The sequence below is a fragment of the Pseudonaja textilis genome, chromosome Z (genome assembly GCF_049901715.1).
Source record: "Pseudonaja textilis isolate UNSWEBS1 chromosome Z, rPseTex1.2, whole genome shotgun sequence".
Classification (NCBI taxonomy): Eukaryota; Metazoa; Chordata; class Lepidosauria; order Squamata; family Elapidae; genus Pseudonaja; species Pseudonaja textilis.
This window is the reverse complement of record NC_142008.1, coordinates 101963014-102208474: the sequence shown is the minus strand read 5'-3', so window position 1 is coordinate 102208474 and position 245461 is coordinate 101963014. Positions and strand designations below refer to the sequence as shown.

The window sequence follows — 245461 nt, the reverse complement described above, 5'->3', positions numbered from 1 at the left end:
AACATTCCTTGCCCCAAGCTAGCACAGATAGATACTATAATGCCTGGTGTGAGCTAATGTGCCTAGAAGGCACCTAGATGAGAAAGTTACCTTCTATCCCAGCACCCTTTTAAGACTCAATGCAATGACTTGAAAAAAAAAAAACTGTATTTAATCATAGCTACACATTTCCCTAAATGCAGGATTTATATTGTTTGTTTCCTGCAGTCAGAGACATAATGGGCAAAGATAAAGCTGCCAGGAGTGGGAATTTGGCCTTGGTTTCCAGCTGATAGTTTTCCCCTTGATGACTTTTGGAGAGAATTCTAAAATCTTGTAGATGTAGATTATGTTTATGGGAATTATTACTTTGTGGTTAATTTGACAAAATGTCTTGTAAGGGATGCTCTGAAAGTTATCTGCAATTGATGGGCAGAGGAATCCTGCGTTCTGTGTACCTAAGCATTAGTCCAGAAAGGGGGTTAGGAGGCGTTTGCTTTGCAGCTATCCACTCTTTAGTCTCCTAATCATTTGGGGCCTTAACATTAAGGATATTGTAACCTTCATAAAATAGGGCCAGTTACTTGACTTGGGGCACTACTCTTCACTTGCTTGGTTACTACTGAGGAAAAAAAATACAGATGCCCCTGAAAAATGTATTTCCTGTTATATATATATTACAGCCTAGCAGGCTTTGCTTTCCATTCTGGAAGAATGGGAAACTTCTTCCTATCTAGCATGTTTGTGCAGCCTTAATTTCCCAGACATGTCACTTGAAGTGCATTAGTTCTTAATTATTTGCTTTTATCTGACCACTTTGCTGCTCAGTTTGCCATTACATCTTCCTACTACTCATTACAAAGGCAGTGAATGTCCAAACCAATACCCCAGCTTTGATAGCATTGAGAAGGGACCTCTGGAGGTTGCTGGTAGCAGTATGTGTGGAGTAGTAGAAAGCGATACACACTGAAATAGGCAGGAAAGAGAAATTAGGCCAACGCTAAGCAGAAGGGTGGCATCTGTGACATTTTGGATGCTGCCTCATGAAAGAGTAAGAAAGAAAGGCTGTGATGTCTAACCACTCTCTCTATGTCTTTTACAGGAATTGCTGTGGAAGCCTCTCTTCCCCACCTTTAACCAAAAGGTCTGCATTTACAAAGAAGTGCAATATGAGACTATATTTCTGCAAGGCTGTCCCCCAGATGTTGATCCGTCTTTCACCTACCCTGTAGCTCTCAGTTGTCACTGTGACCTGTGTGACATGGATTCCAGTGACTGTACTGTTACGGGCATTGGGCCTGATTCCTGCAGCAGCCAAAATCTCCCTGCCTGATAAATAAGGGTGACTAATAAATGCGGTGCTAGGCCAACAATAGTGCATATACTTGTAGCGGTGCTTTACTGAATGGAACTCTGACATCCTTTATTCCAGTCCTTGCATGCTCACTCTATCTCCTCTTCTGTCTAAAGGACCATATATTACAAGATCCCACCCTGATTATACTCTTATACTCTTTCTGCTTCTGAGAACAGTGTGAACTCTAAAATGAATTTTAACATCCTGGTCTTAGATTTTTTTTTTTACTTCTGCCCTAAGAAAACCTATGTTTTAGAAAGCAAAGCCAAACTGTTATGCATCTGGAAGGCTAATTTGAATACAATATATATGAGCTGCTATAATTTGGCAGTTGTAAACCAGAAGAAGGGTTGCTGTGGGGATTTATAAGGAAGCAAGCAATTAGGGTTCCAATCAGGGTTTGAACGTCTGATTGCTGAGAATGGAGGTGCAGTCCAGCACATCTCAAATGTGAGAGGTTGAAAAAAGAATCCCCTCCATGCCTTTTTACTCCTTGTCCATCTATTAAAGTGCCCCCTTCTCCTTTGAAAGACTTTAGATCATTCAGTATATGCTCTTTGAGAGATATGGGATCTTGGGCCAGAATTTCACAACATACCTCACAATAGGATCACTTTTACTTTCCCCCTCCCTGCATTCAATTATCTCACCATACCAAAATTAAGTGAAAACCCACTGGGGAACTTGGGAGGCTGGACTGAACTGTTAGTGTGCTCTAAACACAGCAAAACTAGGTGATATTCCTAAAATTGCAGCAGATGGGAGTGAGAAACAGAATTAATCTCAGGAAAGGTCAACTTGAATGAAAATGTGTAATATTTTTTAATAGAGAGGAACAAAAAAAAAATACAAATGAGAAAAAAAGAATATTCTCCAGAAAGGAAGCATCTTCCCAGTTTACAGAGATGATTTCAGCACTGGGTGACATTGGAGAAGCATCCTCCTCTGTCCTCAGATGAGGTCTCTGAGGATGTCATCCTCCATGATGCTGGGGGCAGGAACCTGCTGCAGGCCTGGTTGAGAAACAGGCCCTCGGGGACCAGCGTTCATTAACATTTGACCTGGGGGTAAGAAGGGACAACACCAAGAGGCGTTAGAACAGCAACGAAAAAGAATATCTTGTTACAGGATGAGCTATAGTGGTCTACTTAATTTCCATTTAACATCCACTGGGGCATTTTGAACAAAGGCTTGACTTAGAAAAGAAGCCTAATAAAAGATTTGGCCCTTCACTTCTCTTCCTTCCCAGAAATAGCTAATACAGTATATTGTTCCCATTAGTTAATGAATCCCTCTTAGGATAGCCAGAGCTAGCATAATCACAGCTCTTACCTCACTATACATTACTGTATTTCACATCTGTTGCCCATGTTCTACAAATAATAACCTGCTCAACCAGTTACTGACATATACTCCTCTCAAATCTACCTCCTCCAACTCTGCAAGTGAATGTGCCTTGATGAAAGAAATAGGCCCTTTCTCCAAAAGCCAAAATCCTACCCAATTCTCAGATGCAGTTGTTTCTGGGTTGGGAGTAGCAGCAATAGTTTTTTTGTCAACTCAGACCAAGTCCACTCCATACCTTGCAATTGTGGCCGTGGTGCCATCTGGGTTGGCCACTGCTGCCCAGGAGCTTGGTGCATGAGAGGCTGTCCAGGAAGCTGAAGCTGTTGCTGTCCAGGAGGCTGATGCCCAAGAGTCTGCCCCATGGGCTGGTGTGGTAACATTCCTGAAGACCCTTGCTGTAGGTGGTGAAGGGGCTGCTGGGATTGAGGGACTCCAGCTTGGGGCTGCATATGAAAGAGGAGGAAGCATATAATTCTTTTCGGACTATTACAAGTGCCAGCAAAGCTAAGCTAAGCAATGCAGCCACTTCTCTTTGCTCTTAGAAGCAAAGGAGATGCGGTAGTGGACTGCTCTAACATTTCAGTAAACTTCTTCAATTATTAAAAAATGTGAAGAAATGGTGGGGGAGGGGAACCCTTGTGGATAGCAAAAGATAGCACTCACCGGCTGTTGACTCAAAAGAAGGCTTCGGAGCTGAGGGTTGGCTCCTGGATTTTGGGGCCGAAGCATGGCCCCTCCTTGGGTGGCCTGTGGCCCAGCCTGGGGGGGACCCTGTGCTTGTGGAGGTTGGTTGGTAGGTGGGGCAGCTGGCTGAGGTTGCTGCACTCGGAGCTGCAACTATGAAAAGGAGAAGAAATATTTCATTGCTTTCAAGAATGTACACAGAAATTGATATATTTTCCATAAATCTGAAGACCCATGCAAAGGTGGTGCAGGTAACCACCAATAAACATGGGGCTAGTGCCAAAAAGAATGTGATTTTTTGCTGCTCTCACTATATGGAGTGCAGCTGAAGGACTTCTGCAATGACCAAATAATATAAAGATACAAAGAGACCTTGCCTGAAGGCAAGTTAAATGAGGAAAAGTCCTTTTAAGCCAAAGTAATATTTAGGAGAAAATGAACCATAATAGGAACATATTTGTGTTCTTCATCATTAGAATGAAAAAATAATGAGGGCTTATATATGGAAAGCTAGGCAAGCATTGGGTGACTCCAACCATAATGCTGTTTCTGGTATATGTCATGCTGAAGGCCACTTTGCTAATTAGTATAGTGAAAAGTACATTAAATTTGTTTAATAGTTAAATGCCATTCTTTTTTAAATAACATCTTTTCCACTTATCATCTTAACTTTAGTTTTGTTGGCAATATCTGGCAGGGTATGGGAAGCTATGTGCAAAGTCCCAGTTATGAAATGAGACTGCTGAATTAACCCAAAGATAAATTTGCTTAGCCTCCATCCTCTTTCCATCCAGAGTACCATCTTATAGGACCGAATAACTAGAACAGCAAGAAAAGAATGATTCCAAGATGGGATGAATTTACTTTAAAAAAATACAGCAGCTCCCACTTCCACAAGGGACTCACCAAACCTTGTTGCCGTTCTTCCATGATTCCCACTTGAGGCATACTGGGGCTCACCTGTTGCCCACCCATCTGTAAAAAGATAAAGGGAAGTGCACATCCAACAAGGAGTGGTCAGTGAAGCAAAAAGATAGATAATACAGTTCTGAGCCCGGACATGCTGCCAAGAGATGGATAGCTCTCTTTTGCCTTGTGTGGCTGCTGCCTGAAGACAGTTAGAGCAAAATCTACTCTGCCTCATGCCTTACCTGCTGCTGGACTCCTGGAGTTACTGGCAAAGTGCCAGGCTGCTTTGCCAGGAAGGGCTGTGTGTTGGGTGTGGACCCCATGGGTTGAGAACCCCCCATCTGCTATAAAGAGAGATGAAGAAGAAATAAATTCGAGCCTTTTGAAGTCCAAAATATTCTGAGTGTACTCCCATACAGAAGCACTAATACAACATTTTGTACAAATACAAAAATGTTGGTTCAGGAGTTAAAGCTAAAGATACAATATGCTTAGAAATGGCACAGCTCTAATTTATTACGAAGCAAAAAATACTGTAAGAAATATATTCAATGAGACCTGGAGCTATTTACAATACAATCTGAGGTAATTTTTCAACACACTCAGAAGTAATTTTAAGGTAGCTCTAGAACTCAACAGATTCATTCTGCTGAAAAGCTTGAACCTAGAGCTGAGGGGGAAATAAGAAGAAGAGGATCAGCTACTGACCTTTTGCTGCTGAACTTGTTTATGGTTAGTGATGACTTGACGGATCCCGTTGACAAAACCACTCTGGTCATAAGGAATGAGCCCCATGAAGATTTTCTTCTTGGAGGAGTAGAGCAGCATCAGCACTCGCACCTCACAAGGTGTTGTGTGAGGGAAGTGGACACAGCCAGCCTGCTCATGTAACAAAAAAAGGGAAGGATACTGAGAAATATCCTTCCAAGGTGAAATCTTTTGCCCCCTTGTTTTTTATATTTGTATGCTGTATTGCTCTTTTCTCAGGAATCACAGAGTCATTTAATATCAGAAAAAAATATCAAAGTCAAGAAGAAATTTTAAAACTACATTGGCCAAAACTAAATCCACCAGGAAGAACAGAAGAACACAGATAATAAGTATACTAATGCAATTTATAAAACTGAGCTACTAATGCACTTCCAAAATCTGGAACCTCTATAATAATGTCACCGAAACTGAGACGGTCCTCACTAATCATCCCATTTCTTCAACACTACCATCAAAGGATCGCTTCTAGCAATCTTCAGAGAATAAGCCCCACTGATGTGTCATTAAGATCATGATTTACCAGCTACAATTATAGGATTTCTACTATCATAAGCAAGTGAACTCAATTCTAGGATTTATAACATTCTAGGCAAGTAACTTCACCAACATGCTCAGACATTTCCCATTAAAATAACTTTCTATGGCTACCATAAAAAAGTGCCAGTAATATTAGAAATTTTATGTACTGGAGTACTGGTATATACAGTTATATGTATCTTGATACTTTTGGCTATTGTATCAGTTTACTCATCAGGCAGCTTTCCAGACAGGAAAGAAAACAGACTGCCTTAACCATCATGACCAAGCCTCAACTGGAAGCTTCTACTTCAACTTAGTTGAATCTCTTTTAACCATGCCCACATCCTAGCAATTGTAGAATCTTACAAATCCATTGCCCATGATGCGATAGAGACCCTTGAGGGATTCCAAGTCCTTGTTGGTGAAATGGAACTGCACCATGCGAGAATTGCGGAACAGGTGACCCAGAGTTGTCTGTGAAGAAGGAATGGATTAATTCAGTTGGAACCAAATCTGTGTATACTCCAAGCCATGCTAATTTGTCAATACTTTCAAATAAGATAAATTTCTGGGAAATCCAATGATGCTAAAAGCAAAGCTGAAGGACAATAGCTATCCTGTAATACTAATTCTATAAATCTAACAATCTAAGAACAGCTGATATATAATAATACAAGAGATTTCAAAATAGGCAGGGAAGCAGTTTCAGACACCTCCATCAATTTAACCATATACCCTTTTTTTTCCTTCACGTGTCAGTACATAAGACTTTCAGAAGAAAAGCTTGCCCACCCACAGCGTGGCATCTGTCATGCTCATAGAAGCAGACCATCTTTCACTGTTTAATCCTTCTAAAAATTGTTCAGCATGACAAGGCTGTTCCCGTACCATTGTTACAACTAAGATCACTATAACAACAAGACTAGCAAGCCCAATAAAAGGCATAAATCAGATTTGCCAACCCCAGCCTCAATATTGCAACTACAGAATTTCCATAAATCTTAAGGACTGGCCTCTTTACCCAAATGCCCCTCAGGTCATCTGCATGTTTCTTTGCTGCCCTTAATAATGAAGAAAAATACATTAGAATAAAGACTGGTTGGACAAGGGTAAGATTTTAATTTCATCCAGCAAACCCTGCAGGGTGGATAAAGAGAGATTGGAAGAAGGTGAATTTAGACCAGTGTTTCTCAACTTTGGCAACTTTAAGATATGCAGATTTCAACTCCTGGAATTCCTGTTAGCATAGTTGACTAGGGAATTCTGGGAATTGAAGGCTGCATATCTTAAAAGTTGCTAAGGTTGAGAAACACCGATTTAGACCTTGCTTCCACACTGATCCCTGTAGATGAGTGTGTACAGGTCAAAGTTCTAACCAGTGCCACTATATTTATCTGGGCAATTCTTAAAATACTTTGGCAGTATCAGGGTCCCATTCATTCTGCAAAATGTTGCCCATCCCTGTGAAGCGTTAGTTCACAATCTGCCTTCAAAAATCACATACATTTCACTTACCAAGAGCTGTTGGGGAATTAACTGCATAATGAGCTTCTGGGGCCACTGCTCAGCCTTCCTACAACAAAGCAAGGAGAGTCAGCTGTGCTTTTCCCATCCCAGCTCTGCTTAGAATAACTGTTATCATTTAACACATATGAATAACTGAAAATGCAATTCTCCAAATGTTAATGTAACTTGGGGGACAATGTGCTTAAGAGCTGAGGAATGACGACTGTGTTGTAGTGAAAAGAGACTCACGTAAATGAAGAAATTGAACAGAGTATCATGGAAAAGGACATGACTGACTGAAACACTGATGACACTGAATACTGCAACATTTTGTTACATATCTCACTTGTTTCATCTACTTTAATCACTGCCTATTAAAACATTCAAAACTATGTATGGTTAAAATAATTTGCACACATTTGTAAGCAATTAAAAACTAAAGTACAATAGCAGATAGTATGTACACTATGTATTTACCATATAGTATTTAAGTCTTTAGCTCAATTGTAGCAACTTTTAAGATGAGTCGACGTCAGTTCCCCAAATTCCTCAACTAGCACTGGTTTAAAACACTGAGCTAAAGATACCTGGTAGGAAATCAGCATCCCATCATGCTTTAATCTGAGACATAGTCAGCAGGGTCTTCAGGGGAGGAGGGTTCACATTTATAACCACCACAAAGGTTCTATTCCAGATTAATAGTAGGACTTCTAGTTTTTTTAAGAGGGGAGAGAACTTGTTTCAGCAATTCCCAACTTTTGAAAGTTAGTTCCACTCTTTTTGTTAGTTCCGTTCAGACTCTGTAGTCACAAAAGAGCTTATAAATTAGAAAAATAGCCTATGGGTGGAAGGAAACTGCCCACCATTAAAATAGACAAGGATGGCAATGTATTAGAATTGACTACTTTCCTACTCATTGCACCTCTAATATATTTTTCAGTCTTCTTCCATCATAAATCCTCCAAAATTCAGCTTGTTTCTATCAGTATCAGGACGCCAGTTTTGAGTTCATCTCCCTGCTCTCAAATAATCAACAAAGTGTGTCTTTTTTCTGTTAAATGAACCAGCGGCACTCACAAGTTCTCTCCTTGATTGACATACACCTGGCAAGGCAGGGAACGTGTGAGTTTGGTATTGGAATCCACAGAAGTTGGCTTCGGCTTCTAGGAAAAGAGGATGGGATACATGGTCAAAATGCATCAGGATAAGGAGCTCCTATGAATCTTTCTTCTTTCCTTTCCATAATTCAGCTCTCACCTCCTGCCATTCCAGCACCCCACTCCATGCCATCACTTTGTTTGGGATAGATTGCTGGGGTGCTCCAATTTGTGCCTGTGTCGGCTGAGTCACATTCATACTGTTGGGAGGCATGCCACTAGCCTGGATAGAGAAAGAAGAGATGGACAAAAGTCAGTTGGCAAGCCAGTCACATCCTGATGAAAAAGAAAAATGATACGATTTGTGTGAATGTCTGCATCCCACTGCCAAAGTATCATATGTACCATGGCTGAGGCACCAGATTGTGGGGAAGCTTGCACAGGTGGCTGAACCAGCAGGCCGGAGCCTGTGGTTACTGTGGAGACCAGACTAGACTGAGATGAGGCAGGGAGCTTTTGAGTCAGAGCTGGAACAGAGCCTGTTGGAAGGGTCTGCGTAGGAGCTTGACTGAAAGCTGGTTGCATGGTATTCAAGGAAGGGACTGTTCAGAAAAAAGAAAGAAAAAACATGGATGTATAAACCCACAACCCATAATCATCACCCCTTCTGATCCTCTGTTCTAATATCCTCCCCACATCCAAGCCTAAACTTTGAAGCACTGCTTTTAGCCCCAATTCTGGGAGACACGCAGGGACTCACAGCGGGTGCCTAGACCGGTCTTTTGGTTCTTGGCGGCTTCCACAGCAGACTGAGCAGCTGCCTGGGCTGCAGTGAGAGTAGTGGGTTGTGTAACCTAAACCAGAAAGAAGCAATCAGGAGATTTTTGAAAGGAAAGGGCGCAACCCATTTGTTACTCGAGGGCAAAAAATGTACCTGATATGGTTGAGAAACTTGGGGCAGAACCTGTGGTTGTGCCGGAGGGAGTGGAGGAGGAACTGGGGGAGGCTGAGATACAGGTTGTTTGGGCTGCAGGCTGTTATTGGTTGCTCCTGCTCCTCCTACTGCATGCAGAGAAGAGAAGTTGATATTAAGTATAGACAATAAATTATATACAGGGTTTGCAAGAAATATTATTCATCATCACAAGGGACACATTCCACACCAATTACATCTTGTTCATAAACATGCACAAATACAAGCATGCGAAGCGGATGAAAATCCACAAACCTTATTTCCATCCTGCCCCCCCATTATGGAACATTCCATCCTCTGTGGTTCAGGAAGCCTAAGCTGCCAGGGAACCTATTGACTATTTAATCTTGAGCAGGGGGTTGGATAGAAGTCCTCCAAGGTCCCTTTCAACTTTGTTATGCTATTATCCATTCCTTCATTTATAAAACTTATTGGCCGCCCATCTTACCGTAGGGTGACTCTGGGTGGCTTACAGTTACATCTAAGCTAAAACATAACAAGCTAAAATCAAACATTAAAACCAAAGACACATGGGGAGGGCGGAGGTGAAGAGGGGGAAAGGTGAGATCTGTTATTACTCAACCAACTACCTCCATTTCGTTGATCTGCCCCTGGGGCCCCAATCCCACTGGCACAGCCACGTCTTTAAGCTCTTACGAAAAGATAGGAGGGTTGGGGCCGATAGGAGGATTGGGATCGCGTCCGGGGGGGGGACAGGAGCCACAACATAGAAGGCCCTCATCCTGGACCCCGCCAACTGGAAGAACCGGGCTGACGGGACCGGTGGCATGCCTCCTCTATTATTTTACTCCATTAAACATTTGGCATACTGGAACTGTCTTCATCCCATTACATCAGTTTGCCTCACCCAATTAGGCAGGGAAGGTATGTGGCAGCCGAAGTATTCCAGTTGGTGGGATCCAGGAGAAGAGCCTTCCCTACTGTTGCTCTTGCCCTATGGAACACTGTCTTTTCTGAAGATGAGGTGCAGCCAAAAGGCTGGCTAGGGTCATAAAAGCCCCCTGCCTTTTAATCAATTCTTAACATGCATTTATTTTTTTTTCTGTTTTTAAGCTTTTAATATTTTATTGAACACAGCCCAGAATTCCTCTGTGAGGGAAATGTGGTTCTTAAATATGACAAACAAACAAGTATAGAAACAAATAATAAAAGTTACAGAATAACTTTTTAAAAAATAATTTGATCATAGATCATTGTTTTTACCAGGCTGGGTGATGCATTGGAACTTGGGAACTATTTTCATATTTTGACTCTTACCATTGCTTACTCAAATGAATTTGCTATTTTGTATAAACAAAATAAAATAATCAAGTCCTAGCTGTACTTGTAATATATCCTGCAACCCTCCAGCTACCATCCCTCCACCAAAAATGCTATAGTTCACTCTTGGCACCAACAAGTTACCCATCCCAGTGCAATCATTATAGCCATTAGAAACATACTAGCATACTAAGCTTAAAAATGATTTAAATGAAGAAAATGAGCAGGATGTAGGATGCACCCAATTAGCTGAAATTGAAGCCGCCCTTGATCAGTATTACTTGTAATTATTTTTCAATTTAACTAATTATGTCTAAAATGCTATATTCCAAATTTTTATATAATTAGTTTTCTCCCTAGAAATCTAATCAGATAATTACAGGAACCGAATAAGCCTGTAATTAATTTCAAGTTGTAACAGGGAAAGAGTCAGGCAAGTCCAAGGACCAATATAAAATCTCACTGCTGCCTCTCCTCTCTTCCTTGCCCTTTGTGGGATACTAAACACCGCTTTTCATTCTTATCTAGGTTAAACTCGTAACAATCCAGTATGATCTATTCTAACCCCATCCGTATTTCCAAGACCAGCTCTTACCTGGAAGTATCATACCACGGATAAGGATCATGTGCCGGGGGTCCTGGCTGTAGTCTTTCAACTGAGTCTCCAACATGTTCCCTGTCACAGATTTCTCAAAGAGAATGCGCAAAGCTGGCAGTTTCCGTGGGGAGATAATAGAAAAGTGAATTCCCCGCTGGGGAAGAAAAAGAGAGTCACTAAAGAGAGAAATGAACCATACATTTCTTCCCTATTTAGTTTTGAGGTGGAGATTTCTGCAGACTTATTCCTAAACTGTGGACATTACTTCTAGTTACCAGTAGTCTTCTAGCATGTTGCAAAGTGACTTATAACTGCAGATAATGTGTAAAGACATTATTGTATCATCTTTGTTAAAACTTAACTGATCTGCTTAATTCCCAGATTAGTAGACCGCTATCTTGAAAGCAACATTGGTAGAACATTGGTAGAAAGACAAACTACATGTACAGTACAAAAATCTGCTACATCCCCAACCTTGGATAGCCCCAGATTTTTGAAATAAATTTCAAATTTCCCCAATGCCATAGGGTTGGCAAACTCAAGAAACAAGAATTGCACATATTTTGGATAGCCATCTGGTCATGATAAAAACATAATCTTGGAAGAAATAACTGAAGCAAACCAGTTAAGTGGAAATGTTTCTTTTAAATGTTTCTTTTTAAAACTCTGCGTTGTGGCTGTTTCTCCCACTTGCTGAATTTCTTGTGCTTCTGTGCCTAATCCTCAGTCTCTCACACCCAACCAACAAGGCCATGGATAGCAACTATGGAATCTGAAGCCCACAGCCTGGCATGTGCCCAGTTGAGGTAAACTGAAGAAAAACATCTAACCATCTATTCCTTCCCATTTTCTTCCTTTAGCTTTCCTCCTTAGCCATAGCTATTTCATAAAACTTTATAAGATTATTTCAAATGTTTTCTCACTTGGGTGCTTGCCATTTTTAATTGCAAAGTAAATGTTAAGCATCTTTCTAACAATGTGGGAGGCTGTATTAGTTATAGAAGATTTGTCATGGGATGTATAACATTTAACTTGTGTCTGTAGGAGAAGAACTAGACTTGGCTTTAATGACAAAGTATAAATACAGTGAAGAGTATAAAATATTTGTTTAAGGAAACGTTCACAATGGAAAATGCAAGTATCCAGTGTATTTAAAAAAATTCATAACAAAAGAAGAGATAAAATGAAACCTAGAAGCTGTACATATTGAGTTAATTTGTATCATTATTAAAAATATGCTCTCAATTGAGGATATATTATTTTAGCAATAATTCGTTTACTTTCCTCCCCGGGAATACTAGATTCCTTATTAAGAGACAAAAGAAGAGCTACTGAGGCCACCATAAGATACTGTAGACAATCCCCTGTAAGAGATCAGTTCAGACATCTGCTAAGAGAATACCTGTTGTTTTCTCACAACCTGAGGCATGAAAGAGCAAAGGCCTCAGAGGATTGATATCCCTGATTACATTAGGCCACTCTTCGCCACCAGCCATACGACATTCCACTGTAACACTCTTTCAGCATAAAAACGCTCTGAGATCTCCATTTTCCTCCAGGCCACAATGTGTTGATATTTGAGAAGGCTCAGAGCAGGGGTCCCCAACATGCAGAAACTAGTCCACGTAAACAAGCAAGGCCCCATCTGTGTGATGCAGCAGCACACAAAACCACACCTTCTCCAGTCCGTAGAAAAGCCTCTCTCCACAGAACCGGTTCTTGGTGCCCAAAAGGTTGGGGGCCACTAAGATAGAGGAATGGTTGGCAGCCTTAACATATCTTACCCAAATGAAATAAGCAATGGCTATCAAACATTTTCTACCCACCTCACCAATCTTTTGAACCAGATTTTCTGTTGTATAGCCTGAATATGTGGTACTCTCCACAGCTGGAAGCAGGTAGGGAGGTGAGTTGCAGATAAGGATGCAGACTTTATGTGTGGGGCCTCTATTTGGGAGAGAGCACAAAAAAGGACACAATGAATGAAAATTGGGGAATTACACATTCAGCACATGGTGCATTACTATAAGTAGTCCTTCAGTTATGGACACAATCGGGACCAGAATTTTCTTTGCTAAGCAATGCTGTTGTTAAGTGAGTCATGGCTGATATTGGCCTGCTTGCTAAACAAATCACTGCGATTGTCAAGTAAATTATGCAATCATTAAATAAATCTGGCTTTCCTTTTCAACTTCGCTTATCAGAAGCCAGCTGGAAAGCTTGCAAATGGGGATCACATGATCAGGAAGCTGCAACTGTCATAATTACATGCTGGTTGTCAATTTTGATCACATGATAATGAGGAATCATAATAGTCATAAGTGCGAGGACCAGTTAAAAGTCACCTATTTTCAGTGTCACTGTAATTTTGGTTGCTAAATAAATAGTTGTAAGTCTAAGACTACCCGCACAAAGTAAGCTTTTGAAACATACCTCACCTGAGTGAGGGATTTAACAAACCAAGCATATTATTTTAGTGTGATTGTGGATAAAATGGAAATTATCTGCATAGGGGGTGGTTTTCATTTTTTAAATTCCACACTATTTGGATTTTACTGCTTCATAGCTCATAGCAGTTTTAGCAAGGGAGCATTTAAACACATAAAGTAGTATGGAAAATGTAATATTCCTTTCACATGTCTCTGATCAAACTGGCCGTTGAATAAGCTGCTTTAATTTTTCTTTTAAGTGCTAATATACTGGATCACTGATTTCCTGTATTATAATTGTTTCAAGAGCTGTGTCAACTGTTTTATCAATCTACTTTCACGTCTTCACTGGCCTATTGATTGTAAACAGATCAAATATTACAAATATTAGGGCTCCTTTTTTCGTGGATCGGCCCCTGAAACTATAAGCCCTTTGAAGAAATGGGAAGCCTGTAGCATTACTTTAAAACAAAACAAATTTGCATGAGGAAAATTACAGCACAGGCAGAAGGACAATTCTTATACCATAACCTCTCCTTTCTAGGCACTGAATGATTTACTGAAGTAAATGTATCTAAAAGAGACAATAAAAAAAAAAATCGTTTTATTGCATCTAATTCCTGATAGTGCAAACAATTCCAGATGCATAAAAATTACAGTCACAAAATCAATTCCAACACGAGTCATGACCATTTGTGCTAATATTAAAAACAGATGGGCGCTCTCAAGCACATTCACTGAATGTACTTGTACACATTCTGTCTTTCGTTTCATCACCACCCACCCACCCCTGTGATCCCTTACATTTGCTCTCTCATCTTCTTGAAGTCATCAAAGAGTTGTAGGGCAGTACTGAGACCTTCTGAGATGAGGCTGCAGCTCTCACCACCACCACCCACAAACCTGGAAAGACAAAAAGGATACAAAAAGCTGAAAACCAAAGCCTTATTCAATTTAGCTCAATTCTTTGTCTGATGAACAAACAAAGCAAAAGGCTATCTAAAACCAGTAGTATAGTTACATCCAAATCAGGAAACCATGATGAATTTTATATCCTGGTTTGTTCTTCAGGGATGAGTCCACAACTTTAATTCTTCTTTTGTGTATGTAAACCAACTTATAATAATCTGAACAAAACTATTTTTATGCTCTGGACAGAATTCTGGCCTAAACAAAGCTGCTATATTTGATTCAACATTTGATCCAGTTTTGTGTCTGTGTGTCTGTTTGAATCAGTTTTGAGCCCTGGTAGCTGCCTGGACTAGCCCCTGGAGTTTTCTTGACAAGGTTCTTCAGAGGTGATTTGCCATTGCCTCTTTCCTAGGCCTGAGAGAGATCGGCTGGTCCAAGGGCACCTAGCTGGCTTTATGTCTAAGGTGGAACTAGAATTCATGATCTCTCAATTTCTACCCTTATGACTTAGCTTTCTTGAGCCATCTAGATTACTTCAATTTATTTCAAATCAAAGGCTTCAGACACCATTTTTTACCCAGCTAAAATCTTTTAATCTGAGATGTCTGAATTTAAATTTAAAATTTTATATAATATTTATGTTTGAATTCCAGCATCAAACTACCCCGTTACATCCTTCAACTTGAGTCTCCCAAATGAGCTGGAGTTGAACTTCCACGGCTGGGAATTATGAGATTTAAATTTCAAAAATCCTGGAGGCACAACTTAGATATGTTTTAGTCTTCATTGATGGTACAAGGGTAAATTTTACCATTTGCCTTGTAACACTATTTTATGGGAACTCAGGAGTCTTAGCTTCTGATCCGAATTGCTATGATTCAACTTTAGGTTTTTTTTTTAATCTTCCTTTCCATTTCTTCCTAGACTGAGACATCTACATGATTTTCTAAATTCATCCTGTTCAGTTATCTTGTCAAAGATACTACCTATCCAATTGTGGGATTCAATTTTTTTTTACTACTGGTTCTGTGGGCGTGGCTTGGTGGACGTGGCAGGGGAAGGATACTATAAAATCTCCAGTCAGACGTGGTTTGCCAGTTCTTCAAACTACTCAAAATTTCCGCTACCAGTTCTCCAGAACTGGTCAGAACTTGCTGAATACCACTTCTGTACCTGTATCTGTGCCTATCACAGATTATAGGCTAAAATAGGTCACCAGCAGAAGAAAATAATCTTATGGCACAGCACTGACTAAACATTTGTTCTACTAGCAAACCAAGATTATTTTAATCATCTCAACAAGACATTACATTTAAAAATTAACACTCAGACAAATGTATTCTAAAGAAGAAATAACATTAACAGTCTTATACTCACTGAATGCTGTCCAGCCATGTGACAAATTCATATGCGCTGCTCGTTGGTGCATGGCACTGTACATATGATTCAGGAGCACAGTCTACTGTATTAAACACCACCAGACTGTATTGGGTACCACCATACTGTAGAATAGGTTGGAAAATAGAGGTTGGATAGAGAGTGGCTTCTGGGTAGAGATATTTTCAACAATCTGATCTACTTAAACAAGAACAGGATCTCTTCCTAGTTTAAACTCTATTACTAATTAAGGATTTTGGCATCTTTTACAATATACATATAATCTGCTGCTCTTTAGATGTGGAAGACTTAGATTTCACCCAGATTGGTTGCTGATACTTTGTCTTCATAAAAGAGAAAGTTGGTTGTTATGACTGAAATAGAAATTTAAAGCAACAATGACATTAGCAAGTATGGCAAGGCATATGGCTGTTCTTCCTATAACCAAAGAGAATATACCATCTTCTATTTATATAATATACAATTTTCTCATAAACAGAAGCTCCAGTCTAGGTTAGTAATTGGCTGGCACCAACATGCAAACCACAATACTTTTATCTGTATTAGTCTAATTGCTTAGAAAATTATAAATATAAATTTTGGGAATCCTGCTCCTGGTTTATCTGGGTGAAAGATTAGTGACTCACTGAAACCTATTAGTTTTGGAAATGATACAATAATTATTTAAAACTTTGCAATTATTGGCGTTCCTTTAAGTTTTCTACAACAGAGAGCAACTTCCAATCTAGGTAGATCAGCTTGATAACACAAACAAAGCAATTCATCTTTAGATGGAATCCTTTTAAGGCAGATTCAGGCCAATTCTGCACAGCCAAGTGCCTTAGTGAAGTATGGCTTCTGATCTTTATATATTTATGGATAATGCTGTCAAACAGGCAGCAACATCTTATCCACACATCCTAGATACCATAATTGAAATAGGGATTCAATTATGAGCATTTATACTAAAAGGAAGTTCTCTAGCCTTTTCTTTCCAGTTTAAAAATACTGTTTCTAAGTATTTCAATTTCTACTGCAAGAATATCAAAGGCTCTCACATTATGATTCACATAATAAAAATAATATTTAAGCTTCCAGTTTGTTCCTCTTTGGTGTTGGTACGGAATCCACGATCGTACATGATTTCGCTCGAGCTCATTTGCTGGAGAGTCCTGATCAGGACCGGAGCCACCTTGGTGCAGTGGTGAAGAAGGGGGAAATTGCTGGGAGGGTCGAGGGGAGCTGCAACTCCCCTGACAGGAAAATCCCTCCCAAAGGCAAGCTGCAGCGGTGGTCTTAAAATGGCCACCACAAAGACGAAGAACATTCCAGGAAACTAAGTTTTGTGCTGGAGAGAGAAGTAGCAAGCAGAGTGTGAACCAGGCAAAGGACATTGCTTTTGAGGTATCCCGGTATCCACATTAAAGAGTTATTTTGGAGGAAAGTGTGTGGAAAAATTGAGAAAGAAAATGGGTCTTTAAATTTGGATTTGACTATTGTATTGGACTAATCTGGAGGAGAAATTTAAAGGAAAATACATTAATACAACAAAGGTTTAAAAATTAAACTGGATAGATATCAAACTGTGGGCATTTAAAGGGCATAACTAAATGCTGGAATTGAGTGTGTTGAAAAGACTAGCTAATGATTGAAATTAGCAAAGTTAATAAAAAATATTATATTCCACAAAGAAAGTTAAAAAGAAAAAGACTCAAGAGCACTACCTGATGGTACAGGAAAATTTTAGTATGTTTTAAAATGAGTGTCTGGTCTTTTTGAGACTTTGGATTTTGGAACCTGAAAGAAAATAAAAGGAACTTTACTATTGCCAGTAATTTGGGAAACAGTTGAGAAAATAATTAGAGGATTTGGAATAAAGACTCAAGGGTATGAATTGTTGAAAATAAACTCAAAAGATACTGGCTGAAATAATATACTGGACTCCGAGATTGAATATATCTACGAAAGAAGAGGATTTCAGCTATTAAAGAAGAGGAAAGAAAAAGAAAAAAGAAGATATAATGGAGGAGTTACTTGTTGATATAAGACAGGATTCACAAGATATAAGATCAGATATGCAAGATACAAGGGATATGATAAAAATTAAACTTGAAATGTATAATTATGCACTACAGAAATTAGAAATGGTGACTCAGCATATACAAGAACATAATAAACCAGAGGGGGAGGAGTTTTATAAAGAAGAAGCCAACTTAGAAGGACAAAACGAACAACGATTATTTAAGGAAGGGGGAAAAGGAATTAGAATTAAAAATTTGTGGTCTGATGGGATGATAAAAGGGAGAATGGTTCGGAAAATGGCTAAAGAGAGAAGGAAAAAGCAGAAAAAGGAAGTGCAAAAGGAAAATCAAAAGACAGAGGGAGAAAAGTTTAATAACTGAAATGAGAAAAGGAGAGGAATAAGAATGGGGAAAACAGGATTAAGAGAAAGGACCAGAAAATAAAGAGGAACAGGAAACAAACAAGGATGAAAAGAAGATACACTGTTCAAAGAGTGAGAGCTAATGGGTGAAAAAAAGGCATAAGGAAGGGGATTCCGCAAGGCAATATGTATAAGAATATATTGAAAATAGTATTTTGTAATGTATAGATGATTTATAGAGAAAATATAAAGCGGAATCAGAAAAATATATATATGTGTGTTTTTATACTAGATAGGGAGATTGATATTAAGGAAGAATGAATGTGGTTAGCTCGAATTATTAACTAGAGGGGACAATTATATTTACAGATAAGGACTGATAAAATGACAAATGTGACAGAAAAAAATAATGAGAAATAACAATAGAAAGGAGATGAGAATTTTGGATAACATTGAAAAATAAGATATGAGAATATACTAAGAAAAATGGAAGGAGATATATTAGGATTTGGAACTGAACAAATGAACATAGAATTGAGATGAGAATTTTAGATAATATTGTAAAATAAGATAAGAAAACATGAATTGGGATTGGATAAGCCTAATATTTAATAATGATAAGGATGATGTAATATGAAACAAATAAAATGAATAGGTAACTATGGTCATGTTTGTATTGAGATGTGAAACCTGGAACCATACTGCTTGCCAAATGAGAATTTTTATTAAAAAAAAACAATTAAAACAGGGTGAAAATTGAATAATAGAATTACTAGGTATGTTTAACTGATATGGTGGTAGGCATTTGGAGAGAATAAGATTGAAAATAAATACTGAAGAAGTATGAATTAATATGAATATATGCAATGAGAGATGTATGATATATTGATGTCACACTGTTAATGTATAGTTGTTATATGTAGATTGAAATAATTTTTTTTGGAAAAAATAATATTTATAATTTACTGGACTCAGTTACGTTTATATAGAAAAAGTTTACCAAAACAGCAATCCATTGGAGATGTAACAAGGATAATGCTTCTTTAAAACACATGTATTTAAAATTCTTTACTAATGCTTTATTAAGTTTGGGAGAAATTATTGGATGGCATAAATATAATTATATGACAAAAGCTAACATTTCTCTCCAACATTCAAGAAACCCAGAAATAGAGTTCAAAATGCCTGAAATATCCATCCAAAGTTTAGTTTTTGTAGGCAATGCTGGTTAGATCCCTAGGGCCTCCTTGAGGGTCTGTCCTTTGGGGAAGACCAAAGCACCTCTCTACTGACTTCCAGACATTTTCCACAAAGCCTTGGAGTATGGTGTGCTTTGGAGGCCCGGGGGGCAAGGGGATGGAGGCTCATGGGAGAGGATGTGCACCAGGTGTTGGGTGTCGGTGATTTAACATGTTGGTATGCCAATGAAGGGTTTTGGGTCTCTGGTAGATTTCTCTGTGCCACCCTCACTGTACCCTGGAGCAAAACTTTCTCCTTTGTACTTCCACTCCAGAGCCCTGGACAGAGGTAGGCACACACCCAGTCCAGCCCTCCAGCACTGGATCCTGCAGCTGACCCCAGCCCAGCCCAGCCCAGCCCAGCCCAGTTTCCCCAAAGGGGGCATCTGCTTACTTTCTTCCTTAAGGGCAAAGCTGTTGCCAGTGCCAGGTGCAGAGGCAAAGGTGGAGAAGTGATGGTATGCAGAGAGGAAGGGTTGGGTACAGAGAAGGTGTAGGAGCGAGAATCTGGTTGCAGAAGTGGAGAAGTGTGGGGGAGAATGGAGAAGCGAAAGTGTAGGAATGAGAATCCGGGTGCAGAAGTTGAGAAGTATGGGGGAGAATGGGGAGGCGAAAGCCAGGTGTAAAGGCGAGGAGCTGGGCTCAGAGATGAAGGCCGGTTGGCTGGGCGAGGTGAGGCAGACAAGCTTCAGCTGTCGCTGGAAGAGTGAAGCATGTGCACACCCACCCACTGGTATAGGCTGGGCCAAAGCAATGCAGGCTGGTTGGTCCCTTGCATTTTCCAGGATGTCCCTGCAGGCCCGATTTGACCGCTTTGCAGGCTGAATCCAGCCTGCGAGGCTTGAGTTTGACACCGATTTATGATTTACATTGCTTTCATCTCCAAAAGACTGCATTAGAATATGCAGAAATATAAATACAGAATCTTTTGGCAAGGTGTTACATATACCTACTATGTTTCAATTCTCATAAACTTTTTGGAGAATGAATGCATGGTTGCACAGGCCAAAATGGCACTGGCTATTCTCAGACCTTTATTTTTCTGAGGAATAATTTTCCTGTCTCATAGAATTGGAAAAAGCTTTTCTAGCCAATCCTCTGCTTAGCAGACAGCACTTTCCAGCTCTCTATTATTCAATTTAGAATCTTAAAAATATTTCCACACTCACATCTCCTCCAAAGTCTGTTTCAGCTGGAGGACCACCATTAAAGTACCTGAAAATGAAAAGAAGAAATCCATAGGAAACAAAAGGAGGGAAAAGTTATCCTAAATAAATATGGAAGTAGAAATTCAGTGATGATAATAATAAATCATGGCAAAATCACAAACAGTAATGGAATTGAAATACCAAATGACTAAATTACCAGGAGCCATCAAATTTCTGGGCATTTTATAATTAGATAATATGAAGCATGGGCCCTTAAAAAAAAGCTTAGTAAAGAATATACCCAGAGGATGAGAAAATTGCTGAAGACAAAACTGAATTGTGGAAACATCAACAAAGCCATCAATACCTGTGATACAATACATTGCTGGAATTATTAATTGGACATAAACCAAACTGAACAGTTTGGATTGAAAAAAAAAAGAAAACTAACAAGTATTCATTATGCATTACATCCCTGTAATATCTGCTCCCCGCCTATTGAAATGGAGGCACAGGTTTATTTCGAATCAAACAAACTGTTGAAGAAGAAAAACATGCATTAGCTGATTAGAAAAGACAACCAAGAACAGGCATTAATGCATATTAAAACTGAACTTACTGAATGTGCAGGAAACAAAATATGAATATCAAAATAATGTAATGAAAAAGTACAGAATGTTGGCAAGGGGAAACATTACATGGTCACTTTCTACAACAGACTGAGGGGAAAGCAGGCAAAGATAAACTTGGCGGTGACAGCTGGAAGATTAAAAAAAGAAACTCAAGGCTTGATTTTGGCTGCTTAAGAACAAGTTATATCAATTAATGCAATCAAAGCCAGAACTGAAAATTTGTCAAATGATTCAAACTGTGCAAAGAGGCAGCAGAAATGGTAGACCATACTCAACTTGCGCAAGAAGATTGCACAAACTGATTATAAACAGTAACATGATACAGTAGCTAATATGATTCACAAAAGTCACACAAGAGGGCTTTATTCTTGGGCAGCCTCTTCGGCAGTTGAAAATCCTGGAAGCATTCTCTTGTGATTTTTCTAAGGCTTGTCTCATGCAATTTTTTGAGGCTCTGAAGCACAGAATCTGGCGGACAGCAGAGTGTCTGGACAGGAGATGTGGAAAAGCCCCTTTTGCAGTGAGTTCGTGAGTGGGAGTTGACATACCAGCAGTCAAGGTAGGCAGTTTCAGAATTTTTGACATGCCAAGCCCAAAACATTTGCCATCACTGACCTATACTAATTTATTAAAATTTTACACTCGTCAACTTTCAATGACTCTGGGCAGATCACAATAACAACCAAATCAATAAAACATAAAGATAAAAGGAAGCAAGTATGATGAAGCATTGTGCTTTCCCATTTACACACACACACACACACACACACACACACACACACACACACACACATCTAAGAGTATGTAAACTCTCTTTTAGAGAGTTTATTAATGTTCCCTTCACCCAGCCTCAGAATTGCCCCAAATAACTCCAGCCACAAGCAGACCAAGATTAGTCCACAAGGCAATGGCAATAGTCCTTAAAACAATAGAGTTTCTCCAACAAGTCCACCAAACAAACTTAAGAGCTACCAAGCAAAACTGAAAGTATATCCATGACAGCTCACTTGACAAGTGAAGTTCAGTCTCCAAGGCACAAAATCAAGCAGTGGCACAAACGAATACACAGCTACAAACCAAACACATTGTTCCCAGCAGTACCTCCCTCTGCCTGCCATGATAAATAGCTTTCCAGTGCAGCCCATCAAGATGGGCAGGGCCTTCTTCTGAGTAATCCAGAAGATCTCCTTTGCTCTTGTCTATTCTCTGCCTTGTGCGCTGTCAGATCCAACACGGAAGGCAGCTCCTCCTCCTCCTCCTCTTCACTGACCTCAAACTGTCCCCAGCCGAAGCCCTCCGTAAATCTCTTTCGGCCAGCAGTTCAGAGTCATTAATTAACCCAGTTGATGTGCAAAGAATGAGCTCAACCCCTCTCAAGATGGCCTCCAAGTCAGCGGAGTCATCCAAGGGAGACATCACAAGCATATGGTCTTACTTTCCCTTACCAAAGGTCTGTGTGAATGAAGATCCAGATCTTCACACCTCTTCTAAACAACTGTGTGGGGACCATTTGGATTTCAAGAGGATGATCCAAATATCTGTTTCAGAGGACAGGCACTACTACATAGAATGCACTCTTATGAGGTCCTGAGAAGTGATTGCTTAACTGAAACAATCCAGAGCACACCAACCCTGAGCAGATCTTATGGGAGTTAGGCAATGCCTCAATAATCTGGACCTATATCATGAAGGACTTTATAGACAAAGCCCAATACCTGATTTTTTGCTCAGGTTACATTGAAATCATTGCAGTGCATAAAAGGTATTCTGGCTTGGTTACTTAATGTTTTATCACTGATAGAGCTAAGAATAAATTGTAAAAATTCTTAGTGCTACCTGAAGACATTTTCATATCTAAGGTATATAAAGTAATATTACCCCTTCCTGGTTTTTACAGAAGGAGTTGATTGGAGAAACTTTAACACTGGTAATAAGATAATTGGCTCAGATTATACTACAGGTTTCGGACAGTTTGCATGTCATATAGCTGGAAAGCTCCATATCTGCTATATGAGAAGATTCCCTCACTTTGACGAATGGTAGTGATTACTTTGATATTGCGTATATTGTTTTATTGAATTTAATGTTGTGAATCTAGCATCAGTTTGAGTTTGTTAACTTAATCTGGAATGTTCATTTTATTCTCAATTTATCTTCTATGTTCCCTGAGACTTCCCTGAGACTTTAGAATCTAGAACTTTATTCTTTCTATATGCTTGAAGTTCTATTCTTCAATTAGGAAAAAAAATGGGTCCTCTATTTTACTACCAACTTTGTTCCAACATACTTCAATGCAGAAATGCATCACATCAGAACAGTTTCTACAAACCATGGTACATATTACTAGGCTTACTAAAGTCAGAATACAAGTTGTATATACAAAACACTATAACAGCCAATCCCATTTTACAAGCATTGTTTTCTACCTACAACCTTCACTGATAAATTAAGGGAAGCAAATGATATCCTGTGGCTGTGAATACTCACTCAATTGCAGGAAGAAGATAGTGCTTGCGCAAAGATTCAAAGTAAGGTCCAAGATTGGCAGTGCCTTCAATAACGAATACAACATCAGAAACCATCCCAATAGGTTGAGCAGGCATGTCCAGCATTGGTACCACCATCTCCTTCAGCTACCATGAGATGAGAATAGAGAAGAATAGTAAAACAAAATATTAAAGACAAAAGCCAGTTGAAATAAATGACTTCTTAGTATTTATTCAGTATTAAAAGAGGACTAAATACTGTACAACATAAGTGAACTATCTCTGGACAAGAAAACAATTTACATTAGACAAGTGTAAGAACAAGAAAAGTAAGAGACTAATAAATGAAAAGTGGAATGAAATCATATGTAAGAAGAGACAAAATGGACTACAATGGGCATCATATCCTCCCATTAGTTCAAAATAAAAGATTCCTCCAACCAAAAGCTTTACCTCTAAATGTTGTTTCACTACAACTCCCAGCAGAACTAGCTTTCTGAGCCTAAGATTATGAGGCATGAGTGAGAATTATACTTCAGCAAGATCCCCAAAACCTCATTCTCCATGCCTAATGTTGTATAATTTCCACAGCCAGAATCCCAACAAATCAGTTCCAGTATTTCTCACTCCATATGTTCAAAACACACGGTGGGGTTCTGGGCAAAGTTGATCTCGACCAACATTTAATTCCCACAGCAGTTAACAGATACTTATAGGAAGCCTCCAAGAAAGAATGAAGGCAATTCCTTCTTATTCTTCACCTTTACTACTAATTCTTATTCTTCACCTTTACTACTACTACAAGAGCTATTCCGATAGACATAAGAGAGTTGCCACGCCCTTTAGTTGTTAGAAAGGCCTTTCATGGTTGTACCTCCTTTTAAAAAATTAACCAGATTATCAGCTGTCACTAGCATCTTGTTATAATGAGTCCCGGAAATTAAGAAACTGAAAAACAAACATTGCTTCCGCGACAGCTTAGGCTTTGTTTGCTCTGAATTTACTCTCAAATCTTCATTTATTAAAACCAAAGCCACGAAAGAGAAATGGGAAGGGCTTGTTTTGGCTTTGCTGAAATGAGCGATGGAGGAGAAGCAGGAAGGTTATTTGTGCCTCGCACTCGGATTTTCTTTCACTCTCCCCTCCACCCTTCAATAAATGCCTCTCCCACTTTGAATTCTCTCCCCCTCCCATTTGCATTCCCCAACACATACACCCCATCTCCGTACCCGAAATAGACATCCGGCTTCTACAGTTCACTTATTTTTAAAGCCACAGGAAACGCTTACCTTCAGGTCCGCTTCGGCACGCATGCGCACATGAAAGAGGCATCAATTTATTTTTCATTCTCTCTTAATAATTAAAGAGTCCTTTTGCTCACCCACTTCCTCCCGGAAAGAACGAACGAATCACAGACCGGTGGAAGGGGGCAAAGTAGAAAACAGCCAATCATACATGAGCACTGTTACCATAGCATCGGCTGTGCTTACATCCCGGCATACTGTGGGTTACTCAATATGGCGGCAATGGGTCGTGAGAGTGGAGATGTGGACGTTAGGCAAAAGGAATAGAAACAGCGGAGTATTGCATTCGGTAGAGTTATTCACGCTGCCGGTTTAGTGTAAGAAAAGGCTCAAAATGTGGGAGGAGGCGGAGAATTCCGTGATTTTGTTGTGCCTTACCGCTAGTAGTGGAGTGCCCTTATACTGTAGGAGCAGAGGAGGGTCTACGAAACAGCAGGTGAGAGGTGTCCATCCTGCTTTTCATTCCAATTGATAGTGAATCACTTTATTTTAAAAAATACTTGTTTTGTGGAGTTCTCGGTGCCTTTTGAGCAGGGATTTTACTTGCAGTTACCCAGCTAAATAACATCAGTGGTAGTGAATATGGAGTTTGCTCTCTATTCTCCAATAATCAACACTCAGCTAAACAGGGATCGGCATCAGAGAAAAATGAAGCAGAAAACAATATCCTAATCAAATAATATCAAAGAAAAAAACATACCACCACCAACATTGGCAGGGCACATTTCTATGTATAAACGGGGAGCGAACCCCACACTCACTAGCACTGATGACATTAACTAATTGGCAACCAAACTCAAAGAGAAACAAGGACTTCCATAGTTCAACTCTGAGCTACATATATTCTCTTCTGTTGAAAATATATGCTTGCCAAAATGCTCATATTGGGAGATGATTGACTTGTCAGTCCAACAGTTTAAGAAGTTGTGTAGTTTACTTGGAAACAGTGCTAAAACACTTCCTACAGCGCTAAAACACTTCCTTTGATTTTTGAAAGTTTTTAAAGTTTGGCATGATAAAAGAAACAAAAAGTTAAAAATTAAAAATATTAGTCATCCAGATTGTTATGAAGGTGGGAAAATGATTTGACAAGTGCTCTGCCATTTTGCGAAAAGTTACCTATTAAGAAAAGTGAGGAAAAAACAGTGCTAAATATTTTGGAAAACTATTTTCAATTTAAACAGATAATACTGGCTGTCTATTGTAATTTCATATGTTCTTGTATGAATGTTACACTAATGTTTATCTCTTCTTTCCCAGTTACCCTTTTCTGTCATTGGCTCCTTGAATGGGGTTCATATGTTTGGTTCCAATTTAGATGTCCAGCTGATAGCAGCCCGTACAGAGAATACTCATGTGATGTGGAAAGTGTTTCATAATAGGTATGTAGAATCGGGAATATGTATGCCTCCAAGTTGTCATGTTGCTAGCAGGTCGTCTGATTCTTCAGTAGATGCATATAGGCTAATTTTTGCAACAATTAAAGATCTTTCAGGTTTTATAACTTAAGTCTTAGTGTGAATAATTTTAGAATATTGAAAACTTCAAGGCTTCAGTAATTGCAACACCAATATCTAGAACTTTCTGCTAATAATCAGATGGTTAGATATCTTTATCTAATGCAAATCAACTACTTTTAATTGTCCCTGGTCCTTCTGGTACTGGTTTCCTGAGTTTTTCTTAGTGGGAAGTGTTCTAGCCCTCTCCATGCCAGTTCAATTTCTTGAAGAAGAAAATTGTGTGATATGGAATCAAATATGCCTGTATCAATTTGTTGTACCGTATTTCCCCATGTATAAGCACCCCCTTTGTATAAGCCACCCCCCCCCCAATTTTTGGACTGTGAAGTTTTGAAAAAAATATTTTATTAGAGAAACAAGTTATGAAGAAAGAAAATTTACAAAGAAACAAAATTCAAGATTCATAATAATCACTCATACACTCATCATCACTATCTGCTCCATCACATTCCACGTCTTCTTCAATATTATTGGCATCTAATTTAGCTAACATTTCTTCTTCCTCTGTGTCATCTTCATCGTCATCTTCATATATCAAATGATCTTCTGAACCATCAAGAGAATTAGATATTCCACATTTTTTAAAGGCTTTGACAATGATCTCGATCTTCACACTGTCCCAAGCCTTCTTTACCCACTTAAAACTTCTCCAATTGATGGTTTCTTCAGTCGACCAGTTTTGGTAAGATTGTCTCCTGCTGTAGTAAGTCATGTAGTGGTTCCATTCTTCTCATAGTGCCACCTTAAAAGCTTTATTAATGGAAACATCAAGGGCTGAAGCTGACAAGTCAGGCCACCTGGAATAACCGCAAGTTGGGTTTCATAGTCTCGGCAATCTTCTTAACATCCTCAGTCAAGTGTCCCTGAAGGAATCGAAGACAAGCAAAGCCGGTTTCTTAAGCAGAGCTCCTGGTCGGCATCCAAATATCTTCTTGAACCAAATTTGCATACCATCAGTATCCATCCAGCCTTTCTCATGCATGTGAAGAAGTATTCCGTTGTGAATTTTTTTCTTTAGGAAAGTCTTCCTCTTAAAAATCAACATTGGATTTAGCTTGGTTCCATCAGCAGCACAACCCAAGGCGACAGTGTATCTGTTCTTCTCATTTCCAGTTGTCTTTATGGAAACTGTCTTGGCACCTTTCAGATCGACTGTTCTGTTGCTTGGACAGTCAAATGTGACTGAGTTTCATCCATATTATAAATTTGAGAAACATTGTAATTCCAGTGCTTTCTAAGGTTGATGATGAACTTATGAAACTCCACTATTTTTGCTTCATAATCTTCAGGCATTCTTTGAGCAAGTCTGGTGCGAGTCCTCATTGACAGCTTCTCTCTCTTCATGAAGCGATAACACCAATTTGCTGAACCAGTAAAGTTTTCAACTTCTTTTTCTCTTGCTATTCTTTTGGCTTCTTGCAAAATCATCTTGGTTGTAATAACTACACCATGTTGACGTTGCTCAACTATCCATGTCTTCAATTCCTTCTCCAAATGTGGCCACTTGGCAGACTTTCCACGACATGCCTTTTGCATCCTTGGCATTTTTCAAGTTTCTCTTCCTGATTTCTCCATCTGATGATTGCCCTCCGATCTGGTGGAGGTCCAAATTCCGCTCAGCTGCATGATTACCAAATTCTTTGGCAAACTTAATGACTTTTAACTTAAAGCTTGCAGTGTAGGCTTGTCTCTTCATTTTTCAGCCATTTTAGAATTTCAAAATAACACAGTAATGAATACTGTGTACAATCTTGCAAGTCGACGAAAAAAACGACGGTGCTGCAACACCGTCTGCCCCGCGATCGCCGGCAGGTCGACTGGACGGTCGCCGCCAAGCCCGGGCGGCGTCCGTATGGGTGGCGACAGACGAAAAAGCTTCAGACGAAAGTCGTCCGCGACGTCTAGATCTACAACTTCGGTCATGACGTCGAAAGCGGTGCGGGCGACGCTTGCAATCTACGCATCGGAACGAGAGTACGGTAGGAACGAAGCATTCAGGCCGATTCAGGCCGATCATCACTTACAATTTTTACAAAAAAGTATAGCATACTGCTGGAAAACCAGTTTATTCCTACTTTATTATTTTATGCATTTTTCACGTATAAAAAGTATACCTGCTTTGTATATGCCACCCCCCTACTTTTTGGGCTTGAAAATTTTGGAAAAAAGGGGTGGCTTATACATGGGGAAATACGGTAATTTTTGCTGATTTCCCATTGGCTGTTCAGTATGCTGTTAATGCCTACTGAATTATGTGGAATAACAACACATGATTCTAATGGTACTCAATATTCATTTTTTGGAATATTGTCTATTACATAACTATTTCTGTCTTGAAAATAAATAAAATAAAAAATAAATGAAAACATCAATATGCAAATACTCACAATTCAGTTTTATTTTCTTTATTTGAATATCCCATTTGTTCATGATACAACATTGGGCCTTCTTATTGAAGCAGGCATTGTAACATATATTAATGTTATTATAACTTTTATTGCTAGGTAAGACAGTCTAGAGAAATATTTTCTTTCATTCCTCACACTTGCTTAGGTTCGGGGAGGTTCATTTTGCTATTTCTTTCACCAAAGTGCAGTTATTTCAGTTTAGGAGTAGAAAGGGCTAGGATTAAGAAATTTCGTCTTTATTCCTGCGTTTCAAGATACATTATTTATGCTGCCTTTCTTTTATACTTTTGACATCTGTTCTAAACTGGAATGGCTAAAATGAAAAAGAGCTAAAAATGAATAAAGTGGGAATTTTATTTCATTATCCAGTTCTATTAATCTTCAAAATATATTTTATATGTAGAGAAATTCTTCCAACTATTTCAGATTAACATAGCATATTGGGCCACATCAGTAGTTTTTATTCATCTTTTCAACTAAATATATGCTTCTAGATTTCCAGAGTTCTTAAATATAAAGTATAAAAATGGGAAAAGATTGGAATGCAGGAAGAAAAAAACAACTTGAGGTACAAGTTTCTATTTACAGAATTGTTATAAACACAGTTCAGAGAGTAGAGGGAAATATAAGAAAGTTTCAACAAAATTCTCTTTCCTTCTGTATTCACAAAGCGGTTTCTATCGACTGTGGACATTCCAGCTGAGTTGAGGGTTCCTAGAAATTATTTCAATCTCTTGCAGCTATCTTATTTCTTCTTAAGGATTTTGAAGTTCCACTAAGCTTTGGTGAAATATTGGATTTCTTCTACATAATTTTAAAACTTGCAAAATATAGGAAAGTTATTTTTCTGTCTATTTGCTATAAATATTTTGCATTCAAACACTATCTTCAATTTCTCTTTTGTTTGTTGTTCCCAGTGTCACCCTCATTGTCTTGTCCTCAGAAGAAGATGCCAGTGACTTCAGTCTTGGAAGGCTTCTTGAGAATGTTTTCAATGCCATGGTGAGTAATCAAAATATGACCTCTGTAAAGGAAATTGGAAGATAAACCTAGTCCATTGGGCAAATAAATAATTTCAAGTAAAACAATTATTTCATCTGTTCATATATATGGATGTACAGGTTAAAAATCCTATGAGCTTATACAAGCCAGATTTTCTTATCGTGGGGAATTAAATGATGATTTATCAGGAGGTTCTTTTTCTAGTAATATAGAAGATCAGTTAGTCTATTTTTATAGGAAAATTTCTAGTATTAAGGATGAAAATATTTTTCTTCCTATGCTCTTGTTCTCCCTTCTAAACTCACGCAATTTCCCAAGGGCTTGTTTCTGCATCTGAATGGCATGGTATATTTTAATACAGGTACTAATACTGGGCCTGGAGGAACTAACGAATGTTCGTAATATTGAACGTCTCAAAAAGGATCTCAAGGTAATGTCTGACCTAACTGTCATTAGAAATGTGGAGAGTGGAGTAGGTATATATCATATGAAAATGGAAGGCAAGAATGCGGGCTGCAGAGGAACTTTTACTTGGGAGTTAACAAAGGATTCATTTTTAGGAAATGTTTCTTTTTTCCCCTATAATAAACACTTTAGTCAGTTGAGAGACTTCTTACTGATACTTTTATATCAAATCTTATATGGAAAAACATTTTATGCCTACACTTTACCCTTGGAATCATCTGTCTTTAGCTTGTGGCAGATGTCTTCTGCAGGCATGCAGGACTATTACATCAAGAAATTCTAGCAATAGAAGAAGTAAATTAATGGTAATTCTTATTGTTCATTTCACTGCATAATAAACTAAATATTTGGAATATTTTAATCCTTTGCCATTTAATTATTTCTTGCACAATTCTTTCTCTAGTCATGTTATAAACTGATTGACAGTTTCCTGGAACGGGGCAAAAGTTTTGCTGATTTGACCCAGTGTGTGGAATGTATTATGATGCCCTCCAGAGCAATTATGCAGGTGAGACCATCTAATTTTCTCTTCCCTCCTTCAATATGTCTCAACACATTCAGTCTTCCCTTTTAGTCAAGGATTTTAGAAGCTGATGAAAAAATGCCCTTCTGGAAAAATAGATCAATGAACAATTTCTCCATCAAAACAGTTAAAAATAGGGAGTATTTCAAATCTGATGTTTTAATTCAGGCATAAATATACATTTTACACCTCTTGTTAAGAACAGCTTTTGAATGAATGAATGAATGAAAGAAATGTTGATAGTGGTCCATTCTAAAGTTATTTGTTGCATCTTATCTCTTTGTATTTATGTCTCATAATGAATAATGAGAGTATATAAATTATAAAGGGTAATTTGGGGAAGTATCTGAAGAAGAAACCTCCTATTCTGGAAAAAAAAATGTTTGAGAGGTGGAATGTAATCATCCATAACAGAAATGCAGCAGGTCCATGGTGGTTTAGAGTCACTATATTTAAACTGTTGGGAATAGTCCTGACAGTATTGGGCACTGTCAGTTAAGTACTAATTTATGTCTAAAGATCATCACTATTGCTTTGCTATGCGATGAACCCAGTATCATCCTTCTGTAGGGCAGCCTAGTTCCTTTAAATTATTCCCGAAGTATAAGTTGCAAAAGTGTTCATTCTTCCTGGCCTGCCTGTGTCCCACAATAACTTTGTGTTACCAAGGTAAATGAGGAATTATTTGTTTACCCAAACTACTGACTAGATTTGTAGCATTAGCAGGAAAGAGTATTTTGTTTACATTCTTCCAAAATAAACAAATCAAGATAATTTGAAAGTAAATGGGAAACTGAGGAAAGAAGTGGATAAAAGATAATTAAGAGATAGAAGGAACTATCTACCTATTAGATACCAATTTGTAACAAGATGTCCTGGTTTCTTACTATCTTTTCTGTCAATTTTTAAAATCATTCTAACTTGTATCCATTACTTTGCATACATACAAATAAATCTTAGTGCTGTTCTTGTTCTTTTCTGCTCCAGGAATGCCTAGAAGCCTTTGCCTCTGCAGCAGAATCCCGGTTTGGTTGCCTGCTTGTGGGCAGTCATATCTTATGTGCAACTGAACAGTGGTGGCAGCTTGCAGCCCCAGAGGCCATGCTGCTGGTGTGGCTTGTACGTTCACTTTCTCCACATAGTTCCCGCGATCTGCCTGTTTACCTTCCCCAAGGCAGTCCCACGGTGAGCAGGTTAAAGATTTGAGAAGGAAATGAGGATATGTAAGTCCATATTTCTAATTTTTCCCTGTCCCTTTGTTCCAGTAGGTTCCTCACCGTTTCCTGACTTTTCAGCTTGTGCCTGATATGCAAATAGTATTGCTCTGTGGGCCTAATCCCTCTTTACAGTGCCTGACTGATGAGGTGAGTGTGCTGTATTTCAAATGTGTCTGATCTCTTTATCTAGAAGAGCAGTTTATCACCCTTTTTAAAATACACTTGGAACTGTCCATCTGTTGGTTAAATTTACTGTTCTATTTGTTGGCCATTGCTGATTTACATTGTGGGTTTAATGAAGGAGGCATACGTGAAATCAGTAGTGCACAGCTACTTCAGATTAATGGCCATAATTCAGCCCTCCAAATTTCTGGGAGGAGAGGTGTGATAACATTTTTCACTTGACTTTGGAGATTTTAAGGAATGGGAGCAGTTTATTTCTTGGTGGCTTTTGCTGTCACATTTCAGCATGTTGGGTTGCCTAAGGTGCATATAAATAGCAAGATGCCTGTTGATCTTTGAAGTTGGGGCCAAATGTCTGTTGAAGCTTTTCTTTCTTTCCACAGCTAGTTAATAAATTTTGGCAACCACTGCTGGATCTGCTGAAGGCAACTGCCAGAGGCCCTGCCAGATGCCTACCACCTGGCATTGTCCTTTCTCCTGGTATCCTGGGGTGAGTTTCAAATTTCTGGGTGGTCCAAGAAACTGATTTCATTTAGGATGTGGACTCCGTGTTTGTTAAATTACTTTGTCTTCTTTTTAAAGTCTCCTGTGGCATTCAGGGCAGTACTTTTACCATTCTTTCCCAAGATATAAGCCATGGGCTCATCTCTTACAGGTTACTGCTAATTAATCAAGACCAAAGGAAAAGCCTCTTTACGTTGCATCCTCATGGGGCTTCAACTGAAGGTATAGCTCATACATTCTTGTACTAGGAGAGGACAAATTAGGAATCCCTTCTATTTTAGTAATTATGAAAATCATAAAACACTGACATTTATGGGATATGAAAGGGTGGCCTGCTAAAATCTCATCCTGATCTCCTGCTTATAGGATCTGAAATGTCCACAAAGAATCGGCTCTGTGCCCTCCGTTCTTTCTATGCTTTAGTTACTTCCTTGTACTTTCCTTGTGAGAAGCAAGAAGAATACACAGGTATATTCCCATCTTTCTGTTGAAATTTTTTTGCACAATGAGCTTTTAAACATCTGTCTACTCATAAAAATTGGAAGACTAAAAGAATCAATAGGCACCAAGACATTCTTCAATTTGTGCTTGTATATGACAAATTTGGTGGCCATATATACTTTAATAAAACTAAAATAGTTGAAAGTTTAAATACTTTTAGAGTAAATAGCAGCATTCTTTAATATCTAATAATACATCCCAGAGTTGATCTTTTTGTTGCATTTCTTTGGAGCATTTATATTGAAAGGTTCCTGTAGAACATGATCAAAAGACCTCACAGGGTACTGTGGGAAAAATAGGAGGAGGAAAATAATTTGGATATGTTCACTATCTTGAAATATTTGTAAAAGTAATATAGGAGGGATATAAATAAATGAATACATAAATATTTTCTTTTCTCCAGTCCCTCTGCAGGAGGACTTTCATGCTGGGTTTTCCCATTGTCCTCAGCACTGTTATATGGTCTACACTACGCACAAAGCCTATGTTATTCATGAGAGGCAGCACCAGCTCTTCTTAATCGTGAAGTCAGATGTACCTACCTTTGCTTTACGATCCTTAGCAACCTGCACACTACAGGCTCTCACAGCTGAAGATTCGGCCTTTTGACTTATCTTGTTGAACTCGATGATGAAATTTGGAGTGGTGAGCTAGAGCCCCTCAGTTTGGTTAGAATGAGATATTTTCATTCAAATGTTGTAATGAAATTTTCTCTGTGCAAATGATGATTAGGCTGCAGAGAAGGATTTTGAATTTATGGAAATTTCAGAAACAGGAGAAAGTGAATAATTCAATGCAATTCAATTTCTTCTATCCTCTTATGTAAGTAGGAGGCAATACAGCTAATGCAGCTGTAGGTGATGACTAGTCTTTGGTCTCTATTCTCCATGTGTTAACATTGGTAAGAATTTTGTCTCTTATAACTTTATGAACATTATACACTAACATAATTTTGTCTCTTATATCTTACTATACATTACACACTAAGAAAGGTGCTTGGGCCAGTCTTAGCCCTAACCATGATGTGATTATGTAGAATTCAGCAATTAATCTTGAGAGCCAGTTTGGTTAAGTAGTGATTAAGGCACCAGACTAGAAACCAGGAGTTTGCAAATTTTAGTCCTACTTTGGCATTCAAGCCAGCTGGGTAACCTTGGTAACCTCATGCCGTCTCAGCCTAACCCACCTCACAGGGTTGTTGTGAGGAAACGAGGAAGAGAAAATATTATATAAGTTCACTGTCTTGCATGATTTGTAAAAATAATAAAGGTGGGATATAAATAAACAGGTATGCAAGCTGTACTGTGGCAGAGCTACTGAACTAAATTTTCCTTTTAAATACATTTCAGCAAAGTACTAGCAATAGTACTTACATTTATATACCACTTCATAATGCTTTACAGCTCTCTCTAAGGGCTGTTTACAGAGTTAGCATATTGCCCCAAACAATCTGGTCCTCATTTTACCAACCTTGGACGGATAAATGCCTGAGTTAACCTTGAGCCAGTCAGAATCGAACTGCTGGCAGCCAGCAGAATTAGCTTGCAACACTGCATTCTAACCAATGCATGAACTACCTCTCAAGCATTCACCTATAAATAGAAGGCAATTCTGTATATAAATCGGGGAGGGATGTTAACAGAAATTGATACTACCCTTATTTATAGCTGGCTTATGTCATTGTTTCATCAGAACGATCGAAGAGCCTTGATCATATACATCGTACACTGAATAGGGCCATTTTAATCTATATACCTTATAATATTCTCATGAGTTTTGATGGAGTTAAGCCAACCAAGCCAGGAGGCCAGATGCAGAGGAGAGACTCTCATTTGCATCTTAGACATTGAATTTTATGGGGGTGGGAGAGAGGGAGAGAGTCATAATGAGGAGTGGGTATTTTTTTCTCCAAAGACTTTGGTCAGGGGGAATACACTGTTTATGTTGGGCTTGGCTTTCTAAGAGATATGGAAGGGCAAAGCAATGAGAAAGTGGTATTTTGCAAAGACTGCTTTCTACACCTAGGAGGAACATAACTGGAATGATCGGAATGTTTTCCACTTGTCACACTTTTTAAAGCTGTATCTACTGGTGGGAGTGGGAAAAGCACAGACCTTTCAAGATGCCTTCGTCCACTACAAGTAGTCCTCACAACACTAATTGGGACTGGAGTACATTTGTATGCAACAGTTGTAAAGTATGACATCATGACTGCACTGCTTAGCAACAAAAATTTTGACAATTCTAGTTGTCATTGTTAAGTAAATTTCATGCCGTCATGAAGTCAGGGTGTTGTATGATTATCTACTGGCTTCCCCATTGACTTTGCTTGTAGAAATCTGGCAAAAAAATGTTGTAAATGGCAAACACATGACTGCAGGACATTGTGACATTGTAAGTTAAAGATCAGTCATGAGTACCACTTACTCAGTGTTACTGTAAATTTCAATGATCACTAAACTAGTGGCTTATAAATGAGGACCATCAAATGAGGAAGACATTGTTTTCTTCTGTATATATATATATTTGCCTATCTTTGCATAAAGGAAGGCAGAGCTTCCATGCTTTCCACCACATGGAGAAAGCAACTCTGGTGAGGCTCAGGCTTATATATAACTAGTTCCATACCCCTTAGCTGAACATCCTATTGCAAATGCTAGGGCCAGGCACACTGTGAAAACCTAAGTGTATAGTATGCGACAGTTCTCTATCCGTTTCTACGCTGTCCACATATAAAGAGCAGTATGAAACAAATCAGTCAGCGGTGTGGGGGGGTAACCCAGCCTGGCTTGATTCTGGCTCTCCCCCACTCTCACGGTTTTATTAGAGTCACATGGAGATAGATACAGGCATTCAAAACCCAGATAAACTAAGATGCGCTAGTTAACACCTACACAGCAGAGTAACATGGAGCCCGGGCCAGCATGGGAAGCTGGGACACCCCCAAACTAGCATGATCTGAACCCTTCCCCTCTCTTTTCCAAAATGCACGGAGGGCAGCATTCCAGAGTCCATCTCCCAAACTCTTGTACCTGCTTGAGGCACTCCTTCCTGGGAATTGAAAAGATGGTGAGGGGAGGCAGAAGAGGAAAGAAATTGTCTCTTTCCCTCTCATCTTCATGTAGTTTCCTTCTAGAGCTGAAGAAAGAGGCAGTTGCTGTCAAAATTACGTTCCCACAAATACACGTAACTGTAACACTGGAATGATCATATCAAAGGAAAAGGAGAATTTACATCCCCATCGCTGGGGAAACACACAAGGCAAAGAAACACAAAACGACTGCCTACAAGAATATCCCCTCCTCCCCAAAGACCCACACAATCCTATTCCTTCCCCTCAGCCGGCTCAAGGGGAGCCAGAGAAGCTATCCCTTTCCTCAACAGAAAGGAGAAAATCCATGGTGAGAAAATAAAGGTACATATTGTAAACAAAACTAAAATGCCAGCTTAAAATCATATAAAAGTAGTGGTAATGGGTGAAGAATTAAGACCACAGATTTCAGCCTCATCCCAAAATGAGATGGACCAGTTTACTGCATGGGACGAAAGCTAGCTTTCTTCCAAAAATTGCCCTTTTGCCCAAGGGATGATTACTACTGAAAGAATGCCCTGCACCAAAACCCATCGTCCCTCCCCTAACCCTAACTGATTTTGTCTAACCAAGGGTCCATACTTTTGCTCCCCCTTTGCTTATCCCGCTTGATGCTGGCCCGGGCTAGGCAATGAGAACACAGAGGTTATCACAACAACAGGCAGGGAGCAGTACAGTCTTTCTGGAGGCCCCTGGTTTGGAGAGTGTTGGGATGAGATGTACAGAGGCATCTAGTGTGCAGGAATGGCCTCCCCTTCCTATGGTGTGGCAGATGCCTCAGAACTGCTGGGAAAGCAGCTCACAAAGGTGCTTTGAAACAGACTCCTTACTGGTACGAAGGGTCAGCCGGTACATCTGCAGGAAGGATAAAGGAAAGTTGGTTAAAAGAGAAACACTTAAACATTATGCCCCTTCAGTTGTCCACAAGCAGTTTGGTGCTTTGGTAAGCTTTCAGCTACACCTCTTCTTCAATTTTATCTGTATTTCCCATTATTTCCTTAGAACTCTCAGAAGCCTCAGTTTCCCAATTTTTATGCTTTTATTTTAGTGCCAACTTGTATGTCTGAATTCAGGCCTCCAGTCCCAGGAGCCCTCACCTGTGCCTGAGCATTGGGTTCCAGTCGCAGCAAGCATCCAACCTGCAGTGCTTTTGTCTGGATGATCCCAGCTCCTACGTAGTTATCAGGGTTTGGATCCACCTTCTCCAGGAGTGCACTGCCAAAACCTAACAGCTGTTGGAGAAATAAACTGGAACTTAATGGGAATGATACAATTGCAATAGAAGGTCTACTGCAAGTTACACCCACCTTAGAAAGCTAATAATGGGAGAAAGATATACCTGAAAAATTGTTTCAGAAGTCTGCAGCACAGACATTTATACAATGGCTGCCTCTTCTGGCTTGATGTTATGCCAATTTTCATAAGAAAAAAATCTGGTGATCAATGGAAAAATCAACAGTCCTAAATATAATACACTAATATTCCCAAACTAATACTAAACAACGAAAGGAAATGTGTTCCATCATGGACAAACACAATATCCAAAGCTTTAATCTTCACTCATCTGAGCAAATTAGTAGACATTCTGATCTGAAATTAAAATAACTGAATTAATTGCCCTGAAATAAATACAAGCCTGCAAGTCTTTCATAGCATTCAAAGCAACTTACTTTTGCTTTTGTCACTTCTGAATCCATGGGGTGGTTTGCCTTGAAGATTTTCTGAGCTTCCTGTTGTGGCCTGCAGAAGAGGATCAGATTAGTAATTCAGGTCCTATTTTCCTAGTCATCTATCCTGTTACATCAGGGGTGGGCAATTAATTTCTGTCGGGGGCCACATGGAAAGTCAGATCTGCGTTCGAGGGCCGAACCAATTTTATAAAAGGCCATTATAAAGGGCTCATTATAAAATGCAGCAAATTATATATAAGAATATTATATTTATATATATATATAATTTGCTATATATAATATAGCATATATATATATAATTTGCTGCATTTTATAATGGGCCTTTATAATATATATATATTTTATATATATATATATATATATATATTATATATATAATATATATATATATATATTATATATAAGAAAAAAAAACACCGTGGCTGCTCCTGCTACTACTTTCCACGTTTTCCAAACGCGAGTCCCAGGAGAGAACAAACAGCAAACCGCGCTCAGGGGCATCCAAGCCCACCTAAAGCTAGGCCGCTGCTGGTGGAGACTTGCCCTGCCTTGGTGCCCCATTTCCCGGCTCGGTCCTGCTCGGGCGGCACTTTAAAAACCCTCCTCGCATATGCGCCCGACGAGCTGCTCACCACGACGGTGGCTCCCAGCACCCGAGCAACTTCCCAGCAATTTGCGGCTTGCTTTTTCCTCTTGGCACTCGCGCCTGGCCCCGAGCCGCGTGGCGGAGGGGAAGCCCGGAGTGCCGCTGGGTCACCTCCTCTAAGCAGCCCGCCCGCCCAGCTTCCCCTCCGCCACGCGGCTCGGGGCCAGGTGCAAGCGCCCGAGAGGAAAAAGGAAGCCGCAAGTTGCTGGGAAGTTGCTTGGGCTCGGGGCTTCCAGGCTTAAACTTTGCACAGGCAAAGTTTGCAGGCGGGAGCGCTCTTCCCGCCAAGGAGCAGGAAGGGTTCCGCCTGGCGGGCGGGCTGCTTGGAGGAGGTGACCCGATGGCACTCCGGGTTTCCCCTCCGCTGTGTGGCTCGGGGCCAGGCGTGAGCGCCCGCAAGGAAAAAGGAAGCCGCAAGTTGCTGGGAAGTTGCTCGGGTGCTGGGGGCAGGCTTTAAAGTGCCGCCCGAGCAGGACCGCCAAGCCAGGAAACGGGGCACCAAGGCAGGGCAAGGCTCCACCAGCAGCGGCCTAGCTTTAGGTGGCTCCAAGCAGCCCACTCCAAGCAGCCTGCCCGCCCGCCGGCCGGAACCCTTCCTGCTCCTCGGTGGGAAGACGCTTCCGCCTGCAAACTTTGCCTTTGCAAAGTTTAAGCCTGGAAGCCCCGGAAAAAAAGGGGGGATCGGCGGGACTCACCTTCGGAGAGGTCGCACTCGAAGGTGATTTCAAACTCCCAGCCAAGGTCTTTGCAAAGTTCTTCTTTTCTTTCCTACCACGAGAGCGCTCCCCACTGTTTTGCAGCTTTGGGGGCCACGCGGTGCAGGGCAATACGCCACGCCCAGCTATTTTTTTTCAGAGGCGGGCCGGATTGGACAGACCAACGGGCAGGATGTGGCCCGCGGGCCATAGTTTGCCCACCCCTGTGTTACATGCTTTCTCTGCCTCACTCATATATGGTGATGGTGGAACCATTTATTTAGTTACTATGACAATTTTAAAAGGGCAAGGACAAAAAAAGGCAGAACTTTGCCAAGGTTATATGTATTCTTATTCACTGATTATTCAGCTGAAGAATTCTAAATATCCTGATCCCTTAAAAAAAAAAAAAAAAACCTACCTCATGTCCCTTTTTCTCTCACATTAAGTCCTTGCTTAATGGCTTGCTTAGTGACCTTTTAAAGTGACCTTTTAAAGTTATATACTTATGACCCATTCTAAAATTATAGCTGTTGCAGCTCTCCTGCAATTGTTTGCCTTTACAACTGACTATAGGGGCGCTGCAACACTTCCCCCCCACCTATCTCCAGATCCAGATCCCCACAGGCCTCTGCCCACCCCAGTCCCATAGAGCTAGGGCTACCTCACTAGCACCTGTCATCCATTATACATTTGCCTTTTGAAGATTTCAGGAGCCTTCTGGAACACTGCAATATGAATACCTGCATGGTGCAATTCAAGAAGTGGCCTCCATTTCCTAAACGACTGCACTGAATTCTAGTTGCTCAAGAAATGGAAGCTGTTTCTGGAATCATGCCAGAAGGCTGCCTGACCTAATGTGGTTTGCACAGTGCTGCACTTTCCAGTCTCGGGTGGGGGGAGGCCTGTGGGGACCTGACTATGGGGAAAAAAGGTCAGTGGGAGCCCAGTGGGGGGGAGATAAAGCAGCAAAAGGATTGTGGGGATTTCAAAAATGAAAAACATTCTTGATATAGCCCTGGGATATAGCCCTGGGATGGTGGAAATCTTGGGAGCCCAGGACAGGCAGGCTTTTCAGCCTAGTGCAGGCCCACAAAACATCAATTGCTCCAACTCACACATTCATTTAATAGCTGCATCAGGAAGAACAAGGTTTATTAAATAAGATCATCTCGCTTAATGGTCATTACCACTTGTGACCATAATGGGCAAGCTCCATTATGGTCATACAAGCTCCATTATGGTCATATCTCAAGAACTACCTATATACAAACTATCATTTATGAATCCTCATTTCCAGATATTTCAAATTGTGCAAACTTACAAGCTGAGTTGTTTCCAGCGCTGGAAAAAGTCTTGCGACTGCATCTCTGTCGCCTGGAAAAACTTATTGACAGTGATAGGCAATTTGAGAGTGAGATTCTGCAACGTCCCGCCATAGCTATCAGAAGAGAGAAATAAGGACAAACAGACCCATGAATTTACATTATTATGAGTTTAATTATTGACAACTTTAAAGGGGGGATAAAAGCAAGAAGAATGAGGTTATTGTTAATTACTGACCATATCCATTTCCTAGGATTAGAGGCCCCTGACTATCAAAAGCGGATGCGGGGTTTGTGGATTGTTTTCTGATGGGGGATTCCTAGAATATTGACCAGTGTAAGCATGTTTTGAAATAATTAGCAGAAATATGATATAAGATGATAAATTTGTGGCTGATGGAATTTTACAAAATGCAGCTCACAGAAATGTGGGAGACAGGGATGAAGCAAAGCAAACACGTGCCAAGGCAAAAGTTAAAATGCAAATTAGTGATTATTAGAAGTACTACTTGTTTGGTTTTGCCCATAATTCTGAAGGTTAGAATCCCAGCCTCTCCAGCTTTTCATATTCTGACTCTTCAGTATTCTCTGTGCAAGCACAAAGGTGGATATGCAGGCTCCGACTGTAACCACTTTGAAATGCCTTTGATTGCTCAGATATAGAAACTCTTTCTTCTTTAGAATTGAAGATTAGGCTGAGATGTCAAGCAACGATACCGGAATTTGATGTTGATAAGGGGGGCCTCTGTGAAATCGCCCAGGCATTCAATGTTCAAGACCTGTTGAACTTGAGCCCCTCCCTCCACCAGTGGTTCCACTGCTTTCGTCTGAATGTTGAGCTGTGAACTGGGCTAAGGAAAAGGTTACCATGGCTTCTGAGCAGTGCACACATAGGAAACCCAAGTGCACACATAGAAAGCCACTCCAAGCAAACTCTTCTTTTTCTCACTACTAGCACCCTATATATAAAAGGATATGGTTCTGCAGGTCACCAGGATAGCTGACGGTTGGGGTGAAACTCTGGAACTGGACGGATGTTTTATTCCCGTAGAAAAGGTACATTCGGCCTGGAAGGATGGAAATATATTATGGGATGGCCATGGTCCACATTTTCTTGCATTACGCCATAGTTTATTTAATTACAAGTGTGGAGTTGGTATTGCAGTGTCTTTGATATCAACTGGCGAATCTCCAAAACAAAGTAAATGTAAAAACAATACAGTGTGATTTTGAGGGACTTACTAAATATTTCACCAATTTTTTTTAATTATTCAAAGTTTTTAACCATTATTAAAGTATCTTTCTGTGGTGCAATAAAAGGCTCCTGTGTTCAGTGATTAACTAATTTACAAATCAAAATGGCCTAATTTAATTTAAATAAATCATACAAACTGTGTTACAATTTAGTATATTTTGTGAATTCAGTCACATTTGGCTTGTGTTAGACTAAAAAGAATACACCCTCCTCACAATCCATCCAAATTAGGGCTCTGCCATTTCCCCCCATCTATCTTTGTGTTGCATACTGTCGTTTCTATTTATCAGTTCCTTTCCTCACATTCTCTCTCCTGCTTAAGATTATGAAATTTAGCAAACTTTTCTTTTTCCAACTGTTAAAGACTATGGATTCACACAAACCACTAAGACACAAAAATCTTAAAATGCTATTAGGCTTCATTAAATTTTGCTACTCATGGCTTTGAGAGTTGTATGAGCCATTCTGTTTGGGTTTTGTTCAATATATTGCACAAATCCAAAAAATGTATTAATTCAGTATTAATCCCTTATTGGCTGTGTGTTTGTGCAGATAATGGGTATCGCATGCAGAGCAGAAAACCTTCCTGTCTTTAGTGAACTATAAGTGAAATATCTGATAAGGTATCACACAGTAAAGTTGATTTAAATCAGTTTTTTTAAACAAGATGGAGTACAGTTATAGAGTCTGGAAAAAGGGCTGTAAAGACCAAGACAGACCTAGCAATGAGAAATGAGCCATTCTACCTTTTTATAATGGAAAAGTATTGGGGTGCTTATCAGTATAGGGGGACTGCCTCTTCAATTAATCTACTCATCCCATCAAGTCTCTCAGAAGGGGTATGCTTTGAATTCCATTAGCCAAGGAGATTCATTTGGCAGGACTCAATAGAGAGCCTTTTCTGCCCTTTGGAATGTTATTTCTCTCCAAGGTGATTAGATTAGATTAGACTAGATTAACAGAATTGGAAGGGAGCTTTTAGGTCATCTAGTCCAACCCCCTGAAAAAAGTCCTAACTGCTGGCCTTCCAGAATGCTCTTTTGGATGTGTCATTGGGTTTGGCTGGGGATCCCTGCAAGTGTGAAACTCATTAAATTGTTGTACTGTGTAGAAGTTTAGATGCACTATCCCTTATCTTTCTATTGCAGCTTTTAACTGTAGTTTTGAATTGGTTTAATTGGTTTTAGTAGTTGAAGTTAGTTTTAATTGTGTATGCCTAGCAGAATCATATACAAATAGTATGGGTAGCCATTATACATTGTCTGTCTGTCTGTGTCTATAGGCACTTACAGTACTATCCTAGAAAAGACAACTTAGTGAATACAGAATATTTTATTGTTGAGCTTCATGGCTAAGTGGGGACAGGAAACTGGGTATCACAAAACTGCTCTCATATTGGCTCCTCACAGAAATGTTATGGTGAGACCAGTATATATAACTCTAACACCCACCTAACCCTACAATAATGTCTTCCAGTCTTCAACTCAAAAAAGACAATTTCTTATCTACAATGTATTTGTTTTTTAAAAGAAGGCTGTCCTCATATAAGGGCACAGGATGTGTCTGATTTGTTCAGAGTCTTGAACAAATCCCAACTTGCCTATTGTATTCAACCTACTACAAATACTTACCTAAGTTCTGCCGGAATTCTGACTTCACCCCAATTTGCAGCAGTTGGTTCTCAAAAAGCACCCCATTATTCTTACACACAAACCTGCAATAGTTCATGAAGATCTGGTTAGAAGTAGGCAGAGACTACCCATTATTTGTAAACATGCATGCCATTCCTTGTAGAAATGACAGCCACTTTCCCTACATTTACCAATTTTGATACAAAGCCAGTCATCCCTTCCTCCCACTAAGATACCAACCTGTTATTTCCTCAAGCTCATACATTAAAATTTATCTAGTATGCAGGGATGGACAATTTCTTCTCAATCATTCCATCTGGAGAGTACTTCCTTGAGGTGAAATTATGCAACGGGGAATTATGTTGACTGAGATTTCAGGCTGGAGGAAGCCATCCCACACATATGTCAAAGGGGAGTGGCACTTAGTCCAGTCCCCCACCCCAAACCCCAGCATTCAGGAGTCACAGTCCTACCCCCAGGATCTTACTTGTGAAGCAGTTCATCAGCCTCAGCAATAGGCAAAGCAGAGTCATCAGAGACAGAAGCAGCAGCCCCTGAACTGGTGGTGGTGAAGGGGCATAGCAAAGGGGCCAACAGTTGACAGAGGCAAGGAAGAAAAAGAGCAGAAAAGATGAGTCACCTGGCATAGCACCGTGTTAGTATCAGAAAAAGAAAAGGAGGAGGGAATCAAACCACACGCATCTAAACATAGAGGGAACATGCCTCAGAGCAGGTACCAAGGCAGAAGAAGAACTGTGGAGTATTCCTGAAAACTACTATAAAGGAGAGTTTCAAATCTTAGCTTTTCAGATATTGTTTGATTCCTACTTGCATCAGCCGACACCAGATTTTAGAGAAATGATGGAAGCTGCAATCCTACAACATCTGAACTTCTGAGCATAGAAACTCTGTAAAGGATGAGAGCCAAGCTACCTTTTATATGTTATGTTTTGATATTTTCACTAAAGCATACAAATTTATATTCCTCACATTTAAAAGCCAATTTTAAAAAAGTGGGATCCAAGACTTTTTCCACTATATGGTACATATTCTATAATTCTGTAGTACATAGTCTATAATTCTGAACCAACCTAATTAAGGTATTGCTTCAAATGGATTTTTATCTAGAAATCCTGTATGTATACAATCTGGATTTCCTGACTTCTTAAAATACCGTAATTTATTCTCAACCCTAAAACACCTAATTCTGAATTACTGTCTTACTCAAGTCCCTTGAAGGAGGATTCCTCTATTTCAAGTCCCTATCCTGTCTATGTCAATTGAAGCAACCAATGGCTCTCCTTGTTTCCACTCAAAAGTTGTATGACTTTCTGGTTTACATGTTCTAAATTCTGAAGTTCTTGATCATGTGAAGCACAGAAGGAACTTGAGGCAGCTAGGGATGGAAAGGTTGTAGATTGCAACTCTACAGGCTATAGCATCTTTCTAGTAAGTAAGGATTGTTCTTAATGAATTGGGAGGCAGGGAAGGAATATGCGTAGGTGTCACATAAAATAGGTGAGCCTATAGTCTCGTTTTTATTTTACAGTTTTATTGGGAATTTTGGGTCAGGATTGTGTTTTGGTTTTTTGTTATTATAATAATTTCAAGATTATTTATATAAAATGTTCATTTTTCCCCACTTCAATCAAGAAACCTCCTGGTGATGTTTGGCAACTGTGGTTGACTTGGGTATTGCATATGGCCAGACTGTCTCCTCCTAATCTAGCAACACAATGCCCTTTCTATCAAAGTGTATTTCTCATTCCACTCACCTCTCTTCTGTGGCAACTATCGTTTTATAAGTGCATAGTAGTTTCTAATGTCTAGATGGACATATTCTTAATCCTGTAGTCTTAATGTCTAGATTTTATCTTAAATCATAAAGAGATCAAGAAATTGCAGTGGGGTAAACAGAAGCAAAATGCCAAAATTATGAGTATCGCATGCTTACATTTGGCTATTTCCAGCTGAACATGAGGAATAGAAAGATGTCCCCAATATTTCATAAAAAATAGATTCTGATGCAGAATTTGGAAAAGAACAAGCAATGGAGCAGGTATTCTGGGAAATAGTTCTAAGCATATGGGCGACCACTGACACCAAAGGGAGCAGAAATGAGACAAAGTTACAGAGGGCATATTTATAAGCTCTTATATAGACTCTCTACACATCACATGTTACATTGAGACTTTGCCATTCTTTTTACTTCTTGAGAATTCACAATGTTATCATACTAACATCTGTTATCCTCCTCTAAGCGAAATCCAATGAAATGCAAATAGGTGGGAAGGTTGTAACAGCAGACAGAAAGAGAAAGAAAGACCGAGGGGGAAAGAGAGAGAAAGAGAGGGAGAGAGGGAAAGAGAGACAGATTCAACCCCTTACTCTGCAGGCAGGTCAGCTTCCACCAATAGGGATGCAGGATTCTCAGGAGTTGCCTCCAAGTCACTGTTCATCCAAGGTAAGAGGTGTGAAAGGGAGAGAGAGAAAGAGAGAGGAAACCATTCCAAAAAGGCAACAGACAGACAGACAGAGAGAAAAAGAGAGCGAGCAAGAGAGACTCTCACACCCAAGACAAAGAGAGAACAAGACAAGACTATGAAGACTGACATGTGTTAATTACCCATCTAGAGAAAGGAAGCCCAAAACTCCCAAGCTACTTGGAAGTGAACGTCTGTAGATCAATCTTGTCTATTCTATACAAAGATGTACGAATAATATGGTTACCTTCTTATTACAAACATAGGCACTTGTATATCTACCTACTTTGTCCCTCTTACTCTTGGATGAGGATCTCGAGCAGAAGAAGTCCTCCCATCAACTGCTACTCAGGTTAGGTGGGAGATGGTGATTTACCCTTTGAGCTGGAACTTTCTCCATGAATAAGGCACTCAGCCACTATTACTCATTCCTCACAAACCTCCCTGACAGCTATAGATCAGAATCTGGCATTCTTGATAGAGTAATCACTCTTGTATGGGCTCCCAGGAGTTGTCTAAAAAAGACTAGCACTCCCCTGACAAGAAGACGTGCTTGGACTGATCCAATGTGCCAATCCCTTCCCTCAGGAAGGCTGGGGCAAAGTACCTGGGTCACCATATTACCTTAGAAAATTATCTTCTGCACCAGAGGCCAGGCCAGCTGTGGTAGATGGGCTGTCAGAGAAAACATCCACTAGAAGGTTGCCAGTGCTGGCAGGGGCACCAGATGCAGTTGCTGGTGCAGCTCGGAGACCTAACAAGTCAGCAGATGGGGATGGTGTTGACTACAAGAGAAAAAAATTTAGTAAGAGGCAGAAAAAAAATTATTTTCATGATCCTAACTAGAAACTGAACTCAATTATTTATCTCTTTCTTAGGAACAGAAATAAACATCAGATCTTCTTTACTCTTGTGCTGCGGCAAGATAAAATATCTACAGTTAAAATAATCCTGGAAGCTGGCCTTCATATGTATCAGTTTCATTACAGTTCTTTCCTCTGGCATTTGATGAGCCTCTTAAACTGTTTGCAAAAGTTTCATGCTTAATAGACATAAAAGATAAGGGAAAACAGTAAAAATAATAGAAATGCAAACTGGAGTTGAAATTAAGTCTCAGATAACACATCTGTTTGCTGTCTGCACTCTGAGATGTGAATTTAGTTTTTGACCAAGACCAAGGCCAAGACCAGGAGTAGAGGAGAATACTGATATTGGTGATACAATGAATTACATATGACAATCAAAGGACATCTACTAACATTTCGTATCGTACCTACTGAAATGTTGGTGTAATTGAAGGAAATGAGTATAGCATGAAAAATCCTGCTTTATAATCCGACAGGGTTGCAAGAGATTAGAATTTATAATTGTTATTTCTTGTCCTATTTTTTCTTCTCCTTCCCACACAGCATCTTTTTCTTTCTAGAGAGCCTTCTAAGCCTCCCACTCTCCATTTCCAGCCTTGACTTTTTCCCCTGTACTCACAGCAGTGCTGGCTGAAGGCTCCATGCCTCCATTAATTTCAGAATTTGGATCCTTCTTGCCATCTTCTAACTCACTGCCAGCCCCAGGACCCTTTTTTTTCTTCAGTTTTGCCAAAATGGAAGATTCACGTTCAGGGAATGGTGGCATCTCCTCCAGTACTGTAGCCTAAAGCAGTAAGAGTGAAAATTGGAAACAAGTACCAACATGCCCTGTCAGTCAACCTTGTAATTATGAGAAAAGTCTGGAACTCAGGGGAAAAAATCCTAAAGACAATGTAACCACCTACTGCATGTGGACTACCTGCTTTATCATACTGGCCCTGGGCAGCCATCCACTTTTTCAATAATGTTTGCTCTGCAAGTCATCTGTCTGGAACGTCTTTGATGCAGAGTAAGTGACTTGAAAGTTATAGGAGGTTCCCCATATCTCTTTTAGAGAACCCCACTTCCCCCAGCAGTGTGATTTTGCACTTTTAAAACCCCAAAACATTGCAAATAGTTACATTATGCTTTTCTGGGATGATATTTATTGGTTCTAGGCAACACATTTCAATCCCAGCTCTGTTTCTTAAAGGAAACAAATGAGCTAGAACTTTTAGTTCCATTTCATTTGGAGACATCACTATAGTACACTCCTCAAAGGCAACTGAAGTACCACCCTAGCCCACTCCATTTTCAAGTAGAAGGGTAAAAACTAGCTTTGGACCAAGCACAAAAATGTGAAACTTTGATTCATTCCACCAAAAAGAGAAGTTTCATATTTTCTCTTTTCCAATGTTCTCTGAATCAACTTTTCTCAGATTATGGGTGCAACTTTTTATAAGTAAGAATCTATTTTCCCTGAGAGATGTCCCCCCACCCCCTGGTCAGTTCTTCCCTCACCAGGACATCGGTGCTGGCAATAGAACTGAGCTTGAGGTATTCAACGGCACGTTGCTGCAGTTCCACATCAGCGTTGCGGATCTGGCTGTCTGAACGCAGCACTTCCTGGATGGTGCCCTTTGTTTCAGGAAAGAGATTTATGAATTTGATGTAGGTAGAGAGAAGTAGGGCCCGAGTGGAAACACTGCAGAGGTGGAATTTGGAATGGAGAAGGTTGAATTGAACCAGAGGGCTGTTGGAGAAAGGAGAACAAGAGACAACATGAATCAGAGCCCCTGAGATCTACAGGCGAGGAAACGTGAAAGAAACATTCTCACGGGCTTCCCTCACAACATCAAAGAACAATGAGACAATCTCCTTAAATGCTCCATAATAAGTAAAACAGGAGAATGATGTAGCCCTCCAGATGTGCTGAGGGTGCAACTTTTACGTTTTTCTTTAGTCAGACTGCTATATCCCAATACAATCCCAGCATCTGTTTTCCCCAATTAACTCATAAAAGCCATTCTATATTACTCCACTCCACCCTAGCCCCTACCCCAGATCAAGCCATTTCCTCTATATTATTTACCTGGAACGGGGATCCCCAGCAATGAGATTCCCAAATTCCCCAAGGATGTAGCCTCCAACTTTCACCATGTTCTCATGACAAGCAGGTGCCTGAAGAGCCTAGAAAGAGTAAAGCAAATACAGTGCATGGTGGGCAGTTAGGTAGCTGCAACTTGAGAATAAGCTTCTGTTTTTGTTTATTATGACATCATTGCTCTTAAAAAGAAGGGCAGGTTGAATATTCTCTGAGTTCCTTTCCTAGCAATCCCAAGAGATCAAAGGTTTAAACAGATTCAAGTTTACTCAGACTCTTTTAGATTGATTGACAATCTCTGACATATCTGATATATTCAGCATCAAACACACTGAAAAACTATGTGTGTACGGAGCTCAATAGTTATGCCCTCTAAGTTCATAATATTGTCCTGACAATCAGTCATAACCTACTTCAGAACATGTTATTTCACTCCCTTGCATCAATAAATATTTAGTGTTTTTGTAAACACTGAAGATGTTCAGTCGTCATTAAGCTGAAATCCCTTTTAGTGTCCTCTAAAAATATTTATTTCTTATCTATGGCCATATATATTTGAACAATGAAATAAGAATGGATAATCCATATAGTTTTCATAGCCAGATTCACATATTCATAAAAGGAGGGAAAAGAAAGCTCACTCCTTGGAAGAAGAGATAGTCAGTGTCCTAAGTGAAGACCACCCACCTCAAAGACTGTCTTGGCTGCATAACCTTGCACATCATCCCGGTTAATGACAATCTGGATGACACGGTACCACACTTCCTCACTCACGTAGTCACCAGCAATGCGGATCAGATTGAGAATGGTATCCACATACCAACTATAGTCTACTGCATATTTCTCAGCTAAGATGGCCACCTTCAGTACCTGACAGAAAAAAAGCAAATGTGGCAGCCAAATCCCAACTGTCCTGCCCTCTCCAGACCAGTTTTCATGTTGAGGCAAGCATTCATTTTATTTCTCTGCAATCTACTGAGATGAAGAGACCCAGGCTCCTCTTCCAGTTTCTCTTCCCAATGAGTTGGCAACCCATACTCACAATCTCTTCACGAATTGAGTAATCTGCTGTTTCCAGATAGCTAAGCATCTCTGAGACTATTTGCTTGGCATTTGTACGATCACACATGGCATAGAGAAGGTCGGCAGCTCGCTGGCGTACGCTTACATCCCGTTCCGTCTGTGAAAGAAGATGGGTGATTAAACAAAGAATAAGACCATTTACCTTCAGCATTAATTAAGAGCCAATTACACCTCCAATTTAACATAAGCAGATACAAGTTGCAAAATGTATTGAGACCAATGCAAAAGATTATATATACAAGGAAGAATTAAAAGGATGTCACATTTAAAAGATGCACCATCCATTTCAATGGGATTTCCCCTTTCTTCTTTTCTCCCTTTATCTCAGCTTTGTGGTCCGTAACTCTCTGATCATTAATTTAATAAGAATTCCCAAAAGACAGCAAAAGGGATTATGGCACTGCAGTAATATGGTTCCAAAAATTTAGATGTTGTACATTCTGTATGTGAAACAAAATTTCCAGTAAGGAAGTAATTTTAGTCAGAAAGACTCAAGTAGTAGTTGTAGGACTCAACCAGAAGAACTTACTATAGACTTAATTTTTTTTGTTAAGAATTCTATTCTACTACTACTTCTGCAAGCTGATTTCCAGTTACGTTCCTAGGTGAAATCAAATGACTATTTATATTCAATGAAGCTCTACATGTCTTGGCAGCCAAGTACTTGCAGGAATGCTTCTCTTGTTGGAATTCTCACTTCTGATCCATTCTTCCCAGAAAAAGCTACTGCTAGTTCTAATGTGAGCGGAAAGGGGAATGTGTCCCCCCTTTTAATATAGTTTTTTTACACTAATGACTCTGGACTTCAATTAACAATGAGACCATCTTACTTTAGAAGTTAGAGCAGGTTGGTAATCTTGCCAAAGTAGATTAAAATTGAATTCTTCAAAGTCATTTGGGGAATAACTAGATAACACTGTCTCCAGCTAACGGAAATTAATTTGTAACTTGTTTTAGTTTAGCAACTGTGGACATTTTAATTTTCATTATATATAAATTGTGTGTTAACTTCTAGGAATTCTGTAGATTACAATAATAATATGTGTATGTAATAAACAAGTGACAGATAAATGAATATATGATTTAACTCCACATACATGTCCATTTTTTAAAAAAATGAGCCCATTGCCAATATTTTCAGGGTTTGTCTAACTTCTTTTTTCGAACTACAGAAAGATGCAAAAATCTAGCAGGATACTAAAGCCTAAAAACAGTAAATTTATTCTTTGATCTTTGCCAGGCTTTTAACATTTCATCAATGTATATTGAAGTAATTAAAGTTTCATCAATGTATATTGAAGTAATTAAAGTGACAATGATAATGCTAGAAAGCTGCTTCCCAAAACAATCAAATAGATCAAAATGAAAAGTACAAGCTTTAGGTTTCTAAATTTAAATGCCGTATTTGACAAAATGACTGTAAATTCTACATGACCGTGACTGTTTTCTTCTGACTTCAGTTGAGTTCTTTCCTATGTTTCTTCTACAGCAGAGGTGGGCAAGCTTTGGGCCACATTTTTTCATGTACGTATATATTTTTGCCTCTAAGGGCCACAGAGCTTATTTTCCTTTGATGCAACAAAATCACTGGGAGTACATGAGAATTTTCAGCCCATTCTTGTAAGTAGGGCTGAGATGACTTGGAGGAGTGTTAAAGAACACATGCATTTTCACCTGGGGGGGGGGGGCAGGGGGGGAGGAAGCTAAAAATTGAATGAAAATTCAACCACTGAATTTTAGTGGTACAATCTTGGACCCACAAGTTGGAGGCTGGGGTGCGTTACGCAACCTATGATTCACAGTTTGTTCCTTCCTGTAATTTTAGGCTGGAGAGGCAACCTCTTTTAATCTGGCCTCCCATCAACTGGGGATAAGGGGCTAAGATTGTGGCATATAGTATAAAGGTTTCATTCACTGTTAGCAGAAATTGCATTTGATAGCAGAGAAGTTACTGAGGAACTTTCTTTGGAAAATGGTTGTGTGACTGAGCTTGCATTCTTCCTCACTATCTAGAAACAGAACTAAGAAATTTAGAAAATCACTCTCATTCAGCCTTACACCCTCACTCCCCATTAAAGTCACTTTTCTCTGTACATGCCATTACAGAGCCTGACCTTTAGAGCATTGATGACTGTTTCAATGTGGGTCTTGACAGCTTCATGTGAGAATTCAGAGCTGGCTAGGGTACACATGCTCTCCAAGGCTAGATATCTAAGGTTGGTCTCTCGATGCTGCAGGAACTGCCCTAGTTGATTGCATGCACGTACCAGTAGGTTGGGTTCACTGCAGAACAAGAAGTCCGGGTTAATTCCAGAATAGGAGCAGCGGGGAGTACTCTGTACATAACTCAGCCTGACTATGTGTCTCTCAGTTTTTTAACTATACCAGCTATCCATCCCATTCTATAAAATCATTCTTTCTTCTTTTTATTTGATTTTCATGATTCTATTTGTTCTTTGGCTCTGCTGATACTTAATAGAAAATCCTGAAAGTCACACAACATTTCCCCCCAAGAGATTTGGATCAATCAAAGCAATACTGAGGAAGTTTGGGTCAGTGGGACAAAAAGAGACTATATTGTTTCTGTTTAGCCTACTGAGGTCTAAGCTGGACCTTGTTCCTTCTCCACAAATTGGGAAAACTCAAATTGATCAGAACTTGATCAGAACTTCCTTGTAATAATCAATTGAAATCAAATTACTTTTATAAAAAGATCTTCTGAGTTGAGGAGCATTTAGGACTATTCTTTTGGCTAACTCCTCAAATGTTGCAGACATGTATCCTCTTCCCACCATCCCTCTGCAACTTAGTTTTCAAAAAGTGTCCAATAGTATCAATGTATGAACAGTATCAGTGGAGGTATTTAAAAAGTTAGCTATGCAACAAGGTGAGTATTTTTGAGGAGAAGCAGAGTATTATGGAGAACAGGGTGTGAATGCAGGTCTGGAGGTGCATGGTTGAACTCATACCTCCAAAAGAGAATGGCGTTGCCAATGTAGAGGCCCTTGAAAGAGAATGAATTTCCCAGATCCAATCTAATAGACTTTTAGTAAACCCAAACAAAGTTAGATGCTTGCCTGTCATAATGGATGATGAGACTGATGGCTTCAAAAAGGATAGCATTCTTGGCATTGGAGTGCTGGACTTTCTTGGACTTGGGGGGTTCCTGAGCCTTGTTGAGAATAGTCTCCAAGCATTCAACCAGGCGTCCTTTCACAGCTGCATCTTCTGCAGATAAAATAAGATATGGAGTCAAAGTGTAGCAACTTTGGAAGGAAGGCAGTTAGTTTAACAAGTAGATTCCTTGTCCCTATAAGTCATTCATCAGTTTCCCCACCCCCCGAGGATCTATATTTCACTGCAGTTTCACACAAGTTAAGGACCATCCATTCTCTGTTGTTCTGGAAGTTTCCATGCAGAAATGCAATCAACCTTCAGTGTTTTTGTAATGCTACAAAAATAATATGTATTATAAGGATCTCTTCCTTCATCAAATGCAGAGGGAGAGGATAATAGGAAGGCATGAGCAAAATGTTTATGCAGACCCATTAATAAGCAGGAAAAAGGGATGTCCTCAAACAGGTCTAAAAATACTTAAATTGTTGTGATGAAAAGTTAAAACAAGGTAAAACAGATTAACAGTAAAAGGATGTGTTGCTTCTATGCCTTTTACTAAGGAGAGAATTGCAAATCAGCAAGAAGTTCAGGTAAATATCCTACAACACATGAAGCTGGCATATTCCACTACTATCTTTGACTTTATTGAGCCTGTTTGTTACCTGGGGGAGGGTAACACTGCAGCAGCCGCAGAAGCTTGACTGAGAGCCAAGGGGCTGGCACAAAGTAATAGGTGTAGTCCTGGAGGTCTGTGGAGGCTGAAGAGACAATCTGAAAAGAGAGGATACAAGCAGGGCAGCCCAGAGAGCCGGTCAGAATCTCCACAGCTGGTCTATCAAAAAAATCCTACTCCCCAATAATCTCTAAGCCATGATCACAAAAGTTCATGGTTTGCAACTTCCTGAGTAAAATTAGTTATATCATAAGACACGGGGGCAATAAATAGCCCTTATACTTCTACTCCCAATTTAAGACCCCAACTTCCCAAGCAGCTATTATGGTCAGGGAAGAAGACAGTTGTGTCATTCAGCAAAAGGACAAAGAACTGTGCACTTAGATGTGTCAGGAAGCAGTTGGAAAACACCAAACTAAAGTTATTGATATGCATTGCTGCTCTATCATTATTTTGTATTTTGTCTGAATAAATATTGCATATATTGCAGCATATGAACAATTTGCACAGGCTTAATAAAAGACCAGGAGGGAATGGCAGAAACTATCAGCTAGGAAGAGAAGCTTCCCTTAAAGGCAAAAGCTTATGGGAGAAATGCCAGAAAACCCTCCTCCGCATCCTATAGGCAACTGTCCATATTCTCTATCTGCTGCTCTGCTCTCAAGTGGATACTTGTTTCAAAGCAGGCATAGCTCTGTAGAAGGAAAATATTAAGACTCCATATCAAATACCTTCTTCTTTTATCCCTCCACCATCCAAAGACAGGAAGACAAACCATTTATCACACCTACAACTAGGATGCTGTCCTCGCTGTCATCCACCCAAGTTAGTCCTCATTGCCTTCTTTTGGGTATGTAAGCTCAACGTCTGCATCAGACAATCCATGCCCAACAAGTAATAGAATTGCACAATGAAAGAACAGTCACTGTATTTTCTTTGGAGAATTAAAGTGTCATAGGTTCATGCTCAGACTCCTTAATTAGTCACACAGGAACATACCAGTTGTGTTGTTTCCACTTTTTATCAAACACTCTGGTCATTCTGATTTATCTTAAAATGCCGTTATTACCTCAATCTGACTCCATCTGCCTAATAGTGAAGTACTACTCAGTAATCTCCATCTGATGCTATAGATTTTTTTCTAAGCCTCCTTAATATTTTAGACATTCTAGAATTTTTATGTAATATTCATTTCCTTTCTTTTGATTTTATTTTAGTTAACTCTGATTTCTGTATTCTCCTGCTGATCTATAATCGAATAAATAATTGTTACTATTATTTAGTCACAATGGATTCCAAGACCATTATGGTTTTCCAGCAAACACAAATTCTATTACAAATGTCTTTGGAGATTCTGAGTCATCCAAATCATATTTGTCCTAAAGATGCTTTTCCAAAAGGCAATTGATATTTCTTGCTTTTTTTTCCCTTGAAAATGTTTTGCTTCTCATCCAAGAAGCTTCTTCAGTTCTAGCTGAATGGTAGAGAATGGAAGAATTTATTATTATTTTTTGCAGTCATCTGGTTGCTGACACAGTTGTTAGCTCTCTGAGAATATTTGAGGTCACTTGAGAGTTTATCTGTATCCTACAAGTCACCTGAATCAGTGTCATGGGGCCAATCCACATTGTGGCCAATCTCTATAGGAAAGATATAGAACCTAAAGCCCTAAACTCCTTTTTAGGAATTCTACCCACTCACTGGTATATATGGATGATACCTGGGTCAAAATTAAAACATAGAAAGAGGAAGCCTTCACCAAATAGATCAACATTCTGGACAGGAACATTAAGTTCACATGGAAAGATGTTAAGGAAAAACAGTCTGGCCTTCCTGGACTGTGCAGTACATATTAAGGAAGTCTGAAGCCTTAACAGTGAAGTTTACAGAAAACATACACACACAGATCAATATTTACATTTTGATTCTCACCATCCATTAGAGTACAAACTGGGACTGAGCAGAACCCTATACCATCAAGCTGAACATTTGCCTACCATCAAAAAGGGAAAAGAAAAAGAACAAAAATATATCAAGAAGCCTTCAGAACTTGTGGCTATCCCAACTGGTCTTCACTAAAGATCCAGTAGGAGCTCCTGTATAACAGACAAAGAAGAGAATATCAAATGGAGCAACGTTATTGCAACATTCCATATGTTGCAGGAATATCTGAAAAGTTCAGAAGGATTTTCAACCAATATAACATATGTGCACACTTAAACCAAAAGTACACTATGGAAGAAGCTTGTCCACCACAGGTATAAAACACCCAGATACAAACTGAACAACATGGTATATAAAGTGCAATGCAGTGAGACATATATAGATCTGTACATTGGGGAAATAAAATAACCACTTCACGAATATATGGCACAACACAGGAGAACAAACCCATCAGAGTAGGATATGTCAATCCATCTAAATCTGAAAGACAAAGGCAACTATTTTGAAGACAAAGGACAGAGAGGATTACTGGTTTGATAGAGGTGTCAAAGAGACTGTCTATGTTAAGCCCTTTCTCCACAGAGGGGAAGGAATACAATACCACCTATCTTCTGTCTCCACTCCTTTCTCTAGTCCCAAGAAGTTCCACACCCGTGTGTCTGAGGATACAGATAAACCCCAAGTCGCTTCAGCTATTCTCAGAGAGCTAACAACTGACCTTTAGAGTGCTAAAGACCAGATGACTGCAATATAAATCCATCTATTCTCCACCACTGAGTTAGAACTGAAAAGTTTCCTGGATGAGAAGTGAAACATTTTCAAGAGAAAAAAGGAAGTCTGTCTTTTGGAAAAGTACCTTTGGATGTACCACAAATGTTAAAAATGGCTTAAACAAAACATAACAGTGCAATAATACTAAGCAAAGAAATTGATTCTTGGCTCTCTGTTCACTCACCCTACTGAGCCTGGATACTGCCAAAGAGACACATGTCTTGAAGTCATCAGGATTTTTTTTGCAGAGGCAAGCAATGAGGCTGACAGCAGCTGTGACCACACCCTGTATTGTGAGGATGTGTAGGGAGAAAGATGGAAAACTGAGACCACTTCTATAGGAGCTGAAATAAGCAGCCAATGAAGAAACTGGCAGTAAAATCACAGATTGTGGTCAAGTAATGTTTTGCGATGTTCAACGATCACAGATGAATTGCTTAATTACTGCGAAGGAAGTGAAGTAACTCCAGCAGAGTGACATGATTTTTGCTTAGTGACCTATTGCTAAGTGAGGGAGTTGCCAGGCTCAATTGTGGCCATTTTGTGAGGACTACCAGCTAAGATAGAAATGATAGCTGAAGGCCAAAACATCTGAAAGGTACCAAGTTGGAAGTAGGTCAATATAAAAGCACTCATAACTTCTGTTCTTATTAATTTAATCTTATTAAATTAAATTATTTTTGTAACCATAATATATGGTTTGCTATACTACACATTAACTAAATAGACTTGATATTTGGAATACAGTAAGTCACAAAACTAGGTACAAGATTTAACATTAATTAAATTTTATTGATTGTTTAGTTTCACATATGCGGTATGAATACACCTCTTTTAATAGCTTGGTGCCTGGATTTAAGGGAGTAAGAACTAAATGTTGATGGGACTCTACTGTATGATAATAAATCAGAAGGATGTACCATATGCAAATTATTGCGAGGATGACAAACGATTTCCTGTCCAAACAATGGAACTCAAAAGGAACAACATACCATGTGCTGGTCATTCAGAAGATGCACCACACGTGATGTCCACTCTCCCATGGGCACCAAATCAGGTGAGGTCTTGTAGAGGCGCAAGAGGCAGAGAGCAGCACTCTGCTTCACACTGTCCATAGTATCTCTGAGGTGTAATAAGGACAAACAAGTGAGTTAGATAGTTGATATTTTATTAGAGGAATGATTATGTCTTGCTAAAGGGAAGTTTTAGGTTCAATCTTTGACATTACCAGATAAAAGGATCAAGCAGCAATAATAGAGAAAATACCTGTTGCTTGAGCTATTGGAGAACCTCTTGTAGTCTTCCTCAGTTTGAAGTATGAGCAATTGAGACCCTTCAGATATTGCTGAACCACAATTCCCAGAAGTTTCCATTGTGGGACACTTAGTGTAATACCTCCAAATATTACAGAACATTGCTAAAATCTGCCCAAGCCCGGGCCTTTGGGGTATATTCAAGGCTACTATTCCTTTTGGATGGAAATTCTGGGGATTTTAGCTTCAGTGAAACTGGAGGGTTTAAGGTGGGGTCAGAATGGTGTAAATAATCTCATGCTGGTGAATAACATAATCTCTTCTGTTATAAATTATTCTCTGATGCACCTAAATGCGATAATGAAAACTACCCATCTTATGTCATATAGTCAGTCCTTCCTGTATTGACTCGTCTTACCCAGCCACCAGGATTCGGGGGATCTCGGAAGCAAAGGCCTCTGCCATCTCACGGCTGCCGACATTGGCAATGCAATGTAGGGCCAGGCACATGAAGGTAGGATTGCGACTTGCCAGGTCATTCTTGATAGCATTGTTGATGAGACGGATCAACTCACTGTTGGAGTTTACCAGCACTGAAATGAACAGGTAGCCCTAGAGGTGTAGATACAAAAGACACAGAAAAACAAAAGATAAATTAAGCACTGTAGGGCAACCAGGGGCATACCTTTATTACAGGGATAGAAAATCAATGGTCCTCTAAGTCTGGTTGCACTACAAATCTCAGCAGACCTAACCAGTATAGCTATAGTGAGGAATGCTGGGAATTGTAGTTAGGAGCAATTGCATTTCCTGCAATCCTGCAGTTAGTCAAACTGCATGCAGAGGATCACTTCGTTCTTCAACAGATAAGGATTGTTGTAAGTTTGGCCAGATACCCAAAAGTGGTAAGAACATGCTAGTCAATTAATTTTTATTTCCTCTCTGGAACACAAGTTTACAGAAGCCTTTCCTCTGGCACTTTCATTAGCTGCCCGACTATTTCCCTCCAAAGCATGGGGTGTACTTTTTCTTGTTTCAACTTTCAACAAGCTCAGCTATTGCTTTATTAGGGAATAATACTTCTCGTCTTCTTATCAGAATGGCTCCTAACTCAAAAAGAAAAAATGCATGTTGTGACACTATTTGGAAAAAGGGAAGAATGGAATAGTCAAATCTCCCGAGGCCTAGTTTATGTAAAATAACAATCAAGGTGGGAACATTGATTCTAGATGGCAACAATCCATAAGATTATGAAAGTGAGAGCTAGAAGTTGTGCATCTGAATGCTGTAACTTGTTTTTTTTGCATTCAGTAACTTGTAGGAACTAAGGCATTGCCAGAATATATGTAAACTAAGCTATCACATTAAATCATGATATGGTTTCTTATTTAAGCAAATGTAAATGTAGCAACTATGTTTTTTTTTAAAAAAGCAACTATGTTTTGTTTACTTCAATTTAAGGCATAATATACTGCATGAACCCAGCCATTTGACTATATTCCTGGAGCTAGCATAGTGTATGGTTAGAAGGTCAGACTAGATTTATAACCCAGGCTGATCTTGTGCCAATTATCCTCTCAACCTGAGAGGTTTGTTGTTGGGATTAAATAAATCTGAGCAAAACAATATTGGAAGGTGAATAGGATAATCTATATATAATATATAATTCAGAATCAGAATCTTCCAAATACAGTTAGTAGCCTTGTCTTTTCATTGAAATCTGTCAGGAACACTAGTGTCACATACTTTTCACATGGAAAATCAAAATAATGAATGAATAAAATCCAGGATTTTTTTTTAAAAGATCCCACTATCCTTGGGCTTACTCACAATTTGTTTTTCTGTATATTTGTTGGAGCTGAGCAAGTTGACTGCCTCCATGTGCCCAAAGTCGATGTCATGTCCCAACAGGAAGATGAAAAGCAGCTTGCAGACATATTTCTTCTTGCTGTAACCATCCAAGGCTTTATCTCCTGAGAGGGGAGAGTGACAGGTGGGGAGTGGGACAGGAAGGTCACTTGCCCTGCTGGAAGGAGAAAGGCATCTGCAAGGCAGCTTGGAGGGGGAAAAGACAGCTACAACAGCACCTTGACCTTCTATTGCAAGCACTCAGAAAGCCATTTTGTCAAGGTCACAGGTAATATCGTCCTGTTTTACTTTTTATATGGCCAAATTTCCTGACAGACTACTTTTCTCTATTACTCTTTTGGAGACCCAGTTTGGAGGAGGCTGGTGTAAGCCACATAATATTCTATTCTGATTATCCACCTTTAGATTGGAGTGCCAAGATTTGGAAAGTTGTAGTTCATCAGATAAATGAAGCCACCAAGGGGTTTAGAGATTCCGTTTACTACAGAAGTCACATTGGGGAACAGCAAAGGCTTTGATTAATACTTCTCATCAATTCTCAGCTACTCTGATCAATGAAGTAGAGAAGGAGACAGAGTTCTCTTTTTCTTCATTCACCTACATTCTGATGAACAAAATGTGCTTGCTTCCAGGGATGGGATTCAATTTTTTTAACAACCGGTTCTGTGGGCGTGGCTTAGTTGGTGGGCATGGCTTGGTGGTAATGTAACTGACTGGGCGTGTCAACTCAACCTCACTCACATTGAGGCACACATCTCCTTGCCTGGCCTTTCATGACTGTGGGGATGCTGCAATAGTTCTAAGTGTGAAAAATGGTCCTAAGTCACTTTTTTCAGTGCCATTGTAACTTTGAATGGTCACTCCACACAAGCAAAGTACCAGCAAAGGACAGGAAAAAAACTCCAGAGATGTTCCTGAGACAGGAAGTCTAGTTGTGCCAAGAATGTAATATGAGTTAATGGAGAGGCAGTTTCTGTAAGTAACACCAGAATGTTTCCTTCCTGCCTTCCTTACAAGATTAGGACAGTAATTTCTTCTAACAATCGGTTCTCCAAACTGCTTAGAATGTTTTAACCGGTTCTAGCGAATAGGTGCGAACCTATAGAATCCCACCCGTTTGCTTTTATATATAGACATCAGTGAATGCATTCATATGGGCACACACCAATGAGAAAATAATACTATTTACAGTATTATAAAACACACTTCTGCTGTAATCTACAGACTAATTTTGGACAGCAACTGGGTTTTTTCACACTCTTAACCTCCAACAATGATTGAAAGATTTACAGTAGAAAAAATGAATGTACTATCATTTGAACTTTGGGGCAAGAAATCATTCTTGTGTTCTATTATGAGTGTCTAATAGTCATATTCACACACACACACACACACACACACACACACGCAATTTGGACAGTTGTCCTGAATGTTTTTATTTGTGCATACAGGTAAGGTTGGCATTAATAACACTGAAAAGTGGAAGCATTGGGGATCAAAGGCAACCAAATGACAGCCAGATGTTCTTTCTTGGAAATGATTGAGATGCTAAATGGATTAAGAACATTGGATATAATATGCTGATGAAACAATAGGAAAATACATGGCTGAAAGGATTGAGATTTATATTATATTATGATTTAAAAGGTACTTTTTATGATGTGGCATTTGGTTTCCCACTCCAGCAAAATTATCCAGAATGTATGTACTTCAAACCTGTGTTGAAAATGTGGAAAATATAAAGGGTCAATTAATCCTGTCTGATGGACTTGTAAAAACGCCAGAAAAAAATGAATTGAAAGACATATAGTGAATTACACCCACAATGGAGGAATGGCTGGTGAAGATGCCACAATAAGCACAGATGGTGAAAGTTAACTTGTCTGATAACAGAAAGGACAATAACACAGGCCATATTTATTAGTGACTGGAAACCTCTCATAGACTTTTTGCTGAAAGAAGAAAAAATGAATTTATAATTTATGAGTTTGATAATTTAGAAGGGGTAGATTATGTAAAGAATGAGATTATGCTCTAACCTTAGAGAAAGAGAGGATACAATATACTTGCGACTGTAGTAGAATCTGGTGCTGAATTAAGAAATGGTGGAGTAAAGGGAATTATTAGCCTTGAATCAATGCTATGTAGGAAGCAATACAGGAGGATCCCCCTAATTTCTTCTTGGCAGGTAACTATGCTTTAGTTTGGCAAGGTTTTGTCTAAGGGCAAACAAAAAATCCTGCTTTGATCTTTTAGACATGTTGTTCTTAGCTTTCCATGCCTGAGGTAATTGCTGTTAAGAAAATCTTTATAACTTTTTCCTTTCTCGTTTCTCTTTATTTCTTCGCACCCTCTCATTCACTACTTTTCTTTTTTTTAATAATGCTTATGAAAAGAATTTTTATACATAATAAGAAATAGATTCAAAGAAAAAAAACTATAGTAAATGTGTGTGGGGAAAGCAGAGACAAAAATAAAGATAAAAAAGAAGAAAAAAGAAGGGAAGAGAAACATGAGAAAAATACAAAGAAGTGGTTTCTGATTTTACATCTGGCAGTTATTTATACAATTTTAATTGAACATCTTTGTCTAGATTACATTTATAATTCCCTTCTTCCTATAACTTGGAAAACCATAAGTCACAAAATCATTTTTTAATACAGAGTTGATAAGAGATTTCCAGTCACTGATGTATGTCAATATAGTAACAATCTTTCTCTAATTAAAAAAATTAGTTTAATTATCTCAGCAAGTTTTGTGAATTTTAGCAACCAGTCTTTTACAGTGGGAAATGTTGAATCTTTCCATAATTATGCGTATAATAATCTGGTAGCAAGAGTTACATATTATAATAGACTCTCAGGAAGTTTTTTTAATATGCATTAATTGGTCCTATAAATCAAAGTTCTGTCTTCTACTGAATATTAATCTTTACAATTCTTTTTTTAATAAATTTTATTAAGTTTCCAAATTTTAAAAACATAAAGTAAAACTTTATACATTGTTATCAACATCAAGACATCTTTTGCATCTCCTCACATTTTTCAGTATATGTATTTACTTATTCCTTTATCATTACATCTTACTCTTACTATAAAGCAATATCTTTTATCCTTACATCTCAATTTTCTCCATGGTATATTTACATATTTACATATTCCCCCATTCTTTTCCTAATTGCCATTTTATTTTCTTTTAATTTCTAAACCACTCATACCAGGCATACCAGGCCCTATAATAAATTGAATCTTCTCTGTCTTTTATTTTCATCGTTAGCCTGTCCATCTCTATACAATATATTATTTTTTTTATAACCATGCCTTCTGGTGAAACCCTTTTTTCCTTCCAGAGTTGTGTGTACGAAATCCCTGCAGCTGTTAATATATGTAACATAATATATCTGTTTTATTGCATTTTTGTGTTATTAGACCTAATAAAAAAGTTTCCGGATTAAATTCAATTTTCTGATTCGTAATTTCTTCTATCCATTGTCTAATTGTATTCCAATATTTTTTCACTTCCTGGCATGTCCACCAGGTATGAAAATAAGTGCCTTTTTCTTTTCCACATTTCCAACAATTTGGGTCTGAGTTACATTTTTGCCAATCTAGCAGGAGGAAGGTGCCATCTGTAGAACATTTTGTATTGATTTTCCTTGTATGCTGTGGATGTAATTAGTTTGTAATTTGATCCCCACATTCTCTCCCAATTTTTCAGGTCTATATTTTGGCCAACATTTTTTGCCCATACCAGCATCGTCTCTTTGACCACCTCCTCTTCCATTTTAAAATCTGGTAAAAAGTTATATATTCTTGAAATCATTTTCTTTTCCATTTCTTGTAGAATTTTATCTAATTGATGCTTTTCCATGCGGAAACCGAATTGTTCTTTGTCCTTCTAATATCTTGCCTGAATTTGCATGTATGGCCACCAATCTATCTTTATATTTTGTTGCTGTAATTCTTGTCTCGTTTTTAATCTTTCTTGTGTATCTAATAGGTCTTTGTAATTCCTCTTTTTTCCCAGATCCATTGCATTTGGATAAATTTGTACTTCCATAGTTGACAACCAGTTCAGTATTTTAGTATAATGATCCTTTTTAATCTTGTTCCATGTCCGAATTAATCTCTAATCGTGTGTCTCTGAAAATATGCATGCTGTTTACATTTCCCATCCCATAGGAAACTATGCCACCCTCTCTGCAAGTCGTGACCCTCTATCGACAATGCTCTTCTATTTTCCAGGTTGATCTAATCTTTAATCCATACCATAGCCGCAGCCTGATAATACATTTCCAAGTCAGGGAGTCCAAAGCCACCCCTTTCTCTTTTGTCCTGTAACAATTTAATTTTTATCCTAGCTTTTTTTCCATCCCAAACAAATTTACTTATTCGTCGATCTAATTCTCTAAAAAAGATTTTATCCAATCTTATTGGTACAGTTTGAAAAAGATACAGCATTTTTGGTAGGGTAGACATTTTAATTGCCACAATTTTCCCCAGTAGTGATAGCTGTAATTTCCCCCACATTTCCAATTCTTTTTTCGATTTGTATTATTAGTCATAGTTATCTTTTTTGATTGAAGAGCATCTTGCTGTTAACCAAATGCCTAAATATTTTATCTTTTTCACACTTTGCATCCCCAATTTTCCTTCTAATTCTTTTTTTTTGCTTATCTTTTAAATTTTTAGTCAATAATTTTGTTTTGTTTTTATTAATCGTAAGGCCTGCGACCTTGCCAAATTCCTCTATTTCCTTTGTTAATTTTACTCCCGTATCCTCTGGGTCTTCCCCCAAAAATACTATATCATCGGCAAATGCCTGTACCTTATAATGTTCCTTTTTAATTAAAGCCCCTTTGAGTTCTACATTTTTCCTAACATTTTCCAATAAGTTTTCTAAGGTAAGAATAAAGAGAAGGGGTGACTCACTCCCTTGTTGATCTTGAATGTTTCCGTTCAGTCACCGTTCATTATTACGTTGGCCGTCTGTGTCGTATAAATTGTCGAAATCAATTTAATATATTGCCAAATTGCATGCTTTTTAATTGTTGCATTATGAACTGCCAATTAACATTGTCAAATGCCTTTTGTGCATCAAGGAAGACTATTGCCAATTGTTTTCCTGGGTTTGCTTCATAATATTCTATTATATGCAATACCATTCTGGTATTATTTTAATTTGTCTATTCAGTAAGAATCCGTTTTGGTGGCTATGAATGATCTAATTAAGGGTTTTTTTCAATCTTTCTGCCATTATGGACATAAATATTTTATAATTAACATTTAAAAGGGATATGGGCCTATAATTTGAATTAGTTGATAGTCCGAATCTTCTTTTGGGATCAATGTTATGTATGTCTTCCCCCATGACTTAGGTAATTTTGCTGTCATCAGTATCTCATTGTAGAGTTCTAATAATTGCATTTCTAATTTTTCTTGGAGCGTTTTATACAGTTCCCCTGGGAGACCATCCGGTCCCAGTGTCTTGTTGTTTTTCTGTTTCAGGATTGCCTCTTGCAGTTCTCTTAATGTTATTTCCCTGTTTATCTCTTGTTTATCCTCTTCCGGGATCACAGGTAGCCCTTTTCCTTCTAAATAATGTTGGATATTTCCCTCTGGTATGTCTTCCCTACTATATAGTTCCTCAAAAAACCTTTTAACAATATGTTTTTTTCTTTTCAGTTTGATGTTGTAGCGTACCATCAGCGTCCTTCAATTGTTGGATTGCTCTTTTTTCTTTTTCTTTCTTAAGTCTATAGGCTAGCCACTTTTCCAGCTTATTCGTGTGTTCAAAATAATTCTGTTTTTATCTTTTTCATGTCCTATAACCATTCATCTTGTGCTGACATGTTCAATTTATGTCTAATCATTATCCTCTCTGTATTTGCTGTCTTATTATGTGGTGTTTTTTCTAGTGTTTTTCTAACTCAAGAGTATCTAGTAGTTTAGATTGTTCTACTTTCCCCCCTCTTATATCTACATGTATTATATGAAATTGCTAGGCCCCTTATATATGCTTTAGTCATGTCCCATAGGTTTGGAATTGATGTTTGTTGTTTTTTGTTTTCCTTCAGAAAGAACTCCAATTCTTCTTCCATCATCTTAACATATTTTTTCTTTTAGGATCTCCTTGTTTAGCATCCATCTTGGGTTTTTTCCCAATCCTTTCCAACTTATTTTAATGGGATTATGGTCCGCCCATGTGTTAGATTCAGTTTCTTTTTCTTTTATATTATGTTTCATTTCCCCATTTGTCCATAACATATCCAATCTTGACCATGATGTGTGTGGTTCTGAATAGTAAGTATACCGTTTTTTGTCTGGATTTCTTTCTCTCCGTGTATCTTTTAATCCTAATTCTTCCGCCATTTGATAAAATACTTTTGGTAATGTTTTCCTTTTCCGTTTTTTCCCTAGATTTTCGTTATTGTAGTCTTTTCCTAAATTTGCTATTGCATTGAAATCACCTAGCAGACATATGTCTCATATTCCTCTTTTTTTCCTTTTAATTTGTGAATTTAAACCATTGATGTTAATGGAAATCAATTTGATTTCTTCCGCCATCTTACTCTGTAGTCGTTTCTTGTTGAAGCTTATTTGCTCTCGTTTGCGTGTCTCATTCTTACGCCTTCTCTTTCCACTTCTTCCTGCTCTCTTTCCTCTTGTTCTGTTTCTCTTTCCTCAACCCGATCTTCTTCTTGGCTCCTACTTTCTACTTCCTCTTTGCTGTTCTGGTCTTCTCCTGATACCACATACAGTTCAAAGAATTCCCTCGCTTTTTCTATACTGTCTATTTTAAATTTTTTATCCTGCCATGATATTAACATTCTTTACAATTCTATGTATTATTATTATTATTACCTTTATTGTCAGAGTACTACATGTGTACAATGAGATTGGCTGAGCCTCCCTTCATGCACTCCCCCCAACACAACCCACAGTGAGGACAGAAGTCCCTAACACAGTCCCAATCTTATTACATTATGTGACCTTGTTGCACAACTTGCCGGCCCTGCAAGTTTGTCATACTATGTTGACATGAAGTTATTTTCGGTTCAGAAATCTGACAGCCTGTGGGTAGAAACTGTTCTTCAGCCTGTTAGTGCGGCTGACTATGCTTCTATATCTCCTACCCGATGATAGGAGAGTGAAAAAGTGCTGACCGGCGTGTGAATCGTCCCTGAGAATTTTCCTCACTCTTCTAAGGCAGCGAGCGCTCGCGATGTCATCTAGTGGTATTAGGGAACAGCTCACAATGTTTTGTGCTGTGCTCACTGCCTGTAAAGCCAGCATACTACACTGTAATGCAATATGTGAGGACGCTTTCTATTGTGGACTGGTAAAAGGAGGTCATCAGTCATTGTTCCACTTTATTCTTTCGCAAGACCCCAAGGAAATGGAGTCTCTGTTGGGCCTTTTTGGCCACCTGGGTTGTGTTGATTTTCCAGGTAAGATGTTCGCTGAGGTATACTCCCAGGAATTTAAAGGAGGAAACTCTCTCCACACCGCTCCCCTCGATATAAAGTCGGGCGGGTTCATCTCTCTTCTTCTGGAAGTGTAACACCATCTTTATCTTGCTGATGTTTAAGTGCAAGTTGTTTTCTAGGTACCATGAGGATAATTTTTTAACCTCCTCCTTGTACACTGTTACATCTTCACCTGTAATGTGACTCAATACATTAGTATTATCTGCAAACTTAATGATCACAGAGGATGGGTCAGACGGTACACAGTCATGTGTGTACAATGAGTACAGGTAGGGACCGAGCACCCCGGCCTGGGGGGAGCCAGTGCTAAGCTTCAAGGAGGTGGATGTGACAGACCCAGCCCTCACTGTTTCTGGTCTGTCCTTCAGAAAGTGTTTGATCCAGTCACAGGTGGAAGAGGGAAAATCCAAGTCAGTCAGCTTTTCGATAAGGATGCTCGGCAGGATAGTATTGAAGGCTGAACTGTAGTCAATGAAAAGCACCCTGACATAGTTTCTGGGTTTCTCCAGATGGCTCACTACAGAATGTAGTTGACCTCTTTGAACTGTAAGCAAACTGATGTTTGTCAAAGTCTGGGGGGAGGCATGTCCTAAGGTGTTGGGGAACCAGTCTTTCGAAGCATTTCATCACTACTGACATAAGTATTAATATGTGTATTTGAATCCAGTATTTTTAGCTTTTTATATGCCTACCAATCAATCAGAATGTTCCTTCATATTGTTCATATTTCCAACATACATTTGGAATGCCTTTATACATTCTAGATAATGTTGCTAGAATTAGGTATAACCATTTCATATATGTCATTAAATATTCTCTTTTTTAAGAGAATAACAGTAACATATCAGTTTGGGAGAAGAATAAGATTTTCAGAGAAGGATTACATAAATCAGGAATTAAAGCTCTTTGGGGTTTTATTTTGGTGAGCATCTATGGATACAGATGTTTGAATCCAAACTTCTCAAGTAGATTCAAACACGGAGGGATAACGACATTGTGTTATTTGGAAATGAGGACTGAATTAGCATGCGTATATATGTATGCATGTAAAATCAATTCATTCTCTGTGTTGGGCTAGTTTTCAAGAGCAGAGATGTCTACTTTGGATAAGAAGGTTTTGCCTAAAGTAATTGAATTTGCTGCTCCTTTGTCCTTCAGAGCTCTTATTCCCATCTTTAGCTAGACTTTTGGCATGAGCAGCTGAAGTATGTATTCCAAGAAGCCAGTTCCCTAATTTATTGTCCTAACCTTAGAGATAACAAAAAAATGACACTTTTTAAATCCGGCTAATCAAAGCTGAAGCACATGCCTTATTTTATATGGAATGATGAAAAAGGAGATGGAGGAGAAGTTCCTCTCCAGAACAATATGAATTATGCTGCAAAGGTCTCTGATCTATGGAAATTAATATTGAGATCAAGGAAGGACAGAGTTGCATCTAATGAGCTGAACGGAAATGGCTTCTGGCAAAAAAACCTCTTGACTCTTCATTAGATAGGAATTTACTTTATAGTGCTATGTAGGGTACTGACAAAATCAATTCCTGGACAGAGAAGAGACAGGAAACTCCTAGTTCAATTTGAGGTCTTAGAATTACAGGCATCCACAGCAAAAACATGATGGCACATATATAATGATGTCATCATTATATCCACAAACTACTTTCGTCAGATGTATGATGCAAATAATTATAGCATGTGAAAGATGTTCTAAAATTTGTGTCACTATTTGACATTGTAATGGTTTATTACAGTGAATACCACCTAAAATCAGATATTTTCTATTTTACTTCATTGTTCCAGCTGGAACAGGTTAGCTTTTCAGCATTTCAACCTTGCATCCTGGGCCATTCTTCATCTGCTGCCCAAGACCTGCTACACACAGTTGCTTTCTATGAAGTATCACTGACATGTATAATAGAAGATAGATGATAATGCTTAAACCAGCCTGAAAAGTGCTAGAGGAGCCTGGTTGTCAAGGGAGAGAAAGAACAAAAACAAGAGACAGTGAGTAAACTGGACTGAGTCAGAACTGCTGCAGGAATTTGTGGTGAGAAAAAGCTGGATTATACTGCAAAATATCAAAAGGAAGAAGGGGAGAAGGAAAAAAAATACAGTGCAATACTCACCCTTAAATTTGGATCGGATATTGGCCAACTCCTTGTTAATTCGTTTAATTTCAGCCTCTTTACTCTTACCTAGAAATGAGAAGCAAGGAATAAAACATGGATAATACCCAACCTCCATACACAATAATCCAGGTGTCTGCATATTACTGATTGCATGAGACAACTAAATAAATATGATGAAGAAAGGGGTCAGATAAATGCCAACAGATAATGTCAAATTGCCACGTATGCTACTTGAATAAAACAGCATGAAAAAGCAAAATCTTCTCCAGCCTATTTTCTAAATGAGTTGGTCTATTAATTCCAGAATTCGTAGCCAGATGCACTTCCCACATATCTGGTAGTACTATCTCAGAGATGGCCACTGTATACTAAAACTCAGGAGCTATAGGGTCTAACAGGGGACCCAGGTTTTTTATCAGAGCAGGAGGCAGACTGCATTACCATACTGTTTTTCTTCAATCAAAATACATTATTCTCAAGCCACTGTTCAGCAATAGCTAGTGAAAAGATATTTAGGTGAAAGGAATGGTATAATTTGCTTCTGGTACCAATTCAAGGTGCTCATGTATATTCACACAAACATTTACAGATATTTGTGACAGTGTGTGAAGGAATCTCTTTCCATATATTCCAACTCATCTTATAAGATCATGCTCAAAAGCCCTGCTCCAGTGCCATGCTGAATTTCAATTAGTAGATGACCACTGCAGTGATTCCAGTGAATCCCAGTAGTTGTCCCAGGCTATGGATGGCTCCCAAGTAAGTCAGGCCTGGTACCTATTATCCTTCTGGCCCAAGGCAAAGATGTTTTAATTCGTTTTCATACACATGATTCATGACTATATTCATATCTCAAATGTTATACTGCGAAACTTCTTAAGCAGTCTTTATCTGCTGTCCATACCGTTTTATTTTTATGTTGTACATTTTTCATCATTTTATTCATTTTCATAATAATTTTTAGGCTGTGGTAAGTTGCAGGAGCAAAATTATGTTACAGAGGCACAAAAGGATAATAAATAAAATTCAGAGAAAAGTCTTAGTGTGTACATACCCTAGGGGCTGTTTTTCAATTAAAACCAATTTTTGGATCTTCTGCATCTTAGAGTCTTTTAGTATTTTCTGGAGTGTCAAGCCTCACATGTCAGTCCAACAGAGCAATGGATAATGCACCCATTTTCAGATGATTGCAAAAACCATTGCAACATTGCTACATAAGTCAAAGAAAACAGATCTACATCTAGCAAATCTGGAGAGTACATGCTCCCAGGAGGTTAATGAAACATTTGCCCTAACAGGCAGAAGCTGTTCCACAATTAAGTTAGTTCAGCAGGATGAAGGCTGAGATAAACAGATTTGTATACATAAATGCTCCTAGGATGGGACTGCTTTGTTCATGAGGCATATAGGCTATGGGACATGAGGAAAAAAATGATTCCTTATCCAGGATTTAAACCATTAAGTAGGAAGAAAAATGACTTACAGAACGAGAAAGTTAGCTACTTGATTCAGAGACATTGCCTGTAGGCCACATCTGTAATCTTGTTTTAAGTTAAAAAGTACAAAGTTAATAAACCCAGGTGCCAGTACAGAGTGGTAACAATTTCATTCATCAATAATAGAGCATAACATCCTTCAGGTTTTATTTAAATGATATAGAAGAAAATTAAATTGCTAAATTCTGCAATGGAAGCGAAGGGCTTTGAGCCCTTTGCTTTAAATAGTCTAGCAATATCTTTTCTGCTGAATTAGGATTGCCATGTCTTCCCTTCCATTTCCTCTGTTAGGTTCCCTTATTTAACTCCATGCAACCAACAGGTACAGCATGATGTAATAGTGGGAAACATCGTGCTAAAATAAGTGAAGGATGCAAATGAGAGGGAATATTATTTGAGATGTCTCAAATTCCTTCAGAAGAGATAAATAATAATTTAAAAAACAAATAATTAAAGTAGATCCATCCACCTCTAAGCGTGAAACAATGTACTAGTATATTTAACCCATTTATTCTTCTCTCAAGGAAAAAAAAACACCCCAAAAGGTTACTCCTTGGGTTTCCAATCACAGAATTATATGCTAAGATGCCAATTCAAGCTAAAAATAAACTTTCTTTAAATCATAATTTCACAATGAATTAGCCATTCACACAACGGTCAAGAATAATGAGATACATGCATGTATTACCCTGCAGTTTATTCCCATGTTAGTTCATCAAGCCCTCATATTGGGTTTGAGGCTAACTGACAGTGCGATTGGAGAGTTATCACAAGGTGGGTGCTGTTATTTACATAATACCATGGAAGTGATCCTCTTAAGGCTATCATATTTCTTTGTTTATTTCCTGGCATGCAGATTCCAAAGATAAAAGGAAGATGAAAAAGGCATTAGAACCCAAAACACATGCTTCCTTCTTCCACCTGCCAAAAGCATATGATCCAAACACTACTACTTCTATCTCCTGTCTTGGGGAAGGGAAATCAGCCTCTAAAAAGAGAAAGCTGTGTTTCCTCAAATTGTTCCTTCCTTCCTTCCTTCCTTCCTTCCTTTCCTGGGATGTTCAAACAAAAATCACACTCATAGGGGTTTCTCCTTTGTCCCAATAGCACCCTGTTGAGATAATCAAAGGCCTGCCAACTTTTCCTTTGCTTAAGAATCGCTGTTCCTTAAGAACAAGCAATGTAAGAGCTCTTTGTTCATCTCTTTGGGTAGATACAACTATATTCAGTGGGGAAATTCCTTTTCCAGAACATGTTGGATTACAATTCCCATAATCCTTGTTCATTGGCTTATCTGAATTATAATTCAATGAAATCTAGAAACAGATTCCATTTTAAAAGATTATCAAAGAATGTATGAATGCATATCTAAAAAAATCCATGCCACAGGAATTAGTGGCCACCAGATCTGTAAAAATACGTTTACTGTATTTATCACATCCTGCTTGTCCAACGGGAAGTTCACAAAAGCTTTCAAGGGCCTGTATTTCATCATAGCTATGCTTTCTTGCACATCAGACAGTTCTAAGCCCAGTTTGAAATGTGACATTCCTTAGTAATGTGGCCATCAGATCTCATGCAATTTTGTTAGGCCTCTTACATCTCTCTCCACTCCAAAAAATGTGTTTAATAAAATTAAGATGTAGCCTTTCATCTAACATTTTGAACATAGCTCTTCCCACATATTCCTCTATGTTTCCTTGGGTTCTTTTTTTTAAAATAAAGTTTTATTAAGTTTTAACAAAACAAATAAAACATCTTATTTGAGTACAGCATGGTTCCGGGTTATCACATTTCCATACAGACACAATTTCACATGCATATTCATCTTATATATTCAACTTCATATCTTATTACTCTTTTTCCAACTTCGAACTACTACTCCCTTTACTTCTCTTAATTTTCTTTTATGATTATCCCATTTTCTTATTTAATTGTATTTCTTTTACCTAAATTTCTGTATCTTTTTATTGATTATACTTATACTTTCGTCTGTCTTGTTTACAATTTCATTATGTTCTCTTCCAACATTCTTAAAAAGTAAAGTTCCCTCTATGATTGCCAATCAGAGTGCAACATCTTTAAGTCTTATTGTTATTATCATATGAAATTTCATTAAACATTAAATTTGTGCATTCTAAAATTATAACATTCAAATTTCTAATATCTATTTTATATCATGTAAATCTCATCATTCAGACTCTGCTTGGTACCTCCCCTTGAAAATGTAAAAAGAAAAATTCTAAAAACATAGCAAAAACAATATATATATATATAAACATTAGTGAACAAAATAGTTATTCAAATTCATTCTAATACTGGTATGAGCCTTGTAAATCTTTCACGTTTCTTTTCAATATTTATCAGTTGAAATGTTTCCCTCCCTTCTTCCTTATTATTTAACTGTTAATAAGCATAACATTGGATAGTTATACAGTTTAATCTTATAAGTTATTTACTATTAATAAGCAAATTAATTATTCAAATTCATTCTAGTAACTGGTATAAATTCCCTTATAAATCTTTCACATTTCTTTTCAATATTTTATCAATCTTTAGAAACAATTACAATGTTTCCCTCTTTTCTTTATTATTGCATTAATTATAAATAAACATACCATTACATAACAATACAGTTTTATCTCATAGATTTACTTATTTCATTTCTAACACATTACAGTATTCTACTATAACAACACTATCTTTTGTACCTTTGCAGAATCCTCACTTTTAACTTAAACATTGTCTGTGTTTTCTAGCTGAGCAAATACCTTTAATCCTAGTAAGTTTCCCCTTTTTCTTTATTTCCTGTTTTTGTCCCTCATGAGTTCTTTCCCTTTCTATCTTCCCCCCCTCTTTCTCATCCCGTTTTTTATACCCTTCTCTCTCTAATTTTCCCTTCTGTGGTTTTCTTTTCTGCTTGTCCTTGCTGTTATACTTCTTTTTCAGACTATTTTTCTTTTTGGCTGTTCCCTTTGATCTCAAACTTTTAACTCCTTTCCCCCCTTTTCCCCTTATTATGACACTTTGCATTATTTGATCATTGAAAATGTCTTCTCCTTTGTCCCGCCCTTCTTCTTGCTCTTGAAGCTTTTCCTTTTCATAGTTCAGGATCTCCATTTCAAGAAATTCAAATACAAAGCCAAAGGATCTTCCTCCCCTTTCTGCATCTTCTTTCTGTTTTTTAAGACTCATCTTCAATTCCTTCAGGAGTGATGCCATTTTAAACTTTTGAACAACCACCCGATTGACTTTAAGTAAAAACAGAAAAAGAAAGAAAAAACCAATGCCAAAAACTTTTTTTAATGTCACCAAATGATCCCAGACTGTTCCTTCTTGTTTCTTTCCTTTACTTTTCCTTTCTGTGGGTTACTGTATCTTTTAATAAGGTTTCAGTTACAATGTATCCTCGGGAGTCTTTTCAAAGTTTTGCTACTAATCCTCTTTATTTTTCCAGGTGGCACTCCATTTTTTCATTATTCCAAGTTCCACCATTTTGCCTCCACTCTTCTCCTTTTTAGGGCTTTAAAATGACCAAAGAAAAAATCTTTATTCTCATTTTGACACTTAAATTTCACTTAAAGTTGCCTATTAGTGTCAAAGTAGATTAATATAGATTTCTTTCCATACCATTTGTAATGGTCAATATAAAGGTAAAAAAAGGGTTTTTAACCTCCTTTTCTCTCTCCTTCACCGCTTAAAAGTCTTCTTTCAGAAGTATCCCTCTAGGTACTTTTAGATTCAGGGTACCTTGCTTAGATGTTCTCTGTTGTTTAGCCCGGTCTATCCTGCTTTCCTCTTTGTCTTCCTCCTGCACAATCTTATCCAGTCAGGTTCTTCTTTGAGGTGGCCATTTCTGACCACCGCTGCAACTGCCTTTGGGAAAGGGAGTTTAGACCAGCCAAGGAGGAGAGATGCGACTCCCCTCCACTCGGCTAGCAATCTCCTCCCTCTTCACCACCTCTATGGGGTGGGTTCAGCCCCGAATCCAAAGGATTGGGGCGCTCCAGCAGTGAACACAGATTGAAACCATGCACGATCGCAGATTTCGGTCTGCCGCTGAAGAAACCCAAACCGGAAGGTTTCCCTGGGTTCTTATTACTTCATTTTCTATTGCTAAATAAAGTTTAAATCAATCTGATGTGTTCTCTGTTGAAATTTCTCTCCGCTCCCACAAATTCCAGCACCCATTTCTGCTCGTTTAGTGATTCAAAGATCTCCCATAACATCTTAAAATGTGTATCTTGGGGCCTTGGGAAATATATGCCTGACTTCTATTGATTATACTATAGCAAAAAACATCAGGTCCTGTTCATTCACTAATCTACATTATTGTAAACAGAGTATTTTCTAAGACTTAGGATGGGCATTGGACAAGGACATGGCTTCATTTTTAATTGCTGCTTTTACAAAGAAATGTTGGCAGCTGCAGCTTTTGTTGCCTATGCATGACAAGCTGCATCTAACAAAATACCCCACAATTGTTAAAAAGCCATAGAACCTTCCTTTCCAATTTGACTATTTTAGGCAATACCTTTCTGGAAATGTGTCACAACCCCTTCCCAAATTTTTTCTGACATCTCTAACCAGATATAAATGATGTGCAAGGAAGTATGGTTACATGAAGCAATTTAAAAACAGGCATATTGAATTTTCTACTTTCATAAAACAGAAGAAACGGTACTAATTCATATTATGAAGCACCATTGCTCTTTAATGTTTTTTTTCTTCAGATAAAAGATCTTATCCTTTTTAATCTTAGGAGTGAACAACCTCAAAATCTTTTGCACAACAACTTCCATAATTCCTGGCAGGGAATAATGGCGGTTATCACCTGAAATCTGCAGACCATTAGATTTAATAATCCTGTTTTAGCTGAAACTTTCAAATAATTCCATGGAGTTACAGTCTCATCTGGTAATATTTTCAGAGATGTTAAGGCTAGTGGCACTAAGGCCAAAAATCCCACACATGGAAAGCTTCTGCTTCCAAGCAAATTGGCTTATATGGTCTTCTGGTGCTAGGCCAATTCACATGGCTACAGAATGACTTTTCCCTGAAATTTCAGTACACAGAAGTTGTTGCAACATAATTACAACTACCTGATAAAATCAGCTTTTAATATGTTTTCCAGAATAGTGGAGTTATCATGCTAACATCTAGACTTTTTCATTGAACTGCAGGGATGGTTTAGAGGAAAATCAGCCAGTCAGAACCTAAAAAAGATTGTGTCAGTTTTGTTGACTGTTCCACAAAAAACTGCTCTAGCAACTGCTCTAGCCTTACTGCATGTAAAGTAACATTGCAAAATGCTTTTTCACTGGCTGAAAAAAGGAAAGGTGGGGGCAAAGTTTAGGATTTCTGAGAAGGAACTAGGGGAAAAAAAGATTGAACCAAACAAATGTAATATTATTCAGTCACAATGAAACAACCATACCAAAGTCTAAACAAAAAAAATCTAGTTCTGACTTAAAATCTCTATGTTTTAAAATATACTCTAACATCCTTAGTCTCCTGATCATTAGAGCTTTTTCATGACTAAAGAAGCATATCTGAAAAATTAGGACCTGAATACATGCTATTAAAGCCAGTAATTGGATTTTTTTTTCAGCATTACTGAAGGAAGCTATAAATATATACTTTAACCATACTCCATGACATCTAAAACCTCTCTAGTTTCAAACTGATAGTAATGGGACATGAATGCCATAGAAAAGCTGACAATTTATAGTGACTAGAAACCTTCACTGGTTTAATTTGTTTTCCATAGGACAATCTGAATTCCTCAATCTTTCTTACTCTTATGGAGATTCTAAACAGTAACCTCTTATTTGCAGCAATGCCCCTGCAGTAAAGCTTACATTTAGGCTGCAAAAATCTAGATAATGAAAAATACTGTACAGAGAAGTAATTTCAAGGAGTTTTGTACCAAATATAGTAAGCCTACATTTGTCCTTTTGCAAAGATCCAAGAGCCCTTTTTAAAGCCATCACACACAGACTCCCAAATACATACCATCTTCCCCTCAAATTTACAAAAGCAAGCCCTTGTCTATTTCATTTAGCAAATATGACAGCTGTCCACCTCCAGGCAATATCATTGAATATATTTATATATGGGGGCAGCAGGAAGTAGGAGGGATGGAACCTTATCCCTAAGCAAATCTCAGAACCCCTTTCTTATTCTCCACCACCTGATTTCCCTATAATGGCCATGACCCCTAATTTCCACCTCTCTAAACAACTTTTCCGCTTCTCTCCCCACCACCTCTTGAGTTAAATAATAAAAATGTCCGGATTAAGCAAAATAGCCAGAAGAGACACAAATCCCAGGTTGAATGATCTCCACCTTCACACGGGGGATGCCTTCAATTAGCCAGCCTCCCCCGCTGCCTGTGCCATATTTACCCAACTTGTATCCTCCTCCAATGACTGACAGGCCTCTGCCTATCCAAACCGCGGGCATGTCTGGTGGCTGGCAGCCTCGCCCTTACCTTGACATTAGGTCGCCTCCTTCCAGCCTACCTGCTTTCTCTTTTCCGAAGCCCCACTGGGCAGGCGATCGGGCAGCAAGCGTTCCTCCCCGAGGTTCAAGTCTTTTGCCTTCAGTCGACTGAGCCCCCCACTAAACCCATCATCACACTCAACTCTTCCTCCGCCGGCGCCGCCGAGCACAATCACGAGCCGTTTCCACCCGCCCGAATTCTCCCCAAGGTCCAATCCGCCACCCCCCCCAAAGCGCGTATACAAGATTCATTCGGTTCTGAAGGATCCTCCTCTGCCCTCCTGTCTTTCCCACAGCGGCAATCACTTACAGTTTCGGATATCGGAGATAAATACGGCCAGGCCCCGCATCCCGTCTCCTTGGAAACGGCCGGCATGGTGACGATAGAGGATCGGGACCACGGCGATGCTCCGTTCCGCGCCCGAACCTGGCCCAGCTGCACCGAACCGACCCTAACATTTCCGATTGGCTCCTCATTCCATCCGTCATGAAACGTTTTCACTCTCTATTGGGTGGAGGTGCCGCTTTTCAAACCTGAGGTGCGTTCTATTGACAGAAATAAGCCAGCCTTCTAAGGGATTGGTCAGTAGGTTTAAATCCCGCCTGCTCCTCTCCCTATTGGATCCGGTGAATCTTAATGTCAAATAAGTCCCCTCTGCAATTCTGCATTTTCCATTGGACATGGTTTCCCAAGAAGCCCACCTAAGCCGACCCCCGACTGTGCCCCTTCGGTTTGAATATCTTGATCGATTTTAAGACATGTCAGTCAAAGGCTGCCCCGCCCATTTCCTCTTGCGAAATCAAGCAAGCGGAATCTCGGCTCGCTGCTGGGCGGGGAAGTGTTCTTGGTTATTGGGCGAGAGGTCCACGTCCTCCAAGTTCAAGTCCGTGGGTTTTTTTGGCCGAAAAGGCTCGCGGTGGAAGGGCGGCAAAAGAAAGGAAAAGAACGGCGGGGATCGTCATCAAATTTCAGCCAATTGGCTTCGGGAAGAGAAGGCACCACGAACTAGGGCGGCCGAGTGTAAAGGGCGATTTCTTGTCTTCCAGTTCCTCAGGGGATTTTTTTCTTTCTCCTTTAAGGACAGAATTTACTGTAGGAAAGAATCAGTGTAACTTATTTCATTAGAACTAAAACCACAGGTATATTCCGTTTTTTTAGGGTGGCCACAATGTTAAATATCCTCCAGCATTTACATTTCTACTTCCTTTCCTTTCCCATTCATTAAAAAAAAAAAATTCCTGCTGGAGAAATGTTTTCCCAGTAATGCTTTTAATAAATCATTTGTCCTGCCTTTCCATGGGAGTATGAGTGTAGGAACTAAGGAAACTCAAGCTGTGCAGTGCAAGTATTGTTTTTATGGCGGTGCATGTGAACCTGTGGCTTAGCTTATTTGCTACATAGATCCTTTTAAGTTACCTGAATACAGCTTCAAAAACCGACTGAAACAGTTAAGATGAAATTTTAAAGCTTTGTTTGACATATAATAGCATGGCATGTATATTATACTAAGGTATAGGTGGATTTTCATTTACTAAGGTAAAGGAAGAGATTATGGTTTGGTGTTATATAGAAACTAGCCAATGAACATATTTATTGCATTCATATCCTGCCTTTTCTTTGGGAGTTCAAATTGGCATATCTAGAGTTATGTCCTCATTTTATGTCAATGCAACAACGATCTTAAATTAGGTTGAATTGAGAAAGAAAAACTTGATATCTGGTCAGTTGATTGTGGAATGTGAACCCGTTCTGTTGGGTTTATTCAAGTGGTTAAGCATAACATCCATTCAACTATTGTGGATGGTCAACATTTCATGTTGATCAAAAGAAATACTATTTTTTTCTTTGGTTTACTCTAGAGCACTACAGGTAGTCCTCGACTTACAACAATTCATTTAGTGACCAGATGCTTGGCAACTGGCTCATATTTATGATGGTTTCAGTGTCCTGGGGGTCATGAGATCACTTTTTGTGACCTTCTGACAAGCAAAGTCAATGGGGAAGCCAGATTCACTTCACAACAGTGTTATTAACTTAAGAACTTCTGTGCTTCACTTAACAACTATCAAGAAAGGTCATAAAATGGGACAAAACTCTCTTAACAAATGTCTCACTTAACAGCAAATTTTGGGCTCAATTGTGGTCATAACTCGAGGACTCCTGTACTAGTCTTTGATAGCATTACATTTGAACCAGCCCAATGTCTGAGCAATCAGTCAGGTGTCTTTGATAGTTCGTGAATTATGTGTTTCACTTCATAAATAGATAAATATTTGATAATATTAATTAATTGAATTTATATTGCTGCCTATTCACCCATAGTGACTCAAGGCAGCTTACAGAATATAAAATCACATTTAAAACAACAAAAACTAAAAAAAAGAATCAAATAAATTAATATAGTACAATATAACAAAATCACTTCCCGCCCTGGGGACAGCAGATCACATGAGCCATTTAATGGGCTCCGTCCCGCTCTGGGTTCCTTAGGCCCACTGGCAGAACTGGGTCTTCAGCGCCTTCCAGAAGAGTGGGGCCGTTCTAATCTCTGGGGGAATGATGTTCCAGAGAGAGAGCCACTACGGAGAAGGCCCTTCCTCTGAATCCCACCAGGTGTATCTCCCTCGGGGATGGGACATGAAACATTCCCTGGCTCCCTGCTCCAATGGGTCAGGTAGATGTGACCGGCAAGAGACGTTTCCTCAGATAATAAAGAGTTATTATGTGGTGTGAACTTTTATGCATAAGTTTGTGTGTGATATGTAAATCTGGTTGATTGTTTAACTGTGATTTATAGAAGTAACAAACCAATAACTAATCGTAGTTGTTGAATCTAACCTGGGCAAAGTATGAAAAAAAAGGCAATTAGCAGTTAAATATATTTCTTTAGCTCAATCCATGCAATTCTTTCAAATTAGGAAAGAATTATTTGCATTGCTTTTCTTTTTATTGAAGACTGTGCTGATTGTTGGTGGTACAATGGTGGATGGAAGGGTGGGCCATGTGATTGCCAGCCCCATGGCAACTGTTGTGAGGTCATGAAAGCAGCTGGAAGATTCCTGCCCTACCTAGAGAGCCAGTTGGCTTATAGGTACCTGGTGTGGTGCAGGCAAGAAAATTTGTGCTCATATTAGATGTCGACCCAGCCTATAATGGCCAACATTGTGGTGAAGACCATCTGGCAGTCCAAAGAAATAAATGAGGCTGGAGACACACCAACAGGGATTGAGAGTTGGGCTCAGGGCACCAAGGATCAGCTGGGAAAGCCTACTAGCATCAAAGGCTTCCCCAAAAAGAAGAAAGCCGTCTCTTTCCATGGGTGGGTCACCTGGGAAGGTAAAGGGTGGAGGTAGAGTTTAATAGCTGCAACATGTGAGAATATATAGGAGACGGGATGCACAGTAGCACATCTGTGTTCAAAAGGTTCAGATTCAATCCATGGCATCTTCAGGTGAAAAGGCTTCTGGTAGTAGAAGATGCAAAAAAAACCAAAAACTTTTCTCCTTCAGTTCATAGAAAATTGCTGCCCTCAGATCCCAGCTGGTTGGATAAAACTCCCAGAATTTTTAGCCTATGTAGTAAAGCTGGCTGAGAATAATGAAGGTTTGTAGTCCAACACTGGGCTAAGAGGGCAGTGGATCTCATCTTATCAAAAGCAGATAGTGCAATAGTGGTTATTGCTACTAACCGAGGCTTAGGAGAGACCATCTTGCCTGCTGGTAGCCTAACACACCACCAGCATTGGCTTGTTCCTAGTTTGGTCTGGTTTTGGGTTCTAACGACACACAGATTGCTCATATCTCAAAAGCCAGCCAGCCCTTCTTCTGCATACGTTGCCTGGATTCAAGCCCATGAACTCACACTCTCAGTTTACTTTTTGGGGAAAATATACACATCTTTGCTCTCCCTGTGCTTTTTAAAGACTTACTGCTGATTCTAGCATAAGCAAATGGGAAAAAATGCTTCCCGTTTTCTTCTTCATCTTCTGGTTTCAAACATAGCATGGGAAAAACATCCAGGTTTTATATGTACATGACCCTTAATATTGCTCTCTTAAGTAAGACATTTGTTTGTAAAACTATATACATTAATTTTGTCAGGCATGTTCCACTAGCTCTTCTGTATACATGTGTTTGTGGTCATATTTGAGACGAAGTTAATGCTTCCCTAAGGGAGGAAGGGGCATCCTCCATATCTTGAAGAAAGTGGCTCATGATCTGCTTGTGTTGGATACCTTCTGCCTGGTCTTCAGACTTGCTTTTTTTCCCAGGAAGATCTTGAAGAAAATAGTGGGGTGTCAATTGCAGACAGTACTGGATAAAGTGGATAATTTGATCTCTTTCATTCCAGTTTTCTCAGATCTGGCTGTGGTACAGAAACTGTTTCAGCTGCTCTGATGGGATGCACGAACCATGTTCTTGTTCATTTGGACTTCTCATAAAGTTTTGTGCCACTGAGCATGATACTCTTCTGGACTATCTAAGAGATGGGTGTTGTGCAAGTGGATGGGTGGGTGGCATTATCCTGCACCAATTCCATTCTTTCAAAAGTGAGTGGTTGGTTTTATTTGGTAATATTAAGAGAAGAAAAATGAGACCTTGGGGCACTTGAACATACCAAGCCCCAGGACTTGATTCTCGTCCCTCTACTGTTTATTTATTTAAATGAAACCTTTGGGAGAGGTCATTTGTTAGTTTGGAGGGAGCATTACTATACATAATGATACCAAACTTTATAGCCTTAACAGCAGAAAATGCAGAGGAGATCCTCACGCAGTGTGTGAAAAGTGAAAGATTAAATGGAATAGCAAGAAACTAGGTTAAACCGAATCACAGCAAGCAGAAGTTATTTCTTGTTCTTATTTTGTGCCCCAGTGTTGATTTTATAGAGATTTGCATTCCTTGACAGAATTAGAATTAGCAGGTGAATTATATTATCAGGAAAGTCTTTTCCAGTGATGTCTAGTTTTCTGTTGTGTCCCTTGGGAGTGGAAGACATTGGCAGTAGTCACTCTTATTCTCATTACCTTTTTATTCTAATGTGTTGGAAATATCACACTACCTTTGAAAATGATCTAAAACTGTAGTTGGTGCTCACAGGCTGTGAGCTGAGATCTGCTTCAGCAGGGCAGCATTATATTGAGGTCTCTGCATTAATTAACACATTTCCTGTATAAAATTCTGAAGGCTAAAGCCTTCCATGATTTGGACTGTGCTACTTTAAGAATGACCTTCTTCAAATAGGTGCTGTGCTATTTCTTTGGATTCTCTCCCATTTCAAGAATTAGGAGAATGGGATTTTTTTTTTTTTACTATTGCTCTATCTTCTAGAACAGTCTACTCCTTGTTCTGCTATTGGAATTTATTAGCGAGATCAATAGGATTTTATGTGAGTCACCAAAATTTTGTTAAACTTGGCGGTGGGATATAAATGATGCAATAACAAAGTAAGAACAGATGTCTACCAACTTGTTGGACTTCAATTCTCAAAATTTTCAGTATAATTTTCTGGCATTTCTGTACAGTAATCCCAAAATCTTAGGTTGCCAAATAATATGTTAGATAAAGGCATCCGAAGATCCTTTGCTGTACCTATCTCTCTTCAATATATTATGTAAGAAATAAAGTAGTTCAGTACTCTATCTAAGGATAATGAACTTTTTCTCAAACCAGAGTCGAGCCCTATTTTACCACTGAAAGTCCCAATCTGAATTTGAAGCGTTCTTCTGCTTGCACTAATGTTTCTCTTCTGAACCTAACTGATGGGGAACGTGATGATTCCACCACGGAGAATGAATCCACAGATGATGGGGGTCCACCAGGGGGAGCAGGAGGCGAAAGATGGGATCCTCTGTTTCCCATCAAGCCAGCTTGGTCAGAAGATGAAGATGATAATTCCAGCCAGCAGGTGAGGCAATGCGACACAGTCGCACATATGGTACCTGTTGCTGCTTTGTCAATTAAGCATACAGCCCCGAAGCATTGTTCTAATAATAGACAAATTAAAAAAATGTATTCCCCACCCCACTTCCCCAGAAAAGAACATGACACTTTAAACAACAACTTGATTAGGTCTCTAAGAGCTACTTTTATGCCATAATACAGTTGTTTTCGAGGTGCATAAAACTACTTTTAATGCTATAATTGAGTAAGGGTTTCTTTCTACAAATCTCCCCCAAAGGTTTGTATTCTTGATGAGTTTTAAGTCTATCTATTTTTTCAGTCCACATTCCACTTTAAAGATGTTACTTCCAAGACTCTCATCTTTTCTTAGTGAACAGAAAGGGTCAATCCTGCTGGAACTTCTAGTTTTGCCTATATCTGCTATTCTCTCTTCCAGCTTCCATATTCAGAGAAAAATTAAAATGGTATTAATATATAGCAACCAAGGTTTAAGCCAAACAAAGAATCCCTTACTGATGCTTTTGCAAATTCAGGAACGCTTCCAGATGGTGTACTTGATGTCTAGTCAGAGGTTGCAGTTGATTCCAAAGCCAGAGGATTATAACACTATATTTTTAGAGAATAATTCAGTTGTGGGCCTTCTATAACAGGGGTGTCAAACTCAAGGCCCGGAGCTGGATGCAGCCCGTGTGGTGCTTTGATCTGGCCTGTGGGGCCGCCTGGAAATAGCAAAGGACCAGCCCACGGTGCCTCTGCCAACAAAAATGGAGCCCGGGAGGGCCATAGGTGGCCCTCCTGCACTGTTTTCGCTGGCAGAGGGTTGCAGGAGGCTATCATAACCGAAAATGTAGCTCAAAAACCAATTTCCGCTGGCAGAGTGTTCGGGCCACCACAGGCACCCCAACACAAGTGACTTTGAGCTGGCTACGCCCATCCCATCCACTCCCACTTCAGCCCCCAAGGTCAAACACAACCCTGATGTGAAATCAAGGTTCCAGCGAAACCAAGGTTGACACTCCTGTTCTATAACATTCTAGAAAATAATTCCTATTTTTTTATGTTGGGATCAGCATTTCTTTGGGCAAGCAATCTTAGTTTGTTTTTCTTTTAATTTGTTGTTAACTTCATATTCTTACCAATCCTGAACTTAACAATGTATATTGTTACAAATATTTTTATATTTTTCCTGAAAAGGGCTTTTCTTGAAGATTTTATTCTTCTGCAGTCCTACTTCTATATTGAGCTGTTTATGCCATTCCTTTTTCTTCATTTACTTTCTACACCCAAGCGTGGCCTTTTATATTGTTCCAAATATTTCTTTGTCCTCTTGGCCTTGACCACCCCCAGCTATGAAGAGTGTATTGTACATACAAGCTTAATTTCTACTTTGTCACTGAAAGATTCTAACTATCAGTAATGAACTTTTAGATCCCTAACAAGACCCGTCTTAACTCTCTAACATGTAGATAATGTTTTTCAGATGATGCTGGTAAGCAATCATCCCAGTTTGGAGAAGGGCTCAAGCAAGGAATTAGCTTGGACTCACTATATAAACACACGAGGAAAGGTCTAACATCCCACCCCAGTGCTTTGAGTTTTATCTTGTCTTTCCCAAAACAAGCTGCCAGTCTGGGGAGGTTCCTGTGAAATAGACATAGAACAATCAAATAGTTTGAACTTTAGATGTGTGGGCTGTCATACCTTACAGCTGCCCCCTCTCCATTTTAAAACCATTGAGAGACTGAAATAAATGTCTGAAAATGTGTATTAGTCAGAAGTAAGTGGGTTGTGATTTGCTTGATCAGTTTCCTCTTGCTTTTTCTCCTAGCAGGAAGTGAGTAATAGTGGCCTTTTACGAGCCAAGGATTCTATCACCAGCCTCAAAGAGAAGACATCCAAGGTCACCCACCATCTTCAGAATCTGCAGGTCTGGAGGCTGTAGGTTATTTGCATAGGCTACTACATAACTGAAGTTTTAGCGTCTCAGGTTCACCATTCTCTTTCTGCTTTTATAGGCAGGAATACAGAATGGAATTAGTCTCCTTCCTAAGGTTACCAATGCAAGAATGCTTCAGTCCAACTCACTTGGCCAATTTGAGAGAGGAGAGGCTAAATTCTGTCCATTCTGTGAAATCGGATTTAATTTTGCCTCATTTGGTTGGCTTTACTTTTTGAGCTCTGCTTGGAAAAACTGGTTGCTAATGTCCAAGCTGTGTGAGAGCAACTTCTGACAGCAATTCAACTTTGGGTGCATAAGCCATGGGCTTGCATTTACACAGCTCCTGTCAGACCCTGCTCCAAACTTTGGTTAAGCTCACAGCTGCTCCTGTAGGCAGAATGAGAGGGAATTCTAACAGTGATCTGGCTTCCTGTGTAAAATCTGTCAGGCTTTCAGAGACTAACCTGGAGCACTGTGATATCACACTTTAGATTTACTACTGCTTAATCTATTGAAGTAAGTGTACAATTAATATACTACAAGCAAATACAATAATTCATATACATAACAGAATAATCCACAAATCAAATATAATTGTTCCAAACCAATTTACAGACATTTTTCTAGGCAAAACCCTTTTTGGCCTATCTTCCAACAGGAGCCGTAGGTCAAGGAAGATTCCTTGACTTTTGAATTAACGTCTACATCATCTTGGTTGGGTTCAATCTGAGTCTATTTCTCCCCATCCAGGTTCTGACAGCCTACAAGCATTGTCTCAGAGCTATTGTATTTACATGCAATGATTATTTTATTTGTTTGTTTGTTTGTGTTTAAATTTATTTGTTGCCTATCTGCTGTGAGACAGCTTACAATAATAATAAGGAAGAAAATGAAAAAAATGTAAACAGAACAGAAGGAAAATACTAGAACTCATACAATAAACAATGAAAAAGGAGCACAAGCGAATACAAGGTATACGATAATCGAAAAGATGGGTGGGTAGACAGCAGAGGGCAAGGGATAGGAGAGGTGGAGTCTGCCATCAATTCAGCAACTACCTCCAATGTGGAATTCCCCTCATTTGGTCCCAAGGCCAACCAGATCTTCAAACTCTTATGAAAAGATAGAAAGCTGGGAACAGATCTTACCCAGGACAGTAAGATGTTCCAAAGTTTAGATGCTGCAGCAGAGAAAACTCTTTTTCTAATCTCGATAGTCAGAGTCCTTTCACTGATGGGTTCTGAAGTAAGCCCTTGTGCCGGTACGAGTAGGATGGGCAAGACAAGGTAATCAGGCAACCTGGATCAATGCAAGTTCGATCATAATATGATATTTTTTTTGTAAGAGGACCATTGCTCCATTGCAAGACAGTTAAGATCAGCCTCACAGAGCCAAATGGCTGAAGCAGACCTCCTTGCCAAGTAAATTTTTCTCTAGAAGAAAACAGTACATGGAAAATGGGCAAATGCTGCTAGATAGCTCAGGGCACAGTAGGCAGGAGGTGCAGTGCTTGCTTTAGAATTGCCAAAGCGGAATTTAAGATAATGTTTTTGCTTTTATTATATATTCAGTGAAATGATAGGGACAATTGAAAATATTAAAATAGTTTTCCTTTAAACAAAATCTCTGGGAGTAGAGAGTTGGATGTGGGAGAGAGTTACTGAGATGCTGTGTTTCTTTCCAATGCTGTAATGAAATGGATGTTGAACTCATCCTTTAATAGAGGTTCAAGTTATCAGATTTATCATAAAAAAAGAGAAATGGGATAATTTTCCATTTGCTCCCTGTCCTAACTTCTTGAAAAGACTTTTGAAGAAAAGGAGATGCACAACGTTGAATGCAAATCCACACTAGCTCATTCCTTTTGTTTGCTTGTTTGGCCACCTGAGTTTTTTTTCCCCTCTGAAATTTCTTGAAGGAAAGCTGTCGAAAAGTGACAAAATCTGTGGAGGATGCCGAAATAAAGACCAGCGTACTGGAAGAAAACTCAGCCCTCTTGCAGGTGAGAGAGAGGATGTCCATTTTTGCCCCTAAGTGTCTTTTAACCCTTTCCCGGGAATCTTTTAGCAAAAGAAAATCATTCTCTACTAGGGATTAAGGAGATTATAATTCAGGTCCATAATCAATCATCAAAACTCTCCCAGGCTCACCTATACACAAAACGATTGTTGGAAAATTTAGAAAAGGGAGATGCATGCAAGAGAAATAAGCACCCTCCATCATATTTGATTCCTTCTGGCATATATTTTTAACAGCAATATGAAAATGGTTTGTTGTTTAATCTTTTCAGAGATTTTGCTTTTTAAATTCTCAGTCTCACCAGCATTGAGTACAGGTTAATTTTGGACTGGCATTGAAGAGATTGTGGCTCCCATATATAAAGGGAGGGACTGGGATTTTTTGGGCCTGTCCCACCCTCTATTAACCCAGTCCCCTGAAAGGAATAACACTGGAAGAAACCAGAAAAATTAGAAGTAATCTTGCCAGCTTCAATTTCTCATTCAAAGTTGGAGTAGAAATCTAATTAATCACCATAGTTAGTTATGGTCATATTTCCCGGTGGGTTATCTGAGTGTTATATGGTTAAGTGTCAAGATAGCAATATTAAGTTATTATCCTCTGTAGACTCCTAAATAGGTAAGAGGAGGAGGAGGAGGAGGAGGAGGAGGAGGAGGAGGAGGAGGAGGAGGAGGAAAGGATGATGCAAATTCTCCATCTTGCTCATCCTCTGGTTTCTGGCTGAACCATCTCTTTTTTACATGCTCTAAGTGATCCTGCAGTTTGTCCCTTTCATTTACCCTCTTATTACATTTGAAAGGTTTGGAATTATTTGGATTTCATTACCAGCACTCATAAAGAAAGCAACACAAGACTGCATTTTTCTGAAGATTTGCTGAGTTGTGTTTTCTAAAGGTTCACTTTGAGGTGAAGAATATCTTTTAGATGAACAATGAGTCCAGATGTACTGGACTACCACAACTGGAATGACTAGCTAGCCCAGCTATATGGTTGGAAATTAAGAGCATTGTGGTCTATAACATCTGGATTGGAGATCCAGGTTGGAGAAAAGTATTTTGTTGCTCCCTGTTACTTTCTTGTGGATTTGAACTCTAAAAAACTTTACTGTATTAGCATGCTAATTGGAAAAGAGAGCAGCACATGTATACATATACTAAATACCCCAAGTTAATCTTGTTCTTTCCCTGTCACTTCCCCTACTCTGTTTAGGAGAAACTGCGTAACTTACAGCAACAGGTTCAAGTAGAAGACTTTCGTTGGTAAGACCTCATGGCAATTGCTGGAATAGGGGATGGCGAGTGGGGTCTCCAAACAATTTTTGTACTTCAGAAGTAGCATGATCCCCAAGGTTGCCCATCCTTGGGGAGAGTGATCTCCAGAAGTACACTGTTGCTCTCTTGGTACCTCTCTGAGGAGGGAATGGGAAGGAGTCTTGATTTTGCTGGAGACATCAAGATATCCTCCAACGTGGTCTCTTTCTATCACATCTCACTGTAGGAAATGCATGCTGGAGCTGGCCCAGAAGGAGGTGTTGCGGCTATTGGCCCAGTTGGGGCTATGCTTGGAAGGAGTGCTTCCCCAGAGGGAAAGGATACAAGTGGAACAAGGGCAGGAGCTTAGGATGCTGCGGGAGGAACTGGATGAAGTCTCTTCTGCGTATGTACCCTTTTTGACTAAAGAAACTATGTCTCTTCTCCAATCTCCAGTACTCTTAGGTCCTTCTGAGTTGTGGACTCTTATTCCTAGTGAAAAGAAGGACCAGATCTAAGAGATGATGGTGTCAAGAACAAACCATTGATTACTGTTCCCTCGGAGTTAATTTTTCCAGTTCAACTAGAGGTCTGTTATTAGATAATGATAGCAAGTATTTGTAGTGATGGGGTTTGTTCCCTGCATATTTATATTAGGATTTTTTCCCCATAGAGGTGTAGTTTAGGAAAGTTGAATACAAGTTTCATAATCCTCATTTTGTATTGACAAAGTATTATAGTCTACACATCTTCAGGGAATATTAGTATATTATTAATTAGTGCCTTTTTGCCCTGTAACTGATTACTGTATTTTTTCTTTTAAAAAGTGAAGCTGTCTAATATTTGTGGATCTTCCAAGGTCAAGCTTCATCCAACTGCCAGTGATCCCTTTTTCTCAGTAGGTCTTTTTTTCTGTAACAGTGTACAATTAATTCTACCTCTTGTTGCTTCAAAAGTATCAGATGGTAGAAAAATTCAAAGATCAGATTCAGAATAAATGGTGCATGGGTGTCCTCCAGCATAATTTTGACAAAAGTCTACCGTTTCAGATGAAATCCCCTATCTAGCTCCCCCACTTCCCTTATTGTAATGAAGGATAAAAGAGAATAAAAAGCAGAGGAACAGGGAGTGTGCAGCTTCTCCTGGAACACAAATACCACAGACCAGGATGTCACTATCCTTTCAGCCAGCCTGTGAGAGGACTGTAAAATGAGATTGCTCCATTTCAAGACCTGCTCCACAGATAAGGAAACCTACTGTTCTGTGTGGCAGGCAAAACGTACATCTCTCTGAGCTGTTATAGGGCTATGAATTTAGAAATTGTGGAAATTTCACTTACAGCTGCTATCTTTTTCCTTCTATGCCAGGGCAAAGCGGGCATCAGTATCTCTCACTCAGGTCCGGGAAGATCTCGATGGACTCCTGGAAGACATATCCCGACATCTTGCAACGCTAAAGAATATGGAAGCATCCAATCGGCCTCCTTTTAATTGTGCTAGATGTTCCAGGTACCTAGTTTAAACCTTTGGATCAGAACTGAAGAATACAGACCAACCTGTTAATGAGAATCAGAAGGTTAGACTAAGGAAGGATGTGGTGTTAGGTGTGATTTCTTTGATTTCACTCAGGGCAATGTCATAAAGCCACTCAGCAATGATTTGCTAATTGCAGTTTATTAAACAAAGCATTACAGATAGTCTTTGTTTTATGATTTTAAGCCATAAACCACCGGTGGACCTGTATTGTTGTTTGACTTCTCATCCTGCTAGCCGTTGCAAGAGGTCTTCCAGTGACTTTCTTATCCCAGAAGTGGTATGCAATACCAGAGAGATTTCCTTTGTGTCTGAAATCGTTAAAAGAGAAAAAATGAATTTCACCAATGGAACTCTAGCTTCTGTTTCCAGACTTACTTTCCCTTTGTGACTCAAAAACATATACCATAGAAATTTGGCACTCTGTCTTTAAATTGTGACAGTACATTTTGTGGTGTTTTTTGGCATGGCAGATAGATGCTGGACTTGATATAACTTCTGGTTTATTATCCCCACAGGCCACAAAAACTAAGATAAAACCAAACATACCATATTAGGACTTAGCATGATGGATTGACTGATTAAATCAATTTAATAGCTTCCCAGTTGACATAGGGAGGTGTACACCAATAGAAAGCAATGTGTAATAAGTTCCCAAAATAACTTCATCCAACCAAAACCACTCTATAAGCCAGTGGTGGCTAACCTTTTTCAGCTCCTGTGCCAATAATTACGCATGCACATGTACCCAGCATCCTGGGGCCCCCACACTCCCTGTGCATGCGCATGCGATTCCCCCTTGCATGCCACACGTCTACGCAGGCATGCACGATTCCCTCGCGTGCCATGCATCTGCACATACATGCATGATCCCTCCTTGTGCACAGCATGTCTCTGCGCATGCGCGCCCTTCTCCCATGCACCCTCCCTTTGCTCCCTGCGCATGCACGCCAGATATTTGACAGTGGGGCTCTTCCGGGTGACCTCTCACATGCCGGGGGAAATAGCTTTGCATGCCACTTCCGGCACGCATGGCATAGGTTCCCCAACATGGCTATAAGCAGTCAAATGGCACAAATCTCCCACCCAGGTCTCCCACATCTTGGAAAGCCAGGTCTCTGGAGGGAAAGCTATATATGAACTTCAACTCCCAAAATTCCTGAGCCAGTTCACAATTCCTGAGCATGAGTTGAAATCCATATAGCTTAATGTTGCCAAGACTGAAAAATATTTCCTTACCAGATGGGCCTGATTTATCAGCACAGCTACAAACTCTTTTAAGATTTTTCTATCAAGGACTATCCAAAATTTTTGCTTAAGCAGCCCCTGAATAGTATGTCAGCTAGAAATACTGACTTGATATTATAGATTTCCTTTCATAGACCAACAAGTAATTGCAGTTTTCCAGTTCACAGAAGAGCAAGTTCAGTATTAACAGAAGCAAGTGAATTGACTACTCGCATAAACAGTTAATTGGCTGCTGCTGAAAACACAGTTTTCTACAAAATCGAATCTCTGGCATTGGCTTTAGAAAACTGAGAACACCTATTTTCATTTATTTAAAAAAAACATGTTGCTGAAGCTCATGTAATTGGCATGTGTGTTTAGAAGAATCAAGAAGAGTTGGGTTTTAAAATGGCTGCTTTTTAAAACTCTTTCCAGGTTAGCTGTTTCATACATATTTCCTACCTTCTCTTATTTCTTCTTTCAGTAGACCACCATGTCAGTTCTGGAAAAAGGGGCAACTGTACTAAAGCAATGTTAAGTTGGAGCAGTGCTTCTTTGTCTCTTTATGTTAAATACTTCCAGAGATATCTCATATTTACAATATTTTCAGTGCAGCAAACGGCACTCTTCTGACATGGCATGGAAGGAGTTTCCTTGACGCTGTACCTGGGCTGTTTGTCTCCCTTTCAAGACTTAAACCTATCATATTTTCTACATTAATTGACTGTGTAAATGGCATCCCTTCTTTTCTTTCTTTTTTTTCCATTTCCCGGTTCCCACCCACAGCTACAGCATTGTGAATACAGAGGTGCTGCGAAAGATGTTTGAACATGCGATGGCGCCCATTTTGGAGGAGCTGAAGCAGAGGGGCCAACCAGAAGGCATATGCCCCAGCTGCCAGCATTTGCAGAAGACGATGACACAGTGAGGCACAGAGTAGACTAACCCCAGACCCTCCTGCCCCCAATAAAATGTTTCCAGAGTGCAGTCTTTCTGGAGCATTTTTCTGACCCTAAGTTATGCAGGCCAGACCAAGATGGCCTTGCACTGGGAAGTCTGGAGACAGATCCATCTTGGCTAAGGATGTTCAATCTGCAAAGCTGCCTTGCCCAGATTCTATTCTAGGATTCTGTTCCCATTCTAATCAGACATCTGTTCACTAAAATTTCTGGTAGAAAAATATTTTGAAATACTGGAGATTGTATCTGGGATTTTCAGAGGGCAAGCACAATAGTTTTGTCACTAAGCTTTTCTTCCTCTCCTCTTGGCTAATACAGGGAATTCAGTCCACAATCCAAAAGTTAAATGAAAATTATACACGTGTTTTTCTGAGCACTTCTGTTAGTACTGAATGATAGATTTAGTGTGACTCAAAGTGAAAGTCATTACCTTGACAGGGAACAATCAACAATATTAATTGTATTTATAAATATAAATTAAATTTTGTTTTTTCCTGGTCCTGTTGATTTTGGAGAGTGCAGCCTCCTATTGTTTTTCAAGTCCAAATATGACTCAAATCTGATTAGTGCCACACATCACTCAGCTTCAGTTTTTGTACTCAATGAGTTGTTTTCCTTCTTTGTTGCTATTCTCATTTGTAGCCATTTTCTTATAAATAACAGTCCTCAAATTTTATGAGGAGGATAATAGCACTAATGTTGGTGTAGGACAGTAAAACAATGTGAATAAATGTTAGCTTTGCTCCTGGGCAGTAAACCTAAAGGATGTCTGAATTCTGTGTGATGTAATATATTTCCTGTGCAACTTTCAGATTTTGGGGTATGGGATCTCAGAAGATTTTTTTTTTTTTGGCAACACCCCTACTGAATCTCTGCTGGACAACTGTGCAAATGCATTTGTCAGCTTGGTGCCATGTATGTAGATCCCATAAAAACTCAAAGCAAGAATCACCATATTCTGGAACTTAAACAAGGGTGCCACACAGTGGCAGCTAAATATGTAAGTACATTTAAGTTAATTTCTAAGAATTTAACATAGAATAATGCTGCAATATCAGTTTAAAGTAGGTTTGATAGATGAAACTTTAGATGATCTAGTTAAAACTGAATGCATAGATCTATTGAAATAATTAATGGAGCTGTGTCTTCATATTGATGGGTATCTGCAGCAGTGGAAGACTAGATCTTAAGCCAACAATATATTGTCAAGCCTGGGTGTCCTGGCAGATAGATGCCTATCTCTGAACAGACATCTTTAGAGGAAACCACACAGGTCAGGGTAGCTCATTCTCAACTGACTGAAACAGGAAAGGCTCAAAGGTGCAGAGAAGGTTGTATTTGTACGGTGGGGTCCCAGGGACATCTAGCTATCACATGCCCTGCCAAGACCATTTTTTTGGCTTTGTCAATTACTATAGAAAATATATACATTATTTTGCAGATTTCACTGTACCTCTGGCCCTGTCCATTGCTCAGGAAAACATTAATTTGGAATGAAGATGTATGACATGCTTTTGGAGCTTTAAAGACTGCTTTTGCATCAGAATCCATCCTCCTTCAGATATGGCTATGGGGTAGTACTGGTAGAAGCTGCAAACTTTCCATGGAGATACATCTTAGAGGAGGCATGCCCTGTGTAAGTATGCACTGACCACCAGAATTTAGAGCATATTTGTAGATGCTATGAGTTCTGGTGGTCAGTGCATACTTGCTGCAGGTCACTTGGACTCTTCGTGATCATTTACTTTTGAGATTTTTGATCACCATGAATCAGGATGATGCAAGGTGGCATGTCACCTCCTGCTCAGCCTGTCATAGAACAAAAGACACACCAGATAAGTAATGAGGACTTTTGGTGCCACCACCCATCCCAATATATCCTTGGGCCACTGAATCCTTAAAACTTCATAACATTTAACCAGGGGGAAAGGACCCTTTTGATAATGATGAACACTTTAACAAAGATGGATTATTTCATAGAGTGCTTAGGATTGGCCCCAGTCAAAGACACAACTCAGCAATTTTTACAACATATCTTCTGTTTACATAACTTACCTGACTACTTGGTCTCAGACTATAGTCCACAATTTACTACCAAGTTCTGATGAAAACTTTTCAAAAGTTTTGGGGTCCAGATCCATCATATGGAATCAGATGGGCAGATGGCATGAGTGAACAGAAATCTGGAGATTTCAAGGCAGACTTCACCACAATCACTACAATAAATGCAAAAGGATTTTAAAGAGATTATACTGAATTGAGTGCCATAGGTATTGACTTGTCTACATTCTTGGCTTGACTATAGATTAAAATGTCTAATGTGGACTATAAATAGAGCAAATGGTCTCCAAAAGCAACTTTTTTCTTTGTTTTAAAAAAATGAAATGAAGTGTTATTTGTTTGCAAAAAAATCAAATTCGGAAGAAAGATATAAAATACTTAATTTAATATTTAATTAATACAAATCTGGCTGAAAAGTTTATTTCATTAAACCCTAAAAAAGCTATTTTTTGTATATTAATTCACAACTAAAACAGGAACTTGTATCGACTGATGAACATGGTAGATATACAAGGGGTGAATGTTGAACTAGTAGGATTAAGACTAATATTCAGAATGTATATTCCAAAGGAGGATAATGCATTTTTTTACAAATAACTTGTGCAATTAATATTGTTTTTAACAAACATTGTTTGATGGGGGATTAAAATTGAGTGATTTCAAGCCAACAGTAAACAGCCTAACCAAAGAAAACCTCCAAGACCACCCTAACAACACCGACAGAGCAAGCATAAAGTAAGAACATAACTGAGAGCAAACCCCTCTCCTTACTAGCACTGATGATGTTACCTAGTTTGGGTAATGCCTGCAAAAAGACAGTCAAGCTCAGAGAACAACAAGGACCCTTAATTGCCATTTGCCACTCCATCAGTGCTTATTTTGTTCCTTATTTCCTTATTGTAGTCTTACTTAAGAGTAGAACTTGCCAAAGGCTCCATGGAGGTTTGGGAGAAACCCAATACCCTGCCGTAATCTTCCCCTACCCCTTCCATTGAGAACATACAATCACAAGAGAGGAGGGATCTTTGCTTTCAAAGAAGCCCCATTCAGATGCATACTAGGAGAGTTTTCTCATGACGTCTGCTACTCTCACTGTATGTCTCATCTGGAAGCACAAGAGAGGGTTGACCACAAGAGGAGGATGTCAAGGAAGATGGAAAATGTAAGCAAGAAGCACACACACTCGGATTCATGGCCTGCTGGAGTACTTGATCAGAACCACTTTTTGGAGGAGGCTAAGTGCTCCGCAAAGCCACAGGTGACCACCTCTGGAGAGTCAACTCATAAGTCTTCTTGTAATGGGAGGGAATCCAAAAAAAGCCCCTCTCTGAAAGAATGCACAGATCTACTTGAAAAAGATAGCACTTAAAGTAGCAGAGCCAGAATCATGGAAGGCTTTATAAATCAAAATCAGCATTTTATACATGGAAATCTATTGAAAAGCAATGCAGAACCCACAACACACGAGAAACGGTGCAAGACTGCTTTGCATGAAGGCAACAATCCCAGAATGCCCAGCTGCAATTATTAAGCAGATGGAATCCCAGTTATTCTAAACCTTACCGAATCAGGAGTTTCCTACCTTTTCTCAATCCAGGAGTTGCTTGTGTCATCACTCTGTATAGCACTATAAAATAAATTCCCAAGAAATAAAATTTCTTCCTGGTGCCATTCTAGCACACTAGATGCAACTCCTTGATTGTGAAATTGTCAATTTTCCATAGATCTTAATCTTTTGCAGTGCAATTCACATCGTTCTGGAGACTAGCTCCTCCTCCATCATTCTGTATAAAGTAAAGTGCTTCAGCTTTGATCTGCAGGATTTAACAAGTGTCATTGTGTCATTAGGGTCAGGCCATTAAATCAGAGAAGTGGCCGCTTTGAATGCATAGTTCTTCTCATATTAAAGGTCCAGCCTAAGGGTGGGAATGAGGGCTCCAAAGAAGAATGGATTAGCAAGCCCAATTACTGTAGGCTACTTCAGGCAATATCTTCTTACCTGAAGTAGACAACTCGGTTCTTGAAAAACAGCCCAACACAGGAATGAATTGACCTGACACGTGTATGTTAATTCAATCTTCAGATTTCCATATAATACAATGTATTTGTCCCACTGTGTTTGAATCTATTTCAGAGGTTAGAATAGAATAGAATAGAATAGAATAGAATAGAATAGAATAGAATAGAATAGAATAGAATAGAATAGAATAGAATAGAATAACAGAACTGGAAGGGAGCTTGGAGGTCTTCTAGTCCAACCCTATGCTAAGGCAAGAAACCCCATACTATTTCAGACAAATGGTTGTCCAGTGCCTTTTTAAAAACTTCCAGTGTTGAAACATTCACAACTTCTGGAGACAATTTGTGCCGCTAATTGTTCTGTCAAGATATTTCTCCTTAGCTCTTTGTTGCTTCTCTCCTTGTTTTCCACCCATTGCTTCTTGTCCTGCCCTCAGGTGCTTTGGAGAATAGCTTGACTCCCTCTTCTTTGTGGCAACCCCTGAGATACTGGAAGCTGCTATCATGTCTCCCCTAGTCCTTCTTTTCATTAAACTAGATATACCCAGTTCTAGCAACTGTTCTTTATATGTTTTAATCTCCAGTCCCCTAATGCTTTGTTGCTGTTCTCTGCACTCTTTCTAGAGTCTCAACATCTTTTTTTTTCATTGTGGCAACCAAAACTGAATGCAATATTCAAAGCGTGGCCATACCAAGGCATTATAAAGTGGCATTAACACTTCATGTGATTTTGATTCTATCCCTCTGTTAATGCAGCCTAGAACTGTGTTGGCTTTTATGGCAGCTGCGGCATACTGCTGGCTCATATTTAAGTGATTGCCCCCCCCCACACACACACACACATACACACACACACACACACACACACACACACACACACACACACACCTACACCCCTCAGCAGCATATGTTGTTCTGCTAATCCCCCAAAATAAATCTTTCAGGTTGAAGAAGAGAGAATTAGCACAAGATCAGTCTGGGTTCTATTAAACCTAGTCTGAAGTTCTAATTATAAACCAGATAGTTCCAGGAACGTACAGTCATATGGCTGGATTTGTGCAGCATGCTATGCCTTAACAAAACACAAATTTCTGCATATGCATTTAACATGTTAACAAAACAATTGCTGCATATACATTGGAGATGAGATGAGACGTATTATTCATTCATAAAGCAATAGCTAAGTTTGTTGGAAGTTGAAGAGAAGGGAAAAAAATACTCTCCCATACTTCAGAGGAAAATAATGGGGAAGCTAATAAGAGTGCCAGAGGAAGAGCACCTGTAAACTTGTGTTTCAGAGAGGAAATCAAAATTAATTGACCAGCATATTCTTATCACTTTGGGGCATCAAGCCAGCCTTAGTATAACTTGTCTGCTCGAGAACAAACAGATCCTTAGCATCCATTTGCCTCATTGAACCAGGATTGTGGAAAATGCAATTGTTCCTAACTGCAACTCCCAGCATTCCTCACTACTACCATACTGGCTAGGCCTGCTGAAATCTGTAGTGCAACAAAACCATACCTTTATAATAAAGGTAATCCCTGTTTATCCTACAAAGTTTTATTATAGCCCAGATAAACCCAAAAGGATACAGAAGTTGAATGTAAATACCCAAATACGGCAACAAGAAGTAACTTAGGTGGATGACAGAGGACAGCATCTTAGTTGTGGATGTAATAAATGGCTTTGTCCTGTCATTGAATGGTAGAGGGACAAAAGAAGGGTGGGTAGCGTTCCGAGAAATGTGTTCCATAGAAAGCAGAGATGGAGACTTAATCATTTCCTTTTACAGAGCTGTGAGCTTTTATAACAAGTATCCACTTGAGAGCGGAGCGGTAGATTGAGAACATGAATAGTTTGCCTATGGGATACGGATTTTCTGGAGGTTGTCCCATAAGCTTTTGCCTTTAATGGAAGCTTCTCTTCCTGGCTGATAGTTTCCTCCATTTCCTTCTCCTGGAGAATATGATTGTTTTGATAGACCAGATGTGAATGAATGAATTAATTCTTTATTGGCCAGGTGTGATTAGACACACAAGGAATTTATCTTGCTGTGTATGCTTTCATATGCTGCATATGTGGCGATTCTGACCGACTCTCTGGGCTGCCCTGCTTGTATCCTCTCTTTTCAGATTGTCTCTTCAGCCTCCACAGACCTCCAGGACTATACCTATTACTTTGTGCCAGCCCCTTGGCTCTCCTTCAAGCTTCTGCGGCTGCTACAGTGTTACCCTCCCCCAGGTAACAAACAGGCTCAATTCCACCTGTGCTTTCTACAATTTTGTAAACAACAAACTAAAAGACTCAAGGTCCATCCCACCCCCGAAAGGACCTAATGGTAAAGACTTCAACAACGACACTATTAAAGCCAACCTCTTTAACACATTCTTTGGCTCAGTATTTGTAAACAACAATGGATCATGCCCAGTATTTCCTAGTCGAACCACAGACAACTACAATGATACATATCGATTTTACAGAAGACAATGTTGAAAAAGCACTAGGCAATCTAAAACCATTTCTATCTATTGGACCAGATGGAATATGTGCCTACTTCTTAAAAAAGCTATCCACTGCCATAGCTGAACCTCTAAGCATAATCTTTGAAAAATCTTTCAGGACCAGCATCTTGCCAAAACTATGGTCACAAGCCATGGTCATCCCCATCTTCAAAAATTGATACCTCAGACTAGTTGAAAATTACAGACCAATCTCTTTATGCTCCATCACCTGTAAAGTCATGGAATCAATTATTAACCAATCCATCATCCTCTACTTAGAAACAAACAACCTACTCTCTAATAAACAATTTGGCTTCAGGAAAAAACTATCATGTAATCTGCAACTCTTACATTGCAAAAACATACGAACTGCACAACTCGATCAGGACAAAGCAATAGATGCAATCTACATAGACTTCTGCAAAGCCTTTGATTCAGTGGTACATGACAAACTCTCCTAAAACTAAAATCTTACGATATCTCTGGACACCTGCATTACTGGATAGAAGAATTCTTGTCAAATAGACAACAAATGGTCAAAATTGGGAGCGCCCTATCAAATTCTGTACCTGTCAACAGTGGTGTTCCCCAAGGCAGTGTTCTAGGACCAACTCTTTTCATATTCTATATATAAATGACCTCAGTGATCATATCAAGAGCAACTGCATTCTCTTCGCTGATGATGTAAAGCTATTCAAAACCACAGAGAATACTGCTACCCTTCAAAAAGACCTTGACTATGTATCAGAATGGTCAAACAAATGGCAATGTCAAATCTCAACAAATAAATGCTCTGCCCTACATATTGGCAAAAAACAAATCAGAAAATAAAATACAGGCTGAATAGTCAAGACCTTGTTGATGAGCCAAACTCTGTCAAGGATCTTGGAGCACTCATCTCTAATGATCTAAGTGCTAGAGCCCACTGTAACAACATAGGCAGAAAGTCGTTAAGAGTTGTTAACCTAATCTTACGTAGCTTTTTATGTAGCTTTTTCTCTGGTAATATTACACTAATAACTAGAGCATACAAAACATTTGCTAGACTAATACTTGAATACAGCTCATCACTCTGGAACCCACGTTACGTATTTGATTAACACAGTTGAGAAAGTCTAGAAATATTTCACAAGAAGAGTTCTCCACTCCTCTACTCGTTGCAGAATACCTTAGGCCACCAGACTCGAAATTCTAGACCTAGAAAACCTAGAACTACGCCGCCTTCTGTCCGATCTAAGTATAGTATATAAAATCATACATTGCAATGTCCTACCTGTCAATGAATACTTCAGCTTCAACCATAACAACACAAGAGCAAACAATAGATACAAACTCAAGGTTAATCGCACCAAATTTGATTGTAGGAAATATGACTTCAGCAACAGAGTGGTTAGTGTCTGGAATACTCTACCTGACTCTCTGGTTTTTTTCCCCAAATCCCGAAAACTTAACCTTAGACTGTCTACTATTGACCTTTCCTAAGTTCTGTGTAAGGGGTGTGCATAAGCGCACCATCATGCCTACTGTCCCTGTCCTGTTGTTTTTTTCATTTTTTTTATTTTTCATATATGTATCCATAACTATATGTATCCATAACATAACTATGTTTTTACTTATACCTATTATCTTGTAAGCAATTGACAAAAATAAATAAAATAAAAGTCAAAGATAGTACTGGAATATGCCAACTTCCTGTGCTGTAGGATACTTGCTTAAACTTCTTGCTGATTTGCAGTTCTCTCCTTAATAAAAGGCATAAAAGCAACACATCCTTTTATTATTAATCTGTTTTACCTTGTTTTAACTCATCACAACATTTTTTATTTATAATTCAGGATAATTGACTGCTTTGAATGCATTTTTGACAAATAGATGGGATATGCATTTAATAAAAAAAAAGTTAGCTTCTTCATTTTTTCCTAGACCTAAGGAAGTCCCTTTTTCCTCCTGTATTAAAAAGCTTGCACAATTATGCTCATGCCCTCCCTATTCTACTCTTCCTCAGCACTTAATCATTGAAGGTAGAGATTCTGATAATACCTGTAAATTTTGTAGCATCCCCAAAACACTGAGCTTTGGTTGCATTTCTATATAGAGCCTTTCAGAATAACAGAGAATGGATGTTCCTAAACTTATGTGAAACTGGAATGAAATATAGATCATCCTTGATGGGTAGGAGAGATAGGATGACTGGCCAATAGGGACAAGCCAACAGAGGAGCTCAAGACAATGCATTCAAGACTTTCAGGGAACTGCTAAGAGCAGAGCAAGAAGGGAACCAAGCAGTGATAAAGCAAATGTGCTTTGCACACTGACAATCACCTCCAATATTTTGTTAAACTAAAATATTTGAAATACTTTTTATTTATTTGTCAATTACTGACAAGATAATAGGTATGAGTAAAAACATAGTTATGAATACATGGATACATATAAGAAAAATAAAAATATATAAAAGAAACAATAGGACAGGGGCAGTAGGTACGTTGGTGCACTTATGCACACCCCCTACAGACCTCTTAGGAAAGGGCTGAGGTCAATAGTAGACAGTCTAAGGTTAAAGTTTTTGGGGTTTGGGGAACCACAGTCAGGTAGAGTATTCCAGACATTGACCACTCTGTTGCTGAAGTTGTATTTCCTGCAATCAAGTTTGGTGCGATTAAACTTGAGTTAGTATTTATTGTTTGCTCTTGTGTTGTTATGGTTGAAGCTGAAGTATTCATTGACAGGTAGGACATTGCAATGTATGATTTTATATACTATACTTAGATCGGACGGAAGGCGGCGTAGTTCTAGGTTTTCTAGGTCTAGAATTTCGAGTCTGGTGGCATAAGTATTCTGCGATGAGTAGAGGGGTGGAGAACTCTTGTGAAATATTTCTAGACTTTCTCAACTGTGTTAATCAGATACATAATGTGGGTTCCAGACTGATGAGCTGTATTCAAGTATTGGTCTAGCAAATGTTTTGTATGCTGTAGTTATTAGTGTAATATTACCAGAGAAAAAGCTACGTAAAAAGCTACATAGGATTAGGTTAACTCCTCTTAATGCCTTTTTGGCTATGTAGTTATAGTGGGCTCTCGCACCTAGGTCATTTGAGATGAGTACTCAAAGATCCTTGACAGAGTTTGGATCATCAACAAGGTCTTGACTATTCAGCCTGTATTTTATTTTCTGATTTGTTTTTTGCCAATATGTAGGACAGAGCATTTATTTGTTGAGATTTGACATTGCCATTTGTTTGACCATTCTGATACATAGTCAAGGTCTTTTTGAAGGGTAGCAGTATTCTCTGTGGTGTTGAATAGCTTTACATCATCAGCGAAGAGAATGCAGTTGCTCTTGATATAATCACTGAGGTCATTTATATAGAGTATTTGTTTCTAAGTGGAGGATGATGGAGTGGTTAATAATTGATTCCATGACTTTACAGGTGACGCAGTATAAAGAGATTGGTCTGTAATTTTCAATTAGGCTGGCGTATCCCTTTCTGTGACTATAGTGGCAAGGAACTGGTCCTGAAAGATTTTTCAAAGATTATGCTTAGAGGTTCGGCTATGGCAGTGGATAGCTTTTTTAAGAAGTAGGCACATATTCTGTCCGGTCCAATAGATAGAGATGGTTTTAGATTGTGTAGTGCTTTTTCAACATTGTCTTCTGTAAAATTGATATGTATTAGATCATTGTAGTTGTCCGTGATTCAACTAGGAAATACTGGGCATGATCCATTGCTGTTTACAAATACTGAGCCAAAGAATGTGTTAAAGAGGTTGGCTTTAATAGTGTCATCGTTGAAGTCCTTTCAGGGGTGGGATGGACCTTGTGTCTTTTAGTTTGTTGTTTATAAAATTGTAGAAAGTGAGGGTGGAATTGGTGTGTAGAAGGTCTTCTTCTTGTTTAATGTGATAATTGGTGCATTCAGTTTTTATCTGGTGGCATAAATTTTTGTATCGGCTTTTGAAGTTGGCAATGTGACCAGATTTGTTTTTCCGCCAAAGTGATTTCTTTGTGGATTGAAGCTTCCTTATTGTTTTGGGTAATTTGTTTTTTCTGGTTTTGGGGGTTGTTAATGGTACATATAGTTTGATGAATCTTTTGACTTCAAGTAAAAATATGTTTTAATGGTCTTCTACAGTATTGTATCCAGAGAATAGAAATTGCCAATCAAGGGATGAGAGATCATTGTCTATAAGATCATAGTTGCCTTTTTTGAAGTTATAATTGGGGATTTCGTTATTGTGGTGATTTTTGTGTGGATGTATGTTGAGGCAAAGTCAATCATGTTGTGGTCACTGTTGGAAAAAGGTTCTTTAATTTGTATTCCATAAATTGAATTCCAACTATTGCAGAAGATGAGATCAAGGCAGTTGTTAAGTCTAGTGTTGTTGGTTACTAGTTGTTCTAGTCCCAGATTTGTTACTGCATTGTAGAAGTTTTCATGTATGGGTTCATTCATACATTCGTTAAGGGTCCAGTTAATATGAGATAGATTGAAGTCACCAAGAAAGATAAAAGGGTGTGGGCAGGATGCTGCCCATGTTAGTAGTGTATTTAGCTTGTTTGCATGTTCAGTGTCATAATCAGGGGCTCTGTAACATAGTAAGAACCAAAATGTGATATTTAAGGACAGTTCACAGATGATGGTCTCAGGAAGAGCAAGCTCTTGGGTAATTTGGATGTTTTTTAGATGTAAGGACTTTTTATAGAAAATAGCAACACCACCTCCTCTATGGATTTCACAATCTGATCGGTAAACATGATAGTCTCTTACTGTGGTAATGGAGTCAGGGAGAGATGCGTTGAGCCATGTTTCACAGACAAATATGTCAAATTTAGCCGTATTTAGTAAGAGGAGAAATTCAGGTATTTTATTTACAAGGCTTCTTGCATTGAATAGCTTGCATTTAAGGCCAGTTGTGGTTGGAATAGAGGTAGTTAGGGGCATGCTTGCCTTGTTTTGAGTGATGTTGGATTGGATGGGGTGGGGTTGGATGTGGAGTTGTGGGTTGTGTGACTTTCTTTTGATGCAATCAGCTCTGTAGTCAATGTATAGACTTTTGGTAAACTGATGTCATATTAGAATTGGAACTTTTGGAAAACTGATGACATATTAGAATGGGAACAAAATTCAGAACAGGTAGCTTTGCAGATTGAAGATGGATCTGCTCCAAATCTCCCAGATCTTGATCTTGCCTATACTGACTTAGGGTCAAAAGAAAACTCCAGAAAGGCTGCACTCTGAAATCGTTTTATTGGGGGCAGGAAAGTCTGGCTTAATTTACTCTGTGCCTCACTGTATCGTGATCTTCTACAAATGCTGACAGCTGGGGCATATGCCTTCTGATTGCGCCTGCTGCTTCAGCTCCTCCAAAATTGGTGCTGTCGCATGCTCGAACATCTTTTGCAGCACCTCTGTATTCACAATGCTGTAGCTGTGGGTGGGAAATGAACCAGGAAGTGAAATAAAGAGTCAATTGGAAAAAGTACTGTTAGCGGGGGGGAGAAGGAAGGGGAGAGGGTATGAAAATTCTAAGCTTAAAGAGGATTTTTAAAAATCCATTTAAAAACCAGCTCCTCTTGATTCTTCTAAACATGCATGCCATTATCATGAGCTTTAGCAACTTGACCTTTTTCAAAGAAATGGAAACAGATGTTCTCAGGAATATAAAGTCAATGCCAGATACTTGATTTTGTAGAAAGCTCCATTTTCAGCAGCAGCCAATTAACTGCTCATGTGAATAATCAATTTACTGGCTTCTGTAGTACTGGACCTACTCTTCTGTGAACTGGAAAATTGAAATTACTTGCTAGTCCTTGAAAGGAAATCTGTAATATTAAGTCTGTGTTTTTGGTTAACATACTGTTGATGGACTGCTTAAGTAAGGGTTTTTTGGGGTAATAATGGAGAAATCTTAAAGAATTTGTTCTCATTCATCATGTCCATCCAATAAGAGAATGTTTCTCACCCTTGGTAATGTCAAGCTGTAGAGGCTTTAGCTAATGAAAACTGGGGAATTCTGGGAATTAAGATCCATACAGCAGAAAATCGTTAAGTTTGAGAATCACTACAATAAGCTATGACAAAGGTAAGCATGCTCAGAGACCCCTCACTTAAGTTGCATTATTTGGAGATCCAAGACTACTTTTTCATTGTGCCTGTCCTCTTGCACACCATTCTTCCAAAGATTCAGATGGCCCTAACTGTATCTTTCAAAGGCTTTTCCTCGGACACTGGCTATGGAGGTTTTCTCCCAGTTGACTGTTTCTGGATTGGTTTGGGTCAATAAAGCTATTTTGGAAATATATTTTATTGTATTTTAATATTGAGGGATCTATTGTTTTTTGGGGAGGGGTGCGTGCACTGCTCTGGTTCGTATATCAACTGGACAGCTATTAAATTGATTTAATTAGTCAATCAATCATATTAAGCCATAATGTGGTAAGTTTGGTTTATCTCAGTTTTTGTGGCCCATGGGGATTACCAAATCCAGCACTCCATCTGCCATGCCCAAAACATCACAGAATGTCACAATTTAAAGGCAGAATGCCAAATTTTAATGCTTTAGTAAAAAAAATGGCAAATAAGATGGGAATGGGAGTCTGAGCCCAGAAGATGAAATACATTTATATTAGTTAACAATTTCCTTCGACAGAAGCAGCAAAAACCTCTCTATAACTTACTTGGATAAGCAAGTCACTGGAAGATTTCTTGTAGCCCACCAGAAGGCTGGAAATTCAAGCAGTAATCCAGGCCTACCTTTGATTTATGTCTTAATGTGTGTATGTAGCTAATGCAGATAGTCCTAGTTAATGACCATATCACTCATATTTTGGATGCTTGCAGGGTCCCAATTGTGGGACCATAATTTTCTGTGGGTTTTTAAATGGATTTCTGGCATTTACTTCTTGGTTCTGGTAAAAATGCCCATTGAATAACATTGATCCACTTAACAACTGTGGTGTTTAAAAACTGTGTTTTTTGCTTAATAGCCTCCACAAAAAAATGTTGTAAAATCAAATGTGGTCAGATGGTGACCTGCTTAACTACTGACATGATTTCTGACTATATAATTCCAGGTTCAATTAGTCATACAGTAAATCAAGGCCTATGCTTTCTTTAATAAATTGTGATTAAGACAACCATTATTTAGAAGCTTTATGACATTGGCCTCCATGAAATCAAGGAAATTAAACTTATTGCCCTAATCTATGCATCCTTTTTTAAACTAGCCTTTGATTTTCATTATTGGGTTAGCCTATATTCTTCAATTCTGACTCCAAGGTTTGAAATAGGTACCTGGAACATCTAGCACAAGTAGGAGGAGGCCAATTAAGCGCTTCTATGTTCTTGAGTGTACCAAGATACTGGGATACATCTTCCAAGAGTGGATTCACCTGCCAGAGCCCATCCAGGTCTACACGGAGCTGAGTTAAAGATATTGATGCCCGCTTTGCCCTGGCATGTGAAGAAAATGACAGTAGCAATAAGTAAATATAGCAAACATCTACAAATTTCAAATTCAAAGCCCTGTAACAGCTGAGACAGATGCAAGTTTGTGTCTCCACACCAATCTTGGCTCTAGGAAACATCATCTTTTAAATCTAGTACTTCTTTCATTGGGAATAAGAGACCACAACTCAGAAGAACCTAAAAGCACTGGAGATTGGAGGAGAGACATGGCTGTCCAGCTTCAAGAAAAGATACTCTTTGCTCAGCAAAGGCACATACATGGCAGAGACTTCATCCAGTTCCTCCCGCAGCATCCTGAGTGCTTGGCCTTGTTCCACTTGTGTCCTTTCATTCTGGGGAAGCACTCCTTCCAAGCGTATCCCCAACTGGGCCAATAGCCGCAACACCTCCTTCTGGGCTAGCTCCAGCATGCATTTCCTTGAGTGAGATGTGATAGAAAGAGGCCAGGTTGGAGGATATCTTGGTGCCTCCAACAAAATCAAGACTCCTTCCCTCTCCTTCCCTCCTCAGAGAGGTACCAAGAGAGCAACAGTGTACTTCTGGAGATCACTCTCCCCAAGGATGGGCAACCTTGGGGATCATGCTACTTATGAGGTACAAAAATTGTTTGGAGACCCCACTCGCCATCCCCTATTCCAGCAATTGCCATGAGGTCTTACCAACGAAAGTCTTCTACTTGAACCTGTTGCTGTAAGTTACGCAGTTTCTTCTAAACAGAGTAGGGGAAGTGACAGGGAAAGAACAAGATTAACTTGGGGTATTTAGTATATGTAAACTTGGTTCTTTCTGGGAAAGGCTAATATAGAACAAGTTACCCTTGCTGGTGGTTTAGTATGTGTGTCTCAATTACTTTGATTTCCCTTGGGGGCATATGGTGGGCATGGCTCAAAGAAGTCAACATGGCAGCTGTGATCACTTGATTAAATCATGTCCATTTTGTTATGTCCATTGCAACAAGCTTAAAACTGGGCCAGGACTCCAATTATGTGATTCCAATTATCTTATTTAACAGGCTGATCTCCTGTGTTCAGTTTCTTTATTTCCTTTCCTTCCTGCCCAACGGGCTGCTGGAACAATTGGTCACCTTGGCTTGGCTGCAGATGTGGTACACAACTGGGCTAAAGCAAGAGAAGGAACACATTATTTATCTAACAAAGGTTCACCTCAAAGTGAACCTTTAGAAAATACAATTCAGCAAAATCTTCAGAAGAATGCAGTCTTGTGCTGCTTTCTTTGTGAGTGCTGATAATGAAATCCAAATAATTCCAAACCTTTCAAATTTAATAAGAGGGTAAATGAAAGGGACAAACTGCAGGATCACTTAGAGCATGTAAAAAAAGAGATGGTTGTGCCAGAAACCAGAGGATGGGCGAGATGGAGAATTTGCATCATCCTTTCCTCCTCCTCCTCCTCTTCCCTATTTAGGAGTCTACAGAGGATAATAACTTAATATTGCTATCTTGACACTTAACCATATAACACTCAGATAACCCACCAGGAAATATGACCATAACTAACTATGGTGATTAATTAGATTTCTACTCCAACTTTGAATGAGAAATTGAAGCTGGCAAGATTACTTCTAACTTTTCTGGTTTCTTCCAGGGGTATTCCTTTCAGGGGGCTGGGCTAACAGAGGAAAGTACAGGTCTAAAGACACCAGTCTCTCCCTCTCTCAGCCCAGCCCTCTCAAAGGGATATGGTTGGAAGAAACCAATTATATGTATGTCTCTAAGTCTATAAGAAGCCACAGTCTCTTCAGTGCCAGTCCAAAGTTAACCCCTACACAATGCTGGTGAGACTTTAAAAGCAAAATCTTAGAAAAGGTAACAACAAATCATTTTCATATTGCTGTTAAAACCTATATCACAAGGAGTTGAGCATGGTTGAGGGTGCTTATTTTTCCTGTGCACAGCTCCTCCAAATTTTCCAACAATCACCTTGTGCAGTATGCGAGCATGAGAGAGAGAGCTTTGATGGTTGACCTTGGACCTGAATTATAATCTCCTTAATCCCTAGTAGGCAATGGCTCCCTTTTGGTAAAAGGTTCGTGATATTTTTTTATTGGAAAGAGAATCACTTGACAAAGCTGGAAAAAAGGCTCAAAAGAGATAGGAGCAAAAATTGGTGTCTTCTCTCTCACCTCGAAGAGGGTTGAGTTTTCTTCCAGCACACTGGTCTTTATTTCAGCATCCTCCACAGATTTTGTCACTTTTTGGCAGCTTTCCTTCAAGAAATTTCAGAGGGGAAGAAACTCAGATGGCCAAGCATTAAGCAAATGGCATTAGTTTAAAAAGGATTTGCATTCAACGTGGTACATTTTCTATAAAAGTCTTTTCAAGAAATTGTGATACAGAAGAAGCTGAAAATTCTCCCACTTTTCTTTTTTACTAATGATAAATTTGGGAAATATATGTGTAAATATTTCTGACTATCTTCTCAACTTGATTGCACCACATGCAAAATGACTCTTATTGAGGAAGGTCTGTATTGGGGGGCGCATGAAGTTAATAATAAATTAAAAGAAAAGCAAAATCAGATGAGCATCCAGGCTGCTTGCCCAAACAAATGCTAGGCCCAACAAAAAGATATTGGAATTATTTTATAAGTATTATAGGAAGCCCACAATGGAATTATTTTCTGCAACCTTATAGGAAGTCCACCGTGGAGCTAAACAGTGTATGTATACTACTATGATTCCTTTGCTTTTGAATCAAGTGCTACCTCAGGTAGACATCTCAGCGTGGCCTGCAGACGCATCCCTGAAGTTAGAGAAGTGCCAGTAATAACCAGGACTTTGTGTTTGGCTTAAAGTTTGGCTGCTGTACTTCAATACCAGCTCATTTTTCCTCTGGATACAGAGGATGGAAGAGACAATGTGATAAATCTGAAGTAGCAGACATAGACCAGACTAGATGTTCTAACAGAACAGACACTTTCCGTTCACTAGAGAAAGATGAAAAGTATCATCTTCAAGTGGAATATGCATTTAAAAGATATACAGACAGACCCCAAGCACATGAAGAGTATAAATGTTCCTGGGGAAATTTAGCAAGAGAGCCTGTTAATCTACTGTAGCACTAAAGAGACCAGTGTTTTATGCATTTAAATAACTACCATCATGTCATACAGTAGCAATTGGGCCAATCACATTATTTAAAGAGCCATAAGATCTAGTTGTTTTTGGTGAGGAAGGGGAAAAGAAGCATTTTTACTTGTTAATTATTAGAACAATACTAATTCAGGGCAAGATAATTATCTAGTAAAGCAGCAACAGGTATATGGGCTGGGCTTGTAATTCATTTCCTCACCCGTTGGCTAGAAGTATCATCTTCATCTTCTGACCAAGCTGGCTTGATGGGAAGCAGAGGATCCCGTCTTTCATCTCCTGCTCCCCACGGCAGGCCCTCATTATCTGTGGATTCATTCTCACTGATGGAATCATCATGTTCCTCATCAGTTAGATTCAGGAGAGAAACATTAGTAGAAGCAGAAGAACGCTTCAAGTTCAGATTAGGGCTTTCACTGGTAATATGGGGCTCAAATCTGGAAAAAGTACACATATTATTCTTAGATAATGGTAATGGACTACTTTTTTCCTTACATAACATATAGCAGAGAGGTAGTTTTGATAATTTACTATAAGAAGGAGCCTTGTGATGCCTCAATGGCTAATATAGTTTTTGGCAGCCTAAGCTTTTGGGAACCAAAAACAACTCTTGGCTGGTAGCAATTTTATAATTTTTTTGCCATGCTTTTTAAAATACCCTTCCTGAGCAAACATATGTCAGTACATGTAGATATTAAAATAACGACAAAATCCTAGCTCAGCTCTCTCAAACATGATGCTTTCCAGGTTGTGTTTGTTGTTAGCATCCTCAATTTATGGGATTACTATATGGAAAGTCTGGGATATCATCCTGGAAATTTTGAGAATTGAAATACAACGCATTATTAGAACACCTGGTTTTACTTATGTATTGCATATACTACGATCAAGTTAACACATTTTGGGTGACTCATATACTATCCTATCCCTCTATCAATAAATATAAGCAACATACTATTCCAAAGAGATAGGTCAACTATCAAAAATACTCTCATCCCATCACTGCTTGAAATGGCGGGGGAGTCCAAAGAAGCCCCTCCCAGATAGGACCCGCAATATTTATGTGAAGAAGATGGTTCATAAAGTAGTACAACCCAACAGGGGGAAGATTTTATAGATTAAAGCAAGGATTGTATACAGGGAATTTTATTGTTAACCAATGCATAATTCACAGCCCAATGCTACACTGCTGAAGCAGATCGCAGCTTGCAGCCTTTGGGTACCAACTCGAGTTTTAATAATCTTTAAATGCAGCCCACACAGAATATATTGGAATAAATAATGTTGAGGTAATGAGGATAAGAATGCCTACTGTCAATGTCTTCCACTGCCAAGGACAGAACAGAAACACTAGAACAGAAACACAGAACACAAACACAAAAGCTTTCCTGGTAACAGAATCCACCTGTTAATCATACAGAAGGATCCCTATTTTTATCCTAGTTCTATCAAGTCAACACTGGAGCACAAAATAATGCCAATTGTTTCTGAACAAGCAATAAATAACTTCTGCTTGCTGTGATTCAGTTGAACTTAATTTCTTGCCATTCCATTTGGTCTGTCACTTTTCCCATTCTGCGTGAGGATCTCCTGTACATTTCTTGCTATGTTGAGGCCATAAAGTTTGGTGTCATTATGCATAGTACATACTTTTGAACTCTTCCCTCCAAACCATCAAATGACCTTTCCCAGTGGTTTCATTTAAATAACAAATGGGAGAGATCAGAGGAGAATCAATTCCTGGGGCACTGCACATTCAAGTGCCCTATAGTGTCACTTCTCTTGACGCTACAAATATAACCTAAGAGTGGTACCACTGCAGAATAATGCCACCCATACACACACACACACACACACACACACACCTCTCTTAGATAGTTCAGAAAAATATCATGGTACAGAACATTAGTGAGAAGTTTAATTGTAGAGGAATTCAAACTTCTGGTTGCAAAATTAATGTGAGAGACTCCTGTCTGCTACCTCAGAGTTCACAAGATCAAATCCCAAAGGACCTTTTTAGATGCTTTCTCAGCCAATCTGTTGGATTCTACACATAAGGAATCCAAGTTAGCTCAAAGTCTATAGAAAAGGCTATATTTTAAAAAAGTCATCAGGGAAAATAATTCAAGCACATACAAAGCCAGGATTTCTGAGATCTCAGTGATAACCATCTTAAGGTGCAATTTCTTATCTAGCTGAGTGAACAAACATTTCACATAAGAAAGAGTATTTAACAACCATGTATATATAAAACCTGGATTTTTCTCCAGCACTATAGTTGGGACCAGAAAATGAAGAAAAGAATGGGTTTCCCACCCCCACACTTGCTTGGGCAGGAATTAGAAATGATTTTTTTTAAAGGAGCAGTGATTCATATGCTTTGCAAGAAAAGTAAACTAAAGTGTGAGCTCCTGAGTGTGAATCAGCATAATATATGCATAAGGGCTGACTGGCTTTTGAGTTGCATGTTGTTGGAACAAAAAGTCAATTTGATTTGATAGAATCAAATTGATTTGATTTGATAGAATCAAATGTGTGCTGCTGCCAAATACCTCCCCCCAGGCTAGATGAATTCCCACAATACCTATCCAGTTATTGTCAGCAATAATTACTGTTATGCTACCTGCTCTAGATCAGATGAGATTTGTTACCTACTTAGTCTAATGTTGGACTACAAACTTTCATTATTCTCAGGCAGCTTGGCCATGCAGGCTACAAATTCTGGAAACTATAGTCCAACAAAGCTGGAGTCTGAGGGCAGCAGCTCTCCATAATCCAGAGATAAAAAAGATTATTATTTTTTTTTTTGCATCATCCGCTTTGGTCCTTTCAGCTGAAGATGTCTAGGACTGAATCTGGAAACGTTTGTAAGCAAACAGATGCGCTACTGAGCACACTCACACATTTCCCTGTATATTCCCACATGCTGCAACAAATACACTGAACTCAACCTCCATTCTTTTTCTTACCAGGTCACTCACCCATGGAAAGGGATAGCTTTCTTCTTTTGGGGGATGTCAGTAGACTTTCCAAATTCCTCCTTGCTGCCCTGAGCCTGACTCTCAATTCCAGTTGGTGTGTCTCCAGCCTCATTTATTTCTTTGAATTGCCAGATGGTCTTCACCATGTTGGCCATTATTGGATTGGGGGTTAATACCTGATTTGAGCACAAATTTTCTTGTCTGCACCTGGGAACATCTATCAGTTATAATCCAGTCTGCTCTCCAAGTGGTGCAGGGATCTCCCAGCTGCTCTTATGACCTCACAACAGTTGCCATGGGTGACAATCATGTGACCCCATTTTTCCATCAACAGTTTATATCACAAGCATTCTATGATGTCAGTATAGCATTCAATGGAAAGAAAATTAATCCAAGACTGTAATCCTGACATCAAAGAAACTCATTGATATAGTTAAATCATATTGAACTGCATTATGGCTTAGTTATATGTGAAATGAAACATTATTTAAAAAGTTCAAACCAATGTATTTAAATGAAATTGTCTTTTTTTATACAAGATTCATTTGGTGAAGGATCCCCGCCTGTCTTCCCCATAGCTGCAAGCACTTATAGTTTCAGATATCAGAGATAAATACAGCCAAGGTGCACAAGAGGCTGGCTGGTGCATACACACACACACCTCAACTTGTCCAAGCACCGGCCGCATGCATGTGCATATACATGTAGCTTGACTCCTAATGGAGCTGCATGTGCATGCATGTTGACCCGCTGCTCATGTGAGTTGAGCTATGCATGTGTGCACCAGTCTGCTGCTTGTGCGATCCCGGTTACAAGTAGGCCACAGGCTGTGGTGGGATTCAGCCAGTTCGCACCACTTCGGGAGAACTGGTTGTTAACTTTCTGAGCAGTTTGGTGAACTGGTTGTTGGAAGAAATCATTAGGGCAGAGAACTGGTTGTTGAATTATTATTTTTTTTTGAAAACAATTTTATTGGTTTTTTAACAAACAAACAAAACAGACAAAACATAAAAGCATCAGCTCTCTTCCATACTTATATACAAACAGTGTGTCGGTTGGTTCATCAGTTTTGTGCATTCATTTCGTAGTCTCAATTACAATTATGTTACATAATAACTCTTATTATCAGTCCAAACTTATATACCCTCATATCATTATTAAAAAAAAATCATTTGACTATACTTTTATTCATTCATACTTTATGAGATAACTATAATTTAAGTAATTTATTCTATAACAAATCATATAATCATACCAATTCTATCCTAAAAAAAAGCACTTTATAGATGTAGTGTCAAGTAGCAAAAGAGAAAAAAAAACAAGGATATTCCTTATTACCTAACATTCTAAATATTCTATTTTTGTATTTCATCGTCCAGCCATTGATAGAAAAGGTCCAAAATTTTATAAAATTATTTATCTTCTTGCTCTCTAATTTCAAATGTCAATCTACTCATCTCAGCACATTCCAATATTTTCTTAATAATTTCTTCCTGCAATGGAATTTTCTCATTTTTCCAATTTTTTGCAAATACAATCCTAGCCGCAGTTAATACATTTACAATCAAATATTTCAAGTCTTTACTCTATAAATCTGGTAGGATTCCCAATAAGAAAAGCTCCGGTTTCAAATCTATATGTTTCTTTGTCATTTTTTCCAACCACATGCGGATTTTAGTCCAGTATTTTCTAGCATCCTCACAAGTCCACCACATATGGTAATATGAACCAGGTATCTGATGACATTTCCAACATTTTTCCAATTTATTCTTAAACATTCTTGCTATCCTTGTCGGGGGGAAATGCCACCTGTAAAACATCTTATACAGATTTTTTTAATAAGCTGTAGACATTGTCATTTTATAATTTTGCGACCATAATTTCTGCCATTTCTCTAAATCAATCCCATATCCAAAATTCCTCCCCCAAGCAATCATAGTTTCTTTAACGTGTTCTTCCTCTAGCTTAATTCCCAATAAGTAACCATATAGTTTTTTAATCACCTTTTCATCAGTACCTGTCAAAATCTTATCTAAATCAGTCTGTTTATCATAAAATCCTTCTGTTTTGGAATCTTCATCATACCTTGAATGTATTTGCACATATGAAAACCAATTCATCTTTATACCTTGTTCCTCTAAATTTTGTATCGATTTAAGTTCACCCTTTTCATCTAATAATTCCCCATATCTAACTGTTTGTTCCTTCTTATAAATTATAGGATAAGAAAATGCTTCTATCGTCGATAACCAAACTGGAATTTTCAAATAACATTGTTTTTTTATCTTCTCCCAATTTAGCCACAAAGACTCCCGTATATAATGTCTTCTAAAATAGCCCTGTGTTTTGGTTCCCTTGTACCATAGAAAAGCATGCCAACCCAACAACAAATCATGACCTTCTAATGTCAACAATCTAGTCTTCCTTAATGTATCCATTCCTTAACCCACATCAAATTTGCAGCTTGGTAGTACAACTCCCAATTAGGCAGGCCAAACCCTCCTCTAGTTCTGGCATCTTGCAAAAGCTTTAGCTTTATCCTCGCTTTCTTACCTTGCGATATATATACTTCAACACAATTTTATTTAGGTCCTCAAAATAGTCTTTTCCAAGCCTAATTGGTATTCGGAATTGGTATTCATCGGATCTCCCTATTGGATCCGATGAATCTTAATGTCAAATAAGTCTCTTCTGCAGCTCTGCATTTTCAATTGGACATGGTTTCCCAAGAAGCCCACCTAAGCCAGCCTCCCCCATGCCCCTTCGGTTTGAATGTCTTGATCGATTTTAAGAAATGTCAGTCAAAGGCTGCCTCACCCATTTCCTCTTAGGCTTGAGGGATGTTCTTACGAAATCAAGTGGAATCGCAGCTCGCTGCTGGGTGGGGAAGAGTTCTTGGGATCTGTTATTGGGCGAGAAGTCCACGTTGGGATCATCATCAAATTTCAGCTGATTGGCTTCGGAAAAAAAAGGCATAACGAGCAAGGATGGCCGGATGTTTCTGTCCTCTATTCAAAGTTGCCAGTTGGGCAGTCTTCCCACCATGTAGGCTTGTTTTGGAGAAATGTTGCAGGAAATTTTTAGTTTTTCAGGTTAATTGGGGCTGTTTTGAATACTTTTAAAGGGTTTTCATATGGGACGATATAGCAAACTGATGAATAATAACTGCAAAATGTATTCCAGGGGTGTAGATGATGCTGGTGCACTGAGTCAGTCAGCCTCTTCCCCTCTCGCTGCATCGCTGGTCCCTCATTCTCCAAATCGAGATTCTTCTTTCTCTTTTCCCGCTTTCCACCTCCTCTCCCAAGGACCTTTTGCAAAAATGGAGAGGGAGGGGGGTTTCACCCTTGCAACCTCCAACATCCCTCTCCTTAATATTTGGATCCCTCAACCTTTCCTGAATTCCTGACATCCAGATGCCAAAGTTTTCACACACACCCCGGATTTTTTACTCTTGCCGCCTCCTCTTTGTGGCAGGTCTACTGCCACTGCTGTTTACCCAGACCAGCTCAGTTTCACATCTCCTGCCCTGAGATGGTGCCTATCCCACTCCGGTGCATAGCCATAAAGCAGTCACCGACTGGCAAAGGGAAGCCCGGTGCTGCTGATGGGCATGAACCAGCTCCCACTTCATCTTACCCTTTGCTTGCCTGGCCCACACGCAATTCCCACGCCTGCCCAGAGCTGGAGGATGGAGGTCAATTGATGGAAATTTTTGGGGTATTTCGAGGTTATTTTTAAGGTCATATTGGTCTACAAAAAAACTAGGCATTTGGCAATGCTGCTTCCAGTTCCTTCTGTCTCCTTTAAGAGCAGAATTCATTGGCTTACAAATGGACCTATTTGATTATTGTATCATGAGAACTAAATAGCATACATATACAGGTAGTCCTCAACTTACATAGTAGTGACCATTCAAAGTTACAACGGCACTGAAAAGGTGACATGACTGTTTTTCACACTAACAACCATTGCGGCATCACCCCACGGTCATATAATTAAAACTCAGACACTTGGCAACTGACTCATATTTATGGCGGTTGCAGTGTTCCAAGTCATGGGACCTCCTTTTGTGAATGTCTTACTGAGCAACAAAAATTTTGGGCTCAATTGTGATCATAAGTTGAGGACTCCTTTTTTTAGAATCGGCCACAATGCTATATATTCTCCAGCATTTTAGAATTCTAAATTCTACTTTGAGGTGTTTTTGCCCCATCACTTTTTTTTCCTGTTGGAGGATGTTTTTTCAGCAATATGTTTAATAAATCATTATTCCTGCCTTTCCATGTAAGACTTAATGAAGTCTTACCAGGCAATGAATACTTCAGCTTCAACCATAACAACACAAGAGCAAACAATAAATACAAACTCAAGGTAAACTGCACCAAACTTGATTGCAGGAAATACGACTTCAGCAACAGAGTAGTCAATGTCTGGAATACTCTGCCTGACTCTGTGGTTTCTTCCCCAAACCCCAAAAACTTTAACCTTAGACTGTCCACCATTGACCTCACTCCTTTCCTAAGAGATCTGTAAGGGGCGTGCATAAGCATGCCAATGTGCCTACTGTCCCTGTCCTATTGTTTCTTTTATATATTTTTTATTTTTCTTATATGTATCCATGTATTCATAACTATGTTTTTACTTATACCTATTGTCTTGTAAGCAATTGACAAAATAAAAAATAAAATAATAATAAAAAAACTAAGGAAACTGAAAGCATTGTTGTTTTTATTATTATTGTTTTATATTTATTTAATTTATATCACCTATTTGCCCACGGTGACTCAAGGCAGCTTACACAATGTAAAATCATATTTTAAACAAAAAATAAAAATAAAAACAATAAGAACTAACAAAAAGAATCAAATAAGTTAGTAAAGCACAATAGAACAAAATTTGGGAAAACAAAAAACAAAACAAAACAAAAACAAAAACCAACTCCCACCCCCCACCCCAATGACAGCGGATCAAGCTAGCCATTTGATGGGTTCCATCCAGGGGTGGAATTCTACAAGTTTGCACTTATTTGCTAGAACCAGTTGTTAACATTCTAAGCAGTTCAGAGAACCGGTTGTTAGAAGAAATTACTGACCTAATCCTGTAAGGAAGGCAGGAAGGAAACATTCTGGTGTTGCTTACAGAAACTGCCTCTCCATTAACCCTTATTGCATTCTTGGCAGGACTAGACTTCCTGTCTCAGGAATTTCTCTGGAGTTCTTTTCCCCTCCTTTGCTGGTACTTTGCTTGTGTGGAGTGACCATTCAAAGTTACAAAGGCACTGAAAAAAGTGACTTATGACCATTTTTCACACTTACTACTGTTGCAGCATCCCCACAGTCATGAGAGGCCAGGTGAGGAGATCCGTGCCTCAATGTGAGCGATATTGAGTTGGCCACATCCAGCCAATAACATGACCACCAAGCCATGTCCACCCAGTCACATGACCACCAAGCCATGCCCACCACGAAAGCCATGCCCATAGAACCGGTTGTTAAAAATTTTGAATCCCACTCCTGGTTCCATTCCTCTCTGGGTTCCCCAGGTCCGCTGGAAAAACCAGGTCTTCAGTGCCTTTCAGAATAGTATTAATGAGGGGTGCATTCTAATCTCTGGGGAATGATGTTCCAGAGAGATCGAGCCACCACAGAGAAGGCCCTTCTTCTTTATTTATGTCCCACCTTTATTTTTTTTATAAATAACTGAAGGCAGTAAACATACCTTATACTCCTTCCTCCTACAACCACCTTGTGAGATGATTTGGACTGAAGTGACTGAGTCTTTTGGTTTTTAGCCTGGAGCTTTAACCACTAGAGTAAACTGGTTCTTATCTCTTCTTTTAGGATAGCAATGTGCTTATTTATTTACCTGTTGCTTTCTTCATTTATTTAAATGCATTCATCTCTCTACATAAGTTCCTTGAATGCAGCTTCAAAAAAATGAAGAAATCTGATTTTGCATAATTCTAAGAGAAAGCTTTAATGCTTGTTTAACCTATAGTGGCTTGGTGCACATATTATGTTAAGATATAGAAAGATTTTTATTTGCTTGGGTAAAACCAATATTAGTGTATGATGATAGTGAATATAGTTATTGCATCTGGAAATTCAAGTTGACATGCATGCTTTCTCATGTTATACCAAACACAACAATCATGTCCAATTTGTTAAGTTGAGAAAGAACAACTTGATAAAATCAGGTCTAAGTATACTGTGGTATGTGAATCAATTCAATTGTGGTTCATTCAGTATATAATAATTAAGCATAGTGTATCAGCTTAATTGTTGTGGTTAGGTGTCACCTCATGTTGATCAAAAAGAAGGAAAATTTTTGTTTCCTTTGATTTACTGTAGGTAATACTAGTTTTTGGTTTAGCATTGCATTTGACCCAACCCATTGCCAGAGCAATCAGCGAAATGCTTTGGACTGTTTGCAAGTTATGTGTTTTGCTTAACAAATAGCTAAATCTTTCAAAGAATAATCCCTTTTTGTAGCATCCAATAGTGTAATTTCATTTTTAGCCCAACCTAGAATCTTTGCTGTGACTTTTAAGTTCATGATTTTTACTGACAAATGCTGACACTAGCTGGATGCAACAACAACAACAAAAAAGGATAAGGATGAGGAGAAGATTATAATTTTTATTGAAGTAATGAAATCATGTATGATCTTAAAGTTTATTTCCCAAATTCCCTTAGAGTTCATGAGTTCATGGCCAGAGGATGGGGAAATAAAAACAAATGACATGGAAAATATATAGCAAATGAATACTTTTTCTTTGTAGGTCTGTGTAGATGTTATATCCTTGAGGCTTGTGGAAGAGATAGGAAACAGCAACAACACAAAAGTCATATAGACAGATTATTTGTAAAGCATAAAAACAATTTCATTTAAATACATTGGTTTGAAATGTTATACCGGTATAATATTTGATCCTACATATAGATAGCTAAGCCATAATGTATTTTTGGTTTAGGTTCATTGTACTGTGTGAACCTCATTTTGTGTGGTGTAAGTCTGATTGCTTAACTATGATTCATAGAAAACTTATAAACTGCAGTCTAGCATAGCAGTTCAATCTAGACATTGCTTTCCTGGATCAGACATAAAAGATCAGTTCATTCTACAGTACATTTATTCTGCTCAATCAATACAATTATTTCAATGTCAACATTACACCATTAGATTAGTTTTTTTTTCCATTGAAGCTATACTAAGGCCATAGAATGTTGGTGGTGCAAATTGTTGATGGAAGAATGGGGTCATATGATTGGCAGCCCCATGGCAACTATTATGAGGTCATGAGAGCAACTAGAAGATCCTTGCCCTACCTGGAAAGCCAGTTGGCTTGTAGGTAGTAGATGTTTCCTGGTGTGGTACAGGCAAGAAAATCTGTGCTCATACCAGATATCAACCCCCAATCTATAATGGCCAACATTGTGGTGAAGACCATCTGGCAATCCAAGGAAATAAACGAGGCTGGAGACACACCAACAAATATTGAGAGTCGGGCCCAAAGCAGTAAGGATCAGCTTGGAAAGACTACTAGCATCAAGGGCTTTAACAAAAAAAAGAAAGCAGTTTCTTTCCATGGGTGAGTGACCTGGGAAGGGAAAGGATAGAAATGAAATTCAGTGCAATGGTTGTAGTAAGTAAGAACCTACAGGAAGGGAGGGTGCAGAGTAGCACTTCTGCTTTGCTTATTATACATGGTTTCAGATTCAGTTCCAGGCATCTAGAGAGGCCTCTGGGAAAAGATTATGCAACCCACCTTTTTCTCCTTCAGTTCATGGAGAGCTGCTCCCATCAGATCTCAATTTTGTTGGACTACAACTCCCAGAATTTGTAGTCTGCATAAAGATGGCCAAGAATAATGAATGTTTGTAGTCCAACTGACTGGGCTAAATGAATAATGAATCTCATCTGATCTAAATAAGGTATTACAACAGTGGTTATTGCTGACAACTTTGGCCAGGCATTGTGAAAAACCATTTTCTGGATTTTCTGTGAGATGAATTTGTGTATGAGTGGGGGGATGGGTGGCATTAATCTGCAATGTTCACTGTTTCATAATTCTAGCTGGTAATGCCAAAAGAAGAAATTTAAACCCTTGGGCATTTTTATGCATAGTGCTCCAGGACTTCATTATCTCCCCTATGCTATTTAATATTTAAATGAAACCACTGGGAAAGGTCATTTCTTGGTTTGGAGTTCAACAATATCTTCCTGATATCTAGCTCTGAGCTGAGCAGAAGATGCATTTTCTCCCAGTATGTGAGTGGTGAGGGATTGAATGGAATGGAATGAAACAAAGTGAAATTGGATCAAAGCAAGAGGGTGTTACTGCTTCTTCAGAAACAATTGAGCTTTAGAGAGGATCACATTCGTTGATGGAGCTAGTGTGAAAATGAAGATCCTGCTTTTTGATTAGCAGGTGGATTTTTATTTATTTTTTACCAGAGAAGACCGCACAATTTTGTCTAGTATTTCTTTTGCATTTCTTGTAGGATGGGAGATCTTGCCTTAGTAATATTGATTATTGCAATATTTTCTTAGATGGGTTGCCTTTGAAGATGTCCTAAAACTAGTTGGTGCTCATTGGCTGGGACTTCAATCCATTTCAATGGGATACCATTGTCCTGTGGTTCTGCATTGATTAACAATTTTGTTTGTATAAAATGCTGATTTTGATCTATGAGGCCTTTATGATGCTTTATGAACCATCTTCTCCAAATAGGTACAGTACATCCTATTTGGGAGGAGTTTCTCTGGATTTTCTCCCACTTCAAGAAATGGTGGGCATGAGAGCCTTTTCTCTTTTTGGAACAGGCTGCCCTCTCTCCCCTTCCCCACAAGTTCTGTTTGATTTTATTGGATAAATAAAGAGTGTTGACTTGAGGGCAGGATATAAATGATGAAATAAATAAGACTATATACCTTATATCAATGTGTTGCAATTCAAGTCTCAAATTTTTCGGAACAGTATTCCAGGATATCAATCATAAATCCCTTAAATTGAGGATGTTGAAGACCAACATACACACATAAAAACATCATATTTGGGAGAGCTGAGCCAGGATATCATATTGTTTTGATATCTTCATATATCAATATTTGTTTGCTCATGAAAGCCTAGTAGAAGATAATAAAACTGATATCAACCAAGAGTTGCTCTTATCAAAGAATATGTTAGCCACTGAGTCGTCATAAGTCTTTTTGCTGCAATACTGCAATCTCTCTGCATTATATTATATGGGAAAGAAAGTAGTAAACAGCTAAATCTAAAGATAACATATCCCCTTTTCCCACCCAGAGTCGAGCCCCATTTTACCACTGAAAGTCCCAATCTGAATTTGAAGCGTTCTTCTGCTTGCACTAATGTTTCTCTTCTGAATCTAACTGATGGGGAACGTGATGATTCTACCACCGAGAATGAATCCACAGATGACGGAGGCTTACCAGGGGGAGCTGGAGGCGAAAGACGGGATCCTCTGTTTCCCATCAAGCCAGCATGGTCAGAAGATGAAGATGATAATTCCAACCAGCAGGTGAGGACATGAATCACAACCCCACATTTTATTTATTTATTTATTTATTTGGTTTGTCAACTGCTTACAAGATAATAGGTATAAGTAAAAACATAGTTATGAATACATGGATACATATAAGAAAAATAAAAAAAATAAAAGAAACTATAGGACAGGGATGGTAGGCACGTTGGTGCGCTTATGCACACCCCCTACAGACCTCTTAGGAAAGGGGTGAGGTCAATAGTAGACAGTTTAAGGTTAAAGAGTTTGGGGAAGAAACCACAGAGTCAGGCAGAGTATTCCAGACATTGACCATTCTGTTGCTGAAGTTGTATTTCCTGCAATCAAGTTTGGTGCGATTAACCTTGAATTTGTATCTATTGTTTGCTCTTGTATTGTTGTGGTTGAAGCTGAAGTATTCATTGACGGGTAGGACATTGCAATGTACTTGTTGCTGCTTTCCTAGATAATTAACTTGCCTTGGTTTAGTATTGTTCTAATAGCAGACATGAAGAAAACTTTTATGCCACTCCCATAAAAAGATTCTTGCCTTTTTGGTGCTATAATAGACTTAAAGATTCTCCTTTTGCAAGTTTCCCCCCAAAAGGGTTTGTACGCTTGATACTATTTAGTTCTGTTTATCTTTTCAGTCCACATTCCACTTTGAAGATGCTGCTTCCAAGCCTCTCACATTTCCTTGGTGACTGGAAGGGATGAATCCTGTTTGAACTTCTAATGTTTTTTTTTATAAGAATGTTTTTTATAGTATAAAATACAAACACAGAAAAACAAATAATAGGAAAAGAGGGGGAGGGAAAAGGGAAAGGAAGAGTAGGGAAAGAAAGAAAGAAAGAAAGAAAGAAAGAAAGAAAGAAAGAAAGAAAGAAAGAAAGAAAGAAAGAAAGAAAGAAAGAAAGAAAGAAAGAAAGAAAGAAAGAAAGAAAAGGCATTGACTTCCGACTCTCTTTGGTATAGTAGAATAAGTTAACATCAAACCTCAACTTTTTACTTTTACATCATAGTATAAACTAGCCATTTCTATAAGAACAAATCTAATCAATAAAACCCAAAATCAAAGTTTCATTTTTTTCCACCTCAAGCACAAAGTTCAAGAAGCAGTTTCCAAGTAGAAACAAAAGTAGTTGTGGGTTTTTTTTTCTTTAATCAAAGCAGTCTATTTAGCCATCTCTGCTAACTTCATCAACTTTTGCAGCCATTTGTCCATTGTGGAAATCAAAATGTCCTACTTTTGTGCATGAAGTAATCTTGCTGTTGTCAGTATATATAACATTGAAATTCCATTTTTTTTTTCAACTCTTTTTCCATTAAATGTAAAAGAAAAATTTCTGGTTTTATTCTTATATTCACTTTAAGAATCTTCTGAATTAGGATATGAATCCTACTCCAATATTTCTTTGCTTTATTACATGTCCACCATAAATGATAAAAAATTACAATTAACTGTAAAATTATCAATTAACTGTAAAACCTTCTTTATTTTTTTTCTACCAAGACAGCAGCAAAAAGTTTTTAATCATTTTTTTAATAATGATATTGATGCGTAGTTCACTGCAAAATATAATCTGAAATCAGGTAAACACAATCCTCTTTCTTTTGCATCTTGTATCATCTTACATTTAATTTGTAGTTTTTTTTCTTGCTACATAAATTTAGATATTTCTTTCTGCCATTGTTCGATTAGAGCAGTGATGGCTAATCTTTTCGATACCAAGTGTCCAAAGTGCATGTGCACACATCACCAAAATTTAGACGAGTGTCTAATCTTCTGGACCTTGGCCTTTCTTATTCAATCTTCCTTTGGATTATGGATTTCCTATCTGGCCACTCACAGATGGTCAGATTAGGTAATCATACCACTTCAGCCCTTATTCTTAACACTGGTACACCACAGGGTTGCATGTTGAGTCCCTTACTCTATACTCTTTATGTGCATGACTACATTCCCACTCACACTAGTAATACTATTGCTAAATTTGCAGGTGACACAACAGTGGTGGGACTCATCTCCGGGTGGGATGAGTCTGCCTACCGAGATGAGGTGGATCGGTTGCTTTCGTGTTGTGGAGACAATAACTTGGTCTTCAACACCAACAAGATCAAGGAGCTTATAGTGGACTATAGAAAGAACAGATCAGATATCCAGCCCTTGCTTATCAATGGTGACCGAGTGGAGCAAATGGCCAGTTTTAAGTTTCTGGATGTTACCATAAAAGAGGACCTGACCTGGGGTGCTCATATTTCAGCACTGGTCAAAAGGGCCCAACAGAGATTATACTACCTGAAATTCTCAGGAAACAACAACTGAATGAAAAATGGCTGGTGACCTTCTACCACTTCACCATAGAGAGTATTTTAACTTACTGCACTTCTGTATGGTTTGCCAATTGCACAGTGGCAGATAGGAAAGCACTCCAGAGGGTTAATGTCATTGCCCAGAAGATCATTAGTATTGCATTAGTATTGACAATAAAGAAAACTAAACTAAACTAAAATTATTTTCATTCATTCTTTTTCTGTATCTTTGATGATATTGCATCATGCAAAAATTAAAGAGAATCCAGGGTTTTTTTATAGCAAGGTTTTTTGTTTTGTCATTATTTGTTCAAGAAAAATATTCCTTAAAAATCTTCAAAAGTCTTGGTTGTTTAGGAAGTGGACTAGGAAAGAATTTGCCAACAGAATCCCCTTGAACATAGCCAATGAGAATAGCTCTTCTAGAAGAATTCATTCTCTTGAGATCCTCCTTCTGCAGAGATATGTTTGTGTCATTCTTCATTCCTCATTTGCTTTCTGCATATGGCCTTTTAGGGCGCATCAAATGTTTACACTTTCCAAACATTAGAGATGCTCAAAAGTTGTGACATGCCTTGGGGATTGTAAAGATATTTTGGTTACTTTAATATAATTTAGATGTGCTTGACAAGCAACTACATAAATACAACTTTTCAATATTTTGTTTGTTTCATTTATATTGTTCCAAATATGTCTTTCTTTGCTTTCCTTGATCCTCAGCTGCAACAGGTACATTGCAACAAGCACGTTTCTACTATATGGCTCCAGTGTCCCTCAAATATGTCACTAATTTCTTCTATCACTTTTAACAATGAGTTCGTAGGTCTCTAAGAAGACCTTTTGGTTGACACCAAGACTGAAATAAATTATTGGAAAGTGTGAAGAAGTCAAGAGTAAATGGATGATCTGGTCTCTTCTTACATTCTCTCCCAACAGGAAGTGAGCAATAGTGGCCTCTTGCGAGCCAAGGACTCCATTACCAGTCTCAAAGAGAGGACATCTAAGGTCAACCACCATCTTCAGAATCTGCAGGTCTGTTTTTTTTTATAGACTGCATAACTGAACAGTTAGATTTCTACATTGACCATGTCTGTTTCTGCTTTAATAAACAGGAATGTAGAATGAATTTGTTTTTATTTTTTTTAAGGCTCCTAATGCAAGAATTCTTCATTCTGACTTTCTGGGCCAATTTGAGGGAGAAGGTGCTAAATTCTGTCCATCTTGTTGTAAAATCAGATTTGACTTTGTCTTCATTTTGCCTTCATGCCTTTGCTTTATTGCTATCATTTAATTTTTCTAAATAATAAGTTAAAATAAGTTAAAAATTTAAAAGCAAGAATGTATATGTTGATCCTTAAAAAAATTAATTCATAATTAAATGTAATTTATTGTGTAAGCATTTAAGTGCTCCAGTACTTTTAATCAGACAGAATTATACAAAAAAAAGTAGAAGAAAGAGTGTTCATGGGAAAAGGTGGGGTTGGAATGAAGGAAAAGGTTTAAAAGTAGACTATGCATGTTATCCATAAGGTTAACATTTGCCAGTTTGCTTTTAGTCAGATTATGTACAATTCTTATTTTAGCTTTTAATGATATTGCCATCACTTAGGCTTGTTGGTTTGGAATTTTATATACATGTCTCTGCTCAAATAGCGTGACAGCACATGTAACTGTAAGAAATGAGGCAGAGCATTTTCTAGAATTGCCCAACCATCCTGGTGCCTGAAAAGCAAAAATGAGCCTGGTTCTATGTTACTTAATGGCCCTGGACAATAATAGATGAATGGGGCAGAGCTTTCCTAAGACAATTAGAAGTTAATTTTCATTTGTTCTATTTGATCCACACCAAGGATAAAGCAGCAGCCTGCAGCTAAGGTGCTTCTGTGTCAAAAAAGTTCCCACAGGTATGGAAGGGCATTCAAGTCAACTGGTTTCAATTGGCTGGATCTTCCTTACAAAGGAGGAAAAAGAACCTTGTTGATTGTTTTGAACCCACTAGAGAAGTTAACAGAAAAGGCATTTAGATCAAGTGAAAGCCAATTGGTGGAGTGGTTAAGACAGTGGTCAAATTCAAGGTCCGTGGTCCAGTTCTGGTCCACGGGGTGCTTAAATCTGGACCGTGGGGCTGCCCTGGAAACAGCAAAGGATAGGCCTGCGGTGCCTCTGCCAGCAAAAACGGGAGGGCTGCGTGCGGCCCTCGCAAGTTCCCTTTTCGTTGCAGGAGGCCATCACAGCTGGAAATGAAGCTCAGGAGCCCGTTTTCGCTGGCAGAACACTCGGACCACAGTAGGCACCCCCAATACGAGTGACGTTGAGCTGCCCATGCCCCCCTGCATGTCCCATGGAAGTCAAACACAACTGATGCACAACTCAATGAAATTGAGTTTGACACCCCTGGGTTAAGGCATCAAGCTAGAAACCAGGTGAATGAAGTTTAATCCTGACCAGAGTATAAAGAAAGCTGGGTGACTTTGGACGTCGCTGTCTCTCAGCCCTAGGAATTAGGCAGTGGCAAACCACATTTCCAATGTAAGGCAATTAAAATCAGTCTTAGAATATTAAGTTAAAAAAGAAAAAAGAAATGAGAGATTTTTCAGCTTTCTTCAAGCTTCCACTTCTTGAAAAGACTTTTTTTTAAAAAAAGAAACACAACAATGGTTGCAAATTCATATTAGCTGATTCCATTTGTTTTCTTCTTGGGTTCTAAGTTTCTTCCTGTTTCCTAAAATCTTTTGTAGGAAAGCTGTCGAAAGGTGTCAAAATCTGTGGAGGATGCTGAAATTAAGACCAGTGTGCTGGAAGAAAATTCAGCCCTCTTGGAGGTGAGGGAGAAGATTTGAGACTTGCAGGAATATGGGGTGGTATCAACAGTGCAAGTAATTCACAGCATGTGGAAAGGTAACAGAGCTGCTATGAGCTAGTAGATTGATGGAGAACAGTTGTCAGAAAGTAAGATTATAAGCAGAATCTATGATCTTGGGGGATTGCATTTAAGGAACCAGGATTGGTTTCGTCTAGAATTAGAACAGAGTCTGTAATTCAAGTTTCTAAATATTTTTGGCTAATAGCAAAAATAGAAAAATAGCAAAATAGAAACAAAAGCAACTTGCTGTAGAGATTTTCAGAGATCAGATTATTGGGCTGGGTTGGTCATCTGACCAGTTCTCTGCCACTTATCACTAGGTGCCCTTTTTTGCCCCTCCATCTGTCGCTTTTAAATCTATTCTTCTTTTTCATCAAGGCATTCTTATCAGATATTTAAAAATATGGACCTTTTAGCAAAAGACAGCCAGGGATTAAAGATAGATTACAATTCAGTTCCACTGTTAACTATAAGAATTTATTTTTTGTCAGGCTGGCCTACAGCACAAGAAACTGTTTTAGGAAAAATTTGGAGAAAGAGCTGTACATGAGAAAAATAAGCTCCTTCAGTTATGCTTGATTTCTTTTGGCATAATGTTTTTGAATCAATAGGAAGGTATTTTGTTGTTACCTTTTCTGGAATTTTCTTTTTAAATTCTCAATCTCACCAGCATTAAGTTTTGGGTTGGCATTGAACGGACAGAGGCTCTAATCCTACCCCACTATTATCTGTAGAAGCTCATTTTGCCAGTTTCTCCCTCTCCACAGCTCAGGCTAGTTCTGTTGTTGCCAGAAACTAGAATTAGAGCTAAATTTGTTAGTTGGAGCTTCTGACTAAAAGCTGGGATAGTACTTTAATAAATCATATCATTATTTATTGTCAAAAGGCTTCCTGATGGGCTGAATACTACAGGTTTGAGTCTCCGTATGTTTAAGAATTAGCCACATTGCTGCTCTCTAGATTCGTAGATGAAAGATGCAATGGTGATAGTACAATATTGCAAATTCAGTGTTGCTAAGTTTCTGGCATAGGATCATTCCTTTTTTAAATGCTGCAACTGCTTCAACTTGTTTTCCCCTTTATTTACCATCTTATTAAATTGAAAAGGATGGGATCACTCCCAAAGAAAACTTCATCAAACTGCTTTCTTCTGTGGATGCACTGTATTTTCCTCCAAATCTTGGATTATAACAACTGTAGTTTCTAGCTAACCCAGCTAGATTGGGAATTATGAGTGTTGTCATAATTATACTCAATATCAAATTAATGTTATTGTTTCCCTGTCACTTCCCCACTCTGTTTAGGAGAAACTACGTAATTTGCAGCAACAAGTTCAAGTAGAAGACTTTCGTTGGTAAGATCTCATAGCAGTTGCTTGAACAGGGTAACAAGTAGACTCAATAGGCAGAATAGTAGCGATACCCTCAACATCAGCCATCTATGAAGAGAGTGGTGCTGTTTGATTGACATCCATTCATAGCCTATGATGAATAGTGGGCAATTGTGAGCAGGTCTTGGGCATAGTTGAAAATTCAAGCATGGCTTCCACCTTGGCTTGCCTTCTTCTGCTGGGAGAGATCAGGTACTGTGAAGTGGGAATGGAAGAGCCTTGGTTTTGCTAGAGGCACCAACCCTTCAACCTGGTCTCTTTCCATCACTCCTCACTCTAGGAAATGTATGCTGGATCTGGCCCAGAAGGAGGCATTGCGGCTGCTGGCCCAGCTGGGGGTGCGCTTGGAGGGGGTTCTTCCCCAGCGGGAAAGGACACAGGTGGAACAAGGCCAGGAGCTCAGGATGCTGCGGGAGGAACTGGATGAAGTCTCTACCACGTATGTGCCTCTCCAGAGCAAACAGACTTCCCTTTCTCTCCTCCAAGGAGCCCTCATATTCCCAGCAAAGAAAAGGCCAGATTTTAGAGATGAAGTCAAACGCAACCCATTATTTATTGTATCCTAGAGCTAAAATACAATGAGAGGTTCACTTAGATAACTTTTATTTATGTTCCTAGTGGTGGGATTTGCTCCCTACATACTTATAGAACTTTTTCCTCCTAGAGTTTTGATTTTAGAAAAGTTAATACAACCTCCATGATCATCACTTTCTATTAAGAGTTATAATTTTTGTAACTCTGTAATCCAGTAGGGAAGATTAATATAATACTAGTTTTGGCCTTGTTGCCCTGGAAGATGTCCTGATCACTATAACTTTTTTTTTTAAATGAAGTTTTCTAATGTTTATGAATCTTCCAAGAGCAAGCTTCATGAATGTGCCTATGGTCTCTTGGCCTTTTTCTTCAGCAGGTTTCTTACACATTAATATAGACTTAATTGTACCAAATTCTTTGCTAAAAAAATACCAGGGGATTCAAAAACTCAGACATCAGATTCAGAATAAAAGAGGGTGAGTCCTCTAGTGTATTTTGAATCTGTAGCATCTCCTGGAACACAAATGCCCACAAGCCAGGAAGCCACTATTCTTCTGCCAACCTATGATGTAAGAAAATGAGATCGCTCCTATTTGAAGACCTTGCACCAGAGATAAAAATAAAAAAGGCTATCAATCTATGTGGCAGGCAAACTTACATTTCTCCAAATTGTTACAACGCTATGAATTTGGAAGTTGTGGAAATTTGCCCTTTTAGTTACAACTGCTTTCTTCTCTGCTAGGGCAAAACGGACTTCAGTGTCTCTCACTCAGCTTCGGGCAGATCTGGATGGACTCTTGGAAGACATATCCCGACATCTTGCAACACTGAAGAATATGGAAGCATCTGACCGGCCTCTTTCTAATTGCACTAGATGTTCCAGGTACCGAATTAAACCTTTGGGTCAGAATTGAAGAATACAGGCCAACTTGAGAATCAGAAGGATAGACTAAGAAAAGATATGGAAATTAGGGCAAAGCTGAGTTTGATTTCCCTGATTTCACATAGGTTAGTGTCATAAAGGCTCTAAGTAATGTTTTGTTTAATCAATATTTATTAAACAAAGCATTACAGGTAGTCTTCAACTTATGACTGTAACTTAACCTGGTATTATGGTTGCAACTCATGGTGGCTGCTAAATTGATTATTGTGCGACTGTACCTAATTTTATCTTTTTTTTGTAGAGGTTCTTAAGGAAATGCTATGATAATTAAGTGAAATCATAGTCATTAAGTGAATCCATTTTATTCAATTGGAGTTTTTTTTGCTAGTCACCAGATATAAAGGTAAAAATCAGCAAAATACTTGAAAAATTTAGAGCAAACAACTTTAAATGTGAATGATGCCATTTTTAATTGAGGGCTCCCTATAGTGGCTACTGACTTGATATTATAGATTTCCTTTCATAGACCAGCAGGCAATTGCAGTTTTCCAGTTCACAGAAGAACAAGTTCGTATTACAAAAGCAAGTGAATTGACTACTCACATAAACACTTAATTGGCTGCTGCTAAAAATGCAGTTTTCTACAAAATCCAGTCTCCGGCATTGGCTTTAGATTCCTGAGAACATCTGTTTTCATTCATTTAAAAAAAATTATGTTGCTCATGTAATTGGCATGCATGTTTAGAAGAACCAAGAAGAGTTGGGTTTTTAAAACTCTTTCCAGCTTAGATATTTCATACATATATTGCCTACCTTCTCTTCTATCAGTATTTTGAGACCACCGTGTCAGTTCTGGAAAAGGGGGCAACTGTCCTAAAGCAATGTTAAGTTGGACCAGTGCTTCTTTGCCTCTTTATGTTAAATACTTCCAGAGATATCTCATATTTACATTATTTTCAGTGCAGCAAACGGCACTCTTCTGACATGGCATGGAAGGAGTTTCCTTGACGCTGTACCTGGGCTGTTGTCTCCCTTTCAAGATTTAAACCTATCATATTTTCTACATTGATTGACTGTGTAAATGGCATCCCTTCTTTTCTTTCTTTTTTTCCCATTTCCCGGTTCCCACCCACAGCTACCGCATTGTGAATACAGAGGTGCTGCGAAAGATGTTTGAACGTGCGATGGCGCCCATTTTGGAGGAGCTGAAGCAGAGGGGCCAACCAGAAGGCATATGCCCCAGCTGCCAGCATTTGCAGAAGACGATGACACAGTGAGGCACAGAGTAGACTAACCCCAGACCCTCCTGCCCCCAATAAAATGTTTCCAGAGTGCAGTCTTTCTGGAGCATTTTTCTGACCCTAAGTTATGCAGGCCAGACCAAGATGGCCTTGCACTGGGAAGTCTGGAGACAGATCCATCTTGGCTAAGGATGTTCAATCTGCAAAGCTGCCTTGCCCAGATTCTATTCTACGATTCTGTTCCCATTCTAATCAGACATCTGTTCACTAAAATTTCTGGTAGGTGTTTTTCTAAACACTACTGAAAATATTTTGAGAGCTTGAAAGATGAGCCTGTGGTCTTCACTGAGCAAAGCACAATAGCTTTGTCACTAAGCTTTTCTTCCTCTCCTCTTGGCTCATACACGGAATGCAGTCCAAGAGTTAAACGCAGCCTCTGAGAATTCTGGATGTACTTTCTGAGCACTTCTATGCGTGCTGAATGGTAGATTTAATGTGGCTGACAGTGACTGAAAATGAAAGTCATAACATCGACAGGGAACAATTAACAATATTAATTGTAATGATAAATGTAAATTAAATGTTGTTTTGTCCTGGCCCTGTTGATTTTGACGAGTGCAGCCTCCATATACTTTTCCAAGTCCAAATGTGACTCAAAGGAGAATAATGCTACAAATTGCTCAGCTATAGTTTTGCACTAGCTTCTGATTGTGTGGTCTTCCTGTCTACTTCCACGTTGCTTTTTTTCTCATTTCCATCTATTTTCCTATAAAAAAAACTGTTCATATTCTGTAGGAAGGGTAACAGCACTGACCTAGCACAGTGAAATAACTTTGGGGAGTTGAAAATAACCTTTCCATGTCCAGCTGAATAAATCTAAAGACATTCATGAAAATAATGTAACATATTGCCTGTTCAAGCTTCAGGTTTTGGGATATGTGAGCTCAGAAGCACAGACTTTCTTTTCATTAATAGGCAAATTAGCACATGTGTGTCTCTAGCTTTCTCTTCTTGCAAAGCTTACTTACTGAAAATTTAGAACGTTGTTTTTGTTCTATTTTATTTATCAACACATCTTTTGCATATATGGAAACCCATCATTGTTGCCTTGTTATTTATTCCATGGATATAGTATCTTAGTCTCTTGGTGGTTATAGGAGGAACAATTTCCTAATTTTATGTCCTAATTTTAAAAGTCCTTTATAATTGATCTGATCTTCCCAGATATTTCTATAAGGGGAAATAAGGGGGAAGTCTGAGAAACAGTAGGGTGGAAGAAAAAAGAATCACTAAGAAGTTTCTAAATAAAATTATATACGAAGAGAAATTTAGTTTGCATTTTCTTTCTGTTCCAGCTTTTTGTGTCATGTAGCTGAAATTGTCAAGAGAACACCAGCTTTTGACTGGGGCAGGCATTATTTGTTTAATCATTTTAAATCCTTCTACAACCTTGTAACTAGGTTAGCAGTTTTCAGCAATTTGTTCTACTATGTCAGAACCATTTTATAGGATAAAAAATGCTGGGCATCAGCTATTGTAAATCAAACTGAGCTATAAGGAGTCTCTTGATAGCCCACAAGTTAAGACCAGTAAAGCAAAGGCAATAATATGGTGGTTCCAGGTGATTCCCCTCTCCAGAGATAAACATGTACTAGCAATGCTACTTGTGGCTGACTATAATTAAGTGCCAAATGTCAGAAATATGTCAGTTACAGTTGCTTAGGTTCGTTTAGCAATCATTCAGTTATGACAGTGCTAATAAAAGTGATTTACTATTATCCTTGCATTTACAACCATTGCATGTCCCTGTGTTTATGTGATCAAAATTGGCTGCTTTGCAACCAGCATGTATTTATGACAGTTTGCCACTTCCAGGAGGGTGAGGGGATAAAAGGTTGTAAAATCAGGTGCATATCACTTAACAACTGCCTCACTTAGCGATGGAGATTCCAAACCCAATTATGGTTGTCGGTTGAAGTCTACCTATATCTGTTGTTCTGGGGACAGGGAGTGAAGCTAAAGGTATGAGGCATTTTAAAAACTCAATTCTCACACCCCATTTGATATCCCTTGCCATTTCTCTGTCTTAAATCATCCAAAATATAAACTAAAAATGAATCTTTCACTGCTTAATGGTTGTTCAAACTTGCACTAAGATCTAAATTCAACTATGGATAGTTTAAAAAAAAACCCAAACGATTTTGTAGTTGAGCCATGGTGGTGCAGCAGTTAGAATGCAGTATTGCAGGCCAATCCTGCTGACTCCTGATTGCCAGCAGTTTGATTTTCGATTCTCACCAGGCTCCAGGTTGACTCAGCCTTCCATCCTTCCAAGGTCAGTACAATGAGGACCCAGATTGTTGGGGGCAATAGGCTGACTCTGTAAACCGCTCAGAGAGAGCTGTAAAGTGCTGGTATATAAGTCTGCTATAGCTATTATATTCTGAAGAGCTTCCTGCTCTTAGTCTCTATGTAATTCACAACATAACTTTCGAATTTCCAGGAGTGGTCTTTACACATGATTTAGATTCTCATTGATTACTATCTTCTTTTACACATTACCTACTAAACTAAAGTGACCAAGAGGGAGGAGACAATGTTTTTGCTACCTATTTATTAACCACCCCTTCTAAGGACTGTCATTTCTGCAGGATCCAAAACTCTCAGCCTCAGGCATTACCACTGAGTAAAGTGAACTGAGCTGTCAGATCTAAATCTACCCTTTAGTATTTTTTTCTATGACTGTGCTGTTCCCATCTCTTGCTACAGTCACAGGCCTGACCATGCCTTGTGGCCAAGTGCATGCAAGCCATCAGGAGGCAGTAGAGTCCTGCAGAGGCAGCCCTGGGAGCATGCAGGCTGCTTTTCCCTGTGGTACTTGGCTCTCTGCTCTCTTAGGTCAAACCGCTGACCTTGTTTGCTTGGTGACCTACAGCGTCATGATTACAAGTATTGCACATATTATTTGCTTGGCTTGATGCCCCAATGGATTAATGAGCTCTGTAAGCCTTCCTTTTCTCTCCCTTTTCCAACATCCAATCAATGGATGTTGCTCTGATCAATGGAAGTAGGATTTGGAACAACCTTAGAGGCTCCTGCATAAAGAAGAAGTACTGGTATAAGACCATCCGCCTTAAACAAGCATGCCATCCAAATGCCAAGCACCATCTCAATCTAATAAGTTTGATTCAACACTCTAAAGAGCTGAAAAACCTCTCCATCTTGCTATGAACTCTCAGAAGGTAATGAAGTGCAAAAGCTTTTTGGAAGTTGCATAACACCATCTACTTTTCTAACTGCAATCTGGCCGTGCCCCCTTTTTCACATCATTTCCCTAATATTCTTTCTTGTATGTTCCATAGTTAAGCCCTTATATATTTTTTAAAAATGGTCTTCAAATGACAGTTGCAGAAATGATGCAGAAGGATGGTAGTCAAAAACTACTTGCTAAAGTCTCTAGAGGGGTGAAGTCTGGTTTGTCTGATAAAAGGAAATTTAAAAGAGGCAGTATGAAACACTTTGGCAACTGAGGGCTCCCTTCAAAACCTCTTGGTGTTTAGACATGCTCCTTGTCACTTTCCAACCTTTCAGTTGACCAAAACCAGACTTTTTTTGGCAAGAACTCCCACTCTGGAGTTTTATTAATATTTATAATGCTAAGAGATAGGCCAATTGATCTGGCTTACATTAAGATTCCTTTCCCCTATATTGAATTTATAGTGATTTCCTATTACCTCAGGCATTAAAGAGTTAGAATGAGGAATTCACTTCATCCTATTTGAAGCACTTTATGGGGATAGCATAATCATCACAGCCACAGGGACTGAGTCCTTCATTTTTGAAGCACAGAATAGGCAGGTAATCAACCACTGTGGTCTGAAGTGGCTGGAGCACAAGGAGAAGAGATTCTAGCAGCTGGTTGCTGGGGAGGCACAGCTTCAGAAAATCCACGTGGGAGCTTGGAGCAGAAACCTCAATCAGCAAAGCTCCCAACTTTTCTGTTCTAATCCAGAAAAAAACTCTTCATCTTGGTTAGCAATCTTTCCCATCAGATCTTTAGGAAATACAGAAATGTGGGCAGGGTGAATAAGAAATCTTACTTGCCTAGAGATCTGTGGTATTTGATTTACAGTAGAATCCAGGCCTCTAAATCCAAAGAGGAACTCCATTGTGCTTGCAAACATCTTCAGGACTGGTCCCTGGGCATCCCCTCCCCCCTTTTCAAAAATCCCTGCTGATCAGTGAACAAAAACACACTCAATATGTGTCATTGATAACTAATTGTACAATACTGCTGGCATTTATTCAGTCAATTGCCAGCTGTGGCATGGGCCATTTTGTTCACTTGGAAAAGGTTCAAGATGTCATTCATGGCTTTCCGGATATTAAACCCAAAACGATGTGCATCCTGTGAGAAAGAGGAAGAAAAATAAAGAAATTTAGCTAAGAAAATAGAATACACATATCAGTGAAATTTCAAAGCATAGACTTAGCATTACTTGGATAAAACATCCAAGCAAGATTCAAGTTGTATCATCTTAGTAGGGGATGAGCATTAGAAGGGAGACAAACACAGTCATATTTTGTGGAATGGGGAATGGGGATTTCCCAGCCAAACTTACTGGGAATTCTAGAAGCAGACAGCTAATCTCTACCTATACACCGTAACTGTATGGGTTCCTAACACCTACCAAAACAATTAGTTGCTTGCTTGTGTTTTTGCATAACATATGAACTAATCCCACTTTGGTTCATTCAACAAATCATGGCTCATCAAAAAATAACTTAGTGCATTGAAAGACCCTAGCCATTTATTTCCAACTTTTTGCTGTCATAAGAAAAGACCACCTGTACTGTATATTTCAACACCCCTGGGGGAATGCATTCCAGAGGGTCAAGAGGCAGCCAAGTTTAGATAGTTTGACCAAGAGAAAGAGTTAAGAGGGCTCCTCCCTAGCAATTCTCAGAGTATGTCTTTAATGATGCAAGCAGTTGCTTTAATATGGCACAATTTCTAAAGGTGAGGAACAATAAAGGAAACTGAAGCAATTATAAGTTGTTCTTGGGGACTGAGAGCGTTTGGCATTTAACATGCATCACTTTAGTCTTTCAGAGGACTCAAGCAATAATAGGAAAACAACTCGTGAAATAATTGATTCTGGGAAAGAAACAGATCTTGAAATCAGCAAGGGAATTGTAAGGGATTAGGCGGCAGCAAGGAAACTCAGCACCTATAATGGCCATGATAAATCTAGCGTTTGCCATTGAATATTTCAATGCACATTTATAGTTGAAACAGATGGTTGCACATGTACATTATAATTTTTTTAACTGTCTTTTGTCTAAAAACTAAACTGCATTTTTTGTTGGCACAACTGGCAGAGGGATGGGGACATGAGATTATAACCATTATCTACATATACCGCTGATGCCATACCCCAATCACCAAGGTAACCTATTCCCCAATACATCATCATCTCCCCTGCTAGGAAAACTATTAGTCCAGACTCACTGTCCCTTGGCCGGAGAATTTGCATGACACGTGGAAATTGATGAGATCTTCACCGACAATGATGTAAGATACTCCATATCCATTATCATCAACCTTTCCATTGGCACAGAAGAAAAAGCAACATGAGGCAGGACCTTTGCTTCTAAAGCCCCACTATTTTCCATAGCAAACCAGCATTCCTAGTGAATCCAGGATTCCTGGGTTTCATAAATATGCATCCCCTCCAACTTTAAACCAATTATATTCCATTTTCCCTTAAGAAAATCCAGGAATTTTGGCATTGCTTACCGGTCCAAATCCACCACCACAAGAAACATAGTCAGGATTATTTTGGATGTCAAATAACTCTATCTGCTGAATGGGAGTCTGACTAGTGGAGAGTCTCCATGGTTCTGATAATACCTGACAAAGAGGAAAGAAATCAGAATAAGGAAGAAGCTCTACCATCATTGACTTTCATTCTATACTCCATTGTCCACTTGTGTAGTATAGTTTCAAAGAAACTATGTAACGATAGAGAAAACATGTTTTAGAAACATGTTCGGCCCCAAATTTCTCTGTAAAAATGAACATCGAAAGATGAAGAGCTTTAGTCCATACTCATTTATTGTGAATATATATAATTAAAAGGTAACATTTGAAAATAATGTAGAATAAGGAGTTCTAAATTAATATAGGAGAACTTGTCAGATTTGGAGATTAGGCTGAAAGAAGATGTTTAAATAGTTATAGTTAAAATAGTTTTCAGGTTCTAATGTACTTAAGAAAATATACATAAGTCAAGCCAGCCACCCAAGTGGATTAGGAAATCTCCAAATTGATTGTGGCCCCCTTTAAAGGGAAATTAGCAATTTACCTGCAGTAAATATCATCAACTCTAGCATATTTCAAAACCACTGAAACACAGTACTAAAAACAAGCAAAATCGGTTAAAATCCTTCATTCTCATTGCAGAAAAAATATATGGCATAGTTATATTTTAATATAGAAATTTAAAACTCAAACAATAAGCATATAGAGATAATGATATGTAATTAATCATGAATAGATGTATAAAAATCAGTAGAGCAGTTTTACATTTTTAAAATCTAGCAGATAAAATATTCTGACACACATCATTCACAACAATCAAATGAACCTTGAGCTTAAAACCTTCATGACTATTGCTGGCTGAGTTCACTTCCTTTAGTGGAGTACAAATGCCTATTTTAAAAGGGAAACAGCCTTGATTATACTTATATCCACAGAAAGTTCTATCCCCAGAAATAGAAACGTGTTTTTGTTTCTGTTTAAATAGCTAATAGATCTATTTCAATGCACACATTTTATACACACTCACACACATACACACACATATAGTGAATATAAACTCTGAAGAAAACTGATTGTTGAGATTTCATTCTATATATAAAAGCATTCAGCTTATCCCAGGCTAAATTGATAATATATATATATATATTATCAATTTAGCCTGGATAAGCTGAATGCTTTTATTTTTGCCTCATTGGACAAAAACCTGCAAGATTCAAGATATAACCTGGGAGGAAAAAGTTATTTATTTTTCTGATTCTTCACTTCACATTTTGAGAACAATTGTCTTTGGGAATCCTTATATAAACCTTGCCAGCAGAATTTACCTCACGCAGGAAAGGAGAATCCAGGCCAAGGTATTTAGAGACAACATAGAGGCAGAAAAGGTGCCTATCAATGCCAGCACCTGTCATGGCTTCCCGGTAAAGATTCTGGTGTTTCTCAGCTGCCACTCGGAAGAGGCGTAACCTTGAACTATCCTGAAAAGAGAAATTGATTTGGCATTATTTTACTGTAGATCTTCATATTCTACACCTCCCTTAATATTCCTTCAGATCTAGCTAGGAGGACCAGTACTCCATATATCTGCTGCCCAAACTTTTAGATTTTTCTTCACCTTATCAGGTGGTCCACTGAATGGCAATTAGGGAGAAGGAATTTTCAGTGGTAGTATTGCATATCTGGAATGGCATCTCTATCAAGAATCTACTTTCTTGTTCTATTTATTCCCCACCACCCCATTGCCAAAATAAAGGGTTTTTACTTCTCCTGACTTTTTAAGACAGTGTTTTTTAAACCTATGCTGCGTTATGTTTTACTATATAGTTACTGCTTTTTAAAATGTATTTAAATTTCAAAATATAAATGAGACTTTCAGGGAAGATATGGTAAACCTGTTCACTTATGGAAATTGCCTACAAACCATAGTATTACAGACCTTCAGAATGACAAGATTGCAAAGTGTTCATTGGATGAATTTATATTCAACTTTGAACAAAATAAAAATTAATTATAAGGTTTGATGTTTAAATAAACAGCAAAAAGTGAAATAAATCTTTTGCTATGAGAAATATAAGTAGATTAACTGTTCTGGATATTGCAATTAAAAAGATAAGTAATGATTTTAGAAACTAGAACTAGAAGGAAGTATAGGTTTTAAACAGCAAAAAATATATAAACCTGTACTGGATGACAGCTGATACTGGGACTTACAAAATAATACAAATTTTATAAATTGGAAATATTAAGAGGAGTTTTTAAAGCTTGAATCAGAAATTAGTAATCATATCAACAGTCCCAGCAATGATATCTGTTTCTATGATTAGATTATGTCTAAAATATATTAATGAGGAAATGTAAGCTGCCAAATTTTACTCAACTGGATATACAAAAGAAAATGTCTGAAGTTTTTAACATAAAAATGGAAATATAAATGTTGAATCAAGAAAACAACCTGGAAATTTTTTACAGCATCTACAAAAGAGACTTGTTAAAGCCTTGAAGAAATCTATGCAATGACATAAAAAAGAATTAAAGAGAAATCAAACCCTGTGGCAATATTTTATGAAGGATGTTAAAAGGAAAGAATATAAAGTTGGTTTAAAGTTAAAATAAGACATTTTTATTTGCCAGAACATTTTTTATGGATGTCATCCAAGTCATGGTTGCCCCAAAAGTTCTTTTCAAAAGGCAACTGGACTTTTGGGGGTTTTTTTCCTTGAAAACATTTCAGTTTTCATCTAAGAAGCAAGAAGTGAAATGTTTTCAAGGAAAAAAAAACCAAGAAAGTCCATTTGCCTTTTGAAAAGCACCTCTGGGACATTTTTATTTTTGTTGATACAAGGATGGAAAAATTTGATGTTTTATGGATTTATATATGTGTGAGTATATTTTCATGCATGTATGCACATATTTATAAAAATTACCCTAAAGGTGGTATGAATCTTCCTCAGTCTTGGTTTTCTACCACTACCAAGACAACTTTGGCTTTTATTTTCTATATCCATCCTAGTTCCTCATCAGGTCCTAGTACTTCTTCAGCTTCTCATATTCCTTCCTAGTGTTGCTGTCAGTTTTCCCTGCTGCATTTATCCTGCTGCTGTCTTCTGGTACTTGTATACTACTACAATTGATAGTACACAAGAACCATTTGATCCATTGGTCAATACCTGCTTGTCCATCTGAATTTGGAAGTTCCACAGGATCTTAGCCTTGTCACTCTCTATAACCTTCTGTATTACCTGAAGGTACTTTTCCACTAAGTCTTGGTAATTGGTCTCAAGGCTTGACTGTAGTTAGTTTATCCATGATTTTACACCTCATATCAACTGCTGTACTCTGTAATGGAGGAGATGGCAGCATTCCAGCTTCAAGTGTTAGTTGTTCTTTCAGATCTTCTTGACTCTGGATGTAATGGGGCCATATCAAGTTATGAGAACAACTTCCTTTTCACTATGTTGAAGCACAGCCATTTCTCAGTTTCCCCATATGTTTATATATCTCCTCTCATTAGGTCTACTGTATTCAGTCCAGTATTACATCTATTACTGGTTCTCTTGTCTCGTTTATATCTGTTTTATTCCAATAGGTCACTTATTGTCAAATTTGCCTTGATTCTCCAACATCCACATGGACTTCCACCTTCAGCCTTCTTCCTTTCCCCACAGGAAAGATGAAAGAATGGGGAAGTGATGATAGAAACAGATACTTAGCAAGGGAGCAAAGAAAAGATGTGTGTTAAATTTAGAGGACCTCAAAGATATCGGATCTGTCCGTCCTCAATGGAGCAGTTCTTAAGGTATCTTTCTTCCTCTTCCCTTATTAATTATTTTCTTCTTTTTCTCCACAATCCCCCTTGCCATTAGATTATAATGCAATATCCATTGCCATCATTAAGTAGATTTTACCACTTGTTATCAGAGGATCCAAGTAATTTCTCCCAACCTTAGGCCTCATTTATGTAAGGGACTGACTCCAACTCTCCCCATCTTCCCTCCATCTTTGTTCTTTTGGCTGTAACTGAACAATCACTGAACAAATTGTATAAATCAAGGACTACCTGTAGCAGCATCAAACTTGTAACCCTCTCATTTGTAATGTTGTGTTATAAATTATTATAACTCACTGACTTTCCCAAAAACCATTCTTAATAACACATCAGAACTCACAGTTTGAGTATGATCCATCACTGCCTTCACAAAGTTGCAAGATTCAATGGTGCAGGAACGAACTGTTTCTGTTCGGCCTTCCCGAAAAAGACGAGTCATAGATGCTTCATAAGTGAGACAGAACTTGTTCATGTCCTAGAACAGCAAGAGGAATATATATAGACTCACAAGAAAGGGCTCTCTACTTGAGTATTGTCCTTGGAAAAATTAAGCAAATTGTAGATGCCATGGAGGTGGAAAAATATAGCCTCTTAGATCAGAAAAGGCAAAATGTTCTTCTAGAAGCATGAACCTAAAGTATTCTGTTAACAAAATTCAGATTACAAGAACCTGAACAACCCTGAATCAGAATAGTTCCAGTTCATTTCTTCTTTATAAATGCAATCAATGTTACTAAAATTTTGTTATAAAAAAAAGACTTTTTCTTCAATTATTTTCTCCAATAATTCCCTAATTGTACTGTTTTGAAATCAGCAACATACCGTGTTTCTCCGACAATACACCCCACCCCAATAGGAAGACCCAGCATGTTTTCTAGGCATAAAATGAAATTAAGCCCCTCCCCCCAAATTTAGGCCTAGTTTAAAACATGCGAAATTGGGGGAGGCGGGAGGAACTTGCCATTAGGAGTGCCCTGCGGGCAGCTACGCCTTACCATCAGCCGCTCCTAACACTATGGGGAAGCACCAAGGGCTCCCTTACCCCTCCCTTTCCTGGGTCAGCAGGTGGGTGGCATTGGCGTGGATGTCTGGCAGCGTTTCAGCTGCTTCTCAGGCCTCCGTAGCTTCCATGGTTCTCACCGGTGCTGGCGCCTCTCTGCACCAGCGCCGTCTCCAACAACAGCGTCTGAGTCGCTCCCGTTTTCCCCCTCCCCATAACAACAGGAAAAAAAGATTTTGAGGTATGTGGGAGCGCCGCCCACTGGGTTTTGGTTTAATCCCGAGCCTCTGGGTGGGTGTGAGAAGAGCCGAGCGGCGTCTCTGCTGTTGCTACCCTTGGTGTTCCAGCCTCGGGCTCTGCAAGTTTGCAGAAGTCCCGGTGCGCAGCCCGTTCCTGCATTCCAAGTGCCCAGGCCGAGCTGCAGCTGTCCCTCTCTTGCCAGCGCCATCTCCAATAACAGCGGCAACAGCGGTGAGAACCGTGGAAGCGTTTCAGCCACTTCTTGGGTGGGGAAGCTGCCTCCATAACTTCCACGGTTCCTGCCACTGCTGCCGCTGTTATTGGAGACAGTGCTGGCAAGAGAGGGACAGCTGCAGCTCGGCCTGGGGGCTTGGAATGGAGGAATGGGCTGCGCACTGGGACTTTTTTGCAAACTTGCAGAGCCCGAGGCTGGAGCACCAAGGGTAGCAGCAGCAGAGATGCTCGCTCGGCTCTTCTCACACCCACCCAGTGGCTCGGGATTAAACCAAAACCCAGTGCGCGGCACTCCCACGTACCTCAAAATCTTTTTTTTTCCTGTTGTTACGGGGACAGGGGGAAAGCAGGAGCAACTCAGATGCTGTTGTTGGAGTTGGCACTGGTTAATTAATTCACCCCAGGAAAGACGTCCTAGCCGTTTTTTCGGGGCTCAAAAAAATAAATAAGGCCCAGCCTTATTTTGTGAGAAACACGGTATTTATCTTAGCCCAGGTGCCTTTAACACAACTAGTTTATCAAGTGTCTTACCCGAAAATGTGCTAGTTGAAGGGCAAGCTGGATGAAAGCATCCGGACTAGTGCGGCATTTCTTGATGTGGCCTTTGCCAAAGTCTTTAAAGGTAAAGACATGAAAATCAACGTCACTGGCCAAAGTGTGGGCCAAAATAAAGGACTGCAAGATCACCTGTTGGCACTGTCAAGAATAAGAAACAGAAACGATTAGCAAAGCATATAGCGTATGTCATAGGAAAATCAGCTTTCCCTTATTTCTAGTTTCCTTCCCAATAGCTCATTTCTGTCTGAAGAGTCTACTAATTTTAGTCTTCAGAAGAGTCTTGAGGAGTAATGAAATTAACCAGCAATGGGCAATGGTCTTATACCCTGTACATTTTGTTTAATGTATTGTGAACTGCCTAAAGTGACTATAGAGTGAAACCGCTCCAATTCAATTAAAAAATAAATAATAATAAAGGGATGGGCAATCCATAGGCAGCATGTATACCCCAAATCTCTCTATCTCCCTTTGCAATCCTTAAAGTCTCCAAACTTCACACCATTAAATTCAGCAGCAAACCATCAAATTTTTATCAAGAATATTTAATGTATTGTTTAAGAGTTTAATAAATTACTTAACATGATTATTGAACTAACTCATGACCTAGATTTACCCACAAGATGCTAAATGAGAAGAAAAGCAAAGGGTTAGATTTAACCAAGCTTAGCATTTTGTGCAAACTTAACTGAAAGGCTTTTAACTAATTTTCAATTAGCATTGTTGAAGAAAGACAGCAAAATAAAGAAGGCCACTCTGAAACATTTAAAGGCCCCTCAGCTACAATTCTTTCTGTAATACACATAGCTGCACCTATACAGATTGATACTTTCTTATTTCATTGAGGCCACTTCCATGAATTAACACTGTCCTATCGCAAACCCAGCTGACATACCATTCTGTGTGTGTATGTGTGCGTGTACATCTTTTGTCTTCACCAGAGCCTGAACTTACCTCTGATGATATTTCCCACTCCAGTTTTTGGGGTGGAGGGATGCTGGGGTCCATCTTGCCTTTGCAGTTCCCATCATCATCATATCCCAGCTGGAATGCATCTGTGGCAAGCGTGTACTATGAAAAAAGGACACCCAAGAGAAAGCTCAACTGCTTTGATTCCCTAGCTGCATCCTTCGTATTGAGCTAGCACCCCACTCCCTAGCACCCCAGAGAAACCAAGTATTCTCCATGTCACCCCTCCCTATGCTGGAGAACCCTACTGGAGCTTTACCTCCCAAAGATGTGCAACAATAGGTGCATCTGCCCATGAGTGTTCTGCATTGATTCCGGCTTTCCCGTTGCGGTAAACAATCAAGTTGAAAGATTTGTCAAACCACCTGTGAGAAAAGAGTAGCATCCTCTTTTCTATAGCCTGTTCTTCTCATAATCAAAGATACACACATGGACATGCTTGCCTCCATCTTGGGGGCACAAAACAACTTGTTTCAGGAGCCTGGCAACAGAGCATATCCTGACGCTGATCTCTTGCACTTCATTCTACCACTCATACTGGAGGAATGTCTACTGGCAAAAAGGAGGCCTCATGGGGAAAGTCTTTTTTTTTTAGTATGAAGGAAGTGATATTTTGGTACAACTTCTCTGTTCAAGAAAGGTGAAGAATATGTGATCCAAGACCCTTATGTGCCATTTTTGCAGGCTGCAGAGAGGATATACCTACCTGTCACAGCAGTGTCCGTGTAGCAAGGATTTTGCATAGCCATCCAAAGCCTGACCTGGATTGGGCTCTCGCAGTCCCTGTTCACTTGTGTCAAGAGTGAGAAAGAAAGCAGCTTTCTCAATGATATTCAAGGACTGCTTGTTAATCCCAGACTGGAAGTAGGTCTGGCGGGCCCGGGCCCAGGCATCTCTACAAAAAACATTAAACCATCAGAGTTAGGATAGGACAGTGTTAATTCATGGACATGGCCTCAATGAAATGAGAAAGTCTATTATGGAAACCCTGATCCAAAGAAGTAACATTTGACTTTGGTGAGAATGGGTGATCATTTCCCTAATTCTAACATGTTCTGTTCCATATTAAAGAAGAACCCACAGGATACCCCTTCCTTTATCCCCACTGTGAAGTCACTGCATGGACTTGTATCTCTTTCGGCTTCATAAGCATAAACAGTGAAAGGATGCAAAGAAAGGACTGTCAGAACTCCTAAGATCAGTTATTATGGTAGGGATAAAGAAAGGAACAATTGATTCTTTCCCAGTCCAATACTGGTTTTCCTCTGGAAGGAGGAAAGGTAGGTATGGAGATGATAGAAATTCCAAAGTGAGCAGAGGTTCATTCACTCTTTTCTACCATCTCTTTGCCATTCCCTCCCTTGCGCTCTACCAAGTCAACTAGGGTTGTGCATGAGCCACCTTAGCTTTGTGGGTTGCATAATACCGGAATGAAGACTACAACTAGTCTAAAGGGCTCCAAGTGACTGCCCTTTAGTATTTTATTCAGTATTTTATTTAACATGAAAGAGGATGCGCTCGTCTTAAGCTAGGGTCTTCACCATCTCCAGTGAATGGAGGGCCCCAGAGGCTTCTGAAAGGCATGGGATTTTCCCTCCTGAAGTGGGCAGGGCCATCTAAGACAGCGGAGAGTGCGAACCAGGTGAGCCAAGTACTCCTTAAATAAGAAACAAAGAAGTTAAAAGTACACTCAAATATATAAATGTATCCACGTGGTGGGGAGCAAAAGTAAAGAACAGCATAAAGAAGTGGCAGTCCATAGCAAGGCATGAAGGGACAGGGAAGCGAGGCAGTGACAGGCAGCCTGACATGAGGGTAGAACAGGACAGTTAACCGCAGAGTGGAGAAGCAGGACAACTAATAATGAGATGTAGAGGCCCTGAAGGCCACACCACACAACTCACACTGCACAACAACACCAGCCTCCCGGGATAAACTTGAATTTCTATCTAAACTTTATTTTCTTCGTCAGAGTATATTCATGAACTGGAATAGAGCACGGTGACAAGGTCAGCCAGTGAATAGGCAGAGCAACTAAATCAGCCAACGAGGACAGCTTGGAAACTGAAACTAGAAGTAGCTTAGGCTGGAAACTGAAACTAAAAGTAGCCTGGGAGTGGCTCTATATTAAACTCCTAGTTGAGCTCTGAGTCTGTCTATTGAAATGAAACTGCTACTATCCTCTGCTTGCCTGCTGAACTAAAGTGAAACTGATGTCTGTTTTTGAGCTCCTGAGTTGCTGCTGAACCTCTGAACTTGTAACATGTCTTCTTCTGTCTGAGTTTGCTTCATGTTAGAGAAATCTACAACTGGTTTGTAAAATCTACTTATTATGTTTATAAAGATGTTAAATGAAGCATTGGGCATCTGTGTTTATTTTTCTGGCACTGAATTAATGCTGCAAAACTCTTAACACTCTTCAAGCCCATTGAATGAAAAAGGAGCATAGCGTGAATCAGCCCATCTGTCAGCTGTCACAAGTCCAACTTACTGAAAGTCTGGATCAAGGACAGATCAGCCTCTCACCTTTCACCTGCAGTCATTGAAGGCAGTTTCTCCTCCCCGGGAAGAGGGGGTGTAGGGTCATAAAGGATAGCTTCAAACTGTGCCTGAAGTTCACAGGGTTCCAGCAGCTTCCCGTTGTAATACAACGATACCCGAAATAAGCGTCCTGCATGGTATACTGCAATGTGATCACTGTTTTGCAGATGTTGGATCTTATCTGGGTAGCAAGGACATAAACAAAATAAAAACTCCACTGGATCTCACTCAATGTATAGGCAGCCTAGCCACCTGCTTCTTCCCTCAGGGCCTCTCCAAGGAAAAAGAGGAATTGTAATTCAGTGCAAAGGTTATGTCCTGTACTCTAATTCAAATTTATCTCTCATCCCAGGTCAATAGTTCTGATTTTAATAAAACAGTAACAGGTCAAGCGCTTTATATTCAAGCAACTGCAGCAAACTCTTGCACTTTCTCTATCCAAAATTCCCAGCCAGCAAAATGTGAGTGGAAATTCTTATACCTCTAAAGTGTACCAACTAAGGAAAGTTGCCGTAGTCAAAGATTAATTAAAGAAGGCTGCACACAAAGAACAGGAGCTGAAAAAAAAAGCCCATTTTTCTCTTTGCAGCCCTGTGTGCAAGACCTGCACATGTCCCCTCAACCTTTTAATATTGTTCAGGTGGGGTATATTTTTTGTGCAATTATTGGAACCTGTTTACAATCATAGTTGCTAGAAACATTTTTTCCCCCATATTGGACATTGTCACACTTTGCCACATGTGCAAATGTATTTGCTCAGACATCTATACTACCCTAGTCAAAAGATTCTGAGCAGTTCAATATTGATGCAACAGACAGATTCAAACACAAATCTAACAACATTTGAATTTAAGTACTTAAACTGTAGGATTATTTTAAAATCTTAGAAGCCCACAAATAAATAATGAAAATCCAGAAGGGAAAAAAGGAAACTACTGGAGTGACTTTGCTTCATCAAGCTCTTTTACTTTCTATCATTGTGTTCTGCTAATTGCAGCTTTCTCGTTGATTAAGGGGGGCATCCAAGAACTAACAGATTGCCCACTTCTAATTTTAAGGGCACAGTATATAACTTGGTTGAGGGTCCAAGTTTTGAACACCAAAAAGAATCTATTAAGAACCATCCCCAGGTTTGCTAATCAGGATTGGGTCTCTAAACGTCTTATAAAAAAGACCTTTGAGAGGTTTGCACCCATCCTTCACCTTATAAGTCCCATTCTTCACATCTGGAGAAGCATAGGTTCCCCACCCTGCTTTAAAATAAAACATGGCTGCAGGACAAGGCATGTAGGGGGGAAATAGTCCAATCCACATGACAGTGTGCAGGTATTTGTTGGAAAAGGAGGACAGGGTATGTAGAAGCGTCCTACCTCCCTCCAGACCAGGCACACGGGTTGTATTAAACATGCGTTCATACTGAGCTGAGCACATTGGCAAGCAACCTTGGATCAGCATCTGAGAAGCAGAGGGAAGCAAGAAAAGAAAGAAAGAAAGAAAGAGAGAGACCGAAGGAATAATCAAGAAGATTTGCCTGCCATGAAGCTTTGAAAAAAGTAAAAAAGAACCCAAGGAGAATTTTTACTTCTTCTAGCAACTTGAATAGTCCTGCCAAGAAAAGAACCCAATGGGTAGGCCAAGCTCCAAAAGTTCTCCAGTTCTGACCATTAATATGCGTGAGTTGTCCATGTTGACAAGAGCAAGAAGGGATTTTATTCTTTAAAGACAGTGACAGTGACTGATTGCCAACTTAGTACCTTAGAATGACTTCTACCATTCAATATGAAGTAGATTCAGGGGTGGGATTCAAAATTTTTAACAACCAGTTCTGTGGGCATGACTTAGGTGGTGGGCATGGCTTGGTAGTCATGTGACTGGGTGGACATGGCTTGGTGGTCATGTTATTGGCTGGGTGTGACCAACTCAATATCACTCACATTGAGGCATGCATCTCCTCGCCTGGCCTCTCATGATTGTGGGGATGCTGCAACAGTCGTAAGTGTGAAAAATGGTCATAAGTCACTTTTTTCAGTGCCATTGTAACTTTGAATGGTCACTCCACACAAGCAAAGTACCAGCAAAGGAGGGGAAAAAAACTCCAGAGGAGTTCCTGAGACAGGAAGTCTAGTCCTGCCAAGAATGTAATAAGTGATCACGGAGAGGCAGTTTTTGTAAGCAACACCAGAATGTTTCCTTCCTGCCTTCCTTACACGATTAGGCCAGTAATTTCTTCTAACAACCAGTTTTCCGAACTGCTTAGAATGTTAACAACCGGTTCTAGCGAATAGATGCGAACTGATAGAATCCCACCCCTGAGTAGACTGCAATAGCTACCATCATTCCTAGCCATATAACACAATACTGCTGGAGATAATGAAAGTATTGGCACAACACTCACAGAATACACCAAGTTGTGAAAGGATGATTAAGACAGAAGGATTTAGAGAATTATGGGTAAGTCCTGAACTCATAGAATGCAACACTGAAGATATGGACCAGAAAACCGAGCAAAAGACCCCACAGAGGAGATTCATATTGCACAAGTCTCCCATAGCCAGATGTGAAAAGGAGATTGCTTCTCAGGGTCTTCCAGTTCACTTACCCTGCCCCTCCCCAGGCAACCGGGTGGTGTTGAAGAGGCGCTGCCACTGGGCCGAACAGAGGGGGATGAAGGAATTAGGAACCATGCTCTGATATCAGGTGACAAGGAACCCCAAGATTAGATGGGGAAAAGGAAACCAAACAGAGAAGATATTTATTGTTGTTTTCTTTAGTTAACTCGGTGATCCTAGAACATTTAAGGAACTTTTAAAATCAAGGCATAAATAAATGTAACAAGCCAAAAGCCCAATGATCAAACGTGTAGAAAGATCGCTGAGAAAAAGAAGCATGACTTGGACTTTATAATGCAGCTGGCAGTGCTGTCTTGCATTTAATAAGCAAAGCAAAGCTACCTGTGCATTTAAGCTGATATAATACTCGGCCCACGACATTGGGGTAGGTCCATTTTCATTCCCCTATAGCTTTGCTTTAAGCCTCTTTTCTACCTTTTTCTTTGCTGCATATTTTCAAAGAACCAATTCAGTATTTGAACCCTAAGTTGTGCTTGAGACAAACTCAAAACAGTTGTGATGTGAATACAGGATTTGATCTCTTGGTTGTGGTTTTGTTGTTTTTACTTCAAATGAACTGCAAAAATCTCAGTCCAGAGTAGTTCCTGCCCCCACCGAAGGAGAAATTCATATATATTGCTTGCTCTGCAGCAACAATTAAACAGTTTAGATCTAGAAAAAGAATGACTGTCCTCCACAGAACTGGAACATCATACAATTGCCGTAACACTAAAAAACATTAAACATAAGTAGCGTAAGCACGTATTATCATTTTATCCCTTAGATCAGCAAGGCTAGGAGTAAAATTGACGTTCATCTGTGAATTTCACCGAGATCCTTTGCAAATAATTGGCCTGATTAACATGTGAAACGAAACCATAATGTGTGTTTAGTTTTAACTTAATCTCATAAGCAAACCAGATATGCAAATATGGCTTTTCTTTTTTCAGGGCACCAACATACCCCAGAAATTCCTTAACATGAGTCCTGGAAGAAAATGTGGGATTCATTGTGATTTTGTAGTAACTGATGCTTGCACCACAGTTCTGGCTCTTTCTACATCTCCTCTTCCCCTTTATCTAGTTAAGACCAATGAAACTTTTTCAGTGATGTGTGCTACACAAATGATATGGTTAGTTTAGCATTAACATTAGTTTGTAAGTTCTTCCATTTTTGAAAGCAGAGCAGCAAACTAAACTGGCCATAAAGGCAAAACTATCAAATGGTATGAGAAACATGCCTGTATTTTTAAAAGATAAAACTGAAAATCCCTTTCAGAAAATGCAGCCTTTTCTAACCTAGCATGTGTTTGAGACTATAATTTCCAAAACGTATCAAGTATTATGATTTTGAGGATTGTACTTCAATTTATCTGGAGAGTCCCAGTTTGGGGAAGTGAAATGAGCTTTTATCAAGTGAAATGAGCAAGCTTGGAATACATTAAGAAGTTGCCATGCTTTTACTCCTTCTTCCTCTCTGCAGGAGGAAAGCAACTACATGTGAGTCCTTGACTTATGACCATTTAGCAACCATTCAAAGTTATGCCAGTTTAGCAACCATTCAAAGTTATGCCGGTGCTAAAAATAGTCTGATTCTCATGCTTATGACTGGTCTCACACACTTATGACCATTGCAGCTTCACCATGGTGACGTGATCAAAATTCTGGTGCTTGGCAACAGGCATATATTTAATATATTTATGTGATTGATATTTGTGACCCTCTCAGCTGGCTTCCAACTAGCACAAGCAGTGGGGGGAAACTGAATTTCCTTAACAATCGGATAACAACCACTTAACAACCATGAGTGATTTGTTTAAAACCATAACAAAAGGAGATTATAAAATTGGGTCTGACTCATTTAACAGCTTTCTTGCTTAGCAATAGAAATTCAAGACTACCTGTATGAATCTTCTTGTTCTCAGTCTGACTCCACTAACTAATTCGGGCAGAGGTTCCTATCCTCGCTATATTTTGATCTCACTCACTGGTTTGATTTCCTCCCGGATGAGTTTGCGTCGGTACAACAGCATGGCATAAACAAGATTCCCAGCACGAGCAGCTTGGACTGGAGTAGGTGTTACATAAAGGAAATCCTGAAAAATGAGCGCAGAAGAAATGAAAACATGGGAAGAAAGTTTGGTCAGAAGCTCCGGGAGAAAAATGTCCTGTTCAAGGGTTGGTATTCTTCTCTAGCTTCTAACTCACCATGGCATAATAGTTGCTATTTACCATCAGGGGGCTCCTCCCACGGAGATACACATACTCTTCCCACCAATCACTTACCTGGCAAGAGATGGGTGGAAAAAGAGAAATTAAAAAGACAGCACCATATACATATTCTCAGTGTACTAACGCTGTTCTTCCCAAAGAGCCCTCCCCTTTAAAAGACCCACTCACATAGTTGGGTGCCCACCAAGATTTCAGTGTGAGGTACCACTGCAGATGTGGTCCAAGGGTCCGTTCGAAGTCACGGACAAGGCCTGTCATTCGATGGAATTCTGTATCAGTCATCAGAGGTCGTATGGATTCCAGATACTAAGGGAGAAAGAAAAATGTGGAATTAGATTTTGGCAAGTACAGAGTTCATTTTTTTATCCAAAAGCCTTCCTCATCCCAAATTCAAGAGAAGACATTTGTCCCCATTCCTACAAGAGCAATTGAAACCAGATGCCTTGTAGGCGTGGAAGTATGCATCTTTGTAGATGCATGAAAAAGAAGTTCAAGAGCTTCAGAAAATTGTAGATAGGGATATAAGTTCCGACTTCCCTAGATTTCTCTTTCTGTTATTATCTAGTGATTGTCTCAATTTTAGGCAGTTTCAATCATAGAGATGGAAATCAAGCAGTTTCTAGGATAATGAAAGAAGAAGAAAAATTATGTTTCCTAATGTGAAACGATGAATCATAAATGAATATTTTCACATCTGTAAAGGTTTTGTGCCGTGGAGAAGAATCGCATGGAGGGGTGGGGGAATTAAAAGCAGCAATATAAAACAGCTGTGACACTTGGCGATCATATCTTAGAGATGCTATGATCTTGTAGTCCCCAAAATTTGGAGAGTTCAGCTAAAAAAAAAAGCTATCAATGAACAGTTTTTCAGAACATGAAGCATTCAAAACATCCTTCCCAGCTCACCAGTGGCTGAAGTCACCCAGGTATTATATGTTTTTGTTGAAATCGCATGATAACCTCAAAATGCCCTGCATGTAAAACTCTCATTTAATTACCAGTACTATAGATAGAATATAGCAATAACACTTAGACAGTGTTATTGCTTCACAGTGCTTTACAGCCCTCTCTAAGTGGTATACAGAGTTAGCATATTGTCCACAACAATCTGGATCCTCATTATACCAACCTCATAAGGATGGAAAGCTGAGTCAACCTTGAGCTGGTTGGACTCAAACTGCCAAACTGCTGGCAGCCAGCAGTCAGCAGAAGTAGTCTGCAGTATTGCATTCTAACCACTGCATTACCAAGGCTCAACAACAAAAGATCCAAAATACATTTTTTAAAGATTTCAGCTTTGCTTTTGTCAAGGATAATCCATTCCTTGTGTGGTTTTTTTATTTTATTTATTTATTCATTCATTCATTCATTCATTCATTCATTCATTCATTCATTCATTCATTTATCAATCATATGGCATTCTTTCTTCACTTTGCCGATTTCTACCCTACAAACTGTTTCTGTCACTCCTTGAGCTGGTTTTGGAGTTACGATTTTTTTAAAAAAAAAAGATTATTATTATTTCTATATGCAAATTATGGGGCTTCAGATACTAATTTTGATTGTGATATATGACATGGTTAACCGTTCAAAAGAATAGAAAATGCTTTCTCTTGCTAAGACAGTGTAACTGTTGGATGCATTTGACAATGTTAGATTATAAATTATCTTATCTCAGAGAAAGAAGAATTCTATGTTAAAGTATTTGTTAATTCATGAAATTTATCTACAGACATTTACTGTTATGCAACTATGCATAAATGCTGTCCAATTAACTCAATGAATGAATAACTCAAATGTGTTATCTTAGTGAATATAAGTGAATCACTCCCACTGCAATGGAAAACCTGATTCTCAGATTAGGCCCCTTTTTACACTTCTTCCTTTGCCTCCAGTCAGAACAAGACAACATTTTAACATAACGTTCATTGTGGTTAGTTTGCACAAATAGTTATTTCTATCAAGTAGCAGACTTTCAAAGCAGCAATCAATGCAGGGTAGTATTAAAATTATCCTAACTAAAAACATCACCATCTATCGTTGGAATACAAGGAGTGGAGATGGCAAATGTAGGCCTTTGTCTTCCTTGTTTTGACTCCTCCTGTGAACACTACTACTTCAAAGATGCATTCCTTCACCTTCAGACCCAAGCGTCTAAGAAATATTAGAACCTTTGAATGCCCACTTGTAAGTAAGAAGAATATGGACAAAAGCTCACCCTCCGCATTGTATCTGTAATAGCTGGAACAGGCAAGCGAGGCAGCGAGGCCTGATAGCTATACAACATGGGTTTACGACCAGAGAAGATTTTCACCAAAGCCTATAAGACGAGGGGATAAAGGGAGAAATGAGCAAGACCCCACATTTCAACATGTTCTTTTTTTCCCTCCAGCATTTTTTTTACCTAATTCACAGTAAAGTGGCCTGTTTTATAGGACATGGTGAATCCCGCTATAAGACAGTGAGGTATTTGCTTCAGGTAGCAGATACTACTAAAACTATTGTGGGGCAAAGCTATCTATGCTTAGTAGCCTGTCCTACATCCTCCTAAACCCTTCAATAAATTATGCTGATGCAAGATTCAACTGCATTTCCAGTCATTTTTAATATGAAAAAAAGGGAAACTGGAAAATCATCTTGTCTTTTTTATTAGAAGACGATTGACTAAGGTTGCCCTGACACTGGATTACTGGATTACAAAATGCAGCCACCAAGGTTCATTACGGACAGCACAGAAGTTTAGTCTAAAATTTATAACAAAGGTTTTGCAGCTTTTTGGATCAAAAGTGGGAAAGGAATATGGCCTTCACCTCTTTAATGAAACTGCACCTTTTTCTCGACCCGTGTAGTAGGTCTGTAACACCCCCCTACCAGGAGAAACAATGTTAATTGAACGTAGTGAGACCATTGTACTCTGGATGGAACTTCCTTCTTTTCTGACATAGTTTACTACATATCTGGAAGCTGATTTTATGTTTGTTTGTACAAGCACTCAGTCATGTGAGAACTAAGCCCAAAGGATATTTATGTTTTCATGTCTTCTCCAAATTCTAATCTGATCTTCTTAGGCATAATCACTCCTTCTTCTAAATGCCTTTGTGGGAATTACAGACACACCTGCTAAACTGTCTTAATATGTATTTGTGCTCCTCATTTCGTTCCTTCTCAACTGATATGTCCCAATATTTCATCTCATTTTTCTCCAGCAGCCTTCTCAAATATGTACCTCTCAAGTGTGCTGAATGGAAATCTCATCATCCCATACAGCCAGACCATGAGAAGTATAATACAACAACATATCTAAAAGATATTGGATTGGGAAAAGCTGCTCCGTGGTATTTTTCATATAAACCATCATTAACTTTTTAGCTAAAACTGTTCATCTCCTCTTTAATCCTGAACATAGCTATTGTAAGTAGCTCAGAGATGTTCCTTTCTGTAGGTGAGTTGTATACTGCTTAGATGGTATGGTACTAAGAAAGTTAGGGAGAACCTACTCATTAGGTGACTTTAAGTCCCTCCTTTCTTTCTTATCCTATTTATGAAAATAACATTGCGAAAGGATTCTCCTGAGATCCTGGAGGAGTATTCTGGAACAGTGTTTTTTAGTTTTTGTTTTGTTTCTTTTCCTCAGGCATTTGGTAGCAACATCTTATTAAATGTGCCTGAGCTCAAAAGCTAAGATTGGATGAGAAACTTCCAGGGTATAGCAAGGCTGCAAGTTAGACTAGGAAGATAAAAAGCATCTCTCCCCCACCCCCCAAAAAATTACTGGCATTATGTAAGTTTGCCAATAAAACTGCATAAATATATACATGCAAAGTTACCTGGGATCAAGCTTGACTTGAAAAAGGTTTTGTCTTTTATAAAACAATATGTGCCTAACTTTTAAAGCCAGACAGAAATCTTTGCCCTCATACTGTTTAATTCAATGAATAAATATGATAACCTGTGCTATAGAAGAGAGGAAAAATATAATTGCTATAAATGCATTAAACACTTGTAGTTTCTCCTATGATAGCCTTGCTCATATAGTACTTGGCAGATGGGTTGAAAACTCCCAGATTTTTAGCTAGAAAAACCTATTTGCTCTGTGCTGTAAGCCTGCTTCAGCTCCACACAGGGTTATAGTAGGATAATTAACCTAGGATAATTATGCATGCCGCCCTGTGAACCAATACCCTCCACCAACAATTGGCACCGTATCCAACTTGCATTCTAAGACTATACTTGTTCTGTAAGTACATACCAACCAGATCTTTGTGGTGTTGGATATCCGACCATGCTCCTCATACATCCATCCATGGTAGCATAGCAGCATCTTAAGAATGCTACGCATGGTCATAATGAGAGCCAGCCACAGTCCTGTGGAAAAGGCCAGGACACTGAGGACATTCAGGCCCTGATCTGACAGATAATTGCTGGAGAAAAAGAGGAGGATGGAAGAAAGACAAAGTCAATCTTTCAAGAAAACTAACCTGTATCTGCGTAGATTACAAGTAAACTTTAAGGACAGTTAAAGATTGGGGGGAGAGGGGAAGGAAATGAATGATCTGATGTTTAGTTCACATTTGTTACATCCAAAATATCCCAGTTAGTCATTTCCCTTCAGATTTCTGAAATACCTCTGCCCAAAATGCAAATGGTCAGTGGTTGTGTTCACACAATACATTTAACCAAGGTAGTTAAAAATCGAGAAGCTGCCTTTGTAAAATTAGTTTTAACTTCTTTATAGCTTTAGTATGTTGTAGTAATTCAGCTGTTTGGTTTACATTTCAATTAAATGTACAATCTCTGAAAAAGTTTTAATAAGCATGTAACTGTACAGAAAATATTGAGTGATTTGTCTCCTTCAATATAAGAGCTTTCTGTGCCAGGATGAACATTTTGGTAGGCTGAGGGTGAGTTTTTATTCTTTTGCTTACCTAATACACAATGTTGTCTGTCTTGCTAATAGGGAAAAGATAACTGGAGTGATGAAACACAATATTGTCCTCTTAATGCAGGATAATAAAGCATTAATGCAGATAGGAATCAGGAAGCATGTTGGATTTCTGTTATTCCCCACAATGCTAACTCTTTACCCAGTTATAGAAACTGTGTGCTGCAGCTACAGCCAAAATTAAGGCACTATGACAGTTAGAACCTGGCTAGGTTAAGGATGCTATCTGAACTCAACGATTAGGTCTGACCGGGTCTTAGCTTCTCCCATCTGACAAAATTAACAGTTACTTAGTTCATCATGAACACTTGTCTCTTTTTCTCCCCTAATTACCTGACTGGCAGATGTTCCTTTATTTTGTCAATCATGCCCATGGAGGGGTCAAGACGAGAGAACTGGGTTACTAGGATGGCTGTAACCATGAAAAACCAACTGGAGGGGCTGGCGGGATACACACCTGTCACAAAACCATTCTGTTTGGAGGCAATATAAGGAAATGGAGGTGAGAGGTAGGAAAACAAAGAACTTGAGAGTTTTGATTTTCTGCTGCGTTGGCACTCTAACCTGTATCTGAAGAAATAAAATCTTGTTCTTGGAACTATGACTCACAGGTTGAACTTTTGCCTACATTCGTAAATTATCCTCCAACTTCCTTTCCTTATTTTTTTTATATAAGGAAACTGCCCTCATCTTTATTTTTTTCACAGAAGCAGCAAGAACTTCTATAAATTAACTATGATATATTATTTCAATATATTTCAGTAAATATATTGCTGCCTTTGTACAATTATTAGTTTTAACTTCTTTATAACTTTAGTATGTTGTATTAATTCAACATACTAAACATACTACATACATACTATATAACATACATGCATACATATAACATACTAGGGGACATGGTGGCTCAGTGGCTAAGATGCTGAGCTTGTCAATCAGAAAGGTTGGCAGTTCAGCAGTTTGAATCCCTAGCACTGTGTAACGGAGTGAGCTCCTGTTACTTGTCCCAACTTCTGCCAACCTAGCAGTTCAAAAGCATGTAAAATGCAGGTAGAAAAATAGGGACCATTTTGGTGGAAAGGTAACAATGTTCCATGTGCCTTCAGCATTTAGTCATGCCGGCCACATGACCACGGAGACATCTTTGGACAGCGCTGACTCTTCGGCTTTGAAATGGAGATTAGCACTGCCCCCTAGAGCCGGAAATGACTAGCACGTATATGTGAAGGGTTACCTTTTAGTAATGCAGCTGTTTGGTTTACATTTCAATTAAATGTACAACCTCTGAAATAATTCCAGCATTAAAAGCTAATCTACCGACATTTTTTCTTCAAGGATAAGAATTTTTAATATTAATGATCTTTGTTGAGAGCCACTCTCTAGTGGTTATGGTGTTGCACTAGCAGTAGTAAACCCAGACCTCTAGCTTTTTCCTTAGGCGAGAAAGCCAATGGCTTTCTTTTAGTGTAGCCCATCACTTTCTCTCAGTCCTAATCAGCATCAGGCTCTGGAACAAGCAGCTGAAAAAACAAAGCTCCTGTCACATCATGCATTAATAGCTTTGCTCTGTGAACTGAAGCAAATACAGTACGGGTAGTCCTCAACTTACAACCATTTTCTTACTGACCATTAGAAGTTACAACTTTCCAGAATCCCTGCAGTCATGTGATAAAATTTGGGCACTGGGCAACCAGTATGTATTTACAATGTCAGTGTTACCTGATCACATTTGTGATCTTCCTGGCTGGCTTCCAGCAAGCAAAGTCAATAGAGAATGTTGGATTCCTAAATGACCATTTGATTCACTTAACAGTCATAGCAAAAAAGGTTAAAAAAAATTAACACGTCACTTAATGTCTGACTTGCTTAGTGGCAGAAGTTCTAGTCCCAATTGTGGTCATAAGTTGATGACTACTTGTATGCCTGCAACCAAATGGGATAAATCCTAGGAACAACATTATGAATGGTCTTTGGGCCATTTGGAAATGTAAGTCTCAGTGAAATTGCAGGAATTTTTTTATAGATAGACCTGGCATTCAACAATAACAGGGGTTAGGGCCTCTACAGATCCTGTAACTTTGTTCTCACCTTGAAAGCCATGTCACCACAAGTTCAGTACCCAAACCTCTTTCTCCAGGAGTGGTTTGCCCCTGCCTCCAACCAGTTTCCCTTTGTCGTTCTCTTGATCTTCATCCCTTCCACCAAACCCCTAGCCATGCCCTACCCTAACCCATGAACCCAACCAGGGAGCTGCATTCTACAGACAATACTCCAACCCTCTTCAACACCTGTACTTCTACTTGTCATTTGGTCTCTTTGCTACCAAATGTGAGCCAATTTTCCTCAATCTTCTACATCAGGGGTGTCAAACTTGTGTTGTCACGGTGGCATCATGTGACATATCGCGACTTCCCCCCTCTTCACTAAACCAGGCATGGGCCTGGCCAGCGAGTGACACATCCAGCCTGCGGGCTGCAATTTTGACAGCCCTATTCTACATAAAGCCAACATGATTAACTTCACAGTATAGTAGTTAATAATTGTGTAATGAATTCAATTGTCTAATAAAGAACCAAGCAATCACAGCTCTTTAGTTATTTAAAAACTGACAATGAAATCTCTCTTTCACATTATTAAGAACTCATTCTCTGTTCTCTGGTATATTCTTGACTGAACTCCAAGCCTTACTATTAAAATATTAGAGATGACAACTTTGGTGTCAGCAAGAATCATCAAGAACGAACTTTCATTTTGACTATATACCCCAATACAGGTAGTCCTCGACTTAAGACCATAATTCAGCTCAAAGTTTCTGTTGCTAAGTGAGGCATTTGTTGAAAGATTTTATGATCTTTCTTGCCACATTAATTAAGTGAATGTCGCTGCAGTTGTTTAACTTAGTACAGGGCTCCCCAAACTTGGCAAGTTTAAGACTTGTGGACTTCAACTCCCAGAATTCCTCAGCAGCATAGCTGGCTGAGGAATTGTGGGAGTTGAACTCCACAAGCCTTAAAGTTGCCAAGTTTGGAGTCCTCTGACTTAGTAACACAGTTGTTAATGAATCTGGCTTTCTCATTGACTTTACTTGTCAGAAGGTAGCAAAAGGTGATTGATCGCATGACCCCATAAATGTGAGTCAATTGCCAAGCATCTAAATTCTGATCACGTGGCCATGGGGATGCTGAAATGGTTGTAAACTGTTAAAAATGGTCATAAGTCGTTTTTTTCAGTGATGTTGTAACTTTGAACGGTCACTAAATTAACTGTTGTAAGTCAAGCACTACCTGTACACAGAAGTCTTTTCCCTCCTGAGAGCTCCCAATTAAGATTTCACAGCCAGTTTTGCAAGTAGCATTTGATCTTGTATTTTTAATAGATTACGACGGTTCCTGCATTACCCGTAGTTGATTGAGTTTCTTTTTCCAGGAACGCAGGCCTGAAAGGTAAATCTCCTTGATAGCTGCATGGCTCAACTGAAGGTCAATGCCCTCCGGAGAGACGGTGAACTGAAATGCCACAGCCTGGTGAGCTTCTGCCATTGTGGGAGGGTATTAGCTTGTTGGCTAAGCAGTTAAAAGAAACAGAAAGAAAACCAATCACAAGATTAGCCTTCACTATCAGATACATTCCAGGTGTGATGAAAATACAAGGTCACCATTGCTCAATCACTGATGGGTTATCAGATCTACAAAAAAAAATTAGGCAACCCCTGGATAGCAAAGATTATTTTCTGTGTCTCTTCATTGATATCTAGTGGTCAACAATATTTTTTTCAGACCAAATCAAGCAATTCTGAACAAGGCTTATATAAACCGACACCCAACACTCCAGGGGTGGGCTGCTGGGGGTTTGCAGGAGTTCAGGAGAACCCCTAGTAAGATTCTGCACAGTTCACAGAACCCCCAAATCCCACTCCTGCCTGGTCCACCCCACCCCTACCCTCCCAAGAGTCCCCATGCAACCCATTTTGGATGCAGGTACGTGCAGGCCGCCCATGGAGGCTCGGAGATGGCAAAAAAAAATGGGCCTCCCAGAAGTTCGAGAAGGCTGGAAATGGGCCTGTTTCTGGCTTCCAGAGAGCCTCCGGAGTCCTGGGAGGCCATATTCACCCTCCCAGAGGCTCGAGGAAAGCCGCTGGAGCCCGGGGAGGGCAAAAACACCCCCTCCCACCATGGTGCAGGAGGCCGACTAGGCCAGTGGTGGAATTCAATTTTTTTTTACTACTGGTTCTGTAGGCTTGGTGGGCGTGGCAGGAGAAGGATACTGTGAAATCTCCACTCAGAGGTGGTATTTGCCAGTTCTCCAAACTACTCAAAATTTTTGCTACCGGTTCTCCAGAACTGGTCAGAACCTGCTGAATGGGTCAGAACCTCTGAACTGGTCAGAACCTCTGGACTAGGCCATGCCCACCATGGCCATGGCCATGCAGCAACCAGGCAGAGAACCCATTGCTAACATTTTTCAAGCCCACCCCTGTAATATTACACCAAATTTGTTTCCAAAGTTATACTAATTTGCAGAATTTACAACACGGCTTTCATCATTGGGCTATAACAATAAGAATAATGCAATACGAAGAAGGCATGCAGTATCTTTCAAACAAAAATATTACAAGTTAAAACCATTGATTTTCAACAGATTATAAATTATAATGGACTAATGAGAAGAGAAGAAAAACTCCTGAAAAAGGACATTTAAAATCTGGAAAAGAATGGAGATAAATAAAAACAGATAGTTGTTTCCATTTTATCTGATAAAAGAACCATTAGACTGTCATAAACAATATGTAAGGAAAAAGCTCATGCTCCCACAAAGACCCTATTTTCACCTAAACAAATTCCCTAATAAACAAGCACAATACTTACTCAGTTCCCAAAATGTTGTCCCCTAATTTTCCCCCTACTTTCCCCCCAACATTAACTAATCAAAGTCTATGGGCATCTGATTTGCTTATTCATAGCTGTTTAAGGACTTGACATGCACCTCACCCCATGGGTAATTAATAGAAAATAGATAGTGTCCAGACTGAACAGAAGATGCTGTGAGCTTGCCACCAATGACACAATAAGGCACCCACAGCCATTATAGTAGGTATTTAATAGGAATATGCCACCAATTCAGAAGTCCTTTGAAGTGGATATGGGCCAATTATACCTCTCAATACTTCCTTAAGTAAGCTGCTTGTGGAAATATCTAAAAATGAAAAATAAAATAATATTAATCTTTGCTATCTCAAAAACTGTCAGGAAAAAGATCCATACTTATAAAATGGATCTACTACGTATAGCATAAGAAGTAATCCCTAAATATCTGGTTTTTTCCAACAGATGCTAGTTTTCATTGAAAGAGTAAAAATTGCAAAAAGGAGCCTGGGTGCTGAACACTATTTTTCACTTACATCCCACCAGATGCAAATTTGGCTGCTATGGCAACATTTTATGCCAAGTAATTAAAAGGGAATAGCAAGAAAAAGGGGTAAAACCCTTGGTATAATAATTCAAAGATACCATTAGTTTGAATAGTTTTAACTCGCTCCTTGCTTGCAGCTTCAGTAATGTTTGCAGCTCCTTTGTTAATGAAAAGACCCTTTCAAAAGATTCAGTTCTATCTAAGCCCTGTTCTATAACTAGACAGTAAAGAAACAGGGTCAATATATAAAATATAAAATCTTGGTTACACCTGCCATTCAACCTCATTATCTTCTACAAAGAAAATCTAAGAGCGTCAGTTCTCAAAGCTACTATTGGTACTATTATCAGAAATTCTCTGGAGATAAGTTGAAGTCATAAAGTAGGTGACACCCAGCTTACTTCACCAGCTGTATGTAGTCTGTTTCTCTACCCCCTGAAAGGAGTGCCACCTTGTTTACTTAATACAGCTGAGAGTGCCCATGATGTCAGCACTACGCCAATATGAGGTCACAATATAATGGAAAGTTTGAATGAAGGCATCAAATAAGGTTACTTATTTGACACAGCTCATGACAAGTGAAAATTTAGGGGACACTTCAACCAATAATAATCTCATGTCCATTACATAACTTGGACTACAACTGCCATACTTCTGAGCCAGCCCCCTCTTTTGATAAGCTGAAGATTAGAAATGATAGATATCATTAAATGTATCATACAAATACTGGGGAATGCTGTCAGCATCTTAGAGCCCTGTTCAGTCATGAATCAAATCACCCAATTTCCACCTACTGTAGCTCTGGATAGAGACCAGAATGAGAACTGATTATAGTTGTAGGGTTGTAATCGTAGGAATTTCTTTATCTTGGATGGCAAACCTCAGAGAAAAGAATGCTTCCAAGCAAATACAACTCAGGCAAATAAAGTTACTCGTCTAAAGGAGGATTAGAGAGAGGAAGTAAACATAGGTTGGACTTTGACTAGAGATCATTAATTGTGTTGGTTACTATGCTGAACAATAACGAAAGTCAAGCAGAAACCAAAGTTAACCAATGTTAGAGGATTACTAAAATGTGTATAAATGCAAGACTAGATTCCAATAAATATCATCATGAATCAGTTGATCATGATCAAACACCTCGACTGCCTCGTCATTACAACATATAGTAAGGAGAACAGTGTTATCAAGGGTCAGTAGATCAAGGCAAAGGTTATGACACTCAACACAGAAGCATAACTGTTGTTTATTAGATTTTTTTTCTATTATAATAAGCAAAATATTAATTTAGATTTAATTTTTGCTTTCTGTTTATAGTTAAGTGAAATGGGACAAAACATTTCCCGATTTTCCGCCCACTTCTCTCCATTGTTTCCCACTATTTTGCTCGATGACACTCCTGAGATGGCATCAAAAGAAATCTTAAAAGATCCTTGGATTCTGAGTAAAAGCCACTGGGATGTGCTGGAGGGATTTCGTCTGCAAAATTGGCACCTTGCCTCAGATAAAGTATTATGAGGCAAATCCTGAAAAATCTCCTCACTTAATTAAAGATATTCACACCCCAATTACCACTATGCACCCCTGGCAATTCAGAGAACGGCAGCATTTTTCTGCTAGCTTTTGTGGTTGTTAGATAAGGAATATAATTTTGTATGATAGGCCAGAATTGCTATTCCCATATACACAAATAAGGATAGCTGAGAAATAGTGGATTGCCTAAAGCAACCAACACATTTATCAAAAACTGAGATTTAAATCAAGGATACCTTAATGATGGAAAAGTGTTTGATGATCAAAGGATGTGCACTGAGATTTCAACTGGACTTCTTACTTCACAGCTTGGAGACAAACAGCTACATATTTTATCTTACCTGCTTGTAGTGCTACTTTTGAAGATAGTTTAATTCTTTGCTTTATCACTTTCCAGCTTTGGATTTCTCTACAAACCACTACATATCATTAAAAAAAAATACAGAAAATTCTCGTTCTTGGTTGTTGTTGTCTGGTGATTATCCAGATCACAAGTTTGGTAGCCCAAAATATAAGATAATTTCTTCTCTGCTTAAAAATAATGACAAGCTAGCAAAAATTCTTGTAGTGAATAAAGCAAATCATTTCAGTCATGTTGTTGGAAGGACTTTCATTTCAATGCTAACGTAACAGTAGTAAGAAGGAATTAACTATATAATATTAACTATATAAAAGCAGTAACTATATTGAATTCTACTATATAGTGCAATATTAATGCAATATCAGGGGTTTTCAATTCAGTTGTATAGAATGTGAAGGATGTGTGTTTGTGTTTTATTTTTATAGTTATAATGGACACTGAAGATGGCATTTAATTTCATTGTACGAGGTGCAATGACAATAATACACTAAAACTAAACTAAACTAAATTAAAATTCCATGTGAAAAAACTATTTAGTGATATTTGATACATTGAACTGAGCATCAGGAATCTTGGTTTCCAATTCCTGTCTGTTCTTTTTCTATTTTACTCCATTTTGACCTCTGAGTTGGAATGCAATATCTCCAGAAGCTTTCTAGCATCAGACCCTATTAAACAAAAGGTTTCTCTCATTTGTGGACTGGAAAGAAAAACAACTATGATATTATTGATATATTTACATAACTCATTAAAGTCTAAACCTGGCTTATAAAATAAGTCCCCCATAGGGTTCACATAATATGCTACATCCAAACAACTAATATTAAGATGTAGTATGTGATATATCCTGTTTGATTAAGACAATGTTCAGATTCCCATAATTAGTTGGCTGAATGAACTAGCGATAATGTGGTGAGAGGAAATTATCGAGCAAAAGTTAAGAACGGCATATAAGCTTCATAGGAGTACCAGCAGTTGAGCACATTAATTGGGGGGTAGAAAAATTCAAACTTCCCAAGGTTTGCAATCTTCTGCATCTTTTGGATTGCAAAATGAAAGTAATCAGAGGTATAAAATAAGCCTTGGAGAAAACACCTGGAGTAATCAGGATCACATTATCTACAAGAAATACTGATATGAAACAACTGTTAACATTCTCTGCCTTCTCTGGGAATAGGGTTTGAGGGGCTCAGGAATTCATGGCTAACATGAGAACCATGGGCTTATCCCAGGTTATCCAGAGCCTAAAATGAGGCAGTGGTCACACACTGAGTCTGATTTTCCTATTAAGCAGTGCTATGTGAAATTGGGAGAACTTTTGTATGCTCTTTGTCCTGGTCAGATCATGCCCTCATTACCATGGGGTCAGTGGTGGGATTCAAAAAAATTTACTACTGTTTCTGTGGGCGTGGCTTGGTGGGCGTGGCAGGGGAAAGATACTGCAAAATCTCCAGTCAGAGGTGGTATTTGCTGGTTGTCCGAACTACTCCAAATTTTTGCTACCGGTTCTCCAAAACTGGTCAGAACCTGCTGAATGCCACCCCTGCATGGGATTCTCTGGCACACCTACTGCAGGAAGATCACACCTTTTAAATCAGTCCTCCCGATGATTGTTGGATTTCAGAGGGAGCTGGGGTTCTCCTGGTAGAGAAGGGCTGTCAAGGGCTGTGCTCACTGTCATTTATGTCCTAATCACCCCCTGCTTGGATTGTTGTAATGTGCTCTATACGGGGCTGCCCATAAAAAGTATTTGGAAGCCTCAACTGGTGCAGAATGCAGCACCAGGGACACCTATATGTGTTTCTAGAAGAAAGTGTATTATCTCTCTTCTTTGGGAGCTTTATTGGTTACCAGTCTGTTCTGAATTCAGTTTTGATTTTGACTTTTAAAGCCCTATATGGCATGGGACTAGACCAGAGGCCTCCAAACTTGGCCACTTTAAGACTTGTGGACTTCAACTCACAGAATTCCTCAGCCAGCATAGCTTAAAGTTGCCAAGTAGGACTAGACTATTTGGAAGGCTACCTTTCCCTTATTACATCTATGCATTCCTCCAGATCCAACACAGGGACATGCTACAGATCTTGACAGTTAGGAAGTTTCATTTGCATCTTAGGTGGGGGGGGGGCTTTTCTTCTGGGTCCCTGCTTTATGGAACATTCTTCCTGCCCACAAAGTGCAGCTGACTTTATCCCTTTTCCAGAAGAACCTCAAAATTTGCTTGCGTCAACAGCCCTGGGCACCCCGTGGGATTGGTGAAACATTCAGATAACTCCAGTGTAATTAGCACCTGCCCTTTGCCCAATATTTTTTAGCTTAGTGCTTTTTATAATTTTAAAGTTTTAATGATAATCTCACTTGTTTGCAAGCATTGCTTTTGTCTTTGTTGTTTGCCTCTCAGAGAGGCTTGTTTGTGAAACATGCAGCCATATAATTATGATGAATGAATAAATAAATAAATAAATAAACCATTTCTTCCTTAAGCAACAGGGTGTGGGTCAAACTGTTTTGGCTAAAGTCCAAATAGGCAAAAAGTTGTTGCCTTAGATGCGTTACCTGCTGAAAAGAACCCGGGAGAACTTTATCATGCTCAAATGTTTAGCTTCACAAGCTATAACCGTATTCCCATTCCTGGGATTCTAAAAAGATAGGAGTAAGGCGAAAGATCCCTGCATGTCCTCTTCCCACAAAATAATATTCCTGTATTTCACGCCTATAGTAGAGAGCCCATGGCAAATCAGTCTTTCCCTTTTCTCTCAGAAGTTGCTCTGGATATTTGAAGGCGAATCAAGGTTAGCTTATTCATTCTGCTAAGCCACAATTTGTTTAAGTAAGGGACAATGGGCTGAATTCTCAGATTTGCTAAGTCCAAAGCAAATAAGCCATATTTTGATTTAGAGAAAAAAAAGAACTTCTTTGATTTAAGAACCAGCCATAGCATAATATAACAGCCTAAAACTGACCATTCAAATCGCCCTTTAATCAAGAGTATCACAGGATTTTTTTCTCCATATTCTATTCTATTTCCTATGTGAAATAGCAATAGCATCTATTTAACAAGATTACTGAAATGGGTTTCGAGCACTATATAGCTGATTAAAATAATCTGCCTTGTTTTTAGACCCAATATGATGTTTTCTTGCACAAATGTATAGCTTTCTTTCCTGAAGCAGCAGCATCTCAGCAGTTGTGAAAATTTTCAGTACTTCAGAATGGGGGTGTTAATTGGTTAACTTCTACTTCTACAGTTTGCCAAGAGCCGGATGCAGCTGGGATGATATACAAAGAAACTGATTTCTTTTTTCCCATCCAGCATAAGCAAATATTGTTGCCTTGGACTTGGTCTGCAGCACCAGCAGATTTAAAAATAACTGCTGCAGGGTCTGGAGTCTGGAAAAGACACGTGTAGGCAAATACATCTGCTTCATGGCAATTGCCTATCTTCTTCATGTTCTTCACTTGCGGAATACTTCAGAGTTACACCACAGTCTTAGATGAATTCACTTCCCATTGAAATCAGTATAAGTTGACATACAAAGTTGACATTGTTATATGAACTATTATAGCTGCAATCCAAATCCTATACCTGCTCTCCTGTATTTTCTCTTTTAATTTTCTGGTCATTAAAGAACTACTGTTATGGTTAAAAAAAGAAATTCTATGTCTGGGAATAAGTATTACAGAATCAGTAAGATATTTGTATAAATATGTGATTTGTTGAATTCTTGGTGCTCCTTAACCTTGGTTGTTGGCTTGCAAAAGTTTAATTATCCAACTAAATATCTAGTCAGTTAAAGAAATGTCTTCAAGCAAACAGCTGAACTCAGAGAAACCAAGGACTCCATAAATATATTGTTTTATAATGTTGGCTTTTTACAGGATTTAGAATTCAAAACCTCCTTTAGTGTCAGTGAAATATTTGATTTTGTTAGACTAAATCAGGTCTGGGTCTGTGTTACTAGAATCCCAAGATACCTTAAGTAAAGTCTAGGACAAAATTAATATATTTAAAATTTAAAGCTATTAAAATTGCTTTCAATATAAGAAATAAGAAAAACCCTCTTCATTGTAAGAAAAAGTTGAAGTTTTGCAGACATTTTTCACTTCAATTTAAAACTGAGAATGAAGAGAATACCAGTTTTTGCTATTAAAATTGGGACTCAACAATCTTAGCTGATTTACTACAAATCATTTAGAGAACTACTAAATAAGTACTAGAAGCTGCTCCATGTTAGGCACTGTCAATTCTTAATAACATATAAAACTAGAGGAATTTGTCAATGAACAGATCTGGGAAAAAATAAATATGCTTTTGAATGAAGTTTTGTAACTTTAAATTATTCTATTGGTATACAAAAATAATCATCCAATTTGAAGATATATAAATTTAGGTTGGGTTCATATTGAATGATTAGAAGCAACATCTCTCTGTCAACCCATTCTAAATCTGTCCATAATTCCCTTTCCAAAAAAAAATTGTTTTGCTTCCTATATGTCCAAGCTAAACTTCTTTCAATTTTGGCATCATCAGCATAAATAGATATGTTTCCCCAGTAGAAGGTAGCAAATAATTACACATAGTATTTTATTTGGGGTGCTGTCCACAAATAACTAGTGCTGAATTGCTCCAGGCAATTTGTGGTTCTTTTTTCTTTTTGATCTGGGTTGATGGAATGATGGAGACAACTGAATCTGAGTTTTAGCCTTTAACTGTGTGTTCATATTACTTCATTGGTCTGTATTATGCAGCAAAAAATCTGGATGACAATTTGTAAGAGGAGAAAAGAAAAGTGATCCATTATTTACCAACTTTGGTTGTCAGTCATACAGCAATCAAATAAATAAAAATCCCTTTTTACTTTGTGCTTTAGACATAGGACATAGGCCTGTTTCTTTATTTTTTATTTCCAGTTGTTGTTGTTTTCTATATCAGACTTTATTCTAGTTTCAAAATGCAATGTCAACAGGCATCATTTATAGCAGAAGTATCCCACAAAAGAAGAACACAATCAATTCTTTTTTAACAGTAGAGTCAATCCAAGATAGGTCACAATCCACTTATTTCTCCTAGATTTAACAGAATTTTCCCACCTGTGACTACTTTCTCCTTTGGGGCCGGTCACTTTATACCAATAGTATATATATGTATGCTATACAGAGAGAAACACATGGAATATTTTACAGAGCCTCATTATCAAAGGGGATCTTTCAGTAAAAGAATTTTACTGAAGATGAGCACCCAGTCACATTTTTAAAAACTGAATTCTTTTTTGGTTTTTTCCAGAACTTCCGTTCAACCATAATTGCTGAAAATTTATGGTTTAGTTTCCCATCCTGAAATTATGCTTCATATAAATGATCATTCTTGCCTGTGGAAGAATGAGCAACACTTCCTGCCTATGTGTAACAAATGCCTCAAACATTGTTGTTTATTGTTTATTGGAGTAAACCCCCAACAAATGCTGAGTAATCTACATCTATCCAAAGGTCTCCCACTCTGTGCCAGAGAACTAAGGAGTCCTTTCCTGCTGTAGCAAGTTGTTTTTCCAAGGACATATACTTTAAAATTCTTACTTGAATTAGCTACTATTTTTTGCCAACAGCCAGATTTATCTGCATAGCTAATGATTCCAAGAGCTCGGAAAATATGATATGAATACCTATATATTTTTACAATCACTGTCCAATGTTTCTTCTAAATGAAAAACTGGATAAAACTGGTTCAGCTTCATTCTTCTGCATTCCCTTACTCAATCAACTAAGCAATACAAAAATAAAGCATTTGACTCACTTCACTGCCTTTCCCAGTCAATGCAATTTAATGTGAATCACATAAAGTAAGACATAAGGCTGTAATATTACCGAGGAATTAAGCTCACACACATCCACTGACTTGGCTATGAAGCTTTCCAAATAACTAGGTTGATTTTCACTGCCTTGCCCATTACAGCCAACAGCATCCTCAAAAAGAAACTAAAAATGTGTGATACCCAGCCTACAAAAATTCCTGCGCCCCCAACATAGGAATCTGCTCTATACCAAACCACTTTATTATTATATCCAGCTCAATACTATCTATACATTAATTTTCTTTTCTAAATATACTTAATTTGGTTATAGGATTAATCTATTTAGATAACTACATTTGCACAATACATTGAATCACAAAAGATGTGAGTTGGATTCACATCTGACTACTTGCCATAACATAAAAAGCAAGTTTACCATGTTGAACAAATGCAGTCACTGCATCTTTAACTGACCTGCTTAAATGTATCATGAAAATTCAGCCACTGTTATCGGACTTCAACTCCATATTTCCATAGCCAGCATAATGTATATCTTCTTCTATAGCAATGAGAAGTAAAAGAGCCTAAATATAGGTGAAATGTCAAACCACGTGCAAGATTTTACTAGCTCATGACTCATTGTCTTGGGGCCTCTACTGTCATAAGCTCCAAGAAGAGAGGAGGGTGTGTTTTGAAACAGAAGAACAACACTGAGAAAATATTTAAGGTAGTAGCATAACTCACAGCTCCACCTACTCATACAGGATATACCAAACCAAAAACAACTCTTCCTCCAGCTCTAGTGAATTAACTAAATCGTTTGTGCTTTTTATTGTGCTTTTAAGTATTCAAAGTGCTTCACCTGTGCTTTCTAACAGTAATCTTGTTATAAACTCTAATAAGGGAATCCAATAGTATGTCTTTAAAGGACTTTAAGAATCTTACTTTCGAGACTCTAAACTGCCACAGTAAATAGAAAATCACAGCCTTATATTTACCTATGAAACTTGAAGCGTCACCAATATTGAACCTGCAACAAAAGATTTGTTGGTTTGATTTTCACTATCCTACTCCTATTTTAAGCAAATTGCAAGACAAGAAGGGAAATAGAACAGTGGTGGATTCAATTTTTTTTACTACTTGTTCTGTGGGTATGGCAGGGGAAGGATTCTGTAAAATCTCCAGTCAGAAGTGGTATTTGTTGGTTCTCCGAACTATTCAAAATTTCTGCTACCAGTTCTCCAGAACTGGTCAGAACCTGCTGAATATCTCCTCTGAAATAGAACTAAAAAGAAAGGTGACAAAGATGGAGATGAAAAACATAATTCCTCTTGGTACTCATTAGAAACATTACCTGTAGCCCAGCATGATTCATTTTTTGTCCTAAAAGAATGCTGAGTTACTAGGAAAATTAAATTCCAAAAACAAGATCAAAACAATCCTATGATCATATTGAGTGCTTGACATTAGTATAGAAAATATATGTAGTTCCTCTCCCCTGCAAATCCTAAACAAAATAATAACAATTTCTAGGAACTCCTTGAAGTTTAAAAAATTATGTAAATGCAGTGCTTGTTCCCACAGTAGGGATGGATCTCCCAGCAGCACTCTAAATCAAAAGTAGGGCTGTATTCTTTCATCTCACCGGTTAATTAAATCTAACCTCTTCCCTTAGAAAAAAAAAGAAGGGTCCTAAAACAAAAAATGTCACTTTTCTGGAAAAGAAACTATGCTGATTCATTACAGCAGAAACGTACATCTTTTTCTAAAAGAAGCATGCAGGACCTTGGAGCCCTGTTCGAGCTATTATCACTCAAATGGCAAATAAGGTCAGAACAAAAGCTAAATCTGATTTCACATACATTTAATTAATGATCTAATTATTGTCTACTCTTTTAAACATTACAGTATCATAATCGTTCTGAAGGCTTCTGTGAGCCACTTGTAACACTTTCAGGTACTGTTCATAGCTGTAGGACCTCAGCTCTTTAGGTCAGGGCAACTTTTTCAATATTGTATTTTTTATTAGCAAGAAGATTGAGCACATTTCTAAAAGAAAACTAGATCAAATTAGAAAGGAAATATGGCAATGGCAGGAAAGAGCTGATCTTCCTCACAAGTTCTGAACAGTTGAGTAAAACTATCAGCTCCTTTTTGGATTTCATTCTGCATCTAAGAAGTCAAAAACCACCTTTCTCCCTCCTCCTGTCTCCCATTAATTCCATGTAAGAGATTTCACCCACTGCATCTTCGATGTCCTTCTATTTAATCCGTTCTGCTTCCTTTGGTTTAACATCTTATTCCTACCTCTGTAGAAGATTGGTTCTCTTCAGTGCAGGTGAAAAATCCACAGCCTCCTTCAGGGAATAAGTTTGCAGACTTTCCCGTCAAATATCTTCCCCTTAAAACAAGTTGGACTTGTTCCTTGTGATATGGCTGATACATTGGCTAGTACACCTACTCAACATAAACGCCCTACATGTGGAAAGAAAAGAGAAGAAGGAAGGAAGGAATATATAGGATAAAATATATAGGATAAAAGCTGGGCCAGATAAAGAAACAATCTGCACTTCAAAATATAGGAATGCCCCTCTCCTAGCTATTCTCCATCAATTCCAAAATATACAGTAATACCATAGTCTACTTATATTCCCTGATTTCAAATGCTCAGTGCTATCTTTTTATGTTAGATAATCAGTTTGGAATAGTCACTGCTTTTGTATCTCTGCTTAGGGTTACTAAGTTGTAATATTTACACTTGTTAGAAATCTCTATATAATAGAGAAGAAAGAAAATTTTGGGCAGGACAGCATCTGCCTTGTTTTTTAATACAGTAATATTTTTAGTGCTTGAGAATGATATTGCAAAAGTGAGGTCATTTTTTCTGGGGTTTTTTTTCTGTTTAGAGGGAAAGATTTTTCAGCTATTTCTTAATTTCACTGTTTCAGGTGCCCTAAATCTATCAGAAAGATTAAAGTGCCTCAATTCTTTAGTTTCCTGATGTCACTGCTCCTGAATTTCAATGTCAACGTTAGAGAACCAGTTTGGTGTAGTGGTTTCGGCACCAGCATAGAAACCAGAATCCCACCTCAGACAGGAAAGCCGGCTGGGTGACTTGGAGCCAGTTAGTCTTTCAGCCATTATATCATGACAAGTCAGTTGGCCAATTCCTATTGGAACCAGTGGATTAACATTTAATTAACATTAAAAAAGAGTGGACCATGTACTTGCAGGAAAGTGCTAAAAAGAAGGGAAAAAGTCAAGATTTGTTAATTTGGTACCTAATTTCCATAATGTAATTCCACAAATCTTTTGCAGATAATTTCCTGCCCATTATAATTTCTGGCCTGCTCTAATCTCTCAGGTACTGTTGTAATCAGTTCAGAAGGATTTAAGAAGCACAAGCCCATCCTTCTTAATTAGGGTTTTGCTAGCAGTATATTTGTTAGAACTAGAATTATGACTGTTTTAGGGAGACGTGCAGCAACAAAGATATATAGTATGTAACAGGCAACAGAAAGCATGTTTTAGATTTATTCTTTCAGAAGAGATGGCTTAAATTGTCTTCTCTGGCCACTCCATTTATAGATATACTAGCTGATAACCTGGCCTTGCCTGGGTATTTATTTATCCCAATCCTTATTTGGCAGGAAAAGGAATGAATTATATCTATAATGTCAAATCAAAGTAACTTTATCTACAGGGTTTTAAAACTATAAGTAGAGTATACAAATTATAAAGGAAGCTGTAGATGTAACAGCTCTATCTCTTCTATAGTGTAGTCAGGCCTCACACTGTTGTACTGTCTGTGAATGTCTAGATGTAGCAGCTCTATTTCTCTTATCCTGTAGCCACGACTCATGCTGTTGTAGTGTCTCTGAAGCTCTAGATCAGTGGTTCCCAAACTTTTTCGGTCCACCGCCCCCTTGGTACTACAAACTCATCTTCAGTGCCCCCCACCCAGGGGTGGGATTCAAATTTCTGTGGGCATGTCCTAATTTGAGGGTGTGGCTTGCTGGTCACATGACTGGGTGGGCATGGCTCGCTGGTCAGGTGACTGGGTGGGCGTGGCGAGGTGACTGGCAAACCAAATACAAGTGGTCCTCACTTAATGGCCAGTTGTTTAGCAAGTGTTCTAATTTATGACTGGCCTCCCCAGAGCTACTTGACCTGTTTTTGGAGTTTTGACAGCTTTAGATCAGTGGTCTAAATCCCACCCCTGCCTGTGTGTGAGAGAGAGAGGGAGAGAGAGAGGTTGGATCAGATCTCTCTCTCTCTCTCTCTCTCTCTCTCCCACCAACACCAGAAAGCCACCGTCAGTCAAAATTCATATTAGTGGTCTCTGGGATTTAAAATAATGAATTTGGTGGTCCCTGAGGTCCAAAAGTTTGGCGACCCCTGATCTAAAGGGGTGAGCCTGAGAGAGGGAAAGAGAGAGAGAAAAGAAAGAGAGAGAGAAAGAGAGGAAGAAAAGAAAGAGAAAAGGGAAAGAAAGAAAAAGGGACAGACAAAGAAGGGGGATGGAAGGAAGGGACAGAAAGAAAAAGAAATAAAGAAGGAGGGAGAGAGGGAGGAGAAAGATAATGAGATATCTATTCTAGTCCAATCACCTGCTCCAGCAGGGTTAGAAGGGAGTGTGTGTGTGTGTGTGTGTTCTTGTAATTTACCAGTACATTTTGGTTTTGCCTTCTTCAGAATTGGCACTGTAATACATTGGGGAAAAGTAATTTTTAGGGTGGAGATCTGGTCCAATGGATCCTGTTTAAAGCCTCAACAAAATGTGAGAGCTTCCTGATAGTCTTGACCATATTTCGTCCACAAAACCTTTAATAGGAGCCAAAGAGGTTTCAATGTGGAAAAGGGCCTCAGTCTAAACTAGGCCTCATTCAATCTGATGCATCAGATCTCTCTCTCTTTCTCTCTCTCTCCCTCCCTCCCTCCCTCTCAGATGGCTTTGTTCTACTTTCCTGATGTGCCTGCGGGGCCAGCATTTTGAACATGGATGGATGGAGGGAGGGAGAGAAAGGGGGGGAGGGCAGGCAGGCAGGCAAACAGACAGACCTTTTCGATGGATGGATGGATGGACGGACAGACAGACAGAATGCGATAGTGGTGGCACTTTGGGAAAGTGGTGGCAGCGGCTTTTCCCAACATGCTGCTACATTGGAGGCTTCAGCTCCGTAGCGGTGCTAGTCAATGGGTGAACCTGCAGGGCCAGCCGGCGCCCCAACACCCCCTGCCGCCTCTTAGCGTTCCCAAGGGGGCCGGCAGAGGGGCGCTAAGAGGCGGCAGGGGGGGGTGTTCAAGGCACCAGCTGGCCCTGCAGGTTCAACCATTGACTAGCACCGCTCCAGAGCCGGCGGCTCCAATGTGGAAGCGGTGGCACATTACGTGCCGCCGCAGCCGCATTTGATGCGCTGCCCCCTCTTAGCACCCTTCTTCTGGCCCCCTTGGGGATGCTAAGAGGCGGCAGGGGGGCATTCGAGGTGCTGGCCCTGCAGGTTCACCCATTGACTAGCATTGCTCCAGAGCCAGTGCCTCAATAGGTGAAACTGCAGGGCCGGCCAGCGTCTCGAATGTCCCCCTGCCGCCTCTTAGTACTCCAAGAGGGCCAGCAGAGGGGCACTAAGAGGTGACAGGGGGGCAGTACATCGAATGTGGCCGTGGCGGCATGTAACATGCCACCGCTTCTGCATTGGAGGCGCCGGCTCCAGAGCGGTGCTACAATCAATGAGTGAACCTGCAGGGCCGGCACCTCGAACGCTCCCCTGCTGGCCCCCTTGCCTCTTAGCACCCCTCTAAGGCATCCCACTGCCCCCCAGGGGGCAGCACTGCCCACTTTGGGAACCACTACTCTAGATGTAGTAGTTCCATCTCTCTTATCCTTCATCAAGTCTCACACTGTTGTACTGTCTCCGAAGTTCTAGATCAGGGGTCAGCAATATGTGAGTCTAGAGCCGCATGCAGCTCTTTGGGCTCTTTCCTGCAGCTCCCTGTCAGATGATCCCACCAGTGGCTGGCCCTGCCCTTCACTTTCCCCTCACAGTCCCTCCTTGCCTGAGAAGAGAAGGGCTATGGTGGTGGATGGAGACTTGTTTCATATTCCTGGGCGGGAGCGAAGCATCCCTCTACTTGCCTCTTCTTCAGGCCCTTGTTAGGGGAGATGTGTGATTTTTCTTACACACACACACACACACACACACACACACACACACATTCCCTATGAGTAGAAAATAAATTGAGCTGCTTGATTGTAATTACATAAAAGGTTCATGAACTAAGAGCTAAGCACCACTCTCTGATAAGTTTTGCAGTCTTCTACAATTGTAGGGAGACTCACTTGCATTTCAGTGTAACTTTGTTATGGTTCTTATACTGTTAAGATTTATTAGACTTATATTCCATCTATTTTCCAGAACCTCAAAGCAACATATATAACATTCCTACTTCGTATTATTATCCACAATAATACCGTGTTTCTCATATAATAAGGCTGTGTCTTATTTTTTTTTGAGCCCCGAAAAAATGGCTAGGCCGTCTTTTCGCAGCTGACTTAATTCCCCCCCTTGCATCTTCAGGCGGGCGGCGACGGCTTGGATGTTGACCTCGGCGTTGGTGGGGCACTTCGTATTGGGATCAACGCAGGCAGCACCATATCCGGGTGTGCAACAAAAGTACTTCCTAACAGCAAGCCACCCCCACCATTCCCCCCCCCATTTAGCATGCTTTAATGTAGGCCTTAATTTGGGGTGAGGGGCTTAATTTCATTTCATGCCTATAAAACATGCTGGGACTTCCTATTGGGGAAGGCCGTATTGTTGGAGAAACAGGGTAGTTTATTATTTATAAACTGCGTAAGAAAACTTGGGGTTCTACTTTTCAATGATGTACCAGAAAAGTTGTTAAAAGCAGATAAACCAGACAATATTTTATGGGTTTGTAACTTTTACTGAGGTACTGTATACACAAAGGTATGTTATTTAATATAGAACAAAAAGATATAATCTAGTGTACAGCCCAACTTTCTTATTTTCACAAAATCCAAATAGTTAAAACATGTGTTGTAAGGAACGAAGATCACCATTACTGCAGGCAAATGTTAATTACATATATGCATTAGATTTATAACTCTCTCATTCTAGATTTCTCAGACAAATATGGGATTCTCAACTATGTTTCCAAACCGATGGTGCTTAACTCCATTGCTAAAAGACCTTGTATAGCTACTTTTTCTTTTCCATCTCTCTACATGCACTTTTTCTCTGAGGAGATAATGAGGAGGGTGAGGATGAGGATTATGATACTTTTATCCTACATTTTTATATACATCTCAGAGCAGTGAATGTACTAATACTCCTACCTCCTATTTTCCCCACAAAAATCAACTTGTGAAGTAGGTTGGAAATGAGAGAGAATGACTGACCCAGAGTTATCCAGCTGGCTTTCATGCCTAAGAGAGGCCTAGAACTTCTAGTTTCTAAGCCAGCACGTTCAGTGCTATACCAAACTGGCTCCGACTATATATGAAAGCAAAGCAGTAGGAAAATAGGAGTGATTACAAAAGATGAAGTGTCTGGATTATTCTGTATAAAAAGCCTTCAATGAGCCAGGAAGCAAATTTATGATGATCATCTCATCTTCAAATATTCCTAATATTTCCCATCCATTGAACAGCCCCAAGCCAATTTAATCTCTGCAAGTGGTTTCATTATGTGCCCCCAGTCATATCATTTGCTCTGGGAATTTGCTAAGGGTAGATATCTAAAACTTATTTGAAATAGAAAACCACAGAATGAAATATGATTGTGGAGAAGTGGTATAGGAAAAGTTGCTATATTCATCTTCTATTCCCTCCCACAATATGCTAACAAGATAAGCAGTAATCTAAGAAACATAATATCAAAAATTAACATCTTCATAGAATTGCTTAGTGCCCCCTCTTCCCTGTCTCTGTCTTCCTCCCTTCCATCTTCCTCAGCAGTGACCCAGGCCTGCCTACAATTAGTACTTAATGTAATTAAGCCTTGAAGAAGCAGCACCCCCACTATTTGTCTCTAAACTCACCAAGCAGCTATTGTTGTGCTCTAAAGTGACCAAGCAGCTGTAGCCATGCAAATCCTGGACAATAGTCAGAACAGTGTTATCTTTGGACCACAAGACAAAGCATCTTGCTCTCAGGTCGTCCAGAAGACACGTCATCCACCTGCTCTCAATAGGGTCCCCTCATCTTTTTTAAAAATTCAGAAAGCCAGACTCTCATGATCCCTAATCCATGAGATTCCCCCATCCCACCGCCCAGCATCCTCCCCTCCCTCTTACTGTAGATAAAATACATCCAGGTCTTTTAGTGGAACGTAGTATCCTCGGCTCTTCGCTCAGCCCTTTTCTCCGGGATCCAGAACGCCCCCCCGCACATGCCTTTGTCCATGGGTCCTCTTTCCCACGTTCACATATCCCAGGCCCTATGGAGCAGACCCCCTCCCCGGAAAAGCTCAGGCAACCTGGACAATTCTCACCTTGCCGACTTGGGGGCGACCTCCACTTCAGGGCAACCTGACTCACTTCTGGATCCAGCCATGCCCAAACCTCGGGACCGCCTCCGTCACTGCCAGCCCGCCCTCTGGGATCCCTTCTTCTTGGTCCTCCTCTTCCTCCTCTTCTCCATCCTTTCTTTCCCGCGTTTCCTTCGCCTGTCTTTGCACCGATCTCTCTTTCCCTGGTTCTCTCTCCCGCCCACCCTGTACGTTTCTCTACCCCCGCGTCAGCCTGCGTCCTTCAACCCGTCGCCCCTTGCTCGGTCTTCGGCCTTCAGCAGCATCTCCCGGCTTCCCATGCCGACTCTGGAAGTCCAATAATTCTCCCGAAATCCCCCGCGCCGTTTTATTACTCGCAGGGTGGCAAGCGGTTTGCCTGCATAATTTATACTGCTGCGACTGGCTTTGGAGACCGCCCGGAGCAGATTCGATGGCGCTTGGAAATGGACAGCTGGATTCCCGGATTTCTTCAGCGACGCGGTGTGATGTCTAATTGTTGCATTGCTCTCGGTCAAAGCCAGTCCCTGGATTTCCAGATTTCTGTATGCATGAAGTGGCCGATTGATCGGTTGATTTATTGCGTGCCATCAAATCGTTTGATGCCTAGCAACCACATTGAATTATTTTCTTCGTGACGACCTATCTCTAACCTGTTTTTTTTTTTTAAGTCTCGCAACGATGCACTAATATCCACTGTAACTGGGTTACCCTGTTCTCTTTTCTTCCATTTTCCGCAGTGTCAGAGCCTTCTCCAGAAAATAAGATCTTTATATAAAGGTGCCCGAAGTAGAATAATTTAAGGCTGATCATTTGTGCCGCGACTGAGAACTCTGGGTTGATATGTTCATTGAGCCACTTATTTATTTTCTTGGCTGCCCAAGTATTCTCAGGAGTCTTCCCCAGCATCAAAGTGTTAATACTCTTCCCTATCTTGCTTCTTCAAAATCCAACTTTCATTCCAGTAATGTGCCACAGAGCAGGGGTCTCCAGCAAAGCTGGCTGGGGAATTCTGGGAGTTGAAGTCCTCCAAGCTTAAAGTGGCCAAGGTTGGAGACCCCTGCCACAGAGACTATGACAGAATACCATGGCTTGCACGGTTTTGATCTTTGTAGGCAATACCTACATCATGCCATTTGAATAACTTTTTCAGGCTGCTGTGTGTATGGGGAGAGGAACAATACGAAGTTGCTTCTCCCTGTTATTAGAACATTTTTCAGGTTTTAATAGGCATAGTTTCAGGTGGAGGCTTTAAATTCATTGTTAGAGTGACAACTGCAAAAATTTGAAGCTACTCTCTGTAGTTCACTTGCTTCTTTATATTTAAAGAGGTTACATTTATGGTGGTGGAAGTGAATATCCTGTAACTCTGGGGCAGTTTTTCCCAAACGGCTGGGGTTTGTCATACCTCCCCAGTTTCAACAACTGGCAAATAGTAGTCTGCCCATATTTCATGAGTCTGCACAAACTCTAAGGGATTTTTCAGGCTATGCTATATTATACCTTGCAACTGCTGCATTATATTTTGAATAATTTTTCAAATTCAAAACATTCTGCATATATAGGCTTCTTTTCTTTTTGCTAAAGTGATGTTCCCTGAAATCCTCACATGAAGCACACTTTCATAAATTAGAGGTGCTGGACCAGTGGGGAGGGAAAGTCATTGTAGGTTATGCTGTCAAATAGATTGAGACGTGTTCATAGATTTTAACCACTGAATTATTCAAAGTTGTTTTCTTCTTTGTTCCATAGAACATAGAACTTCAGCACTGGAAATCTAAACCCCTTGCTCAAGCAGGAAACTCTATCCTATACCATTTCAGACAAGCCCCGTAGGTGTCCAGTCTTTTCTTAAAAGCCTCCAACTTTCAAAGGCAAGCTGTTCCACTGATTAATTGTCCTCACTATCAAGAAATTTCTCCTTAGTTCTAGGTTGCTTCTCTCCTTGGTTAGTTTCCACCCTTTACTTCTTGTCTTGTCTTCTGGTGCTTTGGAAAATACCAATAGCACTTAGTCTTATATACTGCTTCATAGCGCTTTTACAGCCCTCTCTAAGCGGTTTATAGAGTCAGCATATTGCCCTCAACAATCTGGGGTTATCATTTTACTGACGTTGAAGGATGGAAGGCTGAGTCAACCTTGAGCCTGGTGAGATTCAACCTACCAAATTGCAGGCAGCTGGCAGTCAGCAGAAGTTGCCTGAGGTATTGCACTTTAACCACTGTGCCACTGTGGCTCTAAATAAGTTGATTGCTTCTTCTTTGTGGCAGCCTCTCAAATATTGGAATACTTTTAACATGTCGTCCCTGGTCCTTCTTTTTTTCTAGGCAACATATCTCTAATTCCTGCAACTGTTTCTTATCTATTTTAGCCCCCTAATCATCATTGTTGCTCTTCTCTGTATACTTTCCAGAGACTTATACACAGTGAAAACACTTTTTCCTCTTTTTTACAGTTGAATTTCTAATGCATATATCATGGCAGACAAAGAAATAGGAATGTTCATGACATGGTGAATTTTATTGACATTCTTTGTTATGTTGTGCATGGTACATTCACCCAGGTTGTCCCAAAGGTGCTTTTTCAAGAGGCAGCTGGACTTTCTGAGTTTTTTTTAAAGTCCAGCTGCCTCTTGAAAAAGCACCTTTGGGACAACCATGACATGGATGACTGAGAATCTCCATAGACGTTCACTCGGGTTACGGTTCATCCTAAAGCTGAGGATCTATAATGGAATGTGCGGGTGACCTTGGGGAATGAGGAGGAAAGGCTTAGGAAATAATCAGATGAGAGGCAGTAGCCCCAGTAGTTTAAAGTCAGAGAGAGACACTTAGGATGAGTCTGCTCTCATTTTTCCGACAATTAAAAGTGGCAACAGAAATCTTCATACTTGGAAGTTTTTATGTAGCCTTACAATAAATTTATATATTACAATATAAAATAGTAATACAATAAAATACAATACAATACAATTTATTGTAAGGGAACAAAACTATGTAGGAATGTGTGTGAGTGTGTGTGTGTATGTGTGTGTGTAAATACATATATATTGTTACCTTACAATAAATTTTAGATAGATAGTTTTGTTACCTAATAAAAATGATGGAAAGTATCTTTTCAGGATTAATTTCAACTGATGGATTAACACCTGATTGATTTTTTAAAAAGTGGACTCCAGAAAGTTATTTTAAAGTATTATGTGTCTCCAGATGTTAGTGAATTGCATGAGGATTAGTGAAGTGTCCACTGCTCAATTTATTTGAATGCCAAGATTTTGAGTGTATGCAACCTAACAAGGTCATCTCGTTTTACATTTGTTCAGAAGAAAAGCAACTAAGGTTTGTAGAAGTCATTGCTACTTTGCAGAAATTCATTCATTCAATATTCCTTTATTTCCATTCTGGAGGTTCTGTTGCATTTCCAGCCTGAGCGCATGATACCCAAAGTTAAATTGCTTCCAGAAGTGTAACCGGGTAGTGCTAATTAACCTGATGCTATAGGAGAAATGGGGCTTTTAGCTAAAGCCAGAGAAGGGGTAAAACAGTATCAATTCTCAACCATTCTTTTCAGCTATACAGTATGGAGGTAGCACAAAAACACCATTTACAACTCCGAATTGATCAGTCTGTTTACTTACAAGCTCCTCTAAAAACAAATCCATTATGCACAGATGAAACACAGAATCCAACAAGACAGAAACGCCCCAGAGGAATTGTTTGATTTAACCCCCTCCCCTGTCCACAGTGCTAACATGGCGGTAATATCAATTTCTCCTTTCCAGAAACAAGTCGTGCTGTTTCAGTATCTTTCTGGAGATTTCAGACCCCTTTTCTACCTGCCTCTGTGGCTTATTGGAGCATATTTGTGTGAATTCTATGCCCCCAACAGATAGCGGGCTCTTGATGGGATCTGATGCAAATACAAATCTAACTCCACTCTACCAGAACAGCTCAGGCCAGATCAGAAAGGGTAGTCTCTCTGAAGACTGCCTGCTTTTTAAATTTCAGGAAGACACAAGGAACCAAATCTAAACTGAGATGGAGGTAAAAAGGCAGAAGAAAGTTACCATCCTACATCTTAGATGATGGTCATATTCACCCAGAATGTCCGCTGCTGTTTTGTAGCATGGCCTCTGAGCGCTGGGATCATCCAGCCTGTTTCTCTGAACTTTGCAGGTGTCCAGAACCTGATTCATGTGAGTGCCCATCTTTCTCTCAGAACGTCTTTTAAGTGGGACTGGATACTCCATGGCCGGCTGCCCTGCGTTTCCTACGCCCATAGCCCATGGGATCATTTGTTCCCTTGTTGTTTTTGTGGGATTCTTCTTTTTGGTTATTGCCCCCATAACGGTAAAGTAGATTGGCCAGGTTCTGGAGCTGGCAAGTGCCAAGATGGCACCCACGGGCAGGACCTGAAGCTAGCAGCTGTCGGGGCACACGGTGTCCAGGGGCAGAGCTGCTGGAAGAAAGAGAATAAGAAAATGCTGGAGTCTCAAGGAGGGTGATAGACTGAACCCAAAGCCCCCACACAATGAAAGCCTTTAAAATGCAAAGAAACAATAACCAATTATTCATGTTCTTAAATTTGGGGTTGGGTGTGATTAAGGTTTGAAATCACATTGTCATAAAGCAGTTTTTCTTTCAAGCCAGTTATTGGCCTATGCATCCCCAGATCCGATTTTGGAGGGGGAGATAGCCAAGAAGATGGTTTAGTAAGTCAAGTCACTCCAAACTTCAGCCTCCATCATTTTAAATAAGCATGGGTATAATTCCCTTTATATTTTAACCTACCCATAGAGTTTTAGTTTGGAAAATATCTAAACCATCTAGTAGCTAAAGCAAGTAGTTAAGTTACTGCAACTATAACAGCAACCTTATTCAAACATGTAGCTTGTTATTTTCTATTGTAGGCTCACTTGCAGTTTCGGATCAGGATCTGTGTGAATGCCTCTAGCAGGTGCATGAAAAGGCATTTAGTTAAAGTTATTAAGAGTCTCTAATTAATTATTTACACACACATGGAGGAGATAGGATGGGGAAAGAGATGGAAGACTTCTAGGAAAGTCCTCCAGAAGTCAAGAGGATTCCCATCAGCTTCAAATCATGTTATATATATCAATGCTTTTGGAGAATGCCAGGTTCTCTGATTCTATTTTTTAAAATGATATTCATATTAAAAAGATACTCATATTAAAAAAAAAAATAAGAGAGTTGTCACACAATCTCTAATAGCAGGCCAAACTAACAAAATAGCTGGATCCCTACATCGCATTAAATTCTAAGTTTATCTTCTTCTGTATTGGTTCCATATATTATCACAATATGTAAACCCACATAGTTTTATAAAACAAAATTTGTATTATTCATCAATTTGCTACAGACTATGCACTATGGTCAGCTTAGTCATGGGTAATCCTATTGTGCAAATATAGTTCAGTACACTTACCTTCTAAGCAAGTTCAGTTGATCTCTTTCTTGCGCCAATTGTGCCCATGTGGAGGGTCTTTCCTCTAATCCCAGATCAGATTCCCGAGTGGCTCTACCATTTACTCTCCCGCCAATCTTCAGGAGTTGTTCCAGAAAGGAAGCAGCAGGAGGGGTTTGCCGCCTGCAAGAAAAAGTAAGGAAGCTTCTTTACAGTTTCAGTCTTATAAAGTTGATGCAGCGGGGTCTTTTCTCTTGTGGGTCTCTTCTTGAATCACATCAAATACTGACTTTGCTCCTTACCTATCTGTCATTCCTGATGTCCTCCAGAGCTGACATGAAGATGTTGTCAACCAGATGAGCATCAGAAGAACCCTTCTTGAATCCATGATTCTGATCTGGAAAGAATGAAAACAAAGATGAGCCATAGGGCATCCTGGCTTAAACTGCGTTCAGTATCAGAAGGAACAATGAAAGTGCCTCTGAGAATGTAACAATAGCCTTTCCTTCCTAGTTGTCAAAAGTATGGCCGTTCAGCTTCAATTAAGGTATAATTTTCAGGTGAGTTTTCATTCCAGCACAGAGGCATTTCTTCCTTCAGGGTTAGGTGATTAGGTACCTTGCAGATATTTTGGATGGCATCTCCCCCTGGTTCTTGACCCTTAGGAACTGATGAGACTAAATATTCCTGTTTAGGAGGGCCTCAGGCTACCTATCTCTGTTAAGAGATGAGCAGCTTGAGCAATTTCAATATTCATAGCTTAGTTTAGGAAAAAAAATACCAGCATTTTTACCCCTGTAGCTACAAAAGCCCCTGTGGCTCACAAAACCTTCATCCATATGCCATCCGAAAAGAAAAAAATTGCTTGAGTCTAAAGGAGGGAAAATTTCCAGAGGGATGGAGATACCCACCTTAGATCTCTGATGAGTCAAGTCCAGTTGGTTGCTTTTCCTTCTTAGAAATCTATTGGTTTTCTCTAGGAATAGCAGAGGGCTTGTGTCAAGCTGGAATGGGAGCATGGTTTATATGCCACTAGCCAGGAGGTGGGGCCAATGAAAGAGACGAGAAATTTTGCAACTGGACAGGATGAGGGCAGGTCCTTCTGCTTGTTTGCAAGGCAGGGTCTGCATCCTCTCCCTGTTCCCAGTCACGGCTGCCTCCATGCTTCCAGTCATGCACTGCACTGTCACACACTGACTCATCAAGAACTCAGGCATCCTGTCTGACACAGCGGGGGTTTCGTTCCCTTTATTTATGTCCTTGATACCTACTCCTGACTTCCCATAGACCTACCTATATTCTACAATTAGTAAATACAGTTCCAGTGTCCGTGACACATCCTGTGCCTCGAGATTGAATACCCTTAGGTCTGGCTCTCTCGCACATAAATCCCACCTAAGATTGTCTGGAATAGAAGTAGGAAAAGCATTCTGTTCTTTATTTCACTTCTATGCCAATTGCCAAGGAGGGCAAGTGGGAGAGTATTGAGTTAGCATGAACTGCCTGATTTTCATGGGGCTCTACTAAAGGGTTATAACTGCATCTTTCTAAACTCTATCAAGATATCCTATATTGCACAATCATAAACCCTTGTTTGCTTTGGAACTTTTAACGTACCTTTCCTTAAATTCACTAGATAATACGATGTTCAAAAATAATCCAATGGACTCACTTTTAATACACGTAGTCCCCCACTTATGACCACAATTGAGCCCATAATTTCTGTTGTTAGGTGAGGCAACTGTTAAGTGAATTTTGCCCCATTTTACAACCTTGTTTGCCCCAGTCATTAAGTGAATTGCTGCTGTTGTTAGGTTAGTAACATGTTTGTTAAGCGAATCTGGCTTCCCCATTGAGTTTGCTTGTCAGATTTCACAAAAGGGGATCACATGACCTCCAGAGCATTGCAACCATCATAAATCAGTTTCCAAGTGTCTGAATTTTGACCATGTGATTGTGGGGATGCTGCAATAGTCATACATTTGAAAAACAGTCATAAATCACTTTTTTCAGTGCTGTTGTAACTTCATACAGTCACTCAGTGAACTGCTGTAAGTCGAGGACTACCTGTATATATAAAATCATTTGTTCCTTTTTTAACCTTCAAACCATCTAAGTAGGCATTTTAGCCCACAAAACAATAACTGCCCCAAGATCTTTCTACCATGTCCGCAGCTGAGTAAATCTGATCTCTTCTTAAAGTTTAGCAATCTACCTACTGCACAGGAGCATGGGGAAAGTAGATCGAACAAATGTATTGCAGTGCAATTAAGCTACAAAGCAGAGAGAGTTATTAAGCAGTGGAGCAGCCTGCCTCCTGGACCCGTGAGTGCTCCCAAGAAGGTTGACAGCCATTTGTCTGGGATGATCTGATGATTCCAACCTTGAGAATGAGTTTGTACTAAACTAAAAGGCTGTCCAGATTCCTTCCCACTTTATTATTATATGAAATCCATAGAGGGCATAGGGACTGGCTTTGAGCTGTGGTGGGATGCAAACAAATTTTTACTACCAGTTCTGTGGGCATGGTTTGGTGAGGGTGACATGGGAAGGATACTGCAAAATCCCCATTCTCTCCCTACCCCGCTAACCTGCTTTCCAGCTCCGTTCTCCTGTGCAGGGCAACAAAAGAAGACCCAGCTGATCAGCAGCGAATGCAGCAAATAGATGGGGCAGGGGCAGTCAGAGGTGGTATTTGCCCATTTTCTGAACTACTCAAAATTTCCATTGCCGGTTCCCCAGAACTGGTCAGAACCTGCTGAATACCACCCCTGGCTTTGAGAGATAGGAGAAACAGCCATTATCAAGGCAAAGAACAGATAAAATGGGACCTGCATTGGAGTTAGAATATAATGTGTGTAATCATGATCCCCGTTGTTGTTGTTAATCATGAAGTGGTGCCGAACCCATTGCGACCCTATGGGCAATGTTCCTCCAGGCCTTCCTGTCCTCTACCATCTCCTGGAGTCCATTTAGGCTCATGCCAACTGCTTCAGTGACTCCATCCGTCCACCTCATTTTCGGTCATCCCATTCTTCTTTTGTCCTCAATCGTTCCCTAGTTCACACATAAATAAGGGGAGGGAGGGGAGGAGTGCATATTGACTTTACTATACTATAATTGTTACTAAACTTTACAATAAGTGTAGTTCTGGCCTCTATGACAAGTCTGATTTATCTGATCTGTTTTCAAAGTAGACATTTCTATCTTTCTATTGTCTATGAATTGTAACGAATTGTACAAAAGGGTTGGGAAGAGGATCGGAAATTGATTAGTATAAGCATGGGATTGTGCCTTGTAGGCTTAATCTTATACTGACTGGAAGAATCTTCAGGTATCCATCATCTAGAGTGTGGGTGACGCCATTGCTGACAAATGTTCTTCTACAACAACTAAGTTGGAAAAACAAATGGGTCGAGCTCTTATTTAGAAGAGCTTTTCATCTATTATGGCATTCCAGCAAATGACATCAATACCGCATTCTAAATAAGGTCAGAGAATGCACCACTACTTCCTTTATCTATAATTTACTTCATTCCCCCTCCCGCAACTTCCAGAACCAATAGTTTAACAAGTGGGCTTTTCCGTCTTACTGCAGAAGTAGAAATATTAAGGCACCAGTGAAGCAACAGGAAGCTCAAGAAGTATATCCCAGAACCCTTTGTCATCCTTTAGATCCCAAGCAGGATAGGTTTTATGGACAGTAACATATTGCTTTCTAGAGTGAGAGAGGCAGAGTGTACAAATAGAGAGAGTGGAAAAAACCAAGATAAAAAGATGTCAGCATCTTGTCAGTTTTCTGCCTCCTTTCCTTCTAGAGAGTTCATCGCATGTGGGGAGGAAAGACAAAGTGGCAGTCATAGCAGGGTAAGGAGAATTCTACCTATTTTTAATGTTCAAAACTTTCTTTACTTCTTCATATACCCTTCCTTCCTTCCTTCCTTCCTTCCTTCCTTCCTTCCTTCCTTCCTTCCTTCCTTCCTTCCTTCCTTCCTTCCTTCCTTCCTTCCTTCCTCCCACCTTTACAAAGCTTTCCTAAATGTTCTCAAAAGTAAAACATAATTGCTATAATCTCACTAGTAATTTTGGTGTTTTCCCCCATGTCGTTCGAATGGCATTTCCTGTTCAAGGAAACGACAAAGATAACTTGGCTCAAAATAGCGAGCCTTTGGTCATAACTTCATTGATCACCAGGCAGTTAGCCCTTAACCTGGAACTGTTCCTTCCAAGTAACAATGCCAAATAACCTTGGCATTTTTAAGATGTGTAGACTTCATCTCCCAGAATTCCCCAGCCAGCATGATGAGAAACACTGATCTATGCCATCATAATACTACATGCCAAATCAGCCCTGAACTTTAGAGCAACGTTTGAAGGAGTGATTTTGAGGGGGAGGCCAATGGCTCAAAAGCTACAAAAATTGTTTGCTAGTTGCTTGCCCCTTCTTAAATGATACTGGACCACAAGAATTGTTCATAAGAATGTCACAACGGTTCTGACAGGAATGCAAAAAACCAGGACTAGTGGATTTCACAGAAAAATGCCAACACAATGCCACAATCAAGTCAGACTTCTTTCATGAAAATGATCTAATCGGTTCTGGAATAAACAATGTGGTTCTATATGACTGCCTGTAATATCCCTTTTAAAAAATTATTTATTTATTTTACTGTGGGGACGTGCAGTTGTGTTGGACTGTTTAGGCAGCTGTTTCTGGAAGAGGAATGACTCATATCTATGTATGTCTGTTAAAAGTAAAATCATAGACCATACCTTTGAAATTGGAATAGAGAAAAGTCTGCTTCCTTCTTTCTCTTCTCTGATATACTTGACAAATTTGATTTACGTTATTTATTTCTAGATTCCAGTAATTAGCTTCAATTTAGCCCCTTATCAACTCATCATTTATTTCCATGGTGAAATTTTAGTAGGGCATATTTACCTATGTATTAAATTTATATGCCAGTCGTCTCATCAATAAGACAATTCTGGACAGTTTCCTGATTGTAATCACTGTTGATTCTATATTATCACTAGGATATGTTCTTGTAAATAACTATTTGTTGGAAAAATGTCATCCTGTGCCTATTTATGTATCTGATAACTCTAATCCCAAATCAGGGAACCAACTAAAATCAGCACTGCTTCTTCAGTGGATTGTTTTTAAAATGAGGGAAGGATGTACTACTCTTAATCTCCTTATAGTCTACTTGGGACCCTTCTGACATGCCTACAAAAAAGCAGACCCCTGAGGTTTCACAGAAAAGTGACATCAGAATAACATTACACATATGATGCAAATGACATAATTTATATGTAATTTCCCCTTTAACATCATTGTTGTGGAGCGATGGTAAATGAGAGGCTTAGACCAGAGCATACAAGTAACAGTCCAGCTAACTGGACTGCCCAGCTAACAGGCAGACTGCAGCGAACAACGGCTGGAGCTTCTGCCCGACAGCCGGCTTTTATAGCCGACTGTCAAACGGAGCCAACCAATGGGAGCTGCTGGTGCTCCCCTCAAACAGCGGACCTGGTTGGGAACTCCAACCAGTCCCAAAGACATAACACCCTTCCCCTAGCTGGGAAACATGCATAGTCCTTGAGGTATGACGGTAGTCTGCGCTGGCGATCGGAACGCCGTAGCTCAGGGGAACTACTGGTGGGCATCAAGTCCATGGAGCAGGGCTCAGAGGTCGCCGGGTATGAGCTTGGCTTGGTGCAGGATCTTGGAACTGGCATGACTCCTCGCTCGGGCTGGCTCGGGCGAACAGTCTCGCCCGGATGACTGGTGACCCCACTGGGTGGTTGAGGTGGAGACTCAGGCCGGCAGTCCGGGTCTATCCTTGGCTCCCCTGCTCCATTGGGAATGTCTGGTTCTCAGGAAGCTTCCAACTGGAACCTGGTGGGGAACTTGAAGGCTGTCAGGTGGATTCGGTTCTGTGCAGGTCAGACCACTCCGTCGCCTCCTCAGTTGGTCCAGGTGCCTCCGCCACACGCGACCATCCTCCAATTGAACCCGGTAGGATCTTGGACCCGTGACAGCCACGACCTGCCCAGGCACCCACAACGGATCCCCTGCGTAGTTTCTCGCAAACACTTGGTCCTGTAAGGCAAAGTCTCTGACCTGGCTGTCAGACCCCAATGGGGTGTCTGGGCAGTAGTGGGGTGCAGCCTGTCTAAAGTAGTCCTCAAGCGTCTCCCCATTAAAAGTTCGGCCGGGATTTATTCGTACTCGCAAGGTGTTGTATGCTGGCTGAGGAGGAAGCGAGACAACTTAGAGTGCCAGTTCTCTTGGCCGAACCTGGCCAGTGCCTCCTTAGCTGACCTGACTGCTCTCTCCGCCATCCCATTGCTAGCAGGGTGAAATGGGGCCATGAGGACGTGTCGGATGCCCAAATTGATGACGTACCTACTAAATTCACATGATGTGAACTGGGGGCCATTGTCGGAGACCAGTGTGTCAGGGAGCCCATGAGTCACAAAAACCGGGTCAGGGCTTTAACAACTGCCTGGGTGGTGGTCGTGGGAAGTAAGGCCACATCTATCCATTTAGAATAGGAGTCCACGACCACCAAGAAAGTTTTGCCATGCACCGGCCCTGCCAGGTCGATGTGTAGACGCGACCATGGGGCATTGGCACATTCCCACTTGGTGGGTGTGGCGGCTGGCGGGGCTGCCCTGGACTCTTGACAGGGTTGGCATGAGCTTACCCACTTGGCGATCTGATCATCCATCCCAGGCCACCAGACGTAACTGCGAGCCAACGCTTCATCCGCACGATGCCCGGATGGCCCTCGTGCAGCACCTTCAAGATGGGCACGCGAAGGGTGGTTGGGATGACGACTCTGGTACCCCACAACAGGCATCCTTGGAGTTTCGACAGTTCCTGCTGACGTGTTTTAAATGGGGTAAAATCAACTGAACACTTTGTTTCCGGCCACCCCCTCCCCACCCAGTCCAGAACCTGGGCGATTATTTTGTCCTTTTTGGAATGTGCCACGATGTCATCTGCAGTCACTGGCAGCTTGAGTTCGTTGACTTCAAAAATTGCGTGCACAGGAGCTGGGTCCTCGACTGGGGCTGGTAAGGGGCAGCGGCTGAGGGCATCTGCGTGGCTCAAGTTCTTACCGGGGCGATAGACTAATTTGTACGAGTAAGCCGCCAGGAACAGGGTCCATCTGGTCATCCTGGGTGACAGTACCTGTGGAGTTTGCTTGTCCCCCGATAAAAGTCCTAAAAGCGGTTTGTGATCAGTAATGAGTTCGAAATGGTGCCCGAAGAGAAATTCGTGGAATTTTTTAACTGCCGCCACTGCAGCCAGGGCCTCTTTGTCAATCTGGCTGTAGTTTCTTTCAGTCATTGAAAAAGTTCTCGAGAAAAAGGCAATTGGTGCCTCGGAGCCATTGGGCAGTCTGTGACTTAGGACAGCTCCTATCCCAAAAGGGGATGCGTCAGCGGCTAGTATCAAGGGGAGGCGTTGGTCAAATTGGATTAAAACGGCTTCTGAGGTGAGGAGAGATTTGACCGCTTTAAATGCATGGGTTTCTTTGGGTCCCCAGTGCCATGGTGTGTCCTTATCTAATAGTCTGTGCAAAGGTTCAGCGACTGATGCTTTGTGTAGGAGGAACGAAGCGTAGAAATTTAATAACCCCAGAAAGGCTTGTAGCTCAGTTTTGTTAGTAGGTGTGGGTGCCTCGTGGATGGCCTTTACTTTTGATTCCACTGGATGGATGCCTGAGGCGTCTAACCTGTATCCTAGAAAGTCCACCTGTCTAGTGGCGATAGCGCACTTCTCCTGTTTGAGTTTGAGGCCATGCTGTCTGAACTTCTCTAACACTGCTCTGACTCTTTGGATGAGTTGGGGCCTGTCCGTAGCTGAGACCAAAATATCATCAAAATATGGGACTATGCCAGGGAGACCTTGGAGAATACTTTCCATTAGTGATTGGAAGATACCTGGGGCTACACTAACGCCAAACTGGAGACGTTTACACCTGAATGCTCCTCTGTGTGTTACTATGGTCTGTAAATCTGCTGTCTGGCTATCGACAGGGAACTGTTGGTATGCCTGTGACATGTCTAGCTTGGCGAAAATGGTGCCGGGTTCGAATGTGTGTAACAGGTGCTGAATGACTGGAACAGGATATGCGCTAACCTGAAGATAACGGTTGAGGGACGTCTTATAGTCCGCACAAATTCTCAGACTACCATCTTTTTTAAGTGGGGTGACTATGGGGGTCTCCCACTTGGCGAAATCTGTGGGTTCTATCACCCCTTGTTTGAGAAGCTTACCTAGTTCTGCGTCCAATTTGGGACGGATGGCGAAAGGTACTCTGCGAGGTTTAAGGCGGATGGGAACTGCCTGGGGGTCTACGGAGAAGGAGATGGGAGTGCCATTATAACAACCCAGCTCGTTGCTAAAAACGTCAGAATAGTCTGAGAACAATGTATCTACATCAGAAGTTGAGACAGCATGGATCCCTGTTACACTAAGGCTGAGAGAGGGGAACCAATCTAACCCCAAGAGACTAGGGAGGGCACCGTTAATCGACCACTAAAGGCAAATGGCCTTTGAAGGTTTGGAATTTAACAAAGAACTTGCCTTTCCCGAGGACAGGGATGTTTTTTCCTTGGTAGTCCCTCAGGGTGAGGTGGCATCTTTGTAGCTGCTTCCTTGTTAGTCTGGGCTGGATCTTCTTTAACGTATCCCAGGAGATGATTGAGAGCGCTGACCCCGTGTCTACCTCCATGCGGCAGGGCTTACCTTCTAAGGAAACAGAAAGTGTAATTTTATTGGGGGTATGGAAAGTGTGGTTAGCGTGGTAGCAAGTATAGCAGTCTTCTACTTGCCTCTGGAGGCCGGGAGATGAAGGAGATTTCTGAGGAAAAACGCGTGCTGCCTGGCAGACTCTTGCGAGGTGACCTTTCTTGTGACAGTTTAGGCAGCTGGCGTTTCTGAACCTGCAAGATGCTCGGGAGTGGGAACCTCCACAGGTTAGGCACAAAGGGATTTGTTTTGGGCCACTGTTGTTTCTCTGCCTTGCTCCTACCTGTGGTTGTTTCATCGGTTTGAGACGATGGATGTCAGAAAATTCTGCGGGGTCATCTTCGCCCATTACCTCTTCTGAGTGGACGGTGGAAGTACCCGGCTTGGGCGTGGTGCCCTGGATCTCAGCTGCTGATTGGGCGGAGAGTTCAGCAGCTAGGGCTTCTTCTACGGCCTGGGAAAGATTTAAATCTTTCCTGGCCAGCAAACGTCTTTGGAGCCTTAGATCTCTTACCCCACAGACGAGTTGGTCGAGCAGCATGTCGTCTAAATAGTTCTTAAATTCACATTGTAGAGCTGCTGTCCTCAGGGCGGCCATGTACTGGTTGATAGACTCCCCTCGGCTTGCTTCCTCATCCTAAATGCGAAGCGTCTTGCAATCTGGGAAGGTTTTCGGGAGTAGTGGTTGGAGAGTGTTTCCTGTAGTTCGCTCCACGGAACGTTTCTGATCTCACGTGGTGCGAAGAGTGCCGTGGCGGTGTCGAAGACTGCAGCCCCACAATAGCTAAGGAAGTAGGATTTCTTCCTATGCTCCAGCATCAGCCAAACCGATGGCATCGAGGAAATGGCTGAAACGGTTCTTGTAGGAGTCCCACTTTTCCTCATTGGGCTTGAATGGTGGGAATGCTGGATTGGCATTCATTTTGGGACCCTCAGTCTCTTTGGCAGACTGGACTATCTCTCTGGGTGGTCGTGGCCCTTGGGTTTGCGCTTACTGTGAGCGCTGGCGGCTGTGGCTACAGCGCCCTAGACTCGCTCAGCGATTTTCAGCCCTTGTGAAGGCAGTTTGAATTTCGCGCTCTCTGTGAGCGTTGGTGGCTGCGGCTTACAGCGCTGTAACTAACTTCGCTTGAGTGACTGGATTCAAACGACAGCGGTTTGAATTTCGCGCTCTTCTGCGAGCGTGGGCGGCTGCGGCTTCAGCGCCCGTGACTTTCAGCTTTTAAATGCAGCGATCTGAACTCGGGCTCTCTGTGAGCGAGACGGCTGCGATTTCAGCGCTGTGGTTCCGCTAGCGTGATTTTCAGCTCTTTCGGATATGAGTGCTTCTGGCTAGCCTGCAAATATCCCATCCTCGTCGCCAGTGTTGTGGAGCGATGGTAAATGAGAGGCTTAGACCAGAGCATACAAGTAACAGTCTTTATTCTGGGGAATAAAGGGTTGTCGCGTCTGCCCAGCTAACAGGCAGACTGCAAGCAAACAACGGCTGGCTCTGCCCGACAGCCGGCTTTTATAGCCGACTGTCAAACGGAGCCAACCAATGGGAGCTGCTGGTGCTCCCGCTCAAACAGCGGACCTGGTTGGGAACTCCAACCAGTCCCAAAGACATAACAATCATGATACAGTCACTGTGGCTTAAAACCCGAGCAGATTTTTTTAAAGGTTCCAGGATTATTTTCAAAAACTTAAATTCTCTAGAAAAAATTGTACAAGTAATAATATAATAATATACAATAAATGTTTTCTATCTCTCTCCCTCTGCATTTGTGTGTCTCAAAGCACTGACATTTCTCATATAGTTGTTAAATGTATCCCGCTTAAATAAACTATAGATATGGTTTTGAATCTCACAGTAAATATTTGCTTTCTTGCTAGGGAAAAATAAGATCTAAATTACAACCTTGTAATTTACATTATGGATGTAAGGATGGAAAGCCATAATGTAACAATTGGATAATTAGGACAAAAAGTTTTAAATTTTATTTTTAATATACCACTTACAGCTAAGGTTACAGTAAACTCTAGCACACAATAAATTAATCTGAACTTATTTGTAAACATGTCATACTTATTAACCCAAATACGTACAATATAATTAAACATCTGTTCCAACTTGGGGTGGAGTGAGGCAAGTGGCAGCCTTGCATCTGGCACAGGCTATAATTTTATCCATTTCTAGACAATCCATGCTCTGCTGGGTCATTGTTTCAGAGATATTTCCTTACCTAAACAGAGAAACAAAATGACCAAGGGAGGAAAAAAAAAACAGTGGGAGCAGGGGTGACTTCTAACTTCCTGCTAGTTTTTTCACTGACTTTCTTGTGGGAATTTGATAGGGAGCATCAGAAATCTCCTTTCCCTTCCCTGCCCTGCCCTCCTCTCCCCTTCCTTTCCTTTCCTTCCCTCCTCGGATTCCCAAAAGGCAGGTAAATGGCTGTTGCTGGGTAGGGAAGGGATTGTCTGGGATACTGCTCTGGAATGTCGAAAATGGAAATTGTGATCACAACAGCAGCACAGTAACAGCCAGTAGCAGCCACAACTTTCCCAATTTTCATTCCATGGGTCTCAGATTTTGGATACATTCCGTAAATATTTTGAGTATCTTGGTTCAAAAATTGTTGCTCTGTGCTGCAGCATTTTACCCAATTAAAAGTGATGACAAGAGTTTTTATCGTATGTAGACAAAATTAAAGCTAATATGAGATTCCAACAATGCTAGGAAAAATGCCAATCTCAAATATGTCTGAAAAATCAAAGTCATAAAGATCCTGGAATATCAGACAAATAATTGCTGAATTGTTTCTCATACCCACAATTCATACTATAAGTGCCTGCACCCTCAACTTAGTACTGAGGGTTCTAAATTATATTCTGAACACCTAGAAAAATCCAATATACAGTAGAGGTCATCATTTAAAGACTTAATCTTGAATATTATATTGTATATTAATTTTAATTTATTAATTTATTTAAAGAATTTTTGCCTGATCTGTAAGCCCAAAAAAGTTCATAGAGCAATTTACAAATGACAGAAATCAGATTATTTCAATCAGGTTTACAATTTGAAAAAGACAAACCTGAAAAAATGGGGTCAGTTAAAAGAGGAATAAAAGCAAAATCATCCATCAGCTCTTACAGTTACAATTTGTTGGTTTATCTATTCCCCACCTTGATAACAATAGTGATAGCACTTAGACTTATATACCACTTCATAGTTCTTTACAACACTGCCTAGGCAATTTACAGAGTCAGTATCTTACCCCCAACAAATTGGGTCCACATTTTTTACCAACAGAAGGATGGAAGGCCGAGTCAACCTTGAGGCAGTTGTGGTGTAGGGTAAACGGAACCTGTTGATGTTTAACTGTGAAGAGGAACCAATGTTAGACAGAGAGTAGTGAGGGACATATTTTGAGGTGACACAGTATGAAGGAACCGGAAGGGAGGAGTTAAAAAGAAATAAAGCAGTTTGTGTGCAGAGAACTCATGTGTTAGGAGTATTATTACAAAATACGACAAGGTGTCAGAAGTTCTGTAACACGGTAACTGAACAATGAGGTCTACCCAAAAGAGGAAAATGAGCGGCAGTGAGGATGAGCAGAATGAGGAAGGAGTTAGCAGAACGGCTAGCACACCCAGCGCTACTTTTAACATCCAAGCACTGGAGCCCTTTGATTTTTCCAAGCGAAATGAGTGGACAAAATGGATGCAGTGATTTGAGAGATTTAGGCAAGCAAGCAATCTCGCAATAAGCTCCGAAGAAAATGAGGTGAACACTTTGATTTACTGTATGGGAGACAAAGCAGATGATGTTCTGCAGGGCCTGAAACTCAGTGAAGCTGATCAGCGTCAGTATACTAAAGTAAGAGACGGCTTTCAGTCATTCTTTGTAGTAAAAAAGAACATTGTGTATGAGCGTGCAAGATTTAATATGCGCAAATAAGAAGCAAATGAGACAGTTGATGCATTTGTCATAGCGCTGTATGCATTAGCAGAACACTGTAACTATGGAGCACTACATGACGAGCTCATCAGAGACAGGATTGTAGTAGGCTTGGTTGATACACGGCTATCAGAACGCATGCAAAGACCTGGATAAACCTATTAATATGGCAAGACAATCAGAGGAGATTAAAAAACAGCAAACCACATTGAGAAGGGATGCTAGTACTGTAAACCTAAAGGATGTGAACACTTTGGACAGACTGTTTAAAGGCAGGCATCAGAAAGAAAAGCAAAAATTCAGCAGATCAAAGAATAATCAGAGGCAAAGGCAAAGCCTCAAAGCAGGCAGAACAAAAACACTAAAGACCCCCAGTGTCACAAATGTGGTGGCATGCTTCACCCTAGACAGGAATGTCCTGCTAAGGATGCTAAATGCCATACATGTGGGGAAAAGGGTCACTATCAACGTGTATGTTTTGCAAGCAAGGCTGCGCATGGCATTGAGGAAGAGGAGAGAAGCTTCTTTCTCAGCTCTGTGACATCACATGCTGATCCATGGATTGTGGAAATCAGAATGATGGATAAAGACATCACGTTCAAATTGGATACCGGAGCAGATGTCACTGTTGTTTCACAGAAGAATTTCGCCAACATTTTTCACAACACACAGGTGCCGGTGCTACAAAAAGCAGAGGGACCTCTACTGGGTCCAGGGAGAATTCCACTGGAAGTGATGGGGTTTGCCAAACTACAGCTAAAGAAAGGAGCAAAACAAATTACAGAGAAGGTATATGTGGTCAAAAACCTGAGTATGCCTTTGCTGGGACTGCCAGCTATTGTAGCTCTTGGTCTGTTGGTTCGTGTGGACACTATTGACATGGAAAACCTGAAGTCAAGCTACCCTAAGTTATGCGGCAGCCTAGGGGAGGTTTGACAACTTTCTTGTATTAAGCTCAAACCCTTTCTCTTTGAAAACCCCAAGGAAGATTCCCCTACCATTGATGGGGAAAGTTAAAGATGAGCTTCAACGCATGGAAAACTTGGGAGTAATCACTCGTGTGGAAGAGCCTATAGACTGGTGCGCAGGCATGGTAGTGGTGCCCAAGAAGGACAGCAAAAAGGTGTGTTTGTGTGTGGACCTGATTGTCTTGAACAAGTATGTGTGTCGCAAAAAATTCATTTTACCATCAGTAGAACAGAGTCTTGGAACACTGGCTGGTGCTAAAATGTTCAGTAAATTAGACATCAACATGGGGTTTTGGCAGATACCCCTCATCAAGGATTCAGCAAAGTATGCCACATTCATTACACCCTTCGGGCAGTTCCACTTTTGTAGAGTTGTAATTGCAGGAATGTTCCAATCTCGAATGGCAAACCTCAGATAAAGAATGTTTCCAAGCAAATACAACTCAGGTAAACGAAGTCACTAATCTAAAGGAGGATTAGGGAGAGGAAGTAAACATATGTTAGACTTTAACTAGAAATAATTAATTGTATTAATTACTGTGCTAAACAGTAATGAAAGTTAAGCAGTAACTAAAGTTAACCAATGATGGAGGATAACTAAAAATGTGTATAAATGCAAGACTAGACTCCAATAAAGATCATAATGATTCAGTTGTTCAAGATCAAACAACTCAACTGCCTCATCATTACCACACACTTTAACCGACTTCCATTTGACATTGCCTCAGTGCCCAAACATTTCCAATGTATGATGGCGGAAGTTTCCAATGTATGATGGCCAGGGGCTGGAAGGTATAGTTTGCCACATTGATGATCTACTGGTGTGGGAACGGGACCAAGAAGAACATGACAATCGACTCCATGCAGTGCTAAAAAAACTGGAAAAGGCGGGAATCACTCTGAATGTGGATAAGTGTGAACTCTCCAGGAGTGAGGTGGTCTTTTGGGGTCACATCATCTCTGATGCAGGGATACGACCTGACCCAAGGAAAACAGAGGCTATCGGAGTTATTAAGGAGCCCTCTAGTGTGAATGAACTGGGGAGTTTTCTTGGCATGGTAAACCAGCTGGGGAAGTTCATCCCTCAGTTGGCAGAAAAAGACAAGCCACTTCATGATCTCCTTTCTAAGAAAAACTGTTGGGTTTGGGATGTGGAACAGGTCAGAGCATTTAAGACATTGAAAGATGCTTTGTCTTCCCCTCCGGTGCTGGCCATATATGATCCGAACAAAGTGATGAAAGTGTCAGCAGATGCATTGTCATATGGCTTGGGCGCCGTTCTTCTTCAAGAATGGGATGATAAATGGAAGCCTGTGGCTTACACATCGCGTTCACTCACTCCAACTGAACAACGCTATGCACAGGTGGAAAAAGAAGGCCTGGCTCTAACCTGGGCATGTGAAAGATTTCGGGATTTCCTCCTAGGAAAGCATTTCTGCCTGGAGACTGACCACAAACCACTTGTCAGTTTGTTTGGAGACCAAGCACTAGATCTTCTGCCCTTGAGAATTCAGTGATTCAGGATGAGGCTCATGCGTTACTCTTACTGCATTATGCATGTGCCTAGCAAGTCACTTTGGACAGCAGACACATTGTCACATTCGCCTATGGACTCTCACATGTCCAAAGCAGAACTGGAGCTGATGGAAAGCACTAACATATATGTGGACTGCGTAGTAGACACCTTGCCTGTTAACCACACATATATGGAAATCATAAAAGAGAAGTTGCAAGCTGATAGTATTTGCTCTCAAGTAATGAAATTGTGTGCAGATGGATGGCCAGTGCATGCAAAACAGGAACCTGCACTGAGAGGATACTGGCCAGAACAAGCTACACTCACTGTACAAGATGGATCACTACTGAAGGACACTAGGCTTGTGATCCCATCCACTCTGAGGAATGAGGTGTTGGAAAGGCTGCATGAAGGACACCAAGGGGTGGTGAAATGCAAAGAACGTGCTCGTCGGTCTGTGTGGTGGCCAGGACTCAGTCAGCAGGTCACTGAAATGGTGCTCAGATGCAGGACATGTATTCAAAAGCATCAGAATCCTAAAGAACCACTCATGACATCTGAGTGCCCTGAAAGACCAGGGCAAAAGTTAGGGACTGTTTGTACTTGGAAGGAAAACATACTTAGTTGTGATAGACTATTTCTCCAGATATGTCGAGATTGCACTGCTATCGAACACTAAGTCAACTGATGTCATTGTCCATCTGAAGTCAATCTTTGCCCGGCATGGGATTCCAGAGGAGTTGATGTCAGACAATGGACCACAGTTTTCTGGCCAAGATTTCTCTCATTTTGCGTCCACATATGGGTTCAAACACGTTACCAGCAGTCCAAAGTTTCCACAAAGTAACTGAGAAACTGAACGTGCAGTTCAGACAGTGAAAAGTCTCTTGGAAAAGGCTAGCGACCCTTATCTGGCCCTGCTTGCCTTCAGAGCTACCCCTCTCCAGAGTGGGTTCAGTCCGGCTCAGCTGCTTATGGGGAGACGTCTTCGTACCACTGTGCCGACTCTTCCCTCTCAGCTAGACCCAGCATTGCCAGATGTTGGCCATTTTGCTCATAAAGAGAGAGAAGAGGAAAATGAATACTGAATACTACAACAGGAGACATCGTGCAAAACCTCTTAGTGATCTGGTACCAGGAGAGCATGTATGGGTCACTGATACAAAAGAATCTCGGACTGTGCTACAAAATCACATGAGTCCAAGGTCATATCTGGTGGATGTACCTAAAGGTGTGGTGAGATGCAATCGTCAGCACTTGATACCCTTACACACACATGCAAGTGAAGGAGGAGCAGTGGAACAGCAGGAGTTGCCAGAGACAAACAGTGAACAAGTTTCTACATCACCTGGGAAAATACTTAAAAACTTTCTTAGTGTGACAGCTACTCCAAGGACAAGATCTGGGAGAGCTATAGTTAAACCAGAGAGACTGAATCTGTGAACTGAGAAAGTGAAAAAGAGTTAATGTTGATGTGTAGTTCAGTAAGAAATCTGAGGTACAGAATAGTTTAAGCACAGTTAGGTGTATTGGATTAGTAAATAGTTATATGATCCTTCCCTACAGGATTTAGATAGCAACAGACCTTCAACAAAAGAGGCAGAATAATCCTCTAAGGTCTGGTGAGACAAAGTTAGTCTACCATTTGTTCTTTAGAAAAGGGAGATGTGGTGTAGGGTAAATGGAACCTGTTGATGTGTAACTGTGAAGAGGAACCAATGTTAGACAGAGAGTAGTAAGGGACATATTTTGAGGTGACACAGTATGAAGGAACCGGAAGGGAGGAGTTTAAAAAAATAAAGCAGTTTGTGTGCAGAGAACTCACGTGTTAGGAGTATTATTGCAAAATACAACACCAGTCGGTGGGCAGAGTTAACTTACAGTACTGCATTCTAATTACTGTGCCACCATGGCTCTTCATTACTTTCACAAAGTGGTGAACATAGTAAATACTCCTTCTTCCTCCTATTTTCTCCACAATAACAAACTAGGTACCTGAGAGAGAGTGACTGTCCAATATTTCTTCTTAAAAAACTAAGATTAGTCATAATAATTATAAAAATACAAACATGGACTATAATATCAGTAGTGTGGAAAGTCTACAATCAGAAACTGTTGAAGAAATACATCTATAAAGATCCTTAATAAAGTTGTATATCAGAACATTTTAAAAAGGAAGCTAAAATATGTTTGTTTTATATCTCCTAAAGTTTGAATAAGTTAAAATATGGAGCTTCAAATCTTATTGAGATCAATATAAAAATATTTGCAATTAAAAAAAATAAAAGTATTGGCTTTTCTTATCAATATTTGTTTTGAACAATTTATATCAACTCCATCTCACAAAACTGGAGAATCTAGAAAAGAATCTAGAAAGGTTTCCTAGAGTCTTAGCAATGAAAAAAAATGAGACATAATATTGTTTCATTGTTGAATTTTTAAAGGAAAATTCATCTTATTATTTTTCTATAATATTTTGTACTGTTTGTGAAAATGAGACATATCCACTCAGCAATCTTACCTGCCAAAGTATACATTAAATATATCCAAGAGTAATCTTGAATTAATTATTAAATATTAAAAGATATTGGTCCTGTAATTTCATCTCTACTTGTCATTTGTAGGCATATTAGTAAACAGAAAAGTTGGGAAAACAGACAATTTGGAAATATCATTCTTTTTGTAGATACATTGTTCCTAATCACAGATATAGTTACTCTAAATAACAAAATACATCCTAATTATGCCTGTATTTTTCAAATTTGGCACCTTTAAAATGTGTGGACTTCAGATGCCAGAAATCCCAAGCCAGCAATTCTGAAAGGCACCAAGTTAAAAAGAAAACCTGTTTTAAAGTTTGCAAATGACCAACTTTTTTGATTTTGTAAACTAATTTCACAATTGTATTTAATCTTATTTTTTCCTTTACAACAGTAAATGTAACAATACTGTTTTAGCATTCTCAACCCTTTTGATTTTAGTAAAAGGAAACATGTTTTTGCTTTTAATACTAATGTAATGTAACCTGAGGGGGAAAAAAAACCATCATTCTCCATCATATTGCAGATGATGTGGAAAGAAATAATATAACTCTGTACATCTTTTATATATTATATTCAATATTATTTCCAATCTAATTTGTTGCACAAACATTCTTATTTAATACAGTCTGAATTAAAAAATGGGTACACAGTCCATGGATCAGCATGTGATGTCACAGAGTATAATACAGAAATAGCTGTATTTTTAATATTCCTTGTTATATCAATTGGATTCTTGACAGCTATAGGATATGTTACAATATTTTCAGTGGTATGATCATTACAAAATCTTTCAGTTACAATACAGTAATTTACATAGGTAGTTGGTGAATTCTGGTAATGTATATCCACATATCTTAAAGTAATCAAGTTTAAGAAATACTGCATTACATTCAACACAAAGAACAATGTTCCAATAACTATTAGCCACTTTAATGCAAAAACTGAAGAGGAACCTACATCAAAAAACAGTCTGAAAATTTGGCCTAGAAACCCAAAGTGCTACAAGGCAATGACAGATATGCTTCTGTGTAGAAATGGAGTATGTAACACATTACTTCAACAAGGTAAAAGATAGCTCTCCACCCACACATCTTCAGATGGACAATATTACAATAAAATAGATCACATTTAATTAAGCAACATATGGAAAATGCATGTAGCAACTTATGGAAAAGCTGTATAACAAATTGCAAAATATTGCTGAGCACTTCATTATGAATCAGTATCAGTTATTAATCACAGAAATATATATGAGACTGAAAAATCATAAGAAACAAGCAGAGAAAGAAATCAATGATGGAATGTAATCTAAAAGAAGGTCAAAGAAATATATTGAAAAGCTGTACAAGAAGGCAAAAATGGGCAACATCATATTCCCAAGAGAAGAATATCAAGAGGAAACAGGGGTGCTTGAGGAGGAAGTCAGATGGGCATAAAACAACCAACAAATAGGAAAGCCCAAGAATTATTAAAGTGGCATGGGAACAAACAAGAACATGACCGTTCTCTGCCAACAAACATGAGGAAAAGTAGCATGGCTGAAAAACAGGAAAAGGTCTATCTATATCCCAATCCCTAAAAAGGGAGATTTAGAGGAATGTTCTAATTATGCCACAACAGCCCTAATATCACATGCCAGCAAGACACTGTTAATAATTCTGTAGGATAATTAGGGAGAACTTGAATAAGCAGGCTTCAGAAAGGAAAAGGAAACACAAGGCCATACAACTAATATTAAAGGGCTCATGGATAGAGCAAGTGAATATCAAAAAGAGTTCTGTTTTATGGACTATGCCATTTTAAAAATAAGATTAATCATCAGAACTCCTTCAAAACAATCGTTATCCCCTATAAACTGATTTTTTTTTTTGATAAAAAACCTCTATAATAGCCAGAAAACCACCGTGAGTGAGGACAGAATTTGCTAACACTAAATAATTTACTAATGGAAAAGAACTCCTCAGAAAAGAACACCTCAATTTATAAACCAAATATGGGCCACAGGTTTGGAAGAATTAAAATTGGAGTCTATTAATGGCAGATATTAGATATGTCAATAACCTAACATATCTGAATAATACGGTACAGATACTGAATAAGATCTAGGAACAATCAATCTAAAAATGAAATAAGAAGACCAAAGAGATAGGGGTTTCCTCATTAAATTGAATGGCTAAGAATTGAGGGACTTCCATTAAGTTGACTGGAATAATGTAATCTATATACATACACAAGCCTAATTTCTAAAACAATTTTTGGATGTAATTAATTTATAGCTAAAGAAAAGAGCTATATTCCCATTGAAATGGAAAAACTTTCATTTTTTGATTGCTGTATTGCAAGTAAAACAAAAAAACAGGGAGGACGAAAAGATCATTAGAGCAACTTGTAGAGAGAAGAATTACATCAGATTTATTCCAGAAAATGTTTGACAAACTAGACAATAAATTAGCTGAATCATTTGATATTAAGTTGACATCTTTTGAAAAAAAGAATGCATCAAAGATATATAAAAAGAAGATAAAAGAAGAAGAAGATGGAAGCTCTGTACAAGAAGTGCCTGGAGATATAAAACAGATTACTGGCACATAGAATTCTGGAGAGTAAGATAGAAGTTACAGATAGAGTTCAAAAGAGAATAAGATAATCTGGCGCTGTTGGAAATAAGAGTGAAGAAATTTTATTTGCCCAGGTATTTATTTATCCCAATCCTGTATTAGACAGGAAAAGGAATGAATTATATCTATAGTGTCAGATCAAAGTAATTTTATTTACACTGTTTTATTATTCCCATGCTATAAGTAATCTTTATGTACATCATAGTGGAATCCTTCCAATGCTAAGCTTAAATGTTTTGCAGTCCATGATCATCTGGCTCTATCTCTCTTATCCAGGGGTGGGATTCAAAAATTTTAACAACCAGTTCTGTGGGCGTGGCTTAGTTGGTGGGTGTGACTTGGTGGTCATGTGACTGGGTGGACATGGTTTGGTGGTCATGTTATTGGCTGGGTGTGGCCAACTCAATATCACTCACATTGAGGCACACATCTCCTCACCTGGCCTCTCATAACTGTGGAGATGCTGCAACAGTCGTAAATGTGAAAAATGGTCATAAGTCACTTTTTTCAGTGCTATTATAACTTTGAATGGTCACTCCATACAAGCAAAGTACCAGCAAAGGAGGGGAAAAAAACTCCAGAGACGTTCCTGAGTCAGGAAGTCTAGTCCTGCCAAGAATGTAATATGGGTTAATGGAGAGGCAGTTTCTGTAAGCAACACCAGAATGCTACCTCCCTTCCTTACAGGATTAGGCCACTAATTTCTTCTTACAACCGGTTCTCCAAACTGCTTAGAATGTTAACAACCGGTTCTAGCGAACAGGTGCGAACCTGTAGAATCCCATTTCTGCTTTTATCCTGTAGTCAGGATTCACACTGTTGTTCTGTCTCTGAAGCACTAGATGTAATAGCACTATCTCTCTTATCCTGTAGTCAGAACTCACACTGTTGTACTGTCTCCGAAGTTCTAGATGTAGTAGTTCTATCTCTCTTATCCTTTACTTGGGCCTCACACTGTTGTACTGTCTCTAAAGTTCTAGATGTAGCAGCTCTCTTATGCAGCATTGCAAGTCGTCTATTCCTCTCCTTGGAAGTTTCTTGTCTTCACTAGTGTTTCATTTTTGTAGTCTTTGATTGCACATGGCCAATCGCCTGATGTTTCCTTGGAGACATCATTACAGCAAGGAAATATATTATTATGGAATACAATAAAGTAAATGCAAGAAAAGGACACTTGGGCCTGGGCCTGTTACCTCAGCCACTGTGGTGAGAATAAGAGACCTAATTGCCATGGCCAACAGCCTTGGAAAAGTTCTACAGGAAACAGCCTTTGAGGCAATTATTGATTATCTGCATTAGCAGGCACCTCCCCCGACAACTTGCCCTCTTTGCTTGAAACTGAGGGAATAGGGTGTTTGTTGTTATTGTTGTTGTTGTTTAAGAACCAACCCCCTTTAGCAGAGGGAGCCCCCTTTTTTTGTAAGAACCAATCCCTCTTACCAGAGGGAGCCCCCTTGTGGAATACTGTGAAGCTGTTACCATGGCAACTCCACTGTGCTGTACAGTAGAATCCATTTTAATGCACAACAGACGCTATCTTAACAGAATTTGGATCCAAAATGCTCACTATCACTGTGATTTGACATGATAGATATAATTCAGTCCTTTTCATTTCAGTGGCCCAGGTGTTCCTGAATTATGTTGGAACACACACACGCACACATTTATATATAGAGAGAGAGATTTAGAGCGACCCCGAAGGACAAAATTAACCCAAACTATTTTAGATGAGATAAAGAGAAAAGAAGAATTAAAGACATATTAAAGAGAAGATAAGTATTTCTCAGTAAGTTATATTCGTACAGATAGCCTTCAACTTACAATCACATTTGAGCCCAAAATTTTGATTGCTAAACAAAACAATTTTTAATTGAGTTTTGCTCCATTTTATGATCTTTCTTGCCACAGTTGTTAAGTGAATCATTGCAGTTAGTAATATGATTGTTAGATGAATCTGGTTTCCCCATTGACGTTGCTTGTCAGAGGATTGCAAAAGGTGTCCACATGACCCTGGGACACTGCAACCGACATAAAATCCTGCCAATTGTCAAGTTTCCTGATCATACGACCATGGAGATGCTGCAATGGTCATAAGTGTGAGCAATGGACTCGTAAGGCCCAACTACAGTTGAAAATGCTAGAAATGAATGTATTACCTGGAAGTGTGTTTTTTGTTTCGACAATACATGTTTTAACAAGTGGTGTACAAGTGGTAGAAGGAAACATCTAAATTTGTGTGATGGGGAAAAGCCGTTAGTTCAATATAAAGACCTACAATATGCAAAGGAAAGAAGAGAATTGAGTCTACTTCAGTGGTTCTCAACCTGTAGTCCACAGATCACTAGGGGGCATTGAACACTTGAAGAAATATTATGACTTAAGTCTTGGGTATCTGTGACCATGGTCTGTGTTTAAAAATGGTATTTAAAGGGGGGTCCATAGTGAAGAAAAGGTTGAGAACTACGTTGATCAACTTTGTTTGAAATTTTATTTTGCAACTTGCTGTTTGGTTTGGATGAAAGAGTGGACACTGCCAAGAAATAGAAAGCTTTTGGAATTAGAAGAACACAATATGACATTTGGGAGGCATGGATATTTGTGGTCTGATAAGACAATGATAATGTGGATTATGTTAGACATGCCATATTGAAAAAAATGGAAGAGATACAAGTCCAGGTTGTGCCCATAACACCTTTGTGGCTCTCAGCCTAAGAAGAACTTTATAGGTTATGAAAAACAGGCAAAAATACATGGTTCATCTAGTATGAGAAGTTAGAATTTGGTCAAGAGCAATACAGAATAAAATCCAGAGAAGTACCAAAGGCAGAGGAATATAACTGGCAGGGGTTTTCTTATTTACAATTGTAAGAAAGTTTTAACGTACCCAAAGCTGTACACTTTGGAATGTTGTAAGACTGAGTTTGAAATAGAACTGTGTCCAAATGATTAACATGTAATTGCAAAAATATGTAAACTTTTGAGAGGAACAATGGCTTAGCGGTTAAAGATGCTGAGTTGTCAGCTGACAGCCTATGTTCAACACTCAAGCACCGTTCCTGTCCCAGGTCCTGCCAATAATTCAAAAGCATGTGAATGCAAGTAGATGAATAGATACCACTTTGGTGGGAAGATAACAGCATTCTGTGCACCTTTGGCATTTTGTTATAGATCCTGCTGGTCACATGATCACAGAATATTCCTTTGGACAATGCTGGCTCCCTCGGCCAAGGAAATGGAGATGAGCACTATTTGTTTGTTTGTTTGTTTGTTTTATTTGTCAATTGCTTACAAGATAATAGGTATAAGTAAAAACATAGTTATGCATACATGGATACATATAAGAAAAATAAAAATATATAAAAGAAACAATAGGGCAGGGATAGTAGGCACGTTGGTGCGCTTATGCACGCCCCCTACAGACCTCTTAGGAAAGGGCTGAGGTCAATAGTAGACAGTCTAAGGTTAAAGTTTTGGGGGTTTGGGGAACCACAGTCAGGTAGAGTATTCCAGACATTGACCACTCTGTTACTGAAGTCATATTTCCTGCAATCAAGTTTGGTGCAATTAACCTTGAGTTTGTATCTATTGTTTGGTCTTGTGTTGTTATGGTTGAAGCTGAAGTATTCATTGACAGGTAGGACATTGCAATGAATGATTTTATATACTATACTTAGATTGGATCGAAGACATTGACCACTGCATAGTTCTAGGTTTTCTAGTTCTAGAATTTCGAGTCTGGTGGCATAAGGTATTCTGCAACGAGTAGAGGAGTGGTGAACTCTTCTTGTGAAATATTTCTGGACTTTCTCAACTATGTCAATATCAGAAATGTAATGTGGGTTCCAGACTGATGAGCTGTATTCGAGTATTGGTCTAGCAAATGTTTTATATGCTCTAGGTATCAGTATAATATTACCAGAGAAAAAGCTACATAAGATTAGGTTAACAACTCTTAATGCCTAGAGTCGGACACAATGGGACAGGGAAATTTTTATCTTTACATTAATAAACTTTTACTGAACTTTTAAACACTACCATATGAAAGTGGATGTTTTGCAGAAAACAGAAAAAAAGATGAACTTATATGAGCCGTGATGGCACAGTGGTTAGAATGCAGTATTGCAGGCTAATTCTGCTGACTGCCAGCTGCTAGCAATTCAACAGTTCCATTCTCACCGGCTTAAGGTTGACTCAGTCTTCCATCTTTCCGAGGTCATTAACTGAGGACCCAGATTGTTGGGGGCAATATTCTGATTCTGTAAACCGCTTAGTGCTCTAAAGCACCGTGGAGCAGTTTGTAAGTCTAAGTGCTATTGCTATGATTGTTTATGATTTTGATTATAGAAAGAAGAGATTCACATTGTTACGTTAGAGCAGTGGTGGCTAACCTTTTTCAGCTCCCATGCTGAAAATTGTGCGCACAGTCATGTGCCAGCACCCAGAAGGCAATGCGTGCTGGGCCCCCTTGTGTAGGCTTCAGCTCCCAGAATTCTCCACCAAGCATGAAGCTTACACACTTTAAAGTTGCCAAGATTGAGAAATATAAAGTATTGGAAAATGAGTGCACTCCTTTGACCACCACCCTATTTCCACTTCAGCCATTTAACAAATTAACAGAGTTGGAAGGGACCTTGTAGGTCTTCTAGTCCAATCCCCACCCAAGCAGAAGACCCTACACCATTTCTGACAAATGGCAGTCCATTCTCTTCTTGAAAACTTCCAGTGCTGAAGCTCCCACAACTTCTGAAGGCAAGCTGTTTCATTGGTTCATTGTTCTCACTGTCAGAAAATTTCTCCTTATTTCTAGGTTGAATCTCTCCTTGATTAGTTTCCATCCATTATTCTTTGTCTGGCCTTTGTGTGCTTTGGAACACACCTTGACTCCCTCCCTCTCTGTGGCAGCCTCTCAAATATTGGAACACTGCTATCATGTCTCTCCTGCTTCTTCTCTTCACTAGACTAGCCATGCCAAGTACTTGCAACTATTCATTGTATGTTTTAGCCTCCAGCCCAACTACTTTGGTTGTTCTTCCTTGTATTCTTTCTAGAGCCTCAACATATTTTTATAATGTGGTGATCAAAGCTGGGTGCAGTATTCTAGGTGTGGTGTTACTAAGGCTTTATAGAGTGGAATAGTATCTCACTCAATCTTGATTGTGTCCTTGTGTTAATGCAATTTAGGATTGCATTGGCTTCTTTGGTTGCCACAGCACATTGTGGCATATTTAATTGTTTGTCCACTAAGACTCAAAGTTCCCTCTCACAGTTACTGCTATTATTATTTCTCTTTCAGTCTTTGCCTTTTTCGTTAGCATGTTGTGTCCTGAAATCCCTTCATACTGTTCCTCATCATCCTATTTATTTTAATACCACGTCTCTCTCTCGACTCCAAGCAAAACAGAGAAAGCAATCATTTTCATTGGGGGAAAAGAGAGGTATATTTGGAGCTATTTGTCTGTTTTTCTGTATTTGTCATTTTGAATTTCTTCTTTCAAAGCAAGTGAAGTCCTACTTAATTTCTATGCAGTTTCAGTTCTCTCACTCTATATACTGCATCTAGCTAATTGTACAATTTCTAGATCTATTTCTGTCATGGAATCTTCCTTGCTTCCTTACTTCATGTTATTTTAATTTGGGAAATGCTCAGAAGTTTTGGAAGAAGAGTCAGAGAAATTAGCCCAGGAAATCCAGATTCCCTGAGGACAGATCCCTCCTGTTCCTGTTTCTGTTGCAGTGCCATGACTGCCATGAGTGCAGTTTTCTCCATTAGTTGGTGACATGCTAAAATGAGACACTAGCAAAGCCAGAGGGAAAAAAACCAACTATCTTGCCTGTAATAAGTAATACAATTACAAATTAGAATGCATGATTTATAAATAGATGGAACAAAATGACAATAGAGACAATTCTGTGATAGCGCCTCAAAAATTACCAGGCAACATTCATGAGAAAAGGCCAGGAGAAATTTTGTGGGGAAAGGCCATGAAATATATCAGTTAAAGAAGTAGATTGGTAGCATATACGACAGGTTGGCTAACTCATATACAAAAAGCATCACTATGCAACATTTACTTATGTTGTTATTAACAGTATAGCTGATGTTGTTGTTTAAATACACTGCATATTTTTTCCAATAAAATCAGTGTCACCTCTTTGTTTTCACATCCATCTTCTATAGTAAATTAGACTCAATATTTCTGGAAGCTTCATGGCAAAATGAGGATTTGAACTAAGTCTTTGTAACTCTATTGTGCCCCATTTTCTTGAGTAGCAAGAAACTAGCCTGATCAGTTGGTTAATTTCTCTAACCTAACTAATCTCGTTCTCAATTGATGACTGAGAATATCTATGACATCTAACATAATTAAATTCCTTTGACAATGTTTATGTGCCACACCTATGTTTCATTGACACAGATTATAGGAATATTAACTTTGCTCATATAATTCAATGGTCTCTGTTACTTTTTCCAATGGACCTGAGGATTACATAGCTCTACTTTTGGTCTCTAAAAAGGACCCTTCATGTTACAATTTACAATGCATATTCAATTTTTTTTTTAAAAACATACATTTAAAAGATAATATATAACTTTAGACATGTATAGTGAATATAGCTCAGAAACTAGATTAAGTACTAGGTTTAAGAGGATGGATTAAATGGAAAGGCTCTTACAAAGTCACAGATCTATTGATAATTATTTATTGCTGGAAGCCATTCCCAAAGTTTATTTTATGAAACCAGCATCTTCTTCCTGGAGGTGCACAAGAGTTTGTTTTTCATGCTGTCCTTGGATGTTTATAATTTTCTTCAGCAGCTGGAAAGAACCGGAAAAAATATACATGACGATTATGTGTCTGTGAGGAGGAAACAATGGGGGGCCAGAAGAAGGTGGGAAGGAGGAAACAGCTGGAGCTCAGAGAAGGTGACAAGGCAAGTATGGATGAAAAAAAAAAATAGATGGGGGGGATTAAGATAAAGTCTCAGATTGGACCTTTATGTTGAGAATCCAGACTGCAGTATACTTTTAATCATGTGAGTAAATTTTGAAAGAAAGTGAAGATAGCATGTAGGAAATCACTATCTGAAGATGTAAATCAATGTCTGGCTGGCTGAGGAATTCTGGGAGTTGAAGTCCACTTATCTTAAAGATGGTAAGATTGAAAAACATTGAAGTAGATTCTTGGAGGGGCTAGTTTACTAAAATGACATCAACCAAAGAGATCATGGCAACTCCCTTCTTTTATGTCATAGATATATCCAGGTTAGTCATTTTTTCTGATATACTCTTCTGCACAAGAAACCAAACAAAAAGTCTTATTCAAAATTCTTTATATAGAAGAAAGTACTGAGAAATAGAGCAACTTGATCTATTTAAAAATGAATAGATCAACGTGGAAATGATTTACTCTTTGTAAAAAATGTCAAGGGGTTAAAGAATTTGGGGAAAAGAAATTCCATACAATATGCCAATACTAAATTTATTTAGCTCAGCCTCCTTTACACTCTCTAGTTTTCTAGCTCACCCACTGGAAATGTCAGGCTGGAACTTGAGTCTCCCAATTATGCCCTCTTAACACTGAGTTACACTCCTTTTCCCTTCCATATTATTATCTTATTCTTTTAGAGCCAGAGAAGAAAAGGAGGTCATGACTAATTATATTCTTCTCCACAACTTTATTACATATTCAGGGAAAGAGAAGACAAAGAACTCACATTATTTTTGTGGAAAGACACAAATGCTGATTGTGACTGGTTTTCATAATTAGCAAAAGAAATGGAAAATGGAATTGCCTGAATTTGAAAAAGTTCTGCCTAGTAGTGCCTCCTTATGCTTATCAGTTCCCTGTCAGCGGAGGATGTTGTCTGGGTGATCTGGGACCAATTGTCCTCTCAATCCAACCTATCTTACAGGACAGTTGTTGTGAGGAAAATAGGAACAGAAAGTGCTACAATCATTGCCTTGAGCTCCCAAAGGAAAGGGGATATCAATCTATCAAATAAATAAATGAACATGTGAACTTTAATAAACTCGTAATTTAGAAGTACTATTGAATATGGCAACTCTATGATTGCCAAAAGAGACGTTATGATTTACCCAAGCAGAAAAAAGGAGTGGCTCTTCAAAGAACTATGTCTCTTACTCCATAGAGGGGAAAAAAGGCTTTTTCCTCATTTAGAGGCATTTAGTCCAAATCTAATTCAAAGACATAAAACTAGGAAGGTCAGCAGAAACCTAGAATGTGTGTTCAATAACAGTTAATACTTGTATCACAACCCAGTCAAGTATAACAGTAGTTTGATGACAAACCTTTTTGTTATGGACAAGTGCATAACAAACAAGCATAACTACGCAGACTTCGGTCCAACCTAAGCGTAGTACACAAAATTATCCATTGTAATGTCCTACCCGTCAATGACTTCTTCAACTTCAACCACAACAATACACAAGCCCATAATAGATACAATCTCAAGGAAACCATACCAAACTTGATTGCAGGAAATATGACTTCAGCGACAGAGTGATCAATGTCTGGAATACTTTACCTGACTCTGTGGTTTCTTCCCAAGACCCCCAAAACTTTAACCTTAGACTGTCTACTATGGACTTCGCCCCATTCCTAAGAGGTCTTTAAGGGGTGTGCATAAATGTACCAATGTGCCTATGCTCCCTTTTATTCTTATCCATTTCATGAATTAACAATCATGTTTATACTTATATCTGTTATCTAATACATGCTCGACCAATAAAATAAATAAATAAATTGTAACTATACCACAGTTAATATACATATGCACAATAAATGGCCATGCCAAGCAGTTTATCATTTAAAGACACTGATGTTGAGGAATTTAGTATGTGTTACCTCTGTGATTTGACTTCATATTTTCTCTAAACTGTATTTTCTTTCCAAGTCTGAAGATAATTATTGAATTTGCTTGAGTGATGAACGTTTTAAAAGCAATATATTAAAATATGTACAATTTGGTGGCTGCAACAGAATAAAGTAGATCAGTTTTTAAAAGGTGTTCCTTCTCTTCAGGATATCACAAGCTGCCATGTATTTTTAATTCGAATTGACCATTTTGAGGAATAAACTAGATGAGATGCTTGCTATGAAATTTGGAATTGCATAGACTTTTTTAAACTACAGAACTGTCACATTCTGAAAGGTTAGACTGGGTCTGGTGGTAGGAGAATTAATCTTTAAATTGTTGCTCACTTCTTTGGCAAATGGCCAGCATACAATAAGAGAACCTAATAAGTCTAATAAAAAGAGCCTAATAAAAACTTGAAAGTTCAGTGGATCGAAACTATGTCCCCAGATTTGTTACAATTAAATTCTTTTTGCCCACCTGCAATTATTTCATTTCTTTAAAATCTTCAAAACACTTTTTAAAATAGTTTAGAATTTGGCTTTAACAGCCTTCCAGGCCTTCCTTTAGTAGTGTTTAGTATTCACTCACAGGTAAATATACTATATTTTCAGTTTAGGGCCTTCCCTTGTATTCATTCTTCTGAATGGGCTCCTGGATCTGAGCCTTCTCTGAGGGTTCCATTGGCTTGGCTATGCAAAGCTAATAGTGTGAGAAACATCATAACTACTTAGTTTCCCCTTGAAGTTTAATTTTATGAACAAACAAGCCAAACACATACATATACAGATGAATATGCACCACATGTCTGAATGTCATTTGAAGTAATACAAAAAGAAAGAAAAATGGTGCCAGATCAGTATATCTGAAATTCCAGTTTGCAGAGATTTTGGGTGTTGTTCAAACTGAGAAATGTCTTATACAGACATAAACCTAACCTTTTCCTCATAAATCTGTTCTCCCTGAAGTACCAGCACTTTAGATCTACTTTATGCACTGCAGAAAGATACCACACTCCAGCAACAGACAGGAAATTAAAGTGTCCTTGTCATATCCTCCATTTAAAAAGCACCTGCATTTTTTGTCCTCCTTAGTATTGTGGTGGCTATTTCCAGAACCTGGAACTTTTGTCTATATTAATGTTGGTTCTGAGTGTGTGTTCCTTGAACTTTAAAGATGTGTATTTGAAGGGACAAAGGAGCGGAAACAGATGGGGAAACTAAAGGAATGCGTCAAGGAAGGCCCAACTGTGCTCAGAGCAACTTCTCATAAATGGGGGATTCTTCACATAAGATATTCCAGAAATGCAATGAACAAAGTGGGAGAGAGGTATTAATTTCAGCAAAGTTTTTATAAATCTACCTCCTGGACATTCTTTCTCTAAAAATACAACACAATAACCAATATTCTTAGAATGGATAATAAGTCTGATTTGAGTTTCCTGATTGGATGTAGAGAACATTTTTCCTCATTTCCTCCCACCCTTTCTGCCTTTTCAACTTCAGTCTTAAATTTTAAATCTTTACGGTATATCATCTTTAAACAGAATTGCAAGGTTTGTTTGCTTCTGCATCTAACTATGGCACTACATATGTCTAACCTATAGGAACTACTACATATGTCTAGATATAGGAACTGTGCTGGGTACTAATTGCACTGGTTACACATGTGCTAATTATAATCTTTCCAAAGTGAACAAACTTAGAGCCTTAATGACTGCCATCTCTTCATAATATTTTTATATTATATATTTATTTTATATAAAATTAAGTAAGAAATTTTGGATACAAGTTCAAATAATGATGCAAAGGAATTTAGAGATTAATATTGCTAAGAAACCAGCTCTTTTCATTGAGGCTTATGGACAACGAATTAGAAAAGACCATGATAGATTGACATTGTGTGTGATATGCACAATTAAACAGCACTAACGAAATTCCTACATTGGAAGATTATCAGAATTTGCAGAATGGTGAAATTAAACTGTTTGATCAGATAACAAATGGCATTTTTCTTCCCAAAGACTGAAATCTTATATGGGCAAAAGAAGGAGGGGAGATGAATTGACGATTACTGGGTCTGAAGATTAAGGAACGTGTGGATAAAATAAGAGATGAGGGAATTTGCAAAATATTTAGGAGTAGGGAGGGCCCGTGGCAAGATTTCCTCTACAGGGAGAAGGGGTTCCCACCAATAAAGAGCCCAGAGCTGCTTCAAAACTTCTACACTTTGCAATTATTATTCTTGAACAATAGGCAACAGGAAGTGAATTGATTTGATTTTCTGAGGATATTAACATGGGATCACAGAAAGACAACACCAATTCAGGAACACCACGAAAACCCTTTGTGAATTTCTTCCCTAGCATTCCACTTTGAGCTGGGAAAGAAAAAGAATTGAAGTGACCTGAAAAATGTGTCACCTTGGTGGCTAGACTGCCTTTCCTACCCACTCTACAAACTATGCAAAGTAGCATACTGTGGGCAGCTAAGTACAGCACTTCAGGTTAATGGTGATGGTAACAGAACAGATGATAACAGAAATGCTGAGCCACTTCCTGAACACACAAGTTGACCTTATTTTCAGGCTAGTAGGACAACTGCCAGCAGCTGACTGGCAGTTATATCAAACAAGGGGAGCGAAGGGTTTGTTCTTTGTAATTATTTATCTTTAAGATGAGGCCTTTGTAAGATTTTTCTCCTTTGGCTTGGGGTCATGATACAGTTTGATTTCTGGTGGCAGGTGGGGGATACCTTTTGCAATTATTTCTCAACAGTCACATAATTTGGATCATCTGCTTGCCTCTAATTATTGTTTTTTAGTCCTGAGCCTAGTTCCTATCTGACATTTAAATGTACCAGCTCTCAAATCTGCTGGATTCAGTAGGCAAATATTTATTTTAGATATGGCTTTTTAAAAATTAGGTATGTGCCATCAGGTCAACATCAACTCTTAAAATCTATATAGATTTTTTTTCCAGGATCTGCATATTGCTATGTCTCTGCGTTACATAACACAAAAATCATTTGAGGTCAGGAAGGATGTTCCCAAACTTTATAAACTGCAAAAAAATTTCATATCACATATTCCAAAGATTGTGCTGAGTCTTAGGAAACCTCATGATTTTTGCTCATATTAATGGGACAAATTTCTACAGCCAAAGTTGGAAACTATGTTCCCAAGGCACATAATTATTTTATAGTTCTCCGTGAAAACTTTGGCTTGGATTGAAACTAATTAAGATCATCTGTATAAACTGAACTAGTTATCCATTTGAAAGCAGTTGATATCAAATTGGTTTCAACAGAACTCCTGGGTAATCGTGATCTAATCTTTACCTCTGTAATGATTTAATTTTCCTTATTTTTTTATTTAGTTTTCATAGTATTTGGGAATTTTAGACTGCATCTCAAAATGTAATGCAGCCTAACCTACAACCATAATCAGGACTAGAATTTCCATTCTTAAGCAAGGCAATTGATAAGTGAGCTGTGCATTATTTTTACCATAATTGGCAAAAATGCAGGCATTACGTGAATCTGACTTTACCCAATGACTTTTCTTGTCAGAAGCAATCGGGAAGATTGCAAATGACAATCACACGACCCTTGTGAATTCATGCTGGTTGCCAAACACCTGAATTTTGATCACATGTTTAAGGAGATGCTGCAACAGTCATAAGTCTAACATTTTCATTGAGTTATAAGATAAAATAAGATACAAAATACAAAAGTAAGAAAATGGTGAGGAGGAAGAGGGGGAAGGGAAGTAAGGAAGGATAAGAAAAAAAGAAAAAGAAACATTGAATTCTGTTAAGTATGGTCAGTGGGTCCCATTGAGACACGAGGCTCGAGTAGTGAACAACAGCTCTTTATTAAGGAGGCAGATTCTGAGACGACAAGCCTAGCCGCGGCAGACCTTTATATAGAGCTGGCCGGGGCCAGGCAGCCTATGACAGTCTTTTAAGCTTGCCGCGCTTGGTTTCACCCAATCGCAGCAAACCCCATACGAACCAATCAAGAATGCTTATATTGTCCAATCACAGCCTGGCTATTCCAGACCAATAGGAATGCAGGTCTATGAGCCCGCTTAGTATGGAACAAATTCCGACTCTCTGTTACAGTAAAATAAGGCATTAACATCAAATCACAACTTTTTGTTTTTCATAATGATATGAACAAGCCATTTGTATAAAGATCTATCCATCTAATCTGTAAAACCCAAAATCAAAATTACATTCTTTTCCACATCAAGCACAAAATTCGGAAGCATTTTCCAGGTGGAAACGAAAATACTTATGTTTTTTTCTTTAATCAGATTAGTCAGTTTTGGCATTTCAGCCAACTCCATCAACTTCTGCAACCATTGTTCCATGGTAAGTATTGAAGTTTCCTTCCATTTTTGCACATACAATAGTCTTGCAGCTGTCAACATGTATAGGGTCAAAGTTCCAATTTTTTTTTCTCCAGGTCTTTTTCACTAGGCCCAAAAGGAAAAATACTGGTTTCATCTTTATCTCCAATTTCAAAAGCAACAGTCATAAGTGATGATCAGTTGTAAGTTACTTTTTTCAGTATCATTGTGAATTTGAATTTAAATGAATGATTGTAAGTCAAAGACTACCTGTATCTTTTTCATTCTCTCCCTGATATTTCCTTTAACAAACTCTCATCTAGGTATGAAAGAGACTTAAGTATGCACCCCATACACACACACACACACCTTATTCTAAGTCTTATTAAAGGGTTTTGTCACTCATTACTTGGAAAGAAGACAGGTGATTGCAGAGACATGGAACAGAAGCTCAGTTATGGGGACAACAAATATCATACACTCTTCTGCTTACTCAAGGACAGATGACTTTATTAACATGCATTGGGAAAGTCTTCTAGAAGAAAATATCTAGAACAGAATTTCTCAAACTTGGTAACTTTAAGATGCACCAAATTCAGCTCCCAGAATTCCTCAGCAAGTCTTGCTTGCTGGTGAATTCTGGGAGTTGATCCACACACATCTTAAAGTTCCCAAGACTGAGAAACACTGAACTAGTAGAACATTATGAGCCAGGGGTGAATGGTTCACGTTCCTTAATGAGAAATGACTATCTCTTGATAATGCTAATATTAGATTGTCTTTCTAATACTGAGATCCTTGTGGTGAATTCATAACAAGGAAATTATACTCAATCTTCCCTGAAACTACTTCACAAAGCTTCCTTACCGTAATTAATTTTTTCCTGATGCATTGAACACAACTTCTATTGACTGGGAAAAAGAGATCTGCATTTACATTACTGCTGAAGCAGAAACAGATATTGGAGATAAAATAGTTTAATGTATAAAGTAGGTATTTTAAATCTCTTAGAATGTAAGATTCAAGAGTTTCATATATACAGTTTCTCCATTTTATGGTTATATTATGAAATCTCCATATAATACATTTACAAAAAGAGAAAGAGAAAAAAATAAGGAAGCTATAAACTGAAAACCGCATGTCTCCACCGAAATATAAACATAGAATTTGCTTTTTTATTAGGTTTGTTCTGTTTATATCACTTCACATTTTTAAAAATAAAAATAAGCATAAATATTACAAAAAATGGTGTAACTTCCAGTTAATTCTCATCCAAAGGAAACCAAACTTGGGTTAAGTACTTCCTGTACAACTTCTCACCCCTTTGGAAGACAAATAACAACATACATGGGCCAGGATTACCTATTGTATTAATCCATTATTTGTTTGAATGAGAGTTTGTAGAATAAATCATAGGATCTGAGTTCAAAGAACATGCCAACCTATAAACAATGGTCTACATACAACACAGAGAATGAGTTCAGTGAAAAAACTAGGCTTGGCAGATGTCACATTAGAAACCACATTAGAAAGCATGTTAAAAAATTAAATATTTAGGAATTTGGTTAACGTCGAGGTGTTCCTCAATAAAAGAGGACAACTATATGAAACTGTTCCATCAAAAAAAGCAAGATTTGGAAGTATGGGGGAAACTACAATTATCTCTATTAGGAAGAATCGCATCTATTAGAATGAATATCTTACCCAAATTACTTTATTTATTCCAACAATCCCCATAAAATTGGATAAAAACTTTTTCACAAAAATAACTACAAAGTTTGTTTGAGCAGGCAAAAAGGCACAGATAAAATTAATTGCATTGCAGAATAGTAGAGGTAAAAGTGGCTTGGACTCCCGGCCTGGGAAATTTACTATATAAGCAGCAGTTTTGGTATGGATTAGAGAATGAGTAAATTTAAGTAATAGAAGAATCTTAACCCTGGAAGGGCATGATTTACAGAAAAGGTGGCATGCCTTCAAATGGGATAGTAGAAATAAGCCACATTTGTATTTTTATAGACATAACTTAATACAGACCTGGGAAGAGATCAAGAAAAAACACTATATGAAAACCCCAGGCTGGCTATCCACTATGGAGATGTAACTAAAATGGCTAGGTACTATGAAATGTTTGATAATCAAGGAATATTCAAAACCAATCAGGAACTAAATAAATATAGACTGGTATCCATATCTTCAGCTACAATCACGATATAAAAAAGACGCAGAGGAATATGGATTTGATACTGAATTAAAACAATTAGATGAAATCTTGGTAGGCCCAGAAAGAAATTAAAATCGAGAATATATAATTATTTATTAAAAATTGATATGGAGGAGGAAGTAGTAAAAGGACCCATGATAGCATGGGCAAGAAATATCAGACATAGTATTGAGCTTGAAGATTGGGAAAAAATTTGGAATAAAAAGTATACAATAACAAAGACTACTGCATACAAAGAAAATCAATATAAGATGTTTTATTGTTGGCACTTGGCCCCAACAGCAAAGATGTACCCAAACCTGAACCCAAGTTGTTGGAAATATAAACAGGGTCAAGGTATTTTATTTCATTCATGGTTCGCTATGCACCGAAGTTAAAAAATATTAGATTAAAATCCAAAAATGATTATACCAAATTACAAAATGTCAATAGAATTGAAGCCAGAATTGTTTCTTCTAGGGATAATTATGGGGAAATTTAATAAAAAGACAAAATATATGATTTTGCATATAACTATAGCAGCGAGAATCACACTCGTACAATGTTGGAAAAAGGAATCTATACCGTCAGAAGATTTTAGATTGCACAGATAAACTCATCTTAGAGTTAAAAAGAAAGGAAGACTCAGAATATTATACAGTTTGGGAAAATTGGTATGAATGGATGGATAATAGGAACAAGAATTGTAGAAATTAGAAGAAGATATAAAAACATATACAAATAATTAGAAATATATGGCAAGGTAAAATATAGATAATAGTAAGAGTTATTTAACATACTTGTACACATAGTCTTTGAAATTAAGCTGGATATATTTATACCTATATTTTTATATATTTATTTATATACCTATGGATCTATATCTATATCTAATCTATATCTATATCATATATATCTATATATCTATCTATCTATAAATAATTAGAAGTAGAATTATATACATATTTATATATACTAGCATCAATATATAGTAATACCACAGACAGTAGAATACATATAACCAGGGGCGGGATTCTACTAGTCCAGACTGGTTCTATAGAACCAGTTGTTATGATTCTCCATAGTTTGGAGAACCGGTAAATTGGGACTCTGGCTGGCCCCACCCCTCTCTGCCCACTTTTCCTCTGCCTGTCTGTCAGTCCTTATCATGCATGAGCGGCATTGCATGCATGCGCAACAGTGCTTCCTACAGCCTACTCTTGTGCGCCTGCCAGGCCAGCTGCAGCCCTGCCTTTACTGATCTCCCTGGGTGAGTGAGGCTCTGTAAGCCCTGGTCACCTCCCCCCACACACTTTCCTTTGGCTTCTGCCAGTAGTCACCCCCCCCACTTGCCTTTTGTCGCCACCACCAGTCACCTTTTCCCCACCAGTTGCCTTCTGCCAGGAAACATGTGGAGAGGCTTGTATAGACTCCGGCCCGGTCAGTGGCTGCTTCTCTCACCTGCTGCTGCATAGCAGAAAGCTTCCAGGTCCCCCTCCCATTAGAAACAGTTTCCAGGCAAGCAGAGAAGCAGGCCAGGCTGAATCCTGCTTCTCTCTGCTTGCCTGGGAGCTGTTTCTGATGGTGGGGTTGGAGCTTTCTGCTGTGTTGGGAAACTTTGCTCTCCCAAAAACAGCAGCAGGTGATAGAAGCAGCCACTAACCTGGCTGGAGCCTACCCGAGCTTCTCCACGCGTTCCTTCCTGTTGCTGTTGATGGGAGAGCAAGAGTTTCCCAGCACAGCGGAAAGCTTCCAAGTCCCCTTCCCATTGGAAATGGCTCCCGGGCAAGCAGAGAAGCAAGCCAGGTTGAATCCTGCTTCTCTCTGCTTGCCTGGGAGCTGTTTCCAATGGGAAGCGGCTTGGAAATTTTCTGCTGTGCTGGCAAACTTTTGCTCTCCCAAAAACAGCAGCAAGAAAGAACACGTGGAGAGGCTCGTGTCAGCAAGGCACCCCTTGATTGAGTCCAGCACAGCTGATGGTGGCTGAAGGGAGCAGAGCCTGGAAGCCCTGATGCACCATGTGTATGGCTGCATGGATGGCGGGGGGGACTGGTCCCAGGAGCCCTGACGCTGCCAGAATCACCATTGCTGCCTCACTGCTGCTGCATCCCCCACCCCCTGCAGGTATAGTGAGTGTGAGCCCTGGGATGGGTGACTTTTCCAGGCCAAGAGTGGAGGCGAGAAAGTGAGAGCAGCCCCCTTGGTACAGAGAAAAGTCACATGTCTCCCTATATTCCTCTCACCACGAGCAGCCACTTGCTGCACCTTGAAGCTTAGCGCACTTCACAAATGAGGTGCAGGGGACGAGGCTACTTGCGGAAAAAGGAATATGGGGAGACGCACAACTTTTCTCCATGTTGAGCTGCTCTTGCCAATGACTCCAGACTGTTTTGCCCAGCTAAGACTAGATCAGGGGTCCCCAAACTTGGCAACTGTAAGACTTATGGACTTCAATTTACAGAATTCCTCAGCCATCTTTGCTGGCTGGAGAATTCTGGGAGTTGAAGTCCACAAGTCTTAAAGTTGCCAAATTTGGGGACTTCTGGACTAGATTATCAAGGAAGAGAGTAATATGCAGCAGATGCCTAGCAAAATTTAGTAATACTGCAGATTGGCTGTTTACATTGAAATCAGGTGCAAGGTAGTGATGGTAGGTAAATTATTGGGCAGTTTAGTTGGTATTTATTTCAGTGGGCTGATTTTAGAAAGCTAAACAGGATCAAACCTGGTAAGTACTTGGCTGGGAAGCCAACACAGAATAGCGTGTGGAATGGAATGGGGTTGGAAAGGAAAGATGGAAGATAGAACAAGATAATTTTTATTGTCATTTTTTTACTGTAAGTACACTAGCACACATTAAAAATGAAATATATATACATATCCATACACATACATAACACACATATACATATGTTTTACACACACACACACACACATACACACACACAAAATCATTGCTCAAAAGAATTGTTTAAAAGAAAATAGAAAAATGGCTCTTTGAGTGTTTAAGGTTGCAGACCCCTGGGTTAAGCAAACACCATGGTCATTAAGTGAACCTTGTGGTCATTAAGCAGACACTGGTTGTTAAACAAGTCCATTTTCCCCAATGGGCATTTTTAACTGGAAACCAGAAAGAATTGTTGGAAGCTGACAAAAAACATAGAAAACCTCAGTCACAAGACTGTGTGGGATGTTGTAACTGGTCATAAGAGTGTGTGTGTGTGTGTGTGTGTGTGTGTGTGTGTGTATGGTTTTCAAAACACCAAAAACAGGTCAAGTAGATCTGGGGAGGTCAGTCGTAAATTAGAACATTTGCTAAGCAGCAAGGCCATTAAGCAAAGACCACTTATATTTGGTTTGCCAGTCACATGTCCACCTAGCTATGCCCACCCCAGTCACATGATCACCTAGCCATGCCCAGTCAGCAAGCTACGCCCACCCAGTCACATGATCACCAAACCACATCCATAAATTAGGTCACACCCACAGAACCAGTTGTTAAGAAATTTGAATCCCACCCACGCTTATAACACTTTGTTTGTTTATTTGTATTTATTAGTACCTGTATTTATTATGATTCATTATTAAGAAGAACCATATGTACTGTTAAAGTTGATTGAGTTTTGTAAAAGAAAAAAGTATAATAAAGATATTTATAAAAAAAAGAAAACAAGATACATACAAAAATACATTCAACAGTGTCCTCAATAATAAAACAATCTAGAAATCTCTAAAAGAAAAAAAGAAAAAAGAAGAGTTTAGAGAAAAAGAAGTTAGAGTTTAATGCAAAGAGTTAGAGAGTTAGAGAAAAAAAGAGTTAGTTTAATGTTTAATGTGGATTATGTTAAGCACTAAGGACAACAGCTGCTGAAGTAACTTCAACCTTTTGAAATTAACAATGTTGAAATCATAAATCATTGGTTTGATTTAATAGGTGCAGATTTCCCTTAATAATGTTACCAGCTTTCATAGTTGCACATCTTGTTTTTTGTTTAATCAGATAAGAGATTTCTTTCCCAATCCATAATGGTGAATATGGAAGACATGAGCTGAAAACAGTGAGATTTTTTGCAGGGTGTTTATGGCTGTTTTATAAGCATTTGTTAAAAATTGCCCCAGTAAATAATTGACCAGTGTTTAGGTCATGCTAATGTTTGATTTATGGTTATATCACGTTTTGGAATTTGGAAATTGTCAGCCTAGGCAATTTTATCCTGGCTACCTGGATGTTTAAGATCTCTCACACTGATTTGAATATACTGGATTATTTACCTGTTAAGAAATACAGCCTTAACTAATAATTAAGGTCCTTGGATAGTAAAAAAAAAAGACCAGTATCTTCTTTGTCCTACAATCAAAGGCCAATCTGCTTATCAAGTTTATTTTGGGAAATAAATGTACCTGGATTATGCCGGGAAATAAATTTCACTTTTTGTCCCTTGCATATTTTGGACTGGAGAGGAAGGATATCCAATCCCATTTACCCACCACCTTCTTTGCTTCGCCTGGAAAGCCCCATGGTTATAGGACTGGCCTTTGAAGGAATTGTTCTCAGTTCCCAGAAAGGCTGCTGGAAAATTCTGTTTGTATAAACTCTGTATTATTTTATTTATTTAAAGTATTTATAACTAACCTTATGTTGGCGGATCTCACAATGGAAAATGGCATGTAAACATGTAACAGAAGTCCCACAGTAGGAAGTCAAGGCCAATCAACAGTGGGCTGAAACCTAAATATTTGGGGTGAACAGCTAGATGTTCACAAGGGGCCAAATTAAAATTAAGATATGCCCTCAAACAAGCCATTCCATAATCAAGATTATGAAAAAGACTTACATTTTAGGAAAAAGGAAGATGTTTTCTAAATGGCCCCTTACAAATCCTCTCTTAACTTAATTCATATTTTGATTGATTTTCCTTTCTCTTTTATACCAGACAGAAAAGGGGGAAAATGGAACAATTTTGGTGTAATAGTTAAAGTTGTGAATTAGTGGCCTGACATTATGGGTTCTAATACTTTTTGAGGGATGAAAGCCACCTGATTTTGTGCCAATCATTGACTCTCCACTCAATCCACCTTACAGGATTGGGTGTTGTGTGGAACACTGAAGGAAGAACCCCTTGAACTGGGCAAAATACAGATGGATTATAAATCTAATAATGTTTTTTTTTAAAAAAACAAAAACCACTTGGTACATTTTTTGAACAAAGAATTCTCTTTGAGCAGGTGTGAATAAGGAAGTTGATAGCAGGGTTTAGCTGACTTTGGTTAGCTGGTCTTGAAAAATTAGAATGGAAGGGGAGACCAATGGAAAAATCTCAGGAATCTAAATAGATCTATATAGATATAAGTGTGTGCGTGTGTGTATTCCAGCATGACTCTGGAACACCTTGAGCAATTTCAACCAAACGTGGTACACAGATGACTTACACTCTTGAAAAAAAATACAGTGGCGGTACGGCAGCTAACATCCCTCGGGAGGGTGTGTGCCTTAAAATGACTTCTACTGTACAGTACAGTGGAGTTGCCATGGTACTGGTTTCACAGTACTCCACAAGGGGGCTCCCTCTGGTAAGGGGGATTGGTTCTTATAAAAAACAAAGGGGTTCCCTCTGGTAAGGGGCCCTCAGCTTCAAGCAAAGAGGGCTAGTTGTCAGGGCAGGTGCCCACGAATGCAGATAATCACCTCAAAGGCTGTACTCTGTAGAATTTTTCCAAGGCTGTTGGCCAGAGCAATTATGTCTCAAATTCTCACCACAGTGGTTGAAGTATCAGGGCTAGGCCCAAGATGCCTCCAAGGAAATGTCAGGAAATTGGCCAAGTGCAATCAAAGGCTACAAAAATGAAATACCAGCGTAGACAAGAAACTCCAGAGGAGAGGAATAGAAGACTTGTGACGCTGTGCAAGAGAGCTACTACATCTAGAACTTCAGAGACAGTACAACAGTGTGAGTCTCGACTACAGCATAAGAGAGATAGAGCTGCTACATCTAGACATTCATAGACAGTACAACAGTGTGAGGCCTGACTACACTATAAAAGAGATAGAGCTGTTACATCTACAGCTTCCTTTATAATTTGTATACTCTACTTACAGTTTTAAAACCCTGTAAATAAAGTTACTTTGATTTGACATTATAGATATAATTCATTCTTTTTCCTGCCTAATACAGGATTGAGATAAATAAATACCTGGGCAACCCCAGGTTATCAGCTAGTTGGGAATAAAAAGACAGTCCCTGAAGAAGACCATGGCAGACCATGGCAGTATTGTAGGCAGGAAAACAATACGCACTTGTCTGCATAATGACCAGTAGTAGGAACTGAACATTCAGATAGTTTATCTTCAACAAGTATCATTCAGCTTTTGATGAGAGAAAACAAGAACCTTAATTAACTTTAATTACATTCTTCAAAATTGTTACATATAAATGGCTGCCCCCTCGTAGCCAACATATCTAACCTGATTATTAAATTAACTCAAGCTCTGGTTTGCACAAAGCACTATGCAGATATCCTCACACAATGTAACCCTCCAAAACTTGGCCAGGTACTTGGCAGGTTGTTTGAATGAGGCCACTAGGATTATAAATGATAAATGTTGTGAACACTGGAATTGTGTCTTTACTTTTTAATCTTTCTGGTTCTTATTGAGGATGTTCAAATATTGTTGAGCTGCAAAGACAGTCCAGGTCATCCTAAAAAGGCCATCCTTTTTTTGTTCCATCTTTCTTAGAATTAAAGGCTTTCCGAGAGCTGGGTCCCCTCACATAATATATCCAAAGTGGGATAATTTGAACTTGGTCATTTGTGCCTTGAGGAAGAAATCTGAGATGATTTGTTTAATTGATCTATGGGTTAATGTTTTATTAATTTTGTTTTGTTCACATCGTATATTATATATTAAACCAGGCCAGTTAAAGCCTTGGTGGCTGTGTTTGTACATGATACTAAGCTTTGCAGACATTAAACCTGAATAGGTTGTTACTATTATTGTTGGCTCAAGATATTTCATGGAATCAGCCAATTGGTAAGTTTGCGGTAGTTTATAAATCCAGAAAAAGGATTAATTTGGTAACCAGGATAAGTGTATTACTATTGGCTGGGAATTCTGGTAATTGAAGGTCACATATTTTAAAGTTGCTAAATTTGAGAAATATTGTTCTAGAATAGGGGTGTCAAATTGAGGGCCACATCAAGGTTGTGTTTGACCTCAGAGGGCCAGGGTGGGGGCCCTGTGGCCTTGGTGTGGTGGCCATGATGGGTGTGACATGGAACTTATGACAGGAACACCTGTGATGGTCAAGTGCTAAGGCAGGATTTCCCTGAGACCCTCCCTCACTCTCAAAATTTCCTTCCTTTCTTCCTTCCTTCCTTTCCTTCCCCTTCCCTATTCATTCTTTCTTCTTCCTTCCCCTTTCCTTATTTTTTCTTCCTTACTTTCTCCCATATTTTCTTCTTTTTCTTTCTTCTTTCCCCTTTCCTGTTCCTTCTTGGATGCTCAAATGCAAAAGGGAAAACATTTCTCCTTTTGTTTTTACTGTTTTGATAGCCCTCTGCCAGTGAAAATGGAGCTGGGGGGGCGCCCACCATGCCACGTTTTCAGCCTGAATGGACTCATGCAGCCATCTGCCAGTGAAAAGAGAGCCCGAAGATGCTGTGTGCAGCCCCCTCAAGCTCCATTTTCACTGGCAGAGGCACCGCAGACTGGTCCTTTGCTGTTTCCAGGCCAGCCCCGCAGGTCAGATCTAAGCATCCTATGGGGTAGATCCAGCCTGTGGGCTTTGAGTTTGACACCCCTGTTCTAGAGGACTGGCTGTTTTCTGTTCATTTTATTTTTCCATCATTCTCTAAGGGCAACAAGAGGCATGTCCAATGCTGTGGTGACTGTATTAGGGACAGGACCAAAATACAAGATATTTACTGTGGTATTGGTGCATGCATAGAGGTAGTGGGGCTTGGGTCTCTAAAAACTATTACCTAGAATTGGAGGACAGCAGAAGAACCCTCAGTTACTGGTACCAACTGAGGTACTGGCCTCACCCCCACTTTCCTCTTTCCCATTTCTGCTTTGTTGCCAAGATAGAATAAGGGTTTGGGAGTGTAGGGAACACTTCTTTACAGCAGCATAATATTCAGCTGCATCCAGCAATGGGTAGATAGCACTTTAAGAAAAACCCATCTTGACATTTGCCACTTAAGGTAAACCCTTCTTTCTTTTCTTTTTCTTTCTTTCCTTTTTCCTTCTTTTTTCTTTCCATTCTTTCAAAAGGGCTGGCTACCTGCCAATAGAAAACTGAGGATTTTCGCTAAGCAATCACTAGAAGAAATAGAACCAAGGATTATTTTGAGAATCAAGCACCATAATTATTTTTATGTCAGTCTGAAGCCGGAATTCAATACAGATTTAAAGTAAACCCAATTTAATTCAATTGTGCTTAAGTAGACAATTATAGTGCAATTTCTAGAAAAGGCCTCCGGGTGGCAACATATTACTAGAGAAAGAAACAACCATGTCATGATTTTGGCAATACTGTAATATATTTGCAAAAGAATAGAACAGAATAGAATTCTTTATTGGCCAAGTATGATTGGACACACAAGGAATTTGTCTTGGTGAAAATGCTTTCAGTGTACATAAAAGAAAAGATACATTCGTCATGAGTCAAGAATCAGAAGGTACAATACTTAATAATCGTAGGGTACAATAAGTAATCAAATCATACTAGGAAACAGTCAATATAAATCATAAGGATACAAGCGACAAAGTTACAAAAAGAAATACATTGATTATTTACTTATTCCTTTCCAAGATATTCAACTTCAGATCTCTTCCAGGGCCGTGTGTAAAGGTTTGAAGAATTAAAAAATTTTCCACCACAGAGAGTATGGTCTTCACAATTTTACTTATAAGCTATCCTGGCATAACTGTACTGAATAGGGCAGACAATATAATTAAAATAGGAATAGGAATAGGGTTTATATAAGAATGTACCCTATTATTCAGTATGGAGTTTATTTCATTTTGACAGTGCTATGAGTGAATTCAACCAAGGAGAGAAGAAATTGATATGGCCAATCCTACCAGTCACTGAAGACTAAAGTTGCTGAGTAAAGACAAGAGTAGCAGGTTGAAGACCTAGGCTGAGAACTGTCTTGAGGCATGAATGCTTTCATAAGACTAATTAAATTAGATTTTGCTGGCAATCTGCTTGTTAACATTGATGTGACTTTTCAGTTAAAGCTGCATCTTTGGTTTACTAATGAAGCTTTGGTTATAGCAACAGCATTTAGACTTATATACCACTTTGCAGTGCTTTAAGTTTGCAGCATTCTCCAAGTTTACAGTCAGCATTTGCCCCCAACAATCTGGGTTATTTTATCAACCTCAAAAGGAAGGAAGGCTGAATCAACATTGAGCTGGTCAGGATCAAACTCCTGGCTATGGGCAGAATCAGCTTGCAATATTGCATTCTAACCACTCCATCATCACAGTTGAGTTGTAATGGCTGGATTAGGGGTGGTAGTTTCTCTGTGTAGAATGTTTATTGTAAATTGTCACAAAATCTTTTAATGTTTTCTGAGATCAAATTTTTTATTAGTTTATAAAATAAAATACAAAAATACAAAAGCAAATAGTGGGACACAGAAGGGAGGGAAAGAGAAAACTGAAGAAGAGAAGGATCTTTTAATGTTTTGAATTTAATTATAGAATTGATTTTTCTTAAAAAGTATAATAGAATGTTTGAAATGAATTGTGAATAGCTTATTTTCATTCTTCTGAGTCCTTTGATTAAGGTCAATTAGATTGTCATCCCCATGGCCATGCTGGCTAGGAATTTTGGAAATTGTAATCCTAACTCATTGGAAGGTTAGGGAGTACGGGGGAAGATACAGGGGAAACCGTGCATGTTAATGTTTTGATGAATGCCAATCACCTTGACCTACATTACACTACCTTCAAATCACCAGCAAACCATCCATTTTCCCTTGCACACTTACTGTCAGAATCATACAGTGTTTTCAAGCACTGCTTTTCTGTCCTAAACAAACCACACATTTGGTCTCTTTGTGTTCCAAACTGAACTGAAAGTAAACAAATTACATTCTAGATTAATCCAATTTGTGAATATTTGCTCTCTGCTGCATAAAAGTTCTGCGAAGTTGTGATCTCCTGTGACTCCTCATTTCCACCCCATTCTCAAAAACACGTAGCCAATATTGACAGACCTCTAATCTATGTTTTATGGGTGAAATGCCTAAACTCTTTTGTGTGCTCTTCCACTAAACAACACTAATATGTTTGCTTCCAACTTAGCATGTTCCTAGAATCCAGGAATTTACGGTTTTGTTCAGTAAATTATTTTGAAATAAATCCAGCTCAGTGCTATGGGTAAAAAAAAACAGCCTTTCTTATGCTTCCTTTTCTTACTCATACTCCATATCTATAGTTAAACCCCTTCAAACACAACTCATTCTGCTCCAGGCTAAATCTGCAAATAATCAACCTCTTTAAGTTCCACTTGCTTCAGACGGAGAAACATTTATTTTGCTAGTTGATTGTATTTCAAACAAGAGGGATTTTGCCAAGCAGTTGAAAGCCAAAAAGTGGCTAAACTAGTAATAGGAACAGGTTTTTTTCCCCAGGGTGGTTTCATGTGATCTGATCTGCTTTCAGTACTGGATGAAGGGCAGGAAGTTGCTGCCTATGGTCTTTTTCTCAGGTTTAGAGAGATCATCCAAGCTGGAAAATATATAAATTCTGGTGTAAAACCCCTGAACCACTTCCCCTTCCATCCTCTGTACCAGTAGGTATTACAACTGACACTGGTACAAGGGTTGGGAGAGAAAGAGGAAGAGTTTGGAAATCCTTCTCTTCAGGCGATGGGAAGAGATGTTCATCAGAGTGGATTAGCTGTAATGGTTGGCAAATGAGAAAAAAAAACACAATAATTACAGAGTTTTAAATGAGTGGACCTAGTTACAAATGAAACCTTGAAACACGGAGGAAATGGCAAGCTTTCTTTAAACATCAATGCATTGTCATGTTTAGAGTCTTAAACTAACAATGGAGACATCTGTGGATAAGGTGACTGAGGATTCCTTTATCTGAGAGGTTTCAAATCCAATAGTAAGCATGGTTGAATAAAAATACATTAAGTCACCTGTTCAAAAATCTTTTTTCAGTATAGTCAGTCAAACAGTGTAAAACTTTTCATTTTTTGGTGACTTTGAATCAGTATTGATTCCTGGTGATTGTTTGAGCTAATCCCCGCAGTATTCTTGGCAATCTTTTCAGGAGTGTTTTGCCATTGTCTGCTTCCTAAGGCTGAAAGTGGCTGGCTCAAGGTAATTCAACTGGGGTTTTTGTTTGTTTGTTTCTTTGCGTAAGGCAGGAATAGAACTCAGTCTTGTGGTTTTTAAACGGATGACTTAACCACTAGACCAATGGCTTTTATCTATCAATTACAATATGCATTTTAGGTAAACCTGACTTTTTGCAAACTTTTGCTTGTTGTGGCGATGTGCTTATTTTATCTGCGGGTAATCTAAGACTAGTTACACTTTTGCTCAACTTAAAGTACAGTTCTTTGCAAAGTTAAATGGTGGGAAGTGTAGGCTACCATAGATCACTAGGAGAAAGGCAGGTAATAAATATAATCAATATACTGAAATGTAAATAATTACTGTATTAGTATTTTAGAGTTGTTGGGTTTTACTTAATGGTTAGACCTTTACACCCTTTTCTGACAATTATGCACAGCTGTAAGATGTCCTCACATTAGGACATCTTAGAATAGATGTACAATAATTATAAAACTGAAAAATCAGTGAAGTTAACCACAGATTTTTATTACCTTTGCCATGAATACCTTTACTCCAGGGGACAGAGGAAAGGTTCTTTCAAGTTCTACCCAAAAGCGCCATACATTTTAAGATAGGAAGATCAAGTTTATATCTTCAGCCCCAACATTTTCTCTTGTTTATGTAAAAAGTCCAAAGGTTTTCAACTGAAGTTCAAACCAGAAACTTTATTTAGGAACTCGTCTTCAGAATGGTAGATAAGAAACCTCAAATTCTGTCTTTGTAATGTAATAGTGAGCTATTCTGGATAATAATATGAAGTTAGAGTTCAAACTAAAATTCCAGGTTCATAAATTTTGGTCTGGAGAGTTAGTCTGTAAAGAGTCGATTTAGCCAAAGGAAAAAAAATGAAAGAGCTCTGTTTTTATTTGTGCTTTCCCTTTTAAAAAATCAGCAGCATTAGGACCACCACATTATTCCTCACTTCTGTCTATTGCATGTTGAGCAACATTTCCTTTCTGCCTCCTGATCAAATCCCCAATTGCCAGTAAGAAGCTACATAAATAAACCACAATACGAAAAATAAAAACCACACAAGGAGTTTTAGGTATAAAGCATAAAACATATTTCAATTAAGATCAAATACTTTACCCAGGAGGTTATGAATCAGTTCAGTCTAACATCTAAATCAGGGTTTACCAACCTTGGCAACTTTAAGAGACACGCATTTCAATTCTCAGAATTCCCCAGCCAGCTAATGCTAGTTTTGCTATCTGGGGAATTCTGGGAGTTGGAGTCTATATGTCTTAAAGGTGCCAAAGTTGGGAAAATGCTAAATAAATAACTAAATGCTAATAAATAACCACTAAATAAATATCGAGGAGATAGCACTGAAAATATCTATGTTCTTGCACATTTGCCCTGTCTAGTTGCATTGAAACAGACCTTTAGTGCAATCCTCTGTTAATATCCACTCATTAGTCAGTCCAAATCCAATTTACTGGATGTAAGTTCCCCCCACCCTACCTCTCCAACGGAACTGCAGATATTGTATCTGCTCTATAATTTCTTATAACATCAGAGCATGGCACATTGGAGGGACATCAATTCCTTTGCAGAATACTTCTGCAAATGGCATATAATGTCCAGCTTGAGCAGGAAATCAGACTAGAAGACCTCTAAGATCCCTTCTAACTCTATTATTCTGTAATCCTGTAATTCATGGTGAAAAAAGCAGCTTGGTTGGCATGGGCTCTTTTTCTTTTATATTACAGCTATCTGGAAGTGTGTGTGTGTGTGTGTGTGTGTGTGTGTGTGTGTGTGTGTGTGTGTTTTCCTGGACCCCACCTACCTGATTCAGATAGCTCTTCTACTTCACATGTGATTTTTACAAAAAAATCAAATAAGAGAAAATATATTTGAGCATAGATTTCTACTCCCTTCTTTGGTTAAGCCTCTGTTTGTTTCTGCCTTTAATAGTATGCTAATGCAAAGAAATGTCTTGTTCCTAGGTATTGCAGAAATCAGTAACCATATCAATTTATTTGCTTGAATGGTGTGCACCACATTGGTTCACAAGTTCCCTAGAAGAGAGTATTTATTTGCAAATTTTTAGCTAAGTAGGATGAATTTCTGTGCTGCAATTTGAACAAGATAATTATGCCAGCCTAAACGGAGGTGCTGAAGTCTCTAAGGGATTCGTAATAGAATGAAGATGAAGATAGCCAAATGAGGTGAATGTTGGCAGGCAATATTCATCTTTAAATAGCACTCATCTTTAAGCAGCAGCAATAAACAGAGTAACAATTTCCCCATAGGCCTCCCTACTTCCCATCCCACTTTCAGCCATTATGCCATTCAATATCAAAACAGTCTTGTTGCCCTGTTCCCCCCACACACACTGAATTACTCAATTTTTCTGCAAGCATGACCTACCTGCATAGATGGATGGATAGAGCTCAAAAGTTGGAACCCTTGTTTTTCCAGAAATTTTGGATTCCATCTGTCAGCATCTTTCATTTAGGCTATGCGGCCTGGGGTTGTGGTGGCCTGTAGCTCAGCTGCACTGGGAGGGTCACAAATTTTCACCCTGATAATTAAGGAAAGATATCATCAACTAGCAGGCACAGGAAAATTGATTAAACTAGCCTGGGGCTTTATTTGTGGGATGATGTCTGGATTTGACAGTTACTTATGTATTTATGTCCCCTGCAGTTTGGCATGGCAGGGCCTCAATCACAGAGAATTTGAGATCTGTAGTTCATGGGTTTGCAGCCTTACTTTTATAGTAAGGCTACTTTGGCCTTAGTGCAGGTGGTTGCAAGAAGTCCTTTCTCCCATTTCTCTATTCATGCAGGAGGGGGAGCAAGTGGAAAGCATATGGGAGGAGGTTGGATGAATCAACACTAAAATGATTTGCTTCTACTCTGTCTCCTCTTTTCATATTCTCCATTGGTTGTCAAAAGAAATGAGGCAGAGACATAAAGAGCATTTTATTGCATGGGCAAGTCTTTGACTCCACTGCTGCAGCCATCAATTTCAACAGAAAATCAGGAATGGGATGAGGGGAAGAGCCGACTTGTAAAGAGTCCCAGTTGGGCAGTATCACCAGAACAAGTCCCTACCCCAAATCTCATTTGGGAATGATTGACCTCAAATTGAAGTCTGATGCTGAAAAAGACAATTTTTGAAGTGGAGCAGGAAACCATCTTCATGGTGCTCAAAGAGTAGATAAAGACTGTACATCCATGTGCTCAAGAAACAGTTAATGGGGCACCTGCTTTCCTATAAAATATATTTAGGGGAAGATTATTAGGCTACTCAAAGGGGAAAAAAGTCTTTATTTGCAAATAGCTTTAATTTGTACCTCCTGCAATTCTCCATTGATGTTTCCTAATTGATTAAGTATTATTCCTACTCAAGGTTCTTGGACAGAAAATAAGGCCTATAGAGGTTAATAAGTTATTAAATTATATTCCAAAATATTGGAAGTGATTGATTTATGAAGAGTTTCTGCTTATCATGCTGGACTGTTGCAAAGATAGTGATCACATGCTCCTAAAAGATGGATGTACCAGATTCTAACAATTGCCTTAATGAAATTTGTTGACTTTGGACTTTTGAAATGACTGTTTCAAAAAATCGGATAGTATAAACCTACAAAGTCTGAATTTAAGATGACATTTAAAAATTGAATTGTGATTATTTATATTTTGACACTGAAGAAAAGTAGAAATCTTAAAATGTCCATTATTTTGCGTTATTATCAGATTTCTCTTTCTCTGTTTTGTTTTTTAGTTTTTCCATCATTAATTTTCCTTTAGTGTTATAGGCCTCTTTTTCTTTTAGTTCATTTTAGTTGTTTTTAAACAATACTTCTGTTTTCATAAATCTATATAACATTTAAACAAAAATATATATAAATGAACAGAAAAATAATTGGTCACTGGAGTTTCTTAATAAAAGCAGAATGTATGGATGGGCTTTCAAAGAGCTTGGTGGCTTAAATTTTACTTGAAGTATCATTCTCCATAACCATAGGCAAATAGCCGATGGTGAAGGATTCTAGAAACTGGAGTTCCGAAAATATCTGGAGTTTTCCATAATTTAATATAGTATATATATATATATAGTATATATATATAGTATATATATATATATAGTATATATATATATAGTATATATATAGTATATTATATAGTATATTAAATTAGTACATTATTAACAAAAATGGATTTCTTCTATACAATAGATTTTAAGAGAGGATTCTGAAATAAGATGGCTAGTTGGTTGATAAAATCCTTATAGACTGCTAAAGGTCAAATATCTTTGTGCGTCAATCCATTCTCTGGCCCCAAGAAAACCCATCTCATAACAATAACCTTACTTTTCTCATAGCTTTTCTCATACTTTATAAGATTTTGCTTTGTCATATGAGAAAAAATATTCCTGCACTACTGGGATTATGCTAAATGGGGCTAAGATGTTGAAAAGCAAACATCCTTAAAAAAATAAAATAAAAGCAGGATCTTATAAAATAATGTTCCTGAATACAGGAGAATTTCCAATAAAGTCACTCTCTGATAAAGTCCAGGAAAGTCCAATTTGAACATTCTAAAATAGTTGTCAGTATAATGTATTTAATTGTTCAAGATTAACAGCCCACATTTTAGTACCACATATCCTGGCACCTGATTAGCAACTCTTCAACAAGGAAACAAGATCAATCAATTTACAAATAAGAATCGTTCTATTGCAGTTCTACATGTTACCTGGGACAAAATCTTGTCAACTCAGTAGGACTTGTTTTTGAGGAGATATGTATTATTTTGCTAATAAAAACATGTCCATAAATTCACTATCACAACAGGGGATATTGTTTGCCATCTGTACTTTCTGTAATTATTTGTATAATTTTTAAAAATCTGAAAACTTAGGCACAACTTTTGATCTGATTTATTCAACTGATCAGTTAAATATTAAGTTTGCTGGAGATATAATTTTAATAAATGCCTCACATCATGTGAAGGCAGAAATGTAGCATCTGTCTACAGCTTTTTAAAGCAGTTGTTTGCCCACCCCCACACCCCAGGATCACATACATGGCTGTTAGCACAATTTTTAAAAAGAAAATAATCCCAGTTTAGGTTAAACACTGTTTATAAAGGCTTTCTGAAGGTTCAGCCTGCATCATTTTCATGTGACATGGGATTTAGCAGCTCCCATTCACCATGCATGGCTTAATGCGTGAAAATGTATGAAAGCAGAATAGCTCAAAACAGTTTTTCCAATGTAGCGAGAGTGCCTTGAATAGTTCTAAATGAGTGATCACCATGCAGATGGAACTTGTGGGTTTACAATAGTTCCATAGCCCAAATTGGCTGAAAACCGTTTTGGTTTTCCCCTCCTCTCACCTTACAAATTACAATTCAGCAGCAATTTTTAAAATGGCTATAGGGATCTCAACCAAAGGTATGGAAAGTTTCAGGTATTTTGGTGCCTTGGCCTGTCCCTCTCTAGTTGGGAGAAAGTGGGGGGCGGGATAAGAAAAGTGCCTCTGCTCAGAATTATTAAATAAAATTGGTTGGAAGTAGATTCAAGACAGAGAACCAAGCTATATGTTCTTCAAACAATATACAGTAATCAAATTGGACTCATCTGGGGCCCATGAAGCTATCAAAGGCAATTATTTGTGATGCCTCTAGCATCTTGTGGAATATCATCTGCAGAATGTTGTGCTGATAGGATAATTTTTAAAGACCCATTGGACTCACTAGAAAAACAGAATATGCACATTAATCCCTGAAACAAACAAGAAACAAGAAGAGCTAGGAATATACTATAATAATCAGGGTTTGTCACAAGGCAGAATAAATTGCTTGACAGTAGCTGGCAAGTTTGATCCTCTATAGTCCTAGAAGAACACAATTCATTTTATAAGTGTGCATATACTTTGAGTTGGTAGGTGTAAACACAAACATCATTTCATGTATCCCCACCCCATTACTGTAATTTCAGATTAGTCCTTTTCTCTACAAAAACACATAGATATAAATAAGGCATAGCTATGTATGGCAAACTATTTGGGAGGGCAGAGCAGGCTTTTGGAAAATATTTGTAGTTATGAAATGTTGAAAGAATTGAGGGCAATCACAGCATTCTTCAAGTACCTGAAGAGCTATCAAAAAGAAGAGAGAAGTTTTTATTCCCTCCACCATCATAAGGCAGTAGATCCAATGGCCTTAATGCTATGAGAGAAATGTTTCATTTGAATGGTTAGAGGAACTTATTGAAAAGAGCAGTCTAATAACAGATTCAATTAGAAAAGGTGTTAACAAAGATAACCGTGGGGGTATGAACAAGCGGACACGTCTATCTTTTGCAGATGTTTTAGGGCTGTCTTTCCTGCTTGGATGATCTTAGAAGGTCTTGCACTGTATTGTTGCGTCCTACTTGCATCTCACCACAGCATAAAGCATGTCCTGCCATTTCCCATGACATTGTCCTCATTTTGTTCCCAGCTCACAAGTGAAACAATATGTCACTCTTAGATTTAGCAATGTTAAAGTAATCTTTTCCCCCTTATTCTGCGCTCTATCCAAGGCCAGCTTCAGCGTTATAATGGCCTGTGGGGGACTGGAGTTGACAAAAAGCATAAGTGTGAACAATTGTCATAAGTCATTTTTTTGCTGCCATTGTTAACTTTGAATGGTTACTAAGCTAATGGTTGTAAGTCAAGGACTACTTGTATTACAAACCCCTTACAGCAGTCTTTCTCTACCTCAGCAGTTTTAAGACTTCTATTGCTGGATTTCCCCAGCTAATCATGCTAGTTAGGGAATTCTAGAAGTTGAACTCCGTATCTCTTAAAGTCACTGAAGTTAAGAAACGCTGCCTAAGAGACTTCAATAATATTCTGTGCTTACATTGGTATAATTGCTTTTTTAAATTGCAGCACAGAAATTCACTCTGTCCAACTAAAGGTTTCCAAATGAGCAATCATTCATAGGAGAGGAAGCTACCATAGCTGTGAGCCAATGCAGCGTGCATCACTCAAGCCAGGAACCTGGACATTTTGACTGTGATGACACATTTACTTCTGCAATGTCTAGGAATAAGAAAAATTAATATTTAATTCAACGAAATGAATGTTTCTATCCCAATAACATCTGGTCTTCTATTTTAGCCATTGTGTTTTAATGTTTTCATTGTCTGTGGAGCCCTCCTCAAAAAGGCTCTCCCCAAAGCTCTGTACTCCGAATTTTATAATTCCCTGCCTTTATACCATAAGAACCTATAGGAATTGTATCTCTCATACCTGATGTGCTGACTGGGGATAATGGGAATTGTAATTCAATCCATTTAGATGTCTGATTAAAAAAAAGCAAATCAAGAGGCTGGAAAATAGTTGCATCTTATACATTGGGGGAGATGAGAAGACTCAGTGGTGGACTCTTGCTAGTCAATAGATATAATTGGCCAGTACTTCATTATTGCTTTTTAGAGCACACCAATTCTTTAAATAACAAATGGTATATTTTGTTATTTTATTCTGAAAGCCACCTGAATATACAGAACAAGCTTACTGAATGGTATGATTGAATCTTATGGGCTCAAAGGCTGTAACACATCAGCCCAATATCAGTTAGTTGGCAGCTAAGGATGACCCTTAGCTATCTGTCAGCAATCTAATAACATCTTCTCCACTTAGCAAGTTCTATTAAAAGGCAAGCTTTCAGAGAAAATATGCTTGTTGAAAAAGTTGCTACCAGTTTCCTGGTTTTTTGCCTAGATTAACAGAGCTCTCGTTCTACAGTAGTTAGCTATCTAATTTCTATAAGTTTTTAAATGGGATAGGGTAATTGTTTTACTTTTTCTTCTCCAGATGATTCATTCATTCATTCTATCTGCCACCCATCTCACTATCCGAAGCAACTGGAAATATACCCCACTTTTCAATTTCTTAATTAGCTACAGGAAAATAATAACTAGCCTAAAAAAGAATTTCCAAATTCTTCAAGATCCTTTCGATTATAGATTCAGCTCAACAAAAAGTGCATTCACTTTAAATGTTACAAATATTTATGTTAGACCAAAAATAACTTATTTTGGAAAATTACACTTGGCTTGGTCAACTATGTGTAACTATAACTTGACACATAATTTAGCAACTAACACTTTCCCTAGAATTCATGGAATAAATGATTTTGCCATTAAAGATAAGTTATACAAAAAAAAACCCAGAATTTTACTCAAAAGAATGAAAATTAATGTTTAAACATGACTCTGTTTATTTGTATGTATGAGTCATCTTGGGGAAGGCATACAATCTGAATTTGGACCATGTAATCCTGGGAAAGGTAGATACATTAACTTTCATATAACTGTAATTTAGAAGAATATAATGTAAGCTAATTAAGCTGCTTCCCCCCCCACCATCAATAATTTATGCAATCTGTAGTTAAAAGAATAGGAGAATTCTAGTTATGGATCTTCAACTTGACTCTCAGCAAAACTCCACAAGAGTGACCAATTTGGTGTCTAACAAATAACTTTCACAAAGGTAATTTAATTATTGGGAGGCATTATCAGGCAGTTTGATGCCCTAATTTTTTAGGACTAGGGTTTTTTTAAAGGAAGGCAAGACATCAAGATCACCTGATCTATAATTGCAAATGGAATTTACTTAATAATATTCCAAAGATGTGTCCCAATAGCATTGGAGAAACATGTTAATAGTCATTTTGGAAAAATGATATGAGAGAGAATAGTTACAAAATAGGCTGGCATTCCTTTGCATTTAATGGGGACAAGGCAATAGCTATAAACAGAATTTTCAACACTGTTTAGAGAAGTGGCAAAATGTGCCAATTTTTTGCCAAAATTTTCTCTCTTGATCAACCACAAAAAGATCCTTGCTATTCCTAGTTGTAGCAGTCCTCTATAAAAGAAGTTCACAGCAGTTGGTTTCACAAAATTTATTTATTCTGGGTTAATAAATTACTCACACCGAATTATAAACTAACCAAATGAGTTTGCATAACATGCTAAGCCACTGTTTAAAGAAAACAAGAATTAAAACGATCTAAGCATTGCATTTTGTGCAAATTCAGCCGCTGTACCTTTAACTGAAATGGTTGTTTGTTTGGTAAATCTTAACAGCAGACTGAAAATACTGAATCTGGGTCTTAAGCTCACTTCTGCATGCTTTGGATATCTGATGAGTAGAGAGCCTCTTTGCTAAATTGGACTCTTCAAATTTCCATGTATGCCAAAGGAAGTAGATGTCATGGATTAAAGTTAATCTTAATGAGTGGATTCATGGGGGGGAACCCATTATTTTTTTAAGGCTCATGGAGATTCCTGACTGTTTTAAGGGGCAGCATAAAGGTTTAAAGCGTTTCAGATTCATTTTTAAATCATGTGCAGCCCTATTCAAAGAATTATCAGCAGCTAAGAACAAGGAATATGGATAGAGATTTTCTTCTGAAGTCAAAAAAAACACTATAAAACAGACTTGTCCCAACATGATCACCTTCCAAATAAATTGAATTGCTAAGCCCACTTCTACCATTGAATAGGAAAGGCATAACACTGATGAAGAAGGGTTATTTATTACACTTTTACCCAACCTTTTCCCCAAGATTTCAAAGCAATTTATCTGGATTTGCCTCAATTCTTCCCTACACCAACCTTGTGAGGTAGGATGTGCTAAAAGAATATTGACTGACCCCAAATCACTTCCCAAATTACTCCGAATTTCCATGACTCAGGAAAGATTTGAATGTGATCCGCCCAACACTTTAACCACTACGCCACCAATTTAATAAATTAAGTGGGGGGGATTTTTTTCTTGGGAGGAAAAAATAAGTTGGATGCACATAATACTTAAAAGTAAAATCGACTTCCCCTTGAATTGAGCGGAATGTCCTGGATTAAAATCTACAGAAATCATACTTGCAGATTTGGAGAAGGGGTCTGAATAACCCCACCCCTCAGTCAAGCAATTAATGCGATATTCTCGTACGGCTAAGTTAGGAATGCAAAGCGGAGAGGCCCATGTTGGGTAGGTAGGATCCTTTCTGTAATACAGAACGGGAAAAACAGCATGCCACGCTCTCCTAAACTACTCACCATCTCCAAAGCTCGCCCACACCCCGCTGCCTTCCCGGCTCCCTGTTCTTACCCTTTGTGCCTCCTGCGTCTTTGCTGCGTTTCCCCCCCGCATGACAGCAGGTTCGGCGCGCAACCCTTTAAAGTCACCCTCCCCACCTCACTCTCTTCTGCCCTGTACCCAACCCCACCCCAGCCGATGCGGTGTGGCGGGAAGCTGTGTCCTGCAGGGTTTCCTGTTGGGGGGGAAGTGAGCTCAGAAACCCACTGATGAAAGCTCCCGCTCCAGTTTGTAAACAGGAAGCAGCAGTCGAGGGTGGGGAGAGATTACTTGCGGGAGGGGGTCAAGGGCCGGGTGGGGTTAAGCTGGGTCCTCCCAAGAATTCTCACCAAACGGCGGGGAGGGGCAGAATTGGAATCTGGGATCCCCGTTTGCGAACTTCCAACTCATGAATTCTTGGGTGCCCAGTCCTTTCGAATACGTTTTACATACATGTAGTGTTGCAAGCTGACCAAAGTCGCCTTACGGCGAGATGGGCAGAAAACAAATGTAATAAAATAAAATAAAAAAACATTTCCCCCTCAATGGGCCCCTTTTTTTCTTTAATAAGGTTTAATGTAAGTGTTGCTTCCCCTCCCCCCTCATTTTTCAGTGTTGCAAACACCTTTGACCAAATTCGGGAAAATATGTCTCACTGACTGACAATACATAATGCTGAGAGACAAATGGATGGATGCTAAATGCTTTTTAAAGACCTGCTTTAAAAGCTGGATTAATTTCAATCCTGAGCTACTGTGGGGCAAAATCCAGATAAATGCTTGTGTTTTATTGCAGTCTGAAGCTATAATAAAGCACTAACTTGTACCTAAGAACCCACACTGCTGAGAGTTAGGCTGCAATTTGTAGTTAAAATTTGGAGGCTTTACCTGTACATTCCCAGGGTGAATTCCCGTCATGTGCAGACAAGACTGAAAAGTTATATGTCTGAAACCATACAGTAGTTTCCCCTAATCTAGTTCCCTTAGATATGCTGGATTTCAATTTCCCAAACTTGTAGGAACTGAAGTCTTATACTTCTGGGAGACACCAGTTTGAGCAATACGGTTGCCCTGTCACAAGATAGTATTTATCTAATCGATTTTTTTTTTCAAAAATAATAACTTTTAAGACACGTGGGCTTCAAGTTCCACCATTCATGAAGCCAGCAGGGACTGTTTTAAGTAGTTTTGTTTGTCCATTCTTGCCTGCAAATGGGGGCATGACTTGCTTCCCACCCTAGATTCAAGATTCAAGAGTTTAATTGGCTAGAGCAGAAGTTTAGAAAGTTCATTTTCTTTGCTTGCAGGACATTCTCACTTCCCCAGCCCTTCGGTCATCATGTACCTATAATCACATGGGAAAGTGATCAGATCAGTCTGAGCCTAGGCTACATTTATGGACAAGCTAAAAGCAACTTCCAAAATTCTAGCAGTTTTGATATATTACCAACCATAGTATTTTGACTAGGAAGCTGCTTAAGTAAGTTAGCAGGCTTGAAAATAATACTCAGAGCTTTTGAGAGGTTCCTTATCACAGTGGATAGCAAATGAGATCCCTCAAAGATAGTTTATGGGGGGATTTCCTCTCTCATACAATCAAATCCTCATTCAATCAAATCCTATTCTTAGAGGCGGCCCGGACAAGTCCCTGTAGTTTTCTTGGCAACCTTTTTCAGAAATGGTTTGCCATTATCTCCTTCCTAGGACTAATGGTTGAATGACTGGCCCAAGATGTTGGCTTTGTGCCTAAGGTGGGACTAGAACTCTTCGTCTCCTAGTTTCTAGCCTGATGCTACACCATACTACACCATACTGGCTCTCAATTTCTGGTACAGGTAGACCTTGACTTACAACCATTCATTTAGCATCTGTTTAAAGTTACGACACCACTGAAAAGAGACAACCAATCCTCAGACTTAAAACTGTAATAGTATGACATGATCAAAATTTGGGTGCTTGGTAACTGGCATGTATTAGGACAATTGCAGCACCCCAGGGTCATAACTGATCACCATTTGAAACCTTCCCAGCTGGCTTCTGACGAGCAAAGTCAACGGAGGAAGCAGATTTGCTTAATGACTTCCTGATTCACTTAATGATTGCAGTGATTCATTTAACAACTATGACAAACAAGGTCATAAAATTGGGTATGACTCACGTAACAATTGCCTTGCTTAACAACAGAAATTCTGGTCTAAATTGTTATTATAAGTCGAGGACTACCTGTACTTTATTTTAAAATTTTCGTTAATAATTTGGATGAAGGAAGTGGAATTTTATAGATGACACAAATTGAGAGGGAGAGCCTGTACTTTGTTTTTGTTCAGTCACCAAGTCATGTTAGTGGATCATAGCATGCCGTCCTCTATTGCCCATCCACTGTGTCCATGACAGTATCTAACCATCCCGTCCTCTGCCGTCCCCTTCTCCTTTTGCCTTCAATCTTTCCCAGCTTCCTAGAATTTTTCCAATGAGTCCTTTCTTCTCACTTGACATCCGAAGTATTTGAGTTTCAGCTTCAGTATCTGGCCTTCCAAAGAACGGTCAGGATTTATTTTCTCTAACATTGACTCATTTGATCTTCCAGTCCAAGGGACTCTGAAGAGTCTTCTCCAATCCAGGTAGCTCTCGATTTACAACACTTTGTTTAATGACCATTTAAAGTTACAGCGGCCCTGAAAAAAGTGACATGACCACTTTTCACATGGTCAAAATTCAGCTACTTGGCAACTGGCACGTATGTATGATGGGTGCAGAATCCTGGGACCATGTGATCACCTTTTGTGACTTTCCAACAAGCAAAGTCAATAGAGAAGCCAGATTCACTTAACAACCGTGTTACTAATTTAACAACTGCAGTGATTCACTTAAGAATTGTGGCAAAAAAGGTCATAAAATGAGGCAAAATTCACTTAGCAAATGTCTCGCAAAGCAACAGAAATTTTGGGCTCAGTTGAGGTCACAGGTTGAGGACCACCTATACGACAATTAAAAAGCATGAATTTTTTGGCTCCTAGCCTTCCTGTGACCTAAGTCTCACAACTGTACATAAACTACTGGAGTCTATACAAGGCAGAAATAATCTTAAAAATTATTTTAAGAGATTGGACAAATGGGCAGGAAGGAATTTACATAAAGAAGTAATTTTTTTAAAAGAAAAAATTAAGCAGATATAGGATGCGGGATACCTGACTTGGTACAGGTACTGTGAAAAGCTGCCACAGGTAAGATAATAAATTACTGTAAACTACAGCTGTGATGTGGCTACAGAAAAGTCAAATGCAATTTCAGGCTCAATCATAAAGGCATATTTCCAAATCACAGTTTCAGTGTTTTTTATTTGATATATAATAATAGCAATACAAATAAAAATCACAACATATAAAACTTACTTCCACATAATTTATGCAACCCAAACTTTTCATATTTAAATCAGTATCAGATGCTATAGTCAAAACCATTGGTTCTTCCAACTTCATAAATATATTTGAAAAAAGAAGCACAATTATTCTCCTTTATTTTGTTCTAGCCAAATCCCATCTAAAATGATGTCTTAGGCACCACACTTGAAGAAGATTCAGAAGACAGTTTCAGAAAAGGACAATGAGAATATTTAAGAAGACTAGAAATTTGTCCTTTCAAAAGAGCCTGGGACTGAATGGCAGATGAGAAGAAATATAATAGTATTTTTCAAGCAATTAACAACATTATGAAGATGCTTTAATAATAATTTTTGAGGGACATGTTGTCAGGAAGTTGCTTTCATCTTATCTCTTAGCTCTTGTTCCACTGTAAAACAATTCACACCAGAGTTTTCCTTCTTCTCTCAAAACAACTATTGCCATACAGACGGTGCACAGCACATTGGTGATTCTACTGGTGGTGATGTGGCTAGAGGTTGCAAAATACGCATTTCCTGTTGGTTATTTAAGTCTGCTTTGAGCATGCCCCCCCCACCCCACCCAGGGCATTCACTGGGCATTGACTCCTTGACCATTTTGTCTTTATTTTTAATGGAGAAGGGTTGGAAAGGAGCTGTGGTGGCACAGTGGTTAGAATGCAGCATTGCAGGCTAATTCAGCTCACTGCCAGTTTGATCCTCACTAGCTCAAGGTTGACTCAGACTTCCATCCATCTGAGGTCAGTAAAATGAGGATCTAGATGTTGGGAGCAACATGCTGACTCTGCAAACCACTTAGAGAGTTCTGTAAAGCATTATGAAGCGGTATATGTTTAAGTGCTATTGTTATATGGGAATATCGATCTCACAGATAATTGAATGTGGATCTTCTACAAAATCAATATTCCTGGTTTTCTAAACCATTTAATCTGTATTTAAGCTTCATGACATATTCTGCAGTATATTGGAGTATGATACCTTATACAGAATCATTTGCCATCCAAGTTCCCCCTACATGTTTCAGATGAAGAAGAAGCACAAATAAAAAAAATACAGATGCCCACATCTGGCATAGCACATGAAAGGATAATTGGGAGAGAGAAAAGTTATTTTGTTCTCCTTCAAAGAGAAAAACTGATGCCAGGCTTAATTATTGGAGGTGGGGGGCGGGTGTATATTCTGGATGACTAATTTTCTCCATACACCTAAATTCCTTGGTTACTGTCCAGGCAGCATCCTTGCAAACCTTGGGCACAACACTTGACAAAATAATTGCTGAATTGTAACTGCAAATCATGCCTCAAGTATTGGCAGCTCTCCTTTTCTTGCTTTGATATCTATGGTATTACCACCATTCCACACAACTCAGAGACACGCTTTAGCATCAAGGCTTATGACTCCTTTTTATTATAGTGCTGTATTTCTCCTGGGATTATCTACTTTCAGTCTTTATTTGGTGACCAAGTTGTACATGTTCTCTATACTTCCTGTGTGGATCATGTGTTCTTCTATACATTCCTCCTGTCTCATCATATCACAATTTATGCCTGTAGCAAGGCAAAATGCTACTTTTGAAATCCGGTGACTCTTAATTTGGAACCCCATGAATGATAGGAATGGAATGGTAGGAATGAAAGGATTTTAGTGTAGTTCTCTCTCAAAGGTCAAATTTCTAATTAACTTCAGTACTCACACATATCCCTGAAAGGGAAGTCAGT

At 39.1% G+C, this 245461-nt stretch overlaps 8 protein-coding genes across 23 annotated transcripts; 3 read left to right on the top strand and 5 right to left on the bottom strand.

Annotated features, from left to right (window-relative positions):
- Window positions 1-2134: 2134 nt before the first annotated feature.
- MED25 (mediator complex subunit 25) lies at window positions 2135-25131 on the bottom strand. 7 transcript variants are annotated; one of them, XM_087917057.1, is made up of 20 exons: window positions 24916-25131; window positions 23628-23773; window positions 20530-20575; window positions 15740-15864; window positions 14255-14353; window positions 12848-12968; window positions 11019-11175; window positions 9104-9231; window positions 8930-9023; window positions 8575-8771; window positions 8330-8452; window positions 8150-8235; window positions 7082-7139; window positions 5933-6040; window positions 4985-5155; window positions 4519-4620; window positions 4274-4342; window positions 3347-3520; window positions 2919-3126; window positions 2135-2397 (listed from the first exon to the last, which is right to left on the bottom strand). In XM_087917057.1, exons 1-20 carry the CDS (start codon window positions 24937-24939, stop codon window positions 2288-2290), a joined length of 2346 nt encoding a protein of 781 aa, XP_087773183.1. In that variant the 5' UTR covers window positions 24940-25131; the 3' UTR covers window positions 2135-2287. The 7 variants fall into 7 exon arrangements, with proteins under 7 accessions (XP_087773183.1, XP_087773184.1, XP_026566554.1 ...); XM_087917058.1 differs by having other exon boundaries at window positions 4519-4617; window positions 24916-24993; XM_026710769.2 differs by having other exon boundaries at window positions 24856-24991.
- FUZ (fuzzy planar cell polarity protein) lies at window positions 25017-37989 on the top strand. 2 transcript variants are annotated; one of them, XM_087917071.1, is made up of 12 exons: window positions 25017-25366; window positions 26191-26312; window positions 29776-29860; window positions 30222-30290; window positions 30729-30833; window positions 31836-32033; window positions 32117-32212; window positions 32632-32738; window positions 32904-32974; window positions 33119-33220; window positions 33657-33898; window positions 37393-37989. In XM_087917071.1, exons 1-11 carry the CDS (start codon window positions 25265-25267, stop codon window positions 33860-33862), a joined length of 1263 nt encoding a protein of 420 aa, XP_087773197.1. In that variant the 5' UTR covers window positions 25017-25264; the 3' UTR covers window positions 33863-33898; window positions 37393-37989. The 2 variants fall into 2 exon arrangements, with proteins under 2 accessions (XP_087773197.1, XP_026566699.1); XM_026710914.2 differs by lacking the exon at window positions 37393-37989 and having other exon boundaries at window positions 25046-25366; window positions 33657-34538.
- On the bottom strand, window positions 36012-77740 carry AP2A1 (adaptor related protein complex 2 subunit alpha 1). Its single transcript, XM_087917053.1, is given in 25 exon segments — window positions 36012-37199; window positions 37442-37576; window positions 38015-38084; window positions 40701-40817; window positions 41419-41543; window positions 41680-41768; window positions 43588-43670; window positions 44075-44146; window positions 45976-46038; window positions 46695-46855; window positions 47556-47720; window positions 48437-48668; window positions 49008-49105; window positions 49707-49889; window positions 50062-50199; window positions 52217-52385; window positions 53180-53330; window positions 53882-53990; window positions 56792-56893; window positions 57600-57729; window positions 58279-58472; window positions 59691-59833; window positions 69347-69415; window positions 77660-77710; window positions 77713-77740. Coding segments are annotated over 25 exon segments (2940 nt in total). The 5' UTR covers window positions 77726-77740; the 3' UTR covers window positions 36012-37121.
- Window positions 77741-80484: 2744 nt separating this feature from the next.
- Window positions 80485-92684, top strand: LOC113442845 (testis-specific serine kinase substrate). The gene is made up of 8 exons (XM_026710659.2): window positions 80485-80669; window positions 83023-83257; window positions 85085-85180; window positions 87111-87194; window positions 88421-88470; window positions 88709-88867; window positions 89829-89969; window positions 92007-92684. The coding sequence occupies exons 1-8, from the start codon at window positions 80485-80487 to the stop codon at window positions 92146-92148; spliced, it is 1092 nt and encodes a 363-aa protein (XP_026566444.1). The 3' UTR covers window positions 92149-92684.
- An 11387-nt stretch (window positions 92685-104071) lies between these two features.
- LOC113442846 (testis-specific serine kinase substrate-like) lies at window positions 104072-112482 on the bottom strand. The gene is made up of 7 exons (XM_026710660.2): window positions 112325-112482; window positions 109546-109780; window positions 108378-108461; window positions 106894-106943; window positions 106493-106651; window positions 106061-106219; window positions 104072-104195 (listed from the first exon to the last, which is right to left on the bottom strand). The coding sequence occupies exons 1-7, from the start codon at window positions 112477-112479 to the stop codon at window positions 104072-104074; spliced, it is 966 nt and encodes a 321-aa protein (XP_026566445.2). The 5' UTR covers window positions 112480-112482.
- A 7269-nt stretch (window positions 112483-119751) lies between these two features.
- On the top strand, window positions 119752-131210 carry LOC113442847 (testis-specific serine kinase substrate-like). Its single transcript, XM_087917210.1, has 9 exons — window positions 119752-119918; window positions 121638-121872; window positions 125104-125199; window positions 126906-126989; window positions 128335-128380; window positions 128525-128612; window positions 128701-128859; window positions 129697-129837; window positions 130973-131210. Exons 1-9 carry the CDS (start codon window positions 119752-119754, stop codon window positions 131112-131114), a joined length of 1158 nt encoding a protein of 385 aa, XP_087773336.1. The 3' UTR covers window positions 131115-131210.
- Window positions 131211-135359: 4149 nt separating this feature from the next.
- Window positions 135360-177757, bottom strand: CPT1C (carnitine palmitoyltransferase 1C). Of its 8 annotated transcripts, XM_087917059.1 has the most exons (21): window positions 177658-177757; window positions 171449-171616; window positions 169616-169700; window positions 159448-159612; window positions 156383-156522; window positions 155357-155528; window positions 153326-153427; window positions 151276-151413; window positions 151084-151161; window positions 150864-150971; window positions 148867-148954; window positions 146253-146448; window positions 144433-144621; window positions 143986-144091; window positions 143712-143828; window positions 142734-142898; window positions 141069-141203; window positions 138228-138380; window positions 136879-136992; window positions 136591-136683; window positions 135360-135486 (listed from the first exon to the last, which is right to left on the bottom strand). In XM_087917059.1, exons 4-21 carry the CDS (start codon window positions 159586-159588, stop codon window positions 135388-135390), a joined length of 2334 nt encoding a protein of 777 aa, XP_087773185.1. In that variant the 5' UTR covers window positions 159589-159612; window positions 169616-169700; window positions 171449-171616; window positions 177658-177757; the 3' UTR covers window positions 135360-135387. The 8 variants fall into 8 exon arrangements, with proteins under 8 accessions (XP_087773185.1, XP_087773188.1, XP_087773186.1 ...); XM_087917062.1 differs by lacking the exon at window positions 177658-177757 and having other exon boundaries at window positions 148867-148912; window positions 171449-171535; XM_087917060.1 differs by lacking the exons at window positions 169616-169700; window positions 177658-177757 and having other exon boundaries at window positions 171449-171550.
- Window positions 177758-181285: 3528 nt separating this feature from the next.
- LOC113442920 (uncharacterized) lies at window positions 181286-184278 on the bottom strand. Of its 2 annotated transcripts, none has more exons than XM_087915473.1 (4): window positions 184008-184278; window positions 183399-183493; window positions 183118-183279; window positions 181286-182127 (listed from the first exon to the last, which is right to left on the bottom strand). In XM_087915473.1, exons 1-4 carry the CDS (start codon window positions 184113-184115, stop codon window positions 181899-181901), a joined length of 594 nt encoding a protein of 197 aa, XP_087771599.1. In that variant the 5' UTR covers window positions 184116-184278; the 3' UTR covers window positions 181286-181898. The 2 variants fall into 2 exon arrangements, with proteins under 2 accessions (XP_087771599.1, XP_026566563.2); XM_026710778.2 differs by having other exon boundaries at window positions 181286-182130; window positions 184008-184184.
- Between the last annotated feature and the right edge of the window lie 61183 nt (window positions 184279-245461).

Coding starts and splice junctions, on each gene's coding strand:
- MED25 (XM_087917054.1), bottom strand. CDS start 24,145: ATGCCTCATAATCTTAGGCTCAGAAAGCTAGTTCTGCTGGGAGTTGTA. Junction 8,772..8,929: donor GACCGGTCTAGGCACCCGCT/GTGAGTCCCTGC, acceptor TTTTCTGAACAG/TCCCTTCCTTGAATACCATG. Junction 5,156..5,932: donor GCATCATGGGCAATGGATTT/GTAAGATTCTAC, acceptor TTACATGAGCAG/GCTGGCTGTGTCCACTTCCC.
- CPT1C (XM_087917059.1), bottom strand. CDS start 159,588: ATGGCAGAAGCTCACCAGGCTGTGGCATTTCAGTTCACCGTCTCTCCG. Junction 143,829..143,985: donor TTGTTGCACATCTTTGGGAG/GTAAAGCTCCAG, acceptor CTTTTTTCATAG/TACACGCTTGCCACAGATGC. Junction 142,899..143,711: donor AGTGGGAAATATCATCAGAG/GTAAGTTCAGGC, acceptor TATTCTTGACAG/TGCCAACAGGTGATCTTGCA.
- LOC113442920 (XM_026710778.2), bottom strand. CDS start 184,115: ATGCTCCCATTCCAGCTTGACACAAGCCCTCTGCTATTCCTAGAGAAA. Junction 183,494..184,007: donor TGACTCATCAGAGATCTAAG/GTGGGTATCTCC, acceptor CATTCTTTCCAG/ATCAGAATCATGGATTCAAG. Junction 182,131..183,117: donor CAACTGAACTTGCTTAGAAG/GTAAGTGTACTG, acceptor TCTTTCTTCCAG/CAGCTCTGCCCCTGGACACC.
- LOC113442847 (XM_087917210.1), top strand. CDS start 119,752: ATGGCCAACATTGTGGTGAAGACCATCTGGCAATCCAAGGAAATAAAC. Junction 119,919..121,637: donor AAAGCAGTTTCTTTCCATGG/GTGAGTGACCTG, acceptor TTTCCCACCCAG/AGTCGAGCCCCATTTTACCA. Junction 126,990..128,334: donor AAAATTCAGCCCTCTTGGAG/GTGAGGGAGAAG, acceptor CACTCTGTTTAG/GAGAAACTACGTAATTTGCA.
- LOC113442845 (XM_026710659.2), top strand. CDS start 80,485: ATGTCGACCCAGCCTATAATGGCCAACATTGTGGTGAAGACCATCTGG. Junction 88,471..88,708: donor CAAGTAGAAGACTTTCGTTG/GTAAGACCTCAT, acceptor ATCTCACTGTAG/GAAATGCATGCTGGAGCTGG. Junction 89,970..92,006: donor AATTGTGCTAGATGTTCCAG/GTACCTAGTTTA, acceptor TCCCACCCACAG/CTACAGCATTGTGAATACAG.
- FUZ (XM_087917071.1), top strand. CDS start 25,265: ATGTGGGAGGAGGCGGAGAATTCCGTGATTTTGTTGTGCCTTACCGCT. Junction 32,034..32,116: donor TTCCCCAAGGCAGTCCCACG/GTGAGCAGGTTA, acceptor TTGTTCCAGTAG/GTTCCTCACCGTTTCCTGAC. Junction 32,213..32,631: donor TACAGTGCCTGACTGATGAG/GTGAGTGTGCTG, acceptor TTCTTTCCACAG/CTAGTTAATAAATTTTGGCA.
- LOC113442846 (XM_026710660.2), bottom strand. CDS start 112,479: ATGGCCAACATGGTGAAGACCATCTGGCAATTCAAAGAAATAAATGAG. Junction 106,944..108,377: donor AAAACTCAACCCTCTTCGAG/GTGAGAGAGAAG, acceptor TACTCTGTTTAG/AAGAAACTGCGTAACTTACA. Junction 106,220..106,492: donor CTGGATGAAGTCTCTGCCAT/GTATGTGCCTTT, acceptor TTCACATGCCAG/GGCAAAGCGGGCATCAATAT.